The following is a 288,358-nucleotide window of genomic DNA, read 5'->3' on the forward strand; positions in this document are numbered from 1 at the left end:
TCCAGAATGTCAGCGCATCAAATTAGTAAGTTTTACAATTTCCTCTTTTTGTAACAGTAACAAACTTACGTGAATTTATATTTTTGTGACTGCAGAATCCTGAGTAATATAATAGGAACAAAAGATACTTATATAATTACGAAAAAAATTTAACAATTTCAATATATACCACGTCACAAGGTTTGTATATGTTTAGCACTTACATTAAGATAACCTATTTCTGAAGAAGTCAAGTGTGATTTTGGAACGTAAAAATTATTCTTTGTTTGTGACCAATAAATTTCTATTTGACATTTGAAACTTCCCCTTAGAAAAATTAGTGAATTACTGTACTGATAAACCTCTTACGTTATTTGATTTTCAAATAGCTGAGCAGAACTGAACGTACTCAGACATTTCTCTCTTTACTTATTCTGATCAACACTCAACTGACACACAATATTTTTAGCGCAACGCAATCTGACTTTGAATAATCCCTACAAAAGAATGGCCCTGACTAACAATAATCTATACCTTTCATGAATCACTTACCTCACAAAAATCTTCGTTACTTGAACTACTGCAATACAGCGAGCGCCAATACTGCCAGCTAAATAAAAGATTCTAACTACTGAAGGCACTAACTACTGATAGGCATAATTAGCAAATGAAAGATTTTGATAGAGAACAAACAATGTATTTACCTTAATAATATTCCAAAGTCATCATATATATATATATATATATATATATATATATATCAGTTCATGATATACAATATTTCAAATTTACTCTTTCTGATGGACACAAGTCCAGATCGTCCGCTCTCAAAATTCTGCCATCTCTCTCCCCACATCCACCACTGCTGGCGGCTCACCTCCAACTGCGCAACGCTACGCGCCGTTCACATCCAACTGCCCAACACTACAATAGCAAATATTCCAAAAATGCAAACCAGCCACAGACTGCACACAGCACAGTCAGTGATTTTCATACAGAGCGCTACGTGGCGTTGCCAACATAAAAACCTAAACAGCCTACTTACACATTTACGTAAACTGAATATGGCAAATAATCGAGTCTACGCGGAAATCACTTCTAAAGAAAGATTTACTGTTCAGAAATGGATAGTTTCGGTGGACACTTAATTTGAAACTTCCTGGCAGATTAAAACTGTGTGCCCGACCGAGACTCGAACTCGGGACCTTTGCCTTTCGCGGGCAAGTGCTCTACCAACTGAGCTACCGAAGCACGACTCACGCCCGGTACCCACAGCTTTACTTCTGCCAGTATCTCGTCTCCTACCTTCCAAACTTTACAGAAGTTCTCCTGCGAAACTTGCAGAACTAGCACTCCTGAAAGAAGGGATGTAGCGGAGACATGGCTTAGCCACAGCCTGGGGGATGTTTCCAGAATGAGATTTTCACTCTGCAGCGGAGTGTGCGCTGATATGAAACTTCCTGGCAGATTTAAACTGTGTGCCCGACCGAGACTCGAACTCGGGACCTTTGCCTTTCGCGGGCAAGTGCTCTACCAACTGAGCTACCGAAGCACGACTCACGCCCGGTACCCACAGCTTTACTTCTGCCAGTATCTCGTCTCCTACCTTCCAAACTTTACAGAAGTTCTCCTGCGAAACTTGCAGAACTAGCACTCCTGAAAGAAGGGATATAGCGGAGACATGGCTTAGCCACAGCCTGGGGGATGTTTCCAGAATGAGATTTTCACTCTGCAGCGGAGTGTGCGCTGATATGAAACTTCCTGGCAGATTAAAACTGTGTGCCCGACCGAGACTCGAACTCGGGACCTTTGCCTTTCGCGGGCAAGTGCTCTACCAACTGAGCTACCGAAGCACGACTCACGCCCGGTACCCACAGCTTTACTTCTGCCAGTATCTCGTCTCCTACCTTCCAAACTTTACAGAAGTTCTCCTGCGAAACTTGCAGAACTAGCACTCCTGAAAGAAGGGATATAGCGGAGACATGGCTTAGCCACAGCCTGGGGGATGTTTCCAGAATGAGATTTTCACTCTGCAGCGGAGTGTGCGCTGATATGAAACTTCCTGGCAGATTAAAACTGTGTGCCCGACCGAGACTCGAACTCGGGACCTTTGCCTTTCGCGGGCAAGTGCTCTACCAACTGAGCTACCGAAGCACGACTCACGCCCGGTACCCACAGCTTTACTTCTGCCAGTATCTCGTCTCCTACCTTCCAAACTTTACAGAAGTTCTCCTGCGAAACTTGCAGAACTAGCACTCCTGAAAGAAGGGATATAGCGGAGACATGGCTTAGCCACAGCCACAGCCATGTCTCCGCTATATCCCTTCTTTCAGGAGTGCTAGTTCTGCAAGTTTCGCAGGAGAACTTCTGTAAAGTTTGGAAGGTAGGAGACGAGATACTGGCAGAAGTAAAGCTGTGGGTACCGGGCGTGAGTCGTGCTTCGGTAGCTCAGTTGGTAGAGCACTTGCCCGCGAAAGGCAAAGGTCCCGAGTTCGAGTCTCGGTCGGGCACACAGTTTTAATCTGCCAGGAAGTTTCATATCAGCGCACACTCCGCTGCAGAGTGAAAATCTCATTCTGGAAACATCCCCCAGGCTGTGGCTAAGCCATGTCTCCGCTACATCCCTTCTTTCAGGAGTGCTAGTTCTGCAAGTTTCGCAGGAGAACTTCTGTAAAGTTTGGAAGGTAGGAGACGAGATACTGGCAGAAGTAAAGCTGTGGGTACCGGGCGTGAGTCGTGCTTCGGTAGCTCAGTTGGTAGAGCACTTGCCCGCGAAAGGCAAAGGTCCCGAGTTCGAGTCTCGGTCGGGCACACAGTTTTAATCTGCCAGGAAGTTTCATATCAGCGCACACTCCGCTGCAGAGTGAAAATCTCATTCTGGAAACATCCCCCAGGCTGTGGCTAAGCCATGTCTCCGCTATATCCCTTCTTTCAGGAGTGCTAGTTCTGCAAGTTTCGCAGGAGAACTTCTGTAAAGTTTGGAAGGTAGGAGACGAGATACTGGCAGAAGTAAAGCTGTGGGTACCGGGCGTGAGTCGTGCTTCGGTAGCTCAGTTGGTAGAGCACTTGCCCGCGAAAGGCAAAGGTCCCGAGTTCGAGTCTCGGTCGGGCACACAGTTTTAATCTGCCTGGAAGTTTCAAACCAGCGCACACTCCGCTGCAGAGTGAAAATCTCATTCTGGACTTAATTTGAAGTTTGAGAGCGGCGGTAACAAAGCTCTTTCATTGTGTTTGACATCCTAATTGGTTACCCACTCAGTTAGCCGCGCGTGTGAACCTGATCGCTTCCGTGACGGGGAGGTATGACGGCCCCTGATCGAATCCGCCCGGTTGATTAACGACGAGGGTTCGGTCGGCTGGCAAGCCTGCATGTGGATTTCGGGCGATTTCCCACATCCCACTAGATGAATACCGTGCTGGTTACCATGTTCCGACTCAGATACACGCAACACAAACGTTTAAAACACTGTCTCACATTTCCACACAGAATTTACTCTATATGCAGACATACTGGGTACACTGTTTCTGTGAACAGAAGGGTGATGACCTTACTTGTTTGGTCTCCTTAAACATTTACTCAGCATCAACAGCATTTAATTTGTTATTGAAGCCATTAGCTTTCAGCGTAAAGTGGAGGTACGGACTGCGCCTGCGGAGCCTCTAATATGTTGAGCAGGACGATAAACCGACAATTTTTAAAGACGGAATCAGTATCCGGAAATTCATGGGCTGTGCGCAGCGAAGCCTCAGAATTAAAGAACAGTTTGTATATGTTAATGGGTCGGTACTCCTCATTTCATTCTGAGGCCCAATAAGCGCATGACAGCACGTTACAAAAGGTCTTCAAAATTTGACCTCCAAATTGATTGCAGACTGCGCATCAGGGGTGTAGAGACTGATGTGCATTGTGAAATATGTATTTCCGTCACAGCGTCTATTCATACTACAAGATCCACCACAGATATCATATAAGCAGCATACACCATGGTCTTCACCGTGCCGCACAGGAAAGAGCCAAGAGGTGTAAGGCCTGGGACTGGCATGGGACAGGTCTCCCTCTATCAGTCCATCGATCTGGGTATGCGACATCAACATGGTGCAGCACATTTGCATCAAAACGAGTTGGTGCTACGTCATCACATTACATGACTAACCAATAATGCCACCTCATCCAATATGAAACGAAGATCACGTCTGACAAAATTTAGTAGATATGTACTGTTAGTCTGACTGGCATTAAATAAGGTCCAATGGTCCGACAAAATATTTTTCCAACCCATACGTTCACAACGAACCTGTGTTGGTTACTTCTAACTATCAAATGGCTCTGAGCACTATGCGACTTAACTGAAACGTCCCCTTAGTAAAATTTATGAATGGCTGTGCTGATAAACCTCTTACATTATTTGATTTTCAAACAGCTGAGCAGAACTGAACGTACTCAGACATTTCGCTCTTTACCTATTCTGATCAACACTCAACTGACACACAATATTTTTAGCGCAACGCAATCTGACTTTCAATAATCCCTACAAAAGAATGGCCCTGACTAACATTAACCTATACCTTTCACAAATCACTTTCCTCACAAAAATCTTCGTTACTCGAACTACTGCAATACAGCGAGCGCCACTACTGCCAGCTAAATAAAAGATTCTAACTACTGAAGGGACTAACTACTAGTAGGCATAGTTAGCAAATGAAAGATTTTGATAAAGAACAAACAATGTATTTACCTTAATAGTGTTCAAAAATCGTAATATATATATATCAGTTCATGACATCCAGTCTTACAAATTTACTGTCTCTGATGGACACACATCCAAATCTTCCGCTCTCAAAACTCCGCCATTTCTGTCCCCACATCCACCACTGTTGGCGGCTCACCTCCAACTGCGCAACGCTACGCGCTGTTAACATCCAGCTGCCCAACACTACAATAGCAAATTCCAACAATGCAAACCAGCCACAGACTGCACACAGCACAGCCAGTGATTTTCACACAGAGCGCTACGTGGCGTTAACAATATAAAAACCTAAACAGCCTACTTACATAACTTCTGAGGTCATCAGTCGCCTAGAACTTAGAACTAATTAAACCTAACTAACCTAAGGACATCACACACATCCATGCCCGAGGCAGGATTCGAACCTGCGACCTTAGCGGTGGCTCGGTTCCAGACTGTAGCGCCTAGAACCGCACGGCCATTCCGGCCGTTCTTCTAACTATCTGCGCACGCGCAATTTCGTCTGCCCAAATTTGACTTTTGTACAAGATGACAGTGCCGTCGCGAGTGGACATACATTCATCGGTAAATAGCACCAAAGTCGTGAATCGTGGCTGTAGCGCAGAGCACTGTAAACATTATTATGCAAACTATGCTCATCGTGGGATGGTTCCTCTTCGAAGTACCCCAAAAAGTCATTTTCTCACGCGACGTTTTTAGACCCAATACACATACGGTATTCATGAAGCCTATCATACGAATAGCAAATTTCTCAAGATCACAATACTACTTGGCACAAGTCTTAAAGACAAAGAAAGAAGTGGCGGACCATCTGTCTGTGAAGGGCCGTGAAATGCAAGTGAAGTGGAGGTGTTGTGGATTGGCAGGAGAGCCAACCCACGAATTTTAGAGGAAGCCGAAAGGCACGCGTTTAAGCTCACGCAGGCTGGCGTGAGGTCTGGAACAGGACAAGGAATTTAGACTTCAGAAAAAAGGAGGTAACTGGTGGAATACTTAACTTTAATCCATTAATGTTGAACGTAGGTCTTGTCTGTACATTATTTACAATATCAATAGTAACTGATAATGGCGCCTTGCTAGGTCGTAGCAAATGACGTAGCTGAAGGCTACGCTATCGTCTCGGCAAATGAGAGCGTATTTTGTCAGTGAACCATCGCTAGCAAAGTCGGCTGTACAACTGGGGCGAGTGCTAGGAAGTCTCTCTAGACCTGCCGTGTGGCGGCGCTCGGTCTGCAATCACTGATAGTGGCGACACGCGGGCCCGACGTATACTAACGGACCGCGGCCGATTTAAAGGCTACGACCTAGCAAGTGTGGTGTCTGGCGGTGACACCACAGGAGGCCCTGTTGCCCAAAGACCAACGTATCACAATCGTGGAGATTGTAGAAGAAATGGAAATCAGTCATAGGTCATTTTCAACAACTTGCACGACATTTTGATCATTACCAAGACTGCGACTGCTCGCATCCATTCAGAAAGCCCGCCGGACCGAGGCACCTATGGGAATGTTGCAGCTGTGCCATACAAATCTCGATGATCTCCTTAGACGGATAATCACCATGGACGAGTGCCGGGTGTATCGGTAAGACCTTGAGACAAAGCGTCAAAACAAACAGTCTAAAGATGTGGATTAGCCACCACGGATAAGGCGAAAAACCAACAATCAATTGGGCAAGGTGAAGTTGGGTGTTTTTTTGGGTTTGCCTTAGGGTGGTGGTAACAGATTATTCTCGTTACGGGGCAAACTATCACAGCAGTAGACTACCGGAATCTCCTGGCGAGATTATGGGCGGCTGTCAAGACGTCACGTAGCGGAAAGCTGTTCGCAACGGGTTGTTTTTTGCTCTACAGCAACGTCCCTACTGGTAGAAGTTACTTCTGTAAAATATATGGGAGTAAGCGTACGGAACGATTTGAAGTGGAATGATCACATAAAATTAATTGTAGTTAAGGCGGGTGCCAGGTTGAGATTCATTGGGAGAGTCCTTAGAAAATGTAGTCCATCAACAAAAGAGGTGGCTTACAAAACACTAGTTCGACCTATACTTGAGTATTGATCATCAGTGTGGGATCCGTACCAGGTCGGGTTGACAGAGGAGATAGAGAAGGTCCAAAGAAAAGCTGCGCGTTTCGTCACAGGGTTATTTGGTAAGCGTGATAGCGTTACGGAGATGTTTAGCAAACTCAAGTGGCAGACTCTGCAAGAGAGGTGCTCTGCATCGCGGTGTAGCTTGCCGTCCAGGTTTCGAGAGGGTGCGTTTCTGGATGAGGTATCGAATATATTGCTTCCCCCTACTTATACCTCCCGAGGAGATCACGAATGTAAAATTAGAGAGATTCGAGCGCGCACGGACGCTTTCCGGCAGTCGTTCTTCCCGCGAACCATACGCGACTGGAACAGGAAATGGAGGTAATGATAGTGGCACGTAAAGTGCCCTCCGCCACACACCGTTGGGTGGCTTGCCGAGTATAAATGTAGATGTAGATTCTGCACTGGATACACATAGTGCTTTTCTGGGCTATCAAATTTTGCCTCAGCCTCCGTATTCTCCCGAAATGGTACCCAGTGACTTTTTCCTCTTCCTCGGATGACGAGGGCATTTCGTGACAAGCATTACCAGAATGATGACAAGGTGAATTTCGAGATATACGTTTCCTGAACCGCCAAAATACACATTTATATTAACAAAGCCTTCGGTAATTCATCCATCGTAAGGACAAATTCGAAGGCTGAAAGTGTAGAGAAGGACTAATTCTATCAGTAAGTTTCACGGTCCCTTCTTGATTTTTTTTATGTTGATTATTAAAAAATTATGACTTCCCTCGCAAGTACACTTCCACTAAGTCCCGTCACGTGATATAATCCATACATATTATAAAAACGGCTGTTCGTATATATGTATGTATGCATGTTCCACATCTCCTCCTAAACCTCGGCGCCGATTTTAACCATACTTGGTACACATATCACTTACTGTCTGAAATAAATCGTTGTGTGAGTAAGGACCACTTACCTATCAAAGGGGAGGGGGTGGGGGTGAAAAAGTAGTGTAGCTCACAACACGTGAATTCATAGAGTTTATTCATCCAGTATTTGAGAATAAGAGCACTTAACGACTTGCAACAAACTTTAGACATAATTTAAAATCTTTAAGAAACATTTTTTTGCCGACAACACCCACAAAATGACGAAAGTAGAAAAATCTATCGCTTACTACAGCTTCGCTGTTCATGCAGTAAAACTGCCGCATCAGGTATGACGTTTTAAGTTTATTATTTCTTTACAACTCACTGTTTTCACTGCACATGCTGCAGACAGTATTCAAGTGTGCCACTGAACGTTACCTGCAAAATTATATCACTATACGACACATAGTTCAGGGGATACGTCATTAACACTGACATGCGTAAAAACTGCCGTATCATGCATGACATTTAAATTTATTGTTTCTCTGTTACTATCTCTGTTCACAAAAAGTTTCGCAGACAATACCCACATATGCCGCTGAATGTACCTACAAAATTATATCATTGTAGGATATAAAGTTCAGGCGATATACCGTCATGAACACTGAGGTGCTTGAAAAACTGTCGCATCGTGCGTGATGGTTTAATTTATTACGTCTTTACTATTTACTTACTCGCAACACATTTCGCAGACACTATAAATATATACCACTGAATTTTCCTGCAGAATTATATCATTGTAGGACACGTTGTTCAGGAGATATAACGTCATAGAGACTGAGCTGCGTGAAATCGAAACTATAAGACAAAATTCGCTACAAATACATTTGAAATATGTGTACAGATATGTGTGAAAAGTTTTAAATACACTCCTGGAAATGGAAAAAAGAACACATTGACACCGGTGTGTCAGACCCTCCATACTTGCTCCGGACACTGCGAGAGGGCTGTACAAGCAATGATCACACGCACGGCACAGCGGACACACCAGGAACCGCGGTGTTGGCCGTCGAATGGCGCTAGCTGCGCAGCATTTGTGCACCGCCGCCGTCAGTGTCAGCCAGTTTGCCGTGGCATACGGAGCTCCATCGCCGTCTTTAACACTGGTAGCATGCCGCGACAGCGTGGACGTGAACCGTATGTGCAGTTGACGGACTTTGAGCGAGGGCGTATAGTGGGCATGCGGGAGGCCGGGTGGACGTACCGCCGAATTGCTCAACACGTGGGGCGTGAGGTCTCCACAGTACATCGATGTTGTCGCTAGTGGTCGGCGGAAGGTGCACGTGCCCGTCGACCTGGGACCGGACCGCAGCGACGCACGGATGCACGCCAAGACCGTAGGATCCTACGCAGTGCCGTAGGGGACCGCACCGCCACTTCCCAGCAAATTAGGGACACTGTTGCTCCTGGGGTATCGGCGAGGACCATTCGCAACCGTCTCCATGAAGCTGGGCTACGGTCCCGCACACCGTTAGGCCGTCTTCCGCTCACGCCCCAACATCGTGCAGCCCGCCTCCAGTGGTGTCGCGACAGGCGTGAATGGAGGGACGAATGGAGACGTGTCGTCTTCAGCGATGAGAGTCGCTTCTGCCTTGGTGCCAATGATGGTCGTATGCGTGTTTGGCGCCGTGCAGGTGAGCGCCACAATCAGGACTGCATACGACCGAGGCACACAGGGCCAACACCCGGCATCATGGTGTGGGGAGCGATCTCCTACACTGGCCGTACACCACTGGTGATCGTCGAGGGGACACTGAATAGTGCACGGTACATCCAAACCGTCATCGAACCCATCGTTCTACCATTCCTAGACCGGCAAGGGAACTTGCTGTTCCAACAGGACAATGCACGTCCGCATGTATCCCGTGCCACCCAACGTGCTCTAGAAGGTGTAAGTCAACTACCCTGGCCAGCAAGATCTCCGGATCTGTCCCCCATTGAGCATGTTTGGGACTGGATGAAGCGTCGTCTCACGCGGTCTGCACGTCCAGCACGAACGCTGGTCCAACTGAGGCGCCAGGTGGAAATGGCATGGCAAGCCGTTCCACAGGACTACATCCAGCATCTCTACGATCGTCTCCATGGGAGAATAGCAGCCTGCATTGCTGCGAAAGGTGGATATACACTGTACTAGTGCCGACATTGTACATGCTCTGTTGCCTGTGTCTATGTGCCTGTGGTTCTGTCAGTGTGATCATGTGATGTATCTGACCCCAGGAATGTGTCAATAAAGTTTCCCCTTCCTGGGACATTGAATTCACGGAGTTCTTATTTCAATTTCCAGGAGTGTATATGTGACATAGAGATAGAAGGAGATGGACAGAGAGAGGGTGGAGAAGGAAGTAAAGGAAGCGAGGAGGAGACAAAAGGGCAGGAGGAGATGGACTCAGAGGTGATGGTGGAGGAGATCATACAATGATATAACTTTGTAGGTATTTTCAGCTGTATATGTGCGTACTGTCTGCGAATTTTTTTGTGAACAGAGATAGTAACAGAGAAGAAATAAATTTAAATGTCACGCATGATGCGGCATGATCAGGACAGAGAGTGCAGTTATGCAGCGGAATAGAGTGAGAGATATAAGGAGATAGAGGGTGGGGAGTGGAGGAGGTGGACAGAGAGAGGCGGGAGAAGGAGGTCGGCAGTGAGGAGAACGGTGGAGATGGAAAAAGACGTGCACTAATAGAATTGGTATAAATACGTATCTGGTCAACGCCGGGTACTCATCTAGTAAGAAATAAACCTCTGTATGGAGATTCAAATTGAACAGCAGAAAATATGCACCAAGGCAGCTGTTGAGCTTTAAGGCCAAGAACCAGTCGTGAAGTCCTGTTCACGCGAGCGAGAGAAGAACCGGACAAGAGCCATCGGCAGAAGGAAGACAAACTCGTGGCCGGACTGCTGGAGACTCACGTCGACACTAGCCGTAGCCACTGGATACATGGGAGAAGCTGCTGTTGAGGTGCGAGATGACGCACCATAATCAGAGAGAGCAAGTGTATAAAATCTCTCTTTCTTTATCATGGACACACATATACACTCCTGGAAATGGAAAAAAGAACACATTGACACCGGTGTGTCAGACCCACCATACTTGCTCCGGACACTGCGAGAGGGCTGTACAAGCAATGATCACACGAACGGCACAGCGGACACACCAGGAACCGCGGTGTTGGCCGTCGAATGGCGCTAGCTGCGCAGCATTTGTGCACCGCCGCCGTCAGTGTCAGCCAGTTTGCCGTGGCATACGGAGCTCCATCGCAGTCTTTAACACTGGTAGCATGCCGCGACAGCGTGGACGTGAACCGTATGTGCAGTTGACGGACTTTGAGCGAGGGCGTATAGTGGGCATGCGGGAGGCCGGGTGGACGTACCGCCGAATTGCTCAACACGTGGGGCGTGAGGTCTCCACAGTACATCGATGTTGTCGCCAGTGGTCGGCGGAAGGTGCACGTGCCCGTCGACCTGGGACTGGACCGCAGCGACGCACGGATGCACGCCAAGACCGTAGGATCCTACGCAGTGCCGTAGGGGACCGCACCGCCACTTCCCAGCAAATTAGGGACACTGTTGCTCCTGGGGTATCGGCGAGGACCATTCGCAACCGTCTCCGTGAAGCTGGGCTACGGTCCCGCACACCGTTAGGCCGTCTTCCGCTCACGCCCCAACATCGTGCAGCCCGCCTCCAGTGGTGTCGCGACAGGCGTGAATGGAGGGACGAATGGAGACGTGTCGTCTTCAGCGATGAGAGTCGCTTCTGCCTTGGTGCCAATGATGGTCGTATGCATGTTTGGCGCCGTGCAGGTGAGCGCCACAATCAGGACTGCATACGACCGAGGCACACAGGGCCAACACCCGGTATCATGGTGTGGGGAGCGATCTCCTACACTGGCCGTACACCACTGGTGATCGTCGAGGGGACACTGAATAGTGCACGGTACATCCAAACCGTCATCGAACCCATCGTTCTACCATTCCTAGACCGGCAAGGGAACTTGCTGTTCCAACAGGACAATGCACGTCCGCATGTATCCCGTGCCACCCAACGTGCTCTAGAAGGTGTAAGTCAACTACCCTGGCCAGCAAGATCTCCGGATCTGTCCCCCATTGAGCATGTTTGGGACTGGATGAAGCGTCGTCTCACGCGGTCTGCACGTCCAGCACGAACGCTGGTCCAACTGAGGCGCCAGGTGGAAATGGCATGGCAAGCCGTTCCACAGGACTACATCCAGCATCTCTACGATCGTCTCCATGGGAGAATAGCAGCCTGCATTGCTGCGAAAGGTGGATATACACTGTACTAGTGCCGACATTGTACATGCTCTGTTGCCTGTGTCTATGTGCCTGTGGTTCTGTCAGTGTGATCATGTGATGTACCTGACCCCAGGAATGTGTCAATAAAGTTTCCCCTTCCTGGGACAATGAATTCACGGTGTTCTTATTTCAATTTCCAGGAGTGTATTTAACAGCTGAAAACTTGTTAATTTACATCACGGAATTATATTACACTACTGGCCATTAAAATTGCTACAGCAAGAAGAAATGCAGATGATAAACGGGTATTCAGTGGACAAATATATTATACTAGAACTGACATGTGATTACATTGTCACACAATTTGGGTGCATAGATCCTGAGAAATCAGTACCCAGAACAACCACCTCTGGCCGTAATAACGGCCTCGATACGCCTGGGCATTGAGTCAAACACAGTTCGCCGCACACTAATACATTTGGCACTATACACCGTTGTCAATCTTTCTGATATTTATTATTTAAACGTGATATAGCTATTATTCTCTCTACTTTTAGGATTTTGTCGATTCCGCTTTTCTGAGTGATTTTGAAAAGAGCTAATAATTGGCAACCAATGCTGTACAATCGCAATTAAGTCATGAGATGTTCAATTAACTCTTTTATTAGAACATATTACGAGTTTCGGGATTACACCCATCTTCAGACATCACAATTTTCAACTCCTTCCTAATCAACCAGGCGTGCAGCCTTGACAACTCAAAGAAAGACTGCTTGTGTCGCAGTTGTAGTCATATGTTACTGGACACTTTCTTTGAGTTGTCAAGACTGCACACCTGGTTGGTTAGGAAGGAGTTGAGATTTGTGATCTCTGAAGATGGATGTAATCCCAAAATGCGTAACATGTTTTAATAAAAGAGTCAATTGAGCATCTCGTGACTTTATTGCGATTGTACAGCATTGGTTGCCAATTATTAACATAAAAATGATCGCATGACGGGATTTTATGTCCTGTATATCTTTGAAAAGAGTTTCACTTCCGTAAGTCGCCTGTGGTTGAACCACCGTCTTATAACGTTTTAGTTTAGTTTTGACTGGTATACGTTTTTCACTGTCTAGAGACCATGTATTCCAGAGCACTACTGAAAAGTAATGGCAACAAACCACTTCCCTGTCGTAATCCTATTTCAGTCGTAAATGGTTCACATATTTCTCCTCTGAACTTTACATCAGATTTGGTGTTTTAGAGTTAATTTTATCATTTTTATTAGCTTGGGATGAAGTCTGAAATTCCTTAGTATCTTCATCATTCAAGATTTTTGGATAAAATCACAAGATTTTTTGAAGTCTACAAAGTTTATCACTTCTTGTTTTTGTCTTCTTTTGAAGTAATACATTACCAATTTCAAAGTAACCATCTGTTCTGGCCAGCTTTTCCATGGCCTAAACCTGCTTGGTATTCTCCTAGTTCCATTTCTTCTTTACGACGTTTGTATAGAATTCCTGACATGACTCTATATGTGATACAAGTGTTTTATTATTATTTATTGATTTTCCCTTTCTTTTTTCCCACCCTCTGTCGTCCTTACGCTTTATACCTTGAAATGGTTAAATACTTGAGCTACTCCTAGCGCCCGGACCAAACAAACAGTGGTACGAGCCAGTGCACAAGACGGCTAGAGCAGCAGCGAGGGCGCGCCATGTGTGTCGGCGGCTGGAGGCTACGTTCCACTTGCGGCTGCGAGCACTTTCTCCAGGCCGGCGCTGCTGCCGCCATCTAACGGTACGGCAGTCGTGTGCCTGACGCCGCCGGTGCTGCCGCCGCCTCAGCCTTGCTCTCGCCCAGGTGCGTCCCAGCTGATCTACAACGCATGCGTGTTAAGCTAAATCTTGCGCACATAGTGTTCCACAGCTTTTACGAAGTTAAAGAACGCCATTTTTAGAGGACAGCATGAGATTTATGTGACAGTTTCTTTATTATGACGTATTAAAGATGTCTTCACGTAATCACTGATGATATCAAACTGACATTTCTTAAACTTTTGATGTTCTTTGCTGTTTATTATATCTATATGATGAAAGACGTTGGTTTCATGCGTCTACGCTTACACGAATTTCGTACAGCAAATAACTATATGAGAACTCCAGTGTTGACTTAATCGATGTTGACAAAATTAAGAGTGTGAACGTTGGTTAGGTGAAGGACGCGCCCTTAAAGAGTACAGTGCTAAACTTAATTGTGGACAATAATAATAACCAGCATAGCTGCAGTTAGTCGAAGCTAGCAACAGATATTTTAGGAATCTAGCTTGAAGAGATTAGTTCTCATCTCTGTTTTCCAACTGAAGATGTTCCTTTTCGCCAATAGTAAACAAGAACGACACCGTCCTGCTGTGTCATTAAATCACACCATTTCTAGAATATCATACATCGGAATAAACCAGTACGTTGCGGGGGGGACTTCAGCAATTACTCTTACTACGCAAACTGTTTTATAAAGTGTTACAAGGAAATCTGTCAGGATATCAAAATGTACACCCTTTTTACCAAAGTAAGTAGTGGTACTGAAATTGTCGTGCTAGTACTTAAGAAATATTCTTGGTGGATGAGTTTTTGACCACGATATCGTGCGCCAAAGTGTTCAAGAGGAGCCGTAATCGGATCTTGCTCCAACCACCCAACCATCCTATTTTCTTCTATTTTTTTGCGGCTTTCGTAAATAATTCTAGGCCAATGTCCGGATTATTCTCATAATCAACGTCGCTTGTAAGCCATATTTCCTGCAGGTCTGAAGAACGATACATTACGTATTTTTGTGTTGACTATTGGTGAATCATCGGAAATGGAAAGATGCCCATCTGATTTACTTACCGGATTATGCAGAAATTAGATCGACCCTTAATAATTACGAATAGCACCATTCCATAGGGGAATTATATGATTTCCACTGAATCTAGGAATATAGTTTAAGCAAGTCACACCTCAGACATTACAAACTTCGTTACTCCTCCACAATAAATTTTCATAAAGTTCTACGTATGTACGCCTGCACTGTAGTTATAAATTAGTAGCAGTTAACGAGTTTGTTTGCGTGGCCATTCTCCGCAGCAAGACAGAAATATTTGTTTTGTAAATAAAAACCGCCTTTTCTTGCTGTTTTGTTTTGTATCATTCTAGATCCCACTGATGATGCCTTAAAGTGAAAAGGGCGAAACGCGTCTGGGAGAATAAAATACAGTGCAGCAAGAAAAGACAGTTGTTATTTACAAAACAAGTAGTAGTAGCTAGTAGAGAAACGCGTGCTATTAACAATGCTCGGAAGAGGAAGTTCGTGAAACACGACTATTCTGCTGCAACAGGGGCTATGTAAGCATCACTGTCAAACGACCTACCATTTTGTGCTACTCCAAGTTCAGCACTGAGGTAGTGGACTGGATGCAGCAGGTCTCAGCAGTGTACCGCTTTAACTCCTCAGATTACTTTCAAAGCTGGTGCAGTAATTAAACATTGTCTCGTATTCCGGAAAAGCCGCAGTTAGAAAATGACTCATCGGCCATGAATCAGTTTTTCTGTTTTATCTCACTCGTTTTAGACGAACAGCGAAATGTCTGCTTCCTCAAGACACGGCCGATAACTTCCTCACCGCTTCATCACTGTCTGGTTAAATTGATGCCATACATCCAATACCAACAGGCTGTTAACGTCTGGCAACAAAAGGGTCAAAAATCAGTTCTACGAAAATATGTCGTAATGATCTCCTTTCTAGTTTGATGAAAAGTATTTTGTATTGGAAACATAAATAACTCATATAAATGTTTAATAATATTAATATGTTGTCCTAAAATACATCTTATCATGATATGATCTAAAAGAAATGCTGAGAGTGAATTGTGTTGGAATAATTTTAGTATTGCTCAGAGGTACCTACTGAGCTGGAACTGCCGTTGCGCATTGGACAATGAATGGAAGAAACGAATGACACCTGACGTTTAAAGGCAGGCAGCGCTGGGGGCGGTACAACTCTCCTAACGTCTCTTCTCCACAGGGCCAACTAGGACTGCCTCGATTCTTTTCAGGGCTCAGCCTACTTTCGGTGCATCTCTTGTAAGTTTCCAGGCACTTTCTTATTTAGCATATGAGGCCACTGAACTAATCCTGGCAGTCAGTTGCTCCTGATGACAATGAGTAGTTCTGCGTGCCAATAGTTCGAGTATGTCAGCCGAATTAGCGCAGTCTGTAGACCTAGTAGGTTTTTTCATTATTTATTATCAGCAAAAGTTCAATTCTCTCTTTCTCTCTTCCTCTTTTTGTGTGTCTCTCTTGCTTGCTCGCTACATTGCATGGATCGACTATAACGCAGGGTGTATTATGATTAACAGAGGATACTGGCACAAGTCATACTTTACGATAATAGAAGCAAATGTGTTCCAGGAAACATCGGCCAGCAAACGAATCCTTTGTGAAATAAGAGCGAACGCAAGGCGACGATCCGCCATTGACTTCAGAACAAAATATTGTTCTGGTTAGTGTAGAAGCATTTGAACTGTAAACTTTGCGATTTATTCACCATCTGATTGGGCTCAAATTGTTATCCGTGGCCTATCTTGACAAAAAATACAGTATTACTTCAGAACTTTGCATGTTACAATGTACTATTCACCGTCTGCTAAAGCAGATATTGAACGTGTTATCCTTGTTTTTGGATGCAAAGCTGTACTCGTCTCTACAGTGAGTTACGAACTGTTTCGCATAAACCCTCTTCCTCCTCCTCCTTTCCCCCCCCCCCCCCCCCCCGCCGGATAATCTCGTAAATCTTGATAAGACTGTACTGTATCAACGTGAGTGCAAGACACATCACCTTTGAGATGACACCAGCCAGAAAAATTCAGACATTGACGTCAGGTGATGTTGGAGGTGAAGATACAGGACCTGCTTGGCCTATCCATCTCGAAGTGTTGTATTCACCAAATACATTTGGCGCCAATATACAAGGTGAACATAAATGAAACCGACAAACTGCAGGGACCGATTCCTGACTAGAAATAGAGGAAAGAATGTCCTATGAACATGTGTCTGGAAATGGACGGTGTGTGAGCAACGACGACAAATCGTCCCGAAACACAGTACACAGCTGTATCACATCCACATTACAACAGACGTGCAGAGTGGACTCCATGGGATTGCAGGTGATGGAGATAGTAGCGGTTGTCGTGCAGGATACACATAATCGTGCTTTGACTTACACCATGTTGGCGGGCCTCTTGCCTGGTGCTTGTACGGGGGTTCGTCTCAATATCCTGTAGAACACGGTCATCTAAATCTGTTGTACGCACGGTCCGCCACCTCCTTACAAGTTTGCCTGTCTGAAAGAACCCATGATCACACAAACGCCCAAAAAGAGCTTAATATGTTGTGTTGGTGCGTATGAGGGTGCTTGTTTCCGTATAGACATTTTACATCTACCTGGCCATACACAAACACGTCTCGGCTTGATCCCGACAAGAATACCTGGCCATACTGCTGCTTACAGTACGCTGCGTCAATAACACAGCCTTTTTCCTCCTTTTCAAGTCACGAATCCATCCCTGCAGTTTGTCGGTTTTATTAATGTTCACTCCGTATAAATTAAATGTGGCAAGAAGAGACCCCACCCCAACAGAAAGCAGCTGCTGTTATTGGCGCAGCTCTTTGCGCGAAGTAATTATACAGCCTCATCACAGTGCCAAACAGGTTTAGGCAAACTACAGCGTAACTTAAGGCAACACATTTTAGCAACAGTTTACAAAAATTTATTAAGAGAAAATATACATCAAGTATCTTGAGTGTGAAGACGCTTGGCGTTGTTAAAAGTTCACTTGTACTGTCTTCGAACACTGGACTAGTCCTGAATCCAGCGCACGACAGCTAGTAAAACATGTAAAATGTCCAGCTGCGCTCTCCTCGGTTGCGACTGTAGATACTTTACGATGCTGCCTTGAGACACGGTATTGATCTGTCTAACTAACTGAAAACTTGGGCCGGCCGTGATGGCCGTGCGGTTCTAGGCGCTTCAGTCCGGAACCGTGCGAATGCCACGGTCGCAGGTTCGAATCCTCCTCGGGCATGGTTGTGTGTGATGTCCTTAGGTTAGTTATGTTTAAGTAGTTCTAAGTTCTGGGGGACTGATGACCTGAGATGTTAAGTCCCATAGTGCTCAGAGCCATTTGAACTATTTGAACTAACTGACGATACACGCTCTAAGTACAGCCGTGCGTCTTCCTATATCCGCGTTTGGGGGATGGATTTTCACGTGGGAACTATTTGCGTGACGTGATGATGAAGCATAACATAGTCCATGTTGTGTGGCCCTCTGTGGCGTCTGACCGTGACTACTTTCTAGACGCTGGCATTGACGTGTGGAGCCCTCTCTGTGTATGGCTGTGTCTTGTACCTCCTGGCGGACACAGACATTGATCCACTAGATGTCGTCTTACGTCACAAACAAATTGTGCTTGTGTCCCATCATGCATCTACCACATTCCGCAACTATGGGTGGAATTTGAGCTTAATCGAAAACTGTACATTTAAAATTCCTTTGCACCTATTAGGACAATATTTCATACTGAAGTCAATGGCGGCTGGTTTCTTTTTTATTTATTTGGCCTACAGAGTGTTTATAATGTTGTGTTGTAGTTTACAGTCCGAAGGCTAGTTTGATACAGCTCTCCATGCTACTCTATCCTGTGCAAGCCTCTTCATCTCCGAATAACTACTGCAACTTACATCCTTCTGTGTCTGCTCACTGTATTCGTCTCTTGGTCTCGCTCTACGATGTTTACTCTCCAAAATTCCCTACAACACTGAAGTGGTGATCGCTTGAGGTCTCCGAATGAGTCCTGTCAACCGATCCCTTCATTTAGTCAAGTTTTCACACAAATTTCTTCTCTGCCCCGTTCTATTCAGCTCATCCTCATTAGTTACGCGATCTAACCACGTAATCTTCAGCATTCTTCTGTAGCATAACATTTCAAAAGCGTCTGTTCTCTTCTTGTCTAGACTCTTTATCTTCCACGTTTCTGCTACGGTCGCAGGTTCGAATCCTGCCTCGGGCATGGATGTGTGTGATGTCCCGAGGTTAGTTATGTTTAAGTAGTTCTAAGTTCTAGGGGACTGATGACCACAGCTTTTAAGTCCCATAGTGCTCAGAGCCATTTGAACCAACTTCCACGTTTCATTTCCTAACATGGTCCACTCAAGACAAATACTTTCAAAACAGACTTCTTAACACTTAAATCTGTATTCGATGTTAACAAATTTCTCTTCTTCCGATTCGCTTTTCTTTCCATTGCCAATCTAAATTTTATATTCTCTCTGCTTGGGCAATTTTCAGTTCTGTTATTTTTCTGCCCAAATAGTAGCACTAATCTACTACTTTTAGTGTCTCGTTCCCTAATCTAGTTCTCTCAGCGTCACCTGATTTAATTCGACTACACTCAATTATCCTTGTTTTGCCTTTGGTCATTTTCATCTTACATCCTGCTTTCAAGAAGTTATCTATCTTGTTCAGCTGCTCTCCCAGGCCTTTCACTGTCTCTGTCAGAATTACAATGTTATCGGCAAATCTCAGTTTTTATTTCCTCTCTCTGAACTTTAGTTCCTATTCCAAATTTTTCTCTGGTTTCCTTTACTGCTTGTTCAGGGCACAGATTGAATAACATCGGGAATAGGCTACAACACTGTCTCACTATTGAGCTGTCTAAAACACGTGGTTACAGTGTGCACTGAATTGTATAAAAAGAATGCATAGATTAATATAAGCTGTCAGAATTTCGTCCACCGTAAAATGATAACGAACACATTTAGAAGAAAATCAGACAACTGTTTTTTTTTTTTTTATTATGAGTCCACATCATCACGGAAATTGCATCACAAGCAAGACATAAAAATGAAAAACACATACCATTAAAACCTAAAGATTTTTCCCACTACTCATAAGGAAATTAACAATTACTTTCTAAAGTCGAATGTCTTTGCTAAACAAAAGAGAAGAAGCTGATTAAGGAAGGTGGTAGCCCATGCTGAACAATGTCTTCAAAAAGTCCAATGTATCACAGTCAAATATGGGACACAAAAACAATATGGGGTTAACATCTGCTTCCGATTCACAATAGCATTCACGTGCAGGAGAACCATAAATGTTGATTTGATGCAAATGCAACGAAAAATATGCGTGGTTGAAGTGGAGTGAAATGACAGTAGATACTGTTGATCGGTCCAAATGTGTGCACGTAAACCACGTCATCGCAGGAATTCGAGGCTGTAAGGCCGCATAATAACCACCTTTCTTTTGTTGGGACACGTACCACATCTCTTTCAGTAGACGTTTTCAGTGGCTCTTAACTCACGTATTTAGTCTATACGGCAACTTCAAATCAATGACATTCCCTATAGAGGGGGCTTCTTTCGCTAAGACCTCAGCTCCCTCATTGTGGCGGATGCCGGCGTGGTAGTGCACCTACACCAATGGTCAGCCCTTTATGAATACTGTGAACATATTCTAAAACAACATCCAGTGTATTACGGTTGGTTGTTTTATTCCATCTCTGGTGTTGGAATATTTTTAAGGGCGCCCTCGGAGTCAGACACAATTAATATCTTTCGGATAAGAGCTGAAGATGCAAACCTGAGAGCATCCAGAAGTGCCACGGTCTCCACTGCAAAAATAGGAACGCTTTTAGGCAGGTTGAAGTTTTTCCAGACTTGAAGCTGAGGGCATATAAAAGCACATCAAGTGAAATTTTGGATCCATCGGTTTAAATACGTAGATAATCAGGCCACTGAGCTGCAGTTGACGTGCTACGGTCGCAGGTTCGAATCCTGCCTCGGGCATGGATGTGTGTGATGTCCTTAGGTTAGTTAGGTTTAAGTAGTTCTAAGTTCTAGGGGACTGATGACCACAGATGTTAAGTCCCATAGTGCTCAGAGCCATTTGAACTATTTTTTTGCAGTTGACGACAACACTCTCCGCGCCGGTCGTATGAAAATAATTGACTTGAATCTGGAAGCTGAGTGTGTCGAGATAATATTCAAATAAAGGAAAATGCGAAGAACGTCGAATAGAACGAACGATGGGACAGCAAGGTGGTACAGTTGGCCAGAAGTTTTTTCTTTTGCAGGAGGCAGTCCATAATCGGTAAATGCAATCTCTACTTTTATAGACTGAACTGTCGATGAAGGCCATGCCCTGAATGTAAATTTCTCGGACAATATTTGACGTCTACTGTTCAAGGGCCTTTCCCCTGACTCCACCAAAAGGGCATTAGTGGACGTCGAGTACAAGGCTCCAAGAGAGGTACGAATGGCTCTGTATTGACGAGTATCTAATTTGGTGCATTGTGATACAGTAGACAGCAATAATCTAGTCGAGATCGAGTTATCACTCAGAACATGATGAGTAACGTACTCTGTTGCGCTCCACACAACACACGAGTGAGTGAGCGAATTACGTTAAAACCTTCTTCGTACTTAGATACTTCGTATTAGATCGAATGAGGCGCCCAGCTTAACCGAGAGTCAAATACCATTTCTAGGAATCGAGCATGATATTTTATGTGAAAAGTGAACATTCCACACGTGGCATGACCATCAATGTGAACAGCATTCGATTTGTAAAAAGGTATAATCAACCGATTTCTCAGCCCGTTAGTAGACAGCCACTCATCAATGCGCGCTATGGTAGTGAGTAACGCCGTTTTGGCATGAAGATACGACTCGGAATTGGAATAAACACATACGTCGATATCATATTGCAATATTTTAGTGGAGGGAGTAATCGTTCGTTCTTAATCATGAGTATACAGAGTGTACAAGAGGGGGGTTAAAATTAAATCGTGTGTCAAGCCCTGCGAGATGGGAAAAGGTCTTTGAATCTGACGTAGACTGATCTTTGAGCGACAAGGGTGCAGATACCATTAACCATTCTTGAAGGAATTCCTAATTCCTTCAGCTTGTACAAGAGAATCGGTATGTGTACGTTTTCATAAACTCCTTTAATGTCCAGAGAAGCGGTGACGTCTGTTTGTCTCGTTTGAAAGGCTGACTTGATATCCTTAGCGAGCGAATATAGATTTTCCATAGTCTCTTTGCCTTTCCTGAATCTTTATTAACTCCGAGGCATCAAATTGCGATTTTCAAGTCATGTTTCAGTATCCGTTTTACCATTGGCTCCCACAAGTTCGCAAGCATAGAGTAGTGAATAAAATCGATGCCAGGACATCTGTCACTCGACGATTTTAAAGACTGGTTGAGTTCTTCTTGAGAGAAAGGAAGAAGTCATCGTCAACTGGAGACGGACGATTTAGGAGATGCACCATGGGAGGACAGAGTGTATCGATAAATACCTTTAACAAGGTAGTGGAAGTAGGAATAGGAGAATGCCGTCGGTTGTTTCTAAAAGCCTTTTTTAATACCAAATGTTGGTCATATTGGTTGCTCTATTGAGTGAAGAGCAAAATTCAATCCAGTTATCTTGTTTAACGTTTTTCAAGAATTCGTTAACACGATCCGCTTTAACTTTTCGCACTTCCAAGACATTGTCAAAAGTAGAATTCTAGCGATATGTTCTCAAAGCAAGTTTGTGTTTTGTAACTTCTTGAAAGCATTCGGGATTCCACCAAGGAGGGGAACATTGCTTTATAATAGTGAACTCTTTTCTTCTTAGGAAAACTGACCTCCGCTGCCAATTCCATACAGCTGGTTAAAAATTGGTACCGGTACGCGTCTTCTACCAAAAAGTCACGTATGTTATCGAGTGTGTCTAATTATACCCGTATATCTGTCTCATTTGGATTCCGTAATTTTCCACTTACTGTTAGCGTAACATACTTGTTTGGTATCAACGTTTATACTAATGTGAAACTACCGGGAGATAATCGAATCCCATGGGATCTGTTTTAATGTGCCAGTTAGAAAGTTCAGTAAACAGATTGTTACAAAGCGTTTCATTTACTTTAGAATGTCTACTGAAGGGTGAATATACCATGGTAGCAACTCCATTGTTGACAATCATTAGGTTATTATCTTCGATAACGTTCATCAGAGCCCTGCCGCTTCTGTCTGTCATATCTCCTCCCTACGCTACATGATGGGAATTCAAGTCACCGTCTATTACAAAGCTAGGCCGAAGCTGGGTTATTAAGTGTCCCCAGTCGTCTTCCAAGATACTGTAGTGGGGAGATTTATACGCAGAGACAAATTCAAACGTTTTGTGAACAGGTTGTATCCGCACAGAAACCAATTTGACGTCATTTTTTCTTACATTGAGCGGATATGGTTGATACGGCATCAAATGTTTTACCAATATAGCAAAGCCACCTTTCCCATGGTGACGGTCCCCCGTTATCATGAAATAATTTTTAAAGCAAACAGTTTGCTGAGACTTGAATCATGTTTCGCATAACAGGACGGTATCAGGCTAACTAATGAATAATTCTCGTTTCAGTCTTCGTGTGTAGGAGATGGCTGACCTAGCGTTCTGCAGCAGTTCTTTTATAGGCTTCATAATTTGGGCAGGAAGAGAATGAAATATGTTTGTTACGAGGTGCCGAATATCGATATAGCTCATAACGCTGTTTTGTTGCATATTCTGAAAGATAACGTCAATAATATTTATAATCTTATCGATGAGTTCGGCGTGAAAATCGGAGAGTGTCGATTTTGTACTTTTGAAGTATCAGGCTGACAGGGACTATAACTTATAGGTGTGACTGAACGTCGCGTAGGGTACAGCAAAGAGCGGTTCTAAAATCCCTCACATACAATACTGTGTCTGCTTGCTCCTGCCTGTTGAATGGCGGCTCAAAACCACAACATCCCCAAATACAACACAAACGCTGCCTTTGCGGAACAATGTTTACTGGAAACTTTACCGTATACTGTCACCCGTGTCCGTTTTCGGTATTAAATATGACACTATCCATATATCGTACCGAGCGAGGTGGCGCAGTGGTTAGCACACTGGACTCGCATTCGGGAGGACGACGGTTCAATCCCGTCTCCAGCCATCCTGATTTAGGTTTTCCGTGATTTCCCTAAATCGTTTCAGGCAAATGCCGGGATGGTTCCTTTGAAAGGGCACGGCCGATTTCCTTCCCCATCCTTCCCTAACCCGAGCTTGCGCTCCGTCTCTAATGACCTCGTTGTCGACGAGACGTTAAAACAACACAAACCAAACCTAACCATATATCGTATTTGTATGTAAAAAAAAATGGCTCTGAGCACTATGGGACTCAACTGCTGAGGTCATTAGTCCCCTAGAACTTAGAACTAGTTAAACCTAACTAACCTAAGGACATCACACACATCCATGCCCGAGGCAGGATTCGAACCTGCGACCGTAGCGGTCTCGCGGTTCCAGACTGCAGCGCCAGAACCGCGCGGCCACTTCGGCCGGCATTTGTATGTCAGCATGTCCAGCAGTCAGGCCCAGCTCTTACAACGCCACAGTTCTAGTCACACAGGAAAGGAACCATTGTTCTTTGCTCTTTGTAAAATATAATTGCTGTCACCGTCTGATAACGTTCTCGCGGTAGTTTGTATTGTGGATAGTTGGCTAACTCACCCGTTTACTCCATACCTGACCTCAGTGCTCTTAATTTTTCTGCTTGTAGTCATCTCAGAAGTGAAGTTTCCAGCACTCCACCTGATACAGTTAAGTAACTGGAACAGTGATTGTACAGTCTTGTGAAGATTTACGAGATGATTCTGGAGCGTTTGAAACAATTTGTAACTCAGTGTAGAGCCGAATATAGTATTGCTTCAAGAAATCATGAGAGCAGCTATTGCAGCTATTTTTTTGTTTTGAAAGACTGTACCAAGCCAGTGTCAGTGTTGGTTTAGCTGTCAGATCCTGCTCCTACCGCCTCCCACTAAATGTGAGCTCAGCGATTCTGGGAAGGCGCGTCTGTGCGGCGGGCTGACCGAGAGCCTTGGAGCCGGTGCGCCGCCAGCCTTCCGCTCACTTTCGTTGGACCTGGCGGAAGTCGACGAAACTGGGTCAAGTCGTAGCCGCCTTTCATGCTGCAGTTAACACGAAAAGGTCTTGAGACTCCAAGTGTAGGTAACAAAATCCAAAAATTGGTGTAATTTGTCCTCTCAGCGTCAATAGTTTCCACCGATCTCAACGTAACTTACGAGCGAAGTCCAAGACAGCTTCAATAACACTGCGCACTCATGTAAGGAAGTTGGCGGCAGAATGTTCTTTAGTTTCCAGGACACGAAAAGTTTCGATCTGAATTCGGTGGGACAGTCATCTACGATATCGAAGCCAGTGGATACTGCATTATGGAAATGTCAAACATGTCCTTCCACTGTCTCGGTGAAACACGAATCCTCTGTAACTGACCCGGATGCGGAGCTACGCAACGGTGTATTACTATTCAGAACACAGACCGTAAACTGTGCACTGTCATTTTGCTGTATATTTTGCGCGTGGGTACGCGTTTCTCGTCCTCTTTGAACATCTGTACTGTATCCACAGCCTAATTAACCTGCGTGTCAGAGTGTTACACTGCAACTGACAATATGCCTACTTAAAAACAACTTCTGCACAGTTCATCTTCGATTTAAAAGAAGGCTACCGAAACGAGGTAGTTTTCGCACAAGTTGTGTAAGCGAAGCACGAGCGACAGTATTGATGAAGGAGATAAAACAAATGTTACTGTACGAAAGTCGATGTGACCTGTAAATGAAGAACCTGAGGTAAGATGAAGTAATCGAATATAGTGTTAGCGTACAAGAAAAATGGTTCAAATGGCTGTGAGCACTATGGGACTTAACATCTTAGGTCATCAGTCCCCTAGAACTTAGAACTACTTAAACCTAACTAACCTAAGGACACATCCATGCCCGAGGCAGGATTCGAACTTGCGACCGTAGCAGTCCCGCGGTTCCGGACTGAAGCGCCTAGAAGCGCACGGCCACCGTGGCCGGCAGCGTACAAGAAAATCAACTTCAAACACACCGGCAGGTCACAGATAGTATGAGAACGAAGATTTTACGGTAATTACAATTGTCCCTATTTCATTAATTTCATAACTCTGTTCTTACCTAAAGCAATGGTGAGACTGTGAGCTTCGATTTGAAGATATTTTACCAACTAACTGCTACATTTCGTGTTCTCTCCTGAACGATGTACGGCGAACAATGGATGAAGAACAACGGGCAGATTCCATACTTTTAGATTTCCGGAAAGCATTTGACACGGTGCAGGCTGATAATGAGCAGACGGAATAAGTTCACCGATAGGTGAGTGGCTCGAAGACTTCTTAAACAACAGAACCCAGTATGTTGTCCTCGACGGCGAATGTTCATCAGAGACAAGGGTATCGTCAGGAGTGCCCCAGGGAAGTGTGATAGGAATGATGTCATGCTCTGTGTAAATAAATGATCTGGCGGACAGGGTGGACAGCAATCTGCAGTTGTTTGCTGATGCCGTGGTGTACGATAAGGTGTCGAAGCTGAGACGACTTAAACAAAATGGAAGACGACTTAAACAAAATTTCCAGTTGGTGCGATGAATGGCAGTTAGCCTTAAATGTGGTAAAATATAAGTTAATGCGGATGAGTAGGAAACCTGAAATGTTCGGATACAGTATTACTAGTGCCCTGCTTGAGCGGTCACGTCGTTTAAATATCTGGGCGTGTTATGGAGATGCTTCGGGAACTCAAATGGGAATCCTTGGAGGGAAGGCGACGTTCTTTTCGAGAAATACTATTGAGAAAATTTAGAGAACCGGCATTTGAAGCTGATTGCAGAACGATTTTACTGTCGTCAATATACATTGAGCATAAGGACCACGAAGATAAGATTCGAAGGATTAAGGATCATACGGAGTCATATAGATAGTCTTTTCTCCCTTGCTCTACTTGCGAGTGGAACGGTAAAGAAAATGACTAGTAGTGGTACAGGGTACCCTTCGCCACGTACCGTACGGTGGCTTGCAGAGTATCTATGTAGAGATAGATGTAGAAGGAAAGCGTTTCAGGCTTCGTAGCTTAATTATGTATTTGCATTTTCGTCATCGTTACGATTGGGTTGACAAGGCCTTTTCGCTTCCTCCGTATCGTATTTTCAGAAAGTAAGCGAATTTCATTATCTGCCCAACCCCATGCTTTCTCTCACTGTGAAACAGCTAGGCTTTGTATAGACGTACACTATGGGATCAAAAGTATCCGGACACCACAGAAAACATACGTTTTTCATATTAGGTGCATTGTGCTGTCACCTACTGCCAAGAGCTCCATATCAGCGACCTCAGAAGTCATTGACATCGTGAGAGAGCAGAATGAGGCACTCCGCGGAAGTCACGGACTTCGAAGGTGGTCAGGTGATTGGGTGTCACTTGTATCATACGTCTGTACGCGAGATTTCCACACTCCTAAACATCCTAGGTCCACTGTTTCTGATGTGATAGTGAATTGGAAACGTGAAGGGACATGTACAGCACAAAAGCGTACAGGCCGACCTTGGCTGTTGACTGACAGAGACCGCCAACCGTTGAAAAGGGTCGTAATGTGTAATAGGCAGACATCTATCCAGACCATCACACAGGAATTCCAAACTGCATCAGGATGCACTGCAAGTACTATGACAGCTAGACAAGAGGTGAGAAAACTTGGATTTCATGGTCGAGTGGCTGCTCATAAGCCATACCTCACGCCGGTAAATGCTAAAAGACGCCTCGCTTCGTGTAAGGAATGTAAACATTGGACGATTCAACAGTGGAAAAACGTATTGTGGACTGTTGGATCACGGTACACAATGTGGCGATCCGATGGCAGGGTGTGGGTATGGCGAATCACCGGTGAACGTCATCTACCAGCGTGTGTAGTGCCAACAGAAAAATTCGGAGGCGGTGGTGTTACGGTATGGTCGTGTTTTCATGGAGGGGGCTTGTACGGTTTACTGTTTTGCGTGGCACTGTCACAGCACAGGCCTACATTGATGTTTTAAGCACCTTCTTGCTTCCCACTGTTGAAGAGCAATTCGGGGAAGGCGATTGCATCTTTCGACACGATCGGGCACCTGTTCATAATGCACAGCCTGTGGCGGAGTGGTTGCACGACAATAACATCCCTGTAATATATTGGTCTGCACAGAGTCCTGATTGAATCCTATAGAACATCTTCGAGATGTTTTGGAACCTCGAGTTCGTGCCAGGCCTTACCGACCGACATCGATACCTCTCCTCAGTGCAGCACTCCGTGAAGAATGGGCTGCCATTCCCCAAGAAACCTTCCAGCACACCTCAATGAACGTATGCCTGCGACAGTGGAAGTTGTCATCAAGGCTTAGGGTGGGCCAACAACATAGTGAATTCCAGCATTACGGATGGAGGGCGCCACGAACTTGTAAGCCATTTTCAGTCAGGTGTTCGGATACATTTGATCGCATAGTGTATTTTGTTCATTACCCCCAGTTTCTTTCTGAAGGCGAATTATCTATCTGAAACTAAATATGCAAACTGATAAAAAAAAATCCATATTTTGAGTGGCGTTAGTGTGGACCAAAGTATGGAGGCAAAAATGTCCGGTAAACATGGGCTCTAAAATACATTCCTTAAGAACTATAAGCACTTCTTCGTCTTCGCTTCTTTGAAACACATGTCTTTAACTGAACTAATGCTCAGATCTCTTAAGGTATGTACTTTAGAGACCATATTTTACTGGTCATTTTTTCTTGTTTTCGTCCGTACTTACACCTCTAAAAATATGGGTTGACAGTAGAAGAGATATGTTTCACAGTAGCGAAAATAAACAAATGCTCATAGTTCTTAAGGAATGCATTAGGACCCCATGTTTACAGGACATTTTTGCGGTGTTTGGTCCATAACACCACCTCTCAAAATACCATGTATACTGATACAAATGAAAGAAAAAGATTGTTATTTTATGACCTACCTACATAAACGATCGAACTGTAAGCGGCGTTATTTAGTGTTATTGTCTAGAAGTACAGTGACTGCTTTGCGAAAGTGCAGCAGTCGAGTATGTTCTCCATTCCTTTCCTGCCATGCTGCTATAAAAGTACACATGCATGTACTTACCCACAACAAATCACCTCTGCAGACACATAAGTATACATAGAAGCAGTAAAGCCATCATGGTTATTTTCACGTTTGTGCCTTTCTGGAAATTTTAGTTGCGATGAATTGTCTTCAGCCACAACCCACAGTCCGTATTTTCTTTTCAAACTCTGACTTCAGAAGCAATTTCTTGAAATTATTGACTATGGAACTCTGTGCAGCTCTTTTATTAAAGAGGATATGTTCTTTCATCGCCGCTTTATGCTCAGAACTACTCGACAAACAGCTACAGGTGGTACTATAAGATACTGTTGTACCCATTATTTACCGATGAGCTAAGCCGACACTGTAAAATGTAAAATGACCTGTTGCTGAAGTTACATTTGCTTGTTCGAGAGACTGACGAATGGTAAAACACAAAGAATTTTTCTATCCACCGAAAACAAAAACTATTTTTTTTCGACAGGTTACTTTTGCCACAAGACTTCGATATTTCACTAAAGAGTTTCGCAACTCACCACGTTAGTTCCGTCACTAACCGAAGTACATCCAGACAGCAGCAAAATTACTAAGTACTTGTAAATATAAGTCTTTCTTACAAGCCAACAGCTTTGCACTGAGATTGGAAAGCTGTGGAAAGGAAATTATTAGCCGCATCAGTGTAAGATCAACAGTGCGGTTCTGATCGAAAAAGATCAGTAAGCGCCCCAACATGAGGGTCAGCGTAGAGACGGCATTCAGAATGTTCTCCACATTACAAGGATTTGCTTCTAGGGACCACCTCATGTTCCGGTTTACTAATACTGTAGAGTATTTACTTTAGTCTCTGATTGCACTAAAAGTTGACGGAACTGTATTTCTCCACCATGCTTGCCTAGGTACCAACTAATTTACGCCGGCCGCTGGTGGCCGAGCGGTTCTGGCGTTACAGTCTGGAACCGCGCGACCGCTACGGTCGCAGGTTCGAATCCTGCCTCGGGTTTGGATGTGTGTGTTGTCCTTAGGTTAGTTAGGATTAAGTAGTTCTAAGTTGTAGGGGACTTATGACCTCAGCAGTTGAGTCCCATAGTGCTCAGAGCCATTTGAACCATTTTTTTGAACTAATTTACGAAATCAGGAGTTCATGTCCTAATGAAAATATTACTGGTTAAAAAGTGTGTCAAATCAGACTTCGAAAATCCTGTGAATGCTAATTTCAGCAAAGTAAGAATTCGGATAAGCATGTTCTTCATAGTGTGTATATCTGGGCCATCTGAATGTTATGTTAAATACAGTGGAATCTCAGTGAGTAATTACTCGGTGGAAAGAATGGTTGTTTTAAATGAAAACCACTAGTTCGTTACCGTATCGTTCTCCTAGTGGAGTAATAATCAGCATTTCCATTTGCTTAGAAATTCAACATTTTAACTGAGAAATCATCTCAAATGTACACTCCTGGAAATTGAAATAAGAACACCGTGAATTCATTGTCCCAGGAAGGGGAAACTTTATTGACACATTCCTGGGGTCAGATACATCACATGATCACACTGACAGAACCACAGGCACATAGACACAGGCAACAGAGCATGCACAATGTCGGCACTAGTACAGTGTATATCCACCTTTCGCAGCAATGCAGGCTGCTATTCTCCCATGGAGACGATCGTAGAGATGCTGGATGTAGTCCTGTGGAACGGCTTGCCATGCCATTTCCACCTGGCGCCTCAGTTGGACCAGCGTTCGTGCTGGACGTGCAGACCGCGTGAGACGACGTTTCATCCAGTCCCAAACATGCTCAATGGGGGACAGATCCGGAGATCTTGCTGGCCAGGGTAGTTGACTTAACCTTCTAGAGCACGTTGGGTGGCACGGGATACATGCGGACGTGCATTGTCCTGTTGGAACAGCAAGTTCCCTTGCCGGTCTAGGAATGGTAGAACGATGGGTTCGATGACGGTTTGGATGTACCGTGCACTATTCAGTGTCCCCTCGACGATCACCAGTGGTGTACGGCCAGTGTAGGAGATCGCTCCCCACACCATGATGCCGGGTGTTGGCCCTGTGTGCCTCGGTCGTATGCAGTCCTGATTGTGGCGCTCACCTGCACGGCGCCAAACACGCATACGACCATCATTGGCACCAAGGCAGAAGCGACTCTCATCGCTGAAGACGACACGTCTCCATTCGTCCCTCCATTCACGCCTGTCGCGACACCACTGGAGGCGGGCTGCACGATGTTGGGGCGTGAGCGGAAGACGGCCTAACGGTGTGCGGGACCGTAGCCCAGCTTCATGGAGACGGTTGCGAATGGTCCTCGCCGATACCCCAGGAGCAACAGTGTCCCTAATTTGCTGGGAAGTGGCGGTGCGGTCCCCTACGGCACTGCGTAGGATCCTACGGTCTTGGCGTGCATCCGTGCGTCGCTGTGGTCCGGTCCCAGGTCGACGGGCACGTGCACCTTCCGCCGACCACTGGCGACAACATCGATGTACTGTGGAGACCTCACGCCCCACGTGTTGAGCAATTCGGCGGTACGTCCACCCGGCCTCCCGCATGCCCACTATACGCCCTCGCTCAAAGTCCGTCAACTGCACATACGGTTCACGTCCAGGCTGTCGCGGCATGCTACCAGTGTTAAAGACTGCGATGGAGCTCCGTATGCCACGGCAAACTGGCTGACGGCGGCGGTGCACAAATGCTGCGCAGCTAGCGCCATTCGACGGCCAACACCGCGGTTCCTGGTGTGTCCGCTGTGCCGTGCGTGTGATCATTGCTTGTACAGCCCTCTCGCAGTGTCCGGAGCAAGTATGGTGGGTCTGACACACCGGTGTCAATGTGTTCTGTTTTCCATTTCCAGGAGTGTATTTTTAATAACTGTTTCAGTGCTGAAATTTGCCCTCCTAAAAGAAATTACGCAAATTTCTAAAAAGTATTAACCGTTTGACGATAGATCCAACAAACATTCGAATGCAGAAGAGTCTGGAATCACAAGCATTGTAGATCTTGTGTTACTCTCTTCGACTACGAGAAAGGTAGCGCACAGCATATGCCCTGCAACCGTCCACATCCGATATTGCGTCATACAGTAGTTCTACTGTACAGCTAAATCTCTAGTACGACAAAGAAAAGGCCGCTTAAAGAAAGAGGAGTCGCATGTTATTGGTACATCACGCTCGTTTTGCAGAGACTTTCTGACCCCTGCAGAGCTATTGCCACTGTTCTGCATATTATATCTTAGAGTTAATTGGATGAACTCATATTACATTATTTTAGCTGTCATTAAATATTTTTTATTAGTCACATTTCGAGTGTATCAAATTTATCAACGAATCCCTTTCATATTCATTCTGTAGTTATGATATAGACCTATTCCGTCTGAGAAAAATGCAAGAAATGCTAAAAATAATTATACTGCCGATAAATTACCATTAACTGCTCTCATTTAAGAGCATCTTGGTTCGATTCCAGCAATACTGTTTTGTCTTCGCCTGTTTGCAAATATATTTGACATTACCGCGTACTTTATTAATTCAGAACAATGTGTAAGGCTTTGCATGGAGGAACCGATCGACTACTGAGGGCCGGTTCTTGTTGCGAACAGTGCTTTTCTTATTTCTGTTCTTAGAATTCAGTTCGTGATTTGAGTAATTCTTTACCTCATTCAGAAATTCAGAGCTTCAGAATTCCCCATTTATTTCTGAAAGTAGCAAGCTGTAAATGCAGGTTGATAGTTTCAATACAATTTAATTTATGCTCCACAGACTCTGGATATTATACGTGAGCCTAGGTGTCTGTGAGTCGAGGGAGGAACGAAAACAGGGCAGATGTCAGGTAGGGAAACGTAGCTCACAGAGAGTTAAGTATGGAGGATAGTTGTAGAAATCTGTTGTTAGGTCTATTCCATGATTCTCTCGGAGAAAGCTAACCAACGTCGACTGCAGGCTCTCCAAGAATGTTTGTAAACCACCATTTCCAAGCTTTGCAGGTATCCGTTTTCACTGTAATGAATAATTCAGTCTGGATTTTATATCTGGAATTTATTTTGTATACACAATTGAGTCTACCGCAGCATAGATTTAATTTCATGTCTCTGAAACAGCGTCAGGTGTTCGGTAGCCCACCTGTGCGAGATGCATCAGGTCTGCTCACAGCTACGGACTCAGACATTTGTCGGCAACCGTTAGCTGTTACTGACTTTCCGTAAGCAGAGCACTGATTGGATCTCCAGAAGGATTCCTGCGCTTACAGAATACTTTCTTACAAGTTTCTGGGCTAAAAAGAGTGTCTTCCATGAAGTCAGTGGAACTTTTCTGCTCATTATAATGTAAATATTAGCAACAGCAGCTAATACAGGGCAGTTCGTGAAAAGGGAGGAATCGCCAATATTAATGTTTCGTACTAAGCCAAATCAATCATTCTAAAAGTAGTGCTCATAGACTGAAATGCTAAATGGCGAAAATTTTTCGGGAGTTGCTCTAGACTTTTTAAGTCTGAGAGTGCGGTGCAAGAATTCTGTAAAGTGAGGCTGTGCAGGTTTGGCTCTGCAGAGTTTGAAAGACTTGTCATTTTTTTAAGGACTGCCGTTGTGGTCTAGTTTGTAAGTGTTGGTGAATAGTGACTGGAAGTCCCGGATTGGATTCGCGGTGACTACTTACTACTTTTCTGGGGTGAAAGGTTTATTAGAATAGGTCCTCTCAACCTGATGAGGTTAAACGAGACATTCATTGAATGAATAACACGAGAATTTTACTCACAAACCACTCAAGTGGAGTCAAATAGAATGACTAGTATTAGGCTCAGAGACACAAGATATTTATTTATTTATTTATTTATTTGCTTTCTTAAGACGAGAGTTGTTGGCCATAGGGGATTGGCAGAGTGACGTTTGAAGTATATAGACATAGTGTGAAACCAGAGTTACAATTCGTATCACTGGCGGCTACTGGAATGGGCTTTGAAGAAGCTGCTCTATATTTTTGACCAAGCGTGCAGGACTTTTAGAGGAAATCCTTGTTAGTCTGTAAAGATAATAAACAGTCGGAAAAGGTTTTGCTGGAGAGAATGGACTTCACAAAATTCCAATAAAGCGACAATAAGCTGTGATTATTCAATGCAATTTCTACTACTTGGATTTTTGCGACAGTGGACTCCAATTTTAACTGTTATCAAGAGAATAAAGGATACCAGTAAAAGATTACGTGAATATTACGTGGAGATATTCACTCGAATATTCGAATCACGGGTTTTCTGAGGGAATTATAGGCGTACTGGCAGAGACTTCCCCGTGTCAGAGCAAGGCTAAGTGCCTTGTTGAAACTATTTATTGAACACTGAAGTGGAGCAGGTAGATCGGGATCCTCCGATAAAATATTTTCTTTGTCGACCGTGGGATAATTACGTCGCTTAGGTGGATCACGAGCCCCACACAGCATATGGACTGTGTGGAGACGGCAGCCAGCACTCATCTTCCGTCGCGAAGCTGAAAAGAAAGTTTTAGCTTTATTTATTGACTGCTTTCCTAGAGCCTTCGTTTTTTCTGTCAACTGTTTGGAAGGAGTTGTTCTCCGTTAAGGGAAGAGTTACTTAAGATGTGAAATTGTCAGTATAGTATTTGTTAATTTATCTCATGATAAATTTCTGTATTATGAGGTGAATACAAGATAGGAACTTAACCATTGTATTCCTTGCATTAGAAGGTCATACTCCACGAGAAATTTTTTTTTTTTTTAATAATGTTAACTGCCTTATAAACGTTTAGTTACTTTGTTGTGCACTCTTCCAAAAAATTTTATCTGCATCTACAGTTACAAAAAATGATTTTAGAATGCTATTAGAGATGACAGCTTATGCGAACACGTTTTGAAATCTACAAAAATTTGCTACTCATAAACACCTTTCAACGTAGTTATGCTGGAATTAGCTTTTCTTCAAAAACGCTAAAATGTCTTTAACAGTACTATATATGAATGCTAGAGTGACGTTTTCAGTCAGTTAATGTTCAGTGTCGAAAAATTTGAGCCATTTTTGAGAAGCTCTAGGAAACTTGATTTATTTTCTTTGTGATTTCCGGACAAACGAAGCATGGGATGGAAGTTGATCGCTTTAGAATCACGACGGAAATCAATAGTTGGTTACGGGGATTCGTACTCACAAATCAGCAGTGGCAGATCGAACACCACAGTCAGTCTTATTCGGGTGCGAACCTCAGTGTGATAGTCCGTATTTCCTTATTTCATGAGTTCTTTAAGTCACTATATGCAACTGACAGAAATATTTAAAGTGTAGCCGGAATTTTAAATAAGAAAGAAAAACCTACAGTAAGCTGAAATTACAGTAAATAAAATGCATACTTATCTAGCACTTAAAATTATTGCCATTTGCCATCGATGTATGTCCCATGGGTATAACGAATAAAACTTCACTTATTTCCTTAAATCATTACCAGGTGAGATGGCGCAGTTGCTGAGACACTGCAATCGTATTTGAGGAAATCACATCTCTCTTACTTACATGAGAGGTGGGGACAACATGATTTTTAGGTTAATAGAGCCAATTTGTTCTGATTCTGTACTGGCAAATTACAATTTGTTTCCCTACAATCTTTCCAAAACTGTCATGATGTCAGATCTATTGCATTTCGTAAGAAATATTGTAAATTTCTGAAGCTCTCGATGTCAGTCTTTACACAGGTGGTTCTGTATCTTATTCATGCGATAATTGTGGTTAATGCATCAGTCTGGTTGAAGATATTGTATACAGTATCAGTTTCCGGTTAAAAGTTTAAATTGCAAACCAAGCTAATGTTTAACAGTTTCCATTCGCTTCAGTGTTTTCTAAATTGTAGCAGTCTGGTTCAGGGATAACGTGAACACAATGAAATTGTTCTCTAACCCCACTATCTCCAGGATTCATTTCATTGCACCCACTTGGAGAACGCTGTATAGGCAGAGATATTCAGACATGGGCGGATTTCTCTATCTGTGTAGCAAAATTAATAGTTCGTGGGAGTTTTGTTCGGTCAGTCGACTGAATAATTCGAACAGTATTTAAACGCGGGGGACAGGTTTGTGTAGGTCACGCGATGTCCTTGGAGGAGGCTGCAGAGGTGTGAGGCGCTCCTACCTTACAGGGGGGGGGGAGGGGGGGGGAGGGGGGGGGGGAAGGGAGGCCGCAGCTCTGGCGCGGGTGCGGGTGTGGGTGTGGGTGGGCTCGCCTCTTAGCAGGCAAACACTCAGCCCTAAGAGCACTGACCTTTCGTCCTACTGCAGGAACTCATTACCCTGACTGCTGCTCCGTGGCACCAACAAAGGAACAACGGTTTTACCATCCGTTTGTCGATGCCTAGATCATTTATATATTATCAGGAAAATTGCGCTTCTTCCGACTTTAAAACTTACTTCATACTTCGTTTAAAATTTCCTGCAGAACTAAGAAGAATGCTGTGTACGAAGTGTGTGGTTTCTGTTCCTCATTTCCATGATGTGCGCAACGGTCAAGACGCAGGTCTCATTTCTTGGAGCCGGCCGCGGTGGTCTCGCAGTTCTAGGCGCGCAGTCCGGAACCGTGCGACTGCTACGGTCGCAGGTTCGAATCCTGCCTCGGGCATGGATGTGTGTGATGTCCTTAGGTTAGGTTTAAGTAGTTCTAAGTTCTAGGGGACTGATTACCACAGCAGTTGGAGTTAGGTACAAATTTCGGTCCAATCATACCGATGTAAGAGACTATGATTTCTTTACCCTACTACAGCGGAACGCTGGGATGATTCCTTCAACAACACCTAACTCCAATACTGAACAGCTGAGCCAGCACATCAGTCATTATTAAATGCAGGAAACACCAAAGTCGTTCACTAAATGCCAACGCTGCCCGTCTTTAAAGACTTCTTGTACTGTGAAGAACTTTATTGAAGCTATCACATGAAAGTGTGTGTTGAAAGAGGAGTTCGCCAATAAAATTTCTACGTCTCTACAGATGAAACAGTCTTGCCTTCTATTAGGTTTGCCGAGACATGGTAGGCAATATATTGGGCCTACAAACGTCTATCTCCTTTAACACAACTAAAAAAATAGTAAAGCTCCACCGACGCGTAACTCAAGACATTATTGCTTCGGTCTCACCAACACGACCTCTGTCAGAGTCTGCCATTTGTTTGTACCGGTGTGTATGTGGCTAACAGACATGCATTTAGTTACGAGTGGTAAGTATATTGCATGCTATGTCATATTAAATTCTCTTGAGATTGTGTAATCCTGTCGGTAAGAGACGTACGAAAAGAAATTAAAAGTTATATTAATTGATTCCACACCTTGCACTGACTGTGCCATTAACAAGATTTCGGCGGTTCATAAGTTACTGTATTTCGGCTCTGGTGAGTGTACAAGTTCCTATGGCACACGATATTTATATATTTTTTATATATTGGAAACGTTACGTATTCGTATATAACAATGAGAGATATGGGAAATGGTTAAGAAACTGATTTCAAATTCGGTAGGTACGAGAATGAAGCCCCCGTCTGGCGATTAAGATTTAGGCTTTTTGTGCTTTCCTTTGCATATAAGTGGCGAAAAAAAAGTTTAACGACGAAATTCAGAAAACAGTGAGGAAACAAGAGGCTGTCGTATTCTCGATTCAAAAGAGAACGCGCAAATGAAGGTAGGCAAAGGTTAATAGAGATTCGTGGGTCTGTGGAAAGATACATGCGTGAAGCATACAACGATTACCAGCGTCAAACCTAAGAAAAGGATATGGCTGAGAACTCAAGACAATTCTGGTCCTATGTAAAATCGGCAAGTGGATTAAGGCTTTCATTCACTCACTCGTTTATCGTTTTGGTGGGGCAGCAGAAGATAGCGAAACGAAAGGCAAGGTTTTAAATTCCGCGTTTAAGAAATCATTCACACAGGACAACCGTACAAACATGCCGTCGTTTGATCATCGCACAGAGTCCCGTACGGACATCACAGTAATAAGCTCCGCTGACGTAGAGAAACAGAAAAATTTGAAAACAAATAAGTTGCCAAATCAGGTTGTAATCTGAATTCGGTTCTACGAAGAGTACTCAACGGCATTGCCTCCTTACTTAGCTTGCTGTTATCGTGAGTTTCTCGCCCAGCGCAAAGTCCTAAGAGACTGGAAAAAAGCGCAGGTGACTGCTGTGTATTAAAAACCGGATCCGTAAAATTACGGACCAATATTCTTAACATCGACTTGCTGCAGAATTCTTGAACATATTCTGCGTTAAAGCCGAAAAGGTTATGTCCACGAATCAGCACGGTTTTAGAAAGTATCGCTCGTGCAAAAGTCAGTCAGCTCTTTTCTCACAAGATATACCGCATTGCGAACTATGGATGAGAGGCAACAGGTTGATTCCTTATTTTTAGATTTCCGAAAATCATTTAACTCTGTGCTCCTCTGCAGACTGTTCACCAAGGTACGAGCATTTGCAATAGGTAATTAGATATGTGAGTGGCTCGAAGACTTCTTAAGTTATAGAACCCAGCACGTTGTCGACGGCCAGTGTTCATCACTGACAAGGATATCGTCAGGAGTGCTCCAGGGAAGTGTGATAGGACTGCTATTATTTCCTACATACATAAATGTTCTGGCGGACAGGGTGGGTAGCAGTCTGCGGTTGTTTGTTGACGATGTTTTGGAGTACGGAAAGGTGTCGAAGTTAGTGACTATCAGGGTACGAGATGAGGTAGCCAAATCTAGTTGGTGTGATGAATGGCAGCTAGCACCAAATGTAGTAAAATTTAAGTTAATGCAGACGAGTAGGAAGAACGAACTTATAATGTTCGAATACAGCATCAGCAATGTCCTGCTTGACGCACTCACGTCGTTTAAGAAACAGGGCGTATCGTTGCAAGGCGATGTGAAATGGAACGGACGACCAGTTCTTGAGTATTGCTCGAGTGTTTGGGATCCACACCACGTCAGATTAAAGGAAGACATCGATGTCATTCACAGGCGGGCTGCTAGATTTGTCATCGATAGGTTCGAACAACACGCAGGTGTTACGGAGATGATTCGGGAATTCAAATGGGAATCACTGGAGGGAAGGCGGCGTTCTTTTCGAGAAACGCTAATGAGAAGATAGAGAGAACTGGCATTTGAAGTTGACTGTAGCACGATTCTACTGCTACCAACATACATTTCGCTTAAAGACCACGAAGATAACATAAGAAAAATTTAGGCTCATACGAAGCAATATAGAGAGCCGTTTTTCCCTACTCCGTTTGCGAGTGGAACGGGAAAGGAAATGACTAGCAATGGTGCAGTGTACACTCCACCGCGCACAGTGCGGTGACTCGTGGAATATGTAAGTTGATGTAGATGTAAATATAGATGCAGAAGGCCGTACAGCCCAGAATCGGTATCTCAATCAGACAAAATCACCGTGAGCATTTAAGGCCGGTCGGTGTGACCGAGCGGTTCTAGGCACTTCAGTCCGGAACCACGCTGCTGCTACGATCGCAGGTTCGAATCCTGCCTCGGGCATGAATGTGTGTGATGTCCTTAGGTTAGTTAGGTATAAGTAGTTCTAAGTCTGTGGGACTGATGAACTTAGATGTTAAGTCCCACAGTGTTTAGAGCCATTTGAACCATTTTTTAGCATGTAGGTAATCAACCTACTGATGCACCAGGTTCATGATACTCGTTTGGTAAACACCGTGTCCTGCTGCTGGAAGAAGTCCGTAACTGCCTACTGCACATCTTCGTCTGACAGAAATCGTCACTCTTCAAGACATTTTCTAAGGGACCGAAGGCGTGGTAATTGCATAAGGAGAGCTCAGGACTATAGGGCGGATGCTCGAAGGGCTCCCACTTGAGTTGGCGTAACTTCTGCGTTACGAGATTTGCGATATGGGGATGTGCCTTATCACGAAGCAGCTGCACCCCTTGCCGCACCATTCCACAAGGGTGGTTTCAAACAGCCATGCTGCCCCATATAAATACTTCATGACCCGACGGATGTCTATCGGAAACCAAGAACCGTTAAGTTGGTCATGTTTGGACGTATTCGGTAATAACGTACCCCATAGTTCACCTTTCCGCATTTACCACACGCACGTCGGAAAGACACGAATGGCACACTAATCCCTTGGCTACATAGCGGTGCTTAGGGGTATACACCCCCCCCCCCCCCCCCATCGGAGTCTTGCTACGTTGCAAATACGCTGCAGCAAGGCCTTGAGACGGAAACTTTTTGATCGCCCCTTATGCTTCAGAATAATGCTTAGCAGATCACCGCCTCTAAAAACATACCGTTGTTTAGCTAATGTAGCAGTCAGTGTATAAGGACTTCGAGGCCGATGAGACGTGTAACTCCACCTTCCTACCGTTTTAGTCCAAGGTTAGTGTGGTAACTCCGCATCCGTCACTATGTCCTCAATCAACAAGCTTTGTGTCAATACCTGTCAACTACCGCTAGTAACTGAGACGTATTTCTTCAATGGTGCCGAAAACTATGCACGTTAAAGAATGTCTACAGATATTCTGACATCTCTGGAAGCAGTACACGGATCTTACAGAATAAAAGCTCGTATTTGGGTAATATGCATAACATGATATTACCCTACTTTTCAAGATTTGAAATAAAAGTATTACAGCCTTCGCAACTGGATTCGTCAAACCTCTTTATCCGGTAAGTTGCTACCATTGCTGATATCGCTGCCACTAGCTGGTTCCTAACTATACATGGCTCAGAGGTAATCGGTTCGGATCCTGGTGGTGGAGAAATTTTCACAGTTAGTACTTGACTAACAACCGGAGGAGAGGTGGTGATGTACAGTTCCTGATCACCAGGCTTTGTAGTGATGCCCTGGAGTAAATTCGCTGTGTCTCAGGAAGTGAGGACATCTGACGGTGGTGGTGGTGACCCGTGCGTCGGATGGGAACGTTAATCCCGACGGCCCCATTGGAGCTGTTCGCGAGCAGTAGGCTATGTCCTCTCTTCTCTCACCATCGTACAATACAAACATGCTACCACACTACACATGCATCCATATGTCACTTACACTCTTATTTCGAGGTAAGCGGCCATTGTGCGCGGAGGAAGAAAGCCGTTTCCAATTAGGTGGCTCAGTCTATCACTCGGAGTCACACTTCCAACAGTGTCACACGACTCTTCAAAAATGGTTCAAATGGCTCTGAGCACTATGGGACTCAACTGCTGTGGTCATGTCACCTAGAACTTAGAACTACTTAAACCTAACTAACCCAAGGACATCACACACATCCATGCCCGAGGCAGGATTCGAACCTGCGACCGTAGCAGTCGCACAGTTCCGGACTGCGCGCCTAGAACCGCGAGACCACCGTGGCCGGCACACGACTCTTCCTTTCCTTATGCGATTAGTGCAGCCATATTTAGGCAAAGAAGGAAATTGACAGCTATATCGTAAGTGACGCTCTACACTGCAGTTCACATACTAAAAATTTTCAATAAGGCTGTAATTTATATTTCAGAGGAAAAACGTGTATTTCTTATACACTGAAATCAACCACTCACTGTTTCGTGTAAGCGAAGGCTTTTTCTTGGGGAGATCTTTTACAACGTTAAGTATCGACTTTGAGACTAGGTAATCTAATGATCTTGAACACAGAATAAGAAAATAGTTATGATTAATATTATTTGACGAAATGTGTCACAGACGTAGAAAACTCACCAGCCACGAATGAGGAAAAATGAGATGTCGCAACTGCTTCAACGGAAAGTAGATAATGTCAAAACAGGCCAAGGATTTACGATGTCACAACTAATTTGAAATGTAAACCAGTTCCGTGGCAGCTCAGTTTCCCGAACGTTTCCGAACGATATACTGCTGTGGTGAAGGCAATAACTATTCGGTAATAGTGTTTATCAAGTAACCGTCGGAACACCCTGTTACAATCTTTCTGTAGTTTCTCTAAATAACTTTAGGTAACTACCAGACAGTGACTCTACAGTTTTTCTACTTCATCTTTGTGCAGTTGATCTACTGACTGCCTTGATGTTACCAGGAAATTAACCTCCCTTCCTTCTGCTGGTACATTCAAACTCCGCAAGGTACTGTAAGTGTACGGCAGGGTACTTGGTACTAAAATTATCCGTATCCTATCTTTCGGTCGTTGTGGCCGAGCGGTTCTAGGCGCTTCGTAATAGAACCCAGCACGTTGTCAACAGCCAGTGTTCATCACGGACAAGGATATCGTCAGGAGTGCTCCAGGGAAGTGTGATAGGATTGCTATTATTTCCTACATACATAAATGTTCTGGCGGACAGGGTGGGTAACAATCTGCGGCTGTTTGCTGATGATGTTGTGGTGTACGGGAAGGTGTCGAAGTTGAGTGACTGTAGTAGGGTAGAAGATGAGTTAGTCAAAATCTCTAGGTGGTGTGATGAATGGCAGCTAGCACTAAATTCAGAAGAATCCGGATATTGAGGAATCTGCCACATCTCTAGAGTTTCCATATCGAAGGAATACAAAGTTTACCTCACTGGTTTCTGTGGACGTCAAAAGAAGCTTTATCATCTACAAAGACGTTTTATCTCCTAATAAAAACAAACTTGTTTTTAAAAATCTTGAGATACTTAGTGTCTTGAAGTACAGTAGCTTAATGATTTTTTTTCCTTTTTCTGTTGTGTGATGATTTGATGTACTTGTTTCTAACTCAATAAACTAGAATAGGAGAAAGAATTTGCTGAAGTAGTTGAGTAAATCTACATCTTTTTGTCCTTTCTTCTATATTTTACCACCTTCTGCTTTCCCTGTTGCATCTTAAATTTGCATCTAAAAACTCTAAACATAGTTATGACCAACAAATACACAAGAGTCACAAATGAGGTATTATTGGACAAAAAGATAAACACCTGCTTGAAACAATATGTGTCAAACATGCACTACCTAGCTAGTTATATTTCTCAAAATAAAAGTTCCTATGTTCCGTCTGGGCTTTTTACATTGTTCGCATTGTAGTTTTTGTTTGTGTTTTAACTCCGAAACCATTATGAGATTTTATCTGTCAGTCAAATGATGCTACGGTAGAAGGTTCCTAATACTTGAAATCATTTTTAAATATAATGTTTCGATCCATTAATTGGTTTTACATAGTGCCAGCAGTTCCTACGACATTGGAAAAGGTACTACGCCAAGGTATATATGACTGCGGTTTTTTTTATCAGCTTTATTCATAGCCCTTCGCACGGATGCACTAATTGCTGTTAATTTGTCTCTATAACTGACATGACAACATCCGTGTCAACTGTAGTAATTGTTTAGTTTCCACTGTTGGCCAACTTCCGCCATGATACGACTGTCAAGCGGTACTTGTCGTGCTTGAAAACAGGCCACCAAGCTCTCCAATTACGAGCAGATGGCGGGCTAACATGAAACTTATGACACAGTCTGTGTTGACACGAAGGAGAACAACGCCTCGCATTTGGAACATCTATGGTACCTACCCGAACGAAAGTAATTTTATTTGTTAGTTCCGCTACAAACACAACAAGCGAGGTAGTGCAGTGGTTAGCATTTGGGAGGACGACGATTCAGATCCACGTCCAGCCATCCGTATGCAGATTTCCCGTCATTTCCCTAAATCAGTAAAGGTAAATGATGGGATGATTACTTTGAAAGGACACGGCCAATTTCCTTCCTCATCTTTCCCTAATTTGAGCTTGTGCTCCTTCTCTAGTGACCTCGTTGTCAGCGGGGCGTTATACTATTATATTTTATCCCTTTTTTTCGCTAAAAACTAAATTAGGTCTCTAGAAGACGATTTATCATGGGTTTGAGCTTTGAGCACAATCTTCTGCGCTCATCAGTTTTTATATCAATATAAAACGTATCTGATACAGATCGGTTTTGGTAACTGGTTTACGCCTGGGTATCACAGGGTTTTGTCTAAACTTCGAAAAAAAGTTTCATTCATTATGTACATATTTCCGTTGAGAAACTAGACTGCTTCCAGGTTTCAGATGGCACATATCATTCGTGTCGATGTAGCGACGATCCGCAGTTGAGTGCAACCTGTAATCCCGATTTCCCACGGAATAACCTCTTCCACCTATGCCACCTGCAACACACAACGAGTGCGCACTGTCGCATGTTCTTCAAAATGTTTCGTACTGCAGTTAGCAGTAGAAAGGCAATGGCTGTATTGTCACTTGCTGCTTTTCAGTATATGTTCTTAGTCGGCTCCTGGTAACAGTGACCTTCTCATTGCGAATTTCTTGTAGATTATCCTCCTGTAAAAATGTCGGCAAACGTAAGGACATTACCAGTCATACACATGTGAAATCTGTCTGATACTTTACTGGATGCTAATCTCACTTCATCTGACCACCGTGATAAGAACTGTGCCACCTCACTGAGTACTCTGAGCACCAGTCTACAAGAAGGAAATGAATCATTAGTTGAACATGGACCATGGTGGGATCATAATGCTCACTTATAAGGAATAGCCCTGTTAGTGGATGAACTACATAGCCCAATACTAAACCACGAACTGCATCCTACAACACATTCCAGCTGTATGTAATGGAAATATATAATTATGCATTCTTCTCCAGAACCAATATCCCGGCGCAGTTCTAGCGAAAGAGCGCTAACGCTAGGTAAATTGAATAAATACACAAACACAAGGGAAGTTAAGTCTAAATATACAGCACGCAGGCCAGGTTAGCAATTTTACATGGTTCGCAGCTAGCTAGTAAACATCGATTAGGCTAACATAGTGAAACCATATTTTTTCAAGGAATAAAGGAGATCAGGCTGCGTTTCCATTGTGGTGAAGGCTTGAAAGAATAAGAAAAAACAGAAAATCCGTGGGTTAAACATGCTCTGCAGTTTTCCAATTGTTACTTTGTGATTATTGTGCACTGTGATGGGCTTGCTGGTGATGAACTATAAGGGGCAATTAAAAAGTTTCCGTTTGTGGGCGTCGCAGCAGCTTGATGCAACCCAGGGCGACTCCGATACGGATCTATAAGCACCGAGATGTAGGCAAGGAATTAGTGTGGCCTTCGAACGGAAACTTTTTGATCACCCTTATATCGTGCTCAAAAATATCCGAACGACCTGAATTGCGTCCACTCAGATTTGTATCCAACCCACACAACGAAACTGTCTTCCAGGTTCTCTATTGTCCTGACGGTACAGTCGTTTGAACATACAAAGTGTTTATTACAAGAGACCACTACAGAACTTTGTCCTGTATGGTAGGCAGTCCAGATGCAAATTAGTACCACGATAATGAAAATATCAGGAACCACATTATTAGAGTTGACACCTCATTGAACGTAAGTAAACTGAAATTTGTTACAATAAATAACAGTTCGAAAATCAAGTTTCAACTTGAAATTACATGACGAACATTTTGTACTCGACCAGGACCCAGGATTCCTATCCAGCAACTATTCTCCCTGATAACTAACCACATGAGATCTTAAACATCGTTCCAATCACAAACTTGAAATGCTGTAGCGTAAAGTTTTGTGTTTGACGAGAATTCGAACGCAGTACCTGATCGGTTGTTCACTAAGCACAATTACATGTTAGATTTCGAAAGTTTTCACCAGTAACGAGATGATACTGAAAGTACGAGACGAAAATGTTTTGCCTTATATGGCTTCGAAACCGGCGCATATCGCCGTAGTTTTCTAGCCAAAGACAAATGTTAAATATCAGTGGGTTCCACCAACAGCAAAATGTGTGGTTTAACTGGAAATAACGCGACGAATAGTTATGTGAAGACTGGGAGTCGAATCCGCACATACGATCGCTGTTGATTACACCTGACGCGACATTAAATACCGAATTATTTTTCACCAGTAGCTAGGAATGGCGTGTTTGAACCTCAAATGGTATGATGAAAACTTGTGTATCTGACTGACAGTCGAAACCGGCAGCAATCGTTATTCTTGACAACGCACATTTACGTTTTATAGCTTGAAATAATATGATGAAAATTGTTGTGTCGGACTAGGACTCAAAACCAGACACGTGGCTTTCGTGGAGAGTTTCAGTAGTTTTGAGTCTTGGGGAAACAGTTAAATGATGGAAGTGTATTGTCCCGAAGGCATCAAATCGAGCCAAACGGTAGATCTGAGTTCTAATCCCAGTACAGAACCAATATTTCCAGCATCTAAATTTAAAATACTGTAAGAAATAAGTGTCCTGCGACTTCACATAACAATTGGTTCATTATAAAATAAAATTTCTGGTGTAAATAAACTTACTGGTTCCAGAGATTCTACTTGCCACCATCTCCGTCTCAGTTATGACCCATCATACACTGACACTCCTCCAGTCGGTAGCGAAGGGACATCATGTTTAATGTGGGTTTGGAACCACGGTGCAAACCTACGTTATTCAGATGGCGTTAGCAGAGGTACAGAAGGTCTGTTCATGCTTGTTAAATATGGTTGTACGAAGTGTGAATCGAACCCAGATCTTAAGGATATGAAGCCTGAAATATTTCAAGAGACCAGCGAACCACACTTAGGGTTGGGGGCATGATTTTGTCGTAACAAAGAACACTCCACATTGGATGAGAATTCTGTCCTCATGGAGGTAGATTACAGTCTGTTCAAAACAGTCATTTCCACGTTCGTACACATTACCACCCACTAGCTGCCTTGTATACACAGTGCGTACTTTCGACTTGATTTTGTAATCACTGAAATAAACTCACATAATGGCCATCTGTACGAATTGGAAAAACTGTAGGATGTGGAAATTTCTACATGAGCAATTAATTTCCAGTTTCCTTTTCCCAGTCGCTTACTATATCTTGCCTTCTCGGTCTGGCTTTGTTGCCTTTATCTTTGCTTATTCTATTTCTGGTTCCAAACTAACGACAATTTCCTTTTATAAAAATAAAATATACTTCTTGCACTAAAATGAAATTATTTACTAAGTTAGACTAAAATTCCCTTTTTTGTCTGCAATAACGTGAAGTTCTTTAAGCATATTGTCTTTGTGTGCTAGTAAATGTAGTCTTCTGCCTTGGTGCATGCGACTTATAAATAGTGATCAACAGAAATTTTCTTCTGTGATGTTACTCAGAAAGATCATATAAATAAAAGATGACTACATGACTGGCAAATTAACATTTGTGTTCTTATTCGAATCTTATCGATCCATTTATTTGCATTTATTGGTCTTCTGAAAGTGTACTTGGGGGACGAAATGCTTAATATCGTTCATGGGGTTTCGAGGTGAGACGGAGTGATCGTTAGGAAAGTTAGAGAGCATTTTTTGTACAATTTTCCTGAAGTAAGTCTTTGATGTTGTTCTCTGATACATAATTTGTATTCTTCGAAATATTTACATTATTTATCAAGCAGTTAACGCCTTGCCCCAACAGCCAGGTTTATCTGTTGTTACTGCATTTGGGAAACCGTTTCCAGTTCGGTCGTAGTATGGGATTTACAGTAATCGTGTCTTCTGCTGTTCTCTGACGGACTTTTAGGGTCCATTTCCATGTGTCTGTATGGTTCCTGCATGAGAGTAAATGCTCTAAACTGTCCATCGTTTGGCTGATTGTGCTGTTCAGCGTGGTTCTTAGTTTTATTTTGTGTAGATTTATTGCCTTTCAGTGTGGCGTCGATTTTTGTATCGTAAAAGATTGAACAAATTTTTGTTGAAATTATCGAGTTACTGATGTTTTGACAGATGTTTGTCCAATTATTTGTGCGATGCCTGTTGATAATGGGATTCCGGGATTCACCCTCGGTGAATGCGAGTTATAGGGTGTAAAAAAAGGGACTTTATAACTTTGAAAATTCGTACAAAATTGTTCATACGACTTACAGATTTAGTTTTGGTGTCATCTTGAACGAAAACAGATCCGGTTATGAGTGTCTGGTAAGACATATGAGATTTTCAAAATGTGTGCTTTCCATGTAAGTGAATTGGTCGAAGTGCGCTATTTGTATACCCTCAGGTTCACTGGACCTGACACCTACTGACTTTCTCTTTTGGGGAATCATCAAGGGTACCTTGTTTGTTCCGCCTTTGAAAGCCTCTCTATCAGAGCTAGAATCCACATCGCAATTGAACAAATCACTCCTGACATTCTGCAGAGAGTTTGGCAAGAAATAGACTTCAGATGGGATGCGTGCCACATAACCAATTTGTGTAGGTATATGGCAATAAACATGATGTATTTTGCTATAGAATGACACCAAAACCATGTCTTTATGTTAAATGAATAAATCAATATGAGTTTTAAAAGTTGTAAAGTGTATATCCCTGTAGTGTTGACATTACACAGGCTCGTTAGCATAGCTACAAAATGGTTCAAATGGCTCTGAGCACTATGGGACTTAACATCTGAGGTCATCAGTCCCCTAGAACGTAGAACTACTTACACCTAACTAACCTAAGGACATCACACACATCCATGCCCGAAGCAGGATTGGAACCTGTGACCGTAGCGGTCGCGCGGTTCCAGACTGTAGTGCCTAGAACCGCCTGGCCACAGTGGCCGGCAGCATAGCTACAGTGTAACTGAGTTCAGGTAATATCTCCTCACGTAAGCCACAATTGTTTTTATACGGCCCACATTTTACTGGAATTTGTTTATCTACTGGTTCGAGGCAAGTATATAATTTGCTCATTGACAGAGAACATTCAGTTATCTTTAACGTCCTGTTAATGAATAATACAGTGCTTGTATGTTCCATAGCCCAAGTGCTCTTTCTTGACGGTGTACAAGTGCCGTGTGGAATGGGGCTTTAAACAGATTGCATCCCCAGATGTACCATCCGCATACTAGACTGTACGCGCATCCATTGGAGCTGCAGTGGTTCTGTATGTATTGGTAGTCTAGGGAGAAACGTGGCACAAAGCCAAAATAATCTTTACTTCGAAAGCTGCATTTCGTCTGATATAACTGCGTAGGCAACAGTGTCGTGATCAATGTTCATGCAGCACGTGACATGAATAATATTCAAGAATGTAATCCACCACGCAAAAAACATTTTACTGGAAAAAGTAGACTGGTGCGTAAGTTCATGGAGACTTTTTTTTCGCGTGTTCTAAGTATGCTTATAACTCGTCATTTTCTAGTTGTGAGTCTACAACTGCTCTTGCGGAGACTTACTGAATGTGGCATGAGAAACGTCTTTTAAGCGTTGCAATGAGTGCAAGACGAAAAATGTTGGCACCTGTTGCCAATAACTAAGAGGTCTTGTGTTCGCCATATAATGAAAGCGATTAAGGAAACTGTATCAAGTTTTGCTGCTGGATGAGAACGACCGTCTGAACACTACTGATTTGAGTGAAGAACCTGTTCAGGAACTTGGCTGGAAAACAATCCCTACCATACTTATTCTTGTGCCGTCAAACGTTTACCTATCTCGCCTAGAGGCTTAGTTAGTGTGAAATAACCAGGGAATAAACTATGACTAAAATGAACCACCTGCGAGAAGTTGCATAGAAATTCCGTCCCCTTGTCACCTAAGTGAACCGCTTCCTGTTAATTTGGTTTCTCTGTTTCTTAAGCTGTCTGAAAATTTACAAGCTCATTGATCTGGAGATTTCCACTTTTCTCGATAAAGTATCACCAGCAATTTCATTCAGTTATACTGTAATCGTTACGTGTAGATGACACGTTCTTTTGGTTCTTGTATACTGAGTGACAGTTTTGTTTGACGATGACATATCCGAGACATTAAGGTTAGCTTCTTATGTTCCTTGTTCCACATTCTCATCACAATTCCTTCTCCTTTCATGTTATCAATAGCTGGAAACGAATTTCCAGGGCACTTATTCATTAATTTCCTTTTTTTTCTTTCACGGCTTCTTGAGCCCTATATTTCGGTCATTGCGCATGATTTTTTCGCACATTTGGCTGTTCTGGTTTCAGACTGTTATTCGCAGTTTATGAAATTTCTTTCTTGATATTCGCTTTTTGTAATCATTACTATTATTTTCATATGTGTTATTATGTGCCAATGAAAGCACTGATAAGGAAAATTATTTTTAACTGTATAATATTAAAATGGATGTTACTTACTCGTAATGTTACCAGCGTCTGGTGATACTAAAATGGCGATTCGCTTCCCCTGAATGAGCTTCTTAGTTTGCAGCAAACTTAATGCTGAAAGACAAAAGTAGCTAATTACAATTAAATGAACACCCTTAGCTGCTTACAGGCGTTGACATACGTCAACGGGGACAGATGAAAATGTGTGCCCCGACTGGGACTCGAACCCGGGGGTCTCCTGCTTACAGGGCAGATGCTCTATCCATCTGAGCCACCGAGGACACAGAGTATAGCTCGACTGCAGGTATTTGTCTCTGGCACGCCTCCTGCGAAGCCTACATTCTCAACGTATTGTCCCGCACTACATTCGCAGTGCCCCCGCCCATTATACTCGTTACTCGCGGCACGTTGCCGATTTCCGTAAGAGTTCGGGCACTGTTTGTGCATTCGCACAGAAGAAGAAGATGGTCAAGTGGCCGGTGAGCCTTAACTATATATATACTAAGATGGTATCTGTTCTTTCGGACATGTCCGAAAGAACAGATACCATCTTAGTATATAAAAAGTAGCTAAGACAGCAACTGAAGAGGAGGACCGCCCACATAATTCCCCTTTCTCTCTACCCTTGATGTTCGAGTTGTAGTCGGCGCATCTGAATATTATTCGCTTTAGAGCCGAATCATAGTTCCATAAATGGCGCCGAGTGAGGATCGCGAGTGTGTAAAGTCCGGAAAAAAGTGTAAAAATAACGAGGAAAAGTGTTTATCGTGCAGTATAGTCAGTGTGTATTGTGAAAACTTGTGCATGCCATGCTACATAATAAAGAAAGTCGCAGAAAAAAACTGTGGAACCACAAGAAGTAATAAGGAGAATTACACATGTGGAGCATCTACATCGTCTTTCGGGGAAACAAGTGTAATATTAAGTTCGGATCCCTGCCACTGCAAGAAACGTGCGGTTAAAGGTGTAATGTGCACGATATGTAAAACTGTGTTTCATTATTCATGTGTTAACGTAAATCCTAAACGTAAGATTTGGTTCTGCGCAAAATGTAGCAGCTCCTGTGCAAAAACTTAATAAGGTGGATTACACAAACAATATCATTGCAGTGTTAGTGGAAGAGATACGCGTTTTACAACACGAGTGCAAGAAATCCCCGCAGCTGAACACAACGGGCGTAAATAAATCGCACAGTGAACTCCACTCAGGAACCATTAACTATAGTAGCAAAAATATAAGTCATAACTTGTGTAAAAAGTACGGGAGAGTAGGCAGTAATGGCGTATGCGAAACAAAGTTCCGTTCTTGGTGTGCAAAAGCTGATCCGTCGCCGAAAACACAAGAAAATTCATCGTCAGAAAGGAAATATGATACCAATGTCTACAGGGCCAGACCAATTATTCAATTACGAAACAGATATGAAGTGCTAAGCGAAATAAGTGATGATAGTGCTTCAGAAAATATTTTTGAAAATACGCAGGTACATGTTTCAGCCGTTGCTGCTCCCCTGAATAGGCCTACGCGCAATCCATGTCAACATATGCCTAGGTCACAGCAAAAAGTACATAATCACATGGGAAAACTGTACATTCTAGCTGATAGTCACGGGCGCGGAATAGCCTCTCTTGTTAATGAGGCATCAGTTGTGAAATCTACGAGTTATGTCAAGCCTGAGGCTTCCATTTCGGAGGTAATTAAGAATGTTTACACTGATGAAATTATCAAGTTGACTTCAAAAGACTTTGTAGCTTTGTTTGGTGGCTCTAACGATGTATATAAAAATGAAACCTCTAAAGCCTGCTCAGAATCGAAAAAGCATCTGGCTCTTTTGTCTCATACAAACATTCTCTTTGTCAATATTCCACATCGCTATGATCTGCCACGCTGGTCTTGTGTGAACAAAGAGATTAGTGCTGCTAATGAGAGTTTTTCCAGTATATGCAGTCAATTCGAAAATGTTTGTGTTGTTGATATTAGTGGCATTGGTCGGAGATTCCACACTTCTCATGGCCTTCACTTGAGTGGCCTAGGGAAGAAAATTGTAGCACAAAAAGTATTGGATGAAATAAAAAGGCACCAGCAAACACCTGCAGCACCATCAACGACAGTAACAGTAACACCACAAAAATCAATAACAGCAGGTTCATCACAAGTAGCAACAACAACAGAAGCAACAGCAACAACAAAATCATCACCATTAGCAGCAGTAAAATTACCACAAATGGTCAAACCACAATCAGTAACTGCAACTAAACCTTCGGCGGAAACAACAGCAAAACCAACAGATACTACAACAACAGATCCACCATCAACAGAAATAGTGCCAATAAAAGAATCAAAGGCAGCAACAGCACGAAGAATCCTGTCAGCACCACCACCACAACCACTACCACTACCACCACCACCACCACCTCTGGCCACAGCCGGCCGAAGTGGCCGTGCGGTTACAGGCGCTGCAGTCTGGAACCGCAAGACCGCTACGGTCGCAGGTTCGAATCCTGCCTCGGGCATGGATGTTTGTGATGTCCTTAGATTAGTTAGGTTTAACTAGTTCTAAGTTCTAGGGGACTAATGACCTCAGCAGTTCAGTCCCATAGTGCTCAGAGCCATTTGAACCATTTGAACCTCTGGCCACAGAAACAGCAGCAGCAACAATACCATCAAAAACAGTTGCAGCAACACAACACTGCCTAAGGAGGAGTCAAAGACAAGGTACATCTACATCATTAAATAAGGATTTTTTATGTCTTCAGACAAAGAAAAGGAAAAGATTGTGACAAATCAGCAAGAAAATTTGCAGATAAGTCACAACTACTATGGAAAAAGCAGCACATTACCAGGTAATGACAAAAGAAAAAATACTTGCAAAACAGTCAGGATAATGTGTCAGAACATTCAATGCCCCAGAAACAAAGTACTAGATCTAGAAGTAGCTTTAACTAATCTTGCTGATGTCTCTTGTATTTGTTTATCTGAACACTGGTGCAAGGCTAGTGAATTAAGTCTCATAAATATAAGCAAGTTTAATTTAGCATCACATTATTGCCGAAGTGTTTTTAAAAACGGTGGGGTATGCATTTACTCTAGAGTAGGACTACAGTTCAAAGTGAAAACAGAATTGGACCATCTAAATATAGAAAAACATTTTGAATCATGTGCCATAGAGTTAAAAACTGAGGAGAAGAGTGAAAAACTAGTTGTCATTACATTATATAGATCTCCACTGGGTGACAAAAACATATTCTTCAAAAAAATAGAAGCAGCATTAAACACTTTTTATAGTAATGAAGTGAAATTATTTTTATGTGGAGATTTTAATATTAACCTGTTAATTGAAAGTGATGAAAAAAGACAGCTTTTGAGTATACTCAGCAGCTTCCACGTGAAACCACTCTTTACAGATGCCACCAGAATAACAGAACTCTCATCTTCTCTTTTAGACAATATTTTCACAAATATGGAGAATGGTATCACTGAGCCACTAAACGTAAACTTAGGTCTTTCGGATCACAATACACTATTAACATACATAAATTACTCTATCCCCAAGGCAGTAAAATATAAGTGGGGATACAAAAGGCACTTCTATACAGAAAAAGTGAATACTTTCATCCAGTTGTTAGCTAAATGTCTTTGCACAAACAACAACCGAGGAATCTTTCAATGCTTTTTCTAGTACATTCATGTCCCTATTTGAGATGTGTTTCCCAAAAAAGCTCACGAAGATCAATGTCATGCCTAGGAACACAAGCCAGTGGATAACACCTGCTATTAGAGTATCTAGTCAAACTCTAAAACATATCAGTCAACTCAAAAAAGATAACAAAGATGAACACTTCACAGATTATGTTAAGACATACAAGAAAATTTACAGGAAGGTGATAAAAAAAGCCAAGACAATGCACAATGACAGTGTAATTGCTGGGTCAGCAAACAAATCGAAAGCTATATGGAATGTAGTAAAAAAAGAAATAGGCCCAAGCAAAAATGTTAGAAATCCAGATGACTTTGTTTTAAAAGAATACCAAGGTGTGCTAGTCAGAAATCTTACTTTAGCAAATTGCATTAATGACTACTTCATAAATAGTCCAATCAATCTGAGTAAAAATTGTTCTAAGATTAGTAGAACATCAATCCCAGAAGAACAAAGTGTTAATTCATTATTGCTACCTCCCACGAACAAATTGGAAGTTAATCGAACAATAAAAACAGTGAAGAATAAAATGTCCTTAGGGATTGACGAGGTACCTTGCTCAGTCATGATGAGATGTGCTAGTGTCATATCAGACCCACTCTCACACATCATAAACATATCATTTTCAGAAGGTGTCTTTCCACAACGATTAAAAACTGCAAAAGTAAAACCATTGTATAAAAAGGGCAATATACATGATGTGGGAAACTATAGACCAATAGCTTTACTGTCGGTATTTTCAAAAGTAATAGAGACAGTCATGAAAAACAGAATTACAAATTACCTCGAGAAATGCAATCTATTGTCTGTAAACCAACACGGCTTTCGCAAAGGAATGAGTACAGAGTCAGCCATCACCCAATTCATTGAAAATATTGTAACGGGGCTGGATAAGAACAACAGTACAATAGGAATAAATTTCGACCTCTCAGAGGCATTTGATACTGTCCAACATGATATCCTGCTAGACAAATTAGAAAATGTCGGTATACGAGGAGTAGCTAAAAAGTGGTTTCAGTCATATCTCCATAATAGGAAACAGGTAGTAGAAATTGCAACAACAAACAGTAAAAACCAAAGTATTGTTTACAGATCGGATATTCAGACTGTGCCAATTGGGGTACCGCAGGGGAGTGTTCTAGGACCTCTCCTATTTCTCCTTTACATAAATGATATCAAGATTCCAGTAAATGGTACTCATATAACCCTGTTTGCGGATGACACAAACTGTAGTAACTGACATAAACCGGGTATTGCCAACATCTGCAACCAGAGTTATAGAATATTTGCAAAATTGGTTTGAAGTGAACAAATTAACCATAAATATCTCTAAAACTAATTATATCCATTACAGGAAAGCAAAGTCACACTCTGATCTAGATCTCAGAATACAAAATAAAGAAATTGTGAGAGTTGCTACCACAAAATTCTTAGGTGTACATGTAGACGAAAATTTAGACTGGAAATCCCATATCCTGTATCTCTCGCAAGAGTTAAGCTCTGCTTGCTTTGCTTTACGTGTTATTAGCTTTGTATGTAGTAGGGAATGTATCAGAGCTGTTTACTTTGCTTATATACATTCTGCTATTACCTATGGCCTCACCTTCTGGGGTCATAGTAAGAAAAATCTCAAAACCATCTTCACTCTACAAAAACGAGCTGTTAGAATAATTACCAACAGTACAAGGCCTACTCCTTCAAAGCAATTATTTAAACAGCTGAATATTCTACCCCTACCGTGCCTCTATATACAGAAAAGCGTAATTAATGTAAAACGAAATATTAACAATTTCCAATCCAACTCGGATCTACACACTTACAACACAAGAAAGTGCAATGGCATTCATATAAAAAGAGTTAACAAGGCTTTGGCGCAGAAACAAACAAACATACAAGGAAGCAGATTGTATAACAAACTACCGGTAAAGATAAAAGATATAAAAAAATTTTCTTCATTTAAAGAAGCAGTATTCAAATTTTTAATGACAAATTGCTATTATAGTGTAAAAGAATACCTGGAATAGCTTCATACTAAACAATTATATTTATGTACTCTGTGCCATTAGTTATTTTTATCTGACTGTTGCTATGATCTAAATAAATAATATGTGCAAAAGTGCTAGAATTGTATGTGTTATATCTAAATATCAACTGTGTATTCCATGTAAAAAGTCTTTCCCATACATCAATGTAAATAATCAAAGTTGTACATGCTATTTCAATGTGGTCTGATGTTATGTAGTCTACTATGCACATCTGTATTTTGTATGGTATTGTTCACCCTATATGTGTGTATATATATATACTATGTATTTTTTGACGAAATCCATGCAATATACATTGTCTCTCCCAAGTGCTAGGCAGGTCAAGGTGCACAGTGAGTGAGTAAACGTATTCTTCCTATCGATTGTTTAATGGAGAATTGTCACCATTGTAGAATACGTTCGGTAACTATGTGGTCATCGATTTACTTACTATTGTGGCTCAAAATTATCCTATTAAATTCACTCGATAGTTTCTCGCCATTTCGAATAAATAATCTGAGTGATTCTCACTTTAGGTGCAATATTGTGTTATCAGATTTATGATTTGACTGCAGGAAGGTCGTTCTATCCGTAATCTAGAGGTAATCTCATATTTTCCGTTGGGAGTTACCAATTTTATTAATCATTATGGAAATAAGAGCTTGCTTCCAGAAGTACTAGCTCGCTAGTTAAGTGATAAAGTGGCCGGGTTTTGAAAGAGAAAATTCCTTAACCCTTAGCTCTAACCTCCCTACATAGACAATTTGTAAGGTTTTTGCCGATTCTCTTGCCGAGCTACTACAAGATTACAGTTCGAAAATGAGTAAGGAAAACTTAATTTCTCCACTTTGTCTCTTAACTATCCAGATGTAACACCCTCAATACCTAAGGGTGAAAAATTAAAGAAATTTCAACATTGTATCCTTGTTGAAATTTATGATTTTCTGCAAATACTGACACAGTTATTAGATTCTGTGAATACACCGTTTGACTGCTTTATGTGTGGTATTACGTAATTTGTAAACTGGAATGTAGTTCGTAATACCTTCTTTGGGCCCCCAGATGCTTTAAATTTCATTGTGTGGACTCACACTGGCCTATGCTTCAGATATTTTTTTTGTTAGGGTCAACCATTAGTTTCTTTTTATTATTACACGCTGGTTCAAATGCCGGTCTGACTATCCCGACTTATTTTCCGTTATTTCCCGAAATCGATTAAGGCAAATACTGGATCATTTCTTTGAAAGCGCACGGTCGATTTCGTTCCCCATCCTTCGCAATCTTACTTTCTGATTCGTCTCTAATGACCTTGGCGTCGGTGGAATTTTAATCCTTAATCAGCGTTCCTTTCTTTTTGCCCCCCCCCCCCCCCCCATTGTCCTCTGAATGCAAGCGCCACACGAAGGTTAAATGGTCGCAGTTCATCACATTTGCCAATAACTGAGTGAACCATAGTAGTAAACCGTAAGAACGTCGTTCATCAAAGCCGTTTGGTCTTCTTGACTCTGGAAATATGTTTCACGTCGAAACGATTGGATTTGTAGCGAGAAAACGATTTACACAGACATACGTTTTTCATTAGACAACTAGTACATACAGCATAAAAGTAGCTCAAATCAAAAGCAATACTTCATGTAGCAATTTCCGCTTCCTACCGTTTTTCCAGTTCGTGCAGTTGGCCGTTTTGTGTTTTTATTTCAGTGAATACAAAGTGAAGTTGAAAGTACACATTGGGTATCCTAAGCAGCGGGTAGATGTCAATGCAGATGAATAAGGAAATGAATGTTTTGAACAGAGTGAAATCTACCTATTGGAAGCCAGAATTATCGTCAAGCGTGGAGCGCTTTCCATTAGGACAAAATCATGCTCCCAGCTAAGCTGTGGTTCGGTTGTCTGTTGTAATATTTCATGCTTCTTATTCTTAAGGTCTGGGTTCGATTCACACTTCGGACAACCATATTTAACAAGCATGAACAGACCTTCTGTACCTCTTGGTAACGCCAACTGAATAACGTAGGTTTGCACCGTGATTCTAAACCCACATTAAACGTGATGTCCCTTCGCTACCGACTGGAGGAGTGTCGGTGTAGGATGGGTCATAACAGAGACGGAGATGGCGGCAAGTAGAATCTCTGGAACCAGTAAGTTTCTTTACACCAGAAATTTTATTTTATGATGAACCAATTGTTATGTAAAGTCACTGGACACATATTTCTTACAGTATTTTAAATTCAGATGCTGGAAATATTGGTTCTCTACTGCGATTAGAGCTCAGATCTACCCTTTGGTTCGATTTGATGCCTTCGGGATGATACAGTTTCATCACTTAGTTGTTTCACCAATATTCAAAACTTCTCAATGTCTCCACAAAAAGCGCTTATCTGGGTTCGAATCCAGGTCCGACACAAAAATGTTCATCAAAATTGTTCCTCCCCCCCCCCCCCCTGCGGGTTCGGGGGTTAGAATAGGCCCGCGGTATTCCTGCCTGTCGTATGAGGCGACTAAAAGGAGTCTCACACGTTTCGGCGTTATGTGATGGTCCCCTGTTGGGTTTGACCTCCATCTCTCAAAATTTTGCGAAGAGCGAGCCGATTGGGGAAGGGCGCCTTACTTGGTGCATTGTGTCCATCTTGCGATCAGACCTTTCGCCAGCTTATTCGCCGTTGAATTGCAGTCCTGCCCGCTCTCCATCTCTTGGGCATGACTACGTTCCTTCGTGCAGATTACACCTTGCACTGTGCAGTGCCTCTTTTTGCACTGGCGGCGACCATGGACCACATGTTACCTAACATCCAGCACGGCAACCAGTCCGCTGTGGTGGGGCCGCCATGTACCCTGTTGGTTGTAGCCCCCTGACAACACAGGGATCGCTCTACTGATGTCCGCGCCGTTAACTCTCCACGTATGCCAAGGAGTAGATGCCCATCTCCCTGGGGCATCGGGACTCCCGGCAATGGCCGTCCTGCCAGGTGGCCTTTGCTGTGGCTGGGTGGCGCCCGTGGGGAGGGCCCTTGGTCGGAGTAGGTGGCATCAGGGCGGATGACCCGCAATGAAGCGTGGTACATCGTCTCTCGCTGGTGGCCAGCCAGCAGTCTCTAAGCGTTCTCGGGCTCAATTTAACGCTCAGAAGTACGATCCGAAAACGTTCCCCTCCCTGGCCACACCGTGGGAGGAACGTAAGTCTCAGGATGGCAGTAGCAGTTATTCGCCCCGATTCTTAGTTTGTACGAGAGCTGATGGGGAGTCTTTTCTCTCCACAAAGCCTCAGTTCTTCGTCGAGCATTTAGAGGACAAGTTTGGGGTGGTGGAGGGCTTGTCCAAAATGCGCTCTGGATCGGTCCTGATACAAACGGCATTCTCTGCCCAGTCACGACGGTTACTTGCTTGTGACAAGTTGGGGGATGTTGCTGTTACGATCACACCCCATAAGAGTTTGAATATGGTCCAGGGAGTTATTTACCATAAGGACCTTCTTTTGCAGTCTGATGACGAGCTGCGCGCCAACTTAGAGCGCCGAGGTGTACATTTCGTCCGGCGCGTTCATTGGGGTCCGAAGGAAAATCAGATTGCTACCGGTGCCTTCATCTTGGCCTTCGAGGGTGATACGTTACCGGAAAAGGTGAAGGTAATGGTCTACCGATGTGACGTCAAGCCCTATATCCCTCCCCCGATGCGGTGCTTCAAGTGCTGGAAGTTCGGCCATATGTCTTCCCGCTGCACTTCCAGCCTCACATGTCGAGATTGCGGACGCCCATCTCATCCCGATACTCCATGTGCCCCGCCTCCCATCTGTGTCAACTGCGGGGAGCACCATTCACCTTGCTCGCCAGACTGCAGAATCTTCCAGAAAGAGCGCAAAATCATGGAATATAAGACCCTGGACCGACTGACCTATACTGAGGCCAAAAGGAAATATGACCGATTACATCCTGTGAGAATGACATCTTCCTACGCTGCTGCTACAACACCTGTGCTAGCCCCATCAGTTTCTCGACTTCCGGCCGGATCGACGAGTAGTGCAACTCCTCCTGCCCCCTTGCCAGTGGGGGGCTCTACCCACCAGGTTGCTCCTGCGCCACCTACCTCAGGAGCAACACCATCCCACCCATCGGGGATGTCCGTCCCCGCTTCTAAGCAGGAGAAGTGTCCAACTTCTTCGGCTTCTCACGCTCGCAAGGGGTCCCTTGGGTCCCTCCCTTCCCAGGTTTCCACCAGCGGGAAGAGTGACGACCGACAGTTGCGTAAGTGCCCACAATCCGCTGGTCGTAGGGCTTCACGATCCTCCTCAGTCCTGGAGACTGAATCGGTGAAGCCCTCCCAGCCAGTTAAACCCAAGGAGCAGCGTGAGAAATCCAAGAAGAAGAGCTCTAAGCCCAAGGAACTCGCGGTGGCAGCCACCCCACCGCAACCTTCCAGCTCTGCGTCTGAGGACGAGGTGGAGATTCTGGCGTCCGCTGAGGACCTCGATCTCGCCGGTCCCTCAGACGTCACGGATAGCGCTAGCACCGGTGCTCAGTTGGAGGCAGCAGGTGACCCAGCGGCGTAATCTGCCTTCCAAGTCCCGTCACGCCTCTCTGACATGGACAATACCATCCTCCAGTGGAACTGCAGCGGTTTCTTCCACCATCTAGCTGAGCTCCGACAACTTCTCAGCCTTCACCCTTTCTTCTGCATTGCTATTCAGGAAACTTGGTTTCCAGCAATGCGAACCCCCGCCCTCCGTGGCTATCGGGGTTATTATAAGAACTGGGCAGCTTATGAAAGGGTGTCTGGTGGCGTCTGCATATATGTCCTTAACTCTCTTCACAGCGAGTCTGTACCTCTACAAACAGCTTTAGAGGCTGTCGCTGTTCGGGTGTGGACGCCACAGGCTGTTACCGTCTGCAGTCTTCACCTTCCACCGGATGGTGCTGTGGCGCAGCATGTCCTGGCTGCTCTGATAGCGCAATTGCCGCCACATTTCTTGTTACTGGGCGACTTCAACGCCCATAACCCTCTGTGGGGTAGTTCAGTGGCGACAGGTCGAGGCGCCACCATTGAGCATTTATTAGCACAGCTCGATCTTTCGCTTTTAAATGATGGTTCCTCCACACACTTTAGCGTGGCGCATGGCACGTACTCCGCCATCGACCTTTCGATCTGCAGCCCTAGCCTCTTACCGTCTGTCCAATGGAGAGTGCATGACGACCTGTGTGGTAGTGACCACTTTCCGATCTTTCTGTCACTACCACAGCGTCAGTCTTCTCTGCGCCCTTGCAGGTGGGCTATGAATAAGGCTGACTGGGACTTGTTTTCCTCCACTGCCGCTATTGAGCCTCTCTCTAGTGATGACATTGATGCGGTGGCTCAATCGGTCACCACCGGCATCGTTACTGCCGCCGAATCTGCCATTCCCCGTTCTTCTGGGTCCCCTCGGCGGCGTACTGTGCCTTGGTGGTCGCCTGAGATCGCTGCAGCGATTAAAGATCGCCGGCGGGCGCTCCAGCGTCACAAGCGACATCCCTGCATTGAACACCTCATCACCTTCAAACGGCTGCGTGCGCGGGCCCGCCGCCTTATCCGCCAAAGCAAGCAGGAGTGCTGGGAGCAGTATGTGTCCGCCATAGGCCTCCATGTCTCTCCATCGCAGGTCTGGGCCAAGATCCGACGCCTCTACGGCTATCGGACCCCTGTCAACGTCCCTGCGCTCTCACTGAATGGAGCAGTCTGTACAGACTCCGACGAAATTGCCAACAGCTTGGCAGAGCATTTTGCTCTTAGTTCCGCTTCTTCCAATTACGCACTGGCCTTCCGCTCCATTAAAGAGCGGATGGAACGTCGGAGCCTTTCTTTTCGCACCCACCAGTCTGAATCCTACAATGCTCCATTCAGTGAGTGGGAATTTCACAGTGCCCTTGCCGCTTGCCCTGATACCGCTCCTGGGCCAGATCGCATCCACTGTCAGATGCTGAAACACCTTTCAGTGGACTGCAAACGACGCCTCCTCGACCTTTACAACCGTCTCTGGGTCAAAGGTGAGTTTCCGTCGCAATGGCGGGAAAGCATTGTCATCCCCGTTTTGAAACCAGGCAAGAGCCCATTGGAGGTGGACAGCTACCGCCCCATTAGCCTCACCAACGTTCTTTGCAAGCTTCTCGAACGGATGGTGAGCCGGCGCTTGAATTGGGTACTGGAGTCTTGGGGCCTTCTGGCTCCATCTCAGGGTGGGTTCCGTAAAGGCCGCTCCGCCACCGACAATCTGGTGAGTCTGGAGTCGGCCATCCGTACTGCCTTTGCCCGCCGTCAGCACCTGGTCGCTGTCTTTTTCGACATGCGGAAGGCATACGATACGACATGGCGTCATCACATACTTTCTACGCTTCATGGATGGGGTCTTCGGGATCCTATGCCGATCTTTATCCGAAATTTTCTGTCGTATCGTACCTTCCGCGTGCAAGTCGCGGCCTCTCGTAGTTCCTCCCGAGTCCAGGAGAACGGGGTACCACAGGCATCTGTCCTCAGTGTCTGTCTGTTTTTAATCGCAATAAACGGGCTCGCTGCAGCGGTGGGAAATTCTGTCTCCGCTTCCCTGTATGCTGACGACTTCTGCCGTTACTACAGCTCTACTGGCATTGCAGCTGTTGAACGTCAGCTACAGGGCGCTATCCGCAAGGCGCAGTCTTGGGCTGTAGCGCGTGGTTTTCAGTTTTCGGCTGCCAAGACCCGCGTTATGCATTTCTGCCGGCGCCGAACAGTCCATCCTGGGCCGCGGCTTTATCTTGCCGACGAACTCCTTGCTGTGGTGGAGACCACAGGTTTTTGGGTGTAGTTTTTGATGCCCGGCTGACTTGGCTGCCTCATATTCGGCAGCTTAAACAGGCGTGTTGGCGGCATCTAAATGCTCTGAGATGCTTGAGCCACACCCGCTGGGGCGCCGACCGATCTACCCTGTTACGGCTCTACCAGGCGTTAATCCAGTCTCGTCTGGATTATGGGAGCCTGGCTTATGGCTCAGCATCCCCATCTGCACTGCGGGTACTGGACCCAATCCTACACAGCGGCATACGCCTTGCCACTGGTGCTTTCCGGACCAGCCCAGTGGACAGCATACTGGCGGAGGCAGGTGTCCCTCCATTGCGGTTCAGGCGCCAAAATTTATTGGCCGCTTATGCCGCCCATGTTTTTAGCTTGCCCTGGCATCCAAACTGTCGTCTGCTGTTCCCGCGATCGGTCGTCCATCTGCCAGAACGTCGGCCCCGGTCAGGTTGTACGATCGCGGTTCGCGTCCGAGAGCTTCTCTCCGGGCTTGGCGCTTTACCTCTTCCGCCTCCTTTCCGGGCACCTCTGCGTACACCCCCATGGTGTGTGCCTCGCCCTCGCCTTCAGCTGGAATTGGCACAGGGCCCGAAGGACTCAGTCCCTCCGGAGCCCTTCCGCCGCCGCTTTCTTTCCCTCCTTGCAATGTATCAGGGCTCTGGCATTGCGTACACTGACGGCTCGATGGTTGCTGGTCGTGTCGGTTATGCGCTTACTCTAAGGGACCATTCCGAACAATGTTCATTGCCGGCTGGCTGCAGCGTTTACACTGCTGAGCTGGTCGCCATCTTTCGTACCCTAGAGTATATCCGCTCTTGCTCAGGTGAGTCCTTCGTGATCTGTAGCGATTCTCTGAGCGGTTTACGAGCTCTCGACCAGTGTTTTCCTCGTTCTCGTCTGGTGATGGCTATCCAGGAGTCTCTGCATACTCTTGCGCGTTGCGGCCGCTCTGTGGTCTTTGTTTGGACCCCGGGCCATGTTGGGATACCCGAAAATGAAAATGTTGACCGCCTGGCGAAAGAGGCCACCAGCACACCATTTCTGGACATTGGCCTCCCGAAGACTGATTTGAGGGCAGTCCTCCGCTGACACATTTCCTCGCTTTGGGACGCTGAATGGCGCGGTCTGGCCACCCATAACAAACTTCGTGCCGTCAAGGAGACGACGACTGTGTGGCACTCCTCCTTGCGCGTCTCTCGCAAGGAGTCTGTCGTCCTCTGCCGATTGCGCATTGGGCACACTCGGCTGAAGCACGGCCACTTATTGAGCCGTGAGGACCCACCTCTGTGTCGCTGCGGCTCCGTTTTATCTGTGGTCCACATTTTATTGGAGTGTCCGCTTTTAGCTGTGCTCAGGCAGACCTTTGCGCTGCCTGATACGCTCCCTGCCCTTTTATCTGATGACCCTGCTTGGCTGGCTTACTTTTACGTTTTATTCGGGCAGGGGGTTTTTATCGTCTCATCTGAATGTTTATTATGTCCTTTTGTGTTGATTCTGGCCTTTGGCCTACGATTTTAGTCTGCGTTTTTAATGTGTTTCCCGGTGGTTGGCTTTTCCTTTTTTGTTTCTCTGGTCGGCCAACCACCGTCACACTCTGTGTGATTTTAATTTGTTTTGTCTGATCTCTGTCGGAGTATTTCTTGTCCTGTGTCGTCTGACGTCTTTCCTGTTGTCCGTTTTTATTCTCTTTGGGTGGTTTTAATTTTTTTTAAAAAAAGGGACCGATGACCGTCGCAGTCTGGTCCCTTTAATCCCACAAACCAACCAACCATCAAAATGGTTCAAATGGCTCTGAGCACTATGCGACTTAACTTCTGAGGTCATCAGTCGCCTAGAACCTAGAACTAATTAAACCTAACTAACCTAAGGACATCACACACATCCATGCCCGAGGCAGGATTCGAACCTGCGACGGTAGCGGTCGCTCGGCTCCAGACTGTAGCGCCTAGAACCGCACGGCCGCTCCGGCCGGCAAAATGTTCATCACCTCACTTCAAAAAGTAGCCTGTGCTCACCAAAGTACAAGTTGGAAAATGATTATGAATTGTTTCGTTTCTCCGTGCCTTGTCAACAATACTGTTGGTGCTGATTTCCGCTCTCAGTGAGACAGAACGTTTCATTATATTATTTCAGATTCAAACATGACACTCCCTCCTATTAGTGAAAATAATTGGATATTTAAGATTTATTCGTGTGTGGTCAACATCGATCATTGTGCAGGTTCGACACACAGCCAGCACAGAATTTTGTATCGTCTAATTTCCTGTTAAAACACACACAAATCTTGCCACTGATGAAACCCTCCGGTATTATCATTTGTTCGTAGCTAGAAAACAATGGCCATAGGATTCGAAACCGGGTTCGGTAAAACATTTTCGTTTCGTAATTTCAGTGTCATCTCGTTCACAGTGAAAACTTTCGAAATCTAACATCTGATTGTGCTTAGTGAACTACCGATCAGGTAATGAGTTCAACTCCCCGTCAAACTCAAAACTTTACGCCCCATTATTTCAAGTTTAATCTTGTGCGCACTTATCTGTTTGTGACTGAAACCATATTTAAGACCTTATGTGGTTAGTTAAGAGGGAGAACAATTGTTGGATAGGAGTCCCCGATCCTGGTCCAGTACAAAATGTTCGTATATAATTTCAAGTTGAAACTTGTTTCTTGAAAACAAATTCGAGTTTTCAAGTGTGAAAGACTGTGTCATTTCTAATAATGTGGTTCTTGATATTTCATCGTCGTGGTACTAATTTCCATCTGGTCTGGTCATCATACAGAACAACGTTGTCTAGAAGTCTTTTGTAATAACCATATTATATAGTCAAAGGCCTGTACCGGAAAGGGCACAGAGGACCTGCAAAACAGTTTCGTTATGTGGGTTGCATAGGAATCAGGCGGAGAGCAATTCTGGTCGTCCGGATGCCTATGAAGATGATAGCTGATCAGTACGAAGACGCAATAAGGACCGCAGAGGAAGTGACTACTATTTCATATTCTCCATATATCCATGGAGCTGTCAAGATAGTCAAGATAGTCATCAAACAGGAAGATATCTAACATCTGAAAACATATAATTTGTCAAGTTAACCAACTTGCACAGTGCATTTATTTTGAAGCGATAACTGTGGTTAACGTAATGGATTATAAAGACGCATTTAAAATGCAGCTTCATCAGACTGTTTGACACACATGCCTATAGTTATTGACCTTACGATAGAGCTTTCGACACTGAACGGTAAAACTCTATACCCGCCAGACGCCAAAGACAACTTCACAAATGGTTCAAATGGTTCTGAGCACTATGGGACTTAACATCTATGGTCATCAGTCCCCACAACTTCACACCACTCCCCATGTACCGCGTCGCTACACCACAACTGTTCTTCCCACCATCGACGTCTGAAAAGCATGGGCGTAAAACATCTGGGAAATGATAGCTCTGTTACACAAGGTACTTCAGGGGCTGTTTTCCTAATTTGCAGTCATTTTTTGTGGAACATTTACATTTAAATTAGGAATCCGTTGCCTTGAATTGGAATAGTGAAGGTGGAGTATCAGTTTCGCACTGCGCTCGACCGACTTCTGATTTACGTAGGTAATTATTCCATACATGGCTAAGAGGATGTCTGGAGACCAAAACAGTTCGCAAACGATCCATAAGGAATTTTTACGCAGAACATCTGCGAATCACTATGTAACGTTGAGTACTGGACCCTTCAGGGCTATTATTCTGTGTACTACTGTAGCATTATGCTCACATATAGCAATCTGTACTACCATTTAGTTTCAAGAGCATTCCTTTAGAAGCTGTTATTACATCTATCGTATTGCTGAGGAATAGTTATTACTTGACGGAACAGCTGAAACTCTTCTGATTATCTGCCGTTAGCTTCGTAGTTAGAATGAGGTTCTGTCATGTAACCAATTATGTTCAGAGTGGATGAGACTAGCTCTCAATATGGAACGAAGGAAGATTAATTCTTAATATGCCTGAGTGCCTCGTTATCTTGAGCTCTTGGTGGATGACTTACAGATCCTTAATGCTCTTGGCCGCTCATACGGTTTCAGGGTCGAAACAGAATAGAGAAGAATGAAAGACCAAAATCTCAACGGTGCAGTATCACTAGCGTACAAGACTGGTACGAGCCATATAATATCGAGGAAGTTTCAAATATGTTTAAAATGAAATTTTTTGAGATGTGTACTGATGTACGTCAGAGGTGTCAACCTGCTGTATCTTTGTGAAAGTCAAAACAGTTGTTTACTGTTTGCATTTACGAGAGATAACTTAAGCTTGAATGCTCACGGAGTTAGTTTGATCTATTTTCTATAGAATTATGGTGGACGGGTGTGTAATTGAAATTTGCTACTTTTGCAGGCGATTCTGCGGCCACTATATTTACTAGCATCAGTATGAAGTGAAAAATGTGTTTGAAAGTTTGAAAAGTCTCTTACTTGTGACATGCTCTTGACAATCGCATCAACTAACATGCACGATTCTTGGAAAGTCAGAAATTTCAAGATACAATTCTAACTTCATTTTGATTTAGAGTCGGTATATTTTGAGCATAACAAAAGCATGAATAACCTCTTATAACGTTGTTCATCACACTAATCTACATTTTTGCCTCAGGTGCAGGGTGAATCAGAACTCCACCGACAAACTTCCAAAGGTTGCTCAGGGATACCTTCTGCCGCCGGAGACTGTGGGTCCCTTATACCAGAATACTCAGAAGATGTTTCTGAACAACCACTGAAAGTTGGTCGATGGATTTCTGGTTCGCGATGCATATTTAAGTTCTCAAAGTAGTGTATAGTGTTTAACGTATTGTATCTGATGTAAAGAATTAACGTATTAAATTATTAAATCTGATGTAATATATATATATATATATATATATATATATATATATATATATATATATATATATATATATAGAACACACCAGGTCAAAGGTTTTACAAGTATTCTGAAGAGAACTAACATCAGGAGTTTCTTAAAACTGAAAAATACTGAAGCATAAATACCAAGGCAATTTTCTAGCAAAAGACTTCCTAAACGTAGTTGGGCGTTATTGAGAGTACTTATCAAGGGACACTTTTCATACATGTGCACTGTTTTCGATCTAAGGTATTTACAGAAGGAATAGAAAATCGTTAGACAAGCTAATCTGTAAGTTTCTAGCATACGTCGACACACTCATAGAACAATTGTCTTTTCACAGTTGCTATATTTAAGATTATGGGGAAATCAGTTTCATTGGTAAATGGATCTAATACGGAGACAAACTCCCAACTTAGTAATTTCAATATAGACCAACTACATAGACAAGTCAGAACGTGCATGTGCGTTCTGCGTCAAGAGAAACAGAAATAATTGCATTCTGGAAAGCGCATTGATCAACGGAAAGATGTCAGAACGTTTTCGGTATGACAAACAACTCGATGCATTTCCTGTTGATGATAAAACATGATTATTCTGTTCGATAAATTCCTAACATACTTTCGTGAACAAGTGAGATAGGGACATGTACCTAGCAGTATAGAGCATAACATTTTGCTATGATGACGAGAACGATGAGTCGTGACATGTATTACACCAGATACGAAAATCGTTTGAAAATCATCGTTATTAATGATTCCTCAACCAGCCCCGTACTTCTCGCCGACTGGTCGGATGTGGAGCCAAGATGCCATAGTTTCGTACGATGACTCCATAGATGAGCTCAGCATTATACCCGTAGAGTTCAAATGGTTCAAATGGCTCTAAGCACTATGGGACTTAACATCTGAGGTCATCAGTCCCCTACACTTAGAACTACTTAAACTTAACTAACCTAAGGACATCACACACATCCATGCCCGAGGCAAGATACGAACCTGCGACCGTAGCAGCAGCGCGGTTCCGGACTGAAGCGCCTTCAACCGCTCGGCCACATTGGCCGGCTGCCTGTAGAGTGTTGCTGAAACCATTTTGATACAGTTCTATAGCGATGGGATTGCCCTGCTTGAGTATTCATCTCGTTCCATTTCATCCCGTACAAACATTTATCATTGAAGAATACTTCCGCCACCTCCCGACACTGCGCGCTCTTGGAACCGGGAATGTTTTTCCTCATATAGATTTCGATGTACTCGCACTGTACCACCAGTGTGGACCAAAATGTAGCACGGAACATCTGTAGACATGACATTTTTCCATATCCTGAGCATTCAGTAGCGGAACTCGTACAGCCACGCTGATCTCTGCGCCCTGTGGCGCGTAGCGAGCAAAGATACACGTTTAGGGCAGTGGATTCGAGGAGGTGGTTCCCCATGTATTGGTTGCCTCTACCGTTTGTTGTTGTCCAGTGCAAAGTTATGGACTGATTTGCAGCGTTGTGGTCAGGCTATTGTTGTTACAAGTCACTATCGTCATCAACATATTGTTGCCCACGGCGGTTCGCTCTGACAGATGCGGTTTTTCGGAATCGAAGTACTCATGATACGCCCTTGTTGTGGTGAAGAGTGTGTCGACGACCTCGGAGATACAGACCCCGGACTGTACAAGGTTTCTCGGGATTCCATGGCGGCAGGATCGCTCTTTTCAGTCAGCAGTTTTCTTAAATTTAATTGCTCGTGGCAGAGTATTAGTTGTGCACGAGCTTACTTAAAACTCATAAAAAATGTTACCAAGTTTATATTCATTCGTGTGTTGAAGCAGGAAATATAATTTTGTCTAAGAGAAATTTCAATTTCTCTTTGGTCAGATAACGCACAAAATTTAGGTAAAAGTATTTAACTTCTTGCAAGTTATCAATCTTGTATTAGGAGTCAACGCTCCAAAGACGATCATTTGAAGTTATGTCAATGTGTGACAGGATGCAAAGTGCTAAGAAGGTAGAGGTAAAGCTGTCGTCAATTGACGGTTGGTTTCAAGGCTACAGTGCTTTACTTGGCGTGGTTGTATTGGAACTGGTACGCTCTTTCCTTTATCTGACCTATGAACTGACTTTCCCACCTAACTACAGGAGGATCTACAATTTGACATAGATTCTGAGCAACAGTGCATCTCGGCATTTTTCTCATTAACAAATATTGCAAGAGGGGACAGAAGTAAAAAATGAGAGACATAAATTCTAGGACTAATCGGGCATCGAACTCTATACTTTTCAGTCTTCAGTCTAGCACTTAACCACTGATCGACCGGAACAGCTTTTTAAAACATCATAAATCATTTATAATGAGAAACACCATGATATTTATGAGTAGGAATAATGAGCTGTTACCTGCATATCTTTGGTGCAAACATTGTAATGATGACTTCGACGGTACATTTAAACCGACAGCAGTTTACTGTAATATCGATGACGTCTTAGAAACTCAGATTCAATTTTACTTGCATAAAAAATGTTATATAACAAATTGTATTAGCACTTGTTATTCGAAAGAGTCCATTGCAGCCTTACGCAGGTAATGGCAGCCACCCCGTGCTACAGTCGCATTGCTATTTCTTGTAGACTTATCCATCTGCCCCGTTTTAAATTACTCAGAGGATACTATTCTTCCCTTTGACGTCAACTAGGCGGAATGACAGTTTCTTTCATGTTTCCACTTAGGTCGACGGATCTTCGTGATTTTGACGGAATCCCTCTCTTATCGCTTTCACTAGACACTGCTGCTGGTCGTCCCGGTACACCGTCTCTCTGTCAACTTAACAGCTTGTTGCAAGTACGAGGCGTGTTTTTTAAGTAAATACCGTTTTGAAATTAAAAAAGACGTGCTAAAATATCTCGATACTTTTATTTTTACATGAAGGCCTGTACCTTAATCTACTTTTCTGCATAATTTTCGTCAATATTGAGGCACTTGTCATAACGTTGTACCATTTTTTGAATACCCTCCTCATAGAAGTTTGCCGCCTGACTTGTTACCCACTGCATCACCACTGTTTTGATTTCGTCATCGTCTTGAAGACGCTGACCGCCCAGGTGTTTCTTCAAGTGCAGGAACAGATGGTAGCCACTGGGCGCAAGATCGGGGCTGTACGGAGGATGATATAGAGTTTCCCATCGAAAAGATGTGATGAGATCGTTGGTCTGATTCGCCACATGCGGACGGGCATTGTCTTGCAGCAAAACGATGCCCTTGCGCAACTTCCATGGACTGTTGCTTTCATTCTGATGTGACGTAGGCCACCCATGTTTCAACGCCCGTAACAATTTGGCTTAAGAAATCATCACCGACGTGGTGGTACCACTCAAGGAAAGTCAATGCACTGTCTAAACGTTTGGTTTTGTGCACATCCGTCAACATTTTCGATACCCAACGTGCGCACAATTATCGGTAATTCAAGTGCTCGGTCACAATGCCATACAAAACACTACGAGAAACATTAGGAAAGTCATCTCGCAAGGAGGAAATCGTAAAGCGTCTGTTTTCTCTCACCTTATTGTCCACTTCCTGCACCAAACTTTCATTAACGACTGAAGGACGCCCACTCCGTTGTTCATCATGCACATTTGTGCGGCCATCTTTAAATGCTGTCACCCACTTTCTTACCATTCCATCACTCATAATGTTTTCTCCGTAAACTACACAGATCTCACGATGAATATCGATCGCTTTTAGGCCTTTAGCACTAAGAAATCTAATAACAGCCCGTACTTTACAGTCGGCGGGACTCGCGATTGTCGGAGGCATCTTAAACACTCAGTACACAACGTAAACAAGGAAGAATCAGACTGTAATGGCGTCAGGGCGTAGATTAAGGTACAGGCTTTCATGTAAAAATAAAGTTACTGAGATATCTTAGCACGTCTTTTTTTAATTTCAAAACGGTACTTAAAAAAAAAAACACGCTTCGTACGTTGTTATCGATGTCTCCAGAGTTAGGTTAATTTGGGAATTTTTTGTCTTTTGCAATTTTCAAAAACATTAACGTCTTACAATTGCCGTTTGTAACGTTCACAAATCTCAAATGCGCTCAGAAAACTTAAGAGTAGTTGATATATCCACGTCAATTGTTTTTATCTTACTGAAACGTTGAAATAGCTTTTACAAGCCATATGATCACTTGCCATCGCTGCAGACGAGTGACGGAGGAACAAAAAACACGCATCTACCTGTGACTGGTCTTGTGGTTGAAACTCTACTCGATTACGACATCTGAGAAGAAGAGCTTGTCCCACCACAAAGGTGCGTCTGAGTTTTCAACAAGAAAGCGAGAGAAAGGAAAAACATGATTATGGTTGCTGCCACACTGAGTCCTTCTTCCAATGTCAGGAAGCTATTGTAATTCGTAAACCAAATCCCTTCAGATATATTCAGTAGAATATATTTGACAAAATGCTCCAGCGTTAAACACAAGGTCAGAACATCTGTATAAATTATTCAACTATAATTTCACAAATCATGTACTCATTCCATCTGTCCTTATAGATCCGCAGCTTTGTTCGTACAATACGTTTTTACCTTGAAAGTTTGCTTTCAATACAAGAATTCACGCTACCAGACTTTCAAACGGAATGGTCTTTGTCCTTCGGGAATTCTATTCAAGCGCTTTACCGCAGCATCAGATCTCTCGTTACCACATTTTCTGCCGGGGTAGGAAGAGAAAGTTGTGCTGAACCAAAACGTTGCATAAGCGAACAGTCACAGATTTATTGTCGGCACTGTAATGAAATGAAGGAAAGTCAAACAGCGAATGTTAAAACCTTTAGGCTGTCTGCGCTACTCCGTCTGATACTGACATTGCAAATTTACGATTCGAGGAATGTGAATAGCATAAATAGATAGTGTACACAAAACACCATCTCTGATCTGGAAAAACGCCGAGTAATATTAAGACATAGTCTCAAATGTGATGATTCTTGTTTTAGTGGAGATCCGGAGTTAGAAAGGATGGCAAGAGAAATGAGAGGTTCAGAAAAACCATTGTGCTGCGAATGTCATCATACCAGTCCTAGGACTGAAACACAGATGAGAGGAGAAAACGACAGAAGAACTGAACGAAGAGACGGTGAGGAGATTTCTCGCTGGGTTTGTCATGAGAAATCAACTGTTTCACATCAGTGCGACTTTCTGTAAACTTGATAAAACTATTATTCACACTACTAAAGTCTGTGCAACTTTACCACTTACTAAGTATTATAAGAATAGCAGCTGCATCGTATAACGGATAAATTTAATGAGTAGTTTATTACTAACTGTTCAAATGGAACTATCTCCTCACAAGTTAGTTTCCATGCTAGGCAAAAAAAGCTACCTGACATTGAAAATATGTTTTTCAGGCTTGAAATTCACTTCACAGCTTTACAGGTGATATGATGCAACTACGGTTCCGAAGTTTATATTTTACTTTCTACCGTCTCTCATTCACAGATATTTCAATGAACAACGAAACTGATCACAGGCATAATTGAAGCATAATTTTCGATGAGAGATACAAATTATAATGGTACACTCATCACATGTAAAATAAATACTTCAGTGAATTTCAGTGTGAAATGCAGAGTATATCAATAAATTTATTATTTATTTGCAACATATTTTTGCAGAATTTTTTAACCATATGATTCCGAACTGAATGTAGGTGGTCCGTTTCTGTTAGCAAGACGGTAATTCTGAATGTTACACTCCTTAAAACGTCTCATAAGTATATCCCATGAACTATGCAAGACATCAATAGCATATCATTCAAACAAAGACGCAGGAAGGAAAGTCACAGACACTGTACGGATCTAACGCGACAACTCCGAGTGTACTTCCGGTTCTAGGCGCTTCAGTCCGGACCCGCGCTGCTGCTACGGCCGCAGGTTCGAATCCTGCCTCGGGCATGGATGTGTGTGATGTCCTTAGGTTAGTTAGGTTTAAGTAGTTCTAAGTCTAAGGGACTGATGACCTCAGATATTAAGTCCCATAGTGCTTAGAGCCATTTGAACCATATTTTGTATTTCCCCGGCATCTGCCAAGAAGTTTGAGCTGTTCACATTCCAGTGTTTCGTGCAGGTAATTACATGTCACCTAATATGTCAGTATGGGATATGTGAAAGATGACCCAGAATAGAATTTAAGCTGCCTGTCTGAAAGCCTCTGAGTTTTTTTACACATGCACCCATATATTATGTTGAATTCAGGTGAGATTAAATGGTAATTCAAAGTAAAGAGTATTGTCTCGTCGACTAAGCATCATTACTTACTTTACAAACAACAAAAGTGAATTATCCTACTTGATTCGTGCGACTCACAAAGTTATGCTGACATTAGGAGTGATATAACATTGGCTTACGTTGCTGTTTCTTTTTCATGAACCATGTCCGCTTCCGTAGCGTAGAGGTAGTAGCGTTACCGCCTACCAAACAGGGGGCCCAGGTTCGATTCCCACCAGGGGACTGGGTGTTGTGTGTCCTTCACCATCATTTTCATCATCATCATTGATTCGCAAGTCGCCGAAGTGGCGTCAACTAAAAAGGACTTGCGATACGGTGGCCGAACTCCCCCGAATGGGGCCCTTCTATGAACCATGGGCCTTGCCACTAGTGGGGAGGCTCTCGTGCCCCAGCGATACAAATAGCCTTACCGTACGTGCAGTAACAACGGAGGGATATTTGTCGAGAGGCCAGAAGAAGCTGGGTAGCAGCCTTTTCAGTAGTTGCAGGAGCAACAGTCTGGATGATTGACTGATCTGGCCTTGTAACATCAACCAAAACGGCCTTGCTGTTCCGGTACTGCGAATGGCTGAAAGCTGTAACTTTTCCCGAGGGTCTGCAGCTGTACTGTGTGGTTAACTGATGATGGCATCATCTTGGGTAAAATACTCCGCAGGTAAAATAGTCCCCCATTCGGATCTCCGGGCAGGGACTACTCCGGAGGACGCCGTTATCAGGGGAAACAAAACTGGCGCTCTACGGATTGGAGCTGGAATGACAGATCCCTTAATCGGGCAGGTAGGTTAGAAAATTAAAAATGGAAATGGATAGGTAAAAGTTAGATATAGAGGGAATTAGTAAAGTTCTGTGGCAGGAGGAACAGGACTTCTGGTCAGGTGAATACAGGATTATAAATTCAAAATAATGTAGGAGTAGGTTCAATAATAAATTTAAAAAATAGGAACGTGGATAAGCTACTATGAACAGTGCAATGAACGCATTATTGTAGCCAAATAGACACGAAGCCCACAAACACAACAGTAGTACAAGTTTATTTGCCAACTGGCTCCGCAGATGAGGAAGAGATTGAAGAAACGTATGCTGAGATAAAGAAAATTATTCACATAGTTAAGAGAGAGGAAAATTTAATAGTCATGGAGGACTGGAATTGGATAGTAGGCAAAGGAAGAGAATGAAAAGCAGTATGTGAATATGGACTTGGGTAGCGGAACGAAAGAGGAAGCCGCCTGGTAGAATTTTGCACAGAGCATAACTTAATCGCAGCTAACACTTGGTTTAAGAATCACGAAATAAGGTTGTATACGTGGAAGAGACCTGGACACGCCGGAAGGTTTCAGATTGATTATATAATGGTAAGACAGAGATTTCGGAACCAGGTTTTAAATTGTAAGACATTTCCAGGGGCAGATGTCAACTCTGACCACAATTTATTGTTAATGAACTTCAAATTAAAACTGAAAAAACTGCAGAAAGATAAGAATTTATGGTGATGGGACCTGGATAAACTGAAAGAATTAGAGGTTGTAGAGAGTTTCAGAGGGAGCATTACGAAACGTTTGATAAGAACAAGGGAAAGGAATACAGTAGAAGACGAATGGGTAGCTTTGAGAGATGACATAGTCAAGGTAGCAGAGAATCAAGCAGGTAAAAAGACGAGGGATAGTAGAAATCATTGGGTAACACAAGAGGTATTGAATTTAATTGATGAAAGGAGGAAATACACTCCTGGAAATGGAAAAAAGAACACATTGACACCGGTGTGTCAGACCCACCATACTTGCTCCGGACACTGCGAGAGGGCTGTACAAGCAATGATCACACGCACGGCACAGCGGACACACCAGGAACCACGATGTTGGCCGTCGAATGGCGCTAGCTGCGCAGCATTTGTGCACCGCCGCCGTCAGTGTCAGCCAGTTTGCCGTGGCATACGGAGCTCCATCGCAGTCTTTAACACTGGTAGCATGCCGCGACAGCGTGGACGTGAACCGTATGTGCAGTTGACGGACTTTGAGCGAGGGCGTATAGTGGGCATGCGGGAGGCCGGGTGGACGTACCGCCGAATTGCTCAACACGTGGGGCGTGAGGTCTCCACAGTACATCGATGTTGTCGCCAGTGGTCGGCGGAAGGTGCACGTGCCCGTCGACCTGGGACCGGACCGCAGCGACGCACGGATGCACGCCAAGACCGTAGGATCCTACGCAGTGCCGTAGGGGACCGCACCGCCACTTCCCAGCAAATTAGGGACACTGTTGCTCCTGGGGTATCGGCGAGGACCATTCGCAACCGTCTCCATGAAGCTGGGCTACGGTCCCGCACACCGTTAGGCCGTCTTCCGCTCACGCCCCAACATCGTGCAGCCCGCCTCCAGTGGTGTCGCGACAGGCGTGAATGGAGGGACGAATGGAGACGTGTCGTCTTCAGCGATGAGAGTCGCTTCTGCCTTGGTGCCAATGCTGGTCGTATGCGTGTTTGGCGCCGTGCAGGTGAGCGCCACAATCAGGACTGCATACGACCGAGGCACACAGGGCCAACACCCAGCATCATGGTGTGGGGAGCGATCTCCTACACTGGCCGTACACCACTGGTGATCGTCGAGGGGACACTGAATAGTGCACGGTACATCCAAACCGTCATCGAACCCATCGTTCTACCATTCCCAGACCGGCAAGGGAACTTGCTGTTCCAACAGGACAATGCACGTCCGCATGTATCCCGTGCCACCCAACGTGCTCTAGAAGGTGTAAGTCAACTACCCTGGCCAGCAAGATCTCCGGATCTGTCCCCCATTGAGCATGTTTGGGACTGGATGAATCGTCGTCTCACGCGGTCTGCACGTCCAGCACGAACGCTGGTCCAACTGAGGCGCCAGGTGGAAATGGCATGGCAAGCCGTTCCACAGGACTACATCCAGCATCTCTACGATCGTCTCCATAGGAGAATAGCAGCCTGCATTGCTGCGAAAGGTGGATATACACTGTACTAGTGCCGACATTGTGCATGCTCTGTTGCCTGTGTCTATGTGCCTGTGGTTCTGTCAGTGTGATCATGTGATGTATCTGACCCCAGGAATGTGTCAATAAAGTTTCCCCTTCCTGGGACAATGAATTCACGGTGTTCTTATTTCAATTTCCAGGAGTGTATAAAAAGGCAGTAAATGAAGCAGGCGAAAGGGAATACAAATGTCTAAAAGATAAGATCAACAGGAAGTGCAAAATGACTGAGCGAGAATGATTAGAGGCCAAATGTAAGGATGTAGAAGCATATATCACTAGGGATAAGACAGATGCCGCCTACAGGAAAATTAAAGAGACCTTTGAAGAAAAGAGAACCACGTGCATGAATACCAAGAACTCATGGAAAACCAGTCCTTATCAAATAAAGGAAAGCAGAAAGGTGGAAGCAGTATATAGAGGGTCTATACAACACATATGTCCTTAAGGGCAATATTATGGAAGCGGAAGAGGATGTAGATGAAGATGAGATGGGAAATATGACAGGGAAATATGACACTGCGTGAAGAATTTGACAGAGCACGTAAGTCGAAACAAGGCCCCGGGCCTGGGAGTAGACAGCATTCCGTTACAACTTCTGATAGCTTTGGGAGAGCCAGTCCTGACAAAACTCTTCCATCTGGTGAGCAAGATGTATGAGACAGGCGAAACACCCTTAGACTTCAGGAAAACTATAATAATTCCAATTCCAAAGAAAGCATGTGCTGCCTCGTGTGAAAATTGCCGAACTAACAGTTTAATAAGTCACGGTTGCAAAATACTAACACGAATTTTTTACAGAAGAATGGAGAAACTAGCAGAAGCCGACCTCTGGGAAGATCAGTTTGGATTCCGGAGAAATATAGAAACTCGCGAGGCAATACTGACTCTACGACTTCTCATAGAAGATAGGTTGAGGAAAGTCAAACTTACGTTTATAGAAATTGTAGATTTAGAGAAAGCTTTTCACAGTGTTGACTAGAATACTGTCTTTCGAGTTCTAAAGGTGGCAGGGTTACAATACAGGGAGCGAAAGGCTATTTACAATTTGTACAGAAACCAGACGGCAGTTACAAGAGTCGAAGGGCACGAAAGGGAATCAGTGGTTGAGAAGTGAGTGAGACAGAGTTGTAGTCTGTCCCCGACGTTATTCAATCTGTATATTGAGGAAGCAGCAAAGGAAACAAAAGAAAAATTTGGAGTAGGGATTATAGTTCAGGGAGAAGAATTAAAAACTTTGAGGTTTGCCGATGACATTGTAATTCTGTCAGAGTTAGCAAAGGACTTAGAAGAGCAGTTGAACTAAATGGACAGTGTCTTGGAAGGAGGATATAAGACGAACATCAACAAAAACAAAACGAGGGTAATGGAATGTAATCGAACTAAATGAGGTGATGCTGAGGGAATTAGATTAGGAAATGCGACACTTAAAGTAGTCAATGAGTTTTGCTATTTGGGGAGCAAAATAACTGATGATGGTCGAAGTGGAGAGGATATAAAATGTAAACTGGCAATGGCAAGAAAGCGTTTCTGAAGAAGAGAAATTTATTAACATCTAGTATAGTTTTAAGTGGCAGGAAGTCTTTTCCTAAAGTATTTGTATGGAGTGTAGCCATGAATGGCAATGAATCATGGGCGATTAACAGTTTTGACAAGAAGAGAATTGAAGCTTTTGAAATGTGGTGCTTCAGGAGAACGTTGAAGATTAGATGAGTTGACCATGTAACTAATGAGGAGATACTGAACAGAACCGGGGAGTAGAGAAATTTTCGGGAGAACCTGACTAGAATAGGGGATCGGTTGTCAGGACACATTCTGAGGCATCAATGGATCACCAGTTTAGTACTGGAGGGAAGCGTAGGGGGTAAAACTCGGAGAGGGAGACAAGAGATTAATACAGCAAGCAGATTCAGAAGAATGTCGGTTGTAGAAGTTACTAGGAGATGAAGAGACTTGCGCAGGATACAGTAGCATGGAAAACTGTATCAGATCTGTCTTTGGATCACAACAAAGTTACTGTTATGTGCAAGGAGCAGCTGGTGAGTATAGGAGCATAAAAACAGATCACAGGTCAGAAAATACAAATGTATGATTTTCAATGAGTCAGATGCTTTAGATGCAATTTATGTTAAGATAGAAGCAATTTTTGTATCTCTGACACAGAGGAAATAATACCTTTCTTAATACGACAGCCCGGGATGAAGTAGAGTTTTGTTCAAATAATTTTCCCGCTATAAATTAAAGAAAAAAAGATACATTCCATTGTTAATGGCTTACGAAAAACTGAAGAAAAACCATAATATATACGTAATGAACTGATAAAAAATTCACATAACTGAATTTCTTATTTTAAAATTCCTATTCACGCGAATGTGCAATGTGCTGCATACAGTTAAAATTGCTGTGAACCATTTCGATTGGCGTTCGCTCTCGTTGTAACTGGAGCTGAATGTGAGCCCTAACGTGAGTAGGTTAGTCAGGAGCCGGAAACATATTGATCTGACCATTCCGTTCTTTGAATACTGTATTCTTACGAGTGTTTGTTGCCAGACATGCTCTGTGTGGAAGGATATTGCCAACCTGGAGAATGAGTTTGTTCTATTAGTACTGCGCTACATACGCATCTTGCCATTCGAAGAAGCTGTACCTCCAACTTTGGTTTTCATAGTCCCGTAATCTCGAAAGGCTCTTCACCAACAGAAATACTGCTAACCAATCACTATATTCCTTTTTTAAAGATACGGTATTAATAGTAACATATCTTCTTCAATACAGCAGGCGTCGCCAATAACTGCCAAAAGTTATCTGTGAGGAGGACTAACTGTCAGTAATCGTGGGTTCCTCACAACGGTTATCACAGTCCAAGTGCTTTATTTTTGATTATTGTTATCCTCCGTTACAGTTACAACAAATGACTATGGGGCGATACCATCCTGTTCTCAGAAATATACCACCTCCCTCCAAAACATTCTAGAAAGCTCAATAACAAATTCTGTAACTGCGAATGTGATTGACCATGTGGTGATGCTAAAGTTATCCATCATTCAGCAACGTTTTAGGTTGTTCACAAAACTGGTCACATAAAATAAAAATTTATATTATATTAATGTGAATAGAATCCATATGATAATGGAGATACAACAGTTCGAAACGCATGTTTGATGCTCCTACAGAATTACTGATTACAAATATTTGTCACTTTCATTCGAAATTCATAAAAGCATAACTTAAGCATTACCTAACATACTCGCTTTAATCTTGAACTACACTGCTGTCCAAAATTAAAGTAACAATCGGAAATTTTGCAAGGTCGTGTTTATTTTACCAGAAAACAGCGTAAGCAGGTGATAGTGAAGTAGAAACAATTTAAAGAATACAAAACGTAAATAACTGCAATACGCATAACGGTAGACAAAAATGTTCTTCGTTTTCTCCAACTTAACGGATTTGCACACACATTCCGACGACTGGTTAATGTGCTCAGTGTGGGGTGTGATCACCTCTGGCAGCAATACAGACCTGACAACGACGGGGCATGCTGTGAATGATATCATCAATCTCATATTGAGGCAATAACGCCCATTCTTACTCGAGAGCTGCTCGCAAGTGTTGGAGAATGCTTGATGGATGCTGAAGTGATTCAACCCGTCTTCCTAAGCACCCGAGACATGCTCTATGGGATTAAAATCGGGAGAGCGAGCAAGGCACGCCATGCGTGCAATATCTTCCGTCTCCAAGAAAACATCAACCGCTCTTGCTCTATGAGGTCGATCATTATCGTCCATCAATACAAAGTCTGGGCCCGCACCACTTCACAACAACCGCACATGAGGTCCCAAGATCTCGTCGCGACATCTGACAGCAGTTAAACATTGCCGATTCATCCATACAATTTCATGAATAGGCATTCATGTGGTCAACATAATCCCTGCCCAAAACACTAGGGATCTTCCTCGATATCGGTCTCTTTCCATAATGTTTGGGTCCCGAAATCGTGTTCCACGTTCCCTCCAGATGCGAATGCGTCTAGAATCACTCTCCAGTAAAACTGGACTCATCTGTGAAAAGAACATTGCCCCCCTTCTCGACTCTCCAGGTGCTATTTTGACGACTCCAATCTAGATGTTCCATTCTGTGAAGACACATCAGAGGTACACATACAGCAGGTCTCCAACAATAAAGGCCACTCTGCTGAAGCGTTCTGGACAACGATTGTCTCGAGACAACACGTCTAGTGGATGCTGCGAGGTCAGATGCCAGTTGCCGTGCAGTGCCAAGCCGGTAGCATCGAGTCCTTACTTACAAATAACGCTCCTCTCTTTCTGGTATCACACGTGGTCGGCGCTGCCCTGGTCTTACGGGTACTGTTCCGGTCTTTATAATTGCTGCCACATCCGAGAAGCAACAGAACGATTCACATTAAGCCATCGGAACTCATCAGTTTGCGACTGCCCAGCTTCCATTCTTCTTATAGCCCTCCACCGCAGAGAGAGTGGGAGGCGTCTTCTTTGTGGCATACTGCACCGGTAGTGAGTGTATATACAGCGATTGTGGCTGTGGGACCACCCGGCGAACACTATCCCGTTTGACAGGTGCCCTGACGTCATCGTTAGCGTGTTTGCCCGTTGACCACAATGCCATTTTCCGTGCAGAAGACAAATCGTACGGATATCTGTTGACAGTTTGTATGATTATACAGTGAATTAGACACAAGACGGGGAAATGGCGGTTCGCTGCTTTAATTTTGGACGCGAGTGTAGGTTAGGGTCTAGGTGAGTATAAAACAAAGGATCTAATGCAAGCCGTTAATGTGGTTGCAGAAAAGGGAAATGAGAATGAGTCGCCAGTTTATCACAGATTTATTCATCCGAAGGAAGGTTTTAACTCTGGACAAAATCTGTACGCACAGCATTTGATATATGTGGAATGGAATCGATAAGTACAAAGGAAGGAAAGAAGGAAGGAAGATTAGGATTAGACGTCCCGCCGACATCGAGGTTATTAGAGACGGAGCACAAGCTCGGAATGTTTCAAGGACGGGGAAGCAAATCGGCTGTGCGCTTTCAAAGGAAGGATCCCGGCATTTGCGTGGAGCGATTTAGTGAAATCAATGAAGACCTAAATGTGGATGGCTGGTCACGGATTTGAACCTTCATCCTCCGGAATGCAAATCTAGTGTGCTAATCACTGTGCCATCTCACCCAATCGTTAATAAGTACAAATATATCTGCCGTAACGCTACAGTTTTATTTATATTTCGGTGAAAGGATGGGATATTCATAGCTTAAAAGGGTGGCTCTTTTTTGTTTTTAGTTCACTGAACTAAGGTGTAGAAAGATTCTTTTCTAATGGAGGTTATCAACGAACATCAATTATCGAATGCGACTGTTTCGTTTCACTCGACTTCAGAAGAAGTGGGAGAAAGAATGGAATGTATTTGAATAAGTAAGGCTATTATTTATAGGAAGAACGAATACGTATGTTATTAAAAGACGAGACCATTAAATTGATTAAATCCTCGGATTATATGAAGACTTGAATTTGTCCCTGTCAAAAGAACCATTCGGAATTCTTGCATTCGTCTTAACGATTTAGGACAAGCACCTGAATCATGATCGGTCAGAAAAGGTATTTTACTTCCGTTGCTCATAGGTGTGAGGCCAGTGGCTTAAGCATTGTGCCACTTAACTCGATAACAGACAAACTGATGAATGAGTGGCTAATAGAAGGAATGGAAAGACAGATAAGAGGTTAACAAAACCGACTAGATGAGAATGACATGTTGTCAGCTCTGAAACCGAAATGGAGATGAGTAGGCAAATAAGACCGAAATACTGACAGAGTAACAAGAGCTTCTGCTGGAATTTTCACGATAAATTAACTGCACAACGATCTGCTGAAAGATGTGCCTTCTAGCCTGTAGAAACTGTACCCGATCATTATCCCACAGTAAAAATTTGTAATTTCGTGTGCAGAACAGCAAAAATGTGCCCAAGACGTCCGATTGATTACGCGCATGCAGTCTAACTGGTTGCACAAACTTTAAAGAAGTAAGCACATGGTCGAAAATCTGATCGTTCATTTATTGTTCCTTGTTTGTTAATAAGGACTGAACAGACGTATTAAGCGCCATATTTTTCTAGTAACTGGAAGTAACTTTTATGTTCTATTATGCATCTGTGTGCCCGAACATAACCAGGAGGCACATACATTGATGAGCCACAAAATTATGACCACCTGCATAATAGGTTGTTTGTCCGTCTTTGGAACGAAATAGCATTCGGGAGGACGACGGTTCAATCCCGCGTCTGGCCATCCTGATTTAGGTTTTCCGTGATTTCCCTAAATCACTCCAGGCAAATGCCGGGATGGTTCCTCTGAAAGGGCACGGCCGACTTCCTTCCCCATCCTTCCCTAATCCGATGAGACCGATGACCACGCTGTCTGGTCTCCTTCCCCAACCAACCAACCAACTTGGAACGAAATACATCACTGATTCTGCGTGTCAGGGATCCGAAAGTTTGTTGGTGGGTTCGTGGAGATATGGGGCATTACATGTCTACCCACCGGTTGTGTAATTCGCGTAAGTAACTGGCCGCTGATTTGCGCACACTACGATGGCGGCCAACAATGTCCCAGATGGGAGATGGGTTGCATAGGATTTACATCAGGCGCATTTGGTCTTCGAGACATCAGCGTGACTTCGCTATAATGCTCCTCAAACCACTGTAGCACGGTTCTGGCTCCGAGACACGGAAAATTGTGCAGCTGAAAGATACATCGCCGTCGGGGAAGACATCAAGCATGAAGGGATGCAGATGGCTTGCAGCTGTCAGTGTGTCTTCGATTACTATCACAGTTGCCATGCAAGCGCAGGAAAATGTCTCCCATAGTATCTACATCTACATTTATACTCCGCAAGCCACCCAACGGTGTGTGGTGGAGGGCACTTTGCGTGCCACTGTCATTACCTCACTTTCCTGTTCCAGTCGCGTATGGTTCACGGGAAGAACGACTGCCGGAAAACCTCCGTGTGCGCTCGAATCTCTCTAATTTTACATTCGTGATCTCCTCGGGAGGTATAAGTAGGAGGAAGCAATATATTCGATACCTCATCCAGAAACGCACCCTCTCTAAACCTGGACAGCAAGCTAGACCTCGATGCAGAGCGCCTCTCTTGCAGAGTCTGCCACTTGAGTTTGTTAAACATCTCCGTAACGGTATCACTATTACCAAATAACCCTGTGACGAAACGCGCCGCTCTTCTTTGGGTCTTCTCTACCTCCTCTGTCAAGCCGACCTGGTACAGATCCCACACTGATGAGCAATATTCAAGTATAGGTCGAACGAGTGTTTTGTAAGCCACCTCCTTTGTTGATGGACTACATTTTCTAAGCACTCTCCCAATGAGTCTCAACCTGGTACCCGCCTTACCAACAATTAATTTTATATGATCATTTCACTTCAAATCGTTCCGTACACATACTCCCAGATATTTTACAGAAGTAACTGCTACCAGTGTTTGTTCCGCTATCATATAATCATACAATAAAGGATTCTTCTTTCTATGTATTCGCAATACATTACGTTTGTCTATGTTAAGGGTCAGTTGCCAATCTCTGCACCAAGTGCCTATCCGCAGCAGATCTTCCTGCATTTCGCTGCAATTTTCTAATGCTGCAACTTCTCTGTATATTACAGCATCATCCGCGAAAAGCCGCATGGGACTTCCGACACTATCTACTAGGTCATTTATATATATGGTAAGCAATGGTCCCGTAACACTCCCCTGTGGCACGCCAGAGGTTACTTTAACGTCTGTAGACGTCTCTCCGTTGAGAACAACATGCTGTGTTCTGTTTGTTAAAAACTCTTCAATCAAGCCACACAGCTGGTCTGATGTTCCATAGGCTCTTACTTCGTTTATCAGGCGACAGTGCGGAACTGTATCGAACGCCTTCCGGAAGCCAAGGAAAATGGCATCTACCAGGGAGCCTGTATCTAATATTTTCTGGGTCTCATGAACAAATAAAGCGAGTTGGGTCTCACACGATCGCTGTTTCCGGAATCCATGTTGATTCCTACAGAGTAGATTCTGGGTTTCCAGAAATGACATGATACGCGAGCAAAAAACATGTTCTAAAATTCTACAACAGATCGATGTCTTACAGGCCTATAGTTTTGCGCATCTGCTCGACGACCCTTCTTGAAAACTGGGACTACCTGTGCTCTTTTCCAATCATTTGGAACCTTCCGTACCTCTAGAGACTTGCGGTACACGGCTGTTAGAAGGGGGGCAAGTTCTTTCGCGTACTCTGTGTGTAATCGAATTGGTATCCCGTCAGGTCCAGTGGACTTTCCTCTGTTGAGTGATTTCAGTTGCTTTTCTATTCCTTGGACACTTATTTCGATGTCAGCCATTTTTTCGTTTGTGCGAGGATTTAGAGAAGGAACTGCAGTGCGGTGTTCCTCTGTGAAACAGCTTTGGAAAAAGGTGTTTAGTATTTCAGCTTTACGCGTGTCATCCTCTGTTTCAGTGCCATCATCATCCCAGAGTGTCTGCATATGCTGTTTCGATCCACTTACTGATTTAACGTAAGACCAGAACTTCCTAGGATTTTCTGTCAAGTCGGTACATAGAATTTTACTTTCTAAGTCACTGAACGCTTCACGCATAGCCCTCCTTACGTTAACTTTGACATCTGCTCCTACCAGCCTGCGTCCGTGGTGTGCTGCCTGTTTCGAGCCGCCGTTCTCCTCGATGACTGCGTTTGTGGAGACGACCATCGACCTAGTGTAGCAAAAATCTGATGCACCCGAAGATCAGACACGTTTCCACCGATGGTTGGTAGAATCCCGATGGTCCCATGCCCACTGCAATCGTAACTGACGATGTTTTGGGTCAACATGTGAACCCGTAGGGGTGATCTGCTGTGGAGCTCCGTGTTCAACAATGTACGGTGAAAGGGGAGGGGAGGGGGTTCCGAAACATTTATGCTTGAACCAGCATTGTGCAGTTTCGGTAGAGATGCCACAGAACACCATCAATACTACTTTACAGAGCAGACAAGCCTCAGAATCCCACGTTCTGAGAAAGAGTCGTGGACGTCCAACGATTTAGCGCCTAGTGGCAGTGTCACTGTCCTTCAACCTCTCTCCGTAGATGCTCACGATAGTAGCACGTGAACATTCGACCCGCTTCGCCGTTTTCGAGATACTTATTCACAGGCTCTGCGTAATAATAATCTGTCCTTTGATGCCCATATTTTGCTGGGGTGAGCCCCCGTTCGTGACTGCTGTGCTTACATACTTTTGTTACCGTATCACGCCCCCGCAACGCCACCAGGCGGCATCCGGCATCCAACGTCGCGGTGAGCAGTGGTCATAATGTTTTGGCTTATCAGTATATACTGCTAGCGATTGACCATTTCACTGCTGAGTGCGCCATAACAGAGAGCACATTCATTTTCTGTCGGGACATTCCACTGGCAGTGCCCGCTATGCTGAGCACGATATGGGGCTTAGCACTGCAGTGCCTGCTGTACTGTCGTTATCATCTCTGGCTCTTCTGTAATTATCCTCACTAATGAGTTCTTAAAATAATCTGTACTTAGAATATTATTTATTGCCGAAGTTTCTAAAACCAGATAAAATTACAAAGAAGCGCATTTCAGAAAGTTTTTTGTGTGATGTATTTCGAAACAAGGAACAACACACAGTCTCACATCACACTGCTTTTGCCTTTCGTTTTTTGTTCTTGCTGCATGTTCGTGTTGTTTTACTGACTATTCAACGGTCGGTGCCTTTCTCGAAGGTGCAATACTTTTTCTCGTTTGGTCGACGACCTCCTAATGCTTTCATTTCTGTGTATGTCACGAATGAGGTTGAGATGAACCTCGGTGACTGGAGTATTTTTGCCGATGTGAAGCTTCCAAATAACGTTAGAATTCAACGTCTAAGGACGGAAAAAAGAGTTCTTTGTACCATTTCATTGTTTTAAGAACACATTCCTTTGAGCTAAGTAGCGTACCGTATTTATACAGTGCACCCATAGACTCGTTATAATCCAACACACATTTTGGTTTAAATTTTTCGATATTAGTTGGGCAGTTCATTTTCAGAGTTGATTTCAAGCCATTTCAAAGCCATCAGAGTGTCTGTGGACTTAAATTCCATCTCAACTTTTTGCAGTTTGGCTTGAAGTTTCGGCGCACCTTCTCTGTTTGTACGAACTGCACCTTCTATATGTGTCCTTCTTTTCGTGCAAACAGTGGAGGAGAGATCGACTTGTATACCAGTTGCCCAAATACTGCATGTGTTTTATAGCGTGAATTTACTAAGAAAACCTCGAAACGTATACAGTATCCTAGGACGAATGGATAATATTCAGGGATACGACAGGGTAGATCATTTGAAACAAAAAACTTCGTATGGACATATGCCGTACTCCGAAAGGTTTCCGAGATAGAACACATTTATTGTGCACTATTATTTATTTTCATTACTATTTAGTGCATTGTCAGGTTTACTCATGTACAGTTAGTAAACTCTAAAACATGCGTTTTTCAAAGTATCAGTTGGAAAGTACTGCTTCTGAAAACAGCAGAAAGGTTTTTTTTTTTTACTATATTTTCGCCGTCACCAGCGGACCAAAACCCAGCCGAGGATTGCAAGACGGCTGTGCGCAGCAAATGGATGAAATCTTTACAATGTATTCCTAAGATCCCGATCTCGAACAAACTTGAAAATTTTCTTGAGATCTTTATCCGTATCTGAGATACTAAAACTCACAGTAATCCTACTTGTACATGTAAAAAAGATGCACTTGAAATCTGGTATGAGGCGAAAACGTAGTTTATAAAGTGACTAGCATGGAGGAACGTGTTATAGTGTCTCTTTTATCATCTGGGAAACTCATGTTGTAGCACCGAAGAACAGGCCAAATTTTTTTGCGCGTGAAACCCGGTCTGAAGTGTGAAATTAGTTTTACGTTATTTCAGTTTCACGTAAGTAAATTATCAAAATTTTACTGACCAGTACATTTCTTTTCATATGAGTTACATGTCCTACTGCAGCAGGAAAAAGGAGGGAACCAGCGAAAAAATGCCCCAATTGGACCTGTTTATTTAAAAGAGTCTGACTGAAAATTGGGGTACCAGCTGCCTAATTGTACCTTCCTCAACAGCTTTAAAAATTTTCCCAAAAATTTTTTCATGCGAACATATTCGCAGTTTTTTGTGCTGAGAGAGAAGAAGGCAGTGGCAGTGGCAAAGAGACTGAAAAGTAATAAATACTAGAAGTTAAAAAAGCACTCCGTCTTCAGGCCACGAGTGGCCTACCGGGACCATCCGACCGCCGTGTCATCCTCAGAGGAGGATATGGATAGAAGGGGCGTGCGGTCAGCACACCGCTCTCCCGGTCGTTATGATGGTATTCTTGACCGAAGCCGCTACTATTCGGTCGAGTAGCTCCTCAATCGGCATCACGAGGCTGAGTGCACCCCGAAAAATGGCAACAGCGCATGGCGGCTGGATGGTCACCCATCCAAGTGCCGGCCATGCCCAACAGCGCTTAACTTCGGTGATCTCACGGGAACCGGTGTATCCACTGCGGCAAGGCCGTTGAAATACTGGAAGATAATAGTTATATTATAGAAAGAAAGAAGAAGAAGACGATAACGGTGTGATGGAAAGAGAGGGACACAATGGCAGTGGAACATAGTTGACAGAGTCGGAAGTATGCTAGGAAAAAGTGAAGGAGACAGTGCCGTGGGGAGGGGGGGGGGGAGGAAAAGGGAAAGAGAAGGGGAAGTGGATGACAGACAGAGTATATGACAATGACAACGAGCAAGAGAAAGACAGCGACGGTGAGAAAAGACAGCAGTAGTAGGAAGTAAAGAATAAGATATAAGAAGTAAGAGAGAGCAAGAGGGAGACGGTGACAGTGAGAGAAGACTGTATGTAGTATTAGGGCAGTACGGAGGGGACTGTGGCTGTGACACAAGAGACAATGGCAGAGAGACCCAAAGATAGAATGACAATGGGTTGGGTTGAATGAGCGGGTGAGAAAGGGCAACTGGGAGTGTGTAGGTATCATCGACTTACAGTAATGGGCTATTGGGTGCGAGTTATAGTCAGCGGAGCTTCTGGGAACTTGAGGTCAACTGCATGTTTAAAAAAAGAGCGAATATATTCACATGCTAAAAATTTGGGGATCTTTTTTAAAGGTGCTGACGAAGGTAGAACGAGGCAGCCGGTACTCCACTGTTCAGACAGAGACTTTTAAAATAAACAGGAACGTATTCGCATTTTTTGTGATCCGATAGGAGCATTTTCCCTCTGCTCATCGTACAATTCACGTTACAGCTGTTGTGCAGTTCACAGTAAATGCAATTTTGTACTCCCGGTAGGACACGAGTTACTTGTCTGAGTACCTCTGCACGTTCCCAAACGAGGGCAGCGTCCATGATGCGACCAAGCAGTGCATCTCGCGCGTTACAATTTAGTTTGCGTATCTCAGACTTCATCCTATCCTGTAAACAAATACCTAATTGTATAAAGTCTGGCGTTCTTGGTGGCCAATCAGTTGTACTACCACGATCAATCTAGCGATTAGGGTAAGTGCAGTTTAAATGTTCCCTCACATGTCTGGTAAAATGTGAATGGGCTCCGCCATGCTGCAAGCACATTGCAGTCCGCGTGGCCGATGGAACTTGCTCAAGATGTTCAACAAAACAAGCAAGTAATATGTCCTGTTATTCTCTTTTCTAAAATGAATAGACCTATCAGCATTATGTATATCGTACCGTATCAGATAATTATAAAAAACTAATTTGTAAATTAGTTTTCACTGTAGCGTGTGTATTTTTCTGCGACCGTCGATGATTATTACTGGTGTTGTTGATTACATTCCGTGTAAACATTGCTTCATCAGTGAATAGTATTAATGGAAGCGAATGACGATTGTCACTTAACCAGTGACAGAATTCAAGTCGTTTTGCATTTTCGTCAATTGTGGACACGTTGTATGTGTGAAGGGTAGAATTTTTTCCGCATGTCATGTTCGCCATACACGTGCCCGTGGGCCATTGATACGTGCAGAAAGTTGCCATGTGCTGGTAGTAGGACTACGCTACTCCAGTGTCTTACTGCTCCTGCACAGGTTGTTGAACTATACGCTCAGAAGAAAAATGGGAGCTTATAAGAGTACTTGTTTGACGCAGTGAGCTGAAAAATCTAGTAAATACTCAGCGATCAGGAATTCGACGTGACGGAAATCGCCGACGGTATTCTTCGACAGCAGCAGGCGCACTACCATCGTAGAGGCAGTAAACATTCTTCGTTAGTACAGATGTGTGGCAATTTAGCCAGAGCGTGTAAAAACACAGTTAGCCGATGCTTCTCTCTGATGCACTGTCAATCCCTCGCGCTAGGCGTCATGTCACTGACTGCGTGGCCCCTCCCGCCGGAGGTTCGAGGCCTCCCTCGGGCATAGGTGTGTGTGTTGTTCTTAGCATAGGTTAGTTTAAGTTAGTTTAAGTAGTGTGTAATTCTAGGGACCGATGACATCTGCAGTTTGGTCCCTTAAGAACTTACACACACACACACACACTGCACTCACAACACAGCACGGACAACTGCGCGTTCGGCAGCCTTGTTTAACGGCAGAAAGACATCTAGAGCAAAGAGGTTCAAAGTAACGAGGTAGATTGGGACAGGACAAAACGTCAAATAGTTAGGGTGGGCGACACGTATACGTGCATCCATTGCCTCCCCCCCCCCCCCCCCCCACAAAAAAACAACACTAAATGTGTTCTATATCGTAAACCATGTGCATATGAAGTTTTTTCTTCAAATGAACGAACCAGTCGCATCCCTGATCCTTGAATACTGAAGATTGCTCCGGGGACACCCCGTATATCCGACGTTAGCTTTCCTGGCACCCTCAGCTCCAGTCGCATATATACGTCATTGGAAATGAAAGCACTACGACTGCGCACGTATATAAACGTCGCTAGTAGGTAAAGGGTTAAAACTGAAACTTCATGATGCTATAAACGCCGATGATTCGTACTTGTGTATGAAAAGGGTAAGTGTTTCAGCGAAACCGCACGAAAGAAGTACGTGTAACGCCATCTACGCTCTATACAGGATGGTCAGAAACAGTCTGAAAAGCTTGTAAGAGTGTTGCAGGGTAGGTTGTGCTGAGAAATATTTGTTAGAAAGTAATCGATACGTTGCGCCTTTTCCGAATTAATTAGCACTGAAGTTAGCCAATGAGGGTGTTGCGCCCTCGAATTCAAGCGGCCTGCCAAAGACAGTATCGCAAAACATCTTCTTCGTTTGGTTTCCTGAAAACCAACAAGAAAACGATACAAAAATTGGACATTGGACGGTACTAAGGATCGAGCCCGAGCAAAAGGGTGAGCTGTCTCGTGCGCTATCATCTACGCTATGGGAACAACTGACACTGATTGTAGCTGGCAGGCCGCTTGAATTTCCGCGCGCAACGGAATGATTGGTTAAGGTTCAAATGCCTCTGAGCACTCAGTCCCCTAGAACTTAGAACTACTTAAATCTAACTAACTTAAGGACATCACACACATCCATGCCCGAGGCACGATTCGAACCTGCGACCGAAGCGCCTAGAACCGCTCGGCCACTGAGGCCGGCGAATGATTGGTTATCTTCAGTGCTAATTAACTTGGAAACGGCGCAACGCATTAAATTTTTCTTGACTATTATTTCTCAGCACAACCTACACTATAACACCCTTACAGGCTTTTCACTGTTTCTGATCACATTGTATTTAAGGATTTCTCTTTCATAAATCGCATTTAATTGTTGACTGATTGTGGGAAGATGGTATTATGTCTCATGTAAGAAACAAAAACTTCTACGTGTCGAAATTCGATAGCGACAGGATCGTGGGCTACCGAGACTGTGGTTTATAGTTCCGCGATATTGCCAGTCGCGTTGCTCAAGGCTCCACGAGTTTCTCACGAATGTGGAATCGACGGATTCAGTAGCGTCATACTCAACGCCATGCAGTATCTCAACGTTCCAAGGCGACTAGGGCCTGTGAAGACAGATATATTGTAGGATTGGCCGTGCAGGATCGGACAGCCACAAAAGTACCTCCAGTCAGCAAATAGGCTTATTTGAAGCAAGTCAAGAATCCAGACGGACAGTGTGGCGAGGTCTGGAGCACTACTGGCTGTCAGCATGGCGACCATTGTTGTGGCCTCCCTCAATGGGGCAGCAGAGAGAGGTGTGCCGACGGAAGTGAGGCCAATGCCTTCACTAGATATAGGAGTGGCACCACGTCGCCTTTTCGTACGAATCCTGGTTCTGCATACAACATGTCGATAGAAATATCGATTTGTGGAGGCTCCGAGGAGAACGGACGTAGCCAGATTGCTTTAGTCATCGTCACATGAGCCCAGCTTTTGGTATAATTTTTGTATCCCGCCTAGGAGGCGGCGCGTGGGTATGAACGGGGAAAGGTAAGACAAGTCGGTACTGCAAGAAAATGGTTTAATGGTGCAAACGATTACATAACTTTGCACGTAGGTGCGATGCTGAAGCGAAGTGTCCTGGCTGATGAAATGGGCTGAATCTGTCGCGGAGCTCGTAGAGATCGACAGCACCGGCTAGAGGGCGCTGTCGTCGGTGTCTCGTAGTAGTGCCAACCTAGCAGAGCGCACCTACGTTGTGGCATCGTAGCTATCGATACCACAATAATGGTATGAGGTGCCACTGTATATACAATATAATCACCTCTGGTTCGCAATGCTGGTAATCTGATCAGCAGGTGTTACATTTCTGAGGTATTAAGGCCAACAACTTCGAGGTCTACATAACGTTATGCTTCAACAAAATAACGTAAGACCGCATGTTACCCTTGCTGTACCGAGCTATTTCGTTAAAAAGGGTACTCGACGAGCACCACACCTGATGAACTCTGGTATAGCGTTGAAGCAGCATGGAAAGACGTACTAAATTTGGTACTTTATATACCTTCAATCACCCACAAATTTAATCAGATGTTCTTCCTACTATGCTGTCTTCGTCAAATAAGTTAAATTTTGCATTTTGTTGTTCTTCTTAATTTTGTAATTTTAATGGTCCGAAGAGTGTAATTACTTGAAACTGAGGCCTAAAGGTCAGAACAATTTGATTTATCCTCTGAGGTTCTTTTATGGGTTTCATTCCGTTTTGCTGGCATCCGACTGGGTGTCAACATATCTGACAGCTAATAGATTTTGTGATTTCGAAATAATTTCAGCGGTAATTAAGGGCCTGACGCCGCGAATGGAGCTGCGGCACCTCTTGCCTGAAGCAAGAAAGAAGCCTGGAGTCTGCAGGTAGCGTTAACTTGCAGGCGGCGAACGCGGTGGGCGGCGCCGCCCCGACCGTCGACCGGCGGTGCGGGAAATTGGCAAGACGCGCCAAATGGCGGCGGCAGCAGCAGCGGTACCCGCCCACTGACGAGCCTAACGGGGAGCGACCCGACTTCCTTGTTACTCACTGCTCGGGGAAAGCCTGTACACACCACCAGCCTTACGAAACACGATTCTTACACACCGCCTTAAGAAGATCAGTCCGTCACAGTCGTAAATTACACCTCTACGTGACTGAGGTTTTTCATTTGAAAGCGTTTACTGTTATTGCAGGCGAGCTCGTCATCACTACCTACGCGTTCTGCTCGTACCGCAGTTTTTACTCGGTACGTTAACCATCGAGTCTTCCTGGTGCCAAGGAGACGCGACCTGACTCGGAGCTGCCTTTCAAGCATAGAGCGCACTGGCGTTGCTGATCGAGCTACATGTTGTCTTTAGAAAGATTTCACCTACATGTCTAGGAAAATGTCGGCTATCCCTTGAATTTGGACTCAACTACAAATAGACGGCAACATGCATGATAAATCCCCTCTCTCTCACCTCATCCAAAAACAGTTCTATCTCTGAAGGAGTGAAAATTGAACTGAAACTTCAATGTATTCTCAAGAACACTTGGAAATACTCCCCTAGTTTAACCGAGGTGAGAAGCAAGATATTAAATTTTATGCTCAGTAAAGATGGAAAAGTGGTAAATGATACAAAGTTTTGTAATCGTCATTTCTGTAACTTGAACATGCGACAGGGAGAAATGTACAAGTTTTGGATCAGACTTTTCTGTAGTTGCTTCCCATTTGGTACCTTTTAAACCACAGAAATTCGGGAATTTAGGAAAAAACTAGTGAAGTTATCGGGATCTGAGGGAAATGGAGGATATTACAACAGAGCAAGTTCATCTGATTACAATAAGGACGGTTCAGATTCTCGTTCGAGCATCGAGGTGTTGGTTACATACAATCATGTGGCGAGAAAGCATCCATATAGTAACACAGGGAAATACTGGCATCAGAGCGTATGGAACCCACGTTTACTAGGTTCAAAATGTGGGGACTGTTTGCTAGGATGAGTTGGCTTGACAAGAATGACCGAAGTGGAGGATTTAATGAGTTCCCATCTAGCTTCGCAAGCAATCGCAGATAAGCTGCAATTGAGAGCTCACTTGTGGACAACGACAGGTCGTTACTGCTGCAGTTCCGCCGATAGTGTGAGGTTACTTTCGCCCAAGCCCAGGCGATGGGTACTACAGCAGTGCAGTTCCCATAATTCCGGTTGTTGTTTTGATCACCAACCCTAAGGATGGCGAGACGCAGTACTGCACTCATGTCGTTTGCTAGCTATACTCTTCATTTCACAAGTGCTGCATCCAGCAGTATTGACTTATATCTAAGCCTGTAACTGCGATTATCTCGCTCCACCATCTCTTTAACTACAGTTTTCAGCAACAGATCGGTCGTATTGTCCGCCTCCGTAGCTCAGTGGTCGCAAAAAGTTATATTCTGTCCATCTAATGGATTCACAAAATTGTGATTAGTGGAATGAAATGAATACAATTATATACCGTTCACATGTCATCATGCACGTGGTATCTCGGAATGGACTCAACATAAAGTTGCAGCACTACTGCAGAAGGCACCGCATGACGTCAAGATATAAAAAGTTGTGACTCCAGAATAAAAGCGACATCCCGGCCAGGAAAACAGTATGGTAATCTGACCAGGGGGTCAATTCGTATACTAGATGATAACATTAGAAACTCCAAATTTAACGGTATTGAAGTTTAAACTGATAACATTACACCATGTATTGCAGAACAAACGAAATTATCAGAACAGTTCTGCAAACTACGCAAGAGTATGGTATCCCCACATATGAGATACTAGCTGGGGTACTCGGATTCACTGAGGGAAGAAAAGGATAAACTTTAAAATATAAGACGTAAATTTTTTTTATTGAAAACATATTCTAACTATTTACAATTCTTGTTACAGTATAGCCGGCCGTAGTGGCCGAGCGGTTCTAGGCTCTTCAGTCTGGAACCGCGCGACCGCTACGGTCGCAGGTTCGAATCCTGCCTCGGGCATGGATGTGTGTGATGTCCTTAGATTAGTTAGGTTTAAGTAGTTCTAAGTTCTAGGGGACTGATGACCACAGTAGTTAAGTCCCATAGTGCTCAGAGCCATTTGAACCATTTTTTGGTTACAGTATAAGAGGCAAAATAATTATTAATAACATATTCTAACTATTTACAATACTTGTTTATAAACAACATTTTTCACATTGTTATCCGGGGTATAAATGTACATATAGTTGACCGTGAGGGAAGCAGGAGTCTGAGGTTGATGCCGCGATATTTTAAAGTTTGTTCTTGCGCTTTGTTAATTTTAAAACTGTAGGCTAATTTGATTGCAAATAGCAGTCTTTTAAATTGGAATGGCAGTTCAATAGAGATCAGTGATATTGTGAGGATGAATAGTGTGTGTCCTTTTTAGTTTCTAGTCATAAGTTCGACTTCGATGATATTATTCGATAGCTGTTTGACGATCATCCTTGTTCAATTATACAGTTTTGATGAGTTGAGATTTCTGAATAGTATGATCGGAGATTCAATTTTAAGTCGTAGGCAGTGTAATGGTGTTCCTGGTACTTGCAAAGAGTTTAGAAATTCTGCAGGGAAGTTCACACTTCCTTAAACGTTTACCATCGTGTCTCTCGATCTGTGTGCTTTCTCTCAACCGGGAATTTTCTTTTAGATATTGAAGTTGATATCGTCGATGATATTATTTTTAGTTGCGAAAATAGCCCTTACATATAGCCTGTTCAGATTGGTATAGTTGTGAACAATGTTTGTATAAATTTCGTTGAGGAGTTCGTGTTCAGCAGAGACTATGTTGCAGAAATCAATGTTGAGTTTAATGAGGCCGGTCGTCAAGTCAATAAGATCTGTGCCTTCACCTATTTGTAAAATATGTCGAGCAAAATGTGCTGTTGTTTCGTCTTTCGATACGTCAACTCTCACATTTTTGGTTAGTCGCAGTACTTGTATGTGTGGCCAGAGATGTGTTTTTTTTTTAAGTGTGTATTGACCTTGTCTGCTGGTGTTGGCTTGGGGATAACTAGAAGTGTTTGTCGAAAATCTCCTGAGAGTATGAGTAGAGCTCCTCCCATCACTTCACAATTTTTGATTTGATGCTCTTGAGATTTGACATACCGGGAATTGGCCTTCGGCTATGTTCAGTGGTAGTTATAGGGCGGAATGGGCAGTTCGTCCTCATTCCATAAGTGTGGCTGCGATGCCGGATGATGCCAGTGCAAGTGCACGCATTTCCGCCAGCAATATATTTATTACAACCGTTCTCCTCGTGCTGCTGTGTCCGAATAAACAATTCATCCAGTGCTGTTGTAAATCCGGTCCGTGATAATGTTGTTAATTTCCTCTTGACTGTCATTGAGGAGTGGTTTGTGGTGAATAACGTATCGAAGTAGATTTTTTCCTTTGTAATTTCGAAGTTTAGCACACTGACAGCATCACCAGTTACACGGATGTCTAGTTGTTTACTGCTAAACATTTATCTTCTAGGCAAATGAGTGTTTCATTGAAGATATCGTCGTTGAATTCTATGGTCGGTTCATGCTAACCTTATCGGATTTGATACAGTATGTCAACACAAATACTCTCTTTGAAGGAGTCCCATAGCTGTTTTGGATTCGATGGGTTCCGTGTATAAAACGTGTATATTTCTATTGTCTATTGTCAAACCACAATTTGTGAAAGATGTTTATATTTTATTAATAGGATTAAGTAGGAATAATTAATATTTGTCATGATGGAAATAATTGTGGTAGCAGGGCATGTCTGCACCAAAGTATTGTTGGCAAGAGAGACCGCAAATTGATATAATTTTAAAAAGGCCGGGAGAGATCGCGTATGGATACATTTTAAGAAAAGAGCGGGAAAGACCGCGCATTGATACATTTTGTAATGGTAGCAGGGATTGCCTGCACCAGAAAGCATTGTTGGCAGGACAGACCGCACTTTAGCGTTCGTAGGCTGGCTCTGAGCACTATGGGACTTAACTTCTGAGGCCATCAGTCCCCTAGAACTTAGAACTACTTAAACCTAACTGACCTAAGTACATCACACATATCCATGCCCGAGGCAGGATTCGAACCTGCGACCGTCGCGGTCGCGCGGTTCCAGACAGTAGCGCCTAGAACCGCTCGGCCACTCCGGCCGGTAGCGTTCGTAGGAAGTCAGTAGTATGCGAGAAGTGAAGCGAGTCGGTAGCAGGTCTGAAGCCAGAGGTTGAGAGGAGCAGTGTGCCTGCCAGCCACCACCTATGACTTACAAGGGATTATAAACGGATGTACAGAGACATCAGCTAACTATTATCATGAAAGGAACTAATATCATTGAATTATTTTCTTTGTGAAACTCAAGACTACTGAAGGTATGTTTGCGCACTGCTAGTTATAAGATTATTGTAAAAAGTAAGTCCCATTTGAACGTTTGTAAAATCATTTCATTACCAGCAGTAAATATTTGAAGAAACGTTTTCAGAATATAATTAATTTTTGCCAGCAATGTTGCATTACTCATTATAATCCATCCCAAAAACCATCAACGTAAAACTTTGCAAAAATTTTATTGTTGTCAAGAAAAAGTGTAACTATGAATTACGTACCTTCAATCAAATTAATTAAAGAATAACGTCAGCTTTGCTATTAAGGAATAACGTCAGCTTTGGTAATAAATACAGCCACTTATTATGACAGCCCACCAGCAATTAATAGAGTCTAGTAAACCAGAGTAAGTATATTCATGTCGCAGTTCGATGTAGCAGTCAGATGGCGATCCAGTAACAATAAAAAAGGTAAGGAACAGTTTTGGGTTATTGCAGATAACGACTGAGGGCCACGACGACGACACATTCTACGCTTCGTCGAAATAATCAGAAAATCACTTTTAATAAGCAACAATTAAATTTGTATGCGAAGATTGAGAAAGAGAATTAATTTCAAAGGGAAGGTTTCATTTGTTATTATTAAGCAAGAGATAGAAATCGTAAGGAAAGGTTGCGTAACAAAAGAGATACAGAGGGGACGGGAAGGTTTCACATGTTGTTAGAATTGTGGCGAATATGTCTCTCATTTGTACAGCTGAGTCTGTGAGTGAGGCTTCTGGTAGTGTTAATTCCCAGTGGTTACCGTTTTCAAGTTGTCCTAAGCATGGCATGCTTCTCTGCATGTCTGGCGTACGTAACCGCCAACAGTCTTGAGATCTCTTTAACTTGTTGGCCACCATATTTCGTGTACCAACTTCCGGAGATAGAAACATTCGGTGTTGTTCGGATGTACGTTGTATACTCGGCCTACAGCGCCAGTTTTCATTATTTCTGGATGATCTTCTACTGGAATTCCTTGTTTTCGTCGTTGAAAGATTTTTCTTGTTGTGCTCCACGCATAATAGGTAGGGACGTCGACATATAGTAATGTTTTTGCGAGTGAATCCGATTGGCAAAGTTGGTGAAAAGCTGTTAACATTGTGTTCTGAGGTGGTTCGCTTGCAATTTTTCTGACGGTGTCCGTTCTCCAAATGTACTGCTATATGTTGCACAGTTGGTTCGCGTTTGTACCTTCCTATTTGGTACACGAGGATCTCACAGTTTCTGTTTTGTTGTTCGCTGCCTTTGGCTATTTAAAATACTGCCATGTCACATCCTTTTTTCCCATACTTACAGGCATACTGATGGATTTCGCTGAATTGCAGTATTCTAAGTTTATGTGTGCTTGGAAAATTTTGGTAAGTAGTGTGTTACATGCTACTACCCCTGATTATCTACTTCCAGTTCGTTCAGCCGGCCGGGGTGGCCGAGCGGTTCTAGGCGCTACAGCCTGGAACCGCGCGACCGCTACGGTCGCAGGTTCGAATCCTGCCCCGGGCATGGATGTGTGTGATGTCCTTAGGTTTAAGTAGTTCTAAGTTCTAGGGGACTGATGAACTTAGAAGTTAAGTCCCATAGTGCTCAGAGCCATTTGAACCATTTGAACTAGTTCGTTCCTGCCTCGTATTCGTATTTTTGCTGTGAAGCCACCGTTTTTGGGTAATCGCCTTCTGCATTTAGGATAGCCATCAACTTCGGTTAGTGTGTCGTCCAAGTATGGTTTTGGGTATTTTTTTGTACATTTTCCATCACTCATACAGGGAAAATTGGGGTTTAACGGTCCACATGGTCCGTAAATCCTGTTTTTCACTACTATGTGGTTCAGTTCCGGATCTTCTTGCGGATTGGGAAATTCAACTTGGATGATTTTCAAATATCCGTTGGGTAGTTGTATGAGATTGTGTGAGTGAGGCAGTTCTCGTTTTTGCCATTCCATTGCGTACATCCAGCGTCTAACGGTTCCAAAGCTATTGGTATTTTGTGATGACTTCAATAAATCTCATTTGTTTTTGTTGGAAAATTCGGGCTATTATGTCATGTCGATGCACGGGGTCTTGCGGACCAGTGGTTTGTGTGCCCAGAGCTAACGCCCGACAGCCTCACAAATGCGTTCCATTGGTTTTAGATCAAGTGACGATCTACATGAATTCACTATCACTCTCCTCAAATAATTGTAGCACCATTCTGGTCTTGTAACACGAGCAGTTATCGTACTGGAAGATGCTATTCTCGTCGTGGAAGACATCAAGCGTGACGGGATGCATGTGGCAAGCAATAATGTTCATGTAGTCCGCAACTGTCATGGTAGCCTCGGTTACTACCATAGCTATCATGGAACCCCAGGTAAACGTCCCTAATAGCATAATACTGGCCCTAACGGCATTGTTCGTGGCGAAGTGCATGTTTCGGGGACCCATTAACCTGGATGACGACCCGGAGACGATCATCGACATGATACAACAAGAGACGTGAATCATCCAATTAGGCAAGACGTTTCCATTGGTCTACGGTGCAACCTTGATGATCCTGTGCCCAATGAAATCGTAGTATGCGATGTCGTTGGGCCAACGTGGAAGCACGTAGAGTTCCTCTGCTGCAGGGCCCCATGTTCAACATCGTGCGCTGAACAGTGTTCTCCGAAACACTTGTACCTGCTCCATCATTGTACTATATCGTCGCCGGCCGCGGTGGCCGTGCGGTTCTGGTGCTGCAGTCCGGAACCGCGAGGCTGCTACGGTCGCAGGTTCGAATCCTGCCTCGGGCATGGGTGTGTGTGATGTCCTTAGGTTAGTTAGGTTTAAGTAGTTCTAAGTTCTAGGGGACTTATGACCTAAGATGTTGAGTCCCATAGTGCTCAGAGCCATTTGAACCATTTTTTTACTATATCGTCAGACATGTCACAAATCGCCGGCTATCCTATTTTACACAGCAGGAAAGCCTCCGACTTCCTCGTTCTGTAATGAGGCGTGGACGTCCAGCACCTTGTTGCCGACTGGTGGATTCAAAGTCCTTCGACTACTTTCCAAAGATGGTAACAGCAGCAGCATGCCAACACTTGACCAGCTGCAAGCTGCCACTTGCTAGATCCTCGTTCTCAGACGCTGGGGTATAACAATCCATCAATTGACAAAGTCGCTTATGTCAGTGGATTTTCCCGGTTGCTGCCCATATCGTCGCTAGAATGATACACCATCAGTCTCTGATAAGGTTAAATACTCTCCTCGTTACGTCACGTTCCCGCAACGCTACGAGGCTGCATTCTGTCTTGCGATGGGCAGTGCTCATAATGTTTCGACTCATCATTGGAAGACGTCGCAACAGACGCGTGATCCTTGGAATAAACATTGAGGACGTAACAATTTCAACATGAGTCTCTTGTCCAAATTAAAAATTTACCGATCTAGTACGTCCGCCGTTTATACACACCTGTATTTTAGTTTTATTTTTGTTTATGTGCATACCATAGCAAGTGTAGCGTGCCATTAGCAGAATTGGTTGAAATGGTTCAAATGGCTCTGAGCACTATGGGACTTAAAAGCTGTGGTCACCAATCCCCTAGAACTTAGAACTACTTAAACCTAACTAACCTAAGGGCAACACACACATCCACGCCCGAGGCAGGATTCGAACCTGCGACCGTAGTGGTCGCGCGGTTCCAGACTGAAGCACCTAGAACCGCTCGGTCAACCCAGCCGGCAGTAGCAGAATTCAGAATGCGTATACTAAGTCCCACACCAAGTATGAAATGCGCCACACACACACAACACACACACACACAATATACGCGTTTCACCCTCGTCATTTTTTCATTAAATCATCAATTAGTAATTGGGTGCAAAATCGCTATCTCCTGGGTTGTGGGCGCCCGAAAGCGTACCGAGGACCATTAAGTTCCATCAGGCGAATCTGATGAATAAGACATCAACTTGAGTTCACGATCATGATCCTAAAACAAATGTAACACGATTATGGCCTTGTGACACGGGCGGATATCCTGTTGGACGCTACCACTGCCGTGTAGGGAAGGGATGCAGGTGGTAAGCATTTGTGCTTAGTGCACAGCTGCCATGGTGCCTTCTATGAATATCATGGGTACGATGAAAGCCCTGATGAATGTCCCGCAAGAGTATAATACTCCAGTCACAGACCTACGTCAGTGGCGTGGTGCATGTTTCGAGCAGCCGTTCCCTTGGATGTCGGCGTATCCGGACCCGACTATCGACCTGGTATAACAAGAAATGTGATTCCTGCGTCAGAGTGACACGTCTACATTGAGCCACCATCCAATCTTAAATATTTTCAACATTTCGCGGCCCTGTCAGCAACTGTATAAATATTAATTTTAATTTTAAAAACCAACAGCCTCAGGTGCAAAGTTTACCTAGCTCTACCTAGGTTTCAGTCGGGATAACCCAACCTTCTTCAGAATAAAAGTAACTACCGTTTGTCCATAATTTTAGGTTGACGATGTCCCCTATGGACGAACGGTAGTTACTTTTATTCTGAAGAAGGTTGGGTTATCCTGACTGAAACCTAGGTAAAGCTAGGTAAACTTTGTAACTGAGGCTGTTGGTTTTTAAAATGAAAATTAATACCGTCCAATCTCGTATATCACGTGGCAAATGTAATCGTAATATACGACGTCGCTAGGTCAACGTCGGCGAACGTAGGGATCGTCTGCCAAGGAGCTCCATGTTTCGCAATATACACTGAACGATGTGTTCTGAAACACCTGTGCCTGCACTCTGTCGTGAAATCTGCTACTGATTGCTACCTCTACTGTTTCACAGAACGGTCAAGCCACCAACCTTCACGTTCTGTGATGGGCCGTGAACTTCCAACACCTCGCACCTACTCGTCGTTTCATCATTCTTCAACCACGTACCATGGATGCTCACGACAGTAGCAATCTAACAGCCAACCAACTCCGCCGTTTCCCAGATGCACGTTTGCACGCATCGGGCCATAACAATCTCGTCTTTGTGGAAGTTGTTAATGTCAGTGCATTTCACATTTTTCCCCTTTAAGTGGCTAAAATGATTGCAGATACATCACTGATCCCCTTATATACACTATCTAATGAAAAGTACTCGGATATCTACATGTGGACATAAATATGGGGTGTGTCCATTCTTCGAATCTATGACAGCGTGGTGGTCACACTTTCAGTGAAGTGTCTGGATGTCTGTAGGGGAATGGAAATCCATTTTTTTCTCAAGAGCAAGTCTGGCGTGAAGTTGCGTCCTAAAACTTGCCAGAAGTGTTCCACTCGTTTCAGGAAGTGACTCTGGATAGGTCAGTCCATTTCAGAAGTGTTATTTTCTAAAAACCATTGCCTAACAGACGCTGTTTCGTGACCGGGTGCACTGACATGCTGATACAAAGAATCGACGTCACCAAACCGTTCCTCTACTGTCCGCAGTACATAAAGTATATCCTTTCGCATTTAGCGTTTTCCCAACCGCGGTATGGGAACCATATCCCAATCACGAGAAATACCGACATTCCGTACTTCACTGTTTGCAGTACACACGACGACAGGTAATGTTCTCCGGGCAACCACCCATCCAAACACTTTCATTGTATTGCTACAGCGTGATTAATCACTCCAAATTACTTATTTCCAGTCAACTACTGTCCAGTGGTCTCGCACTTTACAGCACCTCAAGCGGCGCTTAGCGATAACTACAGAAATGTGTGACTTATGAAGAGCTTCTCGACCATTGTACCCCATTACTTTTAAGGGGAGTAGGACGTCAAACGGACCGACTTGGAGCAGGAGAGGCACCACAGGACATTTTAATTTGCACTGTCTATACTTTTACAAATAAATTCATAAAATTTTGTCAGCATGGCCAGGAAGGATTCAGAATTCACACTCACAGCAGTGGAAGTTCGAAAACATAACGAAGTAATTATTTTTACATGTGAAATTTCATCGTTTTTTTCACTTACTAATGGCAGCATTTGTTGCTATAGGTACACTTTTCTTCATAAGTAAGAGAGATTCTTTGATGAATTTTGCACAGAATACAAACCATACTTAAAGGTGTATGAAACTCTAGAATTTTCCAAATCTATTAAAAACTATGGTAAAAATGGTGGTAATTAACTATAAAATTTGTGTTTTTCCTAAACATGAAGTTTAAAATATAACAGCTCATTCGTTTTTTCATAAATTAAATAAATTCTAGAGTTTCATACACCTGTAAGTATGGTATGTATGCTGCGCAAAATTCATCGAAGAATCTCTCTAACTTATGAAGAAAAGTGTACCTATAGCAACAAATGTAGCCATTAGTAAGTGAAAAAATGATGAAATTTCACATGTAGAAAAAATTATTTTGTTATGTTTTCGAACTTCCACTGAAATGAGTGTGAGTCCTGAATCCTTCCTGGTGATGCTGACAAAGCTCTATGACTTTATTAGTAAAAGTACAGACACTGGAAATTAAAATGTCCTGTGATGCCTCTCCTGCTCCAAGTCGGCCCCTTTGACGTCCTACCCCCCTTAACTCTCTACGCAAATTCATTGAGCTATCTGGACTGTTGTCAGCTCTTTGGAGCTCACGAGTGATTTCTTCCGCTGACTTCATGCGATTTTTTACAATCACTCTCCCCAATGCTCGACGATCCCTGTCCGTCAGTAAAAGAGGTCTGCCTGGACTTGGTTTAGCTGTGGTTGTTCCGTCTCTTCCTCACTTCACAGTCACATTACTAACAGTCGACATGGGCAACAACGGATGTGTTGGAATGTCCCTGATGGATTTATTAGTCAGGTAATTTCCACTGACTAGTCCATGTTCAATGTCACTGAGCTCCCCTGACGAACCCATTTTGCTTCTGTACTGACAACACAATTCTCTCCGCCTCAATTTATACTGGCGGATCCGTCTCTCGTGAGATCTAGTGGTCGATTTCGCATTACGCAGTGGTGTCCAGATACTTTTGATCAGATAATGTACTTTTATTTCCGTGTCACGTACCCGCAACAAGTAACGAGTCATAGTGTTTTGGCTCGTCAACGTATGTTTTCCGTGATTTCCCTAATACACTTAATGCAAATGCCGGGATGGTTACTTTGAAATGAACACTGCTGATTTCTTTCCCCAGTCCAATTTTCTGATTCCCTTATAATGACCTCTCGATGGGACATTAAAACTCAATCTTCCTTCCTTTTCTTCCGTTTTAATAATCGGGAACCCCGTGTGCTTAGAGTGATCCTTAGGTGAAATGAACAACCAGTAAGGAAGGAAGCATGGTAAGGTTAAACGTTTCATCGTTATCGAGATTGTTATGGAGTGAGCAGAAGCTTCGTTATACAAGGATGTTGAGGGAATCGCTCGTGTCCATGCACCAGGAACTACCCCATCATCCGGCTTTAGTAAAGATGGGTAGGCGAGGTCTTAATTCTCGCTCCTGTCGAATGAGCGTTGAGTGTTTTAATCACTGAACCTTATAATTGCGTTTCAGGGAGCAGGTTGGGGGACGTAACGGGTTGCTGAGCAGTTCATTTTTATCGTGGATTGCAGTCTCACTGCAGAAAGGCAGCCTCCATTTACGTAACGTTTCTGGTTTGTGAAAGTCTTAGTGCTTGGTCTTTGCCACAAGAAAGAGTGTTGCAAGGTGAAGCAGTCGGATCTGAGGTGAGAATCAATATTTGGGAGAACTACTTTCTGTCTGTAGATTCGGGGACAACTACTTCATACACTAGCGTTTAATTCAGAAGTTTTGGAAAAAACTTCCTTTCTCTTGGTTTTATTGGTCAACGACAGGCAAGAACTGCTTAAAATCAAAACTCATATTTCGTGCTATTCTTATGCATTTCATACTGTAACTACACTAGTTTGGGAAACGGCCGCTTTGTTTCGCATGATATAGTTTCGATCTATATTTAAATTTTTTTAAACAAAACAGTCTACATCACGATTAATTTTTATAGCTGGGTTCACGCTCAACTAAAACTTTTTGAAAGAGACAGTTGAAGCCTTTGTCTTTTTAAACTTTTTTTAATCGATATATGACTTTCGGCTGTTTCGCTCTGTGATCCATTTGAAAATGGTTAAACGCGCGAAACTGCAGAAGGAGAATTTATAAATAAGTAGTTTTAACGGTCAAAGGCGACTATTACGCTCTTCAAATTTCTAAACTAACTCTTATTCATAAAATTCTAGTTCAGCTTTCTATTTCATATTTTTCTTGGTTGGTTGTTGTAAACTTGTTATTATAGTGCATATGTCCTTCATTTTTCTTAAAAAATGAAATCCAAATTTCTGCAGGTATTGATTTCATTATCTGAAACACAATAAAAATTTGTCAGTTACCCGTTGACTTGTAACCAAACGGAACTTCTTTTCTTTGTAAGGCCAGATGCTCAGGAATAGCATCATAGAAGCAAAAATATCTGTTGAACAGAGCTTAAGTTTCCTCTGCCCTCGCCAAACACACACATTATCACTAATAGCAAAAAAAAAAAAAAAAAAAAAAAAAAAAAAAAAAAAAAAAAAAAACCAAGGAAGACAAAATGAAAAGACAGAGGAAAAACTGAAACTTTGCCTTAAAGACGAAGGTGTGTGAGGAAGCTAGGAACGCACGTATTAAAATATCACTATAATGGAGGTGTTGAGAAAGGGAGCGTAGTGGTCAAAATTTGGACTAGAGTTTGGGGAGAGCCTGCTTCTATCTGCACTCCGACCATCCTGCTATAGGTAGCTGTGTCCGAAATTTGGAATGATTGCTTCAGAAAGGTCACCAGTGATTCCATCCCTTCCAAGTACCCGTGTGTGTAAATGTTTCTTTTTCAGGGGTCTTGCAGCAGTGTTGAGTATATACGACGATTTTCAGAAACAAAAATCACGTGTCTGACATCGCAAGTTTGATCGTTAAAAATCTGGATGGGCGGGACTGTGCAGCATGGACAGAGAGAGGGGGGAGGGTTGACGGGAAGGTACAGAAAAACTATAATTAGGAAGCAAAAATATGGTAGAGGATAGTCCACGTTAGATCTTTGGGTTGAGTGTCACTTGGCAGAAATAGTGGGTAATACTGACTTATTCTAAGTTAACGAGTAGCAAAAGCAAGTGATAGAATGTGGCCCAAAAGGTAGATTCGAGTGGAAAATGGACGCCAAATGAGTAGCCATTATATACGGTGGAAAAAATGCTTTATACAGCTCTACAGTTGAGAGATACTGTTAGAGGGGCGGAAAGGCTCACTATTTTATTCTCCAGCTCAATCCTGTTTATATTCAGCTAGGCCGTTCACATTTCGACGGTCACAATATTTTGCTGGTACGAATCAACTAATATGTGAATATAGTCCCCTGAAATGGTTAAACGGACCTCCAGTGGCTGTATGACCTGCTGAAAACCAAAACATGGTCCCTAAAATAAGAACAAACCTTCGTTTTGCGCCACTGCCAAGTCCTGTTTCCTCAATTTGTAGAGACCTACGTAGCTAGAAATAACGTAAACCGAAAGTCACTAGACCATATTACCTGTTCCTATTGACAGTTCAGGTTTTGCAATTCTTGTCACTGATGCCTCTTTTCTGTATTCACAAGGTATATGAGACGTTCGACGACAGCAACTCTACCATGAATATTTTTCTGCAGTTCCCATGGAACATTTTTCGCTGTCAATGGGTTGCCTACAAGATTACTAGGTCTAATAGTAAATTTGGTGACAGTATAATTCTTATTAGAGCCCAGAAGACCACCTACGCCTGTCAGTAGCTGTCGTTTCTCATCCTGTACTGTGTTTAGGAGGCAAATAGGGCTCTTTCGCAGTGGAGTCCTTGTATAAAATGTTCTAGGTAAACTTTCCGCGTCAAATTCGGATAAAATCCCAAGCTTTCGATGATTGCCTCCACCATTATGTTCAGGAGCTATCTATGACTGTCGTGAAATTAGCGAGGCTTCCACTTTTATGGCCAAAAGGTCTGCATATTATTGCCTGGATTAGTCATGATGACATCACAGAAACAGCGCGTACTGAGTTAGTGCCTTCTATGTCCATACGTTATGCTTGCTTACTTTATCGAGCCAATCAGATGTCGTCCTTTGGGCATAAAAGTGGACGCCTCGCCAGTTTCATTACAGTCAGATATTGCCCCTGTCAGCTGCAGCGCCATCACTTGCATCAGGCGGTAAACTAAGAAACATTTTAGGAGGCGAAGCTGTTCATTTTATTATTTTCCACCTTTGTACATTACGTGTCCGGCTTAACCTAGGAGCAAGAGCGAATGAAACACATCTTTCTTGCACTTTCCACATTCCCCCTCTTTCCTCCCCTCCCTCCCCCTCCACCAACCTTCAGTCCCAAACGCAATACTCATTGCACACGCAGGTACACATTCGCACATGTTGGCGTACAAAGCGTATACTATTGTGTAGCGCACGAAAGAAAGGGGTAGAACAAAAAACCATGGTTCTGGGGAAAGAGGACGAATACAGAAAGTTTGAGACTGAAGATACACCTTCAGATATCCTTACTCTACAGTCTTATAGCGGATGCGAAAGAACTTCTATCTCCACTTCCCGCTATTGGTCTTCACGAATGATCTGTTACACTATTTGAGAAGTCGAGCCTCCATTTCTCCCTCTCTTTGTAGTAGCTGTTGTATGCTTGCGAACAGCATTTGAAAGAGAGCTAGTTGTAGGCGGTGCCTATGTTAGGCGCACGATTGTGTCTATTCTCATTTAGTTCTCAGAAAGCCAAAAAATTATGAGGAATCAGCAAAAAGTAAGTTAAATTTTTGTAAATTAGTTGAAAACGGCTAAATGTTTCGAGAAATTACCCTGCTTGTGGAAGCTGAGGGATGTGCCTACACTATGCAACGTACCTCAAAAAGTATAATTTCGCAAAAAAAAAAAAAAAAAAATAGAATAAAAAGCAGACGACCCCGAAAGCGAGTGTTGATCAGAGACGAGGGTATCGTCAGGAGTACCCAGGGAAGTGTGATAGAACCACTCTTATTTTATATGTACATAAATGATCTGACGGAAACGGTGAGCAGCAATTTTCGGCTGTTTGCTAATGATGCTGTGGTGTGGGGGAAGGTGTCGTCGTTGAGTGACTGTAGAAGGATACAAGATGACATAGACAGGATTTCTTGTGGTCTGATTGAGCATTATTTCTGTAGATGTAGAAAAATGCATGTTAATGTGGATGAGTTGGAAAAATAGTCAGGTAACGTTCGGATGCAGTATTAGTAGTGTGCTGCGTGACACAGTCGCACCGATTAAATATCTAGGCGTAACGCTGCAAAGCGATATGAAATGGAATGAGCACGTCTCGTTCATAGTAGGAAAGGAAAATGTTCGATTTCGTTTTATCCGGAGGATTTTGGGAAAGCGTAGCTCATTTAGAAAGGAGACAGTGTATAGAATGCTATTGCGGCCCATTCTTGTTGGATAGTGCTCGAGTGTTTGGGATCCCCATTAGGTCGGATTAAAGGAAAACATCGAAGAAGTTCAGAGGCGTGCTAATAGATTTGTCACCGATAGGTTCGATCAGCACGCAAGTATTACGCAGATGCTTTGTGAACCAGAATGGGAATCCTGGAGAAAGACGACGCTGTCTCCGAGAGACGCTATTGCGGAAATTTAGAGAACCGGCATCTGAGGCCGAACGATTCTGCTGCCGTTAACGTACATTTCGTATAAAGACCACGAAGATAAGAGAAATTAGGGCTTGTACTGAGGTTTATAGACAGCCGTTTTTCTCTCGCTCTATTTTCGAGTGTAAGAGGAAAGGAAGTGACTGTTAGAGGTATTTGGTACCCTCCATCATGCCCCGCACAGTTGCTTGCGGAGAATGTATATATAGATGTAGACGCAGTTTCAAGAAAGCTCTCAGAAAAATGTAAAAGGAATAAATTGATGACCCTTCACTAAGTGCAAATCTCTCCAGAAATAATAAATTCAGGAGCAAATATTGAGGAAAGGCTGTGGAAATCATAGAGTGTAAATGAATAACGTTAGTTTTTACACAAAACCGACGGTCTGTTCGTGTCCGGATACGGTGTCATTCAGGTGAAGGGCTGCTCGGAACCAGCATTGCACCTCGGACGCAGCTCGGTGGGAGCAGCATTATGCTATGAGAGACATTCACTAGGGCTTCCATGCGATCTGTGGTAAAAATCGAAGGCATAATGACAGCTGTGGACTACGTGAACATTAGTGAGGTCCACCTGCACACATCATGCTTGACGACTTCCCCGATGGCGAGGGTATCTTCCAGCAAGATAACTGCCCGTCTCACGAGGACATAATTGTGCTAAAGTGGTTTAGGGAGGATGATACTGAACTATAGTTCATTTCTTGGCCACCAATTAAGCCTGTTCTGAAGCTAATGGGTCTCATCTCATCACTGCGTACATTGCTAATAATTACAAAGCATTAACAGTGGATATCATCCACCACAAGTTTCACGTTAATTGGTACATGAAGCCAAAGTCTTAAGCTAACCTGGTAGTAAAATGATTTTATACCACCGGCCCATAATTTATGGTAATTACTTGACCTTTACGTACATATCTGGTGCAACATATATTTGGAAATCTACCAAACAATATCGAATCTACAAAATTGTTGAGGCTTTCGTGGCCACTTGTTGACAAACTGCCTATTGGCTTCTGTCTCGGGTTCTTCGGCCGACGTTCATCTAATATTTTTCTGACGTTTCGCCAGCACGAGTGGCTGGCATTGTCAAAGCTTCACCCTCCATTGCCGGTGGTGAACTGGAGCCGAGCTCGCGGGCGCAGACTATATGTACCTGGCGCGCCAACGTCCGAGGGCTTCTCCGCGGTCATTTCCGGTGCGGTTCTCCTCTTGCTACCTGCGACGGTCGTTCGCTGCAGTACGGGAAGCCAGGATCCGTTGACCTTAAGGCTTTCCTCTTTCTTGTTCAAACTGTTCGCGTGTTTTTGTATTTCTACAGCTTCTCTGAACAAGCGCGTGTGATAGTGGTTCTCTACAGCCAGAACTTCCGTGTCGGCGAATTTTATTACGTGGTCGGTCTCATTCAGTGCGTGTTCTGCCACGGCCGATTTCTCCACCTGCCCCAACCTGCAATGTCGCTTATGCTCCTTGATCCTGGTGTTAATGGATCGTCCAGTCATCCCGACATAAACTTTTCCGCATGTGCATGGTATGCGGTATATTCCCGACATTGAAAGTGGGTCTCTTTTCTCCTTCGCCGATCTAAGACACTCTTTGATCTTCCTTGTCGGTTTGAAGATCGTCTTTACGCCATGTTTGCGCAATATACGGCCGATTCTGTCCGTCACTCGGGGAATGTATGGCAGAAAGGCCGTACCCGACATTTCTTTTTCTGGTTCCTTACTTCGCCGAGTGTTTGGCTCAGTTACACTTCTAATATAATTTGTGGAGTACCCATTGCTCCTCAGGACTGTTTCCAGGTGTTGCATTTCTCGTTTGAGGTGTTGCGGCTCACATATTCGTCCTGCTCTCGTTACGAGCGTACTAATCATGCCCCTTTTCTGGCTCGGGTGGTGGTTTGACAGTTTGTGCAGGTATCGGTCCGTGTGAGTCGGTTTTCGATACACGCTGTGTCCCAGGTTTTCGCCGTCCCTTGTGACCAGCACATCTAGAAATGGCAGTTTCTTGTCCTTTTCTACTTCCATGGTAAATGTTATGTTGGCATGGAGGCTGTTCAAGTGTCTTAGGAAGTCACCGAGCTGTTCTTCACCATGGCTCCACACCACGAAAGTATCATCGACGTACCTGTACCACACCTTAGGTTTGCAAGTGGCCGAGTCCAGTGCCTGTGCTTCGAATTGTTCCATGAAGAAGTTGGCCACCACTGGACTGAGAGGACTACCCATGGCGACGCCTTCCAGCTGTTCGTAGAAGTCGCCATTCCACGTGAAATAGCTCGTGGTGAGACATGCATGGAAGAGCTTTCTGATGTCTAGTGGGAAAATGGAACCGATGTGCTCCAGAGCGTCACTGAGTGGCACTTTCGTAAATAACGAAACAACATCAAAGCTGACCAGGATGTCGTTTGGTGCAAGTTTCAGTTTCTTCAGCTTCTCAATGAAATGTCCTGAGTCCTTAATGTATGTGTCGGTCTTCCCCACGTGTGGTTGGAGCAGAGAGGCCAAGTGTTTTGCCAGCTTATATGTCGGTGATCCAGGAGCGCTAACGATCGGTCTCAGTGGAACGTTGTTCTTATGGATCTTTGGTAATCCATACAGCCGAGGTGGTAGGGCTTCTGTGTTGCGCAGGTTTCTCTGATCAAGGCGTCTTCTCTGCCGGCGGACATACAGAGAAACCTGCGCAACACAGAAGCCCTACCACCTCGGCTGTATGGATTACCAAAGATCCATAAGAACAACGTTCCACTGAGACCGATCGTTAGCGCTCCTGGATCACCGACATATAAGCTGGCAAAACACTTGGCCTCTCTGCTCCAACCACACGTGGGGAAGACCGACACATACATTAAGGACTCAGGACATTTCATTGAGAAGCTGAAGAAACTGAAACTTGCACCAAACGACATCCTGGTCAGCTTTGATGTTGTTTCGTTATTTACGAAAGTGCCACTCAGTGACGCTCTGGAGCACATCGGTTCCATTTTCCCACTAGACATCAGAAAGCTCTTCCATGCATGTCTCACCACGAGCTATTTCACGTGGAATGGCGACTTCTACGAACAGCTGGAAGGCGTCGCCATGGGTAGTCCTCTCAGTCCAGTGGTGGCCAACTTCTTCATGGAACAATTCGAAGCACAGGCACTGGACTCGGCCACTTGCAAACCTAAGGTGTGGTACAGGTACGTCGATGATACTTTCGTGGTGTGGAGCCATGGTGAAGAACAGCTCGGTGACTTCCTAAGACACTTGAACAGCCTCCATGCCAACATAACATTTACCATGGAAGTAGAAAAGGACAAGAAACTGCCATTTCTAGATGTGCTGGTCACAAGGGACGGCGAAAACCTGGGACACAGCGTGTATCGAAAACCGACTCACACGGACCGATACCTGCACAAACTGTCAAACCACCACCCGAGCCAGAAAAGGGGCATGATTAGTACGCTCGTAACGAGAGCAGGACGAATATGTGAGCCGCAACACCTCAAACGAGAAATGCAACACCTGGAAACAGTCCTGAGGAGCAATGGGTACTCCACAAATTATATTAGAAGTGTAACTGAGCCAAACACTCGGCGAAGTAAGGAACCAGAAAAAGAAATGTCGGGTACGGCCTTTCTGCCATACATTCCCCGAGTGACGGACAGAATCGGCCGTATATTGCGCAAACATGGCGTAAAGACGATCTTCAAACCGACAAGGAAGATCAAAGAGTGTCTTAGATCGGCGAAGGAGAAAAGAGACCCACTTTCAATGTCGGGAATATACCGCATACCATGCACATGCGGAAAAGTTTATGTCGGGATGACTGGACGATCCATTAACACCAGGATCAAGGAGCATAAGCGACATTGCAGGTTGGGGCAGGTGGAGAAATCGGCCGTGGCAGAACACGCACTGAATGAGACCGACCACGTAATAAAATTCGCCGACACGGAAGTTCTGGCTGTAGAGAACCACTATCACACGCGCTTGTTCAGAGAAGCTGTAGAAATACAAAAACACGCGAACAGTTTGAACAAGAAAGAGGAAAGCCTTAAGGTCAACGGATCCTGGCTTCCCGTACTGCAGCGAACGACCGTCGCAGGTAGCAAGAGGAGAACCGCACCGGAAATGACCGCGGAGAAGCCCTCGGACGTTGGCGCGCCAGGTACATATAGTCTGCGCCCGCGAGCTCGGCTCCAGTTCACCACCGGCAATGGAGGGTGAAGCTTTGACAATGCCAGCCACTCGTGCTGGCGAAACGTCAGAAAAATCATTAGATGAACGTCGGCCGAAGAACCCGAGACAGAAGCCAATAGGCAGTTTGTCAATATCGAATCTATGCCACGCAGAATCGCTGCTACATTGTTTTCCATATTTGGATCAACACTCCATTAAGCAGCTAGTGATACTGTTTTGGTTCATCGGTGTACATTCGAAATGCGAAAATGACGAAAATGCCCATATACGTCGAAATTAATGAAGAATAGGAATATTGACAACTCGAGAACGAGACGTAATGCGATATATAAATGCAACGTGATGCGTACCCACAATCATTGCTAACTGCGAAGAAAACTAAAAAACGTAAATTAGGAAAAATACCATTTCAATGACTCAGTGCCATCGATTCCAGGGCATGAACCACGACAGGGAGGAGGTGGGACCCAGAGAGGGTAGAGGAAGACAATTGTTTTCTCACCCAGATTTGATTTCCTTATTATGTGTGTGTGTGTGTGTGTGTGTGTGTGTGTGTGCGTGCATTGAATCGGGACCTAGAAACGACGGAGAGGCTTCGTCTCGCCGTAGCCCTCAGTGGTTCACAACCCACCAACGAGCCACAGCAGTCCACCTACCCCACCGCCGCCCCACACCGAACCCAGGGTTATTGTGCGGTTCGGCCCCCAGTGGACCCCCCCCCCCCCCCGAACGTCTCATACCAGACGAATGTAACCCCAAATGTTTGCGTGGTAGAGTAATTATGGTGTATGCCTACGTATAGACAGTGTTGTCGCGGTGTAACTGACCAGGAAAGTACTTGGGCTCGAACTAACAGATCTGTATGAACCTTTGGTTACAGGACCATTATGTACCTGTGAATGTGCTGGTTGGTGTCGTTTTTCTGCAAAACTCTGCAGTCATGTTCTAGGTATCACTGTAGATGTAATTGTAGACGCCATACGCAATGCAGCAATCTTAACTATAAATGTAAATGCGGAATGTCAATAAAATGCTCCGAGCAATACGAATGACTGCAAAACGCACAGCGAAGAAATGCAAGTTGATCGCATGGCGTATTTGTACATTCTATAATATCAGTGTTGAACGCCACGTCAATGACACTTTTGAAGTTGTTCACTGGTTCACCAATATCGTAGCCAGCGTTCTGCCACGCGTAACGAAGCATTGGTCTGTATACTCCCGCCGATAACTAATTGTAAATGACAGAAGGCATATTCACGGTAAAGAATCTGTCGTGCAATTTCGGTTGCATATTACTGGAACGTAGTTTAATGAAGTCTGTTCTTCTCTTGGCATATATTTTATATTGCCTGAAGAAATACACATCCAGAGGTTGTGCATATTTTGTAGTTTTAGGAGGAATGATTTTTAAATCTACATATTTTCCGCCAGATGCTTCCAGTAGTACTCGTTCATCCTTATGTCCAGACCAGGAGTCACAAAGTACTAATGACTTTCTCGACAAATGTGGATTCAAAACTGACAGAAAAAACGTCTTCAGATGTTGTTTCGTCATCTTCCCACTCACACTTGCATTGACGACGACATTTGGAGGGCATCGCGTTTCTATTTCCTTGACACAGTCGCACCGATTAAATATCTAGGCGTAACGCTGCAAAGCGATATGAAATGGAATGAGCACGTCTCGTTCATAGTAGGAAAGGAAAATGTTCGATTTCGTTTTATCCGGAGGATTTTGGGAAAGCGTAGCTCATTTAGAAAGGAGACAGTGTATAGAATGCTATTGCGGCCCATTCTTGTTGGATAGTGCTCGAGTGTTTGGGATCCCCATTAGGTCGGATTAAAGGAAAACATCGAAGAAGTTCAGAGGCGTGCTAATAGATTTGTCACCGATAGGTTCGATCAGCACGCAAGTATTACGCAGATGCTTTGTGAACCAGAATGGGAATCCTGGAGAAAGACGACGCTGTCTCCGAGAGGCGCTATTGCGGAAATTTAGAGAACCGGCATCTGAGGCCGAACGATTCTGCTGCCGTTAACGTACATTTCGTATAAAGACCACGAAGATAAGAGAAATTAGGGCTTGTACTGAGGTTTATAGACAGCCGTTTTTCTCTCGCTCTATTTTCGAGTGTAAGAGGAAAGGAAGTGACTGTTAGAGGTATTTGGTACCCTCCATCATGCCCCGCACAGTTGCTTGCGGAGAATGTATATATAGATGTAGACGCAGTTTCAAGAAAGCTCTCAGAAAAATGTAAAAGGAATAAATTGATGACCCTTCACTAAGTGCAAATCTCTCCAGAAATAATAAATTCAGGAGCAAATATTGAGGAAAAGCTGTGGAAATCATAGAGTGTAAATGAATAACGTTAGTTTTTACACAAAACCGACGGTCTGTTCGTGTCCGGATACGGTGTCATTCAGGTGAAGGGCTGCTCGGAACCAGCATTGCACCTCGGACGCAGCTCGGTGGGAGCAGCATTATGCTATGAGAGACATTCACTAGGGCTTCCATGCGATCTGTGGTAAAAATCGAAGGCATAATGACAGCTGTGGACTACGTGAACATTAGTGAGGTCCACCTGCACACATCATGCTTGACGACTTCCCCGATGGCGAGGGTATCTTCCAGCAAGATAACTGCCCGTCTCACGAGGACATAATTGTGCTAAAGTGGTTTAGGGAGGATGATACTGAACTATAGTTCATTTCTTGGCCACCAATTAAGCCTGTTCTGAAGCTAATGGGTCTCATCTCATCACTGCGTACATTGCTAATAATTACAAAGCATTAACAGTGGATATCATCCACCACAAGTTTCACGTTAATTGGTACATGAAGCCAAAGTCTTAAGCTAACCTGGTAGTAAAATGATTTTATACCACCGGCCCATAATTTATGGTAATTACTTGACCTTTACGTACATATCTGGTGCAACATATATTTGGAAATCTACCAAACAATATCGAATCTATGCCACGCAGAATCGCTGCTACATTGTTTTCCATATTTGGATCAACACTCCATTAAGCAGCTAGTGATACTGTTTTGGTTCATCGGTGTACATTCGAAATGCGAAAATGACGAAAATGCCCATATACGTCGAAATTAATGAAGAATAGGAATATTGACAACTCGAGAACGAGACGTAATGCGATATATAAATGCAACGTGATGCGTACCCACAATCATTGCTAACTGCGAAGAAAACTAAAAAACGTAAATTAGGAAAAATACCATTTCAATGACTCAGTGCCATCGATTCCAGGGCATGAACCACGACAGGGAGGAGGTGGGACCCAGAGAGGGTAGAGGAAGACAATTGTTTTCTCACCCAGATTTGATTTCCTTATTATGTGTGTGTGTGTGTGTGTGTGTGTGTGTGTGTGTGTGTGTGTGTGTGTGTGCGTGCATTGAATCGGGACCTAGAAACGACGGAGAGGCTTCGTCTCGCCGTAGACCTCAGTGGTTCACAACCCACCAACGAGCCACAGCAGTCCACCTACCCCACCGCCGCCCCACACCGAACCCAGGGTTATTGTGCGGTTCGGCCCCCAGTGGACCCCCCCCCCCCCCCCGAACGTCTCATACCAGACGAATGTAACCCCAAATGTTTGCGTGGTAGAGTAATTATGGTGTATGCCTACGTATAGACAGTGTTGTCGCGGTGTAACTGACCAGGAAAGTACTTGGGCTCGAACTAACAGATCTGTATGAACCTTTGGTTACAGGACCATTATGTACCTGTGAATGTGCTGGTTGGTGTCGTTTTTCTGCAAAACTCTGCAGTCATGTTCTAGGTATCACTGTAGATGTAATTGTAGACGCCATACGCAATGCAGCAATCTTAACTATAAATGTAAATGCGGAATGTCAATAAAATGCTCCGAGCAATACGAATGACTGCAAAACGCACAGTGAAGAAATGCAAGTTGATCGCATGGCGTATTTGTACATTCTATAATATCAGTGTTGAACGCCACGTCAATGACACTTTTGAAGTTGTTCACTGGTTCACCAATATCGTAGCCAGCGTTCTGCCACGCGTAACGAAGCATTGGTCTGTATACTCCCGCCGATAAATAATTGTAAATGACAGAAGGCATATTCATGGTAAAGAATCTGTCGTGCAATTTCGGTTGCATATTACTGGAACGTAGTTTAATGAAGTCTGTTCTTCTCTTGGCATATATTTTATATTGCCTGAAGAAATACACATCCAGAGGTTGTGCATATTTTGTAGTTTTAGGAGGAATGATTTTTAAATCTACATATTTTCCGCCAGATGCTTCCAGTAGTACTCGTTCATCCTTATGTCCAGACCAGGAGTCACAAAGTACTAATGACTTTCTCGACAAATGTGGATTCAAAACTGACAGAAAAAACGTCTTCAGATGTTGTTTCGTCATCTTCCCACTCACACTTGCATTGACGACGACATTTGGAGGGCATCGCGTTTCTATTTCCGTTGACACGCCGGCTCATGATACACATTCCCGTTAAAATCGAAGAACCCATTGTACATAACTTTCATATTTGACCACACTTGTTCAAGGATTTTTTTCGGTCTTGGTGATCCAAAATACTCCCACAGGGACGTTTGAGCCATAGTTTCGACGCCACGTCGGTTAACCCATGCTTCCTCACATATTATGATTCGTTGTTGACTTCATGTAACGAGGAGTCCTGTCCATATTGCATTCGCTGCCATTTCTATTTGAAATTCAACAAATTTGGAACCAATTTTGATGTCACACTTTTCATTCAAGAGACAATCGAAAAAATTTCGTGAGGCAATCGATATTTTGACATCATCTGTGACTCCGCTAACTGTTATAGTACATAATCATTTCTTTCACCTTTTCCACGATTTCTTCGGTTGATGATGTGCTGAGAAGTCAACGGCGCTTCTCGTCCTCAGCGTCGTCGCGGCAATCTTCGAATGTTTATACCACTCGCAAACACTTGGTTTACTCATTGCATATTTACCAAAAGCAATATTTAACATTTATAAAACTTTGTTGCACTATATTCCTTTCTTGTAGCAAAATTTAATACAAATTCTCTAACACATTTGTATATAAAAAAGTAATCGCCGATACTACCAAATCACGTATAACTTTTATGAGAGCTGACAACAGACTAATCTATCCATTATGGCTGACACTGCAAAGACAATTTTGAGATATTTTTAACAATTGAACAACGACAAAGTTCGCTTGAATCAGACTAATACAAGACGTGAAATTGGAAAAATTCCCGTTGCTTTTTGAACACATCTCGTACATAGAAACAGAGATTATCAGGAAACCACATGAAGCTCTTCCTTATATAAAAAGTTCAAAATGTTTTCTTGGTTACATATGGTTGAGTTGTAAGGCTACGAAACCATACGCGATAAGTCAGAGATACAGCAGTTAATCCAGGATCAAGTCGACGGTAGGTTATCGCATGTGTCAATTCTAACGAAGGGCATGTTGAACATTCTATACAAGTCTCATGTTGTATGCTAGTACGTTACGTTTCTGTGTTTCCCAAGATTAATGTACTATAAAGAGTCGGTAAAAATGAAATCTAACACCTAAGGAAGTCCCACAATCGCACAATACATTTCCTTATTTTTAGTTTATTCGTGTTTTGAGAGCGCTGCTACTTCGCGGAGCCAGTTTTTCTAGTAGAATCTGAAAGTTTTGCTGTGGCGAAGGAACACTGATTCACCAAAGAACAATACTCAGATTCATTAATTAATTACCTTTTTCTTCTTCTACGTGAGAGGAATATGTCCTGAAAAGCCTGATGATATCTTTTTGTCGCACACTGTATACTGAATTACTCCCTTCCCCACTCTTCCTCCTCAAGCAGTAACTGACACCGCCCTCAGGATAGCCGCTCCAACACAGCCGAAGCATCGGCTGTTTTAGTATTTTAGGATTTTACGTGGTGACGTGGCAGTACACTAATAACGATTTTATTGAAAGGTACAACGGCCACGAAAACCTACTTATTTACATCTGAATCTGTGGTGTCACCGCTAGACACCACACTTGCTAGGTGGTAACTTAAATCGGCCGCGGTCCTGTAGTACATGTCGGACCCGCGTGTCGCCACTGTGTATTCGCAAACGTAGCGCCACCACAGGGCAGGTCACAAGACACGGACATGACCTCGCCCCAGTTGTACGGACGACATAGCTTGCGACTAGACCTATCAAGTATTCCTCTCATTTGCCGAGAGACAGATTAAATAGCCTTCAGCTAGTCCATCGCTACTACCTAGCAAGGCGCCATGTGTATCATTGCTAATTGCTTACTACTATGCAAGAGATGTATTTCAACAAGAACAAGACTACATTAAAGTTAAGTATATTAACATCTCTCTTCTTTTCTTTATAGTTTTCATCCAGTCTCCTGTTTCAGAATTTACGCCCGTCTGCGTTAGTTTCGCGTGCACCTAGCCACTCATTGTGTCGAGACCTTAGGGAATCGACACAACAGAATCAATCAAAGTACTTAAAGTACGGAAGGTTAGTTACTTGTTTCGAAAATCCCATTAATGGTGCCTGAAAAGAAGGGATTCGTAAGGCAGCCATGAGAAAAATGTTGAACTTCTGATTTTAGAGTGGATATTACCGGAGTATTCTGAAAACTAGCACAACGTTTTTACTATGCGGACTTTCTTCTAGCGTCGTACATAGATAAGTTAGGCGTTCGTCTTTTTACATTTTTTGTAGGGTTCCATACCGCAGTCGATAAAAAAGGAACCCTTGTAGTACCACTTTAGTGTCCATCTGTATGTACGTCTGTTAAGGCCCTTTTTACTCAGGAACGGGTAGAGCTATCAAGTTGAAATTTATGAAAATATTAAGGTCTACGGCCCATTGGTGGAGTATAAAACGTATGCTTCTAAATCAATGGAATCAAAAGATACGGCCATTTATGTCACATATTTTGATACTAGCAAACTCACTCATCAGATTCTGTAGATGAACTGTCTATATACATAATCAAGTTTCTACGGAAACTTCAGAGCGCGAGCTTACTCGCACTTGTCCGGTTTTTTAATATTCATAATGCCGAAGTACAACTTTGAATTTAGAACATCAGTAAATATGCGGAGACAAACCGTGGTAGTAGATACTAGCTAGAAATGTTCCTTCTGATCATAATTTATATCAGTTCATTTGTTTTCTCGAAAAGATTTAACACTTCTGAATCTCTGTGAGATTGAAAACCTCTGACGGCGGTCTCCTGTTGTCGGACCCGCCTGTCTCCCCTGCTGGCCGCAGCATCCATTAAAAAACTAGTTCGGCCGGCTATCGACTCTGTCGTGTATGTCAAGGCCTCCGTGCACCACATAACGGTCTGCAGAGCCGGCCACTAGCGGGAAACGACAGTCCTCGGATTACTCCGCCCGCGCTTCAAGGAGACCCGGCGGTCCCCGTAAAGGAACAAAACAGCGCCACGCTTCGCTGTGTAACAAGCCAAGAACTGCCTGTTTCTCAAGGCGAAGTGACGGTCGTTCGCTGCTTTCTTCCTCAGCAGTCACTACAGTAGAACTTTACCTTTGCTTCCATGTAAATACGAAGTAAGAAATTTCGTCACTTGGTCAGCATAATTATTGTTATCATCACCTTTCCAATTTATTGCCACCTACAGTTGCATCCTAACGTCTTGTGCTCTTACACACAGAAAATTTTTACTCAGACACACTCTGTTATCGCAATAGCTTTTCTGTCGATCCTTCCTATAAAAAAAAATTACTGGATGTAATTTCACGCTATTTTAAAAACTGTATACAGCCCGCTCACAGCTTTGGTACATCAAACTCATGTCAAAACCAACTGTGAACGTGCCAAGTGAGATGTCCCAAAGAGGAATCGTTGGATTCGTATAAAAGAGGAAACAATTTCAAAGCAACGTTCAGCAATATTCATTAACGATGCTTTTGTTCCTCCTGAGTTGGCCGAGCGGTTCTAGGCGCTTCAGTCCGGAACCGCGCTGCTGCTGCGGTCGCAGGTTCGAATCCTGCCTCGGGCATGGATGTGTGTGATGTCCTGAGGTTAGTTAGGTTTAAGTAGTTCTAGGTTTAGGGGACTGATGACCTCAGATGTTAAGTCCCATAGTGCTTAGAGCCATTTGAACCACCCCCTCAGTTACCTAGATGAATTTCCGAATTTTGTTTCTGTTTCTAGGAGGCTATTTCCAGTCCCGGCCCACGTCATGGTCAAAGGTATGATCTAGTGCTTTGAAAAATGATAGTTTGGTGTTTCTGGCTGCGGGTGGTTTTTTATGCTCCTAGCCGGAAAGGATTACTTCCTTTATGCGTTTTACACCTTTCCTTTGTTGTGCGAGGGTTATACCTTACGTTTATCTGTGCATAAACTGTGATGCGAACGTGTACAGCATCTTTGTGTTGTTGATGACGAACAAAGTGCTGACACAGCTTGCTTCCCTTGAATAGCAAAGCTGAACTTTCCCGCTTGACGGCCAGATACCATTAACAGTTTGGCATGCCTCATTCGCCCGAGACACTGTGGAGAGATTTGGAATGTAACCCAGAACATAGGGACACAGTCTGATGATCATGAACTGTCCTGAATAGCCCGCTCTCCCTTTGACGGTAAAATTCAGTTTATAAAAGCTTATTTCGCCAAAAAGACTCGATCCAGCATGTGTTAGAAACCTCGGCAGCTCTGTTCTTAAACAGGTTGTTATCTTGGGATCAGTATGACACGGAAAGAAGTATGTTCTTCCATAACCTTTTAACATCCAAGCGCTACCGTTAAAACTTAATGAATTTGTTTTTCTATACATTCTACATAGCTGAAGACTCAAATGAAAGAAACAAGGTTTTCTCTCCCTAGTTATAGCTAAATTTATTATACCGGTGTTCCTTAGGTTGTTGAAAAACTCAGAACACGTGCAAATATCGGTAGTAAAATTTTATTTCCACATGTCTGAGATACATGTATAATGGTTTTTTTTATAACAAAAGAGGCCTTTACCCGCTTATTGTTTACATGTTTTAAGTTAATCAGATCAGTATAGCTCAAATCAATATAGCTACCAGTAATCTTTTATCAACTGTTTGGTGCTGACTAGGTTCGTGTGCCTATAGTAGCTATCATGAAGAAGCAATTTCCTTCTGACAAGCGGTTTGAAGTGAGGAGAATATTAATGAAGAAGAAGTTACGGAGGCATTCATCCTACATCTGAATTGAGAGACACTTCAGACATTAACACCCCACATGGCAGCGTCCAAGCGAGACAAGTGGTTCCATCAAAAGACAAAACTGTCGAGTGAAACTTAGAACCTTTTTCACAAATTGGAAGGTCATCGAGTGTAAACTGTTACGCTGAGTCCTGGTCCAACAAGATAGCTATATCCAGAGTAAGTTATAAAATGATCATACTTCCAAACTCTTATGATCGATAATATTCAGAGCATTATGGTGGAAATGACTAATACTGAGGATCAAAGAGTTTGTGGTAAAACTGGGAAGAATTAGATCAAACTACACTTGAAGCCTTTGCTGGTGGAAATGACTAATACTGAGGATAAACGAGTTTGTGATAACAACTGGGAAGAATTTGACTAAATTACAACTGACGGCTTTACTGGTTTGTTATTACTGGCTGGTGTATATAAATCAAAAAATGGTTCAAATGGCTCTGAGCACTATGGGACTCAACTGTAGAGGTCATAAGTCCCCTAGAACTTAGAACTACTTAAACCTTACTAACTTAAGGACATCACACACATCCATGCCCGAGGCAGGATTCGAACCTGCGACCGTAGCGGTCGCGCGGTTCCAGACTGTAGCGCCAGAACCGCTCGGCCACCATCGGCCGGCTGTATATAAATCGTATGGCGACTCAACAAAGAGACTATGAGTTCCAGAAACACCTAGAGCCATTTTTTTCTACCGTAATGGCACTGAAACTATTCTGCTGCAACTCACGTGTGTAACACTTCGATTTCAAGTCTGATCGAGGCATCCGACGAGAAAATGGCACGTTAGTACCTATATGACTTCTGTGGGAAAAGTAGCTGCAAATACTTTCGGAATTACATAATCCTCGCACAAACGTGACAGTAGAAATTTAAAATTATAATGGATTTTAATAATTTGTGGATATTATGCTCTTAAATACAAATCTGGTCAGTATTACCTGAAGAAGATTACGCATATAGATTTTTTTGAGGAACGGAGAAGGGTTAATTATTCACCACCACTTCACACTAAAAGTAAAACAAAATAAAAGTTGATTACTACATTATTTTATCCACGATACTTATGATATTGCACCGCAGATGTTGTCCATAGCACCCGAGAAAATACATAAAACAGCCATTTTCCTTAAATTATTTTGTGAAGTCACGTTCCGGACGTGGAATCATTTTCAGTTAAATTAGAGGTGCATTTGAGAATATGTGAAAAACCTAAATGAGACTTAGTAAATTAAAGTTCAGAAAGAGAAGTGACTGCTACTTTTCTTTAAAGTTATATAGATCAATCGCTCCAGTAACAGTACATATGATTTTCCAACGTTGGCACCCCGTGATAGTGCACTTATTCGGCCATGAAGTACAAGTGAAAGTGGTTAAGTGACTTCAAACTGTTTCAAGTACACATGCACAGGTTTCTAACATATAGTCCACTACTTGCACTTCTGTTATGAGCTTAACATCCGTTTTGCTCCACCTTCTGGGCTTGTCACGCGTTTCCACCAAAAGAACGTCTGTACGCAGTTTTGCGCTTATTTTTATAAAATGTATTCTTTTTCGTTTATTCGGTTGAAAAATCTTAAGAAATACATTCAACTGACTTTTGGGAGAAATGAGCCAACAGTCACATGTGTATACGTACAAGTACATTACTAGATGGAATCAAACGAATAACACATAATGATAGGCCTATAATTTTATACTTCATTTAAAAACCATTCTGTCGGGATTTAGTTCGTAAACTTCGTCGTGTATCAGCTACTATTACATAACACAATCAGCCGTAAATCTAATACACATTAAACATGTGAGAAACAAAGAAGGTCGCACTGTTGACGTCTGACAGGTGTTAGTGGAGCAAGAGGTTCGTCGTTACTTTGCTCCAATGTGGGATGGTTAACGCAGGACATTTGCGTACGACCCGATAATCAAAAAAATTACATAATTTAATTATCATCGATTTTACATGTAATCCCGTCACTTTACATACTTAACTAGCTGTGATAATACTACAATTTTACAAGGCGGCATTTAACATAGTGCGATATTTCATTGTGTTACTGTAGTTACTTGTATCCTATAGATGTTTATCTATAAATTTGGCCACAATTCCCTCAACAGACGGATTTCCAACTATACTAAAGGGGACCTCGATAAAAAGTAATATTTCATTGTATTACCATAGCTATTTCCATTCTTTATATGTTTCTCCACATCCGAGGCTACGCGGTCTACAGTAGACAGATTAGTCTCTTCACAACAGAAAGTCTCTATTATAAACTACTACCATTAGCAAATAAAATGTTCTTGGGCCTCCAGCCGTGCTAAGTGGTTAAAATTCCACGAGATTTCGACCAATTACTTCTTGGCCATTGACAAGTGGATTTCCAGTTGACAGTGACCCAGCAATACGTGCCCCAAAGCTCGTGGCGCTATAACTACGTGACACGGCTGGAAACCTGAAGATGTTTTATTGAATATTACGGGCGTTAGACTTCGGGTTCTTACACTATTACTACATTATCAACCACAACATTCTATCACCAAATAACCTTCATTACAAAACAAACCCTCACAACCAAGTCATATTACAGTACACTCTACTTACTACAAACATAATCAGTAGAAAATGTTACACTTGATTTCGAAACAAATCAATGTGCGGATCTAGTCCATTTCCACTATCTCTAGGCTGCCAGGCGTATTTCTTCACTGACAACATCTCAGCGGATGACAGTAGTTTATTTAATTTCCTTGTCTGGCGAATTCACCCTGGGCTTTCTTGGATAGTGATTCTGCAAGACTAATAAGTACAGTCAATTTATCTTTTTGTCTGACAGTTTCACTTACATTCTGTCTTACGCTGATGAGTCAAACCATCGAGACCAAAAACGGTCCATCGCCAGACTTAATGCCGCCCGATGAAGTTATGGGCACATGACGCGGTAAGGAAAGAATATAAGCGGGAGGGATGGATGGTGAATCACTAGTCGACACGAACCGCAGTGCTGAATTCCACTGACGTAAGCGATTTCGACAAAGGGCAGATTGTTATGGCACGGTGTCAAAGAACGAGCACCCGCGAAGCTGATGGGCTGTTCGCGTAGCACCGCCGTGAGCATCTGTGATAACTGGTTGCATAACGGTAGGCGACTAGGTGTTGAACATGCACGTCTCACCATGGAACGGGGAGTTCGGAGACTTGCCCGGTCTATAAAACAGGATAGGTGACAGTCTGTGACAGATCAGACGACAGAATACAGCACTGATGCAGGCACAAGTGTTCAGGAGCACACCGCTCAGGGCACATTGTTGAACATGGGTTCCACAGCGGACGACCATTGTTCCCACACCAATGACATCGGTATTTACGGTTACAGTAGGCACGGGATCATGCATAATAGACCGTGGATCAATGAAGACGTATTCCATGGTCGGATGAATCACGATTATTTTTACATCAGATCGATGGTCGTGTCGGAATACGCCGTCATCCGGGCGAACGAGTGCTAGAAACATGTACCACGCCATGGACGCAGCCCATGAGGGCAGTATTACGCTATTTGTGACATTCAAAAATGGTTCAAATGGCTCTGAGCACTATGCGACTTAACTTCTGAGGTCATCAGTCGTCTAGAACTTAGAACTAATTAAACCTAACTAACCTAAGGACATCACACCCATCCATGCCCGAGGCAGGATTCGAACCTGCGACCGTAGCGGTCGCTCGGCTCCAGACTGTAGCGCCTAGAACCGCACGGCCACTCCGGCCGGCTTGTGACATTCATCTGGGCTTTCATAGGACCAACGGTAGTAATAGAAGGTACCATGACAGTTGTGGACTTCATCAACATTATTGCGGATCATCTGAATCGTGTCATGCTTGGTGTCACGGTTACTGGAATGAGCAATAGGTATCAGGTGTAGATGTGCTGTGATCGGCGACGTCATCACTGAGCCTCTCGCCTCCCACACCGCGTGGAAGCGTACAGTTACTTCGGGCACGTATGTTTAATTCACACACAACTGTAAATACAATCGGGATTTTTCACCTTATACTGTATTATTATCAACGTTTTTATTAATTAATTAAACAAATATATTTGCCTATATTTAAAAGTTTTTCTCTGTATAATATTTTATTTGATAATTCTGGGCTTCAGCACATCAAATCCTTTGTTTATAAATTTGCAGTACGTTACTGAAATCAGGAAGGCTATGACGGATGACTTGTCTTATAGTGAGAGTGTTGTCTTTCCGTGCTAGTAACAAGCAAATGGTTCATTATAAGTTAATATGGGTACTGTAAATCAACACTTTGAAGTGCAGCTGTTTTAATGGACGCTAATTTTGCGGGCAAATTACCAGACTTAAGTCGATATCCATCGTCAAGCAGACGATTTCCTAACAGTTCTCCGACTATAACACCACGTTCAAACTCACATTAATCTTGATAGCCTGCCATTGTAGCAGTAGTAACCGTTCTAACACCTGCGCCAGACACTTGTCTTACATACGTGTTACTGACTGCAGCGCCGTATTCTGCCTGTTTATATCTCTATTTGAATACGCATGGCTATACCAATTCTTTGGCGCTTCAGTGTATATTTACAGTTAATTTTTTCTCTACCAATTCTTTATTAGCTGCCAATATACACTCCTGGAAATGGAAAAAAGAACACATTGACACCGGTGTGTCAGACCCACCATACTTGCTCCGGACACTGCGAAAGGGCTGTACAAGCAATGATCACACGCACGGCACAGCGGACACACCAGGAACCGCGGTGTTGGCCGTCGAATGGCGCTAGCTGCGCAGCATTTGTGCACCGCCGCCGTCAGTGTCAGCCAGTTTGCCGTGGCATACGGAGCTCCATCGCAGTCTTTAACACTGGTAGCATGCCGCGACAGCGTGGACGTGAACCGTATGTGCAGTAGACGGACTTTGAGCGAGGGCGTATAGTGGGCATGCGGGAGGCCGGGTGGACGTACCGCCGAATTGCTCAACACGTGGGGCGTGAGGTCTCCACAGTACATCGATGTTGTCGCCAGTGGTCGGCGGGAGCTGCACGTGCCCGTCGACCTGGGACCGGACCGCAGCGACGCACGGATGCACGCCAAGACCGTAGGATCCTACGCAGTGCCGTAGGGGACCGCACCGCCACTTCCCAGCAAATTAGGGACACTGTTGCTCCTGGGGTATCGGCGAGGACCATTCGCAACCGTCTCCATGAAGCTGGGCTACGGTCCCGCACACCGTTAGGCCGTCTTCCGCTCACGCCCCAACATCGTGCAGCCCGCCTCCAGTGGTGTCGCGACAGGCGTGAATGGAGGGACGAATGGAGACGTGTCGTCTTCAGCGATGAGAGTCGCTTCTGCCTTGGTGCCAATGATGGTCGTATGCGTGTTTGGCGCCGTGCAGGTGAGCGCCACAATCAGGACTGCATACGACCGAGGCACACAGGGCCAACACCCGGCATCATGGTGTGGGGAGCGATCTCCTACACTGGCCGTACACCACTGGTGATCGTCGAGGGGACACTGAATAGTGCACAGTACATCCAAACCGTCATCGAACCCATCGTTCTACCATTCCTAGACCGGCAAGGGAACTTGCTGTTCCAACAGGACAATGCACGTCCGCATGTATCCCGTGCCACCCAACGTGCTCTAGAAGGTGTAAGTCAACTACCCTGGCCAGCAAGATCCCCGGATCTGTCCCCCATTGAGCATGTTTGGGACTGGATGAAGCGTCGTCTCACGCGGTCTGCACGTCCAGCACGAACGCTGGTCCAACTGAGGCGCCAGGTGGAAATGGCATGGCAAGCCGTTCCACAGGACTACATCCAGCATCTCTACGATTGTCTCCATGGGAGAATAGCAGCCTGCATTGCTGCGAAAGGTGGATATACACTGTACTAGTGCCGACATTGTGCATGCTCTGTTGCCTGTGTCTATGTGCCTGTGGTTCTGTCAGTGTGATCATGTGATGTATCTGACCCCAGGAATGTGTCAATAAAGTTTCCCCTTCCTGGGACAATGAATTCACGGTGTTCTTATTTCAATTTCCAGGAGTGTATTTGCCTGTAAAATCTCCTACTGTTAGTTATAGCGACTTCGTTTTTGTACCCGAATTTTTCATTGATTATTAGGCTCATTTCTACCTCCTGAAACGGCTCTCGAGGATGGAGAAATGGCATAAAACAGCATCAGGCATCAACTTTTATTTCAGAAGAAGATTCAACAGTCTACTTTTCAAATCCCTTTCATAATTCGATTCAGCAAAATGTATTGCTCACATATAAGCATTGCCAACGGCCTTGCCGCAGTGGTAACACCGTTTCCCGTCAGATCATCGAAGTTAAGGGCTGTCGGGCTGGGCTAGCACTCGGATGGGTGACCATCCGGTCTGCCGAGCGCTGTTGGCAAGCGGGGTGCACTCAGCCCTTCTGAGACAAAACTGAGCTGCTACTTGATTGAGAAGTAGCGGCTCCGGTCTCGGAAATTGACATACGGCCTGGATAGCGGTGTGCTGACCACATGCCCCTCCATATCCACATCCAGTGACGCCTGTGGTCTGAGGATGACACGGCGACCGGTCGGTCCCTTTGGGCGTTCATGGCCTGTTCGGGAGGAGGAGGGCATATAAGCATTAACAACTAAAAACGAACCGGCAAGTTCATAACTATGTATTCACTTTTGTTTCGTCTTGTTGTTCTCAAGAAAGACATGAAACTTAGTTTCCAACTTTTTTCGTTGTCTGCAGTGGTTAGTACAACAAGCGATCGCACAGCAAGCCATTATTTTTAATGAAAAACAATTCAAAACATACTCCTAGAATTTCTCAGTACAATGATAACTATAGCATAACTCTGCTTTAATCGTCAATCTCCAATAAGAACTCTTACTCGCGTCAACACTCTTGTATTCGCGCAAAACCGCAATGACATATCAATGTTATATGGCAGTGGCCGGAAATGGGCTGGCAATCATTAAAACAAAGGCGTTTTTCGTTGCGGCAGAATCTTCAAGTGCAATTTCAATCACCATCTTCCTCTTCCTAATGCGACAATGTTTTCTTGGCGCCCAGCTACATAGGGAGAAATGATCATTGTAATAAAATAAGAGAAATCAGAGTTAGCATGGAAAGATTTAAGTGTTAGTTCTTCCCGCGCGCTGTTTGAGAGTAGAACGTTAGAGAACCCTCTGTCACGCTTTTAATTGTGAATTGCAGAGTAGTGATGTAGATGTAGATACTGAGCTGTGGCTGGGTCCGCTGTGACGTCAGCGTCGCAACCTGCTACTGTGCACACATCTGGTGATTACTACCGCGCCGGCCGGTGTGGCCGAGAGGTTCTAGGCGCTTCAGTCTGGAACCGCGCGACCGCTACGGTCGCAGGTTCGAATCCTGCCTCGGGCATGGATGTGTGTGATGTCCTTAGGTTAGTTAGGTTTCAGTAGGTCAAAGTTCTAGGGGACTGATGACCTCAGATGTTGAGTCCCATAGTGCTCAGAGCCATTTGAACCATTTGATGACTACCGCGTATTCTGGTAACCGTGCTTGAGGTTTTCCCCGACGGCAATGCCACATTTCAACAGGATAACAGTCCATACGACAAGGCCAGCATCGTACTACAGTCGTTTAAGGATAGTGAACTCTTGTTGCTGTCTTGGCCACCAGATTCGTCTTATTTGTACTCGATGGAACACAACGGGGATGCCACTGGGCACCAGCTCCATGACCGCAATCCACCGACCCGTAATTTTACGGGAATTGTGTGGCCTGTTCGTAGACGTCTGATGCCACATACCCCAGAAAACCTACCAACAACTTATCAGCACAAGACCCCTCCTGTATTGCGTTCCAAAATGGGACCAACACGCAATTAGGCAGGTGGTCGTACGTTTTGGCTCATCGTTGCATCAATGTCTGCTTTCCCTCGCTGGTCACTGGTGCATGTACACGAACTCTCAAATTTGACAGTGACTCTCTAGTTCTCTGGTGAAGTACTCTCTCGCACAGCGCGATCAGTAAGCCCTGATGTAGTTATCTGGTATTCCTTGTTGTGTGTTAAACCACACTCGGGATTTAGAAGGTTTAAGATTATGCCGAAAACGTAACACTTATTGATGTATTCAGGGCTATTATGTCGTGATTGGATGAATTTCTTGTTGAAGCACAACGTTTAGTCCTCTTCTGCTGAGGAAATCTTCAAGCGGGGTTGTAGATTTTTCGAAGGTCTGATGCACACCCTGGCTGAGCAAAAAATATCCTATAAGAATAGGAAGAGCTACCCAAAAATATAATACCATACGACATAAGCGAATGAAAGTAAGCAAAGTAGACTAGTTTTCGTGTCGAACGATCACTCACTTCCGATACCGTTCGAATTGTAAAAATGGCAGTATTAAGTCTTTGAACAAGACCCTGAACGTGGGCTTCCCATGACAGCTTACTATCTATCTGGAAACCTATAAATCTGAACTGTTCAGTTTCACTAATCATATGCCCATTCTGTGAAATTAAAACGTCTGGTTTTGTTGAATTGTGTGTTAGAAACTGTAAAAACTGAGCCTTACTGTGATTTAGCGTTAGTTTATTTTCTGCAAACCATGAACGTAGATCATGTACTGCACTGTTTGAAACCGAGGCAATGTTGCACACAACATCCTTTACTACCAAGCTAGTGTCAGCAGCAAACAGAAATATTTTAGAGTTACCTTTAATACTAGAGGGCATGTCATTTATATAAATAAGGAACAGGAGTGGCCCCAACACTGATCCCATGGGCACCCCCCACTTGACAGTAACCCACTCAGACCCCACATCACAGCCGTTATCAACATTGTGAATAATGACCTTTTGCTGCCTGTTGCTAAAGTAAGATTTAAACCAACTGTAAGCTACTCCCCGTATTCCGTAATGGTCCAACTTCTGGAGAAATTTTCTGTGATCAACACAACCAAATGCCTTAGTTAAATCAAAAAATATGCCAAGCGTTCGAAACATTTTCTTTAGCCCATCCAGTACCTCACAGAGAAAAGAGAATATAGCATTTTCAGTTGCAATTGCGAATACGATTAGACTTCAGCTGCACAGTTTATGGGTGACATATGAAAATCGGGACTCGAACCCGAATTTTCCGCTTTACGCGAACGGTCGCCTTAAGCACTTCGACTATCCGAGTACGGCTCCCGAACCGACTGAAACCCCCATTTATCATCGTATATCCACGCCCTGCACTCGCACAGCTGCTGTAATTCCCGTACAGGGAATTATCGCGGCCTCTCTAGGCTTGCAATACTGTTTTGCAGTGTCTTTGTTTAACCATGTGCTATGAAATGTCTTTCAAACCTGCATGCATGTCTGTTGTAACAGATACTGCTACGATCTACGGCAGATACGAATACATTTCTTCTGTTTTATACAGCTGTAGATCGTAGCAGTGTCCGTTCCTTCAGACATGAATACATGTATAAAGGACATTGCATGGCACATCTTAAACATAGACACTGCAAAATAGTCTCTATATAGTTGTTCACAGCATATGCTTGTGGTTGACTGTCAGTTTCTCCGATTCTACAGTTTTCCTTGCGTTCTTTTAAACGTTTTTCGACCTTTCTTTAAGTAGTACCCACGTTTACGCCTCTACCCTGTAAATTCCTGATTTTGCAGAGATTTGCGAGCAACTTTGGACTACTTAAAATGTTCCTGTACCTTCCGCGTGGATCTGTAGACTACAGCAATACTCCGTTTCGACAAGATCTTTGCTATGCGGTCAGTAACGTGTTGTATCAGCGGCAGGAAAGCCTTGGATTTCGGAGACGCCTGTACATCGCTATGATCTTCATTTCATCGCTATGATATTTTAGCAGCTGTCTTAACGCTCATTTTATCTCAGCGAAGGAATACCCGTTCTTTAGCAAAGCACTGGTCAGATATCCCAATGCCGCGTCGAGCATTTTGTAAGTCGTAACGGACGCTGTATTTGCCGTTCCGCTACTGCGAGCCATCGGGCTTTCTTACATTTAGTGCGTGACGAAGAAACGAGCCAGACCTCTCAAAAATTACTTCTTCCCTGTGGAAGAAACAGCAGCAAACAAGGCTCATATATCCCGACTTTAATAACAAATGATGTGGATTCTTACTAAAAAGAACAATTTCATCACAAGCGAAAAAGGGAGATTTGGTTTTAACGTCCCGTCGACAACGAGGTCGTTCGAGACAGAGTACAAGCTGGGACTGTTTGAATGACGGGGAAGGAAATCTGTCGTGCCCTTTCAAAGAAACCATACCGGCATTTGCCTGGAACGATTTATGGAAATCACTAAAATTCTAAATCTAGATGGCCGAACACGAATTTGAACCGTCGTCCTCCCAAATACGAGTCCATTGCGTTAAATTACGTGTCACTTCCCTCGCCCAGCACGAGCGAGAATATCAAATTTCGTTGGTCTAGGCGAATATGATTCAATGATCCAATGTTCCTCAGTCGAGAGTATGCAAACATTTCTTCAGAGTGCCCTAAAGTAAAACTACTGACCAGAGAATATATTTATAGAGTTGTCATTTAGTTTCGTTAACTTAATGTCATTTTAGAATACATCTACAGATGTTTTTCCACATAACCACATAAAAATCCATTGTTTTAGTACCATCGTTGAACTTAAACACTCCTGCTCTCTTTTTACCAAGATTTCTAGGCCCTTCAGTCCGGAACCGCGCTGCTGCTACGGTCGCAGGTTCGAATCCTGCCCCGGGCATGGATGTGTGTGATGTCCTTAGGTTAGTTAGGTTTAAGTAATTCGACGTCTAGGGGACTGATGACCTCAGATGTTAAGTCCCATAGTGCTTAGAGCCATTTGAACCATTTTTTGAGAAGGCTTTTGGCTGACTACATAATATCTTTTCTTGTGGATGTGTCATTTGAACTACTGGCAGCTGCAGAGTATGAAATCAGCAGCTACTGTATAAATCAAATTTAGACGCAGACGTGAAAGAGAAATATACCACTGCTCGAGGAAAGACCTGGATAGCTTGAATCTACACAAAATTCTGGGATTAGAATTTCTAGAGGTCTGTTTCGACGACGGCAGGAGTTTGGTGGAAGCGGGTTTGGAGTTCCAATTTTCCTCGAAGAAAGTTACGTACGCGTAGCTGTGTTCGAGAGAGGCCTATATGACGATGGCTGGTCCTTTCGACAGATTGCGCAAAACATCGGTTGAGAAGATGTGACGAATGCAATGGATGAGAAAAAGCAAGAGTTATCGGCGGATTTGTAAGACCTAGACTCTCACGCAGAGAGAGGACTGAAGATTTCTACAACAGACTGTGAATGGGGATTTGTCTATATTTTGAATGACGAAAGATTACACTCACACCAGCCTATACGTCAGGTTCTCTTAAATGTTCACCAGCTCCTGCAAGACATGGCGTCGTATCAGTACCCATGACCAAGAACACGGTGGAAGCATGTACTCTTTCTGTCAAGTCTTCGATCAGGAAATCTGTGTGTTGAGGAACTCTGGTCAGTGTCAAGTGACATGGGTTACTGTTAAAGGGAGATGGGAGGTACATTAAGGTTTAACAACATCTCATCGATGACAAGGTCATTACAGAAGAAACGTAAACTCGGATAGGCAATAATGAGAAAAGAATGATTTGGGTCTTAACAATCCTTCGACAATGACTGCATTATAATTCCGATAACCACGGAAATCATGGGCAAAAATACGCGTAGTAGCAAATTTTCGTACTGTGGGGTTTGAGCGTGGGGTGGCGGGGCGTTTAAAGGTCTTTTTTTTTTTCTTGAACAACTCGAAAACCGCGGGTTCCAGCGAAAATGTTTCCCAGCAGAAAATTAAACTACATTAAATTTCCCACAAAGTAGGTTTTACTCATTTTTTCTCTGTTGGTATAAAATTAATGTTTATTGTTAACTGAAGTGAGATAAGAAAATATATTAAATGTGTTTACCACCTCAAAAAAATGGTTCAAATGGCTCTGAGCACTATGGGACTTAACTTCTGAGGTCATCAGTCCCCTAGAACTTAGAACTACTTAAACCTAACTAACCTAAGGACATCACACACATCCATTCCCGAGGCAGGATTCGAACCTGCGACCGTAGCGGTCGCGTGGTTCCGGACTGTAGCGCCTAGAACCGCTCGGCCACTCCGGCCGGCTTTACCACCTCCAAATGCAGTAGAGCCGTATTAGGAGATACGATGTACTCTTGGGGGTTTAACAGGCTGGAGTGGGGGGAAGAGGTGGAAGGGAGAGACGTGCGTGCAGACATCACATATAGTTGATGGAATGGGACTGATCATATTAAATTCTGGAACACTAATCTGCTTTAATGGATCGTTTGACTTATGCTGAAATGTCTGAATTTTTATAACACATACGTGACACAGAGAGAGAGAGAATTTAAGCCTCCGGGCCTGTTCAGATTTTGAGAAATCTGAGCCCGAGGTGAGGCATTTGATACCTCTCATGCTGTGTAAAGGAATTCCAGACAGTTACAGTGGAGATAATGATATCGACACTGTCGAATGTACACACATCAATAAAAGCTTTGCATCACCTCGGTTCCCAGAGCTCCGGAGCCTGTACAGAAAATTGGAATAGAGATCAACATAAACATCATTTCCGCCCTTTTTACTGCGCGTGAAAACCACACATTTCGTGTTGTACCACCATACAGCGAGAGCTTCAGAGGTGGTGGTCCAGATTGCTGTACACACCGGTACCTCTAATACCCAGTAGCACGTCCTCTTGCATTGATGCATGCCTGTATTCGTCATAGCATACTATCCACAAGTTCATCAAGGCACTGTTGGTCCAGATAGTCCCACTCCTCAACGTGATTCGGCGTAGATCCCTCAGAGTGGTTGGTGCGTCACGTACTCCATAAACAGCACTTTTCAATCGATCACAGGCATGTTCGATAGGGTGCATGTCTGGAGAACATGATGGCCACTCTAGTCGAGCGATGTCGTTATCCTGATGGAAGTCATTCACAAAATGTGCACAATGGGGGCACGAATTGTCATCCATGAAGACGAATGCCTCACCAATATGCTGCCGATATTGTCACAGTATTGGTCGGACGATGGCATTCACGTATCGTACAGACGTTACGGCGCCTTCCATGACCACCAACGGCGTACGTCGGCCACACATAATGCCACCTCAAAACAGCAGGGAACCTCCACCTTGCTGTACTCGCTGGACAGTGTGTCTAAGGCGTTCTGCCTGACCGGCTTGCCTCCAAACACGTCTCCGACGATTGTCTGGGCACGTCATCGACAGTTCCTTTCTCTCTGTATCTCCTCCATCCCCGAACATCACTTTGGTTCACTCCGAGACGCCTGGACACTTCTCTTGTTGAGAGCCCTTCCTGCCACAAAGTAACAATGCGGATGCGATCGAACCGCGGTATTGACCGTGTAGGCATGGTTGAACTACAGAGACAAAACGAGCCGTGTACCTCCTTCCTAGTGGAATGACTGGAATTGATCGGCTGTCGGGCCTAGAGATGGGGGATCCGCTCTTGAACTAATTCATAGAGTTGAATCTTTCAAAGGAGTGAACAATCAGTGATTCAGAAAAAAAGAACGGTAGCTCCAAACGTTTCCCACGGCAGAGAGAGAGAGAGAGAGAGAGAGAGAGAGAGACGGAGCATATCAGCAGCGCCTCTGCTGGTCAGAGCACAGTGCACGCCACACAACACAGCCAGCGCCGGCCTCTGCCCTGCTTCTACCTTGGCTGCCTGCATTGTGCAGTGCCCCATTGGATTTTGTGTTTCACGTATGCCGTGCCGTCTCTGTGCGTCGTCTGCCGTGTGCAGTGTCTGGCGCAGCTTAACTTCGCATCACACTCTGTCGGCGATCGTTTCAGTCGCACGTCCTGCCCTCTGGGCAGTTGATGCGAGCAACAGGACAGAGAGCCACCTAGCGGATAACATAGGAACTACTTGCAAAAATCTGCTCGCAAGGGAACGGACGATTTGCCTCAGAGCGGGTGAGTGGTGGCCGCTCACCGCTCCCCCCACCCTCGGAACTCTCCCGCTCAACGCTCACCCCACCGTCTCGACTCTAGCCAGAGCGTTGAGCAAAGCGACTCAGGTGTCACTCTGGTCTCTGCGGTCTCAGCTCATGCAGTAATACAGCTCGCGGCTCGACCTGCTCGACTCAGCGCCTCTGCATCGGAGTTCGTCCCCACTGGATATTGTTCTTCGTAGTAATACCGCTATGTATATTACATTATTATGTTATGTATACATCAATCGTTTTTATTTTATTTTTATTTGTTTAAACTGATTAGATTAGGTTCCTGATGACTCCTCTTACCATAGGATTTTTATTATGGACACTCGAATTTACGCTTTAATTACGAGCGAACCGATAAACGTATCGCAAAATGTGATACACCAATATTTTCCTTGTTTTATTCTGCGTAAGGCTATATGCAGCACTTTCGTTTTACAGTAAAATTTTTTTTTCTTATTCTGGTACGGATTTTGCGATTTTAGGCGTCTTCGGAAGGAAACGTTCACTTTAAAAATATATGGCTTGCGATGTATTTGTATGAGGTTAATGAAATTTTAATACATTATAGCCAAATATATTGTTAATGTAAATCTCAAGTTACAACATTTTCCGATCACCCAAAAAACCACGATAGTGCAAAATAAATCAATAATCAAAAACTTTGTCATATCGTGGAAATTTCAATAAACAATACAAAATTCTTACTCATTATCTGTGTTACTTCAAAATAGGATCAAATAAGATCAAAATACAGGTATAGTACTGGAATAAACCAAGTTTAAAGGGCAATGTGCCTTCCATTTATTTTCTATTGTAAATGAGTGGTGAGTCATGAAAAAGAGCTAATTCATTTCAGGGAGTGAACAGTTCTGATCCAATCTCTGAAAAGAACAGTTTTGCCCATCTCTAGTCGGGCCCCCTCCGTCTAATAGGCGCTGCTCATGCGTTATTGTTTACATCTTTGGACGGGTTTAGTGACATCTCTGAACATTCAAAGGGACTGTGTCTGTGATACAATATCCACAGTCAATGTCTATCTTCAGGAGTTCTGGGAATCGGCGTGATGCAAAACTTTTTTTGATGTGTGTATATTGACAGTATGTCACGCTTATAAAAGGCTCTTCAGACACAATTGGACAGGAAATGTTCGGAGGTTATAGTCTGTTTGTAAACTGAAAAACGAGCAGCGCTCGTGGTGGAGGACGTTGCCTTTTGCCGGAAGACCACTGAAGCTGCCGTAGAGCAGTTCCAGAGTGTACATAGGCTTGCGTAGTTTCTGTCTATATGCATATCTTACGTTAGTATTACTAATACCCTATAGCTATGTTTTTTACCCTACTTCATTTAACAACGAACATTAATTTTATAGCATTAAAACACTATTTTAATACCTTTCGATCTGCCATCCCCTGTACCGTGGAAACAATTAGTCATAGAGGAAAAAATGAATAGACTGTTTTTGTAGGAAATATAATGTAGTTAAATTTTGTGCCGGGAAATAATTTCGCTAGAAGAAGCAGATTTCGAGTTATTCAAGAAAAACAAAAAAAGCAACATTTAAAGGCCCCCTCCCTCCCACCACCTCCAAGTTTACACCCCACCGGTCGGGATTTTCAGTACATTGTTCATGGCAGTCCCTCCTACCAATGTACAAAGATTTGCGACTATACGAATTTTTCACCTATCTAACCAATTTTGGTCTTCAGTGACTCAACTACTAGCGACAGGCGTCAGTGTGATCTTTCCAAAGGAACTACGTGCTTAAAGTTATTCTTTGAAATCGCCAAAAATCTAAATTTTGATTGACGGTCGGGGTTGTGAGTTGATCTTCTTCTGAATGCGAATCTCTGTTGTTCAATCACAGTGCCACCTTGCTTACAAGGGAACCTCCGCATCGCACCCCCCTCAGATTTAGTTATACGTTGGCACAGTGGATAGGCCTTGAAAAACTGAACACAGATCAATCGAGAAAACAGGAAGAAGTTGTGTGGAACTACGAAAAAATAGGCAAAATATACAAATTGAGTAGTCCATGTGCAAGATACGTAACATCAAGGCTGATATTAGCTCAGGAGCGCCGTGGTCCCGTGGTTAGCGTGAGCAGCTGCGGAGCATGAGGTCCTTGCTTCGAGTCTTCCCTCCAGTGAAAAGTTTCATTTTTTTTCAGTTTATGTGACAAACTCTTATGTTTTCATCGCTTTTTTGGGAGTGATTATCACATCCACAAGAAAACCGAAATCGGGTAAGGTAGAAGAATCTTTTTACCCATTCGCCAAGTGTACAAGTTAGGTGGGTCGACAACATATTCCTGTCATGTGACGCACATGCCGTCACCAGTGTCGTATAGAATATATCAGACGCGTTTTCCTGTGGAGGAATCGGTTGACCTATGACCTTGCGATCAAATGTTTTCGGTTCCCATTGGAGAGGCGCGTCTTTCGTCTACTAATCGCACGGTTTACCGGTGCGGTCGCAAAACACAGACACTAAACTTATTACAGTGAACAGAGACGTTAATGAACGGACAGATCATAACTTTGCGAAAATAAAGAAATTAAAATTTTAAATGGAGGTAAGAATTGAACCGAGGATCTCTCGTTCCGCAGCTGCGCATGCTAACAACGGGACCACGGCGCTCCTGATTTCATGTTAGCCTTGAAGTTGCATATCTTACGCATGGACTACTCAGTTTGTATATTTTGCTTATTTTTTCATAGTTCCACACAACTTCTTCCTGTTTTCTCGATTGATCTGTGTTCAGTTTTTCAAGGCCTATCCAGTGTGTCAACTTATTTCTAAATCTGAGGGGGGTGCGATGGGGAGGTTCCCTTGTTAGTAGATTAGCAGCGGCGACTAGTACAAGTGAATGCCGTAAAAAACAAATAAAGCATGTGTGTTTGTCTGTGTCAACCACATCGAATGTCAAAACTATAGCACAGTTCCGGAAATAACATGCCTGACGCGTAACAACAGCGACAAGTCAATTTCGATAAATTTTATTCACGCTATTACCATTCGCGTAAAGCGAGGCTCACCTTCGGAGGTGATGTATTTTCATGTTATATGTTGGAAGACGTCAAAATTGAATCTGAGATTACAACAAAGTATTTTAAGCCACTTTCACGAACTTTACTGTATAGGAGATGTATAATACGTTACGGGATCGTTGAACGTAGGAAAATATGGCAAAAGATGGATGACCCACTGGGTTTTTACATATGACGTGAACAAAATTCAGATAGTGGATGTGTGGGACTTCGTACATACGACTAGGAACAGAAGACAAAATCTTGGATATCTATTTCCATTCTTAATACACAAATTTAGTGTCGTAACGAAGAATGTACTAAATCTTAAGATGGGCTTTGATGCGCAAAACCTGAAATAGCGTTAATAAACGGTACTGAAAATAGCTGGTTACTGTTCTTATGCTTGTTAATAAAGAGCATCGATTCACGGAATGCAGTGTCTTCAGAGCAACGGTTATTTTCTTGGGAATAATCAGCACAGCTCTAAATATGTATCATCTTACTGTCATTCAATTCTTATTAACAACATCGTGCAGGTGGTTCAATACAACTGATATCAAGTGCAATGCCTGTTTCCGATATTTCTCCGTTACTAACTTTTACGGCAACAAGCTTGCAAAATCCACCAAGGACTTGTTGCATGGTTACCAGAAAGGCTCAAGTCAATTGCGACATTCGAAGCTAGGCGTGTCTCGCGATTCGAACGATATGTGCGCTTGGTAGTTAGCTGGAGTTTACTTTCTCTTCGGGCACTGCATGTATCACAGTCCTATCCCTACAGTGTTCAATACGGTACTGTCTGTGAAAATTTCAACGGCAGGAAAGTTGTAAGTAAATGAATTGTGCTTGCAACACATTCAATGCAAGTTATGGCTTGCAAATGCTTAGAATGACAGATAGAATGCTTGTGGGCTAAGTAGCATCTCCTAAAATATCTTGCTAAGCGCATACATTATATACCGGTACATAAACTGCTTTACAGGAGCGTAAAACGTTGGATATTGTTTTATACCTGTAGAGGAACCGCCAACATGTCTCGTAAGCGCCAAATGACGCCAAATAACCAAGTTCCTGAGAGTACAAACTTGAGCGAGTATTCGGTCTTCGTGAATGCATTCTACGTTAGGTGAGATTATCATCTGATTAGGAAATAATAGTACTACAGTTACGTACGTGTGAAAGAAGTGGTTCCAAGACAATTGAACAAGTTGTTACCCAAACTGGACCACTGGACGACTTGCATCGTCGTCACAAGATAACCCCTACCTCATGAGCGTGTCGCATTGACCACATTGAGCATAAAAGTTGTGCCCTGCAATTACAACTATATTGCTCCTAACATTCTCCGTCGTCTGCAGCGCCATGCATAGTGCATGTACATTTCGTCTGCTCAGGATCATCAGCTTTTATAAAGTGTACCCGAATATTTTATCCATCAGGTAAATTCAAATGGTGTAGTTAATATTGGTACTGTAATGTACTTTTCGCTATTGAAATCTAATTTATTTGATATTTTATTAACTGATTTCGTGTAGCACAAATAATTTAATGGTGTGTTTGTGTGTGTGTGTGTGTGTGTGTGTGTGTGCGCGCGCGCGCGCGCGCGCGCGCGATATACTACATCAAGCAGAAAACTTTAATGCAGAACTTGCAATCAACAATAATAAAAGGATGTCGTGTGCGAGTTGTAAGAATGTAATGAAGGTACATTGTGATTGCTTTTATTTGAAGCAGAAATATCTGTTTCGGGTTGGCCGGCCGAAGTGGCCGTGCGGTTAAAGGCGCTGCAGTCTGGAACCGCAAGGCCGCTACGGTCGCAGGTTCGAATCCTGCCTCGGGCATGGATGTTTGTGATGTCCTTAGGTTAGTTAGGTTTAACTAGTTCTAAGTTCTAGGGGACTAATGACCTCAGCAGTTGAGTCCCATAGTGCTCAGAGCCATTTGAGCCATTTGTTTCGGGTTAAAACAAAAGAACACACATATTACAGTTACAAACGTGTATTTAAAAATAGTCATTCGCTTATGGTGGTAGGGTCAGTTTCTGGGTGTTTTTTGTCTATAACTTTCAGATGAACGGAATATTGGTGGGTGAAATTTTGCAGGAGTACATTATTACCTCCGTATAGAGTGACATACGAGTTCCATATTGCATGGGAGCAATGTAGCAACTATAATGGCTGTTGTGTGTGTGGTATCAAAATGGTTCAAATGTCTCTGAGCACTATGGGACTTAACTTCTGAGGTCATCAGTCCCCTAGAACTTAGAACTACTTAAACCTAACTAACCTAAGGACATCACACACATCCATGCCCAAGGCAGGATTCGAACCTGCGACCGTAGCGGTCGCGCAGCTCCAGACTGTAGCGCCTAGAACCGCTCGGCCACTCCGGCCGGCTATGTGTGGTATCTGTGACCTAGCCAACCTGTACATTATGCATAAAACCATAGTCTTGAGGAACTTCTAGTGGAATAATTTTCGGATCGGGACATTTATAAACGCTAGATGGAGCTATGGTCCATCAGTTATGTGCTCTCTGTCACGCACTGCCTAATATATGTATCTAATCTCTTCATCGTCTTCTGGAGCTCTTGAGCATAGTGGAGGTGTCTGTTATGTGGCGATATGCATGTCTTTAGAGCCTCCTTCCACTCAGATATATCACAGTACGAAGTACGGTCAGCCATGCGCAGTTGGCTGAAGAGAGTGTATTTCAAAATCTGTGCATCAAACTTCTAGGTGTGATAGATCACTTCATGGGAAATAACTTTTGTTAGATGCAAAATAGTTGCTGATGCCTCCGGCTGCATTAGGCATCCTTTTGTATTCGTTATTCCCCTGAGAGGGAGCACAGTGCAGGCACTCTGCAGCATGCGGAGCGACACTTGTATGAGGAGGGAATGTGTTGACATTTGCACGGAGCCCAGGACACTGTAGGTAGCGGGAAGTGTGTTCCAGAAGTAGGATATACCGGCCTGTCCGTTGCTACCTGCGACGTAATGTGGAGAAGGCCAAAGCCCATTTCCGGCACGAAGTTCCATATTCCTGCACCACTTCGTAGTGCGGGTGGCTTTTCCCAGAGTTCAGCATTGCAGTTCACCCTTGACTGGCGAGTAGTGTAGTATTGTTTCATGCTTTAGTGCTGAAACAACGAGTTCACCGATACCACCATAGGGACGCCTTTACTGATTTACAACGGGCATCAGTATAGAGTCGCTATACAAACAAACAAGCAGTGACTTAATGGCGCTGGGTAAACTTTGAAACGAATAAATGCAAAGGAAGGCCATTCAAAAAAACTAACACAGGTTTAGGGGAAGGTAGCCACGTTTGTATTCCAGATGAAGCTGCAAATGAATTGCAAAAACATTTTGTCGGCGCAAAGATGCGGGCAAAAGAAACAGACTCCACAGTTTCAAATGGTTCAAATGGCTCTGAGCACTATGGGACTTAACATCTCAGTTCATCAGTCCCCTAGAACTTAGAACTACTTAAACCTAAGGACATCACACACATCCATGCCCGAGGCAGGATTCGAACCTGCGACCGTAGCAGTCCCGCGGTTCCGGACCGTAGCGCCTAGAACCGCACGGGCACCGCGGCCGGCCTCCACAGTTTCATCAGTTTACGTAGGGCAACTCTTTAATAGAGGCTACGACTTGTTAACATCGTTACCATCACACAGAAGTGCGAAACAATCGTTATATTGGTTTAGGTGAAAATATATGGGAACTACACAAGATCCCACCGATTCTGGAGGAATATTCTTCCAAAAAATAATATACTGATCGAATGATGGTAGCAGTTTTTTAATGGCTGATGATAATAGGGGACCGAATGACAGAATGCTGGTATTTGCCAGCGAAAAGGGGAAAGAGTCCTCATCAAACTGTGAATCATTCTTTCCGGACGGAACGTTCAAGAGTTCGAGCAAGCACTTTGGGCCGTTGTTTATATTCCTCGCCGACCTTCATAGTTCTTACGAGGAAACAAACACCACACAAGTTGTTTACGCTTTGCTGCCAAATGAAATGCGAGAAACATATGAACATTTTTTAAAGCTATTAAAAGTAACGAGCCTGGATGGTACCCGGCATCTCTGTTGATGAACTTCAAAACTGCCATCGTTCAAGCAGCTAACAATTTTTTTCCTGGAACAGAGATTATTGGTTGCAATTATCATTTTAATCAATGTTTGTGGAAACAACTTCAGTGTTGCGTCCTCGTTCCAGCCTGTAGAGAAAGCGAGAAAACACGCTGTCACGTAAGAATGTGTTCTGCTCTGGTACATCTTTCCCGGAAATGCTGGGCGATGGTTGGCAGTGTATTCGGTAGAGCACACCTGCAAACGAATGTTCGGGTGGATCGAGTTCAGATGCTCAAGAAAGACGTTCAAATTCTCCCTACCATGAGGCCAAACAACGAAGGTATCGTCAACGTATCTAAAGAAACAGGCGGGTACGTTTTACGATGGAGGTGGAAGAGGATGGTTGCCTTCCCTTTCTTGGCGTTTTGGTTAGGAGGAAGGATGATGGATCATTGGGACATGCAGTCTACAGGAAACGTACTCACACCGACTTGTACTTACAGGCTAATAGTTGTCAGCATCCGGCTAAGCGTGAAGGGGTACTTCGTACCTTGGTACACAGGGCACATGTCGTTTCTGACGCTGAGACTTTGCCAGCTGAGCTGTCCCATCTTGAAGTTACATTTCGTCAAAATGGTTACAGTGATAGACAGATTGAACGTGCGTCGCGCTATCGACCAACTGTACATCGGGTGATTGATGATAATTCTGAGTCATCACCTAACTCTACTGCCTTTTTGACTTACGTAGGACACACGTCCAACAAGATCGGTCTTATTTTGCGGAAATACGATGTGAAATGTGTTTTCCGACCTCCATCTAAAATTAGAGCACTTTTGAGTTCCGTTAAGGATGATCTTGGACTGCGTAAGGCGGGTGTAATGGTTCAAATGGCTCTGAGCACTATGCGACTTAACTTCTGAGGTCATCAGTCGCCTAGAACTTAGAACTAATTAAACCTAACTAACATAAGGACATCACACACATCCATGACCGAGGCAGGATTCGAACCTGCGACCGTAGCGGTCGCTCGGCTCCAGACTGTAGCGCCTACAACCGCACGGCCACTCCGGCCGGCAAGGTGGGTGTATATCGTATTCCTTGTAGCTGCGGCATGACATATATTGGTCAAACTATCAGGACCGTGGAGAACCGATGTGCTGAGCATAAACGGCACACACGATTACAGCAGCCAAGTAGATCTGCTATTGCCGAACATTGCTTGGATACTGGTCACCCCATGTTATATAATAACACCGAGATATTGGCATGCACGTCCAGCTATCGGGACAGTGTTATTAGGGAGGCAGTTGAGATTAAATTAGCGAGCAACCTCGTTAACAGGGATGGAGGTTTCTGTTTAAACTCTGTTTGGAATCCGGCTCTCTCCCTTGTCAAAAAACAGAGGAACAGAGTCAATGCTACCTCACTTGCGAATTCATAGTCTCACTATCGATAGCTCTGACTTTGGTCATCTTTGGTGGCACTAGTGTTCAGTGTGTGTGTGTTATCTTTCCTGCTTCAGTCCGAGGACCGAGGTTTTAAAATTGGCATGTACGCCGCCTGTCCGTTGCAGTTTGCCTTGAAAATGGCGGGGTGTTCTCCCGCCGAAATATCGGCGGTCGCTGAAAGTGTTACTTGGCTGAATTCCCGGAAGTTATTTGAAAGTTGTACACGCTAGGAGAAACTCAGGTCTCACAACATTGCAATAGATTCCATGCAAAAGATTATGGTCATTTGGAAGATGAACAGCGAGAAGCCGATGTGTAGAAAAAGAAAACCGCTTTTAATCGATAAGACTGAAGAAAGTATTCACCAGAAGGGAGCAGAGAAATAACCGTCTCAATAATTTTCCCAATATTTACACAATGAAAATACATTTTCGTTTTCAGGGGGAACACTCAACGAATGAATCTGCAGTTAGCTCAAGTTACCATACTGCTTTTCAGCTTGCAAACGGTTGCGCAGTTTCATTGATTTCCAGGGTGTGTTGACAGTGTGGAAACTCGACTACAGTTAGAACTTATACACCTACTGTGTGACGTATAAGTGATTAGTTTCATAGCAAAATTAGTGTCGTAGACTTCTGTTTCCTCAATGTAAATTTTCACGTCTTTCCATGTAAGTGTCACTCCGTGCAAATCTCACGCCGTGCAAATGTTCCAACCTCCTCCGCAGGGTGGGTATTCCTTGTATGTTGCCTATAGTCCTGTAATCTGTTCATTATGAAAGGGAGTATGCCCAGGAATAGTAACCTTCCTGATTCGCTTCAAAGGCATCTTTCTCCGCTTAGAGACACTCATTCCTGTTGTTGAACATAATTCTATCAGTTTAATGGGTAGTTAGTATACAGCACAACTGGTTAGTAGGTTCTGCTAGTTCGGTGAAATCTCGTCATCCCAGGGTCGATGAATACTAAAGGACGCCTAGAGTCGGTGGGAATCATCAGCGAACATTTTGTCTCTTAGTAGAAGTTGTTCCCCATGAAGTGATCTATCACTGATAGGCGTTTGATGTTCAGACTTTGAAACACCCTGTACATATAATTGTAAATGTAGACCTGTGGCTTTGTGTATCCTCATTCTCTTCTGTAGTCAGTACAAAAAGTAGTTACGCCCAGATATCTGCAATTGTCCGCAGAAGTTACTTGTTGGACAACAATAGAATCGCCGATGCACACTGCCGAAGACCATAAAAATGTAAATAATTTTTAACATGCAATTAACCATGATGTTTCTAAAGATTAAAGTCGGTGATTAAATACAAGAACAGTCGCTGCCGTTGGTAATAAAGGTAAACAGTACGAAACACTAGATAACCAGTAACACAGTACAGACCATCCCTGCACAATCACCATCAGCGTCCGAAATACAAATCCAGAGGTGAAGTCCAGGTCACCACGATGTCAGTTACGATACTCAGAGTACATAAAGCACGGAGAGAATCGCACACGAAGTGCCCAGAGGTGCTTTCGACCTCGCTTATTGCTTTCCTGAGGCGAGCAACACCCCGCATGTGGCACGGTGATGTGGGCGTGGCCTGCAGTCCAGGCCAATCTCTGTTGTACACTCTTTACTTTATTCGTCTGGTGTAGGCATTAACGTTAAGCTGGAAGCGCCATCCTTCGTCGACGACCTAAGTTTTCTTTCGGGACGCAAGAATTGATGAGGAACTCCAGTTACAACCTAACAGAAATTACACGAGTTTTTTGTATTATACACCATTAACTCATGGGGCTACCGTCTTTTCAGGTGTAACAGAGATAAAGTTTGGATAGGTTAAGCGCCTCTGATGGCCTCATTGTTACGGTGCTAAGTTTTCCGTGAGGGAAGGATGTACACTTGTGTTTTCATCTACCAACATAGCCGGCCGAAGTGGCCGTGCGGTTAAAGGCGCTGCAGTCTGGAACCGCAAGACCGCTACGGTCGCAGGTTCGAATCCTGCCTCGGGCATGGATGTTTGTGATGTCCTTAGGTTAGTTAGGTTTAACTAGTTCTAAGTTCTAGGGGACTAATGACCTCAGCAGTTGAGTCCCATAGTGCTCAGAGCCATTTGAACCATTCTACCAACATGTCCTATATTCACTCTTTTCCGTAATATACTAGACCCACTTAAAAAATTAAGTGAGCTAAAATGCTGACTTTTTAACATGACCAAATATGTTACATACGGCGTATTTGTACTGCTTAGGCAACTGTAGCTAGCGCTGGAGAAATTATGTAATCAGTAAATCTTACACGAGAGCTCATAAAGATTTGTGTGCAACGGGACCGGGTGAAAGATGCAATCGCTCAGACGACAGATTTTCATCCAGCAACAACGAAGTTCGTACCCCGTACGAACATGTTAAGATACATTTCCGTATCATTACACCTCAAGAATATAGGAAATGCTTACTTGAAAAGGGTGACAGCTGACGTATCCTCCTTCTTTACGTAAGTGAGATAGTGTTCAATCTATGGTGACTTTGACGTCGATGCAAAGCCAAATCCTAACCAATAAAATGGCTATGCCTGTCTCATCACAGACTGTTCTTGTATTTAAAATAAACTGTGAGCTTGCTTTAAGTAATCAGTTTTTCTTCTCATTTCTATTTCAGAGTTCGAGAATGATACCACACAGCGCAGTTCTGCTGTTCGCTGTGATGGTGACAGCAGAATACATCCCTCCTGGACCTCGTTACAGGTGTCCTGAAAATGGTGTAATGCTATATCCTTGCAAATGCTCTAAGGAAAGTGATCAAGGCCTGAGTATACATTGTGAGAACACCAATTTAGCAGCAATGGCGGTAGGTTTGGCCAACGTTGCTGCCCTCCGATCTCCTATTGAGGAACTGGTGTTGTACGAGTGTAATATTGGTAAGTAGCAGCCATTTTATTAATTTAAATTGCCTGTTCGTTAACATAGTACTCTGTTATTACTAAACATTCTTTGCTTTAATAAGAGTTTACATTCCCATTGCATATTTCGGCTACTTACCAGAAGAAAAAGGTGCTGTATAAAAAATATACTTTGCTACACATTTAATAGGAGTAAAACATGTAGACATAATAGACTATCTACCGCTCTGACGATAATTTCGAATAGTGTCAACGCATTATCCTTAATGCTTCTCATTTTGATCGGAGAGTGTTCTTAGACACCCCAATAAATTTAAAAATCGTCTTTCGATATCGTCCTCTGCCACTATTCACAATAATACGACAAAGCCACATTATGTGATCGCGGTTACTTCAGGCACTATAGTCTTCGACAGTAAAATAATTTGGAAATTTGTGGTAAGGACTATGAGACCAAACTGCTGAGGTCATCAGTCCCTAGGCTTACAAACTACTTAATCTAACTTAAACTAACCTACGCTAAGGACAACACACACACACACCCATGCCCGAGTGAGGACTCGAGCCTCCGACGGGGGAAGCCGCGCGAACTGTGACAAGGCGCCTGAGACTACACGGCTACCCCGCGCGGCGACAATAAATTAAGGGATTTGAAGCCAGGAACGAGGCCGCATCAACAATACCTGTCCGTGAAGCAGGTTTCTATAGTGTGAGTTTCCAGTGAAACGTATCTGAGCTCCCTACGCACACCTTCACTAGGTAGCCAGCTACGCTGGAATTGTTTTATCCGACAATCCCATTGGTTATTTAATGATTTTCGCGCAAGTTATCAACTGCAGGATAAATGGAGCTGTGGGTACTACAATGTTCAAATGTGTGTGAAATCTTATGGGACTTAACTGCTAAGGTCATCAGTCCCTAAGCTTACACACTACTTAACCTAAATTATCCTAAGGACAAACACACACACCCATGCCCGAGGGACGACTTGAACCTCCGCCAGGACCAGCCTCACAGTCCATGACTGCAGCGCCTGAGACCGCTCGGCTAATCCCTCGCGGCAGCTGTGGGTACTAATCCTGGCAAGATCTTACTACGGAAACGTCACAACTCTAACGTACAAATAGAATAAAAATTATTTTAAAATATGAATATGTGTCTGTTTTACCACCCATCAAGGTCTTTTACTTCTAACTCTCTACATTTTTTGTACTGTGCAGTCAATGCCTGAAGTCTGACTAATATAAAACCTACAGAAGTACAGTTAACTGAAGAAACAATGCTGTGTAACAGACAACTATGGCCAGCAGATTCGCAAGTAATAGATTAGGTATTATATGGCAAAAAGATAAACATTTATTCTAAAAAATGCAGGGTGGCATTTGATATGGGACAGCTGCAGTGTATATACACCGAAAATGACGTAGCAAGGCCACGTGTTTCCTAGTCGTTTTAGTCACTAAACTGAAACTCCAGTTTTTCACTTCGCTGACGAATGAGGGAAGAAAGTACAACACAGCAACTTTTATTTTGGGAAGTGTTATTCTGTAAGTACTGAATTTTTTAACACATACAGAGTAGTCGAAACAGTCTGAAAAGCTTGTAAGGGTGTTGCAGGGTATTTTGCGCTGAGAAATAAGTGTTAAAAAAATTCGATCCGTTGCGCCGACTACCCTGTATGTGTTAACAAATTCAGTATTTACAGAATAACACTTCCCAAAATAAAAGTTGCTGTGTTGTACTTTCTTCCCTCATTCGTCAGCGAAGTGAAAATCTGGAGTTTCAGTTTAGTGACTAAAACGACTAGGAAACACGTGGTCTTGTTACGTCATTTTCGGTGCATATGCACTGCAGCTGTCCCATATCAAATGCCACAGTGATCACACGGTCCAGATCTCTGCCACGAATTGTTCCATTCTGCAGTGTTTTGATCATTTCGTTGAAACCCTACATTTGCAGTTCTGTGAGGGAAAAGGAAAGAGCGTATAAAACAGCAACTTCTATTCTGAGAAGTTGGTTGGTTGGTTGGTTTTGGGGAAGGAGACCAGACAGCGTGGTCATCGGTCTCATCGGATTAGGGAAGGATGGGGAAGGAAGTCGGCCGTGCCCTTTCAGAGGAACCATCCCGGCATTTGCCTGGAGTGATTTAGGGAAATCACGGAAAACCCAAATCAGGATGGCCGGACGCGGGATTGAACCGTCGTCCTCCCGAATGCGATTCTGGGAAGTACTGCATGTGTTACCGTATATTGTTCCAATCAAATATTTATCCTTTTGCCAAATAATGCCTCATTTATGGCTCTTGTGAATCTGTTCCACACAATTGTCTGTTGCACATAGTATCGTTTCTTATTGGTCTGCAGGTTCATCAACCTTCAGACATTGATTGCTCACAGATACAGGGTAGAAAATACACGTCTCCATGTTTTAAAATCATTTTATTCAGTATTAGCAGTTCGAACTGGAACACCTGTGTTGTTGGATAAGGTAGCTATATGCGTTTCGGTTTACTGAATAATTAAATCTACAACTGTCTGTGGTTACACTTTTTAAGGCTAAACAATAAAATATTTTAAATGATTTTAATACATCTAATAGTTTCGATAGCACCTAACATTTGCACTTATTTCTTTTTAATGGCCACATAGAGTAGTGCAATTAAATCGATTGCTTATGAGCTTGTATCTGTTTCCAAATGTTAAGTATCACATCTGCATTGATTTGTCTACTGTTTTGACAACGATGTTTACTCTATCACAAGAATATCACCAGGTTTAAAAAGCAAATCTTCTAACCAACTGTCTGCAAATGGTTTACATTTCATTGTTTAAAAAATATAACTATGTTGTCATATCTACTTGATAAATGCTCCAAACACTGAACTGTACTCTAGAAAGAGTCGCAATAGCCCCTTGCATGCGATATCCTTTATAGATACTTTCTCAGCACCCTTTCAACAAAATCATTTTTCCATTGACCCTCCCGAATACTAATTTCACACGATCGCCCCATTTCATATCGCTCCTTAGTATTACTTCTAAATATTTATACAATGTGACGATCTTACGATGTTTACCACCAATCCCGTAATTAGGCACTATCAGTTTCTTTCTCAGCATATAGGCACTGCATTACATTTATCTACTTATAAAAAGAGAAGAAATACATTACACCAAGTGAAATTTTGGCCAGTTCTGTCAGCAGTTCATTAAAATCATCCAATTTCCGCCCTGCTCCCAATATGAATGCAAAATCCATTAACGAAGTCGAAATCATCTGAGCTGAGCACTGATGGAAACCTGTAGTGAGAACAAGTTCAAAAATGGTTCAAATGGCTCTGAGCACTATGGGACTCAACTGCTGAGGTCATAAGTCCCCTAGAACTTAGAACTACTTAAACCTAACTAACCTAAGGACAACACACACATCCATGCCCGAGGTAGGATTCGAACCTGCGACCGTAGCGGTCGCGCGGTTCCAGACTGTAGCGCCAGAATCGCTCGGCCACCAGCGGCCGGCGGGGAACAAGTAAATCGATATTTAAAGTAGGGTCGTTATCCGAATAGCGGAAAACGTGACTGGTAGTAACACATGTAACATACTATGCAATACTAAACTTGCGGCTGCCTGAGTGGCTTCATACAGACGAGAGTGGGTGAGCACATGTGACGTGCTGCGTATGCTTTTGCCGGCGTCCGTCGATCGCGAGCTGCAGCACCTCTGAGCTGCGATCGATATCTGCCGTTAGCAGGGATACTAAATCCAATGCCGAGACTTTCATGTGCACAACAGCATCGTCAGCGAACAATCTGATAGTGCTGCTGACCTATTCTGATACATCGTTTAGAGACCCTACTATGCTTTCATATGTTACTTTTGTTTCTGTGAAATAGTCACTGTCCAACGTAACGCACTAGGTTCTGTGAGTTAAATATGCCTCGAGATTTTGTCATATTTGGTAAAACCTTATGATCATATCTTGGATAGTAGTCGACAGTGTGGTACAGTGTGGTTCTGTGTCTACTGCCTTTCGGAACTCGAAGATGACAGAATCTAAGTGTTTAACTGCTGGTATTGTTTAAAAGGTATGTATGAATAAAGCAAGCTGTGGTTCACAAGAGCGTTTTTCTCTGAAGCTGTGTTTATTCTGTTACACTAGCTTGTTGTTGAACTTAGAAATTTCTCTAGAATCCTGCAAAAGACGGATGTCAGCGTTACTGGTCTGTTATTCTTGTATCCGCTTTTGTACCCATTTAGCAAACAGAACTGGCCTGCGCTGTGTGCTTCGTTAAGGAGTCTACCAACTTCGACTCACTTCGAACGTCAGAACAATATATACTTTTTCAAACCTCACACTGGATGTCAGACATTTCACCACGATTAAGCTGATTCGTGCCTGCAGTGTTTAATTGTAGTCGTCTGCCATCTTTTTCGGTAAGGCGTAATTTGCTTTCTGTCCGTAACACAGCACCAGTCTGGACAGTTTAACAACATTCTCTCCTGTCACCTCCAAGATGATGGCAGCGGAGTTAAGGTTATATGACAGTTCGCGAGTCACACAGTTGCTTAAGCTAAACGCATGTAACTGTAACTTTGGACCTTAGGAATATGTTGACGCTCTTCATATGTGTCTAACAATCGACCTCACGTCTTTGTGGATCGTTCAGGAATGGATAGCTTAAGATGCCCATCACTTTCAGCAGGATGTAGTTACAAATCGTTCATGTTAGCAAGATACATTTTCTGTAATCGAGTGACGTCTCTGAATCTTGTTCATATGAATTATAAGGGGCGATCACAAAGATTCCATTTGAGAGCGTTGCTGAATCGTATATGCAACGTAGTGCGACTCCGATGCGGGCGAATAAGCACCGACATGTAGGCAAGAGATAAGTGCGGCATTCGTGTCTTTCCAACGTGCGTGTGGTAAATGCAGAAGCGTGAACCATGGAGACGTTATTACCAAATGCGTCCAAACACGACCAATGTGCTGTTCCTCTTTTCTTGACTGCCGAAGTACAAACACCAGTAGACAGCTATCAAAGAATGAGCAATGTGTATGGGGCAGCATGTGTGTCGAAAACCACCGTTGTGAAATGGTATGCCAAGTTCCATGCTGGTCGCATTTCGACACAAGGCTCCGGTCGATCTGGGGGGCTAACCTCAACTGGGAGACTTGAACTGGAGGACACTCAAGCGCTCGCCCTATAGTCGAGATCTCTCCCCATGCGAATATCACACCTTCCGTCCCTTAAAAAAAGTGCTTGAAGGAACGACGATTACTGTCGGACGAGGATGTGTACGGTGTTTTACCAAACGGGCACCTTCAACCTGGTGCTTCAGTGGGATGATTGTCTAAATGCTCACGGCGATTTTGTCTGATTGGCATATCGATTCTGCACTGTATGACCTTCGAACGGAAACTTTTCGATCGACCCTTAAGTTTCGTGTGTTTCCTAGGCTAATCTGTCGCTTATGAATCAAGTCTCGCACCTGTCACTGGTCGACATCGTGAAATTTCCTCTAGAACAATTACAATCTATAAGTCACTCTACCCATGAGTGACTGTATCATGCTCGTTCATCATTGTCGACCCCTAACGGCACACGTGAGCAGTAAGAGTCTCTTTACCAAATGTTACTGGCCGGCCCGGGTGGCCGAGCGGTTCTAGGCGCTACAGTCTGGAACCGCGCGACCGCTACGGTCGCAGGTTCGAATCCTGCCTCGGGCATGGATGTGTGTGATGTCCGTAGGTTAGTTAGGTTTAAGTAGTTCTAAGTTCTAGGGGACTGATGACCATAGAAGTTAAGTCCCATAGTGCTCAGAGCCATTTGAACCAAATGTTACTGTTTACCATATTCTGCCCTTACGGGAAGGTATTCACTCGTGTTACAGTTGTTATGGCAACAATGTCTCTGGAACACTGAAAACCAACGGTCTTTAACCGTCATATGTGTATCATAGAGAGCTTTGTTATACTTGTATCTCCTGTTACAGATAATTAAAAAAGAAATTAATAGATTTTATCATTTCGCAAAGTTTCCAGCTACAATGCTCCATAACAGAAGAGCATGAAACATGTTCTGTCAATCTTCAGTTAGTGGAACTCATGGCTTACTTCTATATCTGCCACCTCCACACCGATCCATTTAACCTAGTGGCTTTCAGTTTCCTGAATGTTATTTTATTAAGTGTTGTGCTCACAGAACATTTTACACATCTGAATTTGTTATGAATATGCACCAAATCACGACACCGGAGCTCTGTTTATTACATCTACGCTAAAGCGAAACACGTATCTTCGCTATCGTCAATGTTTTAAGTACTGGTAGGCTTCATGAAGCAGAGTGGTAGTTTATTTTTGTTGTTCTCACCATGTTGTATCTTTCTTGTGTACCTAATGAATTGTACTGGATATTCTCCTTTCTAGGTCGGCTTTATGGACCAATGCTGTATCCTCTTCGTGTCCGTATTTTGAAAATCATTGATACGCCATTAAAAACCATTGACCAATATGCGTTTCTTGGAATAAACAGAACAATGCAAGAGCTTCATGTAATCAATTCCCAGCTGGAGCATTTTCCAGTTGAAGCGTTTCAGGTAAGTCAGTTGTTAGTTACTGTGAGTAGTTTTAGGATGTACAAAGTATTATTGCAATCTTTTGAGATAATTTGTCATACTTTTAAATATCTTCTATGAAAACAGAAGAAACACTTTACTGATAAAGAACAATACACAAATTCAATTCAGTAACTATGTGTTTGTTCACAGGTGCCATGCATCATGGTACTCCATGCTCAATATGAGTATTTACAGAATGTTACCATTTTGAAAAATGAGACATATACTTAACATCTTCCCTGTTGTTTGGTGAATTCACCCTATTTTCCCATTCACCTGTGGATGCAATGCACTAATTTGTAACTTAAAAATACACAATAAATGACAAAACTGTTTCATCAGTTCTGACATAAATTAAGGTCCTGATCCATAATTAACATCTCTGGAACACTGAACTTCAGCAACCAATTATTTACTATGGCCATAGGCACTGCATCAGCTTGCTGCTTTTGGATAGTTACCATTCCCACGTAGGTAATACAAAAAAAAAAGATCCATTATTGCAGCACATAGTGTTTTCTTGCTGTCTTTTGCACAAAAGGACCTATAATGACCACATCAATCATTTCAGATGGCTTATTAATTGCTGATATCCTTTGCAGTGGAATACACTGATGGATCAATTAAGACCACTGTGCACAAGGTAAACAGTTCTTTACATATTGCTCCACAACCTGTTTACATTTACAGCACCAGTACTGTTCAGCCACACACTGTTCTGTGGTTCTTCGACCCTTGTGCCCTGATAACACATGACCATGTGCCTGTCTCAAAACTTCATCATGCATTGCACACCTTCCTACTGAGGTCATGATTCTCGTTACGTTGATAAATTACATCAAAATCAATTTCACTAAGTTTCAGTGCACAAAGCATTAATCTACTTGATGGATCTTTGAACACTAGTAGCCACTTAAATGCTGTGCGACCCATTATTACCTTCAGTTTTCCACCATATAGATAATGCCAGAAGTACGTTATACCATGTCTGAGGCTTATGAATTCCTTCTCCACAGCATAGTAATTCCTTTCTGCTACATTCAGCTGACATGAGGCATAGGCTACCAAGTGCTCTGCTCCATTTACTCCTTGATTAAGCCTCTGAGTACCAGTGGTTTCTGCCTCAAACTGCAGTTTCATCATTTTCTTTTCTTTTTTGGAAGTACCTGTGTCTTTCCTATGAACCCACTGATGTCATTGCAAGACAGAGACACTGAGATACTCCTATGAATGTAGTGCATTGTAGCTGTAACTTACAGTGTTCAAAGCAACAGTCGGCATGGATATTGTGCTATGTGATTGTAGGAATTTGTCACATTTTTCTTTAGTGATCATATTGAGGAGGTCATAGACAGTGAAAATAAGTATACACACTGAGGTGAAAAAAGTCATGGGATACCTTCTAATATCATGTCAGATCTCCTTTTGCCCAGTGTCGTGCAGCAACTTGACGTGGCATGGATGTCACAAGTCGATGAAGGCCCCTTCACAAATACTGGGCCATACTGCCTCTATAGCTGTCCATAACATTGCAAAAGTGATGTTTGTACAGGATTTCGTACATGAACTGACCTCTCAATTATGACCCATGTCATCTGGGTTGCCAAATTATTTGCTCAAATTGTCCAGAATGTTCTTTGAACTCAATCACAAACAACTGTGCCCCAGTGAAATGGCACATTGTCATCCTTAAAAATTGCATCATTGTTTGGGAAGATGAAGTCCATGAATGGCTGCAAATGGTCTCCATGTGGCTGAATATAGCAATTTCCAGTCAATGAATCAGTCCATTCCATGTAAACATGACCTACACCATTATGGACCGACCACCAGTTTGCACAGTGCCTTGTTACCAACCTGGGTCCATGGCTTCATTGGATCTGCACCACACTCAAACCCTATCATCAGCTCCTACCAACTGAAATTGAGACTCAGTTGACCAGGCCACAGTTTTCCAGTCATCTGGGGTCCAACTGATATGGTCACGAGTCCTGGAGGGCTTGGCATGAGATAATTTAGCTCACCACTGTGGCAGATTGGGGTGTTGCACCATACTGCTTTAGTAATATTTTGGCCCTGCCAGAAGGATTTCAGAGGTAACTAGCTTGCCTGCCTTGCATGGGTTGTGAAGTCTGCACCAAGGGGTGTTGCTGCAACTGTACGATTCAAATCTTTGTAGGCCTCTGTGCACTTTTCATTCATTGTCATCATAACCAATTTTTTGTGAAGATTCTATGGAAAGTATCAAATACATAATAACTTTTTGCTGAATGCATTCCAAAATCTGTGACTATTTGCACATGGTATGTGATGCTAGTGAAAGTAACATCAAATCAGCACCGAGTGTTTTAACATGCATACAAATCTGGCACTGGAGGTAAACCACAGGAATTACTGACTGATTTGCAGATTCTGAAGGAAACAGCCTCTTTTCAAGTAGATACATGTACACTAGCGTCTCTCATTAGAAAATATATCTGGAGTCAGTTAACCAGTTTTTTAGCCATTTAAATTTTATCCCAACTTATACTGCCCAAACCTAACCTATTAAAAGAAAAATTAACATGTATGTAGAACATGGGTTGCAAGGAAACTGCAAGCAATTTAAAACTAGACTCAGAAAATGGTCACATTATTAATTACAGCCTCTGTAGTGTTGAAGATGAATCCTCAATAATCAAAAATAGGTTGGCGATAATGAAAGCTATGTATAAAAACAATTAAAGATACAAAACAAGTGATTTATAAAGTTGGACTTCATTGTTTTTATGTCTGATAATGGTAACTTCTGATTCCCTCCATTTTCTAATACTGATTGTTGAATAAGAATTTAATAGATGTATAGAGCATGATAAGTCATTATTTTGAGATTTATGTAGCAAATAATACAACAATTTTACCTTTTTTGATTTAATTACAGTAGCTTCCCTAAAACTGAGAGGGATTTCTTCTCCTTCTACCAGTAATACTGTACATATAATTTAAAACTTTGTCATAATAGTTCACAAGACACCTGCATTATGTTTCCTTTGTTTTTCTACATATTACTTAATGGCGTATTGGACACAAGATGGCATTTCCCTCTGAAGTATTCATCAGGCAGTTCTTTAGTGGTTTGCTGCTACACTGTTAAATATCTTAATATATGGCTGTGTACTTGGGCACTAAAAATATTGCTGCTATTTACAGAAAGATTAGGGCTACATAGTTTGTCTTATGACTCTATGATTTTACATAGACCTTGTCAAAAATGGTTCAAATGGCTCTGAGCACTATGGGACTCAACTGCTGAGGTCATTAGTCCCCTAGAACTTAGAACTAGTTAAACCTAACTAACCTAAGGACATCACAAACATCCATGCCCGAGGCAGGATTCGAACCTGCGACCGTAGCGGTCGTGCGGTTCCAGACTGCAGCGCCTTTAACCGCACGGCCACTTCGGCCGGCTAGACCTTGTCAGTTCAGTCAAATTTCTTCTAAAAATAAAACTCTTCATAACAAGGAAAAGTGAATGGTGACTGTTACCTGCCAACCTTTTAAAATTTCCATATGAAAAACTATTCCTAAATGTGTCACAACTTTCATTTACCAGTACGTAGCATATATTGCCCATGGATTTTATATGAAAGTAGGCTAATTCATGTTTGACTGGTGGCACTGTTTCTAAAGTTGTAGTTTCATAAAATTAAATTATGGTTAATATCCTAATACTTGAAGAGTTTACTAATAACTAACTCATTGTTTCAGATTCTTGGTAACATTTCCATACTAGAAATTGATAACCACAACATGAAAAAGTTACCACAGAATGCATTTTCTGCAGGCTTGCTTCCAAATCGTTTGGAAAAACTGCATATTACAAATGGACTTATCACTGATATTCCTGCAGATGTTTTTGTAGCACTGAGGAAACTTAAGAAACTTGATTTGCATGGTAACAGAATAACACAGTTGCGCAAAAATCAGTTTAAAGGACTTAGAGACACAGAAGTGCTTGATTTGTCACACAATAACATAACAAAGATAGACGCATCACAAATTGCTGATCTTCCAAAGATGGGCTGGTGCAACCTGTCTCATAATGCACTTACTGAATTGACAAGGTAAAGAATCAGAATAATATTTTAAAATGTGTTCTCTCTCTCTCTAGTTACCTGTCTCTTTTGTGTGTGTGTGTGTGTGTGTGTGTGTGTGTGTGTGTGTGTGTGTGTGTGTAATTGAACCACATTAATAACATACAGCCTTGATACTTAGTGTCCTAGTTATGGATCAGTAGAAGCCAGAAGATTTGAGACCACTAACATTTCTTCTCTAGTCACCACAAACCATAGTGATCAAACAATACTATAATGCAGTAGCACTGTGGTAATGACGAGTGGTTGTGCCACTTTGCTGGGCTGTGTTAAGACTAACTGTCCTAAAATGAGTGATGGAGAACTGATTTCCTCATTCATCATAGGCACTGCCTCTTTGTACTACTTTAGTCTTTGTATGTGATTGGTGTGAAGACACATGCAAAATTTTTGTCGGTGCTTTGTCTCTCACACAATTAGTTTATGTGAGATACAAAGCTTGCTTTGTCTGTTTCTTACACACATCTATAAAACTGTGGAAGGATAAGTTTGCATGCAACTTATACATTCCAAGTACAGCATCTGAAGACCACATTCAAGACCCTGTGATGGTTTACATTTGAATTATTGCCATTAAAGTTATAGACCATCTAGAAGTAAAGATTTTCGGTAAATACTGGCCAACTCTGCACTGCAGCTTATTTTGTGGATGTGTCAAGAAAAAGCACCTGATGTTTTTCTATACATAAATTCCATATTCATTTACTTCTGAGTTATATTGAAGAAGTGACAGATTATGATAATGAAAAAACAAAAATTGCTGCTGTAAATGAGTTTCATATAATGATTCAGTTTTTTAAAATTTAATGAGAGGTGTTATTTAGTCCAAAAACTGTGAATAATTGCTATCTTCAGATTATAGCAAGGTATACCATTGCCAGTCACAGAAATCTAAGAAAATGGAGAGATCACATTTTACTATTTCTTTTAGTTGAATTTATAACAACCAATATTACTACACTGCATACAATGATAAGTCACTTCTTCTCAAACATTACAGACTCTCCCTTATTCACATGTAATGGTGTGAAGAACTGACAAGCTATCTTTCTATGTTCAGAAACTGAAACTGCAACCTGTGACTTTTCGTGTTTGTTGACTTTGATACAACATATTTTATGTGTGCTATTAATAAAAGTAACAATAAGTAAGATCTGAGTCAGAATAATTTTGATGGAAGGTGCTGAAGAGAGATGTAGCAGCCAAAGGAAACAGAGAAATGTTTGTTGACTTTGATACAACATATTTTATGTGCGCTATTAATAAAAGTAACAATAAGTAAGATCTGAGTCAGAATAATTTTGATGGAAGGTGTTGAAGAGAGATGTAGCAGCCAAAGGAAACAGAGAAATGTTAGGCATTTGGATATCACTTCCTTACAAGCAGTTCAGCAGATTTCATTTTCAGTTGGCTACCATCAGAACTGAGAAAAAAAAAAAAAATTCTTATCATATTCTGTAGCTTATGTACTGATTCATTTGATGATCAAGTAGATGTGGCTAGCATAGACATATAGGTAATAAACAAACAAATAAAACAAAATATTGAGTAGATTTCTTATAAACACTCATGCTTCAAAAGTAAAAGCAAAGTACTCATGGCTGAGGAATCAAATTAAGAGAACCACAATGCTGGTACCATAGGCTGCAGAAGTACATTCACAATCCACAGACTTACATGCTGTATATGGGTGAGCATTGTCTAGATTTTGCTATGTGATGTTGATCCACCAGCAGTAAGTGCTTTCAGAAATCTAAAAAGCTAAATTTTTCATTAAAACTAATTCCCCTTAAATTTCTTTGTATGCTTTAACATACTAATAAATACAAGGACAGTCTTCCAGGAGGAAATCACCTTTCTCAGTCACTCAGTTATGTGTAGGCTTTCTTAATTCTGTGGTCACCATTAATATAATGTAATGTAGTTATACCATTATCAGACCACACACAATGAGAATTGTTCATGGCTACAGTAACAGTCATATTGTGAATATTCCTTACTTGTTCTGAATGTGCTTTAACAGTGCTACAATTGCTCAAACTTAACATTTGTGTGCTAGAATAAGACTCAGATATGTGTATATGACATTATCTATCTACACTACTGGCCATTAAAATTGCTACACCAAGAAGATGACATGCTACAGATGCGAAATTTAACAAACAGGAAGAAGATGCTGTGATATGCAAATGATTAGCTTTTCAGAGCATTCACACAAAGTTGGCACCTGTGGCGACACCTACAACATGCTGACATGAGGAAAGTTTCCAACTGATTTCTCATACACAAACAGCAGTTGACTGGCGTTGCCTGGTGAAACATTGTTGTGATGCTTTGTGTAAGGAGGAGAAATGTGTACCATCACATTTCCGACTTTGATAAAGGTCGGATTGTAGCCTATCGCAATTGCGGTTTATCGTATCGCGACATTGCTGCTCGCGTTGGTCGAGAGCCAATGACTGTTAGCAGAATATGGAATCGGTGGGTTCAGGAGGGTAATATGGAATGCTGTGCTGGATCCCAATGGCATCGTATCACCAGCAGTCAAGATGACAGGCATCTTATCCACGTGGCTGTAACGGATCGTGCAGTCACGCCACTATCCCTGAGTCAACCGATTGGGACGTTTGCAAGAGAACAACCATCTGCACGAACAGTTTGACGACGTTCTGCAGCAGCATGGAACGGAGACCATGGCTGCGGTTACCTTAGACACTGCATCGCAGACAGGAGTGCCTGCGATGGTGTACTCAACAACGAACCTGGGTGCACGAATGGCAAAACGTTATTTTTTCGGATGAATCCAGGTTCTGTTTACAGCATCATGATGATCACATCCATGTTTGGTGACATCGCAGTGAATGCACTCTGGAAGCGTGTATTCGTCATCGCCATACTGGCGTATCACCCGGCATCATGGTATGAGGTGCCATTGGTTACACATCTCAGTCACCTCTTGTTTGCATTGAGGGCACTTTGAACGGTTGACGTTACATTTCAGATGTGTTATGACCCGTGGCTCTACCCTTCATTCGATCCCTGCAAAACCCTACATTTCAGCTGGATAATGCACGACCACATGTTGCAGGTCCTGTACGGGCCTTTCTGGATACAGAAAATGTTCAACTGCTGCCCTGGCCAGCACATTCTCCAGATCTCTCAGCAATTGAAAACGTCTGGTCAATGGTGGTGGAGCAACTGGCTTGTCACAATACGCCAGTCACTACCCTTGATGAACTGTGGTGTCGTGTTGAAGCTGCATGGGCAGCTGTACCTGTACACGCCATCCAAGCTCTGTTTGCCTCAATGCCCAGGCGTATCAAGGCCGTTATTACGGCCAGAGGTGGTTGTTCTGGATACTGATTTCTCAGGATCTGTGCACCAAAACTGCGTGAAAATGTAATCACATGCCAGTTTCTAGTATAATATATTTGTCCAATGAATACCCGTTTATCATCTACATTTCTTTTTGGTGTAGCAATTTTAATGGCCAGTAGTGTATATTAAATTTAAACACGTTTGTGACTCATTTTTCTTGCCTTTGAAATGCTTTCGAGCATAAGTGTCTTAGGTATGAAGATTTTGTCTACAATACTTACTGTATATTTCTCTAGCTTTGTCAAATTGTATACATATTACAGTTGCCTGAGGTCTCCAAGTCACCAATCCCATACAACATTAACATGTATGATAACAGAATTTTTATTTGCGAAAGTGTTTTCTAGTCTAATGTCATTCAAAGTGCTTTGACTAAATTGTGGTGTTTATTATTTAATATCATGTGGAATTTAAGCATGAATGTTTCACCCTGAGGTTACAAAACACATTACATATACCTGAGAAACTACTATATTTTGTGCATGACCTCATAAAGAGCACCTAGGCTATCACAAAAAGTATGGACAAAAAACTTTGCCCTGGACTTTTAGATGACACAATAATTTTACTGTTACATTTGTGCAGAAACAAAGTTTTCTCTGCTTTCAATATATTTCTGAATTTCAGGGGAGCATTTGCTCGTAATGCTGTCCTCAAGGTTCTAAACTTGAATCACAATAAGCTAAAGAAACTTGATGCAAATACCTTCCGTGGAATGAGGTTTATACGTCATCTTTTCATGAGTGATAATAACATCACAGATGTTGGAAGAGGGACATTTGGTTCTGTACCAAAAATAGGCATCATTAATCTTGCAAGAAATTATATTAAAAAGATTGATTACCAGATGTTTCAACAGCTTCAGTACGTTGAGGTAATTCAGTTTTTAAATATGGCCACCTCTATGATGTGTGTGTGTGTGTGTGTGTGTGTGTGTGTGTGTGTGTGTGTGTGATTCACTTTTGAATGTAATATTTCAATCAAACAAAATTTAAATCTTCTTTTATTTTTCATTCTTAACTTTTCATTTATTTATTTACTTTTGTATTGGCACACTTTATAATATTAAATATTTATTTTGTCTTCATTGTTTTTAGGTCATTGATGTTTCAGAAAATAAAGTAAAAGTAATCGAGAAACTTGCATTCAAAGATCTTTATCTAGTTAAGATTAATATTTCGCACAATGAAATTGAAAAAATTGAGGCTGGAGCATTTGAGCAATGTTCAAACATAAGCCTCCTTGACTTATCACACAATAAGATACAGTACATCCCCTCAAAAGCTTTCGATAGTGCTTCATATGCTATTGACTTTAATCTTGCTTACAACCAACTCACAAATCTTTCTCAGGTACGTATTTGGGAAATGTAATTTAAATTTCTAAGAATCTTTGTAGAAATTAAATGTTAATCACTTACGACTTAAGTAAAAAAATTATTTATTGTAGATATTTTTGGGTGGCACTGCAATCCAAGGAATCTTCAAATTTTTAGACATGAAAGTGCACTATTCTTTCTTACATTGTTGACTAAAATTTCACACATGATATAGTGGCTTGAAATGTTACTTACATATATATATCTTTTTATTTCAGGTCCCTCTTCAAAATATGACTGGGTTGAAGATACTAAATGTTTCTTATAATATGTTGGAAAGTATACCAAGAAACTCATTTCCTAAACTCTACGAGCTTCACACTGTTGATTTAAGCCACAATCAAATCACAGAAATCTGGAACTCGGTTTTTCAAACACTATTCAGTCTCAGATACTTAAATCTCAGTCACAATTCTTTACAGACCATTAAAGGTTCCACATTTGGTGCTTTACACACACTACTTGAACTTGATGTTAGCAATAACAACATATCTGATGTTAATCGTGCTTCCCTGTCAAGACTAGCATCAACAAGAACTCTCAGGCTCAACAACAATAAAATCCAAAAAATATTTCAGTTACCCATCTCACTAGCTCATCTTGACCTTAGCAACAATTCGATTGAATCAATTACACCCCTTACAACATGGCCAACAATGAATTCCTTACTGTCTCTTGACCTCAGTCATAATAAAATTGGAGATTCTCTCGAAACAGGAGCATTTACCAACCTACTGACGTTGCAGAAACTTGATTTGAGCTTCAATAATGTATCAAAACCTCCATTTGAAGCTCTGTCTGGCCTGACAACTCTTCAGTATTTGAATCTGAAGGTAAGAGAAAAAAGAGAAATACTTTCACAGCTAACAATTATTTGCAGCTATTTCATCAATAGCCTACAGCACAGATTTCAGTACAGCTACTGCAATACACAGAATGTTCTCTCCACAGTTAAATGTGATTATTCGAAGAAAATTTTCACTTCTACAAATAATAATTTATCATTGATAGCAACGTCTGGAGAGTAAGGAGCTTAGGGTATGAATAAGTTTTTAATGCAGTGTCAACAGTTCATCCAGAATGAATTTTCACTTTGCAGTGGAGTGTGTGCTGTTTTGGCAGACTTCTTGCTTACAAAAGCCAAAGGTCACAGGTTCAAGTCCCTGTCTGGCACACAGTTTTAATCTGCCGGGAAGTTTCATGTTAGCACCCTCTTCACTGTAGAGTGAAAATTGATCTTGGAAATGATGCCCCAGGCTGTGGCTAGGCCATTCGTCTGCAGTATCCTTTCTTCTAAGAGAGATAGTCCTACAAGGTGTGCTGGAAAACTTCTGTGAAGTTTTGAAGGTAGGAGATGAGGTACTGGTGGAAGTAAAGCTGTGAGAGCAGGTTGTGAGTCATGTTTGGATGGTTCAATAGTAGATTACTTGCCAACAAAAGGCAAAGGACCCAGGTTAGAGTCTCAATCTGACACACAGTTTTCATCTGCCACGTAGTTTCAACAGTCATTAATAAGTCTCCACTGTTCTTCCTTCACATTATACATACAATAGTGTCTCCTCTGAGCCTCACAATTTTGTTTCATTTGAAAGTTTTATACATTTTAGAGATTCAGGCCTAGTATTTGTGGTGCCTATATTTTCTGAATGGCAGCAAAGTGAATGTTTTATTTCCTGACTGAAGCTAGTTTCTACAAAATTTTCCTATATGTTATGCATATAGAATTGTGGAAATATTTTTGGCTGAAATAGATACAATATTGATATCAATGAAATTGTGTTCAAGATACATTGGCACGCATTACATAAAAACATAGTTGAATGTTAAATTCATCTAAGAAAATAGTTTTTTTATGGATTTTAAATCAGTTGTGTGTGATAAACTGAAACACCATGAAATCATAAAATTATTTGTTTTCTATGGTTCAGTGCTACCAGAAAGTCACTGAAAGTTGGTAAAAGTTTCTGAGGAATCTGCTCCTTCATTTTCAATAGTTAAGTAATTGGGTCCTGAATTTATGTCAATGATGTTTCAAAACTGCAACCACAGATGATTGTGCACAGTATTTTGGACAAACAGTAATCAAAGGTGTAGCACATTGGTGACATCATAGGCACATGAGGAGATGGAATACAATATGTTTTACATGCTTATTTAAGTATTTGAAAGCTTTATACAAGAAGGATACTGCAGTTTTGAAAGATGACCAAAATAAAAGGCAAAAACAAATGTCTCAGAAAGTTTCAGTTACTTTAAAAAGAATCAATGTAATTGCATGTACAAATTTGTTAATGTGAGTGAGAGATGGGTGCAACACTTGATTTCAGAATAAAACATCAAAACCAGTGGCTGGATGTCAGTTTCCCTGCGCCAGAAACAATAAAATTAGTTCCATGTACTGGAAATTTAAGGTCACTGTATTCTGGGATTGAAAAGGGATTCTTCTGATTGATCATGTTGTAAAGGTTAAACACTAACTGATGAATAGAACAGAATTCTTCTGGACAATCTGGGAGAAAAGGAAAGATTGTGAAAGAAAAAAATATATTAATCAGCAGGCTAATTCATCTACTCCCAAATCTGAACTGGTACATTACATTACATTAATACTCATTCCATAGATCATGAATATGACATTTCATAATGATGTTGAATGTGTCAGTTTAACATAAGTTTTCATCACACATTTTTACAGTTACTACTTCATATCTAAAAATTTTTGAGCAAATGATTTGGTTGGCTCGATTAGATTTGTTAAAGGATGATTTCTTACCTGGAGTGTGGCCTGGTTAATGACATTGCAAGCATAGAGGAAGTTCTATGGCTACTGCAGTTGCAGATACACAGATATGATCATGAATGGTAATAATAAAACATGTGCTGTTGTTGCATGGTGATGTAAAACTGGCTTTGGCAGTAATGGCCACTCTAGTGATGGAGTAAAAGAGAAGTATGGTAAAAAGGAAGGGTATAAGGTGAAGAGGGTATAGAGGGTGAAGGTAGGAGTAGAACAGAGGTGGGATATTATAGTGGTAGAAAAGTCCATGGTTAATTTTTTCATTGACCACTGGTGAGAAGGTGACAGCAGTCACAGGGGATGCCACAAAAATTATCCAGGTGATGCAGATGAGAAACAATGACAGGGAAAGTGCCCAGGGTGACAGAAATGATGTGAAAGTGTGGTTGAATAATGGCAAAACAATAATCAATCCTAGGTGCTGCAAATGATGAAAAGTGATGACAGATTGTGACATACAGAAAGAGATCAAGGGATGATAATGAGAACGATAGGTGGTGATCCAGAAGACACTACAGACATTCAAGGAAGCAATGCCCAAAAGCACTGAGTGAGGAAACTGTATCTCATCATGAACATTAACTCAGAGTGATGCCCTCATTATTTACTGCATGAGTCAATTACGAGTTCCAACCCACCAACACTCATTAGTTACCTATAAGAAACTATATGTACAGAACAATTTGACTAACATGTCAACATACAGACCAAACTAATGAAACATGAAATTTGAAAGCAAGATTCTGTATATAATGTAGAATTCATAAGTTAGTGAAATCGAGATTCATACTTTGTTTACACCACTGATTCAAAAAATGATCTGTCTGACTGAAGTTTCTGCATGATGGCTGTACTATACATCTTATAGTGTGGCTCCTGTATGGTAATCACAATGTCTTAAGGACATGTCTGTTAAAGTCTGTAACTTGTGCTCACAAAATTATTCCAACAGGAAGTTAACATAACTAATTCACATGGCTGCTTGTTCACACAGCCACATGACAAACTCACCAACAACAACTGACCAACACACAAAGACAAAGCGCCCCCTGCTGCTCACCCTTAAATATATTTCTGTGGTGTCATGCACTGCTGAATCCAAGTTATACACATAAATAATGACCACTGTTCACATCTAAAGCTAATTACAAATACATATAAGATATTAGAAAACAGAGAAATTTTTTGTGGTCATTTTGTGACATCTTATTAAAATAACAACACAGCATTAAACAAGTTATTAACAAAGTTCATGATGCCTGCCTATATCTATTTTTACAATGTGAGAAGGTTTATGTAAAATTATAAGTACTTCTAAAATAGTAAATTGTATGTACTCATTCACTAGGGAGATTTGATATGCATCTGGGAAAACCAAACTGCCTTCATATTGAAGTAACTGCAGAGGATTTATGTAGTAGTAGTAGTAGTAGTAGTAGCTTTATTCATCCGTAGATCTCTTTTTACAAGGATACAGGACATGTCAAAGTATTTACAAGTTTAGACCAATTTAAAATAAGCTAATTCGTATACACATATATTTACAGACTTCTAGTTAGACATAATCATTAGATTTACCCCTGGTATACAATACTGTTTTTACAAATAGCTTATTAAACACACACACACACACACACACACACACACACACATATATACAGGGTGGTCCCGAATTCATGGTACAAACTTTAATGGTAGGTACAGGACATTGTAACAAGGATTTATTGTATAGGAATGTATAGTCGCAGGTGACGCGGTGAGGCGTAAACAGGGGAAAGAGAAATGGAGTGATCGGTTGGTGTCACTGCCGGTAGAGGGCAGTAGATGAACATGATGTATCGCACTAGGGACAAGCGCCATTCACAATTGTGCTGCCGTAGACGATGGGTGACTTTACGTATGCAGAAAAAGCAGACATGCATTACATGTACGGCCGTGCAAATGGTAACGCCAGAGCTGCGTTACGAATGTATCGCGCGGAGTATCCTAATCGACGAATGCCGGATCATAGAATTTTGCAACGGTTACATCGTCAACTTTGTGAAACAGGTACGTTCGACGTCAACAGACATGACGCTGGTCGATTAAGAGCTGTACGCACTCCACGACTGGAAGAACGCATCTTGAACATAGTGGCTGATAGACCCGAGTCAAGCACAAGAACTGTTGCGCGTGACGTACATGTGAGTCATCAGACTGTATGCAGAGTGTTAAATGAAAATCGCTTACACCCCTTCCATTTTCAAAAAGTACAAGCATTGAATCCGGCAGATTATCCTCTTCGCGTGAACTTCTGCCAGTGGTTGTTGCAGCAATGTGCGTTGCAGCCGGATTTCGTAGGTCATGTGCTATTTACAGATGAAGCGACATTTTCACGCGAGGGTGTCTTTAATGCGCACAATTCCCATGTGTGGGCAACAGATAATCCACATGCAACGCGTCCACATGCGTATCAACAACGTTTCGGTATTAATGTGTGGGCTGGTATTGTGAACGACTTTTTGATTGGGCCATACTTACTACCCACGCGACTCTGTGGCGAAAGCTATCTTATTTTTCTGCAAGAAGTGTTACCAGAACTGCTGCAAGATGTTCCGCTCGCCATTCGTAACCGCATGTGGTTTCAGCACGATGGAGCGCCAGCACACTTCAGCACTGCTGTACGGAATTACCTGAATGCCACGTTTGGTGCTAGATGGATTGGGCGTGGTGGACCAGTCCCTTGGCCACCCCGATCTCCTGATTTCTCTTGCCTCGATTACTTTTTATGGGGACATCTTAAGAGCCTTGTTTATGAGACTCCAGTTGACTCAGATGAGGATCTCGTTGCTCGCATATCTGTAGCTGCTGCAGGTGTGCGTGAAATACCAGGCATCTTTGAACGTGTACGCCAATCGCTGCACCGACGCTGTCAAGCATGTATCGCTCATGGTGGACGCAATTTTGAACACTTACTGTAAACATGACACTTGTCAACAACGATTTCAATAAAATCTTTCGTTTTCCTTTCGGCCGTTATTTCCCCTGTTTACGCCTCACCGCGTCACCTGGGACTATACATTCCTATACAATATATCCTTGTTACAATGTCCTGCACCTACCATTAAAGTTTGTACCATGAATTCGGGACCACCCTGTATATATATATATATATATATATATATATATATATATATATATATATATATATATATATATATATATATATATATATATTTATTGCTGATCTCTGGGCCATTTTCTGTATCTCAACTTCCCAATTGCTATCCTGAAAAACTGAGTTGGCATCCCTCCATAATGAGCAAGATGTTGAGCTCAGAAAGAGGAAGAGATGTTAGTATTGTGTTAGGCATAGCTTGGGGGTAAGTATTTCTAGAAAGGAAAAAAGAAGGGAAAAAACATAAAATGAAGGTGTTATGTGGAATGTTGGATGTTTTATAATCATTATTATTACTATTATTATTATTTATTTGTACAACATTTTTTTTATCAAACCCCTACTCTGTTTTATCTAAGTAATCCTTCAATGTATAAAATATATTGCATAACAGGTATTTTCAGCTTCCTTTTCAAATAAGTGTATTTTTGCAATTTCTTTAATCTCTTTTGGCAGAAAACGCTGTTTTGAGTTTTATGTTTATTTTTTCTTGGTAAATATAAGTTGAGTCTGTCTCTTGTTGCATGGTCATGGACAGAGCTGTTTGTGCGGTAATTACCAATGTTATTTTTGATGTGTATAACTGACTGGTAAATGTATTCACATGGAGCAGTTAAAATCCCCAGTGTTTTGAACAAATCTTTACAATATTGGCACATCTGCATAGCAATTTTAATAAACTCTTATGTATTTCTTTACGTATAAGCATGGTTTCTGAATTAGCTTGTGATGTTTACTGATCTTGTCAGCTCTTATTTTACTTTTCATATGATCAGATCATTGCAATGGTTCAGTTGTTATTAATTTTACAATGTATCTTAATTTAATAAATTTTCTCAATATGTGTCCTAGAATTATGCTTGAAGTTGCAGCTACCTCATCTCATCTTTGCAATTTTCTGGTGTATTTGACTTTTCTGTATCAAGTTTGTGTGATTTGCATACTCTGGCTTCAGGAAAAGGCCAACATCTACCACTCAGCCATCAGCTTAGCTGCATACCTTGCTTGATTGGCTGGCTGCCACTAGCTCACACCATGAGCCAGTTTCTCATAATGTTACAAGCTTAACATCACAACACAGTGAATGGCAATAAGTAAATTGCAGGAACAAACACCAAGATTTCAAAGACAATGACTTGAGGCAGGACTATTTCTTCCATTGTCAGTTTTTATATGGCATGTTCACAAGTAAATTAACAATGCTTTGTCATTGTTTTTTGTGCCACTCTCCAAAATAGTAGACACATTGCTTACGAAGAACTACTGTGAATAGCCTAACATATGCAGCGATATGCACTATTGGTACTTACCATTTACCTGCCACTGTCATTAAACACACATGTGATCTAACATGATTTATCTAACTAAATCTAACATAACTATATCATTCGTCACATTAAATTTACTAACTGCTTACAATTTTCTCACTGTCTTTTCTTTGTCACTACATTCATTCCTGTCTGCTCTCATCACAACTGACCTAAAAGAAATACATGAGTACTGTGTAGACACTAGTAGCAAAGATAAGTCTCTGATTTTTAGTCTTGCACTGCATATATAAAACATTAAGCAATTTCCTTTTCTTGCTGTCTGTTCATGATACAACGGCTAACATAACTCCAGTAGCTAATTCTTATGAAGATATTGTGGAAAATTAATCCTACCACACTTGTTTAACGGCATCAGGCTATAGCTAAAGATGAAGAGGCGCAAAAAATGTCACTAAAGCAATGGTATGTACAGGCACTTCTCTGAAATCCTTTATAAAGCACAGGTTTTTAGTTGGTCTCTTACATTGTAGACAGAGTTATCATTTTCATGATCTTCTTCATAAACAGTTAACTTTGAGTCTTCCTTTTCCCTGTCATAAGAATCTTCCTTGTACTATATTATTTAATTATCTCTTAGCATAAATGTTTCTTTATACCTATTTCTGAATCTTTGTCATGGATTTGTGGATTGAGATGATTTTTTTTATTACTGCAAAAAGTAATTTATGACTTCATTGAAGGACTGTTTGTTTCTGTTATATTATGTTCTATTTTATTTTATCTCACTATACTTTAGGCTATTTCTATACCTAGTTACAGTTCCTGTACCTTTCGAAAGCTGTGTGATTATTGAAATTCTTCAAATAAGTTTTAATGGCTATAAATTATAGCATATATAGAAATGTAAATTGTAGACAAAGTTAAAAATTCTAAAGTGATATTTTTCTCATGTAGAACAATGAAATAAAGTCCCTTGGCAGAGGTGCATTTGGAAGGCTACCAGTAGTGTTTGATTTGAATTTGGCCCACAATAAATTAAACAACATTTCTAAAAATGCATTTGAGGGGCTTCTTCAATTGCTGACTCTAAATTTAACTGCAAACAATTTAACTCACATTCCAAATGGAGCTTTCTTAGGTAAGCATACATTTCAAAGTATCATTCATTCTGTAATTTGTGTTGGTTCATTTCTGAGTATGTTTGCTTATAGATAATGTTAAGAAGTGTATTATGTATAGTTTTCTTATCAAAGTACACATCTACAAAGTATGAATTATACTATATTTTATCATCTTCAGTTTCTACTTCTTACAAAACATGAGTTTTACATGGCCAGTAAAACTGAGAGGCATGCTGTATAAGATGCTGAACACCTGTGGAAATATGCAGAAGCATCACAGCTGAAACAACAATGTGTGAATATGTATTTATTCATTTGATCACTTCATGAATGTCTTGTTGTCCTATTGTGTGAGATTTACACTGTATTGAAATGGAAATAGTACTACTGGACAAACTGCTCTTCCAGGAACAGGAAGTAAAGTACAGTGAGATAAATGCTTCTGGCCATAGAAGCATACTTTTTTTTTTGTGCCGTATGTTAAGAGAACTTGCAGACTGATAAACCTGTATATATTCTATTCAGAGAAACCTAATTTTGATTGAATTACTTATTAGATTGGTTCCATTAGAACTTCTTAATTGTACTTTTCATGCATTATATGTGTAAGTACATACCATTTCACTTTGATGTGCATCTAATAAGGAAATATACAAGTCTATTACACACTTACAAGTGATGAAAATTAGTTTAGCTAGTTGCTGGTCATTTGTAGGAAGAATGTGCATCTGTTTATAGTTGATGTTTCTAAATCCCCATTAGACATCCTGAGGGCTTGTAGTGTGTTGGGACCTTTGCTGTTCATGTTGTATGTTAATGACCTTGCAGACAATATAAATAGTGCTCACTTCCCTGAGGCACACCTGAAGTTACTTCTACATCTGACCCCTGCTGTTCATGTTGACTACTGGAATTGGCCAACTCATACATTTTGGTATACATGTTCCTGATGTATGTCTGCATTTTCAGCTGTTTGGAATATTTAGTTTATTTGTGATGGTCAAAAGATTTTGTTTCTGAGCCTTTGGTGAATTTGTGCTTTCAAAAAAGATGGATCAAAAAATCTGCATAAAATTTTTCTTTAAAACTGGAATAAAGTTCAGCACCACATTTGAAATGTTAACTATGGCTTTTGGCAAATCTACTATGAGTAACGCATGATCTTACAAGTGGTATAAATGTTCCAAAGGGGGTCAAGAGGATGTTGAAGATAACGACTGCTCTGGATGCCCTAGCACATCGGTCACTGATAACAGTGTGGAAAAAGTACAGAAAATGGTTCTGGAAGATCACTGAATCACCATCAGAGATGTGGTTGATGATGCCAGCATATTCTTTTTATTTATTTATTTATTTATTTACTTTTTAAAGTTGTAGGCATGAAATGTGTAGCAGCAAAGTTTGTTCCAAAATTTTTGAATTTTGATCAAAAACATCATGTAGATGTCACTCAGAAATTGCTGAATGAAGCTGACAGTGACTCAAAACTTCTAAAGATGGTTATAATATGTGACAAAACTTGGGTATATGGGTAGATGATGTCAAAACCAACGCCCAGTCATCCCAATAGAAACTGCATGAAGAACCAAGACCGAAAAAATTTTGGCCAATTCCATCACATTTCAAGGTTATTCACACTCTTTTCCTTGATTACAATGGGGTAGTGCATCATGAGTTCCTGTCTTATGGTCATTCAGTCAATAAGGAATGCTATCTGGAAGTTATTTGCATGAAGCAATCCAAAGAAAATAACCACAATTGTGGTAAAACCACTCAGAGAAACCTATAAGATTCTCTCTAGTATTATTTACGACAAGCTAGTTCCATATGCAGAACAGATTTTGGGAGAATATAAATGTGGACTCTGGTCTAATAGGTCAGCAACAGATCAGACATTTGTGCCAAAACAAATACATGAAAAGGCATATGAGTATAACACTGAACTTCATAACCTCTATGTAGACGTCAAGCATCTCTTCGATAGTCTTGATAATGCAGAAGTGCTAAATGATTTGCAACTGCTTGGTATACCAGCTACGTATGTTTCACTTATCCAAGCATTGTTGGCTGTATCCAAGGCTGTATTGTGAGTGAATGGAGAACTCAGTAAATAGTTTTGCATCAGTAAAGGAGTAATACAAGGGGATGTCTTTCTAAGTTACCTTTTAAACTGACTCTTGAAGTAACCATTCTAAAGCTTCAAATATCTTGTTACATAGATACACTATGTGATCAAAAGTATCCAGACACCCCCCAAAACATATATTTTTCTAATTGTGCTGCCACCTACTGCCAGGTAATCCATATCAGCAACCTCAGTAGTCATTAGACACCAGGAGAGAGCAGAATGGGACGCTCTGCAAAACTCACAGACTTCAAACGTGGTCAGGTGATTTGGTGTCATGTCTGTACATGAGATTTCCACACTCCTAACATCTGTAGGTCCACTGTTTCCAATGTGATAGTGAAGTGGAAATGTGAAGGGACACGTACAAAGCCAACCTCGGCTGCTGACTGACAGAGACTGCCGACAGTTGAAGAGGGTCATAATGTGTAATAGGCAGACATCTATCCAGACCATCACACAGGAATTCCAAACTGCATAAGGATCCACTGCAAGTACTACGATAGTTAGGTGGGATGTGAGAAAACTTGGATTTCATGGTCGAGCGACTGCCCATAAGCCACACGTCACACCAGTAAATGCCAAACGGTGCCTTGCTTGGTATAAGGAGTGTAAACATTGAACGGTTCAACAGTGGAAAAACGTTTTGTGGACTGACAAATGATGGTACACAATGTGGCGATCCGATGGCAGGGTGTGGGTATGGTGAATGCCCGGTGAACGTCATTTGCCAACGTATGCAGTGCCAACAGTAAACTTCGGAGGCAGTGGTGTTATGGTGTGGTCATGTTTTTCATGGAGGAGGCAGGCATCCCTTGTTGTTTTGCCTGACACTATCACAGTACAGGCCTACAGTGATGTTTTAAGGACCTTCTTGCTTCCCATAGTTGAAGAGCAATTCAGGGATGGCGATTGCATCTTTCAACACAATCAAGCACCTGTTCCTAATGCACAGCCTCTGGTGGAGTGGTTACATGACAATAACATCCCTGTAATTGACTGGTCTGCACAGAGTCCTGACCTGATCCCTACAGAACACCTTTGGGATGTTTTGGAACATTGACTTTGTGCCAAGCCTCACCAACCGACATCAATACATCTCTTCAGTGCAGTGCTCCATGAAGAATGGGCTGCCATTCCCCAGGAAACCTTCCAGCACCTGACTGAACATATGCCTGCGAGAGAGGAAGCTGTGATCAAGGCTAAGGGTGGGCCAACACCATACTGAATCCCAGAATTACCAAAGGTCACCACGAACCTGTAAGTCATTTTCAGCCAGATGTCTGGATACTGTTGATCACAGTGTACAAAGTCAGCCCAGATACAAGGTCTGTTCAAAAAATTCAAAAATTTTGTCCACAAAATTTTTCTATGGTTACATTCTACTTATTGTGCACTGTCTGCTTCGAAATACTCTCTTCCATAATGGATACACTGCTCCCAACACTGTTTCTACTTCCAGAAGCAGTCTTGGTATGCCTCTTGCTGGATCATGCTGTGCCATCTGTGAATTTCCTTTTATCTCATATGTTGTTGCAAATCTTCATCCTTTCAATGGGGTTTTCAACTTCGCAAATTAAAAAAGTCTGCAGGGGCCAGGTCTGGAGAGTATGGAGCATGAGGCACAGGCATCGCAAGATGTCCCAATAGCACCACTGATAAACAGTTTTCTTTTCATGCCAATAAACTTCACCATCAACCATGTACTTTAAGATATTTCATTTTATTCTGAAAGCTATCAATTTTGGCATTTCATTTTGCCAGCTTGAGGCCCCATACACTTTTATCCAAATAAACAAACTTGTCATATAGCACCATAAATCATTGGATATAATAAATTCCAATCATTATACAATTGCTTCATATGAAGACATGAAGTTTATTGACATTGAAAGTTACTTGCCAGCTGATGTCCCCTGGCCTTGGTGGACCAACAGAGATTAACAGTTTGTCCTTGTGGCATGAATTCAAAGTCAAAGAAAACTATCATCTGGCCTGACCTTACAAGCTTTTTTGGTCTTGGAGAATCTTTTCTGACCCATAGTGAAGACTGAACCTTGGTCTCAACATCATAACCATAGACCCAAGTTTCATCAATAGTTATGATTCTCTTAAGGAACATTCTTATTTGCACAATCTAAAAGCTCTTCACACATTGGGAGGCAAAGATTTTTCTGATCTTGACTAACAAGTTCAGGGCTGAACTTGATGGCAACACGATGGATTCCAAGATGATGTGGCAGAATTTCATGACAAGAGCCAACTGAAATGTTACATTCTTCTGCAACCTTTTGGACAGTTAGTCTTTGATTGGCACACACAATTTTGTTGATGTTCCTGACATGGGCATTGTTGGTAGACATCAAAGGGCATCCTGAATGAGGGTCATTTGTAATTTCTGTCTGGCCATTTCAAACTATGTGAACAATTTGTAACACTAATTATGATTTAAGCACTTAACACCATAGGCTTCCTGCATCATTTTGTGTGTCTCTGTAAAGGTTTTCTCAAGTCTCATGTAAAATTTAATGCAGATGCATTGCTCTTGTAACTTTGCCATCTCAAAATTTGCAAATCGTGTGACACAATGTTCTACTCAATACAGCAAAGAACAATAGCTACCAGATATACAACAATGAAACTTGCAGTAGTTACACATTAAACACAGGAATGTGCAGGGATGCCAAAAGAATTTCACTCCTACACACCATCGGCATGACATTAGGAAAGTTCCACAATTTTTTGAACAGTCCTCATATGTGCATATGCTGATGATGTAGCAATTGTTACTAAAAGAAGAGCTTCACTAGAGAGAACAATAGGTGAACTGAAAGAAGCAACAGTACTTAAGAGTCCTAGCCATTAATGGAAAGAAGACTAAATACATGAATGTCACCAGGAAGGGAAATAATGTCTTGGATAAACTATCAGCAGCTGGTTTCAATTTTGAACAAGTGGAGAACTTTGATTATCTGGGATCTAATATTGATATGACAAATTCCATGTCAACTGAAATAAAACAGTGCATCCTAAGTGGTAATACATGCTTCCACATATTTAGGAAATTGTTGGCCTCTACGCTATTAAATAGACAACTGAAACTTCAAAGTCATGATCAGTCCAGTTGTAATCTATAGATGTAGAACTGGACACTAATGAGTGCTTATGAGCAGCAGCTCAGGATATTTGAATGCAGGGTTCTGTGCAGGATCTACATGGCAATTCAGGATAACAACGGTTTCTAGAGATCTAGAATGAACACTGAGCTGGATCGCCTCATACAGGGAGCTAACATTGTAAGAACAATACAAAGTAGGAGAATGGCCTGTCTTGGACATGTCCTTAGGATGGATACTGGATGAATAACTACAAAGGTTTTTGAATGGAGGCCAACTGGAAGAAGACAGAGACAGAGACCATGAAAGTGGTGAACAGACGATGTAGAAGAGGATATAAAATCCCTTGAGTTAGAGGATGGTGGAGAACTGCACTGGAGAGGGCAGAATGGAAGAAACTTGTTGAAGAGGATAAGATCCATGCAGGGTTGTAGTGCCATAAGAAGAAGAAGAAGAAGAAGAAGGAAGACTCTCGTACTTCAAGAAGAATGTAATAACTCCAGTTTCAAAGAAAGCAGGTGTTTGCAGGAATGAATATTACAGAACTATAAGATTAATAATTCATTCTTGCAAATTAGGGGTATGAATTATTTACAGAAAAATTGAAAGACTGGTAGAAGCTGACCTCTGTGATTATCAGTTTTGGTTCTGGAGAAGTCTAGGAACATATGAGGTAATACTGACACCGCGATTTATATTAAAAACCTACATTTAAAGCATTTCATATATTTAGAGAAAGCTTTTGCACTGTTGTCTAGAATACACTCTTCATAATTCTGGAGGTGGAATAGATAAAATACAATGGACAAAATATTATCTACAAGTGAACTTTATCCATAATGGATGCAGTTGATCTCCGTGACTATTCCTTTATAGAGTGTATAATACTAACCTAAAACTTGTACAGGAATGGACTGCAGTTATTAGAGTCAAAGCACATGAGAAGGTAGCATTAGTTAAGAAGAAAGTGAGGCAGGTTTGTAGCCAATCCCCATTTATTCAGTTCATAGACTGAGCAAGTTACGAAGAAAACCACGGAGAAATTTGGAAGGGAATTAAGGTTCAAGGAGAAGAAATTAACAACTTTGAGGTTTCTGTTATTGGTGACAAAGGTGTTGGAAGAGCAGTTGAATGTAATGGACAGTGTCTTTAAAAGAGATTATATAATGAACAACAGCAAAAGTAAAAGAAGGGTAATGGAATGAAGGAAAATTATGTCAGGTAATGCTGAGAGAATTAGATTAGGAAATGAGAAACTAAAATTAGTACATGAATTTCACTATTTCGGCATAAAAATAACTAATTATGTCTGAATTAGAGAATAAATAAAACAAAGACAGACAATAGCAAGAAAACTATTTCTCACAAAGAGAAACTGGTTAACAATGAATATAAATTTGTATGTTATAAATCCTTTTCTGAAGGTATTTGTCTAGAGTTAACCTTGTACGGAATTCAAATATGGACAGTTAACAGTTTGAACAAGAAGAGAATATAAGTTGGTGAAAAGTGGAGCAACAGAGGAATGCAAAGATCAGAGGGATAGATTGCCTATCTAATGAAGAGGTACTGAATCAAACTGGGGACAAAAGAACTGTGTGACACAACTTGAGTGAAAGAACAAATTGGTTGACAGGATACATCTTAAAGCATCAAAGTATGGTCTGTTTGGTAGTGGAAGAAAGTGTGAGTGTTTAAAATTGTGGAAGACAAGGCTTGAATGTTGTAAGGTATTTTAAATGGATACAGGCTGTAGTATTATAAAGGGAGCATTAGGCAACTATTGATTGCAACAGGGGAAAGAACATAACAGAGAATGAATGGGTAGCTTTAAGAGAGAGTATAGTTAAGCTGTCAGGCTCCTTGTACAGGACAGACTAACAGGGAGAGCTGCATCAAACCAGTCTTCAGACAGAAGACCATGACAACAACAATAACAACAATTGATTGTTGTCATACCTTTGATACTAAATGCCACCTTTGTGTCTTTATTGCTCTGAACATGTCCTGTCTTGTCATTCTCCTGGGTTCAACATACCACTCCCCAATGAGGAAATGCTGACTCAGTTTTTCAGGTGGATAGAGGGGAGGACACGAAAACATGCATGGAAAATGGATGAAGTTTTACAGGCCCAGAATCATTTTTCTGAACAACTGTAGTTAATACAATGGACATAACAGCATGTTCATGGTTCAGATATCACCAACATGTGTCCTTAGTGTGTATAGTGATGAAGATGAAAACTATGTTCTAAGTTTCGTACAAAAGGGATCACTAAAATGAGGCTGTGCCGTTGTTAAGAAATTGACCTCATATTCAGGAGGCTCTGACCAGCCATCCTGATTTAGATTTTCCAAGGTTTAAAAAAAAAAAATCATTTATGGCGTATGGCAGGATGGTTCCTCCATCAAGGGCACAGTTGCCCACATGTTCTCTCTGTTTTTGAACTACTTATTTTCATTGCATTAAATTGAAAAATCCCATATCTTTGTATGATTATCCCTGCATGAATGAATAAATAAAATAAATAAATGACACATAACTTGGTGGATTGTAAGGTGCAAAGTGAACCACTGTACGGCACTTGAAGATAAATTTAGCCTTGTTAATCTTAGACAATTATGATAGAATACAAGTTGGCTGGTAGTCAGAGGGTTATTTTCCAGATTCCTTCTTGAATAATAGTCTTATACAATCCCTATTTCTATGATGTTGAGTAGGTGTCATTCATTTGTTTTGGGCAGTAATGAGTCAACAATAAATTTGATCATACACACTGTTGTCATCATATCCTGCAGCTGCCTATGTAATTTCAGTGACTGATTTTCTCAGAGTATTAACCATTATGCACTGAAGAAAAAATTCTTTCTGTTATCAACCATTGCTTCTTTCAGCATAACGATGGTTTCCAACTTTTCATGTTGGTTAAGCAAAGATGTTTTCATTGTACAATACAGGTTTAGATCCTGAAGGGGCACAATAATGAATTTATAGGAAAAAGTGCCTGTACTCAAAGAGGCGCCATTTACATTCTAAAAACAGTAGTTACTACTGAACTTATGAAGAGATATGTGGACTACATCTGGAGGATATTCATTACAGTTGTGTTGAACTACAAGCTTGCAGAATATTAGACCAACATTTTGTCTGGATTCAAGACTTTCTGAGATAAAGAACTTCTTGTTTTTATGAGGCAAAATCATCAGATGTAAAAGTAATTTTAAGACAAACCCAGAGAATTGTAATAGGGTGATTAATATCAATTGTCTATACAAATAATCTGATGGATAATGTCAGAAGTTCTCTTAGGTTGTTTGCACATGTCTTTGGAGAAGTTGCAATGGTGAAAAACTGTAGCAAATTGCAGGAAAACCTGCAGAGGGTTGGCACATGAAAATTCCAAGATCATATATTCAAGAAGAGTCAGGTAATTTATTACTTTCTCTTACAGGGATCTCACAAAATGACTATGACAACAAATTCAGATATCTGGGCTCATATGGGTCATTCCTTCTATGCACCATTAGATAGTTTGCAGAGTATAGAAGTTATGGGGGTCACCACTTCAGTAATTAATGCTTCAGAGGTTTTTCAGTAGGTTTTTTCTGGGTGTGTGAAGTGATAAAACTTGTCATTTATGTTAATATTGCTGGCAGTCTTCATTAGGGTGAAAATCATTCTGATGAAGGCTGCCTGCAATAGTAGTCAAAATATTGCTCATTTTATCATATCATGACACCAGAAGAAGCTTATTGAAATGGTCTTCGGCTGGGAAAGCCCTCATACACCAGAGACCCTTTTGCAAGAGAACCTGTCCAAGATGATGTTCCATTTTGAGTAAGTTGATCTTGTCACAAAGTTAAGCACTTTTGTTCTTCTTCTTTTATTGATAAAGAACTAGTCTGCATTAATAGAATTCTCAAATTAATATGCTGACATACTTAGCATCTCATGCCATGCACCACACTGCTGTACAGTAGCTATGTCACAGCATGAAAGATAGCAGATGGTGTTATTGGCAGCAGCAGTCTCTATGATTTTAAGTCCTCTATAACACTTTCTTGTAATCTTATGATTTACACTGAACTGAGAAGTATCTTTTCCTAACTTGTGACTAAGGGATGAACATATGTTTGTATCATGCAAGTACTTTCATTGCAACTGTGACAGTTTCCTATAATATTCCACCCTAAATGCATTATTAATATTATATAGTGACATAAGAACTATACTGAAAAGTTAACACACCATCAATATTCCTTGCATGTATTACAGATGTCAGGAGCTCTTCATCTAAGCTATCCCACAAAGGTAGACTAACAGCAGAAGTGACAGATGTAATTATGATGTATAGTGGAAATATTAATAAGGGTATCATAGACACCAACATGTTGAAACAAAACATGAATATTGAAGATTTGTGAAACATCACATGAAAACTCTGTATGTTTTATATACAGTTATTAAAATCACCAAACAATGTCTGAACCTACCTCCTTCCCCCTATTCAGTCAAAATGCAGCATATCTATAAATAAAGCCTGTGATTTTCTTGTGTTGTCTTGGATGAACTATAGGATACTGATAGCGCCATTTTTGTATAAAATTAAATGAGTAAATCTTTCAATGTACAAGTGACACTAACTGAAAAACTACCATCATGCATTTAAATGCTCATGTGGTTTCCACTGAGTTTAAATGGTATCTTGCATGTTGCATGTGTTATTCAAGACTATTCACAGCATTCCTCGGGAGAATCAACATTCATAAAATTACAATTGTTCAGAAAATTCAAAAAATGAGATATTTTTACAGTGTACACATTTCAGTAATTTTGGAATCAATAACAATTCTTGTATATACAGTAAATCAATTTCATTCCATGTGAATAAGCATATAGTTCGTAACTAAATTACAATTGAAGCATTGGTTGTGTTTTTTGTAATAACAAAACCAGAAAAAGTGTCATGTAAGTATGTGTACTGCAATGGAAATGCTTTGTCTTTCATTTATTCAAGAACAAAAACGTAAATCCTTATTTCATTTTGAAATAGTTATATGTAATTTTAGTGACATACAAAGTATGGACAGAAAGCTGCATGCATTTTCTACTAGTTTCAAGGAATATATAAACAAATTATTGACTACGTGTACTACATACTTCCAAATATCAATACAGTTTTGTACAACCTTCTGGGCTCCTAGAAGATACCATGCAGCAGTCATGCAAACAAATATGCATATTGTACAATAAACATATTGTGAATGAATTTTGTCAGTCAGGAATGAATTTAATGGCTGTATCTCATTCAGTTGCTGTGTAACTCAGTCTAACATTCACAAACATAGATTTAGGTAATTATTTTCTCTCCATTTTCTTTTTTCATAAACAACTGTGATTCTCTAAAGGTTTTCTGCATGGATGAGTCAGGTTTTGGGTTAGACATAGGCAAGGGTTTCTCACTTCAAGTAGAACAATAACTGTAAAGTGCTTCAATGTTGAAATGATCCTCCACGTTTACACTGCAATATTTTCTTGTGTATACCTTGTAAATAATTAAAAAATCTATAGTTTAATAGTCTGTTTACATGATTGATTTAAGAGGCCTACTGACAAACATTCAGATGTTTTTTAGTTATGTCTACTGAATTGATTGAGACAAGAAACCTGTGTTCTCCAATAGCTTATTTAGATTCTTGATATCTATGGAAATAAACTAATTAAATAAGCACTTAATTAGTATCTGTACTACCATGTAAATGTAATGGATAACCAAAAGTTATGAACAAAATTACACGAATTATGCAATAACTCTTTGCAAAACTTGTACACCTTCATTGGGATACTGTTCAGCACCTACTACATTATAACAGATAACTTTTATTAAACTAGCTGTCCAGATTTTGCCTGCTGTGATCACTAATGACTGTTCATTGGACATCTTAGGGGACTGAAACACAATAGCAGCTGTAAAAGTCCTAGCACATACATCAATGAAAATTTTCACTGAAGTTTCATAAAGTAGGTCCACTTGATGACTGCATGTATGTGTCCCTGTGCATCATATTTTGTAAATGAAATGACTATGGAACAGGACCATTGCAACCAATCTACTGAGTGAGACTTTCAGATGTGAGCTATACAAAGGAGAAGTGACTTTATTGTCAACTGCATATACCATGATTTAATGTAAATATTTTGTTTGCACTCTTGTCACACTTATCAAGTAATCACAGAAAAAGTTAATTAGGACAAAACCAGGATACAGTTTAATTGTTCAGTAATGATCCTCTGGAGGCCATAGCTTCCTTGCACTCAACATTCATCAAACAATACCTTAACAGCAACTGAAAGTTTGGTGGTTGTTTTCATATAGACCTTGTACTTGTAGTTTTTCCCCTTTTATAATCACAGAATGTCCTACAAGTCTTTCACAAGACTAGTGTCATACTCATGACGCTAATTTGTAACATTAATACCTAAGAATACTGAACTATTAAAAATGTAGAAGCTTAGATGTTAGCTCATGATGAAACTAACTTCAATTTTGTTGGTTGGAACATCCTCTGAACTGTTCATTGTATATTTTTGTGTCAATAGGAATGATATTATGCCATAATTCCAAATAAATATGTGTATAGAGAAAAGCTTGTGTAACTGCTTTTGAAATTACTAACATTCATGAAACTTCATACATGGAATGTAAACTGGTGTGCAAAATTTATGGACGAACGTAACTTTCACATTATGTGTCAATGCCCAGCAACATAGCTCAAAGAAACTTGGAATAGTATAGTATAGAATAATACACTTACCGTGATTCATGATGCGCCCCCCCCCCACCTGGACATGACATGGTTTTTTAATCAGTTGTGTGATCATCACAATGGAAATTCATACCGTGCAATGTGTTCCCATGTTGGCCACAAGGTTGGTAAAGAGCTTTTGTGGGAGGGAGTTCCATTCTTACACCACCACAGTTGACAACTGCTGGATGCAGTTGGTGCATATGGAAATGTGCAGTACATCTTCCCAAGGCATTCCACATTGATGCAGTCACACACCACACACCATCATCCTTAAAAATGAAGTCACAGACGAATGCACCCCCGATAAGACGCACTTGGACAAGGAGTACAGTGTTACAATAATGATGACTAGTGAGTGAACTATGTCCAAAGTTTTTCAGAACACCCGTGCGACATTATGCCTCCCCACGTCATAACTTCTGGACGATCAAAATTATCACGTTCAACAATGCTTTACATACCCCCACATGGCAAGAAGTCAGAACACGTGATGCACTCAGGAACATTGTCAAATATTATCATTTTGCTGATCCAAGAGTTATGGTGTGAGGATACATAAGGTTGCCTGGGCATACTGACCTCCAAATCTTTGAACGTGGTACACTCACTGGTCAACATTATTTTAACACTGTACCCCTTCCACATGTGTATCTTTTCAGAGGTACATTTGGCACTGATTTCATTTTTATGGATGGCAATGCATGACCACAAGGAATAATGCAAGTAGAGGAGCTCTTGGAATGAGAGAATATTTGACAAATGTACTAGCCTACCTTTTTCTGAGACTCAAATCCCATCAAGCACATGTGGGATGCCTCGAGGAGATGTACTGCAAATTTCTGTTAGCATCAACTGCCATCCAGCAGTTGTCAACTGTGCTGGTGTAGGAATGGAATGCCCTACCACAAGAATGAGAGGATACTTGGTGAATAGACTGGCCTGCCAATTTCCCTGACTTAAATTTCATTGAGCACATGTGGGATGCATTGGGGAAACATACTGCAGCATGTCCACATGCAACAATGATCATCCAGTAGTTGTCAGCCACACTCACGTAGGAATGGAACACCTTATCGCAATAACTTCTTACCGGCCTTGTAACCAACATGGGAGCATCTTTCAGAGAATTCATTGCCATCCATGCTGATCAAATACCCTGTTAAGAGCCATGTGCCACCATGTTTAATGTCCAGGTGACCATAATGAATCATGGTGACTTCAGTGTAATTATTGTTTTTCAACAAAAGTGTCATTCCTGTTTGTCACATTCCATATTTCTGTCAATTACCTTCAAGACTACACTGTAGCAATTCTTTCTATGTAGTGTTCAAGTTTCATCAAGCTACGTTAATTGGCAGTGACACATCATGTGAAAGTTATTTTCCTTCTTCAGTTTTACACATAAGTGTATTGAGCCTTCAGCAACATGGAAATCAGAATAGCTTCAAGCAAAAATGAAATTAAATGTTGAAAGCATGATTATCTTTGTAAATACTTTCAAAATATTCCAATATACTGGACCTTGGTTCATTTCATAACATTATTTTGTGACTGGAGTTACTATTTTCATAAAAAAATTTTGTAGGTCTGGTTTCATTACGCACATTAGACCTTTCACACAACTACCTGGAGAAGTTAGATAACAAGACACATGGTTTATTGGATGACTGCCTCTCACTAGAAAGAGTAAGTACCTGTGGAATAGAAAATTAGTTGCAGTACCATGAATCTGCGTAAACTAGTTCAGCTTCATAATAAAGTGCATCCACTGATACAACAGTAAGTAGCTTTTATCCTTGTACAAAACAGAAAAATAATTGTAGGAGTATTGTAGTTAACATAATTAATTCTTTATTCTCTCTTTAATTTAATTCCATTAAAAACTCTTGCTATATTGATCTTTTCAAATGCCTTTTCCCATATGTCTGTGAATAAAACTGTGCACTCTGCTTTCTAAGCTAACAGCTCAAATAGTTATTTCATAAACCCTAACTAATATTCTTCTCTCCAACATGTCAATACGGGTCAACTTGGGCTGGACCATTTGGCTTAAGAATGGAGAAGTCTCTTGTGATTCCACAGATGAAGAGCCCAGTGTGTTCCTGAGTTATATATAAAACAAATATATATCAACGAAAAAGTCTCTTGAAATATTAATTATAGTGCATTCTATGTCCTTAGGTGAATTTGAGTAACAACAAGATATCCTCCATAACAAGGAAAACATTTCCTAGCAATCCATGGATACCTTATCGTTTGCAAGAAATTGACCTTAGCTATAACACAATGCCAGTACTGTCATATGATATAACATTTGGGACTAAGAAGCTACAGTTGCTTAATGTGAGCCACAATCTTATAAATGAGATAAGGACAAGTGAGTAAAAGCAAAGTTTGCAGTATATTTGGTAATCTCATTTGAAAGTGATATAATAATAATAATTGTTAAAATACTTTCCAGATGCACTTGGAAACTTGACAGCACTTAAAGTGCTTGATTTGTCTCATAATGAACTAACAGATTTGCCAGGAAATGTGTTTGGGCCACCACCAAATCTGACTTCATTGTATCTGTCATACAACAAATTAAAGAACTTGCCTCTAAAGCAAATATCTTCTTTAAAATCACAGTTATTACATATAGATGCAAGGAATAATGAAATAAGAGAATTTCCATATGAGATCATGCCATTAATCAAGAATGGAACTGATTTGCTATTTTCAGGTAATTGTAATTTTCTATATACATTATTCATTGCAACAGAAGGTTGCAATAAGTTTAATTAAGCTTATCTTTTTCCTTTCACTCTTTTCCCTACTGCCTAAATGTATCTTGGAAACAAAATGTAAGATTTATTGTATGCATATTACAGCACATAATTCAAGGACAATTTGAACAAATATTCTGTTGTGCAGTTAGTAATGGGATATTATAGGTGCCTACATGCTATTCCTGGCCATTAGTAAATGTGTGTTAAGTTACAGAGAGAAAGACTGACTCAGTGTTGGTGTTTGGTTTTATTAGTATAGTTCATGTAATAACTTTATTTCTAAACCATAAGTATGCTGCCCATTGATGACATAAAATTGGCAATATCATTAAGGGAGGAGAGATTGCATTCACACTCCATTTCATGTCCATCTTGAGACCAGCTGAGAAACCAGTGAACAAATTTGATGCTTGGGTTACCACCTATTTATAACATGATATAGGCCTATCACATTACAAACTTTACGGTGGATATACCATTTTCAGAACAAGATTAACTTCCTCATCCTATATTCCTAGGTGATATGATCACACGAATTATGATAGTGTACTCAAGGCATGGAAAAATCATCTTTAGACATTTTGGGGATTGTAAGTGGAACCAAATATTAATTCTCACTACATTATAAAGAAAATCAATCTATTGACTAATGACTTGTCTGATAAAATTATTAGTTGTTATGCATCAGCATTTACTTACAATTGCCTTTGTTAAGACTACAATGATTTTACTTTACTGTGAGGGCATGTCCACGAGTATGTCTGGTGACACTAAGACGGTCATAAATATTTCTTTCTGTAGATTAATATATTTATTAATTATAACAAATTACAAATAACTGTAATTATTTTAAACTAATCTTTTATGCCTTTTAGGGCCTCCCATCCAATATAGTTAACAGATTTTAATAATATTATTGTTAGGAGCACTAACCAGCAAACCAAATAACTACCAGGTTTGCTACCAATGGTAAAAATATTTTAAGTATTCTATTACTAACATCATTGTTTGGTCAATCAACTTTTTTCTATAGTGACTTGCATATTTCTGTTTTAAAATATCAGAATTTCACATTTTTTAAAAATTGCATAATGGTGCAATGAAACAATTCTTTTTTAGTATAGTCCAAACACACATTTCCTTGTTCCATACATAATGAATACGACATTTCGTAATGATGTGGAATGTGTCAGTTTCACATAAGTTTTCTTTACATGATATTTTTTATATATATGGTTACTACTTCATATCTAAAAATTCATCTATTGATTAGGAGTTATCAGTCAAAAATTCTTTTAATTTGTTCTTAAATGCTAGTTGGCTGTTTGTCAGACTTTTAATGCTATTTGGCAAATCACTAAAGATTTTTGTGGCAGCATAATTCACCCCTTTCTGTACCAAAGTCAGATTTAACCCAGAATAGTGAAGATCATCCTTTCTTCTAGTGTTGCTGCTATGTACTTTGCTGATATTTTTGAACAGGGATGGATTATTAATAAAAAAAATTGTAAGTGAATATATGTATTATGAAGGTACTCTAAAATATCCTGAGCTCCTTGAATAAATGCCTTCAAGGTGACCTTGTGTGGGCTCCAGCTATTATTCTGATTACATGCTTTTGGGCAAATGAATACTTTTTCTCTTAGTGATGATTTACTCCAAAATATGATGCCATATGAAAGCAGTGAATGAAAATGGGCATAGTAGGCTACCTACTGATCTGTTTATCGCCAAAATTTGCAATAACCCTCACAGCATAAGGAGCTGAACCTAACCATTCAGAAGGTCATCAATGTGTTCCATTCAGTTCAACCTGAAATTTTGAATATTCTGCCTTAGCCACAGACTGCTGTTCAAAGTCTATATTTATCCATGGTGTTATGCCATTTTCTGTACAAGATTGTATATACTGTGTTTTCTCAGAATTTGCAGACAAGTACTCAACAGTTTTCTGGAAGATAGTATTTACAATTTCCTTAGCTAATTCTCTCTTTTTTTAGGGGGTGGGGGGGGGGGGAGGGGGTGATTACTTGTATCATCAGCAAAAAAAGCTAGCTTTGATTTTTATAAATATAGAGTGGCAAGTCATTAATATATATTAAGAACAATAAGGGACACAAGACGGAATTCTGTGGGATACCATTCTTGATGCCTCCCCAGTTAGAGGACTCTGGTGATTTATGCAAATTATCTGTACTGTTAATTTCAACCCTCTGTATTCTTCGAGTTAAATATGAGTTAAACAATTTGCATACAGTCCCACTCATACCACAATACTTAAGCTTATCTAGAAAAATTTCATGATTCACACAGCCAGATGCCTTTGAGAGATCACAGAATATCCCAATGGGTGATGTTAAGTTATTCAGAGCATTTAATATTTGATCAGTGTAAGTATATATAGCATTTTCTGTTAAAAAGCCCTTCTGAAAACCAAATTGACGTTTCGTTAGTACTTAATTTTTACAAATATGTGAAGCTACTCTTGAATGCATTACTTTTTCAAGAATTTTGGACAACGCTGTCAGTAATGAGACTGAGTGGTAGTTGTTAGCAATCAGAATAGCACTGGCACTGCAATATTGTATTTATCTGCCGGTACCGGGCATGCAACTTTCAAGCACAACTTGTGATCTGTACGGGAATACACATAATGGATGTGCAAGTACAGATCATAGCTGTATAGGTGACAACAAATGGAAGTTTGGGTCTGGCTGTGAGTCGTGCGTGGATAGCCAAATAGTAAGGCAACCGCTCGCGATAAGCGGGAAATCCGGATTCTATTCCCAGTCTGGCACAAATTTTCATTGTTGTCATTCCATTCTACAACTGATGGTAGTCATTATTCACAACTTGGAATTCATCTTATGTGTTTAATAGTGGCTGTGGTCATCACAGTGCATCATCATCAGAATAACACTGAAATGGCAATATCGTAATTAGATCAGTTTCAAAGGGATAAAATTTTAGTGGCTTTGGAGAACCATCCCAGGAATATATACATATCTGAATGGTTCTGTCTGCTATGGACAATATTTGCATGAAACTCATGGGACACATTTTTGTCACAGAAGGACTCTAGAAAACTATGGTTTTCCATCCAGGAGGTCAGAATTATTACTAGCTTTTAGTTGTCTGAGTCGACTTCCTGGTTGTCAAATTCAATACACAGGGATCCTACTAAACCTTTACTGTCCTAATTTTTCTTTTTTGACATCAACTATTCTTAAAGTAATTGTTACATAATTAGAGTGGGTCATAAAGAAGTATTAGTATAAAGAAAATGAAGTCAACTATGATTTTTTGGCATTTAATTATTTTTTTCAAAAGGTATTTTGACAGTTGTGTCCAGTCACAGTGGCATCATCATCAACATACATTGGTTCTTGAGAAATCATACTGATTAAAATAGTTTTTCCTCACATTTACATGGGATATGCCTTGAATGAAGTCATGATTCAACATTATTAAGAGCACTGTTTTCACATCTCCCACATAGGCTATAGCAACAAAATGTGGGAAATGAGCTCGATTATTTTGGGTTCCAGTTTCACTTAAATGTATTGGTTTATCTGTATTAAGGGGACACATACTAATAAATGAATGATGGGCAGAATTTGTTTGTACCTTGATCTTGTCATTGTTTGAGTCACAACTAAAACATTCAGATCATTGAAACTTCCTTCATATCAGCGCACACTCCGCTGCAGAGTGAAAATCTCATTCTGGATTCAGATCATTATCACAGCACCGATAATGATGGATGATGTTTCTGTAGCTAGTGATGATAACTGAAGGGAAAGTCAATACCCAGAAGGCATAAAATCCTTCTTTAATTGAATCAGTCACTCCATAAAACAAACCAAGTCATTTTTTCTAGAATTGAGAAAATCGACAAAAACTGTTTTTCTCACAAATGAGTTGCTGACATATGTAAGCATCATTGGCTATGATAATACCATTCTAGAGAGATGTGTTTGATTGGACTTATCCTTTCAATATTAGAGAAAATAAAATAGCAAACCTCTGGCTTACTTCTTTCTAACAATGAATCACAGTTTTACAAAGTACATAGTTTACTTGTACAACAAATATAGACATCAAGATACTGACATGTCATATTAATATTTTTTCAATGAAAGGCAGTACAGTAGTGGACATATAAAAATATGTAGGGAAAAAGCTCTGACAGGTAATTATGGTTTCTAGTGCTTAGGTATGTAATGAACTTCTGATTATGATGCTGTGATATGTGTTACAACTTTTAATCCGTACTATTGTGTTCCTTTCTTCCCACAACTTTATCGCCACATAATAAATCATTCATAAATTCAGAAACTGTCAGATAATGCTGACTCATCTTTTATCATGTTTTGAGAACAGGTATTAGGGTTGGACTATGCTACAGCTGTACTGTCTACATAATATATCTTGCATAAGGACACAGGGGATAAAATAAGAAATATTCAGATAAAGACAATGATCTACGACTGGTGGTGATGAGTGTGTTCAATAAACAGAATAAGATTAAGTCAATGACAGAGGGGAACATCATGAGTTATAAGAACTGTACTCACTTACTGCAGTTTTCTGAATCACTAGTGTTAAAAATACTGAATATATCATGAATAATATAGGTCATCCATGTTCCAAACCTTGACTTGATCTATCATGATGTCTAGCCTCCAGGGATTAAAAATATGTTTCTAAAAGTGAAGGTGAAATGAATGAAATTTTGACTAAAAGCTGCTGCAGAATGAAAGAAAAATGTGTACAAACTCTGCACTATACAAAATTGAAAAGCGAAAGGTTGTGGCAGATTTGACGATATTAGATACACTGGTCAGAACATAAACTCATAGTGTAGAGATTCTCGAAGTTGTGGAAGATTTAAGAAAAAATGCATAATACATGTTAATTTTAAAATTTGCTCTGCAAACAGAGCATTCATAAAAGTTTTGAGCTGGAAGCTGGTCGTGCTCACTTCCCTGCGTGACATTTCAACTGAACACCTGCCAATCATCCTCAGGTGAACCATCAAAGACTGAAAAAACTTGCCCATCTCACAATTTATTAGTGTGTTAGGAAAATGTGCTAATAAATTATGGTTCGGGAAAATTTTTGCTAGTCTTCAGTGGCTCAAAACACACACACACACACACACACACACACACACACACACACACACACACACACACACACACACACACACACTTCAGTGGCTCAAAACACACACACACACACACACACACACACACACACACACACAGAGAGAGAGAGAGAGAGAGAGAGAGAGAGAGAGAGAGAGAGAGAGATTAAAAAACAATGCGAATATCTGTTTAATAGCTCATTGATCCAGCACCTTTGGGATGCAATACAGCAGGAATTCTGCATGGCATGGATTCAACAAGTCCTTAATACACTTCCAGGGACATGTGGCACAAGTTGTCTATGCAAGTCAAAGCAATCCCTGTACATTATAGGCCTCTGGTTTGTGAGTGCAGGCAGGTACCAGATAAGTGTCCCAGATGTGTTCCACTGGGTTCAGATCAGATGAATTACGTGGCCAAGACATCAACTTTAGTTCACTATCATGCTCCCTAAATCACCACTGCACGAGTCTGGCCTCGTCACTCAGCCAGTGATCCTGGTGGAAGATGCCACAGCTGTTGGAAAAGGCATCAACCATGATGGGATGCATGTCAGTCCATAGTTTGTCCAGAGATGATGATCAACAAGAAACATGATTTATTTGACCAGGCAACATGTTTTCATTGATTCATGGTCCAATCTCAATGACCCTGTGCTTACGGTAACTTATGATGACACAGAATCAACATGGGAACAGGTAGGCATAATCTACTGTGGAGCCTCATGTTCAACAATCCACACTGAACAGTGTGTTCTGAAACAGTTGAACCTGCACCAGCATTGTGCACTGTCGTTAGACATGATACGGATTGTTACCTATCCTGCTTTACAGTGTGGGCAAACATCTGAACTTTACATCTTGAGATGAGGTGTGGACATCCAGCATCTTGTTGCCTACTCATAGTTTTTCTGTTCTTCAACCACTTTCCATAGACACTCACAACAGTGGCATGTAAACAGCCAACCAACTTCATCTTCTCTGTGATCCTTATTCCCAGGATCCAAGCTATAACAATATGCCCTTTGTCAAAGTCACTTATGTCAGTGGATTTCCCCATTTGTAATCTGTGTTGTTGTTAGAATGATTCCCCATTCATCTCTGCTCTGATGATACTATGTCATGTGCCCACAAGTTCGAAGTGTTCATAATGTTTTGGCTCATCAGCTTGTGTGTGTGTGTGTGTGTGTGTGTGTGTGTGTGTGTGTTCCTGATAATAAAACATTACTGCACCAAAGTCAGTGACAGTAAGTCTTTATGTAGATTATTCCCAGCAATGATTCCATGAACTGAGCTGTCAAAAACCAACAAGAGATACATTATTTATGACAAATTTCACTAAGAATAAATATACTGAGAAGAATTAAGTAGTATACTCATTTTTTTCAACTGGCTCCTGCAGAATGTTCCTAAATTTACACCACAAATTATTCATATTGTCCATTTCTGGGCTCAGAAAATGTTAACTTATCTGATGAATTACTAGAGAATATTAAAGTGTATTATAGTATGGGATGAAGGAAAGTATAGTATGTAAGCTTTCTTTGGTACTCTTCAGCTGCTCCAGACAGCATATCCATTATAAATAAAGATTTGTCAAGTTGTTTCAGCATTTCTACAAAATGTTCTACCTAACTGAATTTATTATAAAGGTCCTATTGTAAGAATTTAACACTGGACACCTGTTTCAACTGCATGTCTCCATATTTTATTCACATGATGGATGTAAGTCTCTTGCAGCTTTTTTCAAAGTTTAATTTTAATTATTTTATTTATTTAACATGATACGATGACAATGTATTGGCTAGAACCCATTTGAAATTTAAGTAACTCTACTTGATTTACAATTTATCACAATGTTTGTTTCGTCAGCAAAGAAAACAAACTTTACAACTGATAATGTTAATGATACTTTGCAGCTTAAATGTAAGTACAAAGATGAAAATGAGTTTCAAAACAATTAGATCATAAAGTTATATATTGTTGTGTATATCAGTGCTTTATAATATTAAGAATATTAGTAGTAATAACAATAAAAACAACAATAGCAATAATGATAATCCATTGCAGGAAATCCTTTATCATGTAACTGCCTTGTGCGTCCATTGAAGCACTGGATGTCATCACAGCTTAATGTCAAACAGCACTGGAAAGATATTCACTGTGCTCAACCAGAATATCTGTTCAACCAATCTCTTAGTAGTGTCAGTGAGGACAAGATGACCTGTGACTCTGAGCGAGAATATAAAAATGATCCTGCCTTTGATGTCAATCCTGATATAAAATTCAGAAATGTTAAAAAGTAAGTTACATGTAAATATTATTTAAAAATTTTCTTTTCAGATTTGAGGGTCAAGCTTTGTAATTGTTAGCTATTCCCTTGATTTTTTTAATTTATTTACATTCCTTTTTGCATGCGGTCATTAAATAATCACTTTGACAAATATCATATTATGTACAAGGTCAATACATATCATATTTGTGTACAAAGTTTAAATACATATGATACTTGGGTACAAAACTTTAATAAATATCATATTTATCTACAAAGGTCAATACATGACATGTATAGCTTAGAATTTCCTCAGCAGTCAATTATATACTGTTTTGAACAGCCAGCTAAGCTAGTACAATGCACTACATATTCTCTGTGTATAAAGTTAATATGAATTTCTCATTGAAGATTGCCATCCAAGTGCAGACCAAAGAATTTACACTCCTCACTACCTATATATAAAATTCCACAAATACTTCCTATTTATCTGTGGCAGGAGTGCCCTGCTTTGAACTCCAGTAATTCTAATTTCCTGGTATGAACCTTAGGACCCATGTTACAAAAATATTTAATCACTTCTGATGTCCCATGTGTTCAAAAATGAGTTATCTCCTCTCCATCTTCACCACAAAATATCACAGAGGTGGCATCAGCATAAGTAATTGTATGGTAATTAGAAATTTTTACAATATCATCTAAATACACAAGAAACAAAAACGGGCCCTATATTGATCCCTACAGCACACCTTCCATTTCTGTTTCACTCATGGGCTGAATGTTGTTTTTTCTCACCCCATGATAATTTATATTTGTGCATTGTTTATGATTTTTCAGGTATGTAGACAGGAGTTTAAGAGACATGTGTCTGATACTGCAACTGCTCAGTTTCTGTGAGAACAGTGTGTGGCTGATTGGAGCAAATGCCCTTGTGAGATATAAAAATATGCCCACAATGTTCTTCATTTCATCAAGACAGCTATAGACTTTATACAAAAATTCTGTGACAGCTGTTGTGATATTGCAATCCTTTCAAAATACTGATTTGGTTTCAGCAAGGAGACAACACTAACTCAAAAATTATCTCATGTTGGCTGTAGGATGCTTTCCCCTTTGATCCCTTTTTATGCAATTGTCTGACTACATTTATTTTCAGTGCACTGGGAAACATATCTTCTTTGATGCTGCGGCTGATGAGATATGTAACTGGTTTAACCAGAAGATTTTGCAGTTTTAATTATTGTGGTGGAAAGATCATCCAAACCACTTGAGTGACCATCTTTAGCTATAGAATTATCTTGATTATCTGCAAAATTTTAATTACTGTGCTGAAAAGACCACCCAAACCATTTGTGTTGCCATATTTTAGCTATAGAATTATTTTTTTATGTCTTGTTCTTTTACTCCCCTGAATTCAAAGCTCTTGTCAATTGTGTAGCAATGTGTTGAGTTGATAAGTGGTTCTGAGCCTGGAATTATGGCACCAGTTGGTAAAACACAATGTTCATTATAAAGATTAGACCGTTTTATGGACTTGTTGACCTCCATGTCAGATATTTGTTGCGTCCACTTTTGTATTTGTATATGTTCTACAGTATTTGTTAATGATGTTCTATGAGGCATGGCATACATTTGCTAACTGTGTCATTAATTCAGTGTGGACTTTTTTCTTAAGATTTAGGTATATCTTTTTTTAAAAATATACAGTGCAGATGACCTGTACAACACAGAGGTCATGGATATTCTGTCTTAGTTTGACTAATCTAGCTGTTAATTTCAAGCTCATTTTTTTCCTCTGATTGTGAGTCAATGATATTGTTACTGTTCTAACTGGACAACAACAATCAAAATGCCTGAGCAGGATTGGATTAAATTCGTCCCATATAGTTTTTGATCCTTCTAACTGAAAGACACTGTCTCAATTTTCTCATCTACTGTATTTTTGAGTGTGATTATGTTTACAGTAGTTAGGCTTCACATCTGCTGAATTATTTTTATCATTTCTGTAGGATCCACAGGTAAACTATCAGTTTGCTGGAAATAATGGCAGTAATAGTGGAACTCTAGGTTACTGAGCTCAATACGATTTTTATCATATTTTCTAATTATTAAATAGTTTACCATACAGGAGATTAGTTTGTTGTCCTGGAGGCTGAAGTTACTATATTTGTAAGATTACAGTATATATATTCAATTTATTTGATAATTTTCACTTGCTGATATTACAGGAAGTTGCATCATTATTTAAATCACCCATTATAGTGAGGTTATTTGGACCTGTCCAACCAAGTTATTAGGTGGTTGAAGAAATGACTCAACTGTCCATTTGGTGGGTTATAGATACCCACCACTATGTGATTCATTGTGTTGTTCATGAAGCCTTCTTGATATTTCACATATTTCACAGTGCCAGCTATTTCAAGCAACCCTACTATGCAGTACTGCTCAAGAAATGTCAACTCTTTTACTTTATTGATTAACATAAAGAAGAAGTATTTTGATTGAACAATGTAGTGTTTATGATATGCTCGAAAATATCCCTGCATACTGGCAGTGAATTACTGATAAACCATTTTGCATTGCCCTTTAGGCATTTACTGCTATAACGTAATATGTAAATATAGCTCAGTTTATAATTTGTCTCAAATAGACAATATTTTCCTTAAATCTCTTTGCTTGGATGGGATGTTACTATATCAAAAAGTATTTATGAGAGATATGAACAGGTTCATAAGTGACTGAAATTCTTGATTGCAGTCTCCAAAAATTTCTAGTGTTAACAAGTGGTTATTTTTTAAATGTATTGTTTCTTGTTAAAGGTTTATGTGAAATGTATACTTATTAGAACTTCTGAGACTTTAATTCCATGGTTGAATAAATTCTCAAGAAACCAAACATATGACCTCTGTCTGGATAAGACATTTTTGGTTGGGTCATGGCTTTGATTCACTGCACACATTGACTTACTGAAATATCATAGCAAGGTAAACACACGTCACTACATGACATCACATGTTTCTGAAATGTGAGTGTAGTTGGCCATTGTAAGTTGTTGGAAGCCAGGAACAACTTAGCTTAACGTCTTCCTCTTTTTGGTTGTACAAATCTTCTGCTTGATTCTTGGCAGTGGTATCTGAATATGAGAGTTTGCTTGATTTTGCTACCAAGGTGTTTGGTATTCTGACAACAGATTATTCCAGGCTATATAAGGGACAATCAAATGAAAATGAGACAGATGGAAAAAAGTCAGTAAACTGTTCATTATTTCAAGAGTAATCACCATAACCATTAAAACATTTATCCCACTGTATGACAAGACAGTCAATGCCTTCATGTAAAAATGTTTTCGGTTCCCCACAGGACCATGATTGTACCCAGGCATGCATCTCTTCATCCAAAGAAAACTGATGGCTACAAATGTCTTTCTTCAGTGCTCAAAAAATATGGAAAGTGCATGGGGATAGATTGTGAATGTATGGAGGATGTGTAAAGGCTCACAGGCTGCCAAGGTTGTTTTGAATCACTGCTGAAGTTTCGCTCAGAAGCCCTTACACATCCTCCATAAAATCCAGACCTCTCCCCATGCAATTTCCATATTTATGAAGTCCTGAAGAAAGGTGCTTGCGGCAATCTATTTGCTTCAGGTGAATAGGTGCATGCCTGGTTAAAATCATGGTTCTGTAGCAACTGCAAACCTTTTTCCATGAAGGTGTTGACTGTCTTGGCTCACAGTGGGATACATGTATTGGCAATTATGGTGATTACTTTTGAAATAATGAGCAGTTTACTTAATTTTTTCCATCATCTCATTGCCATTTCTCAGCCCATTATATATTGTTGTCTACTTGCCTCTTAGGTCCTCAATGTAATATACAGATCTACATCATTCCTGGATGTGGGTTCAAATGGTGGTTTTTTTAATAGTCCTTCAAGGGTACTGGTGAGTTTATTTTCACCCTCTTCAAAATAATTTCCACCAGCAGAATGCTAGTATGATCTGCTTGAATGAACACTCTGGTTTTAACAAAGCTGCCTGATGAGTTCAGCTGATGCCATATAATAGGGAAGCCAGCATACTTCCTGTAGGGAATCCATTTTACTGATAAAAGTTTGAACAATTTGTTGGAGAAGACAGGGTCGGTAACAGAAGGCAGATTTTACTTGAGGGTAGAACAGATACTTTAACCTCCTTGATTTGTTTTCTTTTATGCCTTCTTTTCTTCTCATTGTTTATTGGTTACAACCCTTTATGGAAATTGTCATTCATGTCTTCACTTGATTATTGCTATGACTGTTCCCTACGTCATCATATTTACATTCTGTCTGCTTGTTTCTTGAGTTGACCTCCTCCTTTAACATTTTCAAATTGTGACCCTTTCTGATATCATGGTATAATCACCACAATGTTAACTTCTGTCACTGTCGCCCTGCAGTGCCAATTCACCTAACTTTGTATAGTAATGCAAAAACAGGTATTTAGGTCTCTCATAGAACAACTTGTGATTGCAGATGCATTAATAAATCACAAAATTACATAATTATATATATTTATAGGTATTTCTGCTAACTGTTTATGACTTAATTAGTAAAATATGATTATATTTCAATATTTTAGCTGTATATTTTCCAACTCTTGAATGTTCTAACTCTTGAATGTACACTGCCAGTATCATTTTTTGCCAATGCTTTATCAATATTACTTTGATACATGGGCTCAAACTAGAAAAAATGCACTAAATGTTGTGAAATTTTGCTCCACGAAGAAGGATACATATGAGGGAAATTGACTTTAGTCCAAAGATTAGGCAAATGACTATACACTAATAAATGGGATTACAGAGCTGTACCTGATATCTATGTTTAAATATTCAGAATGATGTAACTGGCTCCACATGACAAAAGTTGACCGATGCAGATACTATAAAGAGCACATCTTATGTGTTGTGATATAGAATTAAAGAGGCTCTGGATATATTCTGAGGGATTGTCCCCCACTACAGTTTGTATGCAGCAGAGTGTGCACTGTATGCTGAAGTAGGACTCAAACCTAGGACCTTTGCCTTTTTTGGACAAGTGCTCTACTGACTAAGCTATCCAAGCACAAGTCACAACTCACCCACACAGCTTCTGCCATGGCTTCATCTCCTACCTTTCATATTTCGCAAAAGTTCTCCCAAAAAAATTGCAGGACCAACACTTCTCGAAAAAAGGTTTCTGGGGAGACACGGCTTAGCCACAGCCTGAGGGAATCTTTCCAGAATGAAATTTTCACTCTGGAAGGTAGGAGGAGTAGTACTGGTGGAAATAAAGCTGTGAGAGCAGGTCATGCTTGGGTAGGTAGCTCAGTCAGTAGAGCTGGAGTCCTCATCCAGCACACCATTTTAATCTGCTGGAAAGTTTCATATAGGATACACTCTGTTGCAGAGTGCAAATTTCATTCTGAAGACAATCCCCAAGGCTGTGGCTAAGCCATGCCTCTGCAATATCATTTCTTCCAGAAGCGCTAGTCCTGCAAGTTTTGCAGGAGAACGTCTGTGAAGTTTGGAAGGTAGGAGATGAGGTATTGGTGGAAGTAAAGCTGTGAGGGTCAGTTGTGAGTTGTGCTTGGGTAGCTCTGTCAGTAGAGTATTTGCCTACAAAAGGAAAAGGTTCCAGATTTCAGTCCCAGTCCACCACACAGTTTTAATCTGGTAGGAGTGGAATCTGCAGAGAGGAATTTTCTCCAGTTTCATTTGAGAAGGCATTATCTGTACTTCTCTGACTATTGCTTGACATGTGGTTGGACCTTTTAATGCTAAAATGTTATATGTTAATAGCCTGAAGAAGAGGCAGTACCTCAGGCTGTACAACCTTCCTGATTTTGCAGTAGTTTTTTAGTTTGCTCTATTTACATGAAACTCAAGATCACATGTTTCATCCAGTGGTGCTCCACACTATCAGTTATGGTCATGTAGACAACATTGCAATCATCCTCTGCATTGGTCACATTGCGTGGGCCAATATCCACATGTTGCTGTCTACAGTCTTCTTCTGTCCACTGTTTCCACACATGCACAACTGTGATAACATTCCCTGTTTGAGCCAAAAAGACATCTCTCTGCAATCTCATGCAATTATTCCTGAAGCACAATTCCAATCATCATTTGACAGTGGATTACTGAGGCCATTCTTTCTGAGTGTTGCCATTTTTTGAAGGGGTTAGTATATGTTTATGTTTGATGTCTTACATGAAACTTGAACGTGCTGTTTTTTATATCAGTTTGGTAGATTTTATCAGAGTAGCTGGAAACCAATTTGCGTGATCTAGTAAAAAGACAGTCTTAAGTCATCAAATGAATGAAAGTTAGTTTGTTATATGACAAACATTATGAACAAGAAGCTTGCAATATCCAACACTATTTCTGAAATACTCACTCTGTTAGTGTAGCACTTATGTGTAACAGTTCTGTTTATAACATTCTTCTGTGAGTGAAAAAATTCAGGAGGCAGGCTTCTTGACAAATGTGAATGATTAATGTGTGTGTGTGTGTGTGTGTGTGTGTGTGTGTGTGTGAGTGTGAGTGTGTGAGAGAGAGAGAGAGAGAGAGAGAGAGAGAGAGAGAGAGAGATTGATTTCAAATTACAAGTTACATTATTACATTATTTCTTGTATACAACCTTTTTCTCCATTCATTCATACAGAATTAATTTTGTGAAAATGTGGCACATAAAAGACATATCTTCAATGTTTAAAATTGTATTATTCACAGTTAAAATAAAATAGTCCTCATTTACTTTCTATAACAATGTTGTATCTTTGACTGAAACTATAACAATTACACAATTAACAAACACTGACAGAATGGTACTCGATGGTGCAGAGTCAGAGTCATACAATATTTTCCAAAAGAATAGATCACCATCTGATTGTATATTACTGTATTTTTCTTCTGTACAATCTAGGTTTCAGCTTTAATGCCATTGTCAATTATAATGCTAAAAGTTCTTAGACCATTAATACTACATATCTGGTAAGGTCAGCTTTGAGCTCACTTTAGCAGGTATGATGTATTAATGATCTAAGAACTTTTATCATTGTACTCGATAATGGTCTAAGAACTTTTATCATAGTATTTGATAATAGCACAAAAGACAAAATATAGATTTTTACAGGAAAAATACAGTAATATACTGTAAAATAGCAGTGTCTTCTTTTTTTTTCAAAAAGAAAAGAAAAATAAAAGAGGACGGGGGAGAAGAGAGAGAGAATGATAATATTATGAACAGTATCTTCTGAAGTGGCTGGAAACACTGGGGAACTGTAATGAACTTGAATTTAACCTAATATTTAATTACATTTTTAAACAAAACTATTTCCCAACTCCAGTCATAATTATAGTCAAATACCATGTTTCACATGTTGCTGTCTTAAAATATACACTAAATTCTGTATGTCTTTCAGGCTCTACACAAATTCTTGTTATCAACTTACAAAATTCTGTTTTATATTCTAGGAATGAAAAGGGTGACCTTAGCCTGGCATGGTATGTGTCAAGTACTGAAGACATTGGTGACTTTCACTTGCTAATGAGAGATCTGCCTAATATGCAATCAAATGAAAGTGCTAATCAACACCTACTTGTACAGAATTTGTTTGAGAAAGACTTATCCTACATAACACGTAGCTATGTTGTGAAAGATTTACCCAAACGACATGGTGACCTACAAATGTGCTTGTTAGCAAGAGACAGTGAAGGGAACATTCGTAAATGGAGGATGAGTCAGTGTGAGCGTGTTCCTATGGATGGTTCTATTAGTGCCTTATCAGCAGCACTTCAATTACCAAGTACTATGACATTATTACTTTTTGCAGTATATGCCATATTCAGGTTCTGATAATATGTTAGTGATCTGTCACATAGCCATATTATACAAAGACATTTTTTCTGGCAATGTTTGGTCATACTCTTGATTAATAAAATTCATTTAAATCTTTGCCTTCAGTAGTATCCCATTGATTTTATGAACTTTAAAAGGCTGTCTAGCATCAGCTTAAGATACAAGTTAATTCTTGACCTTATTTACTTAACAGATAATTAGAAGCATAACAAAACATGCAGCTGTGTCAAAATGTTTGCATTGGCTGAGGGCTGATGACAGAAATAAATGAAGCTATGGCTGATAGCTGATAATAGAAATAAATGAAGCTACTGTTCTTAATCTGAGACTAAAGATGAAAGTAGGCTATCTCTTCTGATGAAATGCCTCAACTAATCTCCAAAGAAAGAATTACTGAAAGTTTTTAATCTGAATATGTTATAAACAGAAGGAAGTACTTAAAAGTATTACACATTAATATGTGCATCTGTTATTGTGACTAGCTGGTAGGTAAAAGTGATGAAATACTTATTATTTCTCTAATCTATCTGGTGCAAGCAAAAGTAAATCACTAGGTGAAAATATTTATCAGTTAATGAACTTCATTTTTGTAAAACTCGGTAGCAGCAAAATTCTCTGTTGATTGACGTAACAGTTACAGAACATAATATTATGCTATACATGAAAATATTTAAACTGCCAGTGTTGGCAAGTGGAGAAGACTTTCATAAGAATATTTTAAAGAGGAATGAATATGATAGTTCAGTCATTTATTGTTGCTGTTAATCAATGACAACTGTTATTTTAGAAACTAAAATCACATATGGATTTGATGAATTTGTAACATATCTTTTATGTAGATTGGTACAAAAAGGAGACATATAAACTTAAGTGCTCCATAGCCTGTCAGCTGTATGCTTTTCTATTTTTCAAATCCTTCACATGTACACAGTAAAATCTAGAGTAATCAGGCTCGTACACCCATCCAAGAGTTAGATCACTTATTACAGCAAATACAGAAATAAAATAAATGCATAAAAAGATATCCTTGCATTTATAATTGTTATTTTCTTCTTCATAGTGAAAATAGAGGAAGATGTGAGAAGTAGTAAAGGACAGCCAGGTTACTTAGAACCTAGTTTAATGGAGTGCTCATTTTCTCCTACATACTCCACACACCTCAAAAGTCCTTCTCAATCCAGGCTCTGAATAAAATACCTCAAATTTTCTAAATCTATCACATTATTTTTCAGATAGAAGAAGTAAGCTGCATTAAAAAGAAACTAGCACTTTGTTACTAAAGAGAGGTAGAGAAAATATATATATGGGTATTTCTATTATTTGTATTTGAACTGGCATTTCATGACAGTCAGTATTAACCAACCCATCTTACTATACCAGTATGTATTTGTTTTTCCTCAACTGAAACTCCTTAAATTATATATGACAGCCTTTGTTACAACTAAAAACACTTGTAATGATAAGCATAACAAGGAGCTGAAGTTGGAGCTGGTTTTTTTCTGTTGCTGTATCAAAGTAGAGCAGATAATTACCAATGGAAGTTACAAAGAAATTAGATGATATAAAAGTGGAGTAGACAGATCATCTAGAGCTCAGAGATGATAGCACTTTTTCACATTCAAGGTAACCCCCCCCCCCCCCCCCCCCTGCTGTTTGTTCAGTTGTAGCAAGTTCTAAAAATTGAAAATAGCAATGATATTACATATTTAATAAGTCATCTTGTTTTCTTGCACATTAATATAATTACATTTCCCTCCTCATGAGATAACATTAAAACAATATTGTCACATGGTCTTTTGCAAGTCATTTCATTATGTGATGGATCATAAACTATTTGTTTGGATGTAGAAGAGAGAGTAAACATATTTTTGTGATACACTGTCTATCGTGGCTGTAATATGAAAAAACATCTGTTACTGACACATACAAAGGTTGTAAATTGTACAACAATGAACAACTCTGGTTTATTTGTTGTAACCACTGCCCAACTTTTGCAGGAGATTTTATTTGCTTAACATAATTATACACATGTAATTGAAACTGCTCAGGGTGACATTTACCATGCAGTTTCATTCTGATTTAGAGGATAATTGATATAATGTACGATACTAGTTGGTTATAATGAAAGCGCAGCTACTCACAGGGGTTGAGTTTGCGCTGCAGTTGTTGTATGGCTAATGCATTATTACGGAACCAATTTACACTGGAAAAAAAGTTTCAATTTTGGCCACCAGGTGCAAATCTGACCCTGTACAGCATCTCATCAATGCCACCGGTGCTCATACTGCTGAACAGTGTACAGGCCCTTAATAGTAAAATTGACATTATGCTTTTCTCACTTGTTTGACCTTTCCTGACCTAGACCCACTTCTAATCCATTACATGAGGAAAAATTTCTATACGTCACTCTCACATTCATAGTACCAGATTTGCAACTGGTGGCTAAACCTGGAACTAATTTCTTCCAGCATAAATCAGCTCTGCATTAATGCATTAGAATATCCACTAAGTTTCACTGCCATCTGATAATTACAGCCCACATTGGACTTCTGTGGGTAGCTAAACTTTAATTCAAACCTCCTAATACTTTCTACATGCTGGAAGAAATGTATAGGCCTACTAGTGCACCTAATTCAGTGCCAGAAATGTTGTTAATACGTGTTAATCTCAATATAAGAACAAGGAAATATTATTCAGTACCAATTTGTGGGGAAAATTAAAATGATTTACAACAAATATTTTGAAATGCCAGTGAACGTTTTATAGGAGGACTGTCTCAGTAAATAAAAAAAAAAATTATTGTTGTCATTTGCAATATACTCACAGGCAAAGCTCAAGCTGTTATAAAAATACTTAAGGATCTGATCATATTCTTACTATTTTAAGTGAAGCTATTATTACCTATTATTTAACTCATACTAGTCTTCGGAAAGGTTACAGTTTGTTTAGAGAGAGTACTTTACTGTTTGTATATAATGCATATAGTTTGTAAAGAAATTGTAATTGACTGATAAAAGTGTATGCTGTATTTATAAAGTTTTACAGAATGTAGAATATTCAAATATGTACATGACTGTATCAGTAATTTATTGTTAATTTGTACATATATCTGTTACTGTGTACATAACAAGTATTTAAACTGTGAATGGAAAATAAGTGAATAAAGAAGTTTGTTTCCGGGAACTTGTCTTCAGTACTTACAGCATTTTTTCAAGGAAATTCTCAAAATACTGTTGTTAACTGAGCATGTAATGACTGTCTGTATTCATTTGTTTCTCCTCAACTAATAACACTGAAGTAAATATGTAGTATTTATTTTTATATTTGATTATTGTTATTACTAATAGTGTTACTGTCACATATAATTCTATAGTTGAGAAACTGAAGACATGAATATGTTTATGTAGACATATAGAACTGCAGGGGACACAACACTTATGACAACAATTAATGATACAAATACTTGACATAACTTCAGAGGCTTCCACATCTGGTGTCATGATGATTAGAAATCTTCTGGATGTTGTAACACATTAGTATATAAAATACTTTAATTATAAACTGCTTGTTTATTAGTGAGAGACATTTCATTCTTTGGATGCAAAGGAGAAAATGAGAGTGTCATGGAAATGCTCTACATATAGCACATGCATGGGTGTGTCTCTGAAAACTTCAAGTTTCAAGTCTGAAGACAAACACACACACACACACACACACACACACACACACACACACACACACACACACATTGTTGAACAAGAAAAAGATTCACAGTCAAATTTCACTGAGAATAAGATTTCACAAAAGTCAGTGAGGCAATACTGAAAGGAATTAAGGCAGGGACATATCCCAAAGTAGTAAACAAAAGATTTATAGATATCAGGACACTTACAATGCAGACACTTACAGCCAATATTAAAGATCAAATTTGGCAAGAAATTTACAGAACAACTTTAATGACAAATGTAATAAATTTCTCCAAACCTTTATCACTTGCTCAAACAGTGCTTTCCCATTAAGATTTGCAGACTGATATGCAGTACAAATAAGCAGACATTCTGAATAACTAACAGCATTAGGATATCATGTAGGAGGAAATAGGATGTGTATCAGAATATGAAGGACAATCAGAGCCCAGACAGTAGTTCAAAATGCTGAAGAATGTCAGCAGACAGGCCAAAACAAACAATTACATCAAGAGAATAGTAAGCTCTCAGAAGAAAATTAAAACTATATGGTCAATAGTGAAAGAAGTATCACATGAGAAGGTGAGTGTTCAAAATATTACACCTCTCTTGAGTCAGAATGAGACTGTAAGTACTCCACCAGATCCATACAAAAATATTTAACAATCATTAACTGTTCAATCAATCAATCAACAGATGGTAAGTTAAATCAACATTTTATAAGTACAGGTAAAAACACAAAACTCATAAAAGCTTGTATTCCAAAAATCTTTCTCACATGTAGCTGCAGGGAACAAGGAAAGATGAAAATAAATTAATTATTAAATGATTAAAGAATAAAAACTTCTGTGAGTTTCATGAAGTATCAAGTAGGATCATGAAGATCAGTACACCATAGATCAGTTCTGTACTCAGTCACCTGTGCAATATGTCTTCCAGGTGTGGTCAATTTCCTGAGAGACTGAAATACTCATTAGTGAAACAACATTATAAAAACTGGGCACATGTGAGTAGGACTTACATTCTGAGAGTTCCATATAAATTTAGTCTATGCTTCTATATAAAGATAAGGTGTTACTTAATGTTGCTACCAAAAATCGCAAAAAGTACAGGACTGATTTACTTCAAATTTTTACACAATACTCTAATGAACGTTCAGACAGACATAGACCATAATTTTTTTTGAAAGGCAATGTACAGCCTGTGAGAAAGAAAATGCTATGTTATGCTGTGAAACTGTGTTTTCGGTTTCTTTCTTGCAGTTGCAATTACGATAGCGAACTTTTTCTCACATATATATTATTTCTCCTTACATATGATTTCAAACAAAAATTGGATACAGAGCAATGTGCTGTTTTATTTTCTTCCTTGCCATCAGTTTTACAGAAAACAGGGGAGTTGTACTTATGGTTTATCTGCTTATGATCAGAATGCTACCATGGAGTCTGAATTGTCCAATACTTTGAAATCCTACTGATTCACAGAGTAAAAATATGTGGAATACTATCATTGAAGCTACTATCCTTTCAGATTCAGCAGCTGGAGAGCTCTTTCTCATACTCCATATACCAATGATACCAACTGAGTTATCCATTCATCTGAGGCGATTTCAATTCACAATGCAGGTTTTGTTTGCAGTAACAATAAACAAGGCTCAAGGTCTGAGAGAGTGGTAAGGGGACAAGGGAAGAGGGGGGAGGGGTTGAGGAAATGGACATATAGAGAGGGGAGGATAAAATGGACAAAGAGAGGGATGAAGAGTCGTAGGTGATACACAGAGAGAGGGAGGGAAGGAGGAGGAGGAGATGGACAATGAGAGGGGGAGGAAATCATTGGCAGAGAGGGGGACACAAGTTTAAAATGTATATCCAATTCCCATACATATTCAGAAATTGCAAAGCATTGCTGGGTTTGCTAGTTATGTGCATAGATAATTACAGTACATTACATTAATAATTGTTCCATAGACCATGAATACAACATTTGGTAATGATGTTGAATGTGTCAGTTTAACATAACGTTAAACAATAGTAATAATAATAATAATAATAATAATAATAATGCTATAGGCCTACCAATATTGACCTACTCATTTGGAGTAGTGAAATGGAGTAACACAGACCTAGAAGCACTCAATACACTTACACGATCACAATGCCACAAATATAGAATACATCACATACATTCAGCAACTGAAAGATTCAGATTAAGCAGAAAGGAAGGAGGAAGGGGATTTATAGACATAAAAAACCTGCATTATGGACAGGTAGACAATTTAAGAAAATTCTTTATAGAACGAGCAGAAACTAGCAAAATAAATAAAGCAGTCACTCATATAAGTACATCGGCTACACCACTGCAATTTCATAACCAATTCTACAACCCTTTAGATCACATAACATCAACAGATACGAAGAAAGTAAATTGGAAAAAGAAAACACTACATGGCAAGCACCCGTATCATCTAACACAGCCACACATCGATCAAGACGCATCCAACACATGGCTAAGAAAAGGCAATATATACAGTGAGACGCTAGGATTCATGATTGCAATACAGGATCAAACAATAAACACCAGATATTACAGCAAGCATATTATTAAAGATCCCAATACCACAACAGATAAATGCAGACTTTGCAAACAACAAATAGAAACAGTAGATCACATCACAAGTGGGTGTACAACACTAGCAAATACAGAATACCCCAGAAGACATGACAATGTAGCAAAAATAATACATCATCAACTTGCCTTACAACATAAACTTATAAAACAACACGTTCCCACATACAAGTATGCACCACAAAATGTACTGGAGAATGATGAATACAAATTATACTGGAACAGAACCATTATAACAGATAAAACAACACCACATAACAAACCTGAGATCATACTCATCAATAAAAAGAAGAAATTAACACAACTAATCGAAATATCCATACCCAATACAACAAACATACAAAAGAAAACAGGAGAAAAAATTGAAAAATACATCCAACTGGCTGAGGAAGTCAAGGACATGTGGCATCAGGATAAAGTTGACATTATACCAATTATACTATCAACTACAGGAGTCATACCACACAATATCCACCAGTACATCAATGCAATACAGCTACATCAAAACTTATATATACAACTACAGAAATCTGTAATTATTGATACATGTTCAATTACACGAAAGTTCCTAAATGCAATATAACATATACCATACAGTTAAAAGGAAGTCACACTTGATCAAGGTCTGCGTCACTTTCCATTTTTAACCAGACATCACGCCTGAGAAAGGAAAGAAATAATAATAATAATTTCATGTGGCTCAATGGCCTGGTGCAAGTCTTTCTATTGGACACCACTTTGGCAGCTTGCATGTTCTAGCCTACCCCCAGGCGCACGCACGCACACACACACACACACACACACACACACACACACACACACACACAGTGTTCTTCTATAGGTTTTAATGGTTTAGTTTGTGAGTGTCAGAATATGTGGCAAAATGGCCATGTCTTTTGGCTACATTGACTCAGAAGCTTAAACTATTTATGGGAACATAGAGAATCATAGACCGTAACATGAGACAAAAATTTCAACTTGATACCTTTACCCATTCTTAAGAAAAAGGGTTCTTAATTATCAGACACACAGGCAGACAATAAAGGGATACTATAGGGGTTCTGTCTTTACCGATTGAGGTAAAGAACCCTAAAAATGGGAAAGTAGATGCTGTCAATTATTGGCCAATTTCTTTGATGCTTGTGTTCAAAAGTTTTTGATAAAAAAATGTGTAAGAGACTAGTGCCACATTTTGCTAGTCATAATTTGCATCCAGCCTCTCAGTTCAGCTTCCATAAAGTGTTATCCATAGAAAATATAATTTATTATTTTGTGTGTGATGCACTAACAGGGCTAAACAATAGTTTAAGGATACTAAATGTTTGTTTGTGATTGAAGAAAAACATTTGACTGTGTGTACCATATAATACAGTTAAAAAAGTTGAAACATTGCTCGATTAGGGAAAAAACCCTTCAGTGACATATTTCATATCTGGAAAGCAGAAAGTAGAAGATTAGATTAATACAAGTTCCATGGATCATGAATACGATATTTCGTAATGATGTGGAACGAGTCAAATTTTCCAATACATGACATAATTAGGTTAATTTAACAACATACTTAAGTTAATATAACAACTTTATTTTTTTGTGTTTGTTTTGTTTCTCTTTATTTTTTATTTTTTTTAAATATTTTTTTTTCTTAATTTATATCTAAAAATTCCTCTATGGAGTAGAACGAGTTGTCATTCAGAAATTCTTTTAATTTCTTCTTAAATACTTGTTGGTTATCTGTCAGACTTTTGATACTATTTGGTAAGTGACCAAAGACTTTAGTGCCAGTATAATTCCCCCCTTTCTGTGCCAAAGTTAGATTTAATCTTGAATAGTGAAGATCATCCTTTCTCCTAGTATTGTAGTTATGCACACTGCTATTACTTTTGAATTTGGTTTGGTTGTTAATAACAAATTTCATAAGAGAGTATATATACTGAGAAGCTACTGTGAATATCCCTAGATCCTTAAATAAATGTCTGCAGGATGATCTTGTGTGGACTCCAGCTATTATTCTGATTACACGCTTTTGTGCAATAAATACTTTATTCCTCAGTGATGAATTACCCCAAAATATGATGCCATATGAAAGCAATGAGTGAAAATAGGCATAGTAAGCTAATTTACTAAGATGTTTATCACCAAAATTTGCAATGACCCTTATTGCATAAGTAGCTGTACTCAAACGTTTCAGCAGATCATCAACGTGTTTCTTCCAATTTAATCTCTCATCAATGGACACACCTAAAAATTTGGAATATTCTACCTTAGCTATATGCTTCTGATTAAGGTCTTTATTTATTAATGGCGTCATACCATTCACTGTACAGAACTGTATGTACTGTGTCTTATCAAAATTCAATGAGAGTCCATTTACAAGGAACCACCTAGTAATTTTCTGAAAGACAGTATTGACAATTTCATCAGTTAATTCTTGTTTGTCAGGTGTGATTACTATACTTGTATCATCAGCAAAGAGAACTAACTTTGCCTCTTCATGAATATAGAATGGCAAGTCATTAATATATAATAAGAACAACAAAGGACCCAAGACTGAACCTTGTGGAACCCCATTCTTGATAGTTCCCCAGTTTAAGGAATGTGCTGATCTTTGCATGTTATGAGAACTACTTATTTCAACTTTCTGCACTCTTCCAGTTAGGTACGAATTAAACCATTTGTGCACTGTCCCACTCATGCCACAATACTTGAGCTTGTCTAGCAGAATTTCATGATTTACACAATCAAAAGCCTTTGAGAGATCACAAAAAATCCCAATGGGTGGTGTTCGGTTATTCATATCATTCAAAATTTGACTGGTGAAAGCATATATGGCATTTTCTGTTGAAAAACCTTTCTGGAAACCAAACTGACATTTTGTTAGTACTTCATTTTTACAGATATGTGAAGCTACTCTTGAATACATTACTTTCTCAAAAATTTTGGATAAAGCTGTTAGAAGGGAGATTGGACGGTAATTGTTGACATCAGATCTATCCCCCTTTTTATGCAAACGTATAACAATAGCATATTTCAGTCTATCAGGGAAAATGCCCTGTTCCAGAGAGCTATTACACAGGTGGCTGAGAATCTTACTTATCTGTTGAGAACAAGCTTTTAGTATTTTGCTAGAAATGCCATCAATTCCATGTGAGTTTTTGCTTTTAAGCAAGTTTATTATTTTCCTAATTTCAGAGTGAGAAGTGGGTGAGATTTCAATTGTATCAAATTGCATAGGTATGGCCTCTTCCATTAACAGCCTAGCATCTTCTAATGAACATCTGGATCCTACTATATCCACAACATTTAGAAAATGATTATTAAAAATATTTTCAACTTCTGACTTTTTGTTCGTAAAGTTTTCATTCAATTTGATGGTAATACTGTCTTCCTCTGCTCTTGGTTGACCTGTTTCTCATTTAATAATATTCCAAATTGTTTTAATTTGTTCTCCAGTGTCAACAAACAGGAAGAGGGTTTGAATGTAACTGAGGTCATGTTACATGGAGAATGCCACAGGATTCTGCTCTGGGCTCTTTGCTACAATGCTCTACCACAAAACATGGCAGATGAATCAAAAGCTTTTCTCTTTGTAGATTACTCAAGTGTTTTATCTATTTATACTTATTTTGTTACTTATTTATATTTTCTTTGCCTGGAGCCATCACAATAATGGCTTTTGTAAATGTCAGAAATAACAATATAACAATAACAATATTATCAAATGGCCAGTTGCTACTCGCTATATAGCAAACACACTGAGTCACAGATAGATACAACAAAAAGACTGTCAAACAAGTAAGTTTTTGGCCAAAAAGGCCCTCATTAGAATTACACACACACACACACACACACACACACACACACACACACACACACACACACACACACACAGACAGAGAGAGAGAGAGAGAGAGAGAGAGAGAGAGAGTCTCTAGCTGCCAAGGACAGGTCTGTGGTCAAGTGTGTGTGAGTTGCGTTTGCACGTGTGTGTGTGTGTGTGTGTGTGTGTGTGTGTGTGTGTGTGTGTGTTTTCTAATTCTGATGAAGGCCTTTTTGATCAAAAGCTTACTTGTTTGATAGTCTTTTTTTTTTGTGCCTATCTGTGACTTGGCATCTCTGCTGCATGGCAGGAAGCAACTGTCCTTTTCATAATATTGTAATTATTCCATCCTGGATTTTCCATTGGTTGAATATGACGATAATTATATTTATAAAATATCTTGCACACTACACTTGTCGTGTCTTATATCTGTTTTATACATTTATTACTTTATGGCTGATATCCTATGGGTTCATGTCATAAGTAGTGTCTTAGAACTCACTGAGCGATGGTCAACATTTATTATACGAAGAGATATTAATTTTGTGTTAAAATCAATCCAGTTTCATGTTCTTAAATAGTTTGATGGTTTCTTCAACCAAATCAAATCATGGATGTATGGGCTTCCATTAATTATTTTTTATTTTGTTCTTTTCATAAAGTAGAGGGTTACCCAAAAAACTCCATTAACATTCAAAAATGCACTAACATACAGAATAATGAAAGTACAGAGGTAAAAAACGATAAAAATGCTTGAAATGACATGGGGTTTTATTGAAACCAGTAACAAGTGCAAAAACTGGTCAAGAGATAGCAACATGTGAACTGGATAGCAACATGTCAGTGTCATTGCATAAGAATCGTGTATAAAGTGAGCTGTAGTGAAAGAGATTGTCACATGCACCAGCAATCTCAGCATGTTAACTTTACCAGAAACTGCACTGTCAATTAAGCTTTATTATCACAACAAAGAATTCACTATTGCTGCTTTACAATCTTATCGGCATAAGAATGGTATTCAAGAGGGTAAAGGTCCTGTGGCAAGTGTCAGTGTGAAGAAAATGATCACCAAGTTAAAAACCATGGGTCGTCTAGACAATTGGCCTCATAGTGGGTGACCAGATGCAAGTGCTACTGCTACTCAGACAAGTCAGGAAGAAAGAGAGAGAGAGTTTAACGGATTTATCTCCACAAGATGAAGTCAGCGCTAGGAAACTCACATGTCACACCAGCATTTCATGCACTACTGTTTGGAGAGCACTAAGGTGTACACTCCATTGCTGCCCATACAAAATTCAACATAATCATGAACTGTTAGCCACTGATTTTGTGATATGGAGAGCATGTGCAGTGTGTCCACTTCAAAAAATGGGTCAAGATTATGACTGATGTCTAATGCGTTGTGGACCAATGAAGACCATTTCACACTCCAATGGTCTCTCAACACCCACAACTGCAGAATATGGATTACCAAAAATCCTAGAACTGTTGCAGAAACTCCATTACATGACAATAAAGTCATGGTGTGGTGTGCATTTACCACATCAATTATGATTGGACCCTTTTCCCTCAAGGAAATGTGGGGTGCTGTTTTTCAGACTGTCAGTATGATTGGTGCAAGGTTCACCAATATGTTACAGAATTGCTTCATCCCTAGACTGGCTGATAAACACCTGCTGGAAGGTATGACTTTTACGCAGGATGACACTCATCCATATTGCTACAAGTGGCCACTTCTGTGGTGCTTGGCCTCCTGGGTCCCTAGACTTCAATCTGAGTGATTATTGATTTTATTGTCATCTGAAGTTTTAAGCCTATTGAGATTGTCCTACCTCATTAGGCACGATGAAAGACAACATCCTATAGTAATTTCTCAATATACCTACTGTTATGCTATACAGTGCTGTTCACAACATTGTCCCTCGGCTACAAGTATTCTTGGTGAATGATGGCCAACATGTTGAGTATTTGTTATAAATAAAATCATATTTGTTAAAAATCAGGCATTAAACTAATTATTGCTTTTGTATCATATAAAGCACCATCTATTCGTCATTTTGTGCACTTCTTTTGGTTTCAATAAAAGCATTTCATTTCAAGCACATTTGTCAATTTTTACCTCTCTACCTACATTATTTCTTGAAGTACTTAAATTCCAAATGTTAATGGACTTTTGCATCACCCTGTACTTATAGTCTGTTCTGGTGTTGTGCTTATATACATATCTATGTTTGAAAACTTCAGTTCATTAACTCATAGAAAATGTAAGTAATTTAAATATATACAAAGAATATATTGTTAAATATTTGTGCTGTACAAAAACTTCACACCAGGATTCTTTATGACCTATCCCATGTATAAGTCTTATAACTCATTTCTATAATGGCAATTTTCTCTTTAAGTGGAGATCAGCTGCAGAGCCCTATAATTTAATCCCATAGTTAATAAACGGGTAAATTGTTCCATAGTGAACTGTTTTTAGTATTTCACAAGGAGATATCTTTGCAAGGTGTTTGAGATATAAGCCACTACTGAGTTTTCCATGTACAAAGTTAATGTGGTTTGTCCAGAGCAGATTGTCATCAACATACACACCTAGACATTTGCAGCTGTCAGTTTCTGCTGCTAAGATATTGTATACATTACTTACTATGATGTGGTGAATATTGCCTGTTTTAAATGCCTGTGACTGACATTTGGTGGCATTCATGTTGAGTCCCTGATCGCTAAAGTACATTGTTAATTATGTTACCACACTAGTAGCAAAAGGTTCAAGCACCTTATATTCTTTACCATGGAATAATATTGAGATGTCACCTGCATACCTTATAATATGGGGGGTTAATGGATTGTGCAGTGCCAATAAAGAAGAGGAAGGGATAAAGGATTGAGCCCTAATACATAGTTTACACTGCAGTTTCACTGACACATTGAAGGTTTATAATTTTTTCATCTATTTTGCATGTCAGTTTAGTGCATTGCTTATGATCCAACACTCAAGTTGCTGTAAGGTGGATGACTCGTCTTCCCCCCCCCCCCCCCCCTAGAAGTAAGAGGGGCAGTCAAATGAAAACCGAAGACTGGTCGCAATGGGACCATGGAATGGCTCCATTCAAATTAATCACCAAACACTTAAGACAGTTCACTCACTGGGAGACAAGATGATGAATTCCTGTTTCAAAGAATGTGGTCGGCCACTGATGAACCCACAAATACACCCTCTCTTACACTTTCTTGTCCAGCTGAAACTGATGTCCATGTATGTCCTTCTTCAGGTCACTAAAGATGTGAAAATCACATGGTGAAAGATCTTGGCTATATGGCAGATGCTGCAGTGTCTCCCAACAAAACTGCTGAAGCATAGCCTTCGTCCAGTTGGCAGCGTGAGGATGGGCATTATGATGCAACACGATGATTCTGTCTGACAGAATGAGGGCAAACAACAAAGCCAACAGTGGGAACACCACACATCTCCTCCGCCAGAGACACATAGCTGTTCACATAAGCTCTGGCAAGGTCATGACGACCTCCTTCTTCAACTGAAGGGGACTTCTCCTCATCGAGTTCCTCAAGTGTAGATCCACAATCAGTGCACAGACGTACAGTACTACAAAAACACTTTGCAGAAACTGTCATGAGTCATAAAGTCAAAATGCCCAGGTATGGTGTTACAGGGAATCATCCTCTCACACGGTACTGCCTCACCCACACTGGCAGTCAGATGAAGGCTATGCCTCAGCGATATGGTTGGGAAACACTGGAACATCCTAGGTTCACGCTGGATTTTTCACCATGTGGTTTACACACCTTTGGTGACCTGACATTGTGGACGTCGGTTTCACTTGAACAAGGAAGTGCAAGAGGGGTTGCAGTTGTGTATCCGTCAGCAGCCGACCACGTTCTACAAAACAAGAACTTACCTCTCATCTCCCAGTGGCATAAATGTCTTAACACATGTGGTGATTACTTTTTAATGGAACCTTTCCGTGGTATACTTGTGGCGGGTGTTCGGTTTCCATTTGATTGCCCACTATAACCTATAGTTTACTTTGTCGAACACTTTCGTCACATCTAAACATATACCGTACCTGGTGTTTTCATGATCTGGTATCAACAGAGCACTTCTTGGAAGAACTGTGTAACTGCTGTGGTCATGCTTACCACTTTTCTCTATGCTGAGAATCTTCAATACACCCACATCAGCATCAGAGCAATAATAACACTGCAGTACTAGATTGAAAGCCAAACCTTATGGACGTAGGTACAAGAAAGCAGGCAATGTTTATCTACTTCGTTTAAGCTTATATTAAGAAATGCAACAGAAAGTTTTGAACTCACCCAATGGTTAGTTCACAGCTGCTGAAAGGGGCATTCGTGACACTATTCATTTAAGTGAAGATTAAAACAAATTATTACTTTTCAGATGAATGTACAGTCATTTGATGAATGAAGAATAAAGTAGCAGCTGTAAAGTCAACTGTTAATCTTTTCTAGGTATCTGGGTGACGGCAGCATTCTTAATTGATCTGCATTATCAGTACAGAAATGGCCACACAACACTGTGTAAATTAGAAAGGAAACTTTATAAATCTGAGAGGGAAGACTTGCACAAGAGTCCATAGTGTAATTCACAGAAGGATGGTGGCTGAGAGATGCCAGGGGATTTGAAAATCATGCTAGGTGATCTGGATAATGGAATCCCATCAACCCAAAGAAGATCACTTTACGGTAGAAGAAATGTTTTCACGACCACTATGCTGGAAAAACACCATGGCAAGGAAAATGTATCTAAATTTGGTCAGTAAAAATCTTAGTGAACACAATTTGTTCCCAAAAGTGAAAAACTATTCAATTTATATTGCAATTAAAATGTGCGAAATTATGTATTTTGTGGCTGAAATACAATAAAGCATTGATTATACTGAACCAGATGACATAACAAAATTTAATTTAAACTGTTTTTCTTAGTTGAAGATTTGTTCATCCAAACTAAGAGGATCCTTCCAGGGAGCAAGGAGTTTGCTGCTTACAAGGGAACCTCAAATCCCCCCCCCCCCCCACACACACACACAGATTTAGTGGTAAAATGGCTCAGTGGATAGGACGTCTAAAACTGAACAGAGATCAAGCATGAAAACAAGCAGAAGCTGTGCAAACTGTGAAAAATGAAGCAAAATAGAAACATTGAATGGTCCAAGCTGAAGACGTGCAACATCGAATGGCTTGCAAGAAGCGCGGCATCGAGGTTGTAAGGTCACAGTCTTCGACTGCAAAGTAGTAGATTCACATTCAAATCTCCATCGTGCGCCAGATATATATTCACAAATTTGTAAACTGCGCGTCCAGTCATTTGCATGTTTATTCTTCTATAGTCTTTGCAACTGTGATATTATACACTGGTTATAGAATATCAGTCATGTTGTAAGAATATAACACCATCACAAGTAAAATGGATGAATATTGAGAGCAGGCGAGACGGCACGTAGACTTCTCATTTCATTTTATTATCTTTCTGTAAATCATATACATGATGTAGGAATTGTCACAACAAAGTTATCATACAAGTACTAGAAACATAATAATGGAATGTCACTTTCAAGGCATTTTTAAAATTACAAATCTAGACATACAAATTAAAATCTTTGGAAATAAATTTACACACAATCAAAGTACTCATCTATGTCACAGAAAGTTTTGCTTAAAAGGTACTTTTTAAGCTCAGTCTTAAATTTTACTTCATCTACACTGTCCTTCATGTACACTGTCAGAGCATTGTAAAGTTTTATTCCAAAATAACTTACATGCTTTTGGGTTTGTGTTGTCCTTACCCTTTCTACATACAAATTCTTATGACTTCTTGTATGACAATTGTGACAGTCCTCATTTGTATGTAGATTTTTCATATGTGCTCTTGTACACAGAATGCTTTTAAACATATACAGTGATGGTACTGTGAGTATTTGTAGTTGTTTGAAAAGGGGCCTACAATGATTTCTTGGAGAATAATGTGTTATGATTCGCATAGCTCTTTTCTGAAATTTGGAGATATCTACTAAGACACATACAACAATCAAAACAACAAATAAATGGGTTGAACTATGTTACAACGAAGGCATTCCAGAGTCAAGACTTTCAAAACGGAAAACAATAGACATAACATGTGGTACTTGTGTATAATAAATAGGAGGTATTTTCGTCTGATGGTCCCTACATTACACGTCGCCGTTGCAAACGGACGTAACACCATGACACAAACACAAATTTGAATACAGTGAACGGACACGTCAATGAGCGAAGGGCAATTTATAATTTTGAGAAAGAAAATGGGGCACGAGAGAGATTTTAAGCCGGATCTCCTCCTTCGCAAACCAACACAGTGGCCACAGGACCACTACGCCACATCTGCTCGATGTTGTACATATTGATCTTCGACTGTTCACTGTTTCTTGTTTGCACAGTACACCCCCTTCCTGTTTTCATGCTTCATCTGGGTTCAGTTTTTGCTGGGCTATCCAATGAACTATCTTACCACTAAATCTGAGGGGGTTGCGATGGGGAGTTTCCCTTGTTAGCAGGCTGCAAATTTTAAATGGCCACATTCGAACAAAAACGCCACCTATACAACACAACCCGAAAATAGTTATACACTGATGTTTACCTGTATCACTTCTCTCCTTATTCAGTTTCGCAGCATAATCCTCACAAAACTTTAAACACACTTGAAACCATGCGGCTCTCTTCTCAATCCTATCACGATACCTCCTTACGAGATTTTTTCCTGTATTTCAGGGCATTTTTTCACCCCTTGAATAAATAATTCGACGCCCAGACCAACAGCATCTGTGGCAGACCGATGGCAGCTTCTTCTGTGGTTGCGAACCTTACGCACTGCCCCATTCACCTACGACTGCTGCTTAGCGGCAACCGGCGATACCGCTGTGGTGCAGCAGTGGCTAGTTTCATTCTCTCTCCGCATTCTCGCGGTCAGATCGCAGTGCCATACAGTACGCCGGTACATTGTTTCATATGCATTGCTTACAGTGGCGGACTAAGCCCGTCGGAGGCTCGGGGTGGCGAAACTAAATGAGGCCCCCAGCCTGCTTAGAAATTGATGTACTTGTAGTGTACATTTTGTAAAAAAATAAAAATGGTTCAAATGGCTCTGAGCACTATGGTACTTAACATCTGTGGTCATCAGTCCCCTAGAACTTAGAACTACTTAAACCTAACTAACCTAAAGACATCACACACATCCATGCCCGAGGCAGGATTCGAACCTGCGACCGTAGCAGTCGCGCGGTTCCGAACTGAGCGCCTAGAACCGCGAGACCACCGCGACCGGCGTACATTTTGTAAAAAATGAATAATATAATTGTAATGACTGACAAAAAATTAAGTATTTTTTTATGTGAGTACTCTGCGCTCTAGTAACTATAATATACGGTACAACCTAAAGATATAAGTTAGAAATTTACGATGCGAATCAACATTTAGCACATCTACCAACAGGTAGGCTGCAAAAAATAGTAAAGAATAGAATAAGAAAATTACCTTTTATTTTATATGTCTAGAAACAAAGCTTGTACAATTATACCAGTTAGTTTTGTAAACTTATTACGAGATAGTCGTTATTACCAATGTTATTATACTGCACGTTTTTGTGCCCCTCATTTACTGTAATCCTGAATAACATAATTGAAACCTATTTCGTCTGAAACTTTTCTTTCAGTTGATAAAATGGACAGACTGGCTAGTCGTTCTTGGAAAGAAAATAATTTATTAGTTTCAGTTTGGAAAAACTCTCGCCTGGCGGGACTGAGACACAAATGATCAAGATGTATTGGATTAAAAGTGATGTGGAGCGTAATGAACCACTGAAGTATTCCCGGCGGGGTCAGGGATTTTCTCTGCTTCGTGATGACTGGGTGTTGTGTGATGTCCTTAGGTTAGTTAATGGTTCAAATGGCTCTGAGCACTATGGGACTCAACTGCTGTGGTCATAAGTCCCATGGTGCTCAGAGCCATTTGAACCACTGAAGTACCATTTAATAATAAACTGAAAGATTTATTGCGCTGTCCATCTAGCAGCAACGTTCATATTCGTATCGGTTGCGCTTAGAGGTCTACGATAACTTTTTATTTCTTGCAGCACCTGCTCCTTATCAAGCTCATCGTAAATTTCTACCAGATTCAGCAGTCCTACAGCCAGAGCGCCGTCGAAAGCTTCAAGCATAAATTTTGTTTCAACGATTTGAAAAATTTTGGTGTTTTCCTTCATAGCCGTGCATCGTCGGTCACTGGTATGTCCACATCATCGCATTTTTAGTGACGAAAACAACACCGTGCCTATAACTGTAGTTCCTTGCCTCACTAAACACTCATTCAGAGTTTTTAATTCGACGATTCCTTTATCCAAAGTCAGATATCGATGAACTAAATTTACTTCCAGCAGTATCGTGTGCCAAGAGTTGATGTAGGTCAAAATGGTAAAATCACATATAGCTGGAAGGAGCAAACTTGCTGCAGATCTAGTAGCACGGTTTGTTTTGAATAGATATTTTGCAAACGCGCTCACAATTTTTTTTCCACATTTTGTTTTATGACTTCAGCTGAATTGTAATGAGCACTCCAGCGAGTATCAGATAATCGTTTCAGACTTTCTCCTTTTTTTCTGCAAGTAATTCCAAACTGTATGTAGCAGACGAGAAGAAAGAATATAATTTTTCTACAGTCCGAAAATGGATGACGCTAGAGAATGCATGGATTCCACAAAGATATAAGGAATGACTAGCATAGGGGCTGAAAAGAATTTTGGATTGATTTCTCAAATTTTTCGTTGTACTCCTCCATGTACATTTGACATTAACGCGGCATTGTGATAATCTCGAGCCCTCCACAACATGTTTCTCCAGCTGCTGTCGAATATCTTCTGCCATATCTTCTACAGTCTGCCGCGACATTAAAACTAAGAAGGCTTCTCTGACTTCCACAATGTTGTCTTCTACATGGACGTATCTAATTATTTGATTCATTTGGTCAGCTCAGGTTTCGTCTGGAGTGCTGTCGAAAATTATTTCGTAATATTTAGCCTTTATTACATCTGAAATAATTTTTTCTTAACTTTTTCACCCAAAAAATCATTTTTCATCCGTTTAAGAATAGGAGTCCGCAGCTCGTGGTTTCGCGGTAGCGTTCTCGCTTCTGGAGCACGGGGTCTCGAGTTCGATTCCCGGCGGTGTCAGAGATTTTCACCTGTCTCGAGACGACTGGGTGTTGTTGTGTCGTCTCGATCATCATCATTCATCCCCATTACGGTCGGAGGAAGGCAATGGCACACCACCTCCAGTAGGACCTTGCCTACTACAGCGGTGCGGGTCTCCCGCATCGTCTCCTACGCTCTGTTACGGAGTATAGGACTTTGTCAGCATCATCAGACTCTTCAAATTTTAAATAATGCACTTTCAATACTATGTCGTATTTTGTCATCAATTACACCAGTTCTAAGACATTTTATCTGTTTTCCAATTACCGCTTTCACAATGACTGCGGAAAGCAAGGATTTGTTCGCCTAAAAATAGTGTAATATCTTAAAGACGATGCAAAATGTTTCTCCATGTCGTGGTCTCTCAATTAACAATCTTATGATTATCTTTCTCTGTAGTTTTATTGCGTTTTGAGCCCAAAGGGAGTGTTCGCCACTTTTCTAAATTTGATAGATGTTCAAGCGATGATTAATGCTTAATAATTTTCTCATCATTATTATCTTTCTTCCAGTGTCTCCTATGTCAAAGTCTTTATTAAAATCACATACAACAGGCTTTCCACAAGTGTTTGCAGTCTCAGCATCAATAATTATCTGCACGACGGAGCCAGATTCAGCAGTTTGACGACTGTTTCGTGCCCATCTTTATTTTCTCCACGGGCAGAAAGGTATTTGAATAAAGATCCACCGAATGATTTAGCCTCTTCAGTCTTTGCTTTTCATAGTTTTGTTTTGTAAGAGACAAATGGTGAATTCTTTTCACTAAAAAAAAAAAGAAAAAAAAAGAAAAAACCGCAATATTGTTCCGGTGACAGATCATGACCTACACGCCCATTAAAAGTAATTTTTTCTCAGCGTTTATCCTGTAGGCTCGTACCGTCATGATCATGAATGATTGGTCATTTTCAGATGAATGTTGTGTATAGCGTTTATGTTGTGGATGACAATAAAGCCAATTGATTCAGCGGATAAAAAGATTACTTTTATTTTACTGACTCACAAATCAGTATTTGGTAAATATGATTCTTCAATTTGTAGCACATTTTGATATTACAACAAACACTTATTTGCTGCAAAACAGCGTAAAGAAGGAATCTAATATTCGCAATAAATTATAGCCTCTATGCATTTCTGATCTTGAGAGTATGCACTATAAAATTTCGAGATAATAATAACCTAATTGGAAATGTAGGTACTCACTTTTTGGGCTCTTCTTAGTTACACGACAGTACGTTCACTGTTTAAATTCACTCAACAGGTCAAAACAAAAACAAAAGAATTTCTCTGTTGTTCAAAACTATTATTTATGCTTCGCGCCGAAGCCGCCATAAAGCAAGAGGGGTGCACACCATAAGGCGACAACTATAACTGCATAAAGACTTATGTAACATTGGGTGTGCTCAGCAGGAACAACTTCACAAAACAGTTTTCAACATTTAGTTCCGGTGTCTATAAAGCTTAGATGACTCTAGTGTTGATCTTGATGTTTGCAGCTGATAAAAACCGTTGCTTACATCTAGGTGACTCTACTCTAGTTCATTTAGTAGGAATTTGATATTCATGAAATAAACTATATAATACACTACTGGCCATTAAAATTGATACACCACGAAGATGACGTGCTACAGATGCGAAATTTAAGCGACTGGAAGAAGATGCTGTGATGTGCAAATGATTGGCTTTTCAGAGCATTCACACAAGGTTCGCGCCGGTGGTGACACCTACAACGTGCTGACATGAGGGAAGTTTCCAACCGATTTCTCATACACAAACAGCAGTTGACCGGCGTTGCCTGGTGAATCGTTGTTTTGATGCCTCGTATAAGGAGGAGAAATGCGTACCATCACGTTTCCCACTTTGATAAAGGTCGGATTGTAATCTATCACGATTGCAGTTTATCGTATCGTGACATTGCTGCTCGCGTTGGTCGAGATCCAATGACTGTTGGCAGAATATGGAATCGGTTGGTTTAGGAGGGTAATACAGAACGCCGCGCTGGATCCCAACGGCCTCGTATCACTAGCAGCCGAGGTGACAGGCATCTTATCCGTATGGCTGTAACGGATTGTGCAGTCACGTCTCGATCCCAGAGTCAACAGATGGGGAAGTTTGCAAGACAACCATCTGCACGAACAGTTCGACGACGTGTGCAGCAGCATGGACTATCAGCTCGCAGACCATGGCTGCGGTTACCCTTGACGCTGCATCACAGAAATGAACGCCTGCGATAATGTACTCAACGACGAACCTGGGTGCACGAATGGCAAAACGTCATTTTTTCGGATGAATCCAGGTTCTGTTTACAGCATCATGATGGTCGCATCCGTGTTTGGCGACATCGTGGTGAACGCGCATTGGTAGCGTGTATTCTTCATCACCATACTGGAGTATCACCCGGCGTTGTGGTATGGGGTGCCATTGGTTACACGTCTCGGTCACCACTTGCTCGCATTGACGACACTTTGGGCCGGCCGAAGTGGCCGTGCGGTTAAAGGCGCTGCAGTCTGGAACCGCAAGACCGCTACGGTCGCAGGTTCGAATCCTGCCTCGGGCATGGATGTTTGTGATGTCCTTAGGTTAGTTAGGTTTAACTAGTTCTAAGTTCTAGGGGACTAATGACCTCAGCAGTCCCATAGTGCTCAGAGCCATTTGAACCATTTTTTTAACGACACTTTGAACAGTGGACGTTACATTTCCGATGTGTTACGACCCGTGGCTCTACCCTTCATTCGATCCCTACGAAACCCTACATTTCAGCAGGATAATGCACAACCGCATGTTGCAGGTCCTATACGGGACTGCTAACCTGGCCAGCACATTCTCCAGATCTCTCACCAACTGAAAACGTCTGGTCAATGGTGGCCGAGCAACTGGCTCGTCACAATACGCCAGTCACTACTCTTGATGAACTGTGGTATCGTGTTGAAGCTGCATGGGCAGCTGTACCTGTACACGCCATCCAAGCTCTGTTTGACTCAATGCCCAGGCGTATCAAGGCCGTTATTACGGCCAGAGGTGGTTGTTTTGGGTACTGGTTTCTCAGGATCTATGCACCCAAATTGCGTGAAAATGTAATCACATGTCAGTTCTCGTATAATATATTTGTCCAATTCATACCCGTTTATCGTCTGCATTTCTTCTTGGTGTAGCAAATGTAATGGCCAGTTGTGTAATTATGTATAAACTTTGAAAAAATAATTTTGCAGTGTAATACTTTATACGGTAAAATCTGCAGAGGAAGATAGAGTTTGAGGTACATCCAGCAAATAATTGAGGACGTAGGTTGCAAGTGCTACTGTGAGATGAAAAGTTACACAGCACATGAATTCGTGGCAGGCCGCATCAAACCAGTCAGGTGACTGCTAAAAAAAAGTAAAAAAATAAAAAATAAAAAAATAAATAAATAAATCACCGGCAAGCGCTTCACTGCGCTTACGCATATATTTTTAAACTGTGCTTATACTACACCCGTGTAGATGGCTTAGATATCAATAAAACATTTCACGTAGAGTAATTGCGTCTAGTGACAACTGGTTATCATTCCACAGTTTTTAAGTTTTATGCAAAATGTTACAAAATTCTGAAACCAGCTACTGACAAATGACATGATCTGTGATCAAACGTATCCGGACACCTGGCAGAAAAGTTCGTGGAACCTTCCATCGGTAATGCTGGAATTCAGTATGGTGTCGGCCTACCCTTACCCTTGATGACAGCTTTCACTAATGCACGCATACGTTCGATCAGGTGATGGAAGGTTTCTTGGGAAATGGCAGCCCATTCTTCACGGAGTGCTCCACTGAGGAGAGGTATCGATGTCGGTCGGTGAGGCCTGGCACGAATTCGGCGTTCCAAAGTATCCCGAAGGCGTTCTATAGGATTCAGGTCAGTACTCCGTGCAGGCTGATCCATTACAGGGATGTTATTGTCGTGTAATCATTCCGCCACAGGCCGTGTATTATGAACAGGTGCTCGATCGTGTTGAAAGAGGCAATCCCCATCCCTGAATTGCCCTTCAACAGTGGGAAGCATTAAGGTGTATAAAACATCAATGTATAGGCCTGTGCTGCTATAGTGCCATGCTAAACAACAAGGGGTGCAAGCCCCCCCATGAAAAACACGACCACACCATAACGCCACCGCCTCTGAATTTTACTGTTGGCAGTACGCACCATGCAGATGATGTTCACCGGGCCTTCGCCATACCCGCACCCTGCCATCGGATCGCCACATAGTGTACCGTGGTTCGTCACTCCACACAACGTTATTCCACTGTTTAGTCGTCCAATGTTTGCGCTCCTACACCAAGCGAGGCATCGCTTGGCATTTACCGGCGTAATGTGTGGCTTATGAGCAGCCGTTCGACCATGAAATCCAAGTTTTCTCACCTCCCGCCTAACTGTGATAGTACTTGCAGTTTGGAATTCCTGTGTGGTGGTCCGGACAGATGTCTGCCTATTAAACATTACGACCCTCTTCAACTGTCCGCGGTCTCTGGCAGTCAACAGAGGAGGTCGACCTGCACGCTTTTGTGCTGTACGTGTCCCTTCACGTTTCCACTTCACTACATCGGAAACAGCGGACCTAGGGATGTTTAGGAGCGTGGAAATCTCGCATACAGACGTATGACACAAGCGACCCCAATCACCTGAACACGTTCGAAGTCCGTGAGTTGCGCAGAGCGCCCCATTCTGCTCTTTCACGATGTCTGATGACTACTGAGGTTGCTGATATGGAATACCTGGCAGTAGGCGGCAGTACAATGCACCTAAAATGAAAAACGTATGTTTTTGCGGTGTCCGGATGCGTTTGATCACATAGTGTAGGTTTATATGTTGCACATTCTAAGGTCTCGAGCTCCAAATTGCATCTTATTTACTGAACGTGTTTTGGCCTTGCTTGGTATCTGATCAAAAATGGTCTGGTCTTGGGTGGCCTCCAGATGTAGAGGCAGGACAAGAGACCCAGGGCGGCAAGAGGCAGGACAAGAGACCCCTCCATCCGCCCTTGGGTCCGCCACTGACTGCTGATACGCGAGACAAAATGACGCTGCTAGCTCACGGTGATAAATCGCTCGTGTGCATCGAGCCTTACAGATATCTTTCTTACTTCCCTTTTTACACAATGGTTTTACGGCATTCATTTTTAGAGCCGCTGGATACATGTTTTGTTTAATACTCCAATTAAACATGTAGGTAAATGGATCTTAGTAATTGCACTGGACAGTCACACAGATGATTTTTTTTCTTTAGCACGCCCGTTACCTTACATACAACCTGTTCATTCACCTCCGTACACTCAAACTCAGTGCACTGAGTGAGGTTGTGTGTGGTCTCTACCTGTTCATCTACAATGTGGGTTGGTTGCTCGGTGAGAGTAGCGAAACAGTCATTAAACATATTACATACAGTATTTTGGTTTTTACAATGTTACCATAATGCCTTATGCTGAATAGTTCCATGTTCATCAGGGGACCTTTATAGTATCTGCCCAGGACTTATATTGACAGAGCTCTGTTGCTTTGCTGTTAATTCACTTCCTAAGGTTAGCAACTTCGGTTTTACAAATTACCTTTGCCTCATTGTATATCCTTCGATTTCTGTAGAGTAGCAGCCTTATAAAACACGTTTAGATCATGTGTACTCTGCCTGAGCACAATCAGACTAGGTGCGAGTTTCAGTCTAGCATTACTTCAATTTTGCCAGTGTTTAACTACCTTCTGGTTTGCTCTGACAGGGCGGCAATATCCATAATGGCTAAACATTGAATAGAACACATGCCATTTGTCATCAGATCCTCTCACCAAGTACATAAAATCCCATTTCTCCTTTGCATTTATATTTGATCTATTCAGAGTTCGTTTCTGCAAAATAACCTTTGCTATTTTTGGGACAGCTGAATTTATGTACTCAGTCACCCGACAAAAGTGACCAGAACAACGAAAATCTAGGATACTGTAATTTTCCTTATCTGTGACATTTCTGCTGACTGTAGCATAATCAATTCTAATGGTGCACGTGCGCATTACTCTAGTGTCTCAGTTTGGTTCAAATGGCTCTGAGCACTATGGGACTTAACATCTGAGGTCATCAGTCCCCTAGAACTTAGAACTACTTAAACCTAACTAACGTAAGGACATGACACACATCCAGGCCCGAGGCAGGATTCGAACCTGCGACCGTAGCAGTCGCGCGTTTCCGGACTGAAGCGCCTAGAACAGCTCGGCCACCGCGGCCGGCTCTAAGTGTCTGTATTTACTATATTTACAAGATTATGTGAGCTTAGTAGATCAGAGAGCTTCAAATTTGCTGTACTGTTTGAATTTGCGTCTATGTTAAGTGCACCAAACATTACATTCGCATTTTATAGATGATATATCCCTACCACTTTATGCTTAGATAACTGAAGATCATTACTGTGGAGCTCAACACCTGTCATTTGAACAGGTCCTTCTGTAGTATTTTGGTCAAGTGCTATGCGTTTACTAACACAAATTTCCATAGCATCACCTTAATGTCTTTGCTTGGTGTGACTATCTGCTAACAAGTAATCTTGTGAAGGATGTTGAATGTAATGTAAATGGTGTACCGTAGCTTACAGGGTAGCTAGTCACATTGGCACAAACTGAATGTTCTGTTCTATATAGCTCATCCCGCGTTCAAAAATGGTTCAAATGGCTCTGAGCATTATGCGACTTAACTTCTGAGGTCATCAGTCGCCTAGAACTTACAACTAATTAAACCTAACTAACCTAAGGACATCACACACATCCATGCCCGAGGCAGGATTCGAACCTGCGACCGTAGCGGTCGCTCGGTTCCAGTCTGTAGCGCCTAGAACCGCACAGCCACTCCGGGCGGCTTATCCTGCGTAATAAGGTGAACACGTTATCTTTCTGTGATCCATGTAGGCTATTTTTGCACGTTTGTTCGTACTTTTAACTGCCTGTAAAAGAACATACCAGGCGTAAATGGGGCATCAACACACTGCAAATAGACGTGAGACACACTTCTCATATATCTGCACGGAAAGGGATCAATGTGCGCTGCGGCGCGGGGGGAGAATAACCTTTCCGATAAATGGCTGAACTCACCCCGTAGGATGTCTCAGCCAACAACAGAATAAGGCATTTACATTTTTAATGTAGAATTTGTTTCATATGATGGGGAAAATGTCTTAAGACCCACACTATACTGACCAAAGCGCCATACTAATAACTGGTAGTCTAGTACAGGAACCAGGAGGGGCTTGTAACTTAACTGACATGTAACAGCCACAAATAAAATTAAATAATACCACAATTACACTGTTTATGCTACCATTTATAGAACTGTATCAAATTTCCTTAGTAGCAATAATATTCCAATTACCTTTCTAATATGAGAAGAATATGGTGAGGACCGAGCGAGGTGGCGCAGTGGTTAGACAGTGGACTCGCATTCGGGAGGACGACGGTTCAATCCCGCGTCCGGCCATCCTGATTTAGGTTTTCCGTGATTTCCCTAAATCGCTCCAGGCAAATGCCGGGATGGTTCCTCTCAAAGGGCACGGCCGACTTCCTTCCCCATCCTTCCCTAATCCGATGAGACCGATGACCTCGCTGTCTGGTCTCCTTCCCCAAACCAACCAACCAATATGGTGAGGACCCATAAACTGATATTGTATCACTAGTCACACACTATGATTATTTCAGTAGCTAAACTCAATTCAACTAAATTTAATTCTTAGCTTCACTTGGAATAATTTATGTTTTTACTTTTCAAGGCAAATCATTCAACACTAAGCTTAATTAACTTCAAAAAATCGTTAATGATAGTAATCAAGGCTAAATTATGTTTCAAATAAGTTTAACTTATGTGCCTTTTTCATCACCTGTGAAGCAGGTATTTTAGACAGTAACATTTACACAGTCTTGCACTGAATTTTTGCAAAACGATACTTTGCAATAAACTGCGATCACTTTAGCAACATTCTATCTAACTTCAACTCTTGCTAACCCTTGCACATTTGACAAACATAAATAAATCACTAGTTCATTTGAAAAAGGATACTCTGTTTTCTGAACACTTAGGAGGGGATCCTGCATAGGTTCATAATTAGGATAAAAGATATGGTTTTAAACACAGGTTTATAGCACTTGGATTATTATTGAATCACTCACACAAATTAACAGGTCCATGCTCTGATACGTATCTGTATGCATGAAGTTGGTGGGGCAGTGGCGAAGTAGTGGGGGCAAGCGACGTGGCTGCTAACTGTACTCACGGCTCTGGATGTTTGAATGCTCTATACAATTTCTTCTTGGCGACGGATTTTTAATATGTTAGAGCCATTCCTTATTGCCGAGAGTACCATGCAACAGCCGAATCGACATCCGAGGCAAAATTCCTTGCAAAGCGGCTTCCAATTGCCTCCCTTGGCACCGTCGATGTGTACCGTGCAACAGCTAGCCACTGACTGCGTACCGTTCACACCAAGGAGCCGCCCAGTTCGACCGCCAAAACCACCTTTTGCATCGCGCCAAGCCACTTCCGTTGCGGAGGGACTTCCCTACATCTTTTACATTTTACAATACAAGTGCGCTAAGCATGAACCAGTTCCAAATATACAATGTTTTTCTTTATAAATATATATGTATCATAAAATGTCATTATTTTAACAAAAAAAATGATTCAAATGGCCCTGAGCACTATGGGACTTAACTTCTGAGGTCATCAGTCCCCTAGAACTTAGAACTACTTAAACCTAACTAACCTAAGGACATCACACACATCCATGCCCGAGGCAGGATTCGAACTTGCGACCGTAGCGGTTGCGCGGTTCCAGACTGTAGCGCCCAGTACCGCTCGGCCACTCCGGCCGGCATTAATTTAACAAATTGTTTTTCTTTGTCCATATATATATATATATATATATATATTACAAAACTCTAATTTCCTGTCACAAAACAATGACCTTAATCAATAAAGAATACACACTCCATAATTACAGGTACACAGTTACATAAAGTAAATCTGCCACTAATCGGTATAATTGTTACAGGTCTGGAGTAAATTTCTCTTTCTTGACTGCCTCGGAGACCCTGAAACAGGCGCAGCCAAAGGTTCAGTTGCAGCATTTGGCAACGGCGCATTTTCGTCCACATTTGAACTGGCTCCCCACTGCTTCCTGATGTCCTGCAAACAATTTTTTTCTATGTTTCAATGATTAAAATTAATGTAACATTCAATATAAATTTTTAATGAGTCTGAATTACTCACTTTCTTAATTGAAAACATGTCAGGAGAAAGAACACTTACTTGTGATACACATACGGCTTTTTAATTTCTGCAGCATCTCCACTTCTGCCTTCCTGTAATTTTACGTTTTACAGATAGATTTCTTTTATGCTCTCCCAACTTTTATGAATGTCCTTACCTATAAGAAAATCTATATAAATTATAATACACTAATTATAAGTTAGAAATACCGTATTTTTCAGGTATCTAGGGTTAGGAAACTCATTCCTTTCGTTTCATTTCGAGTTTCTACTTGGTGTTTCTCCGATTAAAATCATTGTATTTGTGATACCAAGCCGCGCGGGATTAGCCGAGCGGTCTGAGGCGCTGCAGTCATGGACTGTGTGGCTGGTGCCGGCGGAGGTTCGAGTCCTCCCTCGGGTATGGGTGTGTGTGTTTGTCCTTAGGATAATTTAGGTTAAGTAGTGTGTACGCTTAGGGACTGATGACCTTAGCAGTTAAGTCCCATAAGATTTCACACACATTTGAACATTTTTTGTGATACCAATGTGACTATATGGGAGACGCTCGGAAAAGACTCCATGAGAGAGCCGACAACTGAAGACTGGATAGAAATCAGTCAGAAGTATGAGATTAAGGCCAACTGCTCTCCATGTGTGGGAGTCACTAATGAGGAACGCATTAGAAAACCATGTGGATCAGCAAGTGAATTTTTTAACTAAATTAAAGGGAAAAAATTGCAACAGCAAAAAATAATTGATGCAGTGTAATGTGCGATGGGGAATACATTTGTCTAGGTAACATATGTAAGTGATAAACGTTGCGAGATCACCGGTTAATGTAAGCGCAAGATAAGTAATTGCAAATGTGAAATGTTGGTTCATTAACAACCGGTGTAACCGCCCGAATGTTGAAAGCGAACGTGCTAACGTGCATGCATTGTCCTGTACAGGTGCCGGATGTCGGTTTGTGGGATGGAGTTCCATGCCTGTTGCACTTGGTCGGTCAATACAGGGACGATTAATGCTGACTGTGGATGACGCTGGAGTTGTCCGATGACGTCCCATATGTGCTCGATTGGAGGCAGATATAGTGATCGAGCAGGCCAAGGGAACATGTCGACCACTGTAGAGCATGTTGGGTTACAACAGCGGTATGTGGGCAAACGCTATCCTGTTGGAAAACACCCCTGCGGTTCATGAATGGCAGCACAACACATCGAGTCACCACGCTGACGTACAATTTTGCAGTCAGGGTGCGTAGGATAACCACGAGAGTGCTTCTGATGTCATACGAAATAGCACCCCAGACGATAACTCCAGGTATAGGTCCAGTGTGTCTAGCACAAAGACAGGATGGTTGCAGTTCCTCAACTGGCCTCCTCCTAACTAACAAACGGCCATCACTGTCACCGAGGCAGAACCAGCTTTCATTATAAAACACAACAGACCTTCACCCTGCCCTCTAAGGAGTTCTCGCTTGACACCAGTGAAGTCGCAAATGGCGGTGGTCCTGGGTCAGCGGAATGCACATTACAGGGCGTCTTGCTCGGAGCTGTCTTTCAAGTAACCGATTTGTAACAGTTCGTTATGACATTTTGGTGCTATCCACTGCTGAAATGGCTGTTGCAGATGCAGTATGATGCGAATCTTGCGCCGAACTCGATGGTCTTCCCTGTTGGTAATGCCGCGTGGCCTCCGCAGCACAGTCAAATTGCGACCGTACATTCTCTTGACTACCGTTGCCAGCAAACATTTACAGTCGTTACATTCCTATCAAGTGTTTCTGCAGTATCGCAGTAGGAACATCCAACTTCTCGTAGCCCTATTAAACGACCTCGTTCAAACCCAGTGAGGTGTTGATAATGGTGTCTTAGTCACCTTAAAGGCATTCTTGACTGACATCAACTCACCACATTCACTCTCAAAGGTAACTAACGGTCACGACCGTTCCATCGTGTATTTAAAGCAAACCTGATTTGCACCCTCTTAGTGACGCCATTCTTGCGCGACAGGTGCGAAATTTGAATAGACGTCATCTTCCAGATGTTGGACACACCTACCAATTTTCGTCTATGTCGAATAATTCCTTCTTGTTGTTGTGATTTTTTTTCCGTCAGTGTATGAAAGCTTAATAGCTGTGGTAGCTGGGCCATACCGAGCACGTGGCGAGATAGACTCCCGCCAAGGACGCAGATACAGTGAAGACGTTAAAACTGACAGGGGGAAAAAAAAAAAAACAAGAATGAAGGACGGTGTAAGAATGAAACAGAGAGCTACGTGAGTTCTCCTACCCTCCAGTTTCCTATCTTCTGTCTACGAGAAGAAACCTTTTTCCTCGCCGCACGACTGCAAACGCACGCTGTTGTCAGTGTCTTTTCGTCCTAATAGCATAATAAAAAAACGACTACTACTCAGTAGCAGTCTCACGTTGAACGGTTGTGTGTTAACAGTGCACTTGGCTCACACAGCTGACGCCTACAGAGCTCGCCTATGCTCAACAGTGGAGCTCTTGCCGCTATTTGTTATGTTATTGTAAATGGGCGGCCGCAGAAATTTTTCCAAGAGGGGCCAAGATTCAAAACTTGCTAGTCCCTTTAATAATTGATTTTATGATTCTGAAAATTTTCCGTGTTTCAAGAACTAAATTTGACAATAAGTACACAAAACTTACTGTATCTCAAAATACTGAGAGTTATCTACTTAGTATTTTAAAAGTAGATTACATTGGTACAATATGGTAAGTATATTTCAGAAGTATATGCAAGGTACATCTTTTTAGGTTCGTTAGTATGAATACGGATACCACCTTTTTTATTCAACGATCTGAAATTACATACTCCTACGATTAAATCCAGGGTCTCGAATGAGTTATGAAATAAAGCTAGAAAATATTTGCAAAAATAATTTATTCCCAATTTTTACGTTGAAACTGAACTTTAAAATTCTTAAATAGGAAAAAAGTCAAAATGAGTGGAAAGTCCTGCTGGATACCAACAACACTGCCACGTTAATGCCTTTCGAAATGTAGAAACAACGAATAAACTCTGAAAAAAGGCTATTCGATTTTGACGCTATCTATAATACTTGGCTTGCTTTTCAAAATGGTTCAAATGGCTCTAAGCACTATGGGATTTAACATCTGGGGTCATCAGTCCCCTAGACTTAGAGCTACTTAAACCTAATTAACCTAAGGACAACACACACATCCATGCCTGAGGCAGGATTCGAACCCGCGACCGTAGCAGAAGCGCGGTTCCGGAGTGAAGTGCCTAGAACCGAGCTTGCTTTTAAAATTTCTTATTTTTTCATGTTAATGGATTTATTGCATTATATTCTAATGATTTATATTTTTTTAGTGCTGACTGGGATTACCAAACTTTAACGAAATGTGTTTTGAAAGCTACATTTTTTGTCTTGGTTAGGTAAAGTATGGACCAGGAATAATATATGATTAGACGAATGTGAAAAACTGCCCAAAAACATAAGCTAATGGGCTGGTAGAATCAACATTTATCAGCCTAGAACAGCACCACATTAATCCCCAGTTCGCTCCTACACGCGGAAGAGAGCACTCACTACTACGATGTAAACACTTCCTAGTCGGCTAGTGCTCACACAGCGTAAACAGTAATAGCTCGTACCGGTATCTGATGAACGGGGTGATTATAATTAAAGTTAAACTTTCAAACTGCTATAGAAATAACACCATTTGTCAGAATGACGTCAAATTGTAACGGAATATTATCGGAGAAGGGGGAAAACGTATGGCAGAAGAAAAATAATTAGTTACAATCTGTAGCAAGGTATGGTGCTATAAGCATCATAATTTAATGGTGATCGACTACAAATGGCAAATGAATCATACAGCAATGTCTAAGGTGTACGTCTGACGTTAAACAAACTATACTACTCAGTGTGCATGGGTGTACAGGTGTGATACAGTTAGTTACGTAAGCCCATCCACCACGGCAAGGCCATATCACATCGGATGAGCAAAATCGGTTTTTAACTGTCCTTAGGCCAAAAACCGCATAAGAAGCATCACTCCCATCGATTTTTAATTGTCCTGATGCCAAAAACCGCATAAAAAGCATCAATCACATTTGCTTTTAAGTGTCCTGAGGCCAAAAACCGCATAAAAAGCATCAATCAAAATCAAACCGCATTATTAATTACCGTGTGACTGGCGCAAAACATGTTCAATATGCTGTCCACCGTATTCTGCAACAAGTTGAAACCGAAAAACAGCATGTTCCACAACTGATCGAAGTGTTTCCGGGGTCACGTTCAGAATGTGTAGGGCAATGCGTGCCTTAAATGCATCTAAGTTTGCAATCGGAACAGTAAACACAATACCTTTCAGATAGTCCCACAGCCAGAAGTCACACGGATTAAGATTAGATGGCCGGGATGGCCAGGCTGTAGGAAAATGGCGACTGAAAATTTCAGCATTTCCGAAATGGCGCTTCAGCAGCTGCTTAACTGGATTTACAATATGCGGAGGTGCGCCATATTGCATAAAAATGATCCCATCCACACATTCACGCTGTTGGAGAGTTGGAATGACGTGGTTGCGCAAAAGACACGCTTAGCGCTTACCAGTGAGGGTACAGGTAGCAGGACCGGAAGCACCTGTCTCTTCGAAAAAATATTGCCCTATGATAAATGATGCCGTAAACCCACACCACACAGTGACATTCTCAGGACGAAGTGGTAATGGTTGATTTGCGTGTGGATTTTCCGTTGCCCATTTTCGACAATTCTGTGTATTGACGTATCCAGTAAGATGTTCAAATACTCTAATGTGTGTGAATTCCTAAGGGACCAAAATGCTGAGGTCATCGGTCCCTAGACTTACACACCGCTTAAAGTAACTTAAACTAATTTATGCTAAGAACGATACTCACACCCATGCCCGAGGGAGGACTCGAACCTCCGGCGGCAGGGGCCGCGCAGTCCGTGACATGCCGCTTCTCTTCCACGGCCAATCATTGTCCACTTCCATGTGAGCAAGAAATTCTAAAGCAAAAATATCTCTTGCTGGCAGGTCAACAGGAAGCAACTCGTGCACATGGGTAATTTTGAATGGATAGCAAAGTGGGATGTTTCATAGGATTTTAAGCACCGTGCTCACGGGTATGTCCAATGTCGGGCAATTCTCCGTGCACTACACGTTTGTTCACCACCACTCGTCTCCTCCTGCACTGCTGTGGCCACTGCTTCCACTGACGTCGAATCAATTCGTTTCCTCCCTCTACCAGGTTGTACACCTAAAGAGCCTGTCTTTACGAATTTCCGAATCATTTTCTCCAGACACACGGCAGTCGTCGGGCCAACTCCTTTTTTCAAACCCTTCAGTGTCCGGAACTTCTGCAGAGCGACATCATTCTTGTAATGTAGCTTTATAAGCAGAGCGCGATCCTGCATTGAGTCATGGCGAACGTCGCAGACGCGAAAGGAGGAAAATCCGTGTACCCGGCGTCTTTATACCAACTTCAGGGGGTCGTGCGCATGAGAGGTGTTTTCATTTACGTTTTCTGACACAAAAACGTATGGCAGAAGAAAAAAAAGTGTGAAAATTGATCGATAGATGGCCCCATCTGTCGATCAATTTTCACACTTTTTTTTCTTCTGCCATACGTTTTCCCCCTTCTCCGATAATATTTGACGTCATTCTGGGCCCCTCCCGCCCCAGGTTCGAGTCCTCCCTTGGGCATGGGTGTGTGTGTTGTTCGTAGCGTAAGTTAGTTTGAGTTAGTTTAATTAGTGTGTAAATCTAGAGACCGATGACCTCAGCAGTTTGGTTCCTTAGGAATTCACACACATTTTGACGTCATTCTGACCAGTGGTGTTATTTCAAATGGTTCAAAAATGGTTCAAATGGCTCTGAGCACTATGGGACTTAATATCTATGGTCATCAGTCCCCTAGAACTTAGAACTACTTAAACCTAACTAACCTAAGGACATCACACACATCCATGCCCGAGGCAGGATTCGAACCTGCGACCGTAGCAGACGCGCGGTTCCGGACTGAGCGCCTAGAACCGCTAGACCACCACGTGGTGTTATTTCTACAGCGTTTTGAAAGTTTAACTTCAATTATAATCATCCTGTGCCTCCATAGGCTCTGCCAAATCGTTAAAACTTTTACCACGCTGTGATCACCACCATGGACGGTGGCAATTACAGCCCATCCTGCTGCACAAAGTTCGCAAAACCAGCCACACAGTGTCACAATGGAGACTCATGTATTTCATACACCCATCAGTGAAGTGATTAGCGATGCAGTCATCGCGTCCCACAACGCAGATACGCACCAACACGTCCCACCTGCCGATGTACCTACAATTAGAGACCTGGAGCCCTCGCAGAAACGTCAATGGGATCGCACGGAGAGACAAAATGAGAGTGTGTTACCTCTCGACGCCACCCAAGAAGGAACCATCACCCACCAACACGTAGGTTGCACAGCTACCTTATATGCAACTACCAACAAAGGGCCTTTCATTTTATTTATTGAAAATGGCGACAGAAACTTAGGCAGGCTCCCCCTATGGCGCTAGGGAAACTTAACTAGACGGTAGTGTGCGTCATTATTCAGACACATAATCAGGGAAAAACAGTGTGAAAATTGGGATGAGAAGTTCCGCCTTATGCAAGACACCTGTTTTTGTTTTGTTTCACCCAAACACGTTTCAGAACTTTTGTGCTATCGTCAGTGGGTTCCATTTTTATGTTTAACTGTAAAATTGTTATTACATATTAACATTTGTGTTGTTTACAACATTATGTAAAAGTTCCATTTATAGCATAATTGGCGAAAAGTGGATGTAAGCATTAGTTAACATATCTTACATGATGTTATTGTCCATTTATTTTGGTAGCTATTCTGCTACACAATATATAACTTGTCGTCTGCAAACAGCAAAACGTAGTTTATTTTCTGTTTGTTATGCATTTACGAACGGAAATGAGTCATCATCACGTTTTTTTGTGTGTAACTTACAGTTTTGAAGTTGTGGTGCGTTCTCCTGTGTTGTTGGCGAAGTAAATAGGCTTACTTCTTAACCTATGGTCGCTTGGCACTTCACTTTTTTCGATTTCTCAAAACATAGGCGGAGTTTTCGCTGCCATTACGTGTTGTTGTGGCTGTGTGGTGTTCATTTGTTTCGTAGCGTGTTGTGCTGGGCGAGGCGCGCGAGTATGAATTGTATTTGGCGTCAGTGGTGTATGGTACTTGATACTTCCTCTTACCCCCAAACAGCGTCACCTCAGTGTTCAGCAAGATCTTCAGATCCATTCACTCCTGACACATTCATCAACAACTGAACCAACACCACCTCCTTCCCATGAAGCATTGTAGCTTCCATCCCAAACTCTCCTCTTATGACCAACTCCTGTGCCCACCAGATCACCAACTGTAAAGCCACTATTTTTGTCTCCCTCGACATAGATAAAGCATACAATTGTCTATGGCATTCTGTTCTCATTTTCAAACTCCACACTGACGCACTTCCAATTAACTATATCTGCCTTACTGCGTCAGTACTGTCTAATTGCCTGTCCTTTGTCACTATTAACAATACCCATACCCTTCATTCCACTACCGATTTGCCCTAAAGCTCTAACCTATCTTCTCTCCCTTGTCTCCTCTACCCTGCTGATCTGCCCAAACCACCACCGCCAGTCCTCTCCTTGAGTATGCTGATGACACCACTTTTCTCACCCTCTACACTACACTCCTTAAATCCCAGCGGTCCCTCAAAATCCACCCCAATCAGTTTACTTTCTTGTGCAACAAACAGCTCCTCAAGATCAACCCTTCCAAAACCTAAGCAATAATTATGGGACAAAACATACACTGCTTCCACCTCCATGACTTCTACATCACCATTATCTACCGTCCTATACAATTAACTAACACACTAAAATATCTGAGACTAACACTTGATCTCCAACTAACATGGACACCCAAGCAAATGTCCATTCAACAGAAAGCTCACTGCTAAAAATACTAAGTGGCTGAACTTAGGGTTTACACCCCTCCACTGTCCTCCACACCTATGAATCCTTTATCTGAACCATCCTCTCCTATGGAAACGTTGCATATATAGTTGCTTCTCCTAAGTTATATCATCCTATCTAAATCCTTGAATGTCACCCATTCTGCCTTGGTTCTCTCATCTGTTTGCATTCTCCCACATGGGTCCATTAACATCTCATCAAATTCCCACCCCTCCTTACCCACATCAAACTCCTCTGTATATCTTGCACTGTCCACAAACTAAATTCCAATAACCGCATTGTTCCTCTCTTATCCCAAATCCTTATATGCTACTGCGCCTTTGCTGATACATCTCAACGTCCGTACATCAACCCACACTCCATATCCTATCCCAATGCAACTTCAATGGACTTCCTCTCCCAGACAATGAAATTCGCCCCGAAATTTATCCGTCCTACCAACTACAATTCCTCACCTATCGCACTCCACATTAGGGCTCCCCCCCTTCCCCCACTTTAATAATCTTTATGACATAACTGTCTAATTCTCGGAGAACCATGCAATTCTTATCAACTAGGAGGCTGGAAACGCTTATTTCCTCAATGTCTATTTTGTCTGCATTCGCTGGTAATAATATCAATGATTTAAACTTTTTGTTACTTTTCGTTGTGTAAGACTGCATGCGTCAGTCTGTAATTTGCACTTTGGAAACTATTTGGTAGCTCTGATTCTTTTGTTGCTTGTGGAAATGTGGAGCTGTTGTAAGACAATCCTTAGGCACAGATGACTAACTCTGCAGAAGGCTTTCGCTAAACCATTCATGTAATGCTATAACAGATAGATTTGTTACCTGTAGTTGCGATGCGATCAACACACATGTATAAGGAGATGCTTCGTGAATTCAAATGGGAATTCCTGTAGAGAAGAAGACGTTCTTTACATGAAAATACTATCGAGAAAATTTAGACCGACATTTTTAGCTGACTATGAAACGACTCTACTACTAACATACATTTCGCGTCAGTACTACAAAGGTAAGTGATATTAGGACTCGTACAGGTGGCATATAGACTGTTGGTCTAGCTTTTTTCTCCTTGCTCTGTTTGAGAGTGGCACAAGGTACCATTCACTATGCACCGTACAATGACTTACGGAGTATGTATATAGACTTAGATGTTTTCTAAAAATCTATTAGTCATTACCAGAGGCGACATCATCATCATATAACCAACTTATAAGCATAAAATGATTCATAGTTCATACCAGCATTAGATATAAACAGAGTCATTAAAAAAACATCAAGAATCTGTGACATGTCTGCAGGATTAGCGAGGACTGCAAGTACAACCAAATTTAGAAGGTATGAACAGAAGATCGCCTGACTGGAAGCATAGCCATCTTGGCCTTTACCAAAAAGTTTTTGCTACTTGTTTGAATAATCGTCGTCAGCAAAAAGCTTTTCCTGCTAGTCGACATTTTGATCATATTGCTATGTTAAAATGCGTTTCAGTGTTTGGCCTACACATATTATATTTCGTGAAGATCGGCGGATCATCCTAGGTGATCTCTGCACGTTGGTTCCTGAGGTTTCCCGAAACACCGCTCACAGAATTTTAACGGAAACATTGAACTACTGGAAGGTGTACGCAAGATGGGTGCCACGCATGCTGACTGAGGACCACATGCGGCAATGAGTTGATGCTTCCCGCGCATTTCTTCACCGCCTTGCAGCCGAACAGGACAACTTTCTGGGCTCAATTGTCACGGGTGACGAAACTTGGGCATACCGCTTTACACCTGAGACCAAGCAACGATCACGCAGCCGGCCGGTGTGGCCAAGCGGTTAAACGCGCTTCAGTCTAGAACCGCGGGACCGCTACGGTCGCAGGTTCGAATCCTGCCTCAGGCATGGATGTGTGTGATGTCCTTAGGTTAGTTAGGTTTAAGTAGTTCTACGTTCTAGGGGACTGATGACCTCAGATGTTAAGTCCCATAGTGCTCAGAGCCATTTGAACCATTTATTTGAACAATCACGCAAGTGGGGGCATCCTTCTTCGCCAAAGCCGCGGAAATTCAAACAAACACAGTCTGCCGGTAAAGTCATGACAACGTTTTTTTTTTTTTTTTGGGATCGGAAAGGGGTATTTTTGGTCCACTTTATGCCCACTGGAACCACAATTAACGCTGACAGGTACTGTGAGACTCTTAAAAAACTCAAACTGGCAATTCAGAACCGGAGAAGAGGAATGTTGAGCAAGGGCGTACACATTCTACATGACAACTCTCGCCCACACATCGCTCGGCAAACCGTTGCTCTCCTGCAACAGTTTCAGTGGAACATAATCATCCACCCACCCTATAGTCCTGACTTGACACCCAGTGACTATCACCTGTTCCCTTTGTTAAAAGAACATTTGGCCAGCTAGCGATTCAGCTCCGAAGACGAGGTGAAAGAAGAGGTTCATAACTTTCTGAGCAGCATGGCGGCGAGTTGGTATGACATGGGCATACAAAAATTGCCACAGCTTCTACAGAAATGCATCGACAGAAATTGTGATTATGTCGAAAAATAGCTAAATGTTCAAGCTGTAAAGTGATGCAAGCCATTGTAGGAATAAACAGGTCTATGTACTTACAAAAAAAATAGGAGACCTTACTTTTGGGGCTACCCTCGTACAGATAGAAAGACAGTGATGAGGGATCTAACCAGCACCATCTGGAGAACTAAAGCAAATACATAGAGGTTGAGGGTTGACTTGTGTAGAAGTACACGCATTCGAGGCAATCAAGACGAATATTGGGTAATAAATCTCTGGTCTGTATATCTATAATTTTAATTAGTTAACAAGGAAATCGATTATGCAAACTACCAAAAGCGGTACTGACAGTTGTATTGTAGGTTATATCTTGGTAGAATTCTACGTTGCTCATCTGGATGAATGCCTATTCGTCTTAAGCAAACTGCAATTAAAAAATCAGTATCGGTAAATATGCATTACACGAATGTAGTTTCAACTGAACATTTGTTAATGTTAGTGGATTACTGGCTATTCGTCTATGTACAAATTGATTCGTCGGCCAAGTCTTGCTATTGAGCCAAGGTTGAATAAGATGATGACACTGACAAGGGAACCTCCCCATCGCACCCCCCTCAGATTTAGTTATAAGTTGGCACAGTGGATAGGCCTTGAACACTGAACACAGATCAGTCGAGAAAACAGGAAGAAGTTGTATGGAACTATGAAAAAAATAAGCAAAATATACAAACTGACAAGTCCATCCGCAAGATAAGCAACATCAAGGAGACTCTGAGCTCAGGATCGCCGTGGTCCCGTGGTTAGCGTGCGCAACTGCGGAACAAAAGGTTCTTGGTTCAAGTCTTCCCTCGAGTGAAAATACTACTTTCTTTATTTTCGCAAAGTTATGATCTGTCCGTTCGTTCATTGACGTCTCTGTTCACTATAATAAGTTTAGTGTCTGTGTTTTCCGACCGCACCGCGATTAGTAGACGAAAGGACGTGCCTCTCCAATGGGAACCGAAAACATTTGATTGCAACGTCATAGGTCAACCGATTCCTCCACAGGAAAACACGTCTGATATATTCTATACGACACTGGTGACGGCATGTGCGTCACATGACAGGAATATGTTGTCGACCCACCTAACTTGTACACTTGGCGAATGGGTAAAAAGATTCTTCTACCTTGTCGTATTTAGGTTTTCTTGTGGATGTGATAATCACTCCCAAAAAAGTGATGAAAACATAAGAGTTTGTCACATAAACTGCAACAAATGAATGCAACAGTTTCACAGTCGCTCAGTTTTCCCTGTGCTCTGTCAAAACATATGTTTTTATTGTTTTCAAATTTTTCCGTGTGAGACCGTCAAATCCTGCATATGTCCAAGCAAATCTGAACATGTCCTGGAATTTTGAAGAGCGAAGTTGATTTTGTGTGAGTGCCTGAACTTTGATAATTGTCTGAAAATAAAAAGGTAAAATTTTTACTCTAGGGAAGACTTGAACCAAAGACCTTTCGTTCCGCAGCTGCTCACGCTAACCACGGGACCACGTCGCTCCTGAGCTTACATTATACTTGATGCTGCCTATCTTGCACATGGACTACTCAGTTTGTATATTACGCTTATTTTTTTCCTAGTTCCACACAACTTCTTCCTGTTTTCTCGAGTGATATGTGTTCAGTTTTTCAAGGCCTATCCACTGTGCCAACTTATAACTAAATCTGAGGGGGGTGCGATGGGGAGGTTCCCTTGTGAGAAACATGTTTATTATTTACGGCTGTGCACGTTCAGCTATAGCAGGCAAAGTCTCCATCTTCCCTAATGTTTTGACTAGTGTTCTGAATATGGAAAAATACAGTGAGGGTCATTATCTCCATGCCAGTAAATCTGAGAAGACAAAAAACAGCATTACATCTTTACTAACAATGGAGAGTTGCTGGCAAAAATGTAGAACAAGTTTCGCCTTCCTGATACCTTTTGGAACTAGTCAGTTGAGAAGACTTAAGCCATTTACCTATTAAATCATAGATAGGTAGTTCTGAAATTTGTCTACTGGGAAGTAATATTAGTTTATAAGTTCGTCACTTGATCGTGAACTCACTTTCTGTTATAAGTTCTAAAATTAGAATACATAATATCACTACAATAGAAATCGCGTAATATGGCTGGTTGGTTCATGATGTTTTCAGTTTGTGTTAGGTGCTGCTAGCCTACTGTGCAGATTCTACAACAGATGATGATGTATGTGGAAATGTGTTATAGTTACACCACACTACAGTAATGTCAATATGCAGTCGTGATAGCCCCATGTTCGAACCCATCATGTTCGAACTAATATACATTTATTTATCACTTGCAGAACATGTTCGGGAAATGATTCATATTTCCACTAGCGTTTTATGGTGTGTTATATAAAAAAGTACATAAGGTTATGGGATTTGCTCGTCAGTGTGAGACCCCTACCAGGTTGAACTAATAGATACGGGGCATAATTATCACGCAACCTACTTCGCACGGATGTTCCCTAAAGAGTTGCAGCACTGACTTTCACAAGAACTGTGTTGCTGTTCTTCCATATAAGCCTAGTTTACTGTGGAATGAGAAACACCGGCTAAGCTTTACGTATGCAAATGTCCGAACAGCAATCGGACTTGGTCGTGGAAGAGACAGGTGCTGGCTAGTCCTGCACACTTGTCACAGATTCTTCGAGTTTTTTAAAGGCCTCTGTTAATATATGTAATGCTGGTCTGAATTCTAGAGCATTTATGTTTACGCATTGGTCACATGATCATATTGTCTCTTCTGGTTATGATTCCCAAATTGTTTAAAACGTATCTACTTCTACATACGCTATGTGAACAAGAGTATCCGGACACCTGGCTAAAAACGACTTACAAGTTTGTGGCGCCCTCTATCGGTAATGCTTGAACTCAATATGGTGTTTGTCTACCCTACCCTTAGCCTTGATGACAGCTTCCACTCTGGCAAGCATACGTTCAGTCAGGTGCTGGAAGGTTTCTTGGGGAATGGCAGCCCATTCTTCACGGAGTGCTGCACTGAGGAGAGGTATCGATGTCGGTCGGTGAGGTCTGGCACGAAGTCGGCGTTCCGAAACATCCCAGAGGTGTTCTATAGGATTCAGGTCAGGAATCTGTGCAGGTCAGTCCATTACAGGGATGGTATTGTCATGTAACCACTCTGCCACAGGCCGTGCATTATGAACAAGTGCTCGATCGTGTTAAAAGGTGCAGTCGTCATCCCCGAATTGCTCTTCGACAGTGGGAAGCACGAAGGTGCTTGAAACATCAATGTAGACCTGTGCTGTGATAGTGCCACGCAAAACAACAAGGGGTGCATGAAAAACACGACCACACTGTAACACCCCCGCCTCCGAATTTTACTGTTGGCATTACACTCGTTGGCAGATGAGGTTCACCGGGCATTCGGCAACCCACACCCTGCCATCGGATCGCCACATTGTGAACCGTCATTCGTCACTCCACACAAAGTTTTCCCACTGTTCAATCGTCCAATGTTTACGCTCCTTATACCAAGCGAGACGTCGATTGGCATTTACCGTCGTGATGTGTGGCTCACTAGCGGCCGCTCGACCATAAAATCATAGTTTTCTCACCTCTCGCCTATCTGTCATAGTACTTGCAGTGGATCCTGATGCAGTTTGGAATTCCTGTGTGATGGTCTGGTAGATGTCTGCCTATTATACATTACAACCATCTTCAACTGTCGGCGGTCTCTGTCAGTCAACAGACGAGGTCGGCCTGTACGCTTTTGTGCTGAACGTGTCCCACATTTCCACTTCACTATCACATCGGAAACAGTGGACCAAGGGATGTTTAGGAGTGTGGAAATCTCGCGTACAGACGTATGAGACGAGTGACACCCAATCACCTAACCACGTTCGAAGTCCGTGAGTTCCGTGGAGCGCCCCATTCTGCTGTCTCACGATGTCTGATGACAACTGACGTCGCTGGTATGGAGTACCTAGCAGTAGGTGGCAGCACAGTGCAGCTAATTTTAAAAAAGTATGTTTTTTGGGGTGTCCGGATACTTTTGATCACATAGTGTGCATAGTAGATGGTACGTTGTGCCACACACAAACAGAGCGAGGGGGAAAAAACTAGAGTGCCTCAGTACGAACCCTAATTTCACTCATCTTCGTTGTCCTTATGCCAAATATAAGTTTGTAATACAACCCCTGTAGCCAGCTCTCTAAATTTTTTTCGACAGTGTTTTCGCACAAAAAATGTCTTCTTCTCTACATGGATTCCAATTTGAATCCCAGAAGTGTCTCTATAATACTCGCGTGTAGCTCTAACCTGCTGGTAACAAATCTATCTGACTATAAGAGAGTGGTACAATTCGGAATGTCGAAATCCCCCTTGAATTTTTTTATACAAGAAGTATGCAATGAAAGAAACACTATGCCAAACTTTATCTCTTATGAAACACTGCAAGTATTTTACAAAAATGTTGAAAATTGACAAATTTGTAGCTCACCAGGCGGGTGGTTCGAATCTGCAACTCATTTAATATCTATAACAATTAGCAGTTGCCTTCGCAGTATCGCAAACGGAATTAATTCAGTTTTATCTCCGTTTGCGATACTGCGAAGTCAACTGCTAATAGCACCTGTCTTTATCCAGGTTCCAGAGGTTCACATTGATGTCGAAATCCAGTTAATGTTTCAAACTTGTAAAGAAGGAATCCACTACTGGCCACTAAAATTGCTACACCACGAAGATGACGTGCTACAGACGCGAAATTTAACTGACAGGAAGAAGATGCTGTGATATGTAAAATATTAGATTTTCAGAGCGTTCACACAAGGTTGGCGCCGGTGGTGACACCTACAACGTGCTGACATGAGGAAAGTTTCCAACCGATTTCTCATACACAAACAGCAGTTGACCGGCGTTGCCTGGTGAAACGTTGTTGTGATGCCTCGTGTAAGGAGGAGAAATGCGTACCATCACGTTTCCGACTTTGATAAAGGTCGGATTGTATCCTACCGCGGTTGCGGTTTATCGTATCGCGACATTGCTGCTCGCGTTGGTCGAGATCCAATGACTGTTTGCAGAATATGGAATCGGTGGGTTCAGGAGGGGAATACGGAACGCCGTGCTGGATCCCAACGGCCTCGTATCACTAGCAGTCGAGATGACAGCCATCTTCTCCGCATGGCTGTAACGGATCGTGCAGCCACGTCTCGATCCCTGCGTCAACAGATGGGGACGTTTGCAAGACAACAACCATCTGCACGAACAGTTCGACGACGTTTGCAGCAGCATGGACTATCAGCTCGGAGACCATTGCTGCGGTTACCCTTGACGCTGCATCACAGACAGGAGCGCCTGCGATGGTGTACTCAACGACGAACCTGGGTGCACGAATGGCAAAACGTCATTGTTTCGGATAAATCCAGGTTCTGTTTACAGCATCATGATGGTCGCATCCGTGTTTGGCGTTATGGCGGTGAACGCACATTGCAAGCATGTATTCGTCATCGCCATACTGGCGTATCACGCGGCGTTATGGTATGGGCTGCCATTGGTTACACGTCTCGGCCATCTCTTGTTCGCGTTGACGGCACTTTGATCATTGGACGTAACATTTCAGATGTGTTACGACCCATGGCTCTACCCTTCATTCGATCCCTTCGAAACCCTACATTTCAGCAGGATAATGCACGACCGCATGTTGCAGGTCCTGTACGGGCCTTTCTGGATACAGAAAATGTTCGACTGCTGCCCTAGCCAGCACATTCTCCAGATCTCTCACCAACCGAAAACGTCTGGTCAATAGTGGCCGAGCAACTGGCTCGTCACAATACGCCAGTTACTACTCTTGATGAACTGTGGTATCGTGTTGAAGCTGCATGGGCAGCTGTACCTGTACACGCAATCCAAGCTCTGTTTGACTCATTGCCCAGGCGTATCAAGGCCGTTATTATGGCCAGAGTTGGTTGTTCTGGGTACTAATTTCTCAGGATCTATGCACCCAAATTGCGTGAAAATGTAATCACATGTCAGTTCTAGTATAATATATTTGTCCAATGAATACCCGTTTATTATCTGCATTTCTTCTTGGCGTAGCAATTTTAATGGCCAGTAGTGTATGAAGAATGTGGTGTAAATCGAAATCACCTACTTCTCTCGAACACCTATGTATGTGTTATTTCGTAGTTTATTTCTTGGTCATTAATTCAAATGATATCGACATTTCGTTAGAAATTGAGGAAATATTAGAAGATACAGGAAATAACTCTGACGATTCCGCGAACTGTGGTTCGAAAGATCGATCGTTGTACTTATTTAAGTCCAGAACAAAGATCAGGCAGGTTTCGTGAAGTAATTACGTACCAACCGAACTTCAACATTTTGAATGAAAAAAGACAAAGTCGCTTGTGCCGTCAGTCAGTGCAATGACACATTCGTGTACAACAAAGCCAGTGATAAGTATCAGTAGATTACTGTTTCCGTAGCTTTATATCCTTCTTCAGGAATCTCAAAGCAAATTAGGGCAAAAATTTTTTAAAACGACTGTTAAGTTGCAAAAATCTTATAATCTACGTAGCAATCTCTGGAAAAATGCAAGACAGTAAGTTTTAATATTACATCTGCAACGTCTTCTTACTAATCGCACAAAATAAGTCATTGGTTTTGTTGGACTCTTGGCCTGGGCATAACAACACCTTTGTCTTGAGAAGGACGACGAACTGACTGTTAATATAATTCGGATTCCACCCGGAATTAACAGTGTGATTTAGCCTCCTAATAAAGAAATTTTTCGACAGTGTAAAGCAATTTTAAGAAAATTGTCAGACAACATAATTTCCGATAGTTCTTTGTTTATCAGTGGGACAGTATTGTTAAGCTTCAGACGTGTGCATCGTCAGTTTTCATCCCCACGCTTTACGAATCTGATCACGCCTGGTACGCAGCACAACATGCTAAACGACGGCCACGACCATTTCTTCCTCCATCCTCATTCTGTCTCAATAAAACTAGTAATTGCTGTGAAGTGCCGGAATGCATTAATTTTTCTTGTAACAGGAGTGCCCGGAGTAAGGAAAACCTTTGTTTTTGTAATCCAACAGACACTTCGCATTTTTGGGACGAATACAGGGAATAAACAAGGAAATGTTTATTTGATGTTTCATTTTCTTAAAAAATACTTGCAGTGGCCCTCAGTAGGTAAAAATTGACAATGCATATCCTTCGGTGTATTCTTCCATAGTGAAAAATTTCAGGTTAGGTTTCGACGTGCCAGGTTGGACCATTCCCTTGTTAGGATCACGTGACTGATTCAGAGATCGCATTCTACATAACTTGTCATCATTGCCAAAGGAGTGTGTTGCAGCTTTTTCACATTTCCACAAGCATCAAAAGATTTACAGGTACCAAGTAGATTCCAAAGTGCAGTTTACAGACGGAAGCTAACAACGTTAGAAACCGCAAAGTAACGTAAAGTTTAAATCAGAAAGATTATTATTATCAACGAGTGTTAACGTAGTAAACATTGATGAAATAAGCGTTTCCAGCCTCAGAACAATAACATTTGCACGGCTCTCCGAGAATTAGACAGATATGTTATGAAGAGTATCAGAGGGCTTTTAATACAGCTTGAATTATATTCTGCTAGAGCACTCTGACTGGCGGCGTACTGTCCACCCTTTCAAGCCTCTACTTCCAGCGATCCAGATGTCGGCGGTGCATGTGAGTTGATGATATTCCCCTGTTCCTGTACTGTTTCAACGATCGCACAGCGGACTCTCTGTGTTCTGGACGCTGCCAGTGACCGAAGAGTCCCGCAGTCGGGTGGTAGCCCACGGATAATTTCACAGTGTGTCATTACCTCTCCAGCCAGCTCCGACAGCAGGTCCGTGTAGGGCGGCGGCTATTATTGTTTTTACATTTAGCGACGTGTAGAGACGCTCCTACTCGGGTAGTATACATAATCCTTCAGCGTCCGACTTCTCTAAGGAATCCTACTACTGTTATTATTGTTTCTTCAACAAACTTCGACCGATGTTGAGATTAATTGTGCATTTTTCTTTGTGGCCGCACACTTCGGCTCTTGTCTTATCGCGTCCCCGTATTCCTCTGGCGAGTAATAATGGTAAACGTAGGTGTTATTGGAATATCCGACCAGTTTTTGGCACGCCCAGGGAGCGGATAGGGCGTGGAGGGGACTGCAAGTTAAAACTGTTGACTGGAGATACCGGGTTGGACGGGCTGTAGTTCCCTGGGCTAGAGAGGTTATGCATTAAGGTGGCATAAGTCAGGGGATAGCGATATGCACATGTACAGATGGCCGTAGTATCGCGTACACAGGGTATAAAAGGGCAGTGCATTGGCGGTGCTGTCATTTGTACTCAGCAGATTCATGTGAAAAGGTTTGCGACGTGACTATGACCGCGACGGGAATTAATAGATTCTGAACGCGGAATGGTAGTTGGAGCTAGACACATAGGACATTCTGTTTCGAAAATCGTTAGGGAATTCCGAGACCCACAGCGTCAAGAGTGTGCCATACCAAATGTCAGCACTCCGTCTTCAGGCCACGAGTGGACTACCGGGACCATCCGACCGCCGTGTCATCCTCCGAGGACGATGCGGATAGGAGGGGCGTGGGGTCAGCACACCGAAGCCGCTACTATTCGGTCCAGTAGCTCCTCAATTGGCATCATGAGGCTGAGTGCACCTCGAAAAATGGCAACAACTCATGGCGACTGGATGGTCACCCATCCAAGTGCCGGCCACGCCCAACAGCGCTTAACTTCGGTGATCACACGCGAACCGGTGTATCCACTGCGGCAAGGCTGTTGCCTACCAAATGTCAGGCATTACCTCTTACCACAGACAACGCAGTGGCCGACGGCCTTCTCTTAACGACCGAGAGCAGCGACGTTTGCTAATAGACAAGTAACAATGTCTGAAATAATATAATCAATAGTAGAATCGATATGGGACGTACGACGAACATATTCATTAGGACAGAGTGGCGAAATTTGGCGTTAATGGGCTACGGCAGAAAATGATCGGCGCGAGAGCCTTTGGTAACAGCACATCACCTGCAGTGCCTCTGATGGGCTCGCGACCACGTTGGTTGCACCCTAGACGACTGGAAAACCGTGGCCTGGTCAGATGAGACCCGATTTCAGTTGATACGAGCTGATGGTAGGGTTCCAGCCACGAAGCCATGCTCCTAACCTGTCAACAAGGCAGTGTGCAAGCACCATAATGGCTCCATAATAGTGTGGGGCTCTGTCTACGTGGAATGGACTGGGTCCTCCGGTCCATCTGGATCTATTGTTGACTGGAAATGGTTACTTTCGGCTACTTGGGGACCATTTTCAGCCATTAATAAGCTTAATGTTCCCGAACAAATATGGAATTTTTGTGGATGATTATGCGCCATGTCGCTGGGCGACAATTACTCGCAACTGGTTTGAGGAACATGCTGGACAATTTGACGGAATGATTTAGCCACCCAAATCGCCGGACATGAATCTCATCGAACATTTATAGGACATAATCGAGAGATCAGTTCGTGTACAAAATACTGCAAATTATGGACGGTTATATAGGCAGCACGGTTCAATATTCCTGCGGGGGATATTCAAAGACTCGTTGAGTCCATGTCACGTCGAATTTCTGCACTACACGGCGGAAAAGAAGGTACGACACGATATTAGGAGGTATCCCATGACTTGTCACCTCAGTGTATCTGTCAAAGACGGCATGTTGGGACTCTCCATAGCTGGTTGGAGACTTCCGGCGGTGGAGGCGACGCTGGACGTATGTCCTGCAGAGACGTGTGGGACCCAGTCGGGAGGTAGCTATTATTCGTGGACTAATTGTTCGGTTCCATACTTTAGGCGAGCGTCTTTGGAATTTTCAGCGAGAATTGACAAAACTGCTATTAGTAACGGAGGGATGTGATCTTTATCTGTGAGCTTGAGGAAGTTACAAGCTGGGATGTATTTGTCCTTAAATATTTTTTTTCCTAATATGCCTGTGGCTGATAAAGTACGGTCCATATGCAGGAGAAAATGGTAGTTTCCTCTCTATAATCTCACTGCGCCGCTCCTGCATGCTGGGTGTTCACTCCAGACTAAACTCATCAAGGTGATGGACACACACAGCCCACCTAGAGGAAAGGATGGACTGACATTTCCATACTTTGTGCAAAAACATTTAATAATTCCGAAATATCAAATTTAAAAACAGTGTCGCCCATTTTACTGCACAAATTTTTCAAAATTTTCCACCATTTTGCAGAATATGCCGTGATATCATTACCTTATGTACATCAGCCATGCCACAATCACGCACTGCATTGTCCAAATGTCTTACATCACAAAATGGTAATACTTACCACTATTTTGCATTATATACTGTGACGTCATTGTATTGCTGTAATTCTGCCTGTAGTGAAATGCATTCTTTTTAACACATACACTATGACGTCACACACAGTAGTAATGTTTGGATGACGTAGCCGGCCGCTGGTGGCCGAGCGGTTCTGGCGCTACAGTCTGGAACCGCGCGACCGCTACGGTCGCAGGTTCAAATCCTGCCTCGGGCATGGATGTGTGTGTTGTCCTTAGGTTAGTTAGGTTTAAGTAGTTCTAAGTTCTAGGGGACTTATGACCTCAGCAGTTGAGTCCCATAGTGCTCAGAGCCATTTTTGGATGACGTATATTTAGTAAGTAGCTAGACTTTGCTTGTTGAAATGTCATGCTGCGGTATTCGTTTAACACGTTAAGTAGGTAACTGCATATTTGTTGACAATAATGCATTGTGGAATTTTTTTGACACAGCATATCGACATAATTCGTTAAACGTTTAGCGTCTCATCAAGAGCATATTTGTTTTCTAATAATGTGGTGCGGTAATTGTTTAAGATCTTATTTACAGATATCTTAGGATGGATGTGTAGGTATTTGGAAAATTGGTAAAATTGCAAAAAATATCTAAAAGTTGGAAAATAGGAAATAATTATGAGAGGAAGGGGTTATTGTACTTACATGTCTTCTTATTCTGGCTGTGAGTAGTGGCTGGAAACTGTTGGTGCTTCATTACGATCCTTCCACTACAGTGCACAGGCCTCGCGTAAATGGAATAATAATAAAATTAATTTGTTGGTTATGACAAATACCCACACACTGATCCTATCACTACAGAGCACACACTTTGAATCGAGAGCACCAGCACACGACTGATAAATAATTCAGATCGTTCGGATTCTTTCAAGCACAGGCTGATTGTGACTGGCTGAGAGCATCATGACATCGACATAACATGCACTGATGTAACTCAACATTGTCATAATGCGACGTTGATATGATGCGAAGTTTACACGATGTGAAATGTACATGACGTTCAAGACAGGAGGACAAAACTAGTATAATTGGAATAATAATAAATTTAATTTGTTGTTATCATTATTTATAACCCGTACCTATATCCTGATCCCAAAGAAACCTGATCCTCTCCCTCTGGTGCACATAACAAGACTGATGTTGCCCAATCATTTGCTGTTTTTGTGAAGGATGAGGAAGGAGGGGGAGTTTTAATCTTATTGGTCCAGGGAGGTGGGGGTGGAGAAGATGTGTGTGGGCAGGATGTGTAACCTGATACTCAAGGTCAAGGCATCTCAACCGGCAGACCCTCAGGTATGTCGGCAGGCCTTTGTGGGAAGGCATGGGGGCTTGAATCTTACTGGTCGTAGGAGGGAGGTTGAGGAGATAACTTTGAATGCACCACATACAAGTACGTAGATAGCACGGGGGTTCCCATGGGCGACACTGAATATAACTCACCCAAATGCAGCAGGTGTAACAAAGGTCATCTCATATGCCCAATTGCCTCAACTGTATCCTGACACCAGAAGTCCCTCATTTTATCTCTCAAGGTCAAGGCCAAGTTCATCTCGTTCTCTTCCTGCACAGCTATTATTATTGTGGGCAAAACGTCTGAACTTCACACAAATCCACCATGAAATTCTGGTGTTGCATCGACGAACTGCAATTTTGCCTCCAGCCATAATAAAGCGGTGCCAACAGTTTGACCAAGGCTGCACAGATGCGGGTGAAGCTGACTGGGAAGGAAGACCATCAACATCGACCACAGATGATTATGTCCGGACAATCGATGAACTAATCCGCTGCAATTGCAATATTTTCGACTGTGAGGAAGTTCACACATCAGTTCTCGAATGGCTGCGTGACCTAGGAGCAGATTTTTATCGTCGAGGCACTGATCGATTGGTAGAGCTTTCTGACCATCGTTTACAGAAAGTTGGTGAATGTGCAGAAAATTTGCATAATGTATCTGCGTCAGTCTGCTGTGTGGTACAGCATTCAATAATATTTACTTGGCCTGTCATAATAATGTGTAACTTAATTTTCTAAATCCCACTGTACATAGTTAATGAACAATCAGTATGTCAAATTCTCTAAATTTGTATGTCTTGAGATGTGTTGGTGATAATAGCCTGCTTCAGTAGCTGAACTAAGCTATACGTGCACTCATAAACTGAATTTCCCAATTTCTTCATATTATAATTCTAAATTGTGTGCGAGATCACGTCATTTGCAGTGTTAGCGGGATACCTGGGGGGCCTATTTACTGACTCATACATTTTCGTCGTTAGGAATATGCAGGTTGTTATTTTTTATCAAAGTTTATTGATCTCATTCTTCCGTATTATAGACTTATTACTGGAACATTCAGGAATATACTGATCTCAGTATTTTAGAACTGGGTCTCCAGCTTTAAGACAGTTATCGCTTGGGTGTACTATTCTGTCTTCATGTATCAGCATGACTGTACTCTTGCTTTCATTTACAAATAAATTAGTTTTACTGAAATATCAATTAGCTTTTTCAAATTTAGGAATATTCTGGATTTCAGATCTTCTGTCGAGTTTATATTTGCTTTGAGTCAAGTGACATCTACAAACACAATGGTGTTGTCACCTGATGCTGAAGGTACATGTTGCACATATGGAAAGAAAATAAAAACTGGACCTAACACAGATACGTGAAAGAGACCAATCTTGTCGTTGTTGTTGCTGTTGTTGTGATCATCAGGCCGAAGACGGGTTTGATGCACCTCTCCGCACTAGTCCATTCTGTGCAAAATTCTTCATTTCTGCGTACCTACTGTAACCTACATCTGTTTGAAGATACTCAGCATAGTCAAGCCTTGGTCTCCCTCTACAATTTTCACTGCCCATACATTCATCCAGTACCAAATTTACAATTCCTTGATGTCTCAGAATATCTTCTACCAGCTAATCTCTTCTTTGAGTCAATATACGTCACAAATTTCTTTTCACCCTAAAATTGGATTTAGTACCTCTTCATTGGTTATCAGATCTACCCATGTAATTGTCAACATTCTTTTGTAACGCCACACTCCAAAAGCTTCAATTCTCTTCTTGTCAGGACAGTTTATCGTCCAAGTTTCGCTTCCGTACAAAGCTACAGTCCAGGCAAATATCTTCGTAACCCTTAAATTTATATTCGATCTTAATAAATTTAACTTTTCTGACACGCTTTTATTGCTATTTCCAGTCTGTTTTTATGCCTTCTCTACGTCAGCCATCCTCACTTATTTTGTTGCCCAAATAGCAAAACTCACCTACTGCTTTTAGTGTCTCATTATCTTTGTTTTTTACTTTTGTTGCTGTTCATCTTACAATCTCTTATCAAGACATTATCCATTTCATTTAACTGATGCCCCAAGTCCTTTGCTGTCTCTGACAAAATTACAGTGTCATCGGAAACCTTAAAGTTATACCTTCTCCCTGGACTTCACTTCTCTTTGCAAATTTCTCCCTGGTTTCCTTTACTGCTTGCTCAGTGTACAGACTGAATAACATTGGGGATAGGCTACATCCCTGTTTCATTCCATTTTCAACTAATGCTTCCTTTACATGTTGTTCGACTCATAATTAGATCCGATTTCTGTACAAGTTGTAGACAACCTTTTCTCCTCCGTATTTTATCCCTACTACCTTTGGAATTTCTGTTAGCGTATTTCAGTTAACATTGTCAGAAGCTTTCTGAACATCCACAAATATAATAAAGCTTGGTTTGCTTTCTTCCATCCATCATCTAAGATAAGTGCATGTAGTTACATTAGTACTACCCTGTTAATGCTCTCGGTTTTCCATAAATGATTTTGTTATATCACTTACTTTGCCCACCACACCATAGCAGCTGAGTTCACTGGATAAAATAATATTCACCCTGTTAAAAGAGCAGACTGGGATCTTTCATGCGCTGTAGATAGTGTACCAGACTATCGTGTGACCTTCCAGCTGATTTTAGTCACGCCACTGAAGAGGAGTGTGCACACCAGTCAGTTGTTTGACATCAGCGCGGTATGACTGGTCGACCTGCGGAGGTGAGAGCATGGTGGAAAGGAGGTGCCGTGTTTATTCGTTCCCAAGACCACGAGGTGAATGAGGTTGGCCGATTTGTTGGTGCATCAAAACGGACTGTCCAATGTATCTACAATTAATGGTGTACCACTCGCAAGCATGTGACTCGGCACAAAACGGTACATAAAGGGTCGGTCGTAAAAAAAATTCTAGCCGACTACGGCCGGAGAAGAGTGACACGCCTTGTCAATAGAAATCGGTTTCAAACCCGACAAGTACTGTTGTTGTCAATGAATGTAGCTCCATCTCAATGACGGACATTTGGGGCCCTGTATTGCGCAAAAAGTATTTGTACTACTGTAACACATCCCGCGCTCTGGAATTTAATAATGCAACAATGTGTTTATAATAATGTGTGCCGTTCTTGTTGAAGGTTGGAAAGCACTTTTATATATGGTTTAACAAATGAAAAATTTTTCGTCGTGCTATAGACGAAGATACTAGAGTTTTAGATATAATAATAAAATCTTGTTTTATTTTGTGTAGTTTCGTAACACAAAACGACCGTATACGTATGAATTCTCCACAACTGTTATCCTACAATAATAAAGGGTGGAATGAGTGGTATTCTTGAAAGACACTGTTTCGTAAAATACTTCGTGATCTCAAAATAGTAAATATCTTGATAATATGACAAAATTAGAAATACAGTTGGGAAATACGAAGGCTGAGTGAATGAATGCATGATACTAGGGGACTATGACGCACTGTTCTTTTCCTTTTCTAGTCCACACGCTGCAACACATTTCTTCCCATAGTATCGTACTGACGTTTCGACCACTGTTGTCTCTTAATTTTCTATTGTAGAGAGCTGGTCTCTTTTCGAGTTTCAAGTTACTTTTTCTGAACTGACAACAAAATTTACTATTCCATTTGCAGCGCAACTCTCGTTTACCAGGCGTACTGCAGTGCACAGAACTTGTCTGTTTCGCACATAGTCGGGGGCTCATGGCTCTTCGGTCGATTTTACCGTTGTCTTATGAATCCAGGTTCTTTTGCACCCTGATAAGTAAACTATTTAAATCTATGAAGGATGTGAGTTCCTATCTACATCTACATGGTTACTCTGCAATTTACGCTTAAGTGCCTGCCAGAGGGTTTATCGAACCATTTTCATACTACTTCTCTATTATTCCACTCCCGAATGGCGCGTGGGAAAAAGGAACACCCAAATCTTTCCGTTCGAGCTCTGATTTCTCTTATTTTATTGTGATGATCATTTCTCCCTACGTAGGTGGGTGTCAACAAAATATTTACGCATATTGAAGAGCGAGTTGGTGATCGAAATTTCGTAAATAGATCTCGCCGCAAAGGAAACCGCCTTTGTTTCAGTGACTGCCACCCCAACTCGCGACAGCCGGCCGCGGTGGCCGAGCGGTTCTAGGCGCTACAGTCTGGAACCGCGCGACCGCAGCGGTCGCAGGTTCGAATCCTGCCTCGGGCATGGATGTATGTAATGTCCTTAGGTTAATTAGGTTTAAGTAGTTCTAAGTTCTAAGGGACTGATGACCTTACAAGTTAAGTCCCATAGTGCTCAGAGCTATTTGAACCCAACTCGCGTATCATATCAGTGACACTCTCACCCCTATTGCGCGATAACTCGAAACGGGCTGTCCTTCTTTGCACTTTTTCGATGTCCTCCGTCAATCCTACCTGGTAAGGATCCCACTCCGCGCAGCAGTATTCCAGCAGAGGACGGACAAGTGTAATGTAGGCTGTCTCTTTAGTGGGTTTGTCGCATCTTCTAAGTGTTCTGCCAACAAAGCGCAGTCTTTGTTTCGCCTTCCCCACAATGTTATCTATATGGTCTATCCAATTTAAGTTGCTCGTAATTGTAATTCCTAGGTGTTTAGTCGAATTGACAGCCCTTAGATTTGTGCGATTTATCGTATATCCAAAATTTATCGGATTTCTTTTAGTACCCGTGTGGATGACCTCGCACTTTTCTTCATTTAGTGCCAATTGCCACTTTTCGCACCATAAAGAAATTCTCTCTAGATCATTTTGTAACTGGAATTGATCGTCTGATGATTTTACTAGATGGTAAATTACAGCATCATCTGAAAACAATCTAAGGGGGCTGCTCAGATTATCACCTAGATCATTTATATAAATCAGGAACAGCAACGGCCTATGACACTACATTGACGATCGCCAGATATCACTTCTGTTCTGCTCGATGATTTACCGTCTATCACTACGAACTGTGACCTCTCTGAGAGGAAATCACGAATCCAGTCACACAACTGAGACGATACTCCATATGCACGCAATTTGATTGTTAGTCGCTTGTGAGGAACGGTATCAAAAGCCTTCTGGAAATCTAGGAATACGGAATCGATCTGAGATACCTTTTCGACAGCACTCATTACTTCATGGGAATAAAGAGCTAGCTGTGTTGCACAAGAACGATATTTTCTGAATCCGTCTTGGTTATGTATTCAGAAAATATAATTCCACTCAAATTTTATCGAGTAATAACCGATTCGTCTGTACGTCGGAGATGGAAGAGGGTATGCTACATTTAGTCGTCCAAAAACTACAGAGGAATAAACTCTAACTGCACAACTGACTGCAGACTACTAACACTCAGACTAATGTGGATCTAGAGTGCTGCTATACAGAAAGACATCAAAACACTCTAAAGACACTGTTCACCGAACGCCAGTGCAACGACTGTGCTCATATCCCTAACCAAACGTCTTTGAAGGCATCCTATGAACAGGTTTTTACTTCTCAGGAAATATGCATCCAGACGCATGATTACTTGATTTTTTTTTTTTTGTCTTGGTGACTACTAACACCTTTCAAAACACTGGATACATGTTTGACAGCCAGTATATTCGTCTGTAGATTGTAGTTAGTCTGATCGTCAGTCCGCAGGACGGTTGTTAAAATACAGTAATAAATTTTTTATGACCGTGATTAATGAGCAGAAGGTATGACATTCCAGAACTGCGATAGGCGCAGTGGACCATGGGTGGTTATTCACGTCCGTTGACAGCGACAGCAAGCTCAGTGGCATCGGAGAATGCGCGAAATGAGACACTCTGTGTTTCAGAACTTGGTGGGAGTCAGCTTGCCTCAAATTACCCGTTCCCTGCCTGATGAAACTTGATAAACCCGTTAGCTCCTCTCCCACAGCGCATTTAGGGGTAATTCCGTCTCGGAAAAACGGGGATCTGCCTTCGCGACATCGTTGGAGACGTTCCCTTCCGTCTCCTCCGACCCGCTCTTCGCAATTCGAAGTCAGCAGAAAGAGGGAATTCGGACAAGTGTCAACATACATTTCACTTAACTGATGCTCTTCATTAATTACTAAATATAGACACCAATGTTATGTTAATAATACGATACCTCAAAAGATGCATCGGCATCAGAGTGAACAAAGGAAATGGGTTCCATGTCTATGCTTCCGCATATGTTTCTTAGGTATGGCCTATTATATACATACAAATTATTCCGAGGAACAAGATTTCAGGACACCCTCAGTATTTAGTTCAATTAGTCATTTTGACGATTACTGAGCTCCCTCTTCCAGTCCGTGTAATGCTTCAGTTAGTTCAAGTGTTTTTCCAGGGCATTCTACTGCAAAATCTTTGATGTCCCGTGGACGTGTTTTCCATGTTCGGCCTTCATAGAATCGTAGTTTTGCACATAGTTTTTGTTTTAACTTCTGTCTCACGTAAACAGCCCACAGGGTCCATTTGCATCTCAAAGTATTTCTGTACTGGTATTTATGCATTATACTTCACAGTTATCCTCTCTTTTGTATATGTTTGCTCATGCATTGCGTCACTCTTCTCTGAAAGGTGCCGATTTTTTTTATTTATTCTTTTCTTTATTGATATTCAGTCCACTGACCTTACGACCATTTTCATTGTGCGCATTAAATCAATACCCGAAGTCATTGCACTAAACAAGTCAGTAATTACTCGATGAAATTTTAATGGAAACTATAGAAACTCACAGTCAACATATATTTAATTAGTTATCGAGATTTAATAGGTAATATTTTAAGTTATTGCAGTTGTGTTATTGGTTTACTTTTGAGTAAAATACAAGTGTCACTTGACACTGAATCTATAGTAGCACTTAAATTTCTCTTAGAGTGTAGGAACAAAATTAATTACCGTATTTATTGGGTCATGTAATTGTTATGAGCATTTAAATTCAAATTTACGATAATGAGGGAACCATTATAGACAAACATATCATATAGTGTGTCTGTGATTAAACTGACGGTGAGTGCTGCAGTGTGGGTTGCATAGGTTTACATTCCCGTACGCCGAAACATCGTAGGTATGTTCATTAATCGGTGCGTTCGCGGAGTTTGCTGAAAAAAAAAATATTATTTCCACTTTCTTCCACCAGATGAAAATATGGCACTGTATGTAGTCGGAATGTGAATTGTTTCCTGTTTTGACGTCAGTATGCTGTTTGTCGCTTGGCGACACGTGTTGATTTCTTTTGTGAAGTGAATTTTGGGGTAAAGGGTTAAGACGGTTGAAGTTTTCCATACGAAACGTAATGGCTGTTAGTAAAGAGGACCGCGCACTGCTGGTAAGGCTTCTTTTATTAGAACGGCACAAATAGCAGCCCTGCATTGTGGGAATATCGCCGATAGGCGAAGAGGCCCCATGTCAACAAATGGGCTGAAGAATATGACCAAGAAAGTAGAAGAAACAGGTGAATTAGGTGGTGCAGGAGGGAGAGGGAGGCGACTGATTCCGATGGCAGTTGTTGAAGTTGCTGCAGCTATAGCCGACCGTGGAGTCCATGCCTCGATGTCTACAGCCAGTGCTCGAGCTGTGTCACTGGAATTGTCTCTCTCCCGCTCAACATTTCAAAAGATTTTGTGGCGCATTTTAGACTGGTATCCTTACAAGATTTAGAATGTGTACCAAATGAAGCCCCAAGATGGGCTACAACGCCGTGACTTGCTCTTCGTTTTTTGGCACGCATGGAAACGGATGACGTGTGGCGGGGCAGTATTCTTTGGATGGACGAGGCACATTTCACTTTGCACAGTGCCGTGAATACACAGAACTGTCGAGCATGTGGTCCTAATCCGCGACGTGTGATGCAGGAACTTCCATTACAATCAGCTTATGTGACCGTGGGGTGTGGTTTCACAACTCCTTCATTCTCGGTTCGTTTTTCTTCGCACGTTATAAGAATCTCCTTGTGCAACACGTGATTCCAGCTTTGCTAGAACTCAACTGTGTCCACACCACTACTTTCACACAAGATGGGACGACACCACATGTCGCTTGCCAGTTGAAAGATTTGCTTCGAGAAACCTTAGGAAATAACCGCATCATCTTTAGGCAATTTGAAGATTTGTGGCCTTCTAGATCCTCCGACCGAGGCCCGTGTGACTTCTGGCTGTAGGAATATCTGCAAGACCGTGTCTGTCAGGGATGTACCAGGACTCTCCCTGATCTGAAGGATGGCATAGGACGACACATCGCTCTGATTACACTGGGTATGTTGCGAGCAACTGTCGACCACGCCATGTTATGGATGCAGCATATTGCTGAATCGGGAGACCATATTGAACACATGTAACTCGTAACCATATCGTAATAAACGTGCTAGAACCACCGTTATCATGTATCTGATCGTTCTTCCCCTTTTCCTGCATGCACACCACATTCTGGCTGCTTACAGCGCCATATTTTCACCTTGTGGCATAAAGTGGAACTATTATTTTTTCTGCACACTCCAAGAGCGCACCGATCAATGACCATATTAACGATGTTTAAGCATCCCGCTATATATACAGCACGCACTGCAGCACTTGGAACACTGTCGGTTTAATTATAGTCAACTGGAATTTTAAAATCTGATTTATTGTTTTTATATTGTTTGTTATGTATTTTAAGGCACTTACGAACATGTACTGAATGTATAAATAACCGTTCTTTTTCCTTCCGGATTTGGCTAACTATGGACCACACAGAACTTAACGCTTCTTGGCCTTTCTTTTCGTTTTTTCTCAGAACCTCTTCATTGTACGGATCTCTGTTTTAGTGGTTTCTCTTCGAATGATCTCATGCTGTTGACTTCGTTTCTGAATTGTTCTCTGTTTTGGATCATCTCTACTGTAATACTAGTTTCTTGTGCATCTCTGTTGATCTCTTTCACTCTATTAGAGGTGGACTTTAATGATATGATGCAGCTGAAGTTCTGTTTGCTCTGTCGATTTTCGTCCATTCTAGCTGTTCCTTTGACGACCAATTTATCCAGTCCACTGAATTGTATCCACTCTCGTAAGTATTTGAATTTATCTGTCCTTGTAATCTTCACATATTTTATCTCCAGACTTGGTGTCTGTGATCCATATATTCAATCTTTGCATGTGATACTTTGAGACCCGTTTTACTAGCGACATCATGAAAGACCTCCAGCATTATTTTATAAATGGCAGCTACTCCTAATCCCTAACAGAGTGCTGCTGGGCACAAAAATTTCCATTATTACTTTCGTAATTAACTCTTTTTACTAATTGGTTAACAGGTGCAAGCAAACAGGATATGGTTGATATCTGTAGTTATTAGTTTACTCCACTCATAGTAGGTTGTCTCACGAAATCCAACTGAAGATGGTGAGTTTGACCCAGTGAATCTTCCTAGCTCTTCATGATTATGGGCCACGGTCTAGGGTCTGGCACTTTTCTTGGTCTTGGGTTGGTAAGAGAAGACGTAAAATTCAACTTACCTCTGAGGCTGAAATCACACCAGTGCCAGCCTTGTCAAAACTTTGTGAAGAAGTTTACGTTTATCACACCATTGAAAAAACTGGAGGAGCAAGATTTTTCGATGGTTTGATAAACATAGATTTCTTCACGAAGTTTTAACAAGGTAGACACTGTTGTGGTTTTACTACATTTATCGAACTATTTGAAGTTCGTTCTACTTTCAAACAGTGCTCTAATCTTGCCGTGGGCGGATACTTACTTTTTATTTCGTGGATTTGAAGTGACAACTTCGACACCCACTCTACAATCACTCCCATCACCTCTTTCAATAGTTCCTACTCTTGGATCATGGAGATGTTCGCGAGAACTCATCACTTTGCATGCTACGGATCTCCATTTCACCTTCCCCAGTAGCAAGTGTAAGTAGTAGGGGGAGGGGGGGGGGCGGCGTACAATTTCCGATCCACTCTCTGTTATTACATTGTTGCCAACTTTCTAATGAGATCATCAATGTCATCACAATGCATTGTTGCTATGTATCACCCTCTCCCCACCTCTGCACATCTGACGTCATAGTGGACATTGGTCAATTGCCCCACTTATAAAATGATGGGTAATTCAAAAACTGATAGGAAATCCCCCAAGACCAATTGTGCTAAGTGTAAAATGGCAGAAAATTGAAAAAAAATCAACAAATCCCAGTTACCCTAATTGTAAAATGGAAAACTGTCCTAAGCTTAAAATGACATCTATACAATTTTCCCCGGCCTCTGACGCAACAGTTCACTGATATGTAAACAATGTAACATGTAAACAATCCCTCTTCCCTCCCCCCCTCGCCAGCTACCCACCTCAAATATTAATGACAAGTGCCCAGTTGCCCTAAGTTTAAAATGGTGCTGTTTTAAACATTTACAGTGTGTGTAGTAGAATAGGAAGAACTGCATCTTTAATTAAACAAATGTGGGACATACTTCGGGATTGGGGGAGGGGGAGGGGGACACTGCGCCACCTCGGCCACCCATGCACCACCATAGATGCCCCAGGCATTCCTGTGTAGCCACAGACTGTAGGCACTGAGTTCCAAGTTTAGAATCTAGAGGAGCCCACATGTCGTAAGTTAAAAATTGTGGGGGTGTCCTACACTGCCTGCACCACTCCCACAGACTACAGGCGCCAAGTCCCAAATATAGAACCCAAGAGTCCACTTGTACTAAGTTTGAAATAGTGGGAAATTCAAAAACCCAAACAGACTTCCCCAAGATCCGTTGTCTTAAGTTTAAAATGACGTCAGTTGTTTGATGGCCCACTTATACATTCTGCAGCATAACGTTATTTCAGTTCAAAATTTTTGGTAACTTTTTTGAAGAACAACGATCCCAGAAACACTAACCACTTTTTTTTCCTTTATTGTGATTTCATTCCGCTGCCCCATATTGGCAGGGGAGGGCTGGCAGTGGCACAATCCGCCACTCTTCAGCTGAGTGACTTGACGGCTAATAAAAGGAGAAAACTATACACATAAAAGAGATAAAAAGGGGAACATAATAACAGAGTAAGGGGTGACAAAGGATTGAAAATATACAATGACACAGAGACGTTCATGGGGGGGCGGGGGGGGGGGGACAATTTAAAAAAATCTACATAAAGTTAAAAAACACAGTTGGCAATTTGTATAGCAATTCAAATGCACAGGTTAAAAGTAGGCCACAGTATTAAAACGCTCCAGAACAAAGACACCTTAAAACCACTTTAAGAGATGAAGCACACAAGACACAGAATAATAACTGCCAGGAGGGACCTGCCGAGGGAGACACCTGAGAGGATGGAAAAAGAAGGGAGAGCAAGGTGCAGCGGGGGAGGGGGCGGAATGAAAGGAATAGGGGTGTCAGGGGGTGTACCAAGAGGCAGGAGACAGGTGGGGCAGGAGCTGAAGAGAGAAGACAAGCCGGCCGAAGTGGCCGTGCGGTTAAAGGCGCTGCAGTCTGGAACCGCAGGACCGCTACGGTCGCAGGTTCGAATCCTGCCTCGGGCATGGATGTTTGTGATGTCCTTAGGATAGTTAGGTTTAACTAGTTCTAAGTTCTAGGGGACTAATGACCTCAGCAGTTGAGTCCCATAGTGCTCAGAGCCATTTGAACCATTTAGAGAAGACAAGGCAGGAGGGAGTGCAGAGACACTGAAGGGGAGCATGGGAGAGGGAAGGAAAACATTAACCACACACCAAACTTAACTGCATTAGGCATGTACCCTGTACAGATGAGAGTGAAACACGTTTATACGAAGTACCCAAACGACTTTTGAAAACCAAAAGCGATGCAAATACAGGTGATGAAAAGAACGAAGTGTTATGGGAGTAGTGGTTAGCAGCCTTCTTGCGTGCAATATTTCAACAAGAAAAAATTCCAGCAGAGCTAGGCGCAGGACCTCAAATGCCTCTTGTTGGATGAGTAGCTGAACGCTGTAACCAGCTGCGCCACGAGTCAGCTAACGGTTGAAGCATCATCTCAGACAATGAGGTACTGTGTAATGCTGGCACGCACTCTGCCGACTAAGGTCGTAAGTGCAGCAGCAGTAAACAGTACCTCAGCTCAATAAGACATGAAACATCCTTCCCTCAGTTAATGAGGACATCGAAGCAATTCAGAGGTGTGCAGACGTTCTTTTCGTGAACATTATTGAGAAAGTCTGGAGAATCTACATTTGTGACCGACTGCAGAACGATTTGTTGCTACGAACTTTCATCAGGTGTAAGCACCTTGAAGGCAAAAGCAGTCACGGCTTGTACAACAGTACATATTGTTACATGTTAGTTTGGTACTCCAAAACACATTTGTCTAGAGCACTTGCAGTGATATGAGTGCTTATTGATGTTTTATGTTCTTGTTTTGATTTTTTTTTTTTTTTGCAGTGGAATTTATTGGAAGGAGGACGGAAAAATGACAAATAGTGATAGTCATCACAATAGTTTTTACATCTATTACCACAAAAATATAATGCGAAGGATGATGCGCGAGCTAAGAAACCATATGATAGCAGCACTGAACATTTGTCGTAACTCACAACGTGAACGACTGAATTCTATCAGGTTTCCAGAGGTATGTGGTACCAAATGTTTTCACAATTCCTGCAAAATGAGAAGCAGAGCTCGTCTTCAACAGCAACGCCGATGTATTCAGATTAGACAAATTTGGTGGCTATGTCAACGTGGTTTCTTAAACTAGGTCCCTACCTATTTATACACTCGTCAGTGTGAGCTAGCGTCGTATCTCTAACGATCTCGATGTGGATGGTAAGTTAAACTATAATCCTCCTTCTTATAAACAGAAAGTTCTCTAGTGTTTGGGCTTGCATTGCATTTTAAGAGATTTTTAAGCAATTTCTCACATAAATTGTATGTGTTATACATTGTACAAGAACGTGCAGCAAAGTATTGTCTCCAGATTCTTTATTCTGTTCTCAATATTGGTTGAGGTATTAGATGTCATTCATATTACTCGGTCTACTTTCTCCGCTTCGCTGACACACGTTGCAACACTCTGCCAACAGAGAGGTCCGAAATGTAACTTATAACAAGACGGAGTGTAACGTAACTGTGTCGGTGCGTGAGAAACAGTGTCCCGTAATCGAGTTTATAACAGCAGAAAACGTGCCTCCAATTGAAATCCATAGAATGAAGAAACAGTGGTGTTAACCTCAATGTGTGTGACAGGGCTCGGAGTGGACAACTGGGTATGGCAACTGACGAGGCTCGTCGTAATCGGGATGAAGAAATCATCAAAGAAAATAGTGGATAACACAGACATGTATGTCAGTGAAGTGTGTCGTATCACAAGAGGGGTACTGACCATAATTGCAGAATAGCAGTTGCGAGGTGCCGGGGCTAGCAGTGTATTTAACACTAAATTCTTCTAGAATCTTCATATGTAAATGATGCTCTAAGCACCCCCTATTCTAACTCCAACTTTTGCTGTTGCACATGGATTAAGAAGAAACGCGGACTGAGTGTAATCGACTCTGCAAGTGGAGTAGAAAAGAGTTTGGCACCTGCAATAATTTAATTTCATAGAAATTAATTAAATAAAGGAAAGTTTCATTAACGTAGTGAGAAATGAAAGGGTTGCTCTACCGATCAACAGAATGAAAGTTTTTGGATCAAATTGGATACTCAAATAAACGCTGTGAAGGTGAAGTTGTCAATAAACTAGGTTGTGACATTTATGACCAAGTGGTATGTGGAGCCAATTCCTTGCAACTCAAATCTTAAGAGAAACACCCAGCCAACCCTACATTAATTGCCGCTACAGTAGTGAGAACTCAGACAATGAACACCCAAGACAGAACAAAGTTAGAAAAGACGAACAGGCGCGCTCTGCTGAGCTCTGATTATCACCTAGCAAAATTACCTAATCTGCCGGTGCTGCCGACATACATTACCAAGCTGTCTTCTTAACTGCAAGGACACGATCTTGCGTACCGGAGGCGATGGCTAGTTGCTTCGACGACCCGTCGTGGTGATGATAATGTCGCGAGTATAGTCTGAAACAAATTATCCTGGTCTGATTGTTCCAGACTAAAGACTTCCTAGCAATACAAATGCGCCTCTGAGGGAGACGAAGAAGGCCTGCCACACAATCACTGACGGTACAATGATTGATTTTAACAAGCGAAGTCACACAGTAACTCCGATACAGTCAACTTTAGCCAAAACTGCTCAAGACAGACAACATAGGCTGCTTGTACGCAGAACGCTGAATTGCCAACTGTACTCAGAAAGTTACGTTGAAGTCGAAACTTCAGCAACTTCGTCAAACAGTTACAATCAAATAAAAGTATATTAGACAGCCAACGGAAGGCAGGCTGTCTAGAGCAGCGAGAGCTCAGTCTTGTAACCTACTCCGACCGAAAGGCGAGAGCCGACTCTCTCAAGAGCACCCGTATAAGCCGAACACAGAACATTCCCGCCCCCACGACAGTGGTCGTGGTTAAACGTTCCAATCAGCAACTCGAAAACCGGCGGAAAATTCCCCTCTATTGCCGACGCAGTACTATTCCACCAATGGAGATATTTGGCGCCAATTTCTGCGCCGATTTTGCTACGTCAGCAATTAGAGAGGAAAATCGAATTACTCAAAGATAGAAATATGAGAGGTGGCATGAGCCCCCTCTCACAGTGTAGAAAACAGTGTGCACGGTGGGTGCCTCTAATGATCAATCCTAAACTAAACTTCAACATTTTACGCGTGAGGGCGATGGATTTCATAACAACATTGTGACAGGTGATGAAAGCTGGGCTCACCATTTTGATCCTGAAAACAAAAGGGGGTCGATGCAGTTCCCCCAACAAAGGATCATCGACGCCACACAATTTCAAGACCATTCCATGAGCAGGCAGAGTCAGCTCACAGTGTTCTGGGTGTTCAAAGTATGGTGCATTTGCAAGTCATACCTAAAGCCAATAACATAAATTCTGCAAGCTATCGCGAGAACCTCAGAAAACTGAAAGCACAAATTCGAAGAGTTCGTCCACACATGGAGCACCCTCTCCTCCAGTATGATATTTTTATCCATACGGCGTTGGTTCACACTACATGACAACTGAAGTCAGTATGAGTTAAGACTTATACTTTCTGTGAATTGTAGGGGTGTGGCTACTGTTCCCGTATTACTTCTCATATAGAACTGTACGTGGCACTCATCTCATGTACAAGTAACCGGTGCTGTCTCACAGATATCTATGTTTACTGGACTTCTTGTCTTGTTTTGATCCATACTGCCGTCTACCGAAACATGGAATACTTTTCTTAGCACCCTGTAAATTGGCTCCTCGCTTAACAGCGCCAGAGTGCGCTGTGTTTCTGTGATATAAGGTGCATTCAAATGGTTCAAATGGCTCTGAGCACTATGGGACTTAACATCTTAGGTCATCAGTCCCCTAGAACTTAGAACTACTTAAACCTAACTAACCTAAGGATATCACACACATCCATGCCCGAGGCAGGATTCGAACCTGCGACCGTAGCAGTCCCGCGGTTCCGGACTGAATCGCCTAGAACCGCATGGCCACCGCGGCCGGCTATAAGGTGCATTCAAATAAAAATGAGACAGAGGGAAAAAAGTAAGTAAACTGTTTATTATTTCAAAAGTAATCGCCATAACTGTTAATACAGTTATCCCACTGTGAGACAAGATGGTCAAGGTCCTCATGAAAAAAGGTTTGCAGTTTCCTACATAACCGTGATTGTACCAAGGCGTGCATCTTTTCGTCCTAAGCAAATCGGCGAAGAAAGTCTTTATTCAAGGCTCCCAAAATATGGAAGTCACACGGAGAGAGATCGAGAATGTGTGAAGGGTGTGTAAGGGTTTCCCAGTGAACTTCTGCAGCACACTCGGAACAATCTTGACTATATGTGGGTGGGTATTGTCCTGTGACAAAATGATGCCGTCCTTCAGCGTTCGTGGTTGTTTGGACTACGCTGCATAAATTTCGTTGGGAAACCCGTATATATCATCCATACAGTCCCTATCTCTCCCCATGCAGTTTCAATATTTTTGGAGTCCTGAAGAAAGACATTCATGACCGTCGATTTGCTTCGGGCAAATAAGTGTACGCTTGGGTGCAATCATGCTTCCGTAGGCAACTGCACACATTTTTCCACAAAGGCATTGACCGTGTTGTCTTAAAGTGGCATAAATGTAATAACAGTTATGGCGATTACTTTTGAAATAATGAACGGTTTACTTACTTATTTTCATCTGTCTAGGTTTCATCTGACTGCCTCTTATACCTCAGAAACATAGTGTACTCTGGTGCAGTTAAGCGAGGAGAAAATACGCAACGTTTTAAGAAAAATGGTCCGTATTTTGAGAGGTGGTAATATGGACTAAAACAAGACAAAAATGTCCAAATGGTTCTGAGCACTATGGGGCTTAACATCTGAAGTCATCAGTTCCCTAGACTTAGAACTACGTAAACCTGACTAACCTAAGGACATCACACACATCCATGCCCGAGGCAGGATTTGAACCTGCGACAGTAGAGCAGCGCGGTTCCGGACTGAAGCGCCTAGAACCGCTCGGCCACAGCGGCCGGCCAAAAATGTCCAGTAAACGTAAATATCTGTGATACAGCACTCGGTTACTTGTACGTGAAATTAAGTGTCACGTACAGTCCCGTATGGGAAGTAATATGGGAATAGCAGCCGCACCCCTACGATTCACAGAAAGTACAAGCCTTAACTCGTGCTCACTTTAGCTATCGTGTAGTGTGAACCAATGCTGTAAGGATAAAATGCATCCCTTAAGAAATATGAGCACTTGTTCGTCCTCGCTAGTGTGCGGCTCATATCTTTTTCTGCAAGCGCCGTGCTGTTACGAAGCACCTACAGACTGCAGTATGAAAAGGAAACATATTCCTCTCTTATTGCCCATGGATACAGCAAGCAGTAAACATCTCTTAGTGTAGTTACTTTAACCGCAATCACAGCTCTGGTTAAGAGCAACGCATACGTTAGTTCTAATGGAACCAATTTGTTTTGATATGTTTGTGAAGTGCCTTTATATGCTAATTTTATTTTTGCACTTACGAGCATAATGGAGGATGCCTCACTATGAATCGACACCGAACTAGTACCTCCTTTGGCGATGGCTCACAAATGCAGATTGTACGTAACAGCAAGCAGTTACGCTAGAAGCTCTGCTTTTTAACAGGAGCAGAATAATGTGTTCTTATTTCTTTACTTATTTGCTTGCTGCATTCTGTAGATCGTTCGTAATAGGAAACGGCTTGCGGTATAAGACATCTGTTTCACAGCAGTAAAAGGTGAACAATTGTTTATAGTTCTAAAGGTATTCATTTTAGTGCCCATGTTTACCAGACATTTTTTATTCTTTTTATCCATACCACCATCTCCTAAAATATGGAATAATTATTTTGAACATTGTGTATATGGTAATGGATCTTCACAATAGTAACATGGGATTTTCAACGACTGTTATGGCTACTGAACATCTCGTCTTGGGTGAGACTTATTTGAAGTACGTATGCAAGAAAGCTAGGATCGATTATACCGCGCTGGCTCGCACTACATTACAGCTGGAGTCAGCAGGAGTTAAAGTTCGTACTTTCTGTGAATTGTAGAGGTGTGGCTGCTGTTCCCGTATTACTTCCCATACGCGACTGGACGTAACACTGACTTCACGAACAAGTAACCGAGTGCTGTCTCACAGATATTTACATCAGGAGGCCTGATATTTCATTATAAACATCTCCTCTTCAACAGCACAATAATGGTGTTTGCTATCGTCCTCCTCCTCCCCCTCATCCCCCCCCCCCTCTCCGAACCGCACGCGTGATATAACGGTTCAAATGGCTCTGAGCACTATGGGACTTAACATCTATGGTCATCAGTCCCCTAGAACTTAGAACTACTTAAACCTAACTAACCTAAGGACAGCACACAACACCCAGTCATCACGAGGCAGAGAAAATCCCTGACCCCGCCGGGAATCGAACCCGGGAACCCGGGCGTGGGAAGCGAGAACGCTACGCGTGATATACGATTAGATGTTGGTCAAGATGATCAGCCTTACAATATTAGGAACCACTTACATTATAAGTCAGTTTATTGCGTCAAACAAAAGCCAATTCGTAGGTACTCGTATTCTATGAAAATGGCTCTGAGCACTATGCGACTTAACTTCTGTGGTCATCAGTCGCCTAGAACTTAGAACTAATTAAACCTAACTAACCTAAGGACATCACACACATCCATGCCCGAGGCAGGATTCGAACCTGCGACCGTAGCGGCAGCTCGGCTCCAGACTGTAGCGCCTAGAACCGCACGGCCACTCCGGCCGGCTACTCGTATTCTATCAGCAGAATTATCATCACATTTCTAGACTCAGTAGTATGGGACAAGGATTCCTTACCTCAAATTAACACATTTGGCTTCTCCATTGTCTCAGAAAATCTGTGTCACCCTCAGAGAAACACCCTGTATTTTTCAACAGAGACGCACACTGAAGTCTGTGAAAAGAGTCAGCTTCTGCAAACACACACAGTCAAGGCTAGGAACCTTACGACATTCTAAAACTGCCGTTTTATAAATTCTCGAACGAATGACAGTCGATGAAAATTCTGGACAAAGAAAAGAAACTTTAAAGGAAACTAAGGAGAAATTGCAAATGCAGTGTAAATTCAGCGAGAAAAAAATAAAAAGCTTGAGATTTTCCGATGACATTGTAACGAGGGCGTGCTGAAAAGTTATGCTTACGAATTTTTAATATCAAAATTCTTCATGATTTTTGAATAAAACTAATTTTATTAACATTGCACATCTGTATTCTTCATGTCTACATATCTGCAGCGCTCTGCCGCTATAGGGCTCCGAATTGAAGCGTGTAAGATGGCGGTGCGTACCGTAACTATGTAGGTGCGTGAGAAAAAGTATGCTGTTATCGAGTTTCGGGTTTGAAGAGCCCGTCCGCACACGGAGCACCCCGTCCATCAGCGTGACAATGCCAGACCATACACAAGCGCTACGATAACTGCAATAATCCGACGCCTTGGGTTCACTGTCGTCAATCATCCTCCATACAGTCCCGACTTGTCCCCGTCTGATTTTTATCTGTTTCCAAAACTTAAGTAACACCTCCGTGGACTTGACTTTGATACTGTTGAAGTGGTGCAAGCAGAGGTGAAGTTGTGGCTCCGTCAACGAGGTCAAACGTTCTACTGTGATAGTATCAACAAACTGGTCGCTCGTTTGGAGAAACGAGTTCACCGCCAGGGTTACTGTGTTGAGAAATAAATACGTAGACATGAAGAATAGAGATGCAGAATGTTAATAAAGTTTGTTTTATTTAAAAAGTTTTAAGAGTTTTCATATAAAATATTCGGAGGTGTTACTTTTCAGGACGCCCTCGGATCTCCAAAAGAGACGGCAAACGACTTGAAATATCAACTGAATAACAGATGAACGAAAATAAAAGAACAACTAGGACCAAGTGATTCTGATGGAATCTATCTATCTATATCCGGATCCCGTTCCAGCTACTACCGGTTCTGGGTGCTGACGAGTCCTCTCCATTTGGCTCGGTCCTCCCACCACTTGTTTCGAGGCTCGTCTGTGTTTTGAAAGTAAAATATGAAGACTTTCCCACTGGCTTGCTAGGCCTAACGCAAGGTAGGACTTTCTGTTAGGGTTGTCTCCCTTAGCCTTTGGTGTTTCTCCTCCACCACAAGGCAGTGGTTCCCTTCTCATTTAATCCCCAGAAAGGAGGGTTGCCTCATCTGCCAGCTACGCCGTTCCGAAGTCTTTCTTCTCCGCCGTTGCTGATGGCATAAGATTAGTAAATGAGATAAGGAAAGAAGTAGACGACTTTGTTATCTGTGCATCAATTTAATTGAGGACGGTAAAATAGAAGAAGGTAGAAAATACAGTCTGGCAACAGCAAGAAAAGCTTTGACGAAAGAGTGACTCGGGTACATACATTCATTCAGTATATATATGTATTATAGCGGGGAACTAGAAACGACGTAGCGCTCAGTGGTTCACAACCCCACAACAGGCCACAGCAGTCCACCCACCCCACCGCCGCCCCACACCGAACCCAGGGTTATTGTGCGGTTCGGACCCCAGTCGACCCCTCCGGCAACGTCTCATACCAGACGAGTGTAATCCCCAGATTTGCGTGATAGAATAATTATGGTGTACGCTTATGTGGAAACGGTGTTCGCGCAGCAATCGCCGACACGGTGTAACGGAGGCGGAATAAGGGGAGCCAGCTCGCATTCGCCGAGGTAGATGGAAAACCGCCTTAAAAACCATCCACAGGCTGGCCGGCACACCGGACCTAGACATTAATCCGCCGGGCGGATTCATGCCAGGGACCGACACACCTTCCCATTTGGGAAGCAGCGCGCTAGACGGCGCGGCTATCTGGGCGGGCCATTCAATATAAATTTTGGTGTTAGGAAGTATTTTCTGAAGGTATTTGCTTGACTTATAGCCGTATACGGAAGCGAAAATTTGGTGATAAACAGCACAGACGAGGAGAGAACAGAAGCCTTTAAAATGTTTTGCAAAAGAGAACACAGTAGGTTAAACCGTTAGATCGAGTAACTAACGAAGGCGTACTGAATCGATTAGCCGAAAACAAAGCTTTATGGCACAGCTTTCCTGAAAGAAAAACTAGGATGATAGGTCTAATCTAGAGGCATCAAGAAATAGTCGATTTGGTAATGGCGGGAAGCGTAGGAGGTAAACCATGGCGGCACGCGAACAGTTTACAAACTTTACATACCAAGGCTTGAATTGAGTAAGCAGATACGAACGGATGTCGTTTGCTGTAGTTATGCAAATACACAGTCCAGTCACATTAGTGTGACCACCGCCTACGTTCCACGTCAACGTCGAATAACTACCCGCAGACGCAGGTGGCAGCATTAACAGTGGATGGTCTATAAAGCGTGTCGAGGCGATGTGGACAACAGTGCAGTCGTTGTCGTATGTGGAAACGGAGGGATTTATTTGACGTCAAAAGGGGCATGATCATTGGCTGTCCGGCCAAAGGTGGAAGCATTTCCGAAACGACTAAGTTTGTAAACTGTTCGCGTGCCGCTTTGGTTAAAGTATACCGTGCATGTCAAAATGGCGCTATCCAAAACCTGCGCCTAGGCAAATGTGACGCACCACGGGCCGTAAATGACGGGGGTGAATGAAGGCTGCGGAGATGTGTAGGGGCGAATATATGTGTAACTGTTGAATAACTGACCTTCCAGATGAACCAAGTGGCTACCAACAGCGACCGTTCAGCGGAAGTTACTTCGTATGGGTCTCTGCAGCAGGCGGCCGTTTCATGCACCCATGCTGGCTGCAGTTCATAGGCGATGAGGGCTGAAATTTACGCGCCAGCACCTCAATTGGACGTCCACTGAGTGGCGACAGGTGGCCTTTTCAGATGAATCACGTTTTGTTCTCCGTCGGACGGGTGGCTGGCTGCGTGTACGGCGTAAACGTCTGATAGCAAACACCTTGTAACAATCGTCGGAAGGGTCCAGGCCGGAGGAGGGAGCGTTATGGTCTGGGGAATGTTTTCGTGGCATTGCCTGGGTGATCTCGACATTCTGCTCGGCACAATGGATCAACACTAGTATGCATCCATCCATGGGGATTATCTCCACGCAAACATGCAGTTTGTTTTTCCTCGGCACGATGACTTCTAATAGCAGCACAGTGCAACGTGTCACGCGGCTCGCAGTCTACGTGCGTGGTTCGAAGAGCACCAGGATGAGATTACCGTACTCCCCTGGCCAACCAACTCCCCATATTTAAACCCAGGCTTTCTACAGTTGTTCATATTAACGTGACTAGGAAGCGTATGAAAAGACTTCCACCTAGTCTTCGGACTGACAACAACAACAACAATAACCAGTTAAGTTTGTAGTTCACCGGTCATTAAATACAGAAAATTACGTGATGAATATGCTGAAAACTGCTCAGAGCTATTATTTCGATACAGGGGCTATTTACACAGGGTCTGCAGCTCCAGCGCTCTTTACATATGAGGATTCTTAACACAACAGTGCTGCTTTAAGATGTCTCTTCTCCATTTTAGTAAGCCAAGAAAAGTAAGAGAGACTCACAGTTTCCTTTCTTGGCTTGCAAAATGATTTCAGTGTCCTGTTCTGAAGATAAAAACCTACATTTTCCATGCTAGTCTGGCGTAAAAATTCTAGATCTGTTCAGATGAGATACAACTTATGAGAGTCATCCTTGTACAACATAGTCAACAGTTTTTAATGTGTCTTGTCTCAATTTTCACTCATCACTTGAAACATACGTAAGTGCCAATAGCCAGACCAGTGACCACATTTTACGTTAATAAGGAGTAAAGCGCAGCCATACTATGCTACAATAGTTTCCTGAAGAATCATTGTTCAAATCTTGTTCGAATAATCTGTAATTTTGGTTTCCTAGATAAATTTGGGTCACTACAATCGAGTTCTGGGACGGTTGATAACAGAGTACCACGATTCTGTACCTTAACCATATAAACATCTGTTTAGGTGGAATTTATCTTTCACGTCTGTGTTACTCAGACGTTAAACCATAAGAAATGATATGTAATGGTATAAAAAAGGAAGTATTGAGAAGATAGGTCAAAGCTGAACTCAGCGTTACGCCACATGTACATTTTCGATATTTCCCTAACCAAATAAATTATTATTTTCTCTTCAGTAAAATTACTGCTGCTATTAGGTCTACAATATTGATTCCACCTTTTTTCTCGAAGTTCGAGGCTTTATCATGAAAAATTTGTAAAAAATTTTCTATTCAAAGTACTGGCCATCGCTGGCCACTACTTTCTCCCATCTTTCGAGCAGAATACGAATCCCGCGGCGGAAGAACTTTACGTGTCTTGAGGAGACTCATGAATCGATCTAGTTTTGCACTTGTTCATATGACCAGATGTGCTGGTCAGCTGGGTTGTGTGCCATTTATCGAAGAAGGTGGTAGTCAGCGGGAGCAATGTCTGGAGTATACGTCGGATAGTGTAGCACTTCTCATTTCAACGTTTCCAAGTATGCTTTACGAGCTTTGTGACATGGGGTCGAACATTGTCATGCTGCAAAATCACCCTTTTATCTCTATCGCTGTCTTCTGGTCACTTGTCTTTCAGCGCCCGTCTCAACCGTATCGATTGATTTCGATAAACGATCTCCTGTGCTTGTTTCCTTCAGAAAATTAGAACTTCCCTCAAATAACGAAAATTGAGCTCGTAAGTCGACATATTCAATGGAGAATAACTTAATGATGCACTCACAAAACGACTAATAATTTGATGGCGTTATGTTTACAAATGCCTAATTTATAAACGCCTTAGCTTATTGTATGACACTTACGACCTACCACCTGCACCATTACTTGCCGTTATTACAAAAGGCGGAAGCAAAGTTGAAGACCTAATAGAAACAAAGTAATTTATTTAGTTAAGAGAATAAATTCCCTTTCCCTTCGTGTAAAGACAATTTTAATAATTTCCGAAATAAGTATAAAAGACATTCCGTGATATTTAGGGACAGCAGGCGGATGATGTTGATATTTTTCCACGGTATTTCTGCTGACAACCATTTAGCCATCAGCAGGAGAGTTTTTACAATGGAGATTTCTGGTGCATGTCGCTAAAGTTTACTTCAAAAATGGCGCGGAGGCGCATGCGCTTAGGGTACATCTGCGTGAACGCCCTCTGCCGGGTTTAGTGCCCTCTGCGACTATTGGTCCATCTCAGGGCCGCAGACGTGTGCGTAAAGCCCCCTGCACACCAAAGCGAAAACAAGAGAATGCTCATTCGCTAACAATACGCAGGGGATTCGCTAGTGCGTCTCATTAATTACTTACACTTGCGAATAAGCATTTGCGCTAGAGTAAACAAAAAGAGAACGCGAGGGAACGAACATCAGTGCATAGGCTGTGAATTGTTTTCTGGCTCTAACGTCGACACGGTAAAGTTGATTAACTTATCCTTCGTACAGCTTATTATAGTCGCTATGGAGCACAGAAACGCATAACGTAGCTTGGTAAAGGAAGAATTTAGATTTTTTAGTTTGTACGTTAACGTGAAATGCGTGGAGGTAGTGCCCTTAGCAATGAATTTCAGCTGCAGCTTTTCTTAGAATAATTCCACAATTTTGCACATATGTTAGTTGAACCTTTTCGCTTGCTTCTCATTTGAAATGAGGAGGAAATTTAAAATCGGAACTTTAATTACGGAGGACCAACGTAACTTGAAGAATATTTACACTCTAGTTATCAGCAACCGGATAAGTTAATTTGGCGATTAACCGCATTTCAATAACTGCTTATTATATTAGATAGTTTCTTATCTTTGGAACAATATGTGAGAAGCACGTCAAGGGTTTTATTGAAGTACGTATAAGGAAGAGAATATTAATAAAATGTGATTAATGAAATATGTTATAATATATGTACGACCTGTGACATCGGTTACTTGATAAACCTGTTACATGCACTGCTTGGCAGTTGCTAGGGAACAACTGAAAATTCTAAGGAATGACTCACAATTATTACGGAACAACTGACAGTTGGTACGGAACGCCTGGCCAATGATAACAAAAGTCATCGTAGAGGGCTGGACGCGGTAGCTACAGCGAAGCCTGTGCACAAACGTTCTGTATGCCTTTGACAGTTCATGCAGTATGGTGATTTTCTCCGCTCAGGGACTGGGTGTTGTGTTGTTCTAATCACCATCATTTTATCGCCATCGACGCGCAAGTCGCCGAAGTTGCGTCAAATCGAAAGATTTGCACCCGGCGAACGGCCTGCCCGACGGGAGGCCCTAGTCACACGACATTTTATTTTTTACCTACAAGAATGATGACGTCTTTCGTATATTTTTAATCAGCAGGAAACTGCTCCTATCGAAGCACAAAAAATTCGAATATAGGCGTGTAACTCACATGAAAAAAAAATGCATTGCTCAGTAAAATGTATATAGTTTACTTATGTGAAACTGAAATAACGCAAAACTAATTTTACACCTCTGACCGTGTTTTACGTGCAAAAATTTTTCATGTGCTTCAGTATTACAACATGCTGTTCCCAGACGATAACAGAGACACTTTACATGTCTCTCCGTGCTACGTCACTTTATATACTACTTTTTCGTATCATACCGAATTTTACGTGTAGAAGTAGGATAAATTTGAACCTCTGTCTCTCGGAAGCGGATTAAGATACGAAGAAAATTTTCAAGGTTCTTCGACATCGGGAATCAAGGAATACATCGTATAAATTACAGCCATTTTCCGTGCATAGCCGTTTCGCAATCCGGTGCCGGGTTTTGGTACCCAAAAAAAATTTTTTTGGGCTTTTTCTCGATAACGGATGAAGATTTGGAAAACGGGAAGCTTGCTCTTCTAGATAAATGCCTAGAGAATGTATCGTTAAAATTTGAGTCACTTTCTGCTGTTATTTATTATTTAGATTTCACTTCATACCGGATTTTACGCGTGGAAGTAGGATAACTTTGAACCTCTGTATCTGGGAAACAGATAAAAAATCAAGAAAATTTTCAATGATGTTCGAGGTCGGGATCTCAGTAATATATCTGAATTTCAGCCATTTGCTGTGCGTAGTCGTCTTGCAAATCCTGGGTTGGATTTTGGTCCGCTCGTGACGGAGAAAATATAATAAAGAACTCTTTTTTGAGGTTATTCGAAGAACCGCCCATGAATTAATGGTGTCTCCATAAATCCCATCAACCCCACCGTAGACCACCTCAAACGCAAAAACAACCAATCACGTTGTTCAATTTGCCTAAGCAGGAGGAAGTGTGTAATATTCATACTTTGAGCCTGTACTGCAGGATAGTGACACTAAGACGATCCTTCTATTGGGTATAAAAATCTTCCATAGCCCAAGGACTATCCAAAACACTTGACCCTACCTTTTCATCATCAACTGAACCCGAGGTATGAGCACAGGAAAACCCCGTTTTTAAGCGTGGCATTTTGGAATACACTGGCTACGCATACTGTCGCATGCATCCCGTATGTAGACGTCATAGTAGATACATATTCGAACATGCCTGCTTTCAATAAATTAATGTGATTTTTTTAATAATAAGAATTGCGAAGCTTGTGGTTACTCACTCCGTTCCCGCCTGTTGCAAGCATCTAATGAATGTATCGTCTTTCACATGTCCTACCGAGTGAGATGGCACAGTCGTTAGCACACTGGACTCGCATTCGGGAGGTCGATGGTTCGAACCGCGTCCAGCAATCCTGATTTAGATTTTCCGTGATTTTCCTAAATCGCTCCAGTCAATTGCCGCGATGGTTCCTTTGAAAGGGCACTGCCGATTTCCTTCCCCATCCTCCCCTAATCCGAGCTTGTGCTCCGTCTGTAATGACCTCGATGTCGGCTACACGTTAGACACTAATCTCCTCCTCCTCCTCTCATGTTCCCAGTAGCACCACTGAGTACTTCGACAATTATATCATATTTATTTTCATTCGGGATTTGTGCTTTGCATCTCTTGCATCCCAAAAGGACGCATCAGTTCTTTTATCAGTAGCATTACATTCTCTTCATACCACTCCATCTCTCACACAGCTCATGTCAACAACAAATGTGCATGATAATTTTCTGTACTGCTAGCCCAGAAGTGGAGAAGAAACAAACTTCCTTTGATGGTTCGCTGAAAAACCGACAACCAGCGGAACACGAGCGAACAACAGCGAATGTGAACAGCGCGCGATCGAATGCCTTGTCCACAAGTGCGCCTAGAGTTCACACTAGAGAGGATATTCGTTCGCTGTTGCACATTCGCACGTGTTCGCTTCGGCTGAAAGGGGACTTAACGGTGATGTTGCATGCGCGCCCTCTATCGAATTGCGAGTCAGCGGTGTTAAAATTCAGGCATCAACGTAGTAAAATTAACAGTCGCTAGAGGTGCCATTAGGCGTAAAATGTTTTCTTTCTGGAGATTTTAAAGAAGTCACCGGGAACCACGTCTTATCTATTTGAAATCCGTGATTATGATTAATAAGGTCTTCCACCAAACGTGTTTCCACAGGGTACTTAATAACTAAATTCCCAAAAGGATCTCGTTGTGGCCAAGATTTCGTGGAAGAGTAATCCATATAATCTCCTGAGGAGAGACCAGATACAGTATTCGGCTGTGGGTGACTTACCTACGCGCGCGAGCCTCCACGGTTTAGTATTTACTTAACAGGTGCGCTAGCAGTCACCAGTAAAAAACACTCACCTGATGATGTCTCGATATTTTGCCAGCCGAAATATCGTGGCAAGATGTCGATGTCATCCGGCTGTAGTCGCGAAACATCATGGAAAAATAATTACGAAAGGAAAACTTCAAGAATAGCCTAAGTGTAAAAGTTTTAATGTCTCTTCTCACTTTAACGTACCGTTTTTTCATCAGTATTCTTGTGCTTCTTCTGAATCACTCAAACAATAACCTAACGTCATTACCATTCAGAAGATGCAACTTCATTGTATACTCAAAGCGTATGGCCAGCTGGCATTATCGTTCTCTCTGTAAGTAGAGGAAATCTACTGTCCACTCACTGCCACATCATTTTTCCCTACTTTCATTCTGATATGTGATTCCTTTGTTGATGAAGTCATGGGTCGACAAGTTGTATTTCGGATGTGTACTGTTATGAGTGGAAGGGTCATGTAAACGATTTTGCTTCTACGCCTGTAGTTACCAGCAGTGACGATAGCGCAATTTGTTACGTGGTATCTGAATGACACACACGAGAATTGGTCTGCGACGCAATCACTCCTTCGGGCAACCGCTTGTCATATGGCGTTTCGTGTAAGATGAAATGTGCACCCCAATATTTACAAAATCAGTCTATATTGTTAACTGGTTGCAGCTTTTAAACTGCACCCGTCTCCGTTGACAACAATGCTAAGAAATGCAAGCGCTCTGGATCTTGAGCAATATTTAACTAATGGCACTCAGTATGTTACTCTGGACAGCGAGTGTTCCATAGAAATGAAAGTAATATCGAATGTGGCCCCTGGAAGCGTAAGATCACCTCTGATGATTCCCATGTACGTGAAGGTTATAATTAAAATGTCGCTACTCGAGAGCGTTCCCATGAAAAATGAGTGATCGTAGGTCAATGAAAGTTTGTGGAAATATTTGTAAGGATATGCGGAAGACAAATGACGAATAAACCATTGAAAGAAAGATATTTTAATTTCTGCATGTGAGGGTAAATTTTGTTAACTGCGCACCATGTTTATGTTCAAGATTATAAACGTTGCTCAATGTGACGACCATCTGCACCCACGGAAGCCTAGAATTGTGTACGGGTACCATTTCACAATTTTTCTCGACGCTTTTGGAACAGTGAACCATGTAATGTCGGCTGTCGTGACACAGCCCGTGCACTGCTTGAAGAACGCACATTGCGTCCAGCGTCCCTCAACACGGATGCAGTAACTTCTTCAACACTTTGTGACTCAATTGTTCATCGAGCTGCCCCAGGAACAATTCCAAAATCGTCAGTTAATTTGAATTTCCGAATCATGTTCTTCAGCTTCGACAAGGAAAGAGGATCTCTCCGTTTTCCTTTAATGCGCCAATACTCGCGAAGAGCAGCAGCATTATTGCTGTTGTTTTGATAAATCAGCTTTACGAGTAAGGCCCTTCTTACCTTGTTCTGATCCATGTTGACTGTCTGCAACTGTATTGCACGCTGATGGTTGTGTTGCAACCTTACGTCGCAGTACCAGTAACGGAGCCTAACGGCAAGTTATGACACTGGTAACAACGCCCTGCAGCGCAGCGTCTAAACATCATTCCTATAACGTTTGGTACCCGTACGGTAAATAGTTCTTCGTCTACACTAGCTCAGGTTGTTGTTGTTGTTGTGGTCTTCAGTCCTGAGACTGGTTTGATGCAGCTCTCCATGCTACTCTATCCTGTGCAAGCTTCTTCATCTCCCAGTACCTACTGCACCCTACATCCTTCTGAATCTGCTTAGTGTATTCATCTCTTGGTCTCCCTCTGCGATTTTTACCCTCCACGGTGCCCTCCAATGCTAAATTTGTGATCCCTTGATGCCTCAAAACATGTCCTACCAACCGATCCCTTCTTCTAGTCAAGTTTTGCCACAAACTTCTCTTCTCCCCAATCCTATTCAATACCTCCTCATTAGTTACGTGATCTACCCACCTTATCTTCAGCATTCTTCTGTAGCACCACATTTCGAAAGCTTCTATTCTCTTCTTGTCCAAACTAGTTATCGTCCATGTTTCACTTCCATACATGGCTACACTCCATACAAATACTTTCAGAAACGACTTCCTGACACTTAAATCTATACTCGATGTTAAAAAATTTCTCTTCTTCAGAAACGATTTCCTTGCCATTGCCAGTCTACATTTTATATCCTCTCTACTTCGGCCATCATCAGTTATTTTACTCCCTAAATAGCAAAACTCTGGTAGTGAAAGTTTAATTACGCATATAACTACCCTGTACATGAATGATTTGTCAGATAGGATCGGTAACGTTATAAGACTGTTGGCTGAAGATGCTGTTGTGTAGAGGAAAGTATCGGCATTGGACGATAATAAGGAATTACAGAAAGAATTGGACAACCTTTCCACATGATATAATGAGTAGCACTCTCTTTAAGTGTGAATAAATGTAAGATAATACCAATAAGAGAAACAACCATGCAGTATCTGATTACAAGATTAGAGGTGAACATCAAATATGAAATGATATGATTTCGTAAAATAACTAATAGGGAAAGCGAATGACAGGCTTGGATTTGTTATAAGAGTCCTCAAAAAATAAATAATACAATACTTCTGTAAAGGAAATCACATAAAAGATGATAGTGCGATCAGTTCTAAGGTACAGTTCTGGTGTTTGGAGTACTTAGCAAGTAGACGTGACAATAGACATTAAATGAATGAGAGCCACGTTGTTAGGATGATAGCAGGTCGGTATAGACCATACAAAAGGGTAACAGAAATGCTCGGAGAATCATTGTGGAACTTTCCAGAACACTCTCGAATGTTGTAGAATGTTCTGGAACTTAGTGGAACATTCGAAACCTTTTTGGTATGTTCTGGAATTTGCCACTGATGAGGCTATCCATTGTTAGGGGTTGTGGATTCGGACGTCAGTTTCTTATCAGTGACGAAGGGAGGAACCGAAAATGTAGCGTAGTGAGTGAATAAAAACAAACAGTGAAGTGTGAGTAGTCAAAGTGATGCAGTAACTGAATACAAATCGACAATAAAGAGTGAAAAGTATACCAAGCGTATTTGTATATCCCGATCATGGGTGTGGAGAAAGGAGCGGTAGAGCCTGCTGGATTTACGAAGAAGAAGGACAGCTGACGGCCGGTGTGGCCGAGCGGTTCTAGGCGCTACAGTCTGGAACCGCGCGACCGCTACTGTCGCAGGTTCGAATCGTGCCTCGGGCATGGATGTGTGTGATGTCCTTAGGTTGGTTAGGTTTACGTAGTTCTAAGTTCTAGGGGACTGATAACCTCAGAAGTTAAGTCCCATAGTGCTCAGAGCCATTTGGACCATTTTTGAAGGACAGCTTGTGGAGGAAGCATAGGGCAGTGAGGGCGAATGAGTTTGGTAGGAATGTGGCCCTCCACAGCGTCAATGATGATCTTCTGAAGGAAGAAAGAGGTATGGGTATGTCAGTGGGGTGATGAATGGTGAGGGGGTGGCTGTCAACATGTGAGGCAATGGATTCCTGGTAGGCAACCCAGTCAGTGGGGCAGTAGTCATAGATGGACTTTGGAGGGGCAGTTAGACAGTGGGCTGAGGGGGGGGGGCATGGGCAGAAGAGATGGTGAGAAGGACAGAGAGGTGGTCACTACCAACAGTATAGAGGACATCCGTGGCGATATGAACAAGGAAGCTGGGGGAAATGAGGATAACATCGGAGGTGGAGTTACTTTGAGGATGGGTGTGGTGTGGGAGAAGAACAAGGTCACCATGGAGGGTGGTAAGGAACTGATGCGACCGCCGAACAGTGGCAGGGTCACGGCTGTGGATGTTGAGGTCGAGGTCGGCGGCAATCGCATAGATGGAGGAGGAAGTAAGAAAGGGGGTGGGGGATGCATGGGGACCAAAGGTGATGTCAAGAAGGCGCCGGAGGAGATCAGTATGGAAAGAGAGAGAGGAGGACTTGATGAGGACAGTCTCTGCGAGGGATAAGTTGGGTAATGGGTGCACTGGGCATGTATCCGGAGTTCAAGGGTGAGGATGCGGCATCTAGGAATTTCGGATCAGGATTGGCAAGGACGAAGGTATACAGGGTCAGGGCTGAGGAGGCGGGAGGAGGGGTGGTGCCCATGGCGGGATCAGAGAGAATTGGGGCGAGTGGTGGTTGTTTGGAGGAGGTGGTGGAGGTGAGGTCACCACTTGGGCACTTGGAAGGATTTTTGGTGGGTGTGGTCTGGGAGGAGGGATGAGGGACTGGAAGGATGAGGAGGTGGTGGGAGGCAGGTGAAGCAGTGGCACTGGGTATGGGGTCAGGGTGGTCTATGGTGGCGACTGTGGAATGGTGGGCGGTTACTCAATCCGGGGAAGAAGGAGTAGTTGTAGCGGGGCAGGTGGGGGTTGGGGAAGTCATCTGGGCGAGTGACAGCAGTGGGAGGGGTGCAGGAGCAGGGGAAGGAGCAACGTACAGGTGGGGATACAGGGATGAGGAAGAGACAGAAAGGGGGAGACCGTGAGTAGGGGAGGTGGATGGAATGGGTTAAGCCCAGAGAAAGTACTCCACGATGTTATGGTGGGGGCAGGTGAAGGGGAGGGTTAGACTATGGTGGTAGTGTGGGTGTCCATGATTGAAGGCAGCGACCTCTGGCGACAGGAGCTGGCGGAATGTGAAAGGAACTAAAACAGGGGCCGGAAGCGGCAGTGTCGGTGGCGGCGAGCACTGGGCGATGGCGAACACCGGGAGGTGGCAACAGCGGCGGGCAGTGGCGACAGCATGCAGACAGACGAAAGGACGACAGCAGCCGGCAGATGGACAGATGGACAGACACACAGACAGACAGCAATGGCATGGGGCTCTTCCGAAGCGATGAATAACCCTGAGTGTAGACCAGGCAGTGTAAGACCTCGATGTCGAACTGAGGGGATTCAACCCTCTAATTTTGGTGAAGCTTTTTTTTTCTTTTTCTTTATCGGGTTTTAATTCTCCCCCAGAGGGGGGGGGGGGGGCAGGCTGGCAGCAGCACAATACGCTGCTCTGCAGCCTACAGAAAAGTTAAAAAACAGAATGAGGAGATATGATAAGAATAAAAGGTGTCGATAAAATGGTGACTGTTAAAAACTGAAACATGGAGAAAAAGTTACAAAGAAAATATAAAAACAAATGGTCAGTGATGCTGATGAAAACACATAGAAAATAGACAGGCACAATTAAAAAAACATGGTGACAGTCTGGTTTCTGTTCGCACGAGATAAAAAACGCAACTAGCGACAGTAGGGTGGGTGTTCACAACACTGACAGGGGATGCACAACATTGAACACTCACTTAAAACAGCACTATAGAGGTGACACGGCGACAGATGGGTGGGGGGAGGCGGAGGACCTGGACACATGAGGGAATGGGGAGGAGAGGAAAAGAAGAAAGGGGGACGCTGATGGAGGGAGGGGACATAGAAAAAGGGGGGCTGGGCGGATGCGAGAAGGAGTGGGAAAGGCAGTGAAGGGGAGAGAAAATGGACTCGGGAGGGGGGGGAGAAGGGAGAAGAGAGTAGGTGGGGAAAAAACAGAATGGAAGGGGTTAGAGGGAGCCTGGAAAAAGGACAGATGCAGGGAGGGGGAGGTGAGGATCAGAGGTGATAGGAGGGATAAAAGGAGGGAGAGAGGGCTTCACCCGGGAGGGGGAGACGATGGAAGCCACCTTGAGAAAGGAGATGAAGGGTGTAGAGGTGGAGGGAAGGGAGGACACAACGCTGAAGGCAGTGCAGAGGGTGGGGTTTGGAGAGGAAAGGAGCAACCAGGGGACGAGGGGGATCAAGTCGGCGGGAGGTGTAGAGGACACAGATATTTTCGAGGAGAAGGAGCAGATGGGGGAAAGGAATCAGGTCGTAGAGGATCCACTTGGGGGATGGGAAGCGTATATGGAAGGCAAGGCGGAGTGCATGGCACTTGAGGATCTGGAAGTACTTATGGAATTTGAGGGGGTTGGCGATTTTTTTTTCCTTTATTGAGTTTCGATTCCTGCTGAAGGGGGCGGGCTGGCAGCAGCTTTGTAGGCCGTTCTTCAGACTACAGAATTTTTAGAACAGAATAAGAAGATAATAAACAATAAAAGCAGGCAATGAAAACGGTGACTTAAATTGTAAAATGGCGGAAAAGTGTGGAAGTTAAAACATAAAACAAAGGGTTGGCGTTGCTAATAAAATACACAGGAAGCAGACAGGTAAAATAGTAGAGAGACAATTAAAAAAACACGGCGACAGTCTGGTTTCTGTTTACAATAGATATAAAAATCACACCCAGCGACAGTATGATTTCTGTTCGTGACACTTCGGAAAAGACGCACAACACTTAACATTCACTTAAAACACTGCACTAAAAAGTTGGCACGAAGATGACACACCACAGCCCAGGGCAGATGGTTGGGACCTGTACAGATGGGGGGGAAAAGGGGGGAAGGAGAGGAAAAACCAAAAAAATGAAGTGGGGAGGGGAGGAGCCAACGGAGGGAGAGGACTCATAAGGGGGGGGGGGGCAGAGCAGACGCGAGATGGGGGGGGGGGGGGGTTCGGCGAAGTCGACCTAGTAATATGCATGACATGTAATACCCCAGCCGACATTGAGAACAGAATAAAAAATCGGAGGCATTACTTTCCAACACACTCTCGTACAACCTCTCAAAATCTAATTCATAAAAATCAATGTTTGTTTAGTTTTTCGTTTTCCGTACTTTATGCCCTGCCATATGTTCACGCGATTGCGATAAAACTGTTTCAGATTATTGCTTGCACTTGTGCGAAGATTATAGGCATAGTGCAGTTAACCAACAGTAGATGCCACGCATGTCGTGTGGCAAATGAATTTGAAAGAGAATGGAAGTAGTGAGTTATTTAAATGTGACAGAAACAAAAAGATCAGTGTTTTATTGGGTCTTACTCATTTCGATGTCGATAAATGTGAGTTACATCTACACTGCTGGTCACCGTAAATGCAACACCAAGAAAGACAAGAGGTAGCACAACAAGATTTATTTTGTAGATAACATGTTGACCAAGTATCAAATGATTACGTTTACAGACGTCTGTGACATATGGTTCCTGCCAGAATCAGTAGCCAGAGTAGCCGCCATTGTTGGAGATCACCGCTGCCACAGGTCTCGGCATTGAGTCAAAGAGACGTTGGATGTGTTCCTCGGGTACAGCAGCCCAAGCAGCTTCCACACGTTGCCAAAGATCATCTGGTGTGGCAGCTGGGGATGTAATCTGGGTCACTCGTTGAGCAACCATGGACCACATGTTTTCTATCGGCGAAAGATCCGGAGAGCGAGCCGGCCAGGGAAGCAATTCAATCTGGTTATTGACGAAGAACCTTTGGACAATGCGTGCCACGTGTGGTCGCGCATTATCCTGTTGAAATATGGCTGTGGCCGAGCCCTGAAGTTAAGGAAGGACAACTGGCTCCAGCACCTCGGATATGTAGCGCCGGCTATTTAAAGTACCTGCAATGCATACTAGAGGCGTGCGAGAGTAATATCCAATGCCGCCCCATACCATAATACCCGGTGCAAGACCAGTGTGGCGGTGCATAATGCAGCTGTCCAGCATCCTCTCTCCACGGTGTCTCCACACTCGAATCCGACCATCGTGGTGCTGCAGACAGAAGCGTGCCTCGTCAGTAAAGACAACGTCATTCCATTCTGCCGTCCACATCCGTCTGTCATCACACCATTGGTGACGGAGACGTCTGTGGTTCTGCGTCAATGGTAGACGAAGCAATGGACGTCTTGCGGACAGACCACTCTGCTGTAAACGGCGTCGCAGACACTGGATGATGCGTTACAGACGCAATGTGCTGTGCTATGGTTCGGGATGTCACTGAGCGATCCGTCACTGCCATGCGCACAATTTGCCTATCAGCACGTGCAGTGGTGCACCGAGGTGAATGCGATTGACCACGTCGGTCCGTCGTACCCTCCTGTATCCAACGGTCACATATCCGCATTACAGTTGTTTGGTTTCATCCAACACGACTAGCGATTTCTCTGGATGATAATCCACAATCTCGGTAAGCCACTATCCTTCCTCTGTCGAACTCGGATACTTGATCAAAAAATGTTCGCTGTTGTCTACGAGGCATAACTGATCGTCTTGTGAAACAACCACAAGGTAAACACACGTGCCGAACGTACACTCGTCGAAATCGCCAAGCCTTAAATGGCGCTATGAGGTGGCGCCACAGGCGCGCGTGACGTGCGTCTGCGCTGA

At 41.9% G+C, this 288,358-nt stretch overlaps 1 protein-coding gene and 1 pseudogene across 1 annotated transcript; both read left to right on the plus strand.

Annotated features, from left to right (window-relative positions):
• The first annotated feature begins 13,734 nt into the window (after positions 1 to 13,734).
• Positions 13,735 to 204,848, plus strand: LOC126248642 (protein artichoke). The gene is made up of 13 exons (XM_049949825.1): positions 13,735 to 13,794; positions 147,781 to 148,039; positions 154,452 to 154,621; positions 158,390 to 158,745; positions 162,781 to 163,027; positions 163,251 to 163,505; positions 163,750 to 164,364; positions 171,711 to 171,894; positions 185,514 to 185,614; positions 186,110 to 186,305; positions 186,390 to 186,653; positions 193,919 to 194,150; positions 201,614 to 204,848. Exons 2-13 carry the CDS (start codon positions 147,790 to 147,792, stop codon positions 201,993 to 201,995), a joined length of 3,252 nt encoding a protein of 1,083 aa, XP_049805782.1. The 5' UTR covers positions 13,735 to 13,794; positions 147,781 to 147,789; the 3' UTR covers positions 201,996 to 204,848.
• LOC126249871 (5S ribosomal RNA) lies at positions 128,822 to 128,939 on the plus strand (annotated as a pseudogene).
• Positions 204,849 to 288,358: the final 83,510 nt, after the last annotated feature.

Source organism: Schistocerca nitens, chromosome 3 (genome assembly GCF_023898315.1).
Source record: "Schistocerca nitens isolate TAMUIC-IGC-003100 chromosome 3, iqSchNite1.1, whole genome shotgun sequence".
Taxonomy (NCBI): domain Eukaryota; kingdom Metazoa; phylum Arthropoda; class Insecta; order Orthoptera; family Acrididae; genus Schistocerca; species Schistocerca nitens.

Excerpts from the sequence above, each read along its gene's own strand:
- LOC126248642 (XM_049949825.1), top strand. The coding sequence starts at position 147,790 with ATGATACCACACAGCGCAGTTCTGCTGTTCGCTGTGATGGTGACAGCA. Across the intron at positions 163,028-163,250 it reads AACAGCTTCAGTACGTTGAG|GTCATTGATGTTTCAGAAAA; the intron begins GTAATTCAGTTT and ends CATTGTTTTTAG. Across the intron at positions 163,506-163,749 it reads AACTCACAAATCTTTCTCAG|GTCCCTCTTCAAAATATGAC; the intron begins GTACGTATTTGG and ends TTTTTATTTCAG.